The sequence below is a fragment of the Sorex araneus genome, chromosome 7, assembly GCF_027595985.1.
Source record: "Sorex araneus isolate mSorAra2 chromosome 7, mSorAra2.pri, whole genome shotgun sequence".
NCBI lineage: Eukaryota > Metazoa > Chordata > Mammalia > Eulipotyphla > Soricidae > Sorex > Sorex araneus.
Genome location: NC_073308.1, coordinates 59504920 through 59793277, shown reverse-complemented (window position 1 = coordinate 59793277; position 288358 = coordinate 59504920). Strand labels below are relative to the sequence as shown.

General features: G+C 40.6%; 1 protein-coding gene, 1 non-coding gene and 1 pseudogene across 5 annotated transcripts; 1 reads left to right on the top strand and 2 right to left on the bottom strand.

Moving 5' to 3' along the window:
• Positions 1–48365: 48365 nt before the first annotated feature.
• FBXW7 (F-box and WD repeat domain containing 7) lies at positions 48366–254520 on the bottom strand. Of its 4 annotated transcripts, XM_055144957.1 has the most exons (14): positions 254367–254520; positions 190864–190905; positions 138727–138776; positions 137303–137872; positions 76905–76987; positions 73690–73831; positions 65190–65324; positions 60567–60690; positions 58462–58598; positions 57399–57512; positions 55829–56010; positions 53323–53548; positions 51641–51851; positions 48366–50285 (listed from the first exon to the last, which is right to left on the bottom strand). In XM_055144957.1, the coding sequence occupies exons 4-14, from the start codon at positions 137801–137803 to the stop codon at positions 50017–50019; spliced, it is 2124 nt and encodes a 707-aa protein (XP_055000932.1). In that variant the 5' UTR covers positions 137804–137872; positions 138727–138776; positions 190864–190905; positions 254367–254520; the 3' UTR covers positions 48366–50016. The 4 variants fall into 4 exon arrangements, with proteins under 4 accessions (XP_055000932.1, XP_055000933.1, XP_004606235.1 ...); XM_055144958.1 differs by lacking the exon at positions 138727–138776 and having other exon boundaries at positions 254367–254502; XM_004606178.3 differs by lacking the exons at positions 137303–137872; positions 138727–138776; positions 190864–190905; positions 254367–254520 and adding an exon at positions 79477–80012.
• LOC129406680 (small nucleolar RNA SNORA33) lies at positions 91832–91960 on the bottom strand. Its single transcript, XR_008631157.1, has one exon. It is a non-coding gene; the product is annotated as a small nucleolar RNA SNORA33 (small nucleolar RNA).
• On the top strand, positions 209370–210006 carry LOC129406459 (protein archease-like; annotated as a pseudogene).
• Positions 254521–288358: the final 33838 nt, after the last annotated feature.

Sequence of the window (288358 nt, the reverse complement as noted above, 5' to 3'; positions counted from 1 at the left end):
TTCAAGATGCCTCACAAATGTGCCAGCCAGCATGCATACCTGTCTCCTACTCTCCCTTTGCAGATTCAATTAAAAGCAGCCTATTATGTGCCTACTTGAAAGAGCAGGCTTGCCATGTTCTGTTTCCCCTGTGATTGTGTCTAATAGCAGGTGCCTTGAGCGAGTCTTTAATAGAAACTTCAGAGACCATGCCCCAACTGGAAGACACCAAAGGGATTATCCTTCAAGATAGTTTTTCCCCCCTAAGATTATAAAAGGAATAAAGTTCATGTGGAAAGATTGTTCAAAGCAGACAATCTGGAAAAAAGTCATCCATGTTCTTCCTATGGTGAATAATGCAAGATAACCTTTCCATCTGTTTCCCCTCGGCATGCAGGTATTATAAGATTAGATAGCCTGGTTGGTAGGTGTATCATATGACCTGCATTTTCACTTAATATGGCAAAACCAATTCTTGTCATTATTCGGAAACACACTTGTTGAGATGTGCATGATATTGCATCCTCTAAACATAATTTTTCTAGCTCATCCCCCTATTGTTAACCACATAGATTGATTTCAATTATACACTATTACAAATCCTATCATCATGAACCTCCTTAGCCATCTTTGCATTCTTGGCAATGTGTGATAATTATCTGATATAGTGGTAAATTAAATTTTCCAACACAATTTTATGCAGAAATTTTGCATCTCTTAATGAGCTGTTTCTAAAATCCATGAAGAAAGTGCCTGGAAACTCATGCATCCCATGTTTCCGAGCAAACTGTGTGGGGAAATAGGTCACAGTTGGTGGCAGCTGAGGGGAAGAGTCACAGCTCTTTAACACTTTATTTGCTGTGGTCCTTTGCAAAGGCAAAGTTATTCAATTGGGATTGAAATTTGGAGTCACGGTTCTATTATTGTATGCAAACTCCTACTATGAATAGCCTGGCAGTATCCATCTGCACGGGACCTAGAAAAACAAGAAACATGCAAAGTAAAGACCAAAATAGTCCTTAGGTCCATCTGGTGCGCCCTCTCCATGGGGCCCCAAACAGATGGTACAGATTCCTGAGCTCTACCTGCCTAAAGGCATTGCCCTATCTCTGGCAGGAGGGCGTTTCTTTAGGAAAATGGTGCCATCAAGAAGGACAGAACAAAGGAGGAAGCCATTCTTCTTTTCAACTGGACCCATCTTTTCCTTCCACAAATCATTCTCTGCACACCTGGCATGTCTAGGTATAGTTGGAGATCAGAGGCATTCAAGCCATTGTCACTGACTCAGGGAGATAAGTCCCCTGGTGGGAGGTAACCATTTCCAGTTCTTCTCTCCCACCTGGCTCGAATTCCTCCTCTGCATGATTTATTGGGGAATCCCGGAAGTGAGAGGCTAGAACCTACTCACCTTTGAGCCTTAGACTTAATACAGTATCCAGCACTTAAAAAGTGCCCCCAAAATACAAAACTTTAGAACACTTGAGCCTTTCAGAAGAGACCCACTGTCTCTAAAGCAGCTCCCCAGAAGTTGACCCTATCTTCTCTCTCTGGTCTCTTCTCAGAGGGACAGAAAAGGCTAATTGTCTTTCCAGAGGGGAGGTGAAGGATATGATGTGTGATGGCTCAAGGGAAGTGGATTCACTGGACATTACACTTGGAGAGCTTTTCTTTTGAAGGTCTCTCTAACATTTGTCAATTCTGAGGATAAAGAGGAATATATATAGAGAAAGAATATATATATTCTAATATATATTAAAATCCTCTCTTCTAAAATCTTTAGAGAGGCTTCTAAAATCTCAGGGATAGGACGAATGGAGATGTTACTGAGACCACTTGAGAAAATAAATCAACGATCAACAGGATGATGATGATGATGATGATGATGATGATGATGATGATGATGATATATATGACACAAGATAGATATATGTGCATACATATATATATAGAGGTGGCTGTCTAGAGATAGATGGACGATAGAGAAGTGGAAACTGGCAGGAAACTCCATGAGTCACAGGCAGAAAAGAAAGATGAAAGATGAAAAATGAGACTGATTATAGCCCAAAGCACCAAAGTTCCGGGTGATCTACAAAGAGGTAAGAATCACTGGGAAACACAGGAATGAGCCCTTGTTCAGTACACAGTGGCAGGGTTTGAAAGGCTTTTTGGCATTTTTTTTTCTTTTTTTAAATTAAGGGATCCTCATTTTTGCAGTGAGAGAGAGAGGGAAGAGGAAGGAGGATGTCTGGGCAGGCTTCCAGCCAGGGAAACTGAGGAGACATCCCACATGCACAAGGATCCGGGCTGTGGGCTGCAAAGTCATATTGTGGCTTCGGGTCATTCCATTTCCACCTTGATCTAGATGTGTCTCAGGAGATGACCCTTACGACCAAGTTTGCTTCGTTCCTGGGGAAGAAAGACAGAAGACCACCAGAGCAGGCTGACCTCCCTCCTGAGAGCGGGGTCCTGGGCAGCACTGCCCTTACATGCCTAAGTCACTGCTGAAGAGCTTTCCTTCAAAAGCCCCCCAGTGGTCTATGAATAGAGGTGCTCAAGGTCGGACTGAGGTTATCTTCGGCCTCCCAAAAAGGTGAGCCCATGAGAAAATGAGGGCAGACCGAACAGTCCAAGTGCCAGCCTGGAATTGCTCAGCGTTATAATAAGCTGTGACTCATGAGAAACCAAGCCAAGTCCCTAAGAACAAACTCGAGTTCTAATGTGGTCTATTCCAACCCAACCATCAGGGCCAAGAAGAAAGAGAATGAAGGAGAAAAACTTCCCACCCTGCCCAAATCCAAACAACCGGCCCACAAGCCTTGCAGGAAGCAGCTGCTCAATAAAAGGTCCAGAGTCTCTTAGTGAGCTTACTTGTCCCACCTTTCTTTCCCAGAGCCCACCCTCATGGTCTGTGCTGCACCAGGAGATACTACATGGTAGTGGAATGTGGAATGGAATCCACTCTACCCAGTCATCATCAGTCTTGAGAAATGATCCAACCCTTGGAAACACAAACAGTTTAAACTAAGGGGGCACAAATAGAAGTCAATGACGCCCTCTGTGGATTCCCCATTTCTTCTCCTGAGGCTAATAGGAGCCTGTTCAGGTGTCCAGAGAAGATTAAGATCCTTTGTGAGCCAAAAAGGCAGGCATCAGTGGTTAAAAAATGCGTTGCTCCATCCCATCTCCACCTCCCTTCCAGAACATTCTCCCCATGGGAACCAACATCACAAAGCTTTCCAGGGGCAACATCCTCTCACCTGGCAGAACTGAAACTCCCATGAGCACAGAATCCCAAGTGTGGGGATCAGAGGATGTCCCTTCACAAGTGGGAGTGCTGTGACCTCAGGCCTGGGCCCCTTCCCTCTGGAAATACTGGACTTGCCAGTAAGATCTAAATAAATATTTTTTTTTCTTTTTGGGTCATACCTGGTGATGCACAGGGGTTAGTCCTGGCGGCTCTGCACTCAGGAATCACCCCTGGCAGTGCTCAGGGGATCATACGGGATGCTGGGAATTGAACCTGTGTCAGCCTCGTGCAAGGCAAACGCCTTACCCGCTATGCTATTGCTCCAGCCCAAGATCTAAATAAATCTTTTAAACAAAATAGCTGAGTCCCTTCCTTGGCAAGTAGCTATCGACCTGTATTTTTAATCTGTGTGGGGGTGTGTATAGATCATATTTAGGCAGTCGTTTTCTCGCCTAGAGAAGAACCTGCTGGCAGCGTGACCCTGTCTATGCCAGCTAAGAGTATGATGTATGCAGGATTTAAGGAGGCGTCCACAGGGACAGTGCGGCTGGGCTCTTGGGGATCACTGGCCCCCCAAGGAGGCCCTTTGAAATAGACTTTGTGTGTTTCCCTTCCTGCCTGGCAAGAAGTTTAGCTCCTCACTGGAAGTGAAGGAGAGAGGATGCAGCCACTGGCCGCAAGGTTAAAGGAGATTGACTTTTCGGGAGGGAATGATAAATGGTTCCGTGTCCTACCAGATCCAGGGAGTGATTAAAGATTTATTGATTGAGTGCAGAGGCACCTATGTGTGCAGTGTCTCATTTATTCCTCTCACAGTAACCCCAGGAGGTAGACAGACCAATTCCATCTCTGGAGATGGGAGAGAACTCGAGCTCAGGGAGGCCGTGTGGAAAGACCCCCAGCACTTACTTCCGTTTCTTTGATTTTAATTTAATTTTGGAACCACATTCAGCAGTGTTCACAGGACTGTGTGGTATGAGGGAGTGAAGCCCAGTCTCGTGCATGTGCAGTCTGTACCCTTTGTGCGCTCTCCCCAATTCCACCACTGGGATTTCAACCCAGCTTCCGGGACACTCACTCTGTTCTTACTGATCCTGGTCATTGATGGCTCAGCTCCACCCCCATCCATCCGTGGAGCTTTAATTGGTGAGAAGGACAAACGCTGAGGTCAAGCATGGGGCTGGAGGAAATGGACTAGGGCTAGGAAGGAATAATCATGCCCAGTACCTGCAAGATCCCACAGTGTCCAAGACAGCTGGCACAAAGCCAGATGAAGACTTCTTGAAAGTGAGGACTCCCGCATGAACAACAAGACTCTGGTCCTCGGAGAGGAGGGTCTGTTCGAGCTGAACACAGAGGACAGTAAAGGCGAGGGAGCAGGGCATTCAACACGGCTTTGGTCTCGTTCAAGATGGAGAGTGTAGGTGCATGATGGTCTAATGCTTCACATTGTTTTCAGATTCTTTGTCATGAGTGACCTTGCTCAGCCAACAAGCAAGGCATAGCATAGAGCCACGCACACATCCCCATTCAGAGACGGGGTCAATGGACAGCTACATTCAAGAAGCTCAGAAGAGCCACCGTGATCAGCAAGAATTAGCTGGAGAGATCCCAGGGAACAGGGCAGAGGACCAACTCTCCCAGGAAATCTGTTCCAGCGTGTTCTGTCCAGAGCCTGTGATCAAATAAGCAACAAGTTGGGGCAGGACAGTGAGGCCAAGCGGAGTCAGAGAATGAGTGGGAGAGGGGCCTTGTGGAGAGGGATAGGATTGCTTGCACAGCAGCTCCTGGGTACCCCCAGTCAAGACCCAGCTGTACATAAATTCTGAAGTTGCATCCAGGAACCTACCCTGACTCTGTCTACATTGGTTCTTGCCGTTCTCTAGGATGCCAGGTCAGGCAGAGATCTGTTGGCCCCAGAGTTTCCTGCTTGGCCTTCCTGCTGTCTTTCCGGGCTGTACTCGGACAGATCCAGCAGCAAAGGTGGGGAGGGGGCATCTCCGAACCCTGCAGTGTATGAGACCCCCTGCAAACAAAAGGGAAAGGTAGAGGAAGTTACCCAGAAAGCAGCCGAACAAATTCCTTTCCGAAATTTTCTTTATTTTCTCTTTTCAAATTAGTTTGTACTTTTCCTGGTAACTCTTGATCTGACATTAAGTGATACATCTGTATTACTCTGGGCAGAAGGGGATACTTGTACGATTCCAGATGTCCCATCTAAGCAAAGTAACTGGCTATACTCCTTCACAAGTTTTCTTGGGTCTTTTACAGTGTTTGTAAATTGGCTTCATAAGGGGCACACACATCTCTTAAAGGAATGTAGGGCTGGGAGACAGCGGTTACAGAACTAGCATGCAACCGACCTGAATTCCATCCCCGCCCCCCTTGGTTCCCTCAGTACTACATGGTGCAGCCCTGGAGGTCCCCAGCACCCCCAGATGGCCTGGGTGATCCCTGGCTCCACAGTGCCCCAGCAGCGCTGCCTCCTTGGCCCTTCCTTTGAACTGCAGGTCTGGGCGGCTGGGAACAGCCAACAGGGCTCCAAGGGCCTCCTGAGCAGCACTTGGGAAGCCCACAATTAAATGAATGAATAAATAAGTAATAAAGATAAATGTTTGATCCTGAGAATTCAGTCATTCATTCAACAGGATTGTCAAGAAAGTAGCACATTGACAAAGTGCAAGACCACTTCTGTTCTCTGGTCAGGACACAGTCTAGGTAGGAGGAGAAAAAGGTTAGCATGATTTGGGAATACCAATGAGCAGGGAGATGTGGGGGCTCTGAGACATGGCGCCTTTGGGGGAGGGACTAATATGCCTGGGATCTAGGAAGCCCTCTTCAGGGTACTATTTCTATAGTACATTTGCTTAATAGATGGAATTTAGACAAAATCTGATGGTGAGAGGTCACTTTAGACCACTTTTTTATTCCACTTGTCTGTGTGTGCTTGGCACTTGTATTTTATGACTGAATACTCTATGCATATTGTAGGAATATTGTTGACTTTTGCATCCTGACTGGATCGATAGCACAGCGGGTAGGGCATTTGCCTTGCATGCGGCCCAACCAGGGTTTGATTCTTCTGCCCCTTTCAGAGAGCCGGGCAAGCTACCAAAAGTATCTCACCCACACAGCAGAGCCTGGCAAGCTACCCATGGTGTATTTGATATGCCAAAAACAGTAGCAACAAGTCTCACAATGGAGATGTTACTGGTGCTCACTCGAGCAAATCGATGAACAACTGGATGATAGTGCTACAGTGCAACAGTGATACCTGAAATTATTTTATTAATTGTTATAGCTTTTTAGTTAACCTCTTTGGGCTTTTCTGACAACCAGGCTCTTTACACAGCTAACCTTTTATGTCTATTTATAACTTTAATTTTTTTCTAGCTGGAAAAGTTGATTTTCTGCTGGAGAGTATCAGATTCCCCTATATTTGTTCTAGAAGCTCAAATACCACATGTAACAAATATTCCATAATGTTCACACCTACTCCCTTTCACAAAATAAAAAAAAAATCATCCACAGCCAGCCCCAAAGCAAAAATATATATAATGGTCAAAACATGAAAACACCCCCTTTTTCACTTTCATCAGGGGAATCCCAAAATATATATTCCAAGTGGGTGCTGACCTTCCTGAGCACACCACAGACAGTCATTTCATGTCAGTAGGAAGTTCTTATAACACAAAGGCACATTCAAGAAAAGCCAAATTCCCCTTCGAATGTACAAAGCTGAAACCCACAAAGTGAGAATAAAGACTTTTCCAATAGGAGCAACACTGTTTTTTAATAGAAATTAAGCTCTGTGTCTCCAAAATGAGTCAAACTTGGCCTGGACATACACTCACCTGTCAGGTAGACATACACTCACCTTTCAGGTGAGGACTCAAAACCCATCACTTACCCATGACTAGGGGTTTCTTTCCCCTGGAGAAATCAGAAAGTCAGGGTAAAAAAAAAAAGAAAGTCAGGGTGAGAGCTTTGACTTTGTGAGGAAGTGTGCAATCTCCCAAGGAAGAGGTTGAAGATGGAGGTGGGAGGGAGCAATGCATCCAAAAAATAAGAACTAAAGAGGCAAGGAGGTAACAGGGAAAAAGAGGCTGGATAGGAGGAAAGTTCCATGTGGATGCCTAATTTCTCCAAGGTTCACATCTGAGACCTCCTCCTATTACAAAAACTAAGGGGAGAGCATCTTTTACCTCCTTAACACTGAAACTATTGACACTGGTGGCTCACACATGAATGTGGTCTAATTAGCACAAATTGGAGCACCAATGTCAACATGATAAGGTGAGGGTCCCACTCACTGTTCTGGAAGGGAAAGAAAAGATGGGACTCCTGAATATTGTGGGTTTCACCTTCATCACTTTCCCAATGGATGGCAAGGCAGACTCAACACTCAACATCAAAAATGAGACTCACCAATCGTTAGTTGGAAATTCCCACTGAGACGGATAGCAAGACCCTGCTATGTTCCAGTTCATGAGTTATAAGTAAATTAGGAAAGAAGAGACAGACCACACGTGCCAAGCCTCCAGTCAACTGGAAGACCACAAGGCTAGCCACGAGTCTGGTAGGAACATGCCAGCCCCAAGTTCCACTATGAGCAGAACCCTATTCTTTGGTCCTCTGGAGACTGAATGGGAAACACACCCATGTCTACCATCATCCACTTCTGGAATTTGGCCAACCCAAATCAGTTCTCTATCCAACTAACACTGTGATACAACACTTTGGAACAACATATGTTATGCATCTCTTCAAATTCCCACAGTGGGATTGTTAACGTCTGTATTTGTGATCCCAATTTTACAGGTAAAGAAAAAGGCCCCCAGATGGTAACAGGGTCTATCACCTGTTCACCTCTGTCCTCATTTCTATGCAATACTGCTCTTACCTAGCAATCTGCACTTGTCTTCATGCATGCACTTCAGGGTCCTGTTACCAGCTTGGAGGGAGGGGTGGAGACTGAGTTCTCGAATCCAATCATGATGACTCCATTCTCTTGCCCAGGGATTGGTTAAGAGGTAGGCATGTGGTCCACTTCCAGTCAATAGAAGGCCATTGTGTGCCTTCCAGAAAACTTTCAGGACATGCTTTCTTGCTCATCAGAGACAGAATCCTCTCCTGATGCTTGTGTCTATGTGGATTCCCCTGGGGCTGGACTAGACCACTTGCATCCAGAGCTGGACTAGGAGGTCCATGCTGGAAGGAATCTGGCCTCTTCCTTGCCATCAACCAATGGCTATATCCTACCTCCCAGTGATCCCTTGAGGCAGTACTTCCCACTACAGTCTGTAAAAAGTTTCTTAGCTATGTACTCTCTGCTCTCAGTGGGTTGGGAGTTTTCTTCTTTGAAGCCACAAGCACCCTGACAGATACAGAAGGTGAGTGACACAGCCAGTGAGCTGTTGTGCTCAGATAAAGCTGCAGGTCTGGGGCAATTCCAAGTAGCAAGCTCCTTCCAGCCTGCTGGGGCATCCAACAAAGCCAGGATCATAGTGCAGGATTCCCGAGTACCCTTCCTGGTAGAAGGATCTCGGGCTCTCAGCCTTCTGTAGACTACCTCTGATCTAAAAGACTGGTGAAAATGACTTCACACACACACACACACACACACACACACACAAACCCCAAATCTCTCTTCTCTTGAATCACTGCCTCCTCTTATTCTGCTCATAATGCTATAATAACAGGACTTAATCACCAAATTTATATGTCACCTACATGGCCTCAACACATCGGCCTGAAGGAAAATGGCAGTTATTGAAAAAAAAAAAAAAAGAAAAGAAAAGAAATGCTGCATCAACATGTCAGCCAGCAGACACAAGCTGGCTGGTTTATTTATTTTATCTCCTTACAGGAAGCGGCTAAGACATTTCAATGAGATTATTGGGTTTTAATGATCTAGGGCATTAAAAGATATTTCTCTTGGCCACACTGACACTGTACCTGATGCTATAACTGATGCTGAGAGGAGGCATCATTTCAAGAAATAACACCCATGGTCCCGTGGCCCCTCTACCCCATCAGGGACCCTCTGTGGCCTGGCCCAGTGATGCTGGTCCTGATAGGCCTGGGAGCTCTTTCTTAATGGAAACATGATAGGAGCTTTTAGGCACCATCATGAGACCACTGGGCCTTCCACGTGCCAGAGGGAGGCTCAACAAAGGTGAGTGGGAATGTGGGAGAAGGAGAGAGGAGACTCAGGGGACAGGAGACTGCTGGGGCGCTGGGAGCCATGGGCCTTTTCTAGGGTACTTTCATCTTCTAAGACACTGAAGGTGGTCTTCCTGGGGCTGATGGGCACGTGGAGATCAGGGGACTGATCCATCCCTCTGGTTCCAAGGGAACCACCCTCGAAGACTCCCATCCAAAGCCCCTCTTTCTCTGGCCATACTCTAGACTTTTTGAAGAGTGTTTGTTTCTTTGTTGCGGGGCAGCCCCAAGTTCAGAGGTCTGATAAGGGAGAGTCTTGGCCACCATATTGCAGGCCTGAGGACCCGAGAGGGGAGTAAAGGTCTGGAAGCCCAAAAAGAAGGAGCTGGAAGGCTGCTCTCAGCCCTCCTGATGAGACGCGGGTGGCTTTTGGAGGGGTGATGTTCCAATGTCCCCACCAGCAATCAGACCAGAAAGTGAGGCTGTAGCCAGCGGAGCAACTTCTCAGCCCGACACTTTCTCCTGGATTTTCAAAGGTTCCATCTCTAAAGGGGTGTTGCCCCGCATGTTGCAAGTGGCCTGAGTTTCCTCATACTACGAAGGCTTCTGAAGCCAAGCCCTTTTGTCTATTGCTGTGTTCATGAAGGTGGGGAGAAGTAACCCTGTGAGCCATTTCCCAGGGACCTCACTCCCCCCCACAAGCAACCCGTGCTGGCTTGAGCATTGCTATGACTTCCGGATGTTGCTGCTTGATGAGAATTGCATGTTGCGGTCTGAGGCTGGCTACAGAGGGCCTTGATTCCTTGTCTTGGAGGGGACTCCTGAGCCATTGAGCCCTGACAACCCAACAGAAAGGGCATTTTGGGGGGCCTCAGGGCCCCAGTGTAAGGGCTGCAGGGAGAGCTCAGCCCTGAGTGGGTGTGAGGGGGAGCCTGTGTGAGCCAGGTTCCAGGGTGATTGATTGGAGAAAGGAACAGACATCTTGGCTGGAACCAGGGCTGGTGTTCTTTCCCAGAGCAGCGGCCACACAGGAGCCATCTGTGGCTCTGTCATTCTTCAGAGGCCAATCTTGCCCCTGTGGTTTGAACCCATCACCAGGTCCGACCTGCAGAGAATATGTGGTCTTGAAATTGCCCACCACCTCTGGCCCCTCTTTTCTGGCACCTCTTCTGGTGGACAAGGAGTCCCAGGAACAGCCCCAGGCCTCTGCTCTAAAAGGGAGGCCACACAATCCACATCACTGCCATGCCCACGGGCATGCTTCACTGTCTCAGAACAGACCTCACTGAGAAACAGTCTGCTGAAAATTTGGGTATGCAGGTCTTGTGACTGAAATCTCCAGGCTTTCTTGGGGTCAGGATCGGCCACGTCCCCACCTCCCTTGTACTCCTGGAAACCTCAGCAGTCATGTCCACACCCCAAAGCTGCCACCCAGTTTGAAAAGCTACTCCAGCTTTACCTTACTGATAAAAATACTGAATGTCCTGGACAAACACAATGATCTCTAAGTACCTGTACTGCAAACCATAATGCACAAAAGGAGAGAGAGAGAGAGAGAGAGAGAGAGAGAGAGAGAGAGAGAGAGAGAGAGAGAGAGAGAGAAGATAAGTGCTCGCCATCGAGGCAGGCCGAGGGTAGAGGAATGTTGGGGTGTGGTGGGAAATGGGAGACATTGGTGGTGCAAAATGTACTCTGGTGGAGGGATGGGGGTTGGATCGTTGGATGACTGTTACCCGATCATGAACAGCTTTGTAATGTTCTTTCTCATAGATATTCAATAACAGTAATAAAAAAATAATGTGTCATACCCGCTTCAGTCAGCTTAATCAGTGGCTGAAAAATTATCAGTACTCCTACATTTAAAAATGAATAAATATTTTTAAATAAATAAAAGGAAGGCTGCTTTTCCTCAGTGGGATGTATGAGGCCCCCAGGAGACAGGCGGTTTCCAGAGTCATGGGCTGAGCCGTTTACCTCTTACGGAAGCAAAAAGAAGAGGCTGGAGAGGTACCAGGGGAATAAAGCACTGGCCTCACATGTAGCCAGTTCCGGTTCAATCCCCAGCACCACCAGGAGCCACTCCATGCCAGCACCACCAGGTGTGAGACCAAAACCGAAACAAAATAAAGCCCAGTGGGGACCAACAAACATTTGTGAGGTAGTTTTGTGCATCTGGGCAGCTAATACTGGAGTCATAGCCAGTCTCCCGAACATCAAAGTTGGGGACTCTGAACCTCTAACGCAACTCTGAGCCTCAGTCCCCACTGAGGCTGTGAAACAAGAAGAACAGCATTCTCCTTGGGAGTGGCCAGGAGTACTGAGAACAAGCACCAAGAGTGCATCAAGAACGAGCACTCCCGGTGGCCATGGCCTCTGGCCACCTGCACAGCTCATTTTCACTGGGCTCATTCCACATTCCTAGTGTGAGCTGGAACTTGCAGAAGCCCTGCTTGTATGACTCCGGAGGAAGAAGGAAGGATGCCTGCATAGGTGAATCCGGAATTCTCAGGGCCCGTGGGGGTGGAATGGCCAGCCCTTCCAGGGGGCAGGCCTATGGACCTCGCAGTGACCACACTCTCCACTCTGCCTTGTCTCCTGCTGCTGGTGTCTGAGAAAACATGTCTTGTCAGAATAACCAAGCATGCTGGCTGCAGGGCTGCCGGGGAAAGCAGCTGGATGTTCTCAGTGCATTTGTTTGGGTATCAGCTTGACTGCTGTGTCAGGGAGACCCCAAAACAACAGTAGGCTCCAACAGGATGCTCGCTTCTCTCCTGAACGTCTGTGCTGCTGTGGCACGTCCCTTGTGATGCCATGGGGGTTGGGCTCTTCCGTCTGTGATCCTGCCCTTCCTCAGAGGCCACTCTTGCACATGTGGCCCAAGATGGCCCACCACCACATCCAATGCAGGAGTAGACCAGGGAGTGTGTTGGGCCCTGAAACGGCCCCACCTCCCACCCTGTCCCCAGTGGGAGCTCCAGGACTCAGCCGCATTGGGAGGGAGTCCAGAAAATGGTGCCTTTGCTAGGCAGGCAACATGGGGTGAGCAGCCAGGCTAGAGAGAATCTGGGGCCCACATGGTGGAAACATGGCAGTTCAGCCACTGGATGCCATGGAGGCGAAGAAAGGGAGCTGGGAGCCAGCACTGCCCAGCACCAGGCAGCCAGGCCACACCCATCCCGGGCCCTGCGTGGGCACCACTGTGCAGTCAGACGCTTGCTTGTGAAAACACGCAGGGAAACAGGGCATGGAAAGGAACATGTACCAGATTGAGGGCAGGGAAGAAGAGATGGACGGGACCAGGAGCCAACCACAGTGTCAGGTTCAGGTGAAAGAGCTCCTGCAAGAGTTCCGGTTCATTCTCTTACTCCCGGTTTCTTCATTGAGTGAAAAGCTCCTTGGGAGCAGGGAGAGAAGGTGACTGGGAGGATCACACGTAAAGGATCCCTGAGTCCTAAAGGTCTGTGAGGAGCATCTACAACCTGGTGAAGGCCCTCCACACACACACACACACACACACACACACACAAATACATACAGGTTCACACTGGCACACAACCCAGACTCTACACACACACACACACATACACACACACACACTCACACACCCCTAAATACATACATGTTCACACTGGCACACAACCCAGACTCTACACACACACACACATACACACACACATTCACACACCCCTAAATACATACATATTCACACTGGCATACAAGCCAGACTCTACACATAGACACACATATACAAACCCAAATGCATACATACTCACACAGGCACACACACACACACACACACAACCAAATACATAATACATACATACTCACATAGGTATATACATCCAGACTCTACACACACAAACACATACACACACACACGCACACAAATGCATACATGCATACATACTCACACAGGCACACGACCCAGACTCTATACACACATACACACACACACACACACACACCCCTAAATACATACATGTTCACACTGGCACACAACCCAGACTCTACATATACACACACATACCCCTAAATACATACATGTTCACACTGGCACACAACCCAGACAGACTCTACACACACACACACACACACACACACACACACACACACTCACACACCCCTAAATACATATATGTTCACACTGGCATACAACCCAGACTCTACACATACACACACATATACAAACCCAACTGCATACATACTCACACAAGCACACACACACAACCAAATACATAATACATACATACTCACATCACATAGGCATATACATCCAGACTCTACACACAAACACATACACACACAAGCACACAAAGGCATACATGCGTACATACTCACACAGGCCCACGACTCAGACTCTATACACACACAATACACACACATACACACACACACACACACACACACACACTCTGACCCAAGTGCATACATATACAGGCACACACACTCAGACTCAATCTCTTTCCTTTCAAACTTCCATTAGAAAATGAGCTCATGCTGCCCAGAGATAGTGCAGCATTGCCTTGCATGCCACCAACCCTGGCTCAGTCCCCAGCACCATATATGGTTCCCCAAAGCCCGCCAGGAGTGATTCCTGAGCACAGAGCTATGAGTAAGCGCGGAGAGCCACTGGGTGTGGCCCCCAAACCAAAAAAGAAACTGAAAAAATGAGCTCATCATTCGGGCAGCTGGGGGTGTCTCTGGTACCGGAATGTGCAGACCAATTGGAGACGCCGAAACACTATTAATAGCGGGACTGGGTGAGGCCGTGCTCAGGAAGTGTGGAATGCTGCTCCCAGGAGCTGACAAATCCTTTGAAAGCCTAGGTCAGCTCAGACTTGAACTTAGTCATGTTGGCTGACACCACAGATGTGGCCTCTGGAGCCCTGGCTGAGGCAGGGACTGGCCACAGATGACCCCGGCACAGTCCTGCCCCAGGAGTCCAGCCACTTCTGGCATCTTCTGCAGTTTGGCCCTCTGCACAGTCTATAATATGGATCAGATTGCATCTTTTGATTACAGAAAAAAAAACCAATCATCAGAAAAAATTGTTTTCTGAAGATATGGATGGGCACAAAAGAAAATGAATAGCCACCTGTAATCCTATCATCCAGAAATAACTATTAACATTTGAGAGTAACACACTACTAGTTTTTCCCATGCATAAATTTGCATAAAATTGCATACATCAAATTTGGATTTTACCAAATCCCCTGCTCTGAAACCTGCTTGCTTCACTTAACAATGTGTAATAACGTCCCACATCATCAAATGCTCTTTGACAGTCTCCGTTTTAAACACTCCTCTGGGTCTCGTCTGCAGATACACAACGGAATGTGGACATTTAGGTCATTTCTAGTTTTTAATCTTTGGATTCTTTTTTTTAAAATATAATAAATAATACTACCTGGCAGTTACATTATTCTTTAGGATGGATTTTAAGAAGCCACATTCCTTGATCAAAGTTGTTGGGGTATTTTGTTTTGTAAAGTTTTGATGGGCACCACCGAACTGTAGATATTCAAGGAACGTGTGGCTGAGGCCAGCCCTACACCAGGCTTGCCTGGGGAGAAGCTGGCACCCGTCAGCTGGCACTGTGTAGGCCTCGCTCAGCTCCTGACACCAAAAGGAAGTGTCCCTGGGGCAAGCTTGGAATGGGCAGAGGCCCCAAGTCCTGGGCCGTTATCTGTTATTCTCCCCCATCCCAAAGAAATCCCCAAGTACCAGCCAACAGGAGCTTTCTCTGTGATTATACTCAACCCATTTTAGGGATTCTATGCAAATCTTTATCTGGCCTGCAGCAATTATTTCTGAAAACCAGACTTTTGACAGAAGTACATTTTACTTTTGTAAAAATAGCATTTCGAGTGCATGCCATTATCATTGTTACTTACGCGAATGTGTTGATGGGGGAGTAGGTGGAAGGGTGATGTTTGCATTGGCATGGCAACCAGTGACTAATTGAATTCCCTCCACAGCCCAGGGTGGCTGCTTTGACTCTCAGGGGGCCAAAAGGGATTTTTTTCCACCTTCATGTTACCGGCAGAGAAGATGTTACCCACTTATGACCCTGTCTTTACTATCCTATTTATAGCTTCCAGTTGTGCCACCTTTGGGCCTGACAAGCATGGTGCATATACTTCCTTTTACACCCTGAGAGGGAAGCTATCTTTGATCTACGCCTTGTTCCCCCTTTCAGGCGCCACCACATGCACCTTAATTATTGTAACAGCTGCACATTTTTGCATCCATGCTATGACATCAGGCTTGCTGCAGGGGCCTCCTGTAGGGCATTTCTTTTCATCCTGTGAGAAGCCATGTGATGTGGGCACTCTCACCATCCTCACCATCTGTTTCTGCACAGATGAGGAAACCGAGGAGGAAGGCCAATGGCCTGCTGAATCAGGCAATTTCTAAGACAGAGGTTCATGCTTGGCAGTTTGATCTGAAAGCTGAGGTAAACCCACCTCACCCCACTTGCCCACTCACCTAGGTAGGAGATTTATGACTTCCCGTTTGACATGGGAGCAGCAATTGGATGAGCCAGACTATTCAAGCAAAGGGTTCATGATCTGGTCTTGGACCATGTCCTTCTTCAGACCTTCCTGAAGAGTGGGAGATGTGAACACCTCATTGTCCTCCTCTAAAAGCTCCTTCCTTGATCTGTCTGATTCAGCCAACCTGGGAAATGGGAACAAGATTTTCCCCTCCTCTCTCACACAACTTCTGCCCGAACTCTATGAGCTCCCAGTTCCCTCAGGTGTCAACTGTGGAAAGCCTCACAAATGGCTCCCAGTGGACTGTGTGGGTGCTATGAGAAGGTCTGTGGACAAGGACTATGCATGAAGGTGCTCAAGAAAATTTTCTTGGAGCTAGAGAAAGAGCACAGTCGGATGGAGCATGCCCCCCACAATGTTGGTGCTGCTGCAAAGACCCCCATAAAGCAGAAGGAAAAGAGAAAGGAAGGAAGGAAGGAAGGAAGGAAGGAAGGAAGGAAGGAAGGAAGGAAGGAAGGAAGGAAGGAAGGAAGGAAGGAAGGAAGGAAGGAAGGAAGGAAGGAAGGAAGGAAGGAAGGAAGGAGAGAGGGAGGAAGGGAGGGAGGAAGGGAGGAAGAGAGGAAGGAAGGAAGGAAGGGAGGAAGGAAAAAAGGAGAGAGGGAAGGAGGAAGAAGGGAGGGAAGGAAGAAGGAGGGTGGGAAGGAGGGAGGGAGGGAGGGAGGGAGGGAGGGAGGGAGGGAGGGAGGGAGGGAGAAAACATGCTCTCTTGGTCAGAGGTGAGAGTTCTGGGGTGACCTCCCTGGTGATTTTGGGAATGAGGTCATCTCGCATCTGCTCACCACCAATCTTGCAGTGCTGACTCTCTCCTTTGAAGGCCCAGCTCAGACCCCATCGGAATCTGACTGCTTTGGTCTCTGGCTTGATCCTACCTGAGTCATGGGTGCCAGAAGTTGCCAATGAGAGAAGGGTTGTGGGACCAGATGCACCCTGGCTTGCCCAGTGAAAGTGTAGTTCTCTGACTCAGCATTAGTCATGGAGAACACTCACAGGAGTGCTTGGTGCAGTCCTCGGGGTACACACTGCTTCCCCAGACAGGAGCAACTGGTGGTGCACGGTGCTGAGTGGTGGAAACTGGAAGTGAGCACACAGTGAAAGTGTGGCTGAGGGAAGCTTCCAGCCTTTCAACACCACCTTCCTGGGGGGCAGCCATCGCAGATGGCTTTCAAAAAAAAAATTAGTGTGGTAAATATTGACTAATTTGGTAATCAGGAAAAAGATAAGCATATTTTGCATAGGCCAGAATTCTCTTTCAGGGCCAACCAGGCTAGAAAGATCCTTAAGCTGCATGATTCTGTTCTGTCAAGAGCATGGGGTCAAGTGTTTAGACAAGTCCAAGAGCGTTTGTATGACATTAGGCATGTCCAAGACCCCAGTGGACTTTATGATAGGAGGGACAAGAACCATCTGGGAGAGTTCAAGGGCAGAGTGCCTAAGGAGTCAAAGAAGGTCAACTCTCAAGAGAGGCCTGGTCACTGCTCCACCACAGGTCATCAAGTGGCCACTCGGCAGAGCCTGGCAGAAATGTCAGTTCTCAGGATGTTAGTGGGTAGCACCTGTGAGCATCGGCCTACAAGACTGAGGTTGCGAGTTTGATCCCCACTACCATCACATGTGTCTGTCCAGGTGGCTCTGCTGCTGGAGCTGGCAGCCCTGTCGCCTGTGATCCCCAGTGTCACAAGCAACTTCCTGCCGTGTCACAGGTGTGTGTGAGCACCACAGTGAAAGGGGCATAAGCCCTTGTGGATGCTGCAGCTAAAGAAGATGTGAGAGGACCTGTGTGTGAGTTATGCAGATGGATTCCCCGCCCTGAGTTCTGTTCAGAACTGTCTGTCCAAAAGTCAGGCGCTGGCCAAGAAAGTGGATTAACTTCTCTTCCTGACCTTTCTTTAAGTCGGATTTTTCCACTCTTGTGAGAGAAGGGAAAATTGTGTGGAGAAAGTCTCCCTTGCTGAATGCTTATGATTTTAAGGCTGATTTTACTGAGTACATTTTGACGTTTGTAACTGTGAATGACTATAGAGATAGCTATAGAATGAGCGCTGTGCTCAAGGTTTGGCAATGCTATTTCACCTCCCAGGGGGTTCCACGTCAGCCAGAGTGTTTACACAGTTATGCAGGTAAGAGCAAACAGATTAATGCTCTTTTCTTCTTGAAGGAAAAGCCATGCATGTGTGCGTGTGTGCATACGTGCATGTGTACATGCGTGTCTGTGTGTATGTGTGTGTGTTGGGTGAATCAATAAAATATATAGATGGAGGTTTACACTCCAGAATGTGTAAATGTGGTTATGAAAATTCCCCATCCACACAGGCAAATAGGGCCATGAGGAATTTCTTTGGAAGCTTTGTCATCTACCACTTGGAAAAAGGGGAAATGATGCATCAGCCTGGGAAGACCCCACTGAGGTTTGGGGAGGCTGGAAAATGCTAGAATCTGTGATCAGCAAGTGATTCTGGAACCACCTTGGGAAAGCCACAGAGTGAGTGTATGGTTGAACACGGGTTTCTGCTTGCTCTGCAGAGCTGCCATTTAGCTACTCTTGTGATTCTGAAACCTGGTGCTGGGTGCTTGTATGCCTGGAAGCTTGGTTGTGGCTTATTTTGTGGGGAATTATGGTACAGCTTTCTAGGCCTTGTTTCTGATGGTCTCTCACCCCAGTGGGACCCTCCTCCTGAACTGGGTCATCAAGGGGAGCAATGGAGTCAGTCAAAGAGCATTGGGGAGCCCAGGTCTGCCCAAACCCAGGACCCACTGTGCTTGGCCACTAGGAGCTGGTGGTCACACCGGGTGCTGGTGCCTGGGTCTCCTGGCTCAGGAACAGAACTCTTGTGACTTGCTCAAAGCTTGTGGGAAAGGTTAAAAATAGGTGCCAGGAGGAACCATTATTCTCAGTATTGGAGGGGGGCGGAGAGATAGTGGAGTGGGCAGTACGTGCCTTACATGTGGCCGACACAGGTGCTCCAGAGGGTCCCTCAAGCCTTACCAAGAGTGATCTCTGAGTTCAGAGCCAGGAATAACCCCCTGCATGCTGGGCATGGTCCAAAAACAAAGCAAAAATGTATTGCAAATCACAGAATCTCAATGAAAAGAAATAGGTAACAGGATTATGACGCTTTTCTAAACAAAACAACAGCATCATTTCAAATGGGGTGGGAAATGGTATACAAAGACTGAACACTGGTTGTCTGTGCAAAAAGCCCAGGGTCCCTCCCCCAGCTGGGGCAACATCTGAGCACTGAGCTAGGAGTATTCCCTGAGCACAGCTGGGCATGGCCCTCCCAAAGGAAAGAAGTAACAGATTTATGATCCTTTGATATAAAATGCACCATTATTATAAATGAATAAAAGATGTATGATCCATTTATATTTTAAAAATACCATTCTTTAAAAAAAACAGATTTACAATTCCTATATAAACCAACTAAAAAACTGACAGTGAATTATTTTCCTGTATATCCCTAGGGTTGTGTTTAAGAAGTCACACTGCGGGCTGGAGTGATAGCACAGCGGGTAGGGCATTTGCCTTGCACGCGGCCGACCCAGGTTCGAATCCCAGCATCCCATATGGTCCCCTGAGCACCACCAGGGGTGATTCCTGAGTGCATGAGCCAGGAGTGACCCCTGTGCATCACCGGGTGTGACCCCAAAAAGCAAAAAAAAAAGAAGTCACACTGCACCAAAGGTATTCTCACACACGTGCTCTCTCTCACACACACACACCAATCATACTGGGAAGAGTGTGATTCTCCAATATGGAACAAGCTTTAAAATGCATATCATGGCGTAGGCTTAAACATTTTGGGTTCAAGCTGCTGCAGGTCATCAGAAGGTGCCTAATTTTGAAACCAAGGAGGGAGGGAAAACATTTTGATTTCCTCAAAGTGCTGGCAGGAACAAGAGGCAGTTCCTTGTCCTCTGGCATCCCCAGGAAGTGAACGGTGCCATAGTGACAGGTGAGCACGCACCTTCAGGGGATGGAGCCAGCGGGGCTGGAATTCCTGCCCTGGTCCTTCGCACAGCCCCTCCCCCACACCCCCCACACCCCCCGCCTCTGAGCAGCTCTCTTCTGCAACACAGCTCAAACTCACACCGGAGAGAGGTCGAATGCGGATTAAATGACAAAATGCAAAGAAAGCGTTTAGCCCAGAGCCTGGCAAGGGGTCTGCTACAGACATGGTTCTCATCAGAGGAAAGGGGGTTCTAGGAGAGTTAAAGAAAAGCGCTTTTTTTTCTGAAGTGATGGAGATAATAGAGACACTTACAGTCGACCTCAGGCTTGCCAGATCATGAAACGGAACCATTCCTGTTCCTGACTCTTACTGCCCCATCTCTGCTCCTTCCACACCACATGGCTCAGATTTTCTAAAAATTCTGGGGGGAATAAAACTTACAACAAGACTTTGACTCCCAGGAAGATTCAGTCTCAGGACTTCTGCTTTGAAAGATGCTCTGTGCCTTGAACGCCGGGATGAAGAATCAAATTCAGGCTTTGGGGCCAGGGATGGGGGGACAGTCAGAGCAGAGGGGTCAGCTGGGGATGAGGAGGGAATCCTGGATCCAACCAATGCAGTCTCAGCACCTGTTTCATTTTGCTCTTTGAAATCAATCCTCGGGACCAAAAATTCTGCTACATTTCATACAAAATCTGACACCATCCAAAACTTCTCACCTTAGTTGGGTGATGGGCTCCTTTTAAGATGCTCTTAGGTGGTTTCCCTCCCCATCGGGCCAAATAATCAACTGTTGAGGAGAGTTAAATAAAGACAGTTTTAGAAATCCCGGGGCTGGAGCAATAGCACAACGGGTAGGGCATTTGCCTTGCATACAGCCAACCCAGGTTTGATTCCCAGCATCCCATATGGTCCCCTGAGCACCACCAGGAGTAATTCCTGAGTGCAGAGCCAGGCGTAACCCCTGTGCATCGCCAGGTATGACCCAAAAAGTGCAAAAAAAAAGGAATCTCATAAGCAGTACTGACCTGTCATATGCTTAGTTGTTCCCTCCAAGCTGGGACAGTACACCATATGTACAGAGGCAAAGGAATGGTCCAGGGTGCAGTTCAGTGGGTAAGCACATGCCTGGGGCACAGATCACCTGGCTTGCTCCCCGGCACCTGTCAATAAAAGTTAATAACTATACAGAACAAGGCTGGCTCTCCCATGGGCTTAGCAGGGAAACAGGACTGAATCTTATTCAAAAAACATTTCCATGACCAGCAGTGTCCAGCCAGGATATGAAGAGTCTATATAAGCCTCTTAGAAATATAAACATTTTCCAGATAATAGTTTTGAATTCAACAAAACTACAAGTTTGAGTTGGGGGCAGAGAAATAGATATGCACACTAATGCAAAGCCCATCTCCTCCAGGGGTTCTCGGGGCTCTGCTGGGTGCCAGAGGGGCAGACACATGCTCTGGAGGGGGGGGACCCGCCTTCCTGAGAGGCAAGTAGTGTGCTTAAGATCCTCGGTTGCAGATAACAGGATCCATTCCTGCTCTTGAAATTGAAAGGAATGGATCTGGTATGTCAATAACTCAGAGTGACAAGTGACAAGTCACAAGGATAAGGAAATTATGGTAAATTTACACCACCTTGCATGGAATACTATGCAGCTGCACAAAAGATGCAATCATGTAATTTTGCTGCAACTGGGATGAAGCTGGAGAGTGTCGTGTTAAGCAAAATAATCAGAGGGACGAAGACAAATACTGGCTGATCTCACTCATCTATGCCATATAGAGGGAAAAGAGAGGGACAAACAGTCTGGAACGATGACAAACCTTGGCCTTAGATTACACAACTGAGATGACCAAGCAGTGGAGTAGGGGATGGTACGAATTAAGAATGAACAGCAGTCGGTCCTGGACACAGCAATAAGGTCCTGCATTCGAATACACAGAGGGACTAAGGTCCTGCCATGAGACCAACAGCTCAGACCCTGAAGGAGTCACAGAGCCCACAATAGCCACTTCCACTTGGGCCACAGCCTTGTCACCTTCACCCATGTCTTGGGCCAGCAGTGCCAAGTTATGGAAGCAATCTCTGTCTGCAGACTCAGGCGAGAGCCGACTTGCTAAAGTCTCTTTACCTACCATTTGCATATTTTAGGCAAAGAGATAATCCAGCAGCATGCCACGAGCCAAGGAAAGTGGGCAGGCTGTAGAAGGGGGGAAAGGTGAGGAAATGAGTCTCCCTAGGCCCTCCCTAAGCCCTGTAGTCACTTGGGTGTAGACCCAAGAGACCCATTTTATATTTCTAACTGCCACAATTGTAATATAAGAGTTGTGTTTTTCAAGCCTGAAACTGTGAAATACGCCACTGTCAGAGAAATGGCCTGGCTTCAGGACTGACCACAGGGAGACGCTGGCAGCTGAGTTATCCCAGGAAGGCCAAGATTTCTGAACCCTCAGTGGGGTGGGGACAGACTGAGTCCCCACCCTGCCAAAGTCCCAGCGCTCCACCCACCCAAATCTGGCTCCTTCCCCTGCCAGAGAAACAGCCCAGCTTCATGGCTGATTTCAGAGAGGCCAGCGAGACCCACAGCTCTCCATGCCAGCTCCAGAGACCCTGCAGCACAGCCACAAATGCAGACGTGGAGGATCGCAACCTCCAAATTTCACAGAGCTGACAGTCCTGGAGAAATAAGCATATTAAATGGGAAATCCCAGTAGAAGCCCGCTAAGCTCAATGAGGGAAAACGATCACACAGAAGACCCAAGTCTCACCTAACAGCTCAGTAGATCCTCAGGTCATGACTTTAGCCGCATCATTCTGAGATATATGTTGTAATAAGCAATTTAGAGTAAATTAATTAGTAGCTGTTAGAGGAGCAGGCTTGGGAGGTGGGTGGGAAATTAGGGACATTGGTGGAACAAGGGCACATTGGTGATGGCACTCGTGTTGGAATATGAAATACCTGAAGCAGCTATATTGTGTGAACAACTTTGTAAATTCAGGTGCTTCAATACAGTTTTTTAAAAAAACGGGAGGTGATGTAGAAGAGAGTTGGGGGGTCAGGGGCACTTTGGTGGGGATGGTGCTATGCTTTTGTACATCAAAGCCGTAAATGTCTACACGACTGTAACTAAATTACAAGAGAGTAATCAAATAGAAGCTGGAGAGCGAGTTCTTGCCTAAGGTGCCTGCCTTGCGTGCTGCAGAGCCCAGCTCCATCTCGGGCATCTCTTATTGCCCCCCCAAGCTGGCCCAGGACTGACCTCTGGGCACAGAGCCAGGGCCCACCCCGAACACCTCCTGCTCATCCCCCCTCAACAAACAAGCAAAATTAAGTACAAGCCAATAAAATGAAAGGAGTCAGTGTTAGCCACACAAAGGAGCAACCCAGACTAGTAGCGAAGAAGACGCAGAGTGTAAATCTTGGAGCTGGAGCAGTGGGTTCGAGAGAGCACCTGGGGGAACAGTCTGACCCTCACATTTCCCTACAAAGCTTTTGTCTTTCCCTCCTCACATTCTGATGCATGGGAGATGTTATCAATGCCCACTGCGAAGGAACAGGTTCATTTAGCTAAAGCCGAACACTCACGTGCTCTCAGCCTTGAACGGGAAACGGGGGGCCCATTCCTCCTGGTCCCCCCTAGCTCCACTGAGATGCTGAGGATTTCTGTGGCTTGTCCTCCCCATGGCAGCCTGGTTGGCATTTCTGAATCTCAGCCCCTGTGCTCCAGATTACCCTGGGAGTTCCCGCCCTTCAGGCCACAGGGCAACGAGGCAGGTGGCAATGGTGACTCCCAGCTAGATTCTGCTTTCCCTGCCACCCCCAGATTTGGACAAAATGCCTGGGGGATCCACTGAGGACTCAATCAGACAGGGCCTTCTGGAGGGGACAGCTGGTCCCTTGAAAGGAGGTGTTTTTTAAAACAGAGGAGAACTGAAAAAGATTATCTAGGGACAAGAAAGTTAAAAGCTTTTATATCCCGAGGGTGTAAAAAAGCACAGTAGAAGTGACATCTGTACTGTATGCTCATTGCAGCACTGTTCACAATAGCCAGAATCTGGAAACAATCCAAGTGCCCTAGAACAGACAGACTGATTAAAGAAACTTTGGTACATCTACACAATGGAATACTATGCAGCTGTTAGAAGAGATGGAGTCATGAAATTTGCTTATATGTGAATGGACATGGAGAGTATCATGCTAAGTGAAGTGAGTCAGAAAGAGAGGGACAGACATAGAAGAACTCCACTCATTTGTGGAGTATAAAGTAACATAATATGAAACTGACACCCAAGGACAGTAGACACAAGCACCAGAAATATTGCCCCATAATTGGAAGCCTGTCTCATGAGCTGAGGGAGAAGGCAGCTGGGATAGAGAAGGGATCACTAAGTCAATGATGGTTGGACGGAACGCCGGGATGGGAGATGTGTGCTGAAAATAGATAAAGGACCAAATATGATGGCCTCTCAGCATCTATATTGCAAACCATAATGCCCCAAAGTAGAGAGAGAGAGAGTATGAGGGAAATTGTCTGCCATAGAGGCAGGGGGAGGGTTGGAAAGGAGGGATATACTGGGGACAGCGGTGTGGAGAATGTGCACTGGTGGAGAGATAAGTATTTGATCATTGTATGACTGAAACTCAAACATGAAAGCTTGTAACTGTATCTCACGGTGATTCAATAAGAAAGAAGGAAAGAAAGAAAGAGAGAGAGAAAGAAAGAAAGAAAGAAAGAAAGAAAGAAAGAAAGAAAGAAAGAAAGAAAGAAAGAAAGAAAGAAAGAAAGAAAGAAAGAAAGAGAGAGAGAGAGAGAGAGAGAAGAAAGAAAGAAAGAAAGAAAGAAAGAAAGAAAGAAAGAAAGAAAGAAAGAAAGAAAGAAAGAAAGAAAGAAAGAAAGAAAGAAAGAAAGAAAGAAAGAAAGAAAGAAAGAAAGAAAGAAGGGAAGAAAGAAAGAAAGAAAGAAAGAAAGAAGGGAAGAAAGAAGGAAGGAACGAAGGAAGGAAGGAAGAGAGAAAGAGAGAAAGAAAGAAAGAAAGAAAGAAAGAAAGAAAGAAAGAAAGAAAGAAAGAAAGAAAGAAAGAAAGAAAGAAAGAAAGAAGAGGGAAGAAAGAAGGAAGGGAAGAAAGAAGGAAGGGAAAAGAGAGAGAGAGAGAGAGAGAGAGAGAGAGAGAAAGTTAAAAAGCAGAGCCAGAAAGAGGAGAGGGTGTGGTGAGCAGGCGAGGGGCCAGAGAGGAGAAGTCCCTTAGATAGAGAACGGCAGTTTACAGCCCCCCGAGTGCACTTGGAGGGCCTCTGAGAGTTCCGCCATTCTCTCTAAGCTGGCCAAGCATCTGAGCACAGCCATCTTTTTTGGGGGGGTCACACCCAGTGATGCTTCAGGCGTTACTTCTGGTTCTGCACTCAGGGCTTACTCCTGCTCGGGGGACCATATGGGATGCTGGGAATCGAACCCAGGGTCGGCCTCGTGCAAGGCAAACACCCTACCCGCTGTGCTATTGCTCCAGCCCCCCACGGCCATCTTTATTTGTTTCAGAATAAGGCTTTTTTTTTTTAAATTTTTATTGAATCACTGTGAGATAGTTACAAGCTTTCATGTTTGGGTTACAATCTCACAATGATCAAACACCCATCCCTCCACCAGTGCACATTCCCCACCACCAAGATCCCGGGTATACCCCCCCTTTCCCATACTCTCTCTCTACTTTTGGGCATTATGGCTTGCAACACAGACACTGAGAGGTCATCATGTTTGGTCCATTATCTGCTTTCGGCATGCATCTCCCATCCCAACTGGTTCCTCCAGCCATCATTTTCTTAGTGATCCCTTCTCTATTCCATCTGCCTTCTCCACTCTGCTCATGAAGCAGTCTTCCAGCTATGGGCAATCCTCCTGGCCCTTGTATCTACTGTTCTTGGGTGTCAGAGAATAAGCCTTTATTTTTTTTAACAAAAACTCTTTTCATCTATTTGAGCTTGTAGTGTGTTGTTCTGTCCTGGGGGCCCAGGACCTCCACTGCCTGTGCTGCTTTCTGGCCCTTTAGCAGTCTTTTACCACAACTTGAAGCTCCCCACCCTGCTCCCCTGCAAGCCCCCAAACATCTTGACTTCAGACCATGTGCTAGTCAGACCCAGGGCTCAGTCTTCCTAAATAGGCCATATCCAAGGGCCACTTTCTGAGTTACCTGGCTCGGGAATGGGGTGCCCTGGCCTGCTGGAGCTCTGCAGCACCCTACCAGGATGCCCAGTCTCTGCCCAGGGCAGGCTAGACACAGAGTCTGTGGGGCAGGAGACTCCAAGCCGCTGCTGCCAGGTGTGGGCAGAGGGCACCAAGGCTGTCCTGACACCCCCAGCTGGGCACAGGCTTCGGTGGATCTGCTCTGTGCTGGGCCAGGCCAAGGTGAGCCTGCTCTAGGCTAGACCGGGCCGCGGTGAGCCTGTTCTATGCTGGGCCCAGGCTGGGCTAGACTGGGCTACACCCAGCCCGGAAGGGAGCGTTTCTGGGGGGTTCACTAGAAACATCCTTCCTTGCTTTCTGCCTAGGCCCATCACCCTGTCCTCCTCCTGCGTCACCCACCCCAGCCATGGCTGCCGGACTACCTGGCGTGCTGTCTGTGCTGGAGCAGGAAGAAGAAGCCCTCCCAATAACCTCCTGCAGGCCGAGACCAGGACCCTCCGCCAGGTCCTATTGTGAAGCAAGAAGATCCTTGAAGACTCCATATGTGGAGTATAGAATAACATCACATGAGGCTGACACTCAAGGACAGTAGATACAAGGGCCGGGGGGATTTCCCCATAGCTGGAAGACTGCTTCATGAGCGAAGGAGAGAAGGCAGGTGGAATAGAGAAGGGATCACTAAGAAAATGATGGCTGGAGGAACCAGTTGGGATGGGAGATGCATGCCGAAAATAGATAATGGACCAAACATGATGACCTCTCAGTGTCTGTGTTGCAAGCCATAATGCCCAAAAGTAGAGAGAGAATATGGGGAATATTGTCTGCCATGGAGGCAGGGGGAGGGTGGGAAAGGGGGGGTATACCCGGGATCTTGGTGGTGGGGAATGTGAACTGGTGGAGGGATGGGTGTTTGATCATTGTGAGATTGTAACCCAAACATGAAATCTTGTAACTATCTCACGATGATTCAATAAAATTTATTTTTAAAAAAAGAAGAAGATCCTTGAAGTGGATGTGAAGGCGGCCATTTCCTCCAAATGGTCCCGAAAATTTCCAGAGTCTGGTTGTTGCTTCCTGCAGCCTCAGCGCTCGGGTTTTACTCAGCACAAACAGATAAGGGGCTGGGTGGGAGGATGAGGAAAAAGGTCCTTCTGAAGTGATGTTTTGCAAGGATCTCATATGTCTGTCTGCCCGGACAACGGCAGGATGTGCAGAGTAGCCGGTGAATAGCCAACCTCTCTGGCTGGGGCCACGTGTGCTCTGGGTTATTCTTTACTGGGGGTATTTTGCAGTGGAGGGTGGGGGTGGGGAGGAGCCCCCATTTTTCAGTCATTTTTAGGAGCTATTGAGGAGGGTGTAGGAGTGTGGGTTCTGTGACAGAGAGTGGGGGCACGGGAGCTCAAACAGGCTTAGACAGGCAAGGTGTGTCCAGCCCAGAAAGGCAGGTCATTGCGGGCCCACTCTTAGGCTGAACGCCTCGGAAACGACCATTTCAGTTCTGCGATGAGAACTGACCTTTGGCTGGAAGGGGAGAGAGGAGGTGCTGCGTGGTTAGGGAGGCTAAGGTGGTGTCCTGGTCGCCAGAGACCCCTGCTGCCCTGGGTCCTTGGAAGGCGGGTGGCCTGTCCCCCTCCCTTCCTTCCCTTTCCCCAAGGCAATTATCAGCTTTCTCTGAGCATTTAAACAAATGATCAAGTTGAGTGTGAAAGGGAACCCAAGCTTAGGATAAAGATGTATTTAATTGGCCGAGAAGCCCAAGGCAGGGCTGGGTGCAGCTGGGAAACGGGCAAGCAGCTGACAAAGTCACCACGAACCCCGGCTCTTTCTGGGAAACGGACTTCTCGCCTCACTTGTCCTTATGAGCTCTGACCATTGAACTTCCGGGCTGGCTGGCCATTGACAGGAATAATGACCATTTTTACAGTCTCCTGGAGACCCTCATTTCATTATCCCCCAGCTGGAGAAGCCGCAGAGGATTTCCTCTCTGCCCTCCAGGGAGCTGGTGGCATATTTAGGTTTATTTTCATTTTATGGCCTCAATCATTTCTATCTCAGTCTCTCTTTCAAGGAGAGAAAGAGAAAGTGTGTGGTAGCTTTCGTGTCTTGATCTTGGGGTCAGAGCTTGTCATGGATCACACCTGCCAATCACCAACACTGAGTGGAGGGAGGGTGGGATTCTCTCACTGGAGGCTGGGAAGAGGTGAGGGCAAGAGACCAGACCACCAAACACACACACACACACACACACATCCCATGGCAGAGCAGGTGGATTGGGAGCCACCAGTCAGATCTTCCCTGAGCAGCTGAGTCTGGGACTCAGACAGAGACCCTGGGAAGAAATGACAGCAAAGCAGCGGTGACAGGAGCGGTGACAGCGCAGACAGAAGGAGGCTGGTCCCCAGGGACAGTGAGAGAGTGGCAGGAGCCAGAGTCGGGGGAGAGGGGGTGTTTGTGGGGTGTCGGGGTGTCGGGCTCCCCATGCCATGGAAGCTTTCCTGCTGGGTGCCGCATGGGTCACCTGGCTCCCTGGGGATGTCCACACAGAGCCAGCAGTAGGTCTCGTTAAATACGTACTAAGAGCCCAACGTGACCTTACTTGGTGGCGCCATCAGCCCTGACTGGCACACTGACACACTGGCACATGGAGCCTCAGAAAACTTTTACCCTGGGCTCCAGGGCTTGATTTACAAGAAAATAGAGTTCAACACATAATGATAAATGTTCCATTTTTAAAAAAGAATCCAATTTAAAAATAATTCCGTTTTAAAATGAGCAAAGAATATGAGGGAGCATTTCTATAAAGAAGATTGGTAATGGGGCCAGAGAGATAGTACAGAAGGTGGGGTCCTCCATGGGACCAAGTCAGGTTTAATCTCTGGCATCCTGTTTGGTTCCCCAAGCACCACCAGGAGTATTATTTAGTAGAGAGTCAGGTGTAAGCCCTGCACACTGCCTGGTGTGAGAAAGAGAAGGAGAAAAAGAAGACCCAATAAGGCGCCAGACATATGTTACATCACATATAAGTTTTATATCTTAAACAGAGCTTTTTTTGTTTTTGTTTTTGCTTTTTGGGTCACATCCAGCGATGCTCACGGGTTGTTCCTGGCTCTGCACTTGGGAATCACTCCTGGAGGTGCTAGGGGACCATATGGGATGCTGGGAATTGAACCCGGGTTGACCATGTGCAAGGCAAACGCCCTACCCACTGTGCTATCATCCCAGCACCTTAAATAGAGTTTTTAATTGTCAGTAAGATTGGAAGTGGGGGAAAAGACAAAGGGTAATGGACACTATATCTGACTCCATACACATTAGGGTGGTTAAAATTAAAAAGAGAAACAATTACAAGTGTTGGTGAGGGAACTGGAATCCTAAAGTATCCCAGTGGGGTTATTAAAGGGTTAATTGATTTTGTAGAACAGTTTGTCAGTTGTTCAAAAAACTAGAGCTATTATGTAACCTAGATTTTCCATCCTATATAGTATCCTCAAGATAACTGAGAACTTGTGTCTTTACAAAATTTGCACATGAAAATTCATGGTAGCATTATGCATAATAGCCCCAAAGTAAGAACAACTCAAAAGTCCTCCAGCTGATATAGAGACGCAAAATATGGGAAAGGCTTACAAAGGGAGATAATCCAGCCATCGAAAGAGAATGAAGCCTGACTACTTACTACACATGAAGAGATCCAGGAAACAGAGCTAAGTAAGAATAGCAAGTCACACAAGTCATATGTTGCATGAGTTCCTGTATTTCCCCTACTTGGATCATATCCTGTGGTGTTCAGGGGCTGCTCCTGATTCTGTGCTCAGGAATCACTACCAGTAGTGCTTCGGGGACGATATGGTGCCAGGGATTGAACCCATGCCTCTAGCACGCAAAACACTGAGTCATTGCTCAGCCCTGCGTGAGTGAATCCTTGTGGATGAAATGGTCACAATGGTCAGGTCCAAAGATGCAGAAAATAGATTAGAAGATGCTAGGGGGTGGGAGTGACTGCTAATGGTTATGGGACTTCCGCAGGACAGTCGAAAATGTTTCAAAATTAGATGGTGGTGATGCTTGTACAACCCTGTGCGGCACTAAAAACAGCAATTGGATGTTATAAAAGGGTGCTCTTGTTGGTATGAAAGGAATGAGATTGTAATAAAACTTATTAAAACCAATGCTCAAGGAAGCCCAGAGGAACTGGAGGGGAGGCGGGGTGTTAGGAGGAGTAGGGAAATTTCCAGAAGCGCTGAGTGGGAAGTGAGGGAAGGGAATGAAAAGAGCAAAAGTGAGAATGGGGGTCCCTGCGTTCAGCCCACCCCACTTCATCTGCCCCACTGACCACTCACAGTTTGTGAATATCAGTAAGATTGTACGTGGGACAAAAAACAAAGGGTAATGAACACACCTGTTACCCTTTCAGTGTCTCTGTGTGGACATTTTTTAACGTCAAATGGAAACAGAGGGATCCACTTCTAATCCACCCTCCTAATTGATCTATTCCCTTTTTAAAATTTTATATTTTTTTAGAAAAGTCCCCCAGAAAAATATTAATTATAGTAAAGTACCCCATGACCTATATCCAGTTCTCTACCAGAAGCATCTCACAGTAGTATAGTGCATTTTCCCCAGTATTGATCTCTTCTGATAGTATTATTTATCATAATGTTTACTAATACTCAATATGATTTGTTAATACTACTACAATTGTTACCTACTCTGATGCATTACTTTTTGTTTGTTTGGGGGCCACAACCATTGATGGTCAGGACTTACTTCTAGCTCTGTTCTCCAGCATCACTCCTAGTGGGTCTCAGAGGACCCTAGTGGGTCTCAGAGGACACTACCTGTAGTGCTGGGGATTGAACCGGGTCAGCCATGTGCAAGGCAAGTGCCCGACATGCTGCACTATCTCTCCAAACCCCTGATACATTACTATTAAGTCAAGTCTATACTCAGATTTCCTAGCATTAACAATTTTTTTATTAGTGCTTTCGTTGAAGTAGCAGCACATTAAAGCATGATAAATTTCAGGTGTGTGTCATTTAAAATCAGCATGGAGGTAAAGTCCATTCAGTTTACTGCTACTCGGTGTTTTGATCTGACATTTTTCTGTTCCAGGCTCTCAGCCAGGATTCCACACTGATCGGCCCTCCTGTCTCCTGAGGCGCCAGTGGGCAGTGAGTTTCTCAGGCTTCGTCTGTTGTGTGAGACCAGTCACCTGGACAGTTATGTGCACAGCACACAGGTGATTTGCTGAAGGTGGCTCCCTTAACTGATGTTTTTCTCATGACCAGACTTCGGTTAGAGAATTTGGGAGGGACTCGCCCAGGGTTACGTGCATTTGTATCATCTATCAAGAACATAGAGAGATGACAGAACTCTCCACTATGAATGTTGGCCTTGTGTGCATGCGCTCACACACACACACACAGAGCAGGGGAGAGCTTGTCAAGATTCTGGGTTTGTAAAATTACATCTTCTCTTTGGAAATGGACCCACGCCAGAGCATCTCGGAGGGAGTATTGATTCCACACGGATTATGTGGGATTTCTCCATCACTACTGAACTCTCGTCCTGTCCTTTTCTATCAGCCAGGCTTATGAATATTTAGTTTATACCTTCTGTTCTAATCAACTACTGATTAATTCAGAGTGTCCCAGCTTGGACCATTGGTAGCTCTTTCAGTTGGTTTATCCCCATTGTGGCAGATATTTGGTTTCATTCTGTTTTTGAGTTTTCCCTCCATTTCTAGAAGACTGGGATCCAACTTTTTTTTTTAGAAATGTCAGTCATATACAAAAGAGAACTGTATAAAGAAATCTTACCTACCTATCCCTCAGACTTAACTGTTCACATTTTTTGGGGTCACAGCATAGGGTCACCTAATCTGCTTTTGTTTTTACTTTTATGTATAAGTGAAAGATTAAAAAGTAAATAAAACCTACCATCTTCCTATCACAAAGCCCAACACCATGAGCCTTAACATCACCTGGGCACCCAATAGTGGTCAGGGTCCATTTTCCCTCTTTTAAGGCATTTTAGTCCGCATCGCCTAAGTCAGGTCTGCACCGGGCCTGGCTCACTGTATTTCTGTGATGTTACTTGTCCATCTAGCGCTGAGGGGCAGCTTAGAAATTTGGTTCTATGTCCCTGGAATTAGAAACAGTCCCAAAGAATCCTAGCCTCTGAGCAGATCTTTCCTTTTGCTGGCCTGTCTTTCTGGGGGGTGCACCGACCCCAGCTTGGAAGGAGAAAGTGGAGGTGGTCTTTAAGGCAGCTAAGAGAGAATTTGCAACCGCAGCACCCAGCGCAGCTGCGGGTGAGATGCAGCCCTGTAGCACTGTCGTCCCATTGTTCATCAATTTGCTCGAGTGGGCACCAGTAACATCTCCATTGTGAGACTTGTTGTTACAGTTTTTGGCATATTGAATACGCCCTGGGTAGCTTGCCAGGCTCTGCCATGCGGGTGGGATACTCTTGGTAGCTTGCCGGGCTCTCTGAGAGGGACAGAGGGATCGAACCCGGGGTAGGCCGCATGCAAGGCAAACGCCCTACCGACTGTGATATTACTCCAGCCCAGTCCATTGCGGGTGAGATGTAATGGCTCTTATTTCATTAAGGCTATGCTGGCCTGTGACAGCGCTCTGCTTACCAAGTTCCACTGAATTGTAGGGACTGGCCCCTGCTCTGTCGGGTCCCTGCATCCTACGGTTTTGTCAGTGCAGGTGTGTCGCATTCCAGGTGATGAGCGGCAATGCCTGTGTGAAAGCAGATAGGTGTCTCTTGTGACTCTAATGGTTCTGGCTGTGTGGGGCCTCTAGGTCCAAGGCCCCGGAATTCTGTCTGCACAGCTCCCTTCTGAGGAGACTCCTGGGCCCGGGGCTTCCTGGGGGGTGCAGTGGAGCCTCTCTTGATTCCCTCTATGGTGCTCAGCAGATAGGCAGGTGCAGGTGGGCTGGATGCTGGGGAAGGATTCGTTTCTGTTTGGTTGGTTTGCGGTTTGAGGGCCACAGCCTGCAGTGCTTCTTGGGGGCCACACCCTGCAGTGCTCACAGCTCTGGGCTTTGGTGGGGGGTTGCTCTTGATGGTGCTTAAGGGACCACACAATGCCAGGGATCCACCAGGGTCTCCAACCTGGACCCCCCTACCTGCAAAGCCACCTCTAGCCCTCTGGGCTCTCTGTCTTAGATAAGGCGTCTTTTTGGTTGCCATGAAGTTCTTGGAGTTATTTTTTTCTTCGTTTCCTTTATTTCTTTATTTTAATCACCCCTGACTTTGATCTCTATGTCCTATAAGTGTTTCAATAAAAAATTCCAAAGTCTCGGTGCAAACATCTTAGGAGCCACCAAGAAAAATTACATTTCAAAGTCATACATCATAAACACACACTCAGGTACACACACACACACACACACACACACACACACACACGCCTTGACTGCCAGAGCTCTGGGAAGAGCTGCTTTGTGTGACTGCCCGACACCCCTCTTTTCCGTTGGGGAACCCATCTCTTTCCAAAGACCAGCCAAAGAGATAGCAGGCCGCTGTCGGGAGCCCCAGGGGCACCCCCACTCCCCAGCCTCTGCGTAGGTGAGGAATTTCCATGTTTGCGAAAGGTTCTGGAATGGCCTGTGCATGTTCTCCCGGGCCCAGCCCAGCTCTGGACTCACACTCAGGCTTCAGGAAGTTTCTGAGGTCCTGGACATCAGGAGGTGGGGAAGGGAGAAAGCCTCACTCCTCTCTGCCCTCTACTTGGGGCCTTGAACTCCCTTTTCCTGACACCCCCATTCTGTCCTCCTGGAACTTTCTTTTGGGGTGAAGGCACATCTGGTGGTGCTCAGGGCTTACTCCTGGCTCTGTGCTCAGAGATCACTCTTAGCAGGGCTCCGGTGCTGGGGATCAAGCCCGAATCGGCTGTGTGCAAGGCAAGGGCCTTACTGGCTGCACCAGCTCCCTGCACCAGGACTCATGTTTCCTCCGAAGCAATGCTGCAGGAAGGAAGGCAGGGCTCTCTTGGGCCCCGGGGCTCTAGGAAAGTTTCTGTGTGTCACAGCAAGGCAGGGTCCCGTCAGTCCCAAATAGCTTCTCTCTTGTCTACTGCCTGCAAATATTCTATTTATCAAGCCATTCTGGGTTCCTCTACAGATAAAATGAAAGCAAAAGCCCCCAAAGGAAAATGAAAGCTTCAACGCACTCTTGCAGACCGCTGCTTCGTTTCACTGTCAATGGAGTGGAGTGTGATAAAGCACAGCCTTGGCAGCCTGCAGAAAGAGGCTGCATAATTTCTTTTGTGCAGCGATCTCATTGAGAAGTAGGAGACTTCTTGCCTAAGAGAAGGCTAAACCAGCGGATGGCTCCATGCACTAATTATGTCTTCTTTTATATCTTTGGCTTGAGCTCTAATTCGCTTTCGGCTTAATGAACAACAGTTCTTGCTGCCAAACACTGAGCACCTGGCAGACTGGATGCTGTGTCCGACCAGTGCTCTGCCTCCTGCCTCGTCCTCGGACCCTCTGCAGTCCCAGCTGACTTCTCCAGGCCAGGGGCTCTCTGCAGGCTGTGAGTAGCCTCTGCCTGCCTCTGGGCATGTCACTCAGACTCAGCTGTGCCCAATCCAATGCTGGAGCTGACTCGTCACGAGCTAGTCTCGCTGGTGCCCCATGAGAATTCACTTTTTTTTTTTTGGCTGTGGGTTTCCTTGGCAGAGAGTCTCATGCCCCCGTGCTTGAATGTCTTCACCAGGGCCCCTCGGAGGGGATGGGCTCCAGCTTCCCTCCCCACCCCAAGCAGAGCCCCCGCAGCTGAAGACCTCCGGAGCCCAGCCACAGCCATGCTCAAGGCCCCTCTCCACATGTTCAGATGAGCCTCACGCATGAAGGAACCGGCAGAAGAACCCAGGAGTGTAGGACCCGGGGCTGAGATCTCCAAGGCTGCTTGGATCGGGACTGGGTCTCTTCTGCCCAGATTCCTCATTTTCCAGTAGCTAGGCGGTCACACCCAGGGACTGCCCCTGGCGCTGTGTAATCCCACCAATGGCCAACAACCAGAGACTATAAAACCAAGCTCCATGAAGACATCTTATAGCCTAGTTCTCCCTCTAGGAGAACCTGGCAAACTACTGAGAGTTTCCTGCCCACATAGGAGAGCCTCGAAAACTCCCCGTGAAGTATTCATATGCCCAAACCAGTAACAATGGTAGGTCTCATTCCCCTGACCCTGAAAGAGCCGCCAATGAGGCACCATTGGAAAGGATGTGTAAAGAGAGGCTTCTAAAATCTCAGGGCTAGGATGAAGGGAGACGTTACTGAGACCGCTCGAGAAATTCGACGATCAACGGGATGATGATGATGATGATGATGATGATGATGATGATGATGATGATGATGATGGGTTTCCTTGCTTTGGTTTCTCCATTTCCCGGAAAGTCTCTGGTACCTTCTTCAGCTGTTTTCTCTCTGTCCCTGAGAATATGTGGAATAGGAGAGCAGGCAGGGGGTGTCCAGTTGGGGTTGCTCAGCCTGTTTCCTGGACCCTGAAGCCCCCTGGAAGGATGATGTCCAGGGGACCCTGATGGCAGAAGCCTTGTGACTGCTTCCCTTAGGATAGCTCCTCCCCTCTCCACAGGAGCAAAAAGTCATTCAAGGGAATGCCCTGGAGGTTACCTATGAATCCAGATTCAAATCCCGTGGCTCTGGGCGGGGGCCACCTCCCACTCCCCATTCTGTTACACGCCCCGCAAGCTGGCGTGCATGTGACGTCATTGCAGAGAGCTATTGCTCATCCTTTTCTTCTTGCCAGTTGTTGGCTCCTGGTTGAATTCCAGACACAGTTTCTAGAAACGTCCGTCTACAGTTGGGGGAAGGCCGGAGCCAGGGGTGTGCCGAGGCTGCTCTGAGAAAGAGGTGGAGCTCAGGAGTCCTCTGGGTCTCTTGTCTCCTGTGTGGCTAGAGGCGGGAAAGGGAGTCTGGGGCCTCACGGAGCCTGAGGACAGCAGCATCCCTTCCAGCTGCCCCTCCTTCCTCCTGCGCCCAGAACGGAGCTTTGGGAGCTACAGCACTGGCAGTTTGGGGTGTGCAGGCCCCAACAGAACCCCCGGCTTCCCCCGTGAGCAAGGGAGCTGGCCTGATCGCTCCCTGCCTCAGTTTCCTCCCCTGTGATGAACAGAGGAATAGTGTGGAGGCATCGACCTCCCAGGTCCCCTGAGAGAGGCCAGGAGGAATCACGGGAAAGCAGCTGAGGGGGACCCCCTGCGCTCCCCAAGCACTAATGGGGAGCAGGGGGTTCTGTTCTCCTGGACGCGGACTGAAGACCGAGTAGCTCAGTCCTCCTTTCCTGCAGGGAGTAATGGGAGAAGACGTATCACCTGACACGCTCCCCTCAGAGTCTGGAAAGAATCAGACGATTAGGAGCCCAAGGGTGGGGGGTGTGGCAGAGGCAGTGGGGGGTGGGTGTTGGAAACAGATAAACAGAGACAGAGAGGGAGGAAAGAGAAAAAGAGCAGCAGGAAACAAGAAGAGGGCAGAAAAAAGAGCGAGGAGAGAGAGGAAGGTGGAGAGAGAAATGAGAAAAGAGAGAGAGGACTTAAGGGAGAGACAGAAAAGCAGAAAGGAGAAAGAGGAGAGAGAAAAGGAGAAAAAGAGCAGAGAAAGAGAAAGACGAGAAGGGGGAGGAGAGAAAGGAGAGAGAAGAGAGGGGAAGGAGAATGAGCAGAGTGAAAGAAAAATGAGAAAGATGAAAGAGGAGAGAGCAACAGAGAGGGGAAGAGGGGAGAGAGGGTGAGGAGAACGAAGAGAGAGGGAGAGAGAAAGAGAGAGAGAGGGAGTGAGAGGGAGAGAGAGGGAAATAGGGAGAGAGAGAGGGAAAGAGAGGGAAGTAGGGAGAGAGAGAGGGAGAGAGAGGGAAATAGGGAGAGAGAGAGGGAGAGAGAGGGAATTAGGGAGAGAGAGGGAAAGGGAGAGAGAGGGAGAGAGAGGGAAAGGGAGAGAGAGAGGGAGAGAGGGAGAGAGAGGAGAGAGAGGGGAAGGGAGAGAGAGAGAAAGAGAGAGAGAGAGCGAGAGAGCGCCTGTGCCCTTCGGGACTATGCCATAGACAGAGCCAGGCTGCCTTGGCTGGGACTCCAACTGGGTGCTGTCCTGGAGCTCAGTCCCCCAGCTCGGGCGGGGAGCAGGACTGGAAGGCAAACACACTTGCAAAGTGGAAACACACTTTTATTTCCTAAGGGCCCTGTAATCAAGGAGAAGCTATTACTTGATCGCATAATTAACCTTAGGAATAGAAGTGTAAACAGCACAATTCATGAATTGTTAATTGGTCTCCCCCGCTACTGGTGTGAGCCCAAGTCCTGCTCCTGCGGTCCTCTGTGGACAGTCCCAGACAGGAACTTTGCTCGTCTGGATTCCTCCAGGGTGCAGCCTGGGGCAAAAGAGAGTGAAGGAGGAGGCTCGGGCCCAGTGGGGAGTATTCCGCAGGGAACTGAGCTGTTCTTCTTCGAGGGGAGCGGGCGCGACTTGAAGGCTGATTGGCTCGGCAGATGCGGGCGCTCCAGACTTCCGTTCTGGGCCCCAATTAGCCAGATTGCGGGGGGACTGATGTGGGAGGCCACCCCCCAGGCGGCGGAGACATAAAACACCCCGTAACGCGGCTCAGCAATCATGCGTCCAACTCCGAACCTCCGTCTAATTTAGTTCTAATTTATTTTCCCGGTCGCCGCGGCTCCTCGGCTGAGCGCAAATGCACGGGAACGTGCGCCGCGCGCCTGCCCGCTCTGCCGCGGGCGTGAGGGCTGGGGCGGGGTGGCTCTGGCCCACACGCCCCCCGGAATCTTCCAGCTCTAGAGCATCGCCCCCTTCCCCCCTCCCCTCCCTCCTCCGGCGGGAGACGTGGGGAAGCATCAGGGGAGCCTCCCGGTGCCCTTATCTTTGCTGCTTGGGCAGCGACTGATCCAGAGACTGATCCAGAAGCGAGTCTTCCCAGCCAGGCTCCGCTCCCTTCAACCCAGCAGGGCCCCAGTTGTCTGCAGCGGTGGGTGTTTTATTTGCTTTGTTTTTTTGGAGGTGGCACACTCAGGGCTTACCTCTGGCTTCTCAGGACTTAACTCCTGGCTCTGCACTCAGAGATGGGCCTGGTGATGCTCAAGGGACCATATGGGGTGCCGGGGAGGGAACCGGGATCCCTGCATTCAAGGGAAGCACCTCACGGGCTATACTTTCTCTCTAGCCCTAGAGGGAAATTTTTAATTCCCCGAGGGTAGACGCTGGCCCTGGTGAGATGCTCCCCAAGCCCTATGATGAGCTCCTAATAGTCACCGATGGTCTCAGAAAACAAGGGAGTCTCTGCTTCTCCCAGCAGCTGATTTCCACAGACAAGTGCCCTGCCCTGGCTCTCAAACGGGAGAAACTTTGCTAATCCCCTGGGGGTTCTGGGAAACCTTCGTGAATCTGGCTGGGAGTTGGAGGGCCCAGCAGAAAGGCACAGGAAACTTGCCAGGCGCCAGGGTGCCAGGCGCCTACGTCACCCCAACCACCCGTGCCTATAGAGCGCCTGTGGTTTGGGGCTTTTGCTCACACTGAAAGCAATCAGGCGGCACCAGTCTGTCACTCAGGCCTGAAGGTTCAGCCTAGCGAGCCGAGTGACAGACCCGCTTCTTCCCAGACTCCCGAAACCTGTGGGCTGGAGAGGCTCCTCCGTGGAGGGAGCAGAAGTCAAGTCACACCCATGACATGGGCAGGTGGGAGGCGGGCACAGCAGCACAGTCACACCTGACTGAGCTCATTCACCTCCCCGGGGAATCGCCCTCACCCGTGTCCCTCCACGTCACCTGCTCCTGGACCCTGGGCGCTGCTCCAAACCTGGATCCTACTCTCTCTCGGCCCTATACCAACCACCCTTCTAAAATGTTCCTTACAGATCTCATAAGGGGACAAGAAGAGCTGTCAAAAAGCGACTTCCTGAACTGTGCTTTCCAACAAGTGTTCCGAGTAGAGATGATGCTTAAGGTACCAGGTGGGAGAATTAGGAACTAAAGCCCAGTGCCTGTTAGGACCTGTTGGCTCACATCGATGAGCTAACCCAGTGACTTGCAGATAGATGCTGAGATTGGATGAGTGAAGAAATGACACAGTCTCTGAAATCCATCAAAGTGTGTGTGTGTGTTTGCATGCATGTGTGTGCGTGTGCTTGCTCATCTGTTACACTGTATGCAAAAAAAAAAAACACCTTAGCAAATCAAAATCAACATTTGTACCCCTCCACATTAATCCAGCCACCAAGGAAAACATTTGTAACTGTCAATTCTTTTGATGCCCACCTATGGTTCCCTTCCATTTCCATCTTTTATTAATGGGCTATCTCTTACTGCCTTTTTTTTAGATTTCTTTAATTTTTTTAAATTTTTTATTAGTGTATCACCGTGAGGTACAGTTACAAACTTATGAACTTTCATGTTTGCATTTCAGTCATACAGTGATCGTTTTCCCATCCCTCCGCCAGTGCCTATTCTCCTCCACCAATTCTTTAGATAGTATTAACTTCTAATTATAGTAGATGAGGATTTTTTCCCCTCCACCTCCTCTCCCACCCCCACTGACTTTGGGGCTCTACATAGCTACATAGCTCATCAATATTTACATTTTTATGGCTACATAAATATGGTTGACTTAAAGGGCTAACATTGTGTGCTATGCATTTTGAATTAATAATTGCCTCATCTTATTTGTGGTATAGCTTTTAATATACTAAAACACTTTCCAGCTTCCTAAATGTACAGGTGATGTCCTCTGCGCTACGATGTGTTCTCTTGCTGTGCTGTCCTGGGAGTGACATGACGCTCCAAGGTAGATTCTAGAGGCCCTTCTCCCAAGGTCTCCCTGCGCACACCTGGGTGACGAGCTCTTGGAACCACATGCCCAGCTGTCATTCTAGGACCCACGACCCTGCTCCTGGCTGAATTCCCATCCTGTGTCTACCCTGCTCCCCCTTTGTGATTTGTTATTTGTACCACATTTCCTACAAGTTTCTTAAGAATTTGTCAGCAGCAGTGTTTGGAGTCTGGAGAATATCCATGTTCTTCAGGTGTCCAGTAGCAGTAATTTGACTGGTTGTGCAATTTTAAATTGAAAATAAGTTGTAGAATCTTGATGACTTCTATCTTTTTTTTTTTGCTTTTTGCTTTTTGGGTCACACCTGGCAGTGCTCAGGAGACCATATGGGATGCTGGGAATCGAACCTGGGTCGGCCACGTGCAAAGCAAACACCCTACCCGCTGTGCTATTGCTACAGCCCCGACTTCTATCTTCTAGCATCTGATTTGCTATTTAAAAGCTCAGAGTTTGATTCTTTTTATATTTTATTAACTCAATTTTGTCTTCAAAAAATTTCTAGGGCTTCTTTTTAGCCCAGGTGACCCCAAATTTCATAATGAATCATGGCATGGAATTTATTCAGTGGACTCTCTTAACCTAGAGGTTTTCTTTGAATTCTGTTAATTTCTCCTGTAATGATTGAAAATAATTTCTTCTATACTATTAAAGAATTCAATTTAGTTAAAGAACTGTGATCTGCAAAGTTACTGATAGTTGAATTTTAGGCATATATTTCAACACCAGTCTTACCATCACTATTCCCATATTCATCGTCACCCCCGACACCACCTCAGCCCTTGGCTGTTACCTTGATAGGCACATTATAAAGTGCCAGTGGTTGCAGCTTAGATCTCCTTTTCAGTGTTGTTGCGTCTGTGTTTGGATTTATGGCTACACCACTCTCCCATGTCACCAGAATAGCTGAAGCCCTGACTCTCATTTTCTAACTGAAGAAAATGAGAAAATTTCTTCTCATTTTCTTCTTTCTGCCCCTCTTTATTTCTTTCCTTCTCTGTCCTTTTCTCTAAACCCTGGGCTCAAGGGTTATCAAGGCATTCCCCACTTTCCTACAACATGTTTTCTCACCCAGTATTCTATATACCACAGATAAATGAGATCACCTCATCTTTGACTTTCTTCTAGCTTACTTCGCTCAACACAGTATCTTCTAGTTCCAACCTGGTTGCAGCAAATTGCATGATTTCATCATTCCTTGCAACTGCATAATATTCCACTGTGTATATAGACATCTTCATAATCTATTCATCTGTCATTGGACAGGTTGATTCCATATTTAGCTATTGTACTGAGTGCAGCAATGAATAATGCTGTATATATGTCCTTTTGAATGAGTGTTATGACCTGGGGGTAGATGCCCCAAAGTGCAACTGCTGGGTTACATTATTTTTTGAAAAGGCTGTCACTTGGATGTTACATGTTCTAGACTGATCCTCTCTTTTTTTTTTATTTTTTTATTTTTTTTTATTTTTTATTTTTTTGCTTTTTGGGTCACACCCAGCGATGCTCAGGGGTTACTCCTGGCTTTGCACTCAGGAATTGCTCCTGGCAGTGCTTGGGGGACCATATGGGATGCCGGGGATCGAACCCGGGTCGGCCACGTGCAAGGCAAACGCCCTCCCCGCTGTACTATCGCTCCGGCCCCTAGACTGATCCTCTCTTTTACATTTTCTCCGAATTTCCTTCTTTTATTCTATCTTTGATTTCTTCAACTTGTATTTGCCATTGAAGCTTTTCATTTAAAAAAATTGTCTACCACATTTCAGTTCCTGAGGCCTTTTAAACACTTCATCCTATCTCTGTATTAGAAGATGCAGCGCATTATTCTCGAGTACTATAGTTCTTTATCAAGACTTATCTGATGGGGAGGGGGTGACTTGGGGGTCCCTGGGTGAGAGTTGCTTAGATGGATGGGAATGGAGGCTTCATTAGAGGACCCCACTGCTCTGCCCAGTGCGAGTATGGGGTGTGTTCTTTCTGTTTTCTTTTCTGGGAAGAATCTCTGCTGGCCTTCAGGGAGAGGAAGGTGTGAGAGAGATAGTAAATCAATCTCCAACTGCTTCTGAGCCCTGTCACTGCTGTCTTTTCTCATGCACTGTTTGAACCCCAAAGTCCTTGTAAATGGCATGGGTGTTGATGGGGAGGAAGCTAGGGGGTCCACACTGGAGGTTCCCTGACTGCGAGATGAGAGAAGGATGACACCTCCCACCCCATGTGTGCATCCTTGTCATACCCTGCGTGCCACCCTTACCTTGTCCTAGAGAGAGACAAGGTCCTTTCTCATGTGCCTCCATCTCTGACAGGCACTTTGGAGCTTGGTTTCCGCTTCCTTCCACTGAAGTTGTAAAAATCTTTTCCAACTTAACTTCCCTCTCCTGCCCTCTTTGGGGTTTGTCTTTCTAATTCCTTTATTATTGCTGAAAGCAGTCTTTAGAGAAAAAGAGGCACATTTTAAAATAAACTTTTGGGTTTCGGGCCACACCAAAGTGGTGCTCAGGGCTTATCCCTCCTGACAGAGCTCAGGGGACCATATGGGGTGACAGGATTGAACCGCAGTCAGCCATGTGCAAGACAAGCGCCCTACCTGCTGTTCCATGGTTCTGGCCCTGAAAGAGACACTATTTAAAACTGGAATGCAGATTACCTTTTCACAGGGTTGTCTGCTCTCTTAGATTCCTGGCACACTGGGGATAATGGTTTGGGTATTTTGATGGGCAAGTCTTCCAGATCTCCACTTCCAGATTAAGCTTGAAATGATGCTTAAAGCTCCTTCACTGTCCGTGGGGGCAATGAGATCCTGCAACTCCCATCCACTGAGCACATTAACAGCCCAGCCCAGCTGCTTTGGACGGGAGTGCATGCCACGTTCCCAGCAAGCTGCTTGGTTATTGAGGAAGAAAGGCTTTCAGAATGACTTTTTAATTTGTTTTGGGCCACACCCAGCGATGCACAGGGGTTACTCCTGGCTCTGCACTCAGAAATTGATCCCAGTGATGCTCGGGGGACCATACGGGATGCCAGGGATCAAATCTGTCAGCTGCATACCAGGTTAACGCCCTACCGACGGTACTACTGCTACAGCCCCATCAGAAAGATTTTTTTTAAAGCTTCAGTCACACAAGTGGATGGGATAGAATTTAAACTGTTGAGTCAGTGAGACAGTACAGGGCTTTGCGACTGACCTTGGTTCAATCCCTGGCACCATGTGTGGTCCCCTGAGCACTGCCAGAAATGATCCTTAAGCACAGAGACAAGAGTAAGGCCTAAGCATAGCTGGGTGTGGCCCACAAACAACAAATTAAAACCATAACTGCATCTGTCTTCCTCAATAATCATTATGATAATGGCTTGTATTTGTTGCTTGATTTACTACACATCACTAACTTCTATACCTGTTCCGTCACCTTTAGAATGGCTATAATACATCATGGGACAGTTGAAATTAAAAGAAAATGATGTAAAAATATTTCCAACCATTCTAAGTTGTACTAAGTGCAGAGCAGCAGTAAGAATTTGGTTAATTCCTGTTAATAGCCATGGCCCTTTAAGGAACACTTACTACATTCCAGCACTCCACTGTGAGTCATATAATGTCTTGTGTGATCTCCATAACGGTATCCCCTTTCTAAATGAGAAAATTCTGTTGGAGGAAGGTCAAAATGGATTTCCCTTGAAATGGATGAAATTAGGCAGCTCCGGATCCCTCATCGAACACATCCCTGGAAGAGGCAAAGAGTGATGGGAGTTGTAGTTTGGGTGGGAAGAAGCCTCCAAACTGCAATCAGAAGCACTTCTATTAAGCAATTCTGGTAATTGCCTAAAGAGAGCTTAGGAAGAAGGAATCTGCGTTTTCAAGGCCTTGGTAATTTGCTGTAATCTTAAGCATTCTAAATGTTCACTTTAGATCTCATTTTGGAATTTTTTTTTTTTTTGTCTCTAAGAGTCCTTGAGTTCATAAGCTTCAGGTCCTTCAAACCTAGATCTGACCCCTATCAGAGGTTCCTGCAGTTTGACTTTCAACCTCTGACCCACACATCCTCAGCTTGGCTTGGTTGATTTAACCCTTTGCAGGACTGGAGAGCATGCCTAAGCAGAAAGTGCTGGCAGACATTACTGTCTTGCTGGTTGCACTCAGCAGGATGTGGTGGAGTCTTAACGGTGTTTCATCAATATAAGCTTGAAGACCTACCAATGGCTATCTTACGGTGAATCTGATGTCTCTTCTAATCTATGATGAACCTTCTGAAAAAGGGCAAACTGGCTAATAAATACATGTAGGTAGGAGTGCAGGGATCAATTGCAGGGACAAAAGCACAAGCAAGGGAAGTGCTCTACAGCGTCGCTCTACTGGCCCGATCATCTATTTTTCTGTGGTCTGTTTTATCAGATCTTGAGATTTGTAGGAATGATTTCAACACAATTTTTCTTGGGCAGAGCCTATGGAATGAAATCCAGAGATGAACAGTCTTCAGAGGTTCTGCCATCATAGGTTTTTCCAAAGCAGAGAATGAAACATCAAAACGTTCTGCTCAATGGTTCCTTGTCCTTAGGAATCCTGGGGATAGTCAGCTCATCGGAATAGGCTCTGCTATTTTTATACCCAACTGCAAGCTGAGAAGAGGCCAGGTTTTCATCTGAGCAATGATCTTCCTAGGAACTTGATCTACTGGTTAAGATTTGATGCTCTGGGGAAAGGTGTGTTTTCCAGTGCATTCTCGGCTTCTGGTACTGCTCTTTTACCCAAAACAAACAAACAAAAAACAAAACCTTTGAAATTACCTCTAAGTACTTTGGGTCTCCTTCGGGACTCAGAAAGAGGGGAGAGAGAGAAAAAATGTTGGCCAGGACCTCAATCCCTTGAGAACCACAAGGATACATCTGATGGGGCTGTGAAAAGCTTGCTAAAGGGACTCGGGGAACATGGTGGGAACACACACAACACCCTCTCAGACAGAGGCCACTGATCATCACAGAAGACTTACATGGACCACCAACTGCCCTTTACTTGGCCGATCCTTTCCATACAGATGACAAAGGAAAAGGCTTCAGGACTTTAGACTCACTGGAAACAAGACACTAATTTCCAAACTCCAGAATATCCATGGGTAGGTAGGTGTGAAGACACACACATGCAATCCACAATCTATCTTCAAGACAGGGCAGAGGGCACAAAAACCACCTTCGTGACCAGCATTTATTTAAATGCATTCATCAGCCAGCCCCACTAAACCACTTTCTCTCCTTTGGAGAATGACAAATGGCTCCGCAGAACGGGAGGTTCTGGAATTGCTGTGAGGGACAGCATGATGGAGTCTTCAACTGGCTGATGAATCGGATGGCAGAGACAGACCTGACTGATTTCTATTAGGGCAGGGTGACTGCGGAGGGAATGAATGTGACCTGCCCCACACAGGTTCACTTCTGATTTCACTGGGGGATGGGGGCGGCATGGGACAGGACAGAGCTGGGCAGGCTCCTTGGATTTCTTCTCTCCTGCCCTCCTGCCCCATTTCCCAGTGGTGCGAGCACCTTGGGGAAAGGGGTGCACTGTACACACAGGCTGGGGGGGTGGTGGTGGTGGTGGTGGTAGAAGCTTCCCTTGATCACTTCAGGGAAATCTTTGTGGTTTGACTGCAGCCTCTAATCAACACAAGACATTCTACCCAAATAGCTCAAAAGCTGGAGGCAAAAAGCTTAAAAACCGTTAATGCCAAAAATGAGATGTTCATTACAAATAAATAAATAAATAAATAAACGAAGAGGTAGGTTGGCATGTTACTTAACCACTTGCTGTTGAAATTTAAGGACAAACCTGTGGTTCTTCAATCTCAAGAAGGGTGTTTCAAAGTGACATCATTGCATAGTCCCAATATTGGGGAAAAAAAAAAAAGAAAAGAAAAAAAAAGAAAAGGGGACAGTTGGGTTCAACCAGTATTTACGGAACATCTGGTATGGGCTTTTATGGGTTATTTTTGGGTCTTTATTTGAATTTTAGTTTCAGACAATGTTTGCTCTCTGGAATTTGCCACATCTAAATGAGGGGCCTGACTGGAGTCCGGCTTGCAGATGTAAACTTTGACAGTTGAACAGGGTGAGTTTCTTCCTTAAGGGGGCTGTGGTACAAGGTTCCCTCAGAGGATGGAATGACAATATTTTCATTCCTTTAGAATGAGGTTAACGATTTCCTTTGCAGATTTGCTGGAAGAAAATTATCTCATCATAAATGAAGACTATTTCATAAACACTTCACTTTTACCTAGTCACCCGGGCACTGCATAGCAGTCAGTCTCACCAAAGTTAAGACCCAAATGACAACTGACATGACTCACTTCAAAAAGTGTCAAGTGATCTATACAGATGTGTGTATGTATAGACATATATAATCGCAATGCTATTTGCATACCTGGGTCACACGCTCAATTGTTCCCAAGGATAGGAAGTTATAATTATCTGCTCCTTCCTTAGCTTTTATAGTAACTTCGATGTAATGAGTGCGCGGTGCTCTTCTTGAACCTTGGGAGGAACATTTTCTGCAGACTGGAGAGGAGCAAACTTAGCTCTAGAAATGGGAGAAGGGCCTCATGACTAGATGGAATGACTAGTCTTCGAAGCCCAGGCGCCTCTTCAAATCCAGTGTGTGCACTGCTTATCCGAGTGGAGTCTCACGCCATTCCGTCAGTCGCACTGACTGACACTGTAGTGTAGGAAAGGACGCGCTGGGCGGGGAAGCTTGGAGCCTCGGTCACCTTTCAGGCCTGCGTCACCAGGCAGCATTCCTCTCCTCCCCATCCCTCCTCCCGGATGTGCCCGGGCCTGTGCCCAGTACCCAAGTGTGCTGCTAGGGAGCTCCGGCCCATGTCGGGTCTTGCCGGGTGAGTGGGCTGAAACAGGGTGCCGGGAGGAGAGACTCCACACTTGGCCGCTGTGAGAAATGTCTTCTCTGTCTACCTTAGGTGTTCTGTGGCCAAGACTTTAAGAGGCCGAGCCCAGATTTATCTACAACAGGGGGAACCTTTCCTTTGTGAAGCGACACTTGACTTATCTCTGTGAACAAGTCCAGGAGACTGTCGTTTGGCGTGGCCACATACTGCAGGCCTCTCTCTGCCTGGCCTTTGCATGGCCCCCAGGCCTCACAGACCTGAGTTTCACGCTAGCCCAGGGGCAGGTATGCAGAGGGGAAGGAGTCAACCGCAGCCCTCAGAGGGCCATCCGGGAGCCCCCACGGAACCCCCATGAGGGGGACTGTGTTGGACCTCCTGGGAAGCTACCTAACCACTGCCAGTCTGACCCGTCTTCCCCGCTTATCCAGCCAGCCCTGTGCCACCTGCCCCAGCCCCAAGAAGAGGCTGGTTTGTGGGTAAGTCCAGTATCTTCACGTGCCCAGCAGCTGGATATACCCGGCTGGTTTTTACACCAACCCTGGGCTGGGCAACACCTAAACTGCATTTTTCAATCTCATAAAATGTTGCGCTTAGTGATGAAAACAGTGCTGGAATAAACAGGCATGAAAGTGCCTCCAAGTAGGGTCGTAATTTCGTCCGTCAGCTTGGAGACGCCTTTCCTCTCCAGGGCATGGGGCATGAGACCGCAGCGTGTGGTCAGTTTTCTGACTCCGGATAAACAAACTACCCCACACCGGCCGCACCTCTACCCTTTCAGAGGAGCTTCCAGCCTTTCTTCTTGGAGATGCTGGGGAGGCCAGGGAAAATGCATGGAAAACGCCAGGTTTATACTCAAAATGTGGGCAGCTTTTATAAACAATTCACCTAGGAATTTTAGTTGTAACTATCCCCAAAGTTTCTCTAATCCTGGCAGAGCCCCTACTTGCGGTACGTGCACCTCAGTTTCACCCAGAAACACCAGGAAGAGCTTCTGTTCTCCAGAGAAGGAGACTCTGAACTAGGGCACCGTGTTCTCATTTAGAGTTCTGTCAACAGGCCTACAAGTAACTGAGACAGGCCCAGAGCTAGCACAGGAGCTTAGAGTACCAGCCTTGCGCACGTAAGGTCATGATTTCAGATCCCCAACTTCCCACGTGGGCCAGCCATGATCCCGGCAGCTATTGTGTGATCCCTGGCACACAGGTGAGCTTCAGCTGCACCACAGCCAGGTGTGTATGAGCACCACAAAAAGGAGTCTGGCTCTGGGCAAGCACCACGCATAAAGGAGTGCAAACCTTCACGAGGGCCCGTGGCCACGGGGGCAAGCACCGGAACCTGGCGTGCCACGCCCATCAAAGCGCAGAGGCACCAGGCTGACACAGTGACACCAATGCCAGCAAAGGAAGGGCAAGAGAGTGAATGGAAGAGAAAAGGTAAAACATGAAGTCGGATACAGGAATATTAGAGACAAATGCTGAAGAGTAATGTGCTGGAATGAATGTCCGAGTACCTCGGTGGAAGAAACAGGCATACTAACATGAAAAAACACATTTTATTGCACTTAAGTTATAAGAAAATAAAATTTCTAAGTGAATCAAACCATAGACACAATCCCTTTAAAGGTTGTTTTCCTCCATCATGTCAGGTTGTTACATAACTAAAATTAACCAACTTGAATCTGATTGTTTTAAATCAGACTATAAATAAAAACAAACAAAAAAATAAACAGGAGGAGGAAAAAAAGATCGCCTAGGATACAGTGTTAAACCACTTTCACAGTTCAGCTTGAGTTGTGGCTCTTGGAGAATGAGGCAAACCATCTGATTTTCATTCATTCGTTTGCTTGTGATGCCTTTACTACAAAAACTGAATCGTTTCTGCTTTGTCAGTTACTCAGAGCAATAAAACTGTAACAGTTGTTTCCCCAATACTGTAAAACACTAAGACTGACCAGCAACTTTATTTGAATTTTGTGTTTTATATATTTTTAAAATATTTTGTCAGTTTCTTCTGTACTTTCATCCATTCACCACAGCCCTCAAAAAGAAAAGTTTCTCCACAGAACAGGTGGTAAGAGCTCTGTTCCAAGGAATGTGTTTTAATTTTTTGCCCAGATAAAAGAAAATAAGCTTTGCACACACTCTCAATTCTTTACTTGCAGGCAAACTTCACTCTTTATTATCTGAAACTCTCCCATTCTCAGCCTCTTAGAGGCACAGATGGTTCAAGTTTCAGTGGCAAAAAAGTCTTTTTTTTTTTTTTTTCGTAACCAAACTAGAGCAAATTTGGAATTCAGTCTGGGACTAAAACGTCACAGCAGAAAAAAAAAATAAAAAAAAATAATTTGCTTTTTTTCTTTCTTTCATTTAGCAGCATAAATAAGTTTGGCCACTGGGAGTACAGTACAGGCTGGGACGGCGATCCCATAGTTGAAGACCTACTTCTAGCACCAGCATCGAGAATTCCATCCATCTCAGGACTCAGGAACCCAGGACAACTTGCCCCCTTTTGAGCAACATGTGCACTGAAGAGTGTATGTGGAAGCGACAGGAAATAGATTAACAGAGGCTAATACTGTGATTGATTGACATTGGCAATGGTTGGCAAAAAAAAAAAAAAAAAAAAAAAGCTTTTCATGATAACTGTACAAAAACAATTCACAGTAATTTTTTTGTTTTTTAGCTTTTCCACTCCAGAAAAAAAAAAATGACTTTTTGTTGTTGCAGCAGATGCTCTCTTCATCGGAAAGTCAACCCGTCCTCACGGCGGTGTTATTGCGGCTCCTTTTTCTTAGGTCTCCGTGGGCTGAACAGCGAGTGGACTCCAGCCCCGCTGTCCCACGACCACTGGAGCAGAAAAGAAAAGAAAGAATTGCACCTGGTTGGATGTCAAAGTCTCCTGCAAAGCCGCCCTCGGCCGGAAGGGAAGGCTGCCCGGGCCGCCCGGCAGCCTTCTCTCCGCGCGTGTCCTGCTTCCACTCGCCCGTCTTGGTCTGTAGGTCTCTGCGCTCTGTTGCCCCAAGCCAACATCCTGCACCACTGAGAACAAGGGATTTTTTTTTTTCTTTTCCTTTTTTTTTTCCTTTTTTCTGTTTTTTTTTCTTTTTTTCTGTTTTTTTTCCGCAGGGGGGAAGGGCAGGGAGTTTATCGTCTACACGTGTGGACAAATTCCTCTTTTCTGCTCTTCACTTCATGTCCACGTCAAAGTCCAACACCAGCAGCTTGGTTTCCTCCGTCCCGTTCCGACTCCCGACTGCGCACACCAGCTTCGTGTTCGAGGCTCTGATCCGCCATACCACGCCCCCGCTCCCCCCGCTCTCCAACGTGACTAGATTGCGAATAAATTCACCCGTTTTCAAGTCCCACAGTTTTACAGTTCCATCATCTGAGCTGGTAATGACAAAGTTCTTGTTGAACTGTAAACAGGTCACAGCACTCTGATGCTTGTTGGGACCTAGGCGAAAGCAAAGGCATTTCATTACGGGTTAGAAATCACCAGACAGGCTGGCTAGCAGGTGCCTGGCCGACTCCGACATCAGACCAGACCATAAGGGAGATATTTCAAAGGCTGCGGATTCCGGAACGGAGCTGAGGATTTTAGGGTCAGCAGGGGTTGTAAGAAAATCTGGTCGCTACTTGTGTAAGGCAAACATGAATTTTCAAGACAGCTTCCAGGAAACTACCAGGACCACATTTGGCTTCCTAGCCATGTGAAGCTGTGCTTTTTCTTTCTTCTTCTTTTTTTTTTTTTTTTTTGGTTTTTGGGCCACACCTAGCAGTGTCCAGGGCTGACTCCTGGCTCTGTGCTCAGGAATCACTGCTGGTGGTGCTTGAAGGGACCACAGGCTGTGCTGGGGATTAAACTGGGGTAGGCTACCTACAAGTGCCTTAACCCCTGTACACTCTCTCCCTGTCAAGAAGAGCTTCTCTGGATGGTGACAGAGAGGGCCCAGCTCCTGTGCACTGCAGCTGGACAAATGCGCATAAAGAGATCTGTTGCCCTAACACTTTAAATGACCAAAGGGACATTCCAAACCCCTGAGGAAGAGAAAAACTCTGAGGGAAAGAGCTGCAGTGGAGTCTGCCATATGGCTGCAATGAAGAGACACGTGCCGAGGGTTAGGGTCAAGAAAAAAGGGTTAAGGATGGAAGATGCAAACACTCCCATGCCTCACACAGTCTCGGCGGCTCTCATATATGCCCTCTATTTCAGCTGCTCTTCTACTCCTCCCCCAACCGAGTTAGGAAGATGGCGGAGGGTCGAAAGTGGAGGTCACGGCAACTTTCTGTAAGAGGAAAGGTGCTTTCCCTTGCCCCAATCAAGCAACTCTAAGTTAAACGGGTTATGAGATAGTTGGATGTTTACAGCAGGCAGGGCACTTGCCTTGCATGCGGCTGACCCAGGTTTGATCCCTGGCACCACAGATGGTTCCCTGAGCCAACCAGGAGTTATCCCTGAGTACCCCCTGATGTGGCCCACAAAGAAAACAAAAGGGAGAGGTGTTACAAATTCAAAAATAAAATAGTCACTTAAAATAGCATGAATATGCTGCTCCCGTGAGCTAGCCAACATCTCCCTTCACATCGTTCTTCAAGGTTAGACAGTTACATGCAGGAAGTGATTAAACACTGACATATTAAAAACACAACGTAAAACACTGTCTCCGGGATAGCCTCATTCTGTCAAGTTAAAGGGGAAATGCTCATAAGCGTCACCCAAATAAGTATTTTCATTTCACACCAGTGAATTCTTTTTGCGGTGCTCGCATTTTGAATGCACACTGGTCAAGGTGGGTAGCCAATACATACCTTGCAATGTTTGTAAACACTGTCCTGTTTTGATATCCCAGATTTTAACTGTGGAGTCAGCATTCCCAGAGACGAGAATATTGTCCTTGAGCTCCATTCCACTTGTTAATGACTGGTGGCCTGTCAGCGTGTGAATGCAATTCCCTGTCTCCACATCCCAAACTCGGATTGATGTATCAAGAGATCCACTCACGACATGGATGCCATCAAACTAAAACAGATGCAGCGTGTTAGACGAGAGGGACAGATTTTCTTCTTATGACTTACTGTCCTTAATCCTAAGAGGTGAGGAGAGTAGAGCAGGGGAAACCACTACCACGAGGAACAAAATGAGGTCCTAGAGAAAGTACAGGAACTAAACAACTCTGCAATGGATGCTCTCGGAAAAATGTATTAGAAATACTAGTTTGTTTTTTTTTTTCTTAAATGGCCAGTGACTTCAAACTAGAAGTAGAAACAAACTGACCAAGCTCGTGATAAAGGGTGTGCTTCTAACACCCAAAAGATCTACATAGAAAATGTCTCATGTTTAAAACAAACGCTATGCAAAATAAAAGTTTTATTTACAAGGATCTAATGCTAATTAAGAAGTGTATTAAGCCAATATAATTCTATCTGGAATTAGAAAATGGAGAATTCTGAAAACAAAAACAAGCTACCAAATGCCTTTTCTCTGGATTCCCAGTGATGCCCAAATCCAACAGACATCTATCAATTCCCAAAAGATTATAATAAAGTTGCTGCCTTATCCCGCCATTCAATCTCATGGTTGACTTAAATGAGAATAGTATAATCATTAAAGGTTCTGAACATTTCACAGAACATAAACTTAACCACAGTAATTCTCTCTTCTAAATTCAAGACCTTTTCCACCTTAACAAACATCTTTATTATATGTCAACATTTCATGATTTGGCTAGTCGATCATCAGTTCAGAAATAACAACTCCAAGATTAAGGGAACTTTCAGCGTGGGGGTGAGGCACCAACGTGAGGACTGCTGAAGGAAGCCCATCCTTCAGTGAGCTGTACAATAAGAAATACGCTGCACTCAAACTGCTGCCTTTCAGAAAAAGCCAATCAGGCCCCTCGTCCACAGTTTGCTATTTATCGAGGTACTGATCGCCCAATGGCAATCAGTGCCGGCCGGGATTCTCAGGTTCAAACAGAAACCCAAAGCCAGTTTCACCCAACTGACTCCACTGTGCAAGTCTGTGTGTGCAGAGCAGCTTGCTGCAAAAGGTGCCACTTCCGCTCTGAATGGGGATGGAATCACAATTACATGGTCCATCAACTTCCAGCTATCAAGGTGAAGGGGCACCTTTTGGTCAAATTAATCCTCTGCTAAGGAGTTTATGAAAATCCAGGTTATTCTCCGGAGAGACCATCTACCCACTAATTAACAGAGGCAAATTCAAGTCTCCCAAGTCTCTGGCTCCAAGACAAATATTTATATTCGAGAAGAAAAAAAGCCATTACCGACCAATTGCAACAAATCGCTGAGATAATTTCCAAACACACACACCAACATATGCCAATTTGAAAGGTCACATAAACGGCAGGCTAACTGGCTGCTGTTTGGGGGCTGCGCTGGATCAGCAACCTGACAGTGGTTATCTGAGGAAAACAATGCTCTGAGTCACCGGGCGAGCATCTTCGAGCTAGAGAGATGCGATCTCTTACCTGTAATGAATAGACTCTATTGGTATGCCCCTGCAGCGTGTGTAGACAGGTCTCGGTCTCTGGATCCCACACCTTCACCATGAAATCATACGCTCCGCTAACAACCCTCCTGCCATCATACTGAACACAGCGGACCGCGGCTACGTGACCCATCAAGACATGTAAACACTGGCCTGTCTCAATGTCCCAGACCCTAAGAGTGGCGTCTCGAGAACCGCTCACAACTCTGGAGGTGAGGAAAAAAGAGAGAGGGGGGAAAAAAAAAATCATGAGGATTTTTCGTAACATGAAAATGCATGACCTAGAAAGTCAGTGGTTACTCAACAACCCCCACCCCAACCTGTGTTCAAAAGAAATCCTATGGAAACCCTGAATATATAAACACATCATTCTGGCTGGGAAGCGCGGAAATCGAGGACGATGTCTCATTTGTTCTCACCTAGGACAGATTGTGGTTCTGTGGCTCCTGGAACAGTTTGAAAAGGCTGTACTGTATTGAAGAAAGTAACAGCCAGCACTAAAAATATCCACCAGGATGCTGATTTTGGAAACGAAATGCTAATGAGAACAATATGTATAAAGTATTAATGGGGGGAATTCTGGATGATACTACATTGAAAAAATGAAATTTTCTTTTCTGTTTTTCCTGCCCTTTTCCAAATTTGTAACTAAATGTTTATTCTTATTGTGACTAGGGGCTGGGGAGGGAAGAGGATTCAATACAAATTATTTAGCAAATGAGAATTTGGAATTTAAATGGCTAAAGAGATGTGCTTTATATCAGATACACTGACTAACCAGTTCTAGACATTTCATATGACAAATGCTGTGCATTTCTATAGTTATAACAACTCTTCAGCGAGCACTGGGGAATTAACATGTACAGATTTTTAGAAGATATACATGTGGAAGCAACAAAACACCCCTAAAACTGTGGTCTAACACAATGAATGTGATATTTTTCCAGAGACCAGAATGACACAAATGCTGCAATTATCTTTGGATTACAAAGGAGAGCTAAAGACTCAGGTATCTTTATGTCATTCTTGAGAGATTAAAAAAAAAAAGGCCATAATTTCCACATTTGGAAGAGTAGAAAATGGAAGCACTGAGAGATTCAAGTCAGAACATAATGGAAACTGAAATTGCAAGGCCTCCAGATCCCAGTATCCTACATTTTAATAGTAAAGCACTCCGTTCAAAGTAGATTCAAATTACCAGTGAAAAAGTATCTTCTTCACATATTACAAATCTGGTGTGAAGCCTGCTTAATATAATGGTGCTTAATAAAGAAGATGCAATGGACAGAATTAAAGGTAAAGACTAGAGTGGATTTACTCGAAGGACCCTTCAGGGAGACATTTTTTAACAAACGAAGTAGAAATCACATTTATTCAACTAGAGAGCACCAGAAAGATCGGAAGGCGCTGAACAGGAGGACCTTACACAGAAGCAGCTAAAGCAACAGGAGGGGCTGAAGAGCTAGGGCGGCGGGTAAAGGAGCTTGCCTCGCACACACACAGCTCACCAGAGTTTGATCCCTGGCACCCTGTACAGTACTGAGCCCTGCCAGGAGTAATCCCTGAGGCATAGTCAGGTGTGGGCCGAAAAACTAAAACGAATAAATGAAAGAAGCAGCAGAGGCACTGGGAAGAAAAAGGCAAGCAAGTCTCTCTTGGTTGAAACAATTTTGAAAACCAGATTAAGAATTTCTTCCTTACTTTGGGAAGCAACAGAAGTCCCTGCCAAAGGGAAGAAAAAGGTGAGAAGACCATGTATGAAAGGTATGTCAACGATTCAGGCGGCAGGTGATAAGATATGAAATTAAAAGCCACGGGCCTTTGCTCTTAGAAACAGAGGATACGATATGGGAGTAGGGGATAATTGAAAAAAGACTCAGAGACTTGAAGGTTGAATGAATTTGTCCCTCTCAAACAGAAATAGATGGAAAAAAGGGCAAAAAATGATTCCTCCTGCCCCCACCCCTTTTGGTGCTGGGGATTAAACCTCGGCCCTCAAGACACAGTGAGGTCTGGGCTGCACACCCAGCCCCCAAGACTTGAGGGGGGGGGAACGGGGCTGCAGAGAGTTGTGTTCAGGGCTTACTCCTGGTTCAACAGGTGGTGCTGGGGATTAAACAGGTGTTGACCAGGTTCAAGGCAAATACCCTCCACGCCCATCCCCAACCCTCTACTAGCTCTCCAGCTCCTGATCATGATTTTTAAAAGAAAATAATGAGTTTTCTTCTTAAGACATAGAAGAAGAGAGTGAGGCATCAAGCAAGACTAGGGAGCAGAATTTTGAGGAGGAAACAATAACACTATTTTGAGAATCCTCAACTCTAAGCCGATGCACCACTGCTTTCCCAGGGGAGAAGGAAGGCAAAACCTAATAATGACAGTGGTTTAGGAATACAGTACCACGATCTATGCCTTGAACTCGACACCCAGGACCCCCACTCACAGGGGGGAGGGGAGCAGAGCCCCCCTGTGAGCTGCCGCCTCACCTTTTCTCATGGAGGTGCATGCAGCGCACAGTGGATGTGTGGCCGTAGAGGGTGTGGATACATTCTCCGGTCTCTGCATTCCATACTTTGAGCGTCCGATCTGTAGAGCCACTAATGATGATATTGTCTCTCATCTGTGATGACCACACGCCTCCGGTGTGTCCCACCAACGTCCTTAGACACTGGAAAGAACACTTAGGATGGTTACTTTGGGGTCGAATGGAAAACGACTTGCACAACATTTGGATTGCTGGCTAACCTACGGAGTTAAAAAGCATTTACTGTGCTTGAACATGTGGCATGTAAGAAGCAACTGTGCAGATCCATTAAACACAATCCCCCCTCTATTTACTGCTGCCTGTTCAACAGCGAGGCATATCACCCAAGCACACGCTGAGTAAAACTATGTAGAAAGCAGACATTCAGTGTTAAAACCACACAGTTTCAGCCAGGCTGCTTTGATGCAATTATACTAAAATTGCAACTTGGTTTCTTCGAGGGGAATAGACTCAGTGAAAGCAAGCCAACAGTGCTGGGTGTGGCTACATACCACATTTCATCGGAACCTGCCCCAAGGCAGCAGTTAGGAGTCAGGCAAGATACTTCTAGACAAGTAAAGACAGACATTAAAACCCTGAAGTCAGTCCAAAACGAATATTATACTATGGAAATATGAAGCTGCTTTCAAAATCTTTAGCATCTGACTTGAAATATTTAGAAGATTCTTGCCTGCGAGTCAACATGTTGTAAGACATTGTTTTAAGAAGACAGATTCCCCCACCCACCATGGTACTTTCTGCTGCAGTGCTCAATCTCTTAACTCATGAAAATATTCTTCACCGGACAGATGAAAATAAGTATTCACTAGAGAACTAATAGGCATAGTATTATATATCGTTGATTGGATTGCATGGAAGGCTTTTTCCTGCAAACTCCTATTTAAATACTTAGTTGGCTTAATTCCATCTGACAGGCTTGCGTAAGCCTCTATCAACGTGATTTAATTAACTCCTAAGCTACAGACAGGTCATTAACAAAGCAGATTGCAAGGAAAACCCATCATGTCTCAATCATATTTTTTTGAAAAAGATGGAAAAGGAAGGAGCGCCAAGTTAGATGGTTAATAAAGGTGAGAAAAATTAAGCCAAGGAAAAGATAAAGCACATCTTAAAAACAGCAAAGACACCAAGACCAACTATGTACATAAAGAATAATGACATTCTTATGAGAAACATTATCTTACCAAGAGAAAAGGCTCAATTAGAAACTCTTGACACTTTCTATCAAAATAAGCTACAGTCAAAAATGAACCCTTGTTTTCCTTCTGCTACTTGATTCTTATAGAGATATACTAAGCTTTTCCCTTCTATCCAAAGTGGATATTTCTATTTGGTACGATTTGGAAGGTTGGTTTGGGGACTAAGGGACTAGGAAGATAAAAAAGTATTCCATGAAACAGAATGGTACTAATCTTCCTGTCTCCAAAAACGTCACTTACCAGATAACATCAAATATTACTTCAAGAGGAGGGGAAAACGGTACCCACATTGCAGAGTGCAGAAGTACTTACTTTCCCTGTGACTGCAGACCAAACTTTTAAAGTGTTGTCATCAGAACCACTGACGACTCGGTTCCCACAGAACTGTAAGCATGTGATCACGTGGTCATCATGGCCTTTCAGCACCTGTGAGAGAGACACAGATTACAACATCGTGTTAAATGGTGCTGCTTCGAAAACAAAATACTGGTTTGTTGAAAGAAACAAGGAAGAGGGGGCGGTAATGTATACATTTTTTAGGATTAAAATTTAGATAAAGTATGAAGCATCATCCTTGCTGGCTGATGAATCACATATGAAGTATTTTATTGTTTCTGTCATCTTTTATTTATACTTCGTATATCAACTATTAACATTTCACTGAGTGAAGATTATAAGGATGGTTCACATACAAATGTGTTCAGGTATCATCTATTTCTGCTGTTTAGATCAAAAGAATGTATGTGCATCTAACTTTTACAATTTTGACGCATAACAGCAAAAGCACCTAGAGAGACTAGCGTACTAATAATCACAAACTTTTTCAACTTACAAAAAGGCTGCTATATTGTATTCCTATTAATAGAAGAGCAACTCCCCCAATTTTTTGTCATAAAAGTATACTTAATACCAAGCATTCTACCATTTTTTAAAAATAAATTTGAAATAGTTAAGACAGAAATCAGTATTATCCTTAAATTCATACACAAACAAAAAACCCACAAGTCACCCCCCAAAGTGGGGGATACCTGAAAAAAAAAAATGTGGTCAGAAGAGAAAATGACCAAATTCTTAGGTTGAATGTAGACAACATAAAATTCAACATGATATTCAGAAAATTTCATTTATGTAAGAGAAGATGACATGTAATTCAACTCATCTTTTATCTGAGTACAATGAGTTGTCAGGCTAAAGAAATCAGTAACAGAGGAACACTGTCAGTTCCATGTTCAGTTTCTTTAAAAAAAAAAAACAAAAAAAAACCCGATGCCTTTCTCCAGGAGAGGTGTCAGGTGAGAGCTCCTGCCAAGATGATTAAAAAGCACACAGGAACCAACACCCAAGAAGGGTTTCTCCCTGGTGCACGAGTGGTTACCTTGGGCGATTTGAGTTCTCCTCGCCTCCAGTTGGTATCAATCCTGTGCTGCCTGATGTACGCGCTTTTCCACGGACTGTGGATGAATCCCGGCTTTATTACTTTTCTTCTCTTGATGTGCAATGGCTCATCAATACCTAAAGTTTGAAAGAAGAGTGTGACTACCCTCACCCGAAATACAAATTGTAGAATCTATCTCATCCACTGATATGTAAGATGTTCAAATGTTTCTCATTTCTTTTCTCTGTTTTTTTCGCTTTTTGGGTCCCCCCTAGGGTGCTAAGGCCTTACTCCTGGCTCTGCACTCAGGGATCACTCTAGTAGGGCTGGAGGAATCACACAGGGTGCTGGGTATGGAGCCGGGAGGCAGCTGCAGGTAAGGCAAATACCCTACCTGCTGGACTATCACTCTGGCCCCTAAAATGTTTCTGATTTCAAACAGTTACTACCAAGCAATCATGTACAGCAGATATTCTGTACTGAATGCTTCTGTATGATTATATTTCTTTCTCGAGACAATTCTATGAAATACTGGTGAGGAAATGCTGGTACAGAAACTGCAAAGCTTCTGGAATATAAAATTGTAGAGCCGATGTAAAAAATAATTTGGCATTTCCTAAAAAAAAAAGAAGTAAATATAGAATTGCCACATGATCCAGAAAGTGCAATTCTGGAGATATATATATATATATATATACATATATACCCCAAAGAAAGCAGGAACTCGGGCAGATATGGATACACGGCATCTGTGTTCATAACCAAAAGGTGAATGCAAGTCACATGTCCACAACAGATGAACGGAAGAGAGCAGGGTGTGGTACCTCCCCGCCGTCAGTGTCATTCAGCCTTACCAAGGGAGGCAATTCTGAGACCTGCTACCAGTGATAAGCCATGAAGGCAAGATGCTAAATGAGACAGGCTAATCACAGAGAATGTCAAGAGACCTTGTACGAGGCACCGAGAGGCACAGTTACAGGAGGGCAGAGAGGACAGCGGCCACCAGGGCCTTCAGTGAGAAGACAAGGGAGATGCAGTGGGGAAAGACACGAAAACTGGAGATGGAGAGTGGGGATGGTTATCAAACACTGCAAAGCTCTTTGTTTGGAAAGGTAAAGGCACTGGATGTCACAGAATGGTACACTTCAGGATTCTCTGAGACACGGCCAGGAGGGCAGAGACACCAGCAACCAGCACTCCCGTGCCCTCTCCTCCAAGGTGTGTCTCTGGCTCTGGGAAGAGGAGGGGCTCACCTATGGAGACGTACCCCCTTGGAGCCCCCGCAAGTAGTCTCTGGTGCACCTGCACTTGGGGGACGATAAGAGATAAAGGGGTGGCAGGCCACACAAATCTGACAACCTCTGCTAGAGGATCTGCCTTTAGCTCTCTGGTCCCTTCTCAAAAGTTCAGCTGCTCAGAGGCAAACCATACTGTAAATATATATTTTTTACAAAAATATTTTTCTAGGTGCCTGTTGGGAATTAGAAAAAATAATTTCGATGGATGATACTCACACTTCTCTACTAAGAAATAAGAAATGTGACATCCCCCACCCCCCCAAAAATACCAAAACAGTGGTCCTCAAGAAGCTTAACTCCAAGGTGGGGAGGGGAGGGGAATTCCTTGAACTGGCAAGCGTTTAAGAATGCCTCCCTCACAGGGGGTGCTCAGTCCATAGCTGTGGGCACAATGAACAGAACAGGGACTAAATCTCTGTTAATATCATGTTTTGATTTCCTTTAAATCATTCTCATCTTGCCTTTTTTCCATTCCTGACTCATTCAACAAGAGCCTGAAAATCAGATACATTTGGCTCCTGCAGTACTGTTCACTAAAGGGGTCTGCCGTAAGACTGGGCTCCTGTGACCCCCCCACCCCTGCCCCACCCCTGGCCCGTCACCACCGCCCCTGCCGGAGGCCCACAAAGATCTGACGGTGGCTGGGGAAGGGCAGGAGAGGGGCCTTCCTGATCCCCGATGGGCTTGTCAAGGCTCCTGCTCCCCCACTGGCACCCGGCAACTTCTGGCTCTGGTTCTTTTCCATTTTCAGCCTCGCCGGGCTTTTTCAAAGGGCAAACATTTTCTCTCTGTGATTTTGAGCCTTACCCTCCTCCTTGCATTTCTCTCTCCAGAGAAGGTTGTCTTCAGCCAAAATCCTCCAGTAGCGGCAGGTCTGAGCCGCCTGCAGCAGATCTCTGGGTTCCAGGAATGAAAGCACATAAAGCGCCAGCTATAAGAAAGAAACAGCATGGTATGCCCAGGGTTTAAACATTATAAAAACAGCAATTAATTATTTTCTATGGGATGAAGTGAATAATTGTAGGTAAGTGAGTCTAACTTAGAATATTCTGATTCTAAAATTATGGAAGAAAAGTTTGAATATTTTGCCTAAACAATATATCACACCAGATTTTTAAAAAAGAAACGAAAAAACCAACCCAAATTCTCGGTTGGTTATGATGTACTTCACTAATTCCTTACCTCTTCAAAGAATATTTATTAAACTTCTCTGCCTTTGCCTTCTCTATGAGCCTCAAATCAAGATTTTTAGTCACTTTTTTAATGCTATTGTCAAATTTTGTTTTCTCTCCATGTTTCAATGTAAAGCCACTGAATTTAAGTCACTGAAGACTTAAGATAAATAAGATTCCTGTATTTTCTGCATGCTATAGTTTTGATCACTTCTGATAACTGTGATTACCAGGTTTTCACCACATCAAAGTGTTTATTATCATAATGATAGGTTCTGCAAACATTTACAACACTGACTATAAGTAACAAAAGTGGACAATTATCAAATGGCTCTCTAGATAAATAAAAGTTAATTGAGATCTAATTACTTTATGTTGCTCATAGGGCTTTTCACATGTGCCAGATAGGATTGATTATATAGCTGAATTACCTCTTAGGTAGGTATATTACTGATTTAAAAATTTTGATTCTAGTATTTGCAACCATCAATTATTTTTTCTTTCAGTGTACAAAGTCAATGCAAGAATATAAAGAAAGAGAAAAGAGAAGTAATGACAGCTTCTGGGTATGCCTACTGAAACCTCACAAATGACGTATAATTTTAAATTATGACACTGGAACAAAAATGATCTAAACAGTAATATCATCTGAATTAATTCTGAGTTTACTCTATACAGAAAGTACTTCAATGTGAGTATTCAATATAATATTATTATTGACAAAGGATAGTTATAAACACTTTTGTGGAGGAATTATTTTTGACCTATCAGTGAGGACCTTCGCTAGAATATGCAGAAACTAATTCATTAGAAATAAAAAGGCATAGTTACATTCATTAATCTTTATGTGAATGTTGAAGCATACATCTCATTTTTTTGGGGGGGTGGAGGTCACACCCGGCGATGCACAGGGGTTACTTCTGGCTCTGCACTCAGGAATTACTCCTGGCGGTGCTCAGGGGACCATATGGGATGCTGGGAATTGAACCAGGGTCGGCCGCGTGCAAGGCAAACTCGCTACCCGCTGTGCTATCACTCAAGCCCCAACATGGTGACTACTCCATAACTACTTAATTTTTCAAAATTTCAATTATTGAAGTCTGGGAAAATTTGCATTATATCAGTTTAACAGCAAAGTGATAATTCCACATTATTAATCTTCTATACGAAAGTGCTATTTAGCAAAAATAACCATGCTAGAAAGGAGATGCTACTTAATGTTAAAAATAATTAGAAAGGTTGTACAAAAATTTTATTCTTTGATTTTGTTTTTCCAATTTTAGCAGAAATCAAGTTATATAAAGAAACATTCAATAAACTGTAAAAACTAAAATACAAGTCCAGAACATCTTAGATTTCAAAGATATACCCCCAAAAATCAACAAACAAAAATTCCCTTTACTTCTGTTGATTAAAAGATTATCTAGCACATGTCTGTATGTGTTCATAAGAAATGTAAAAATATACTCAAGTGCAAAGGTTGAAATATCAACTCCACAGGTAACTGGCAGACTCACCTGAGGGTGATAAGCAAAGGCCCCAACTCAACCACAAACCTCGATTTATTTAATGGTCACCTATTTACTTTTAGCCAGTTCCACCAAAGCATACAGGCATTATAGAAAATACATACAGAAGAACATAAACTGGAACCAGAAAATCAAAACCAGTAATAATAGGTCAAAAATGGTTTAAGTTGGGGGGGAAAGTAGGACGCTACTTATTCTGGCAATAATATCTTACATGTGTTTTGGAATTAAACTGCCAAGCAAAAAGGCAACAGCAAAGTTACGGAATTCTTAGTGTGTATTATGAAGGATGCAAGTTCCATAAAGGAAGTAAGGGTCCATCATGTGAGACTCGTCTCAGGGGAGAGAAAGCAGGCCTTTCCTAAACCACACCCAACTCTATTCCATGGGGTCAAACTTAAAGTTTTTTTGTAGACATGTAAAAAATGTAGATCCAATGTAGGTTTTTCTTTTCATTTGTTTTAAAGGTAAAACTCTAGATTAGTAGTTTTTCCCAGGGACCCCTTCTACCAAAGAGAGAGAACCTCTTAAATTGGAAAATGATCAGAAAAATTACTTTCCCAGCCCCAACTTGTAATTTCAATAGGAGTTGCCTCTCTCTATCTCTCTCTTTTTGTTTTTCTCTATGGTCTATATAAAAACCCACAACATTACTTTCAACAGATAGTACTTTCCCAAATTTTAGTGAAAGGGAAGGAAAAAAGTAAAGGAATACAGAAAATGTTGGATGATCTTATGCTAAGAATTTAGGTTTTGTTCTAGATCTTCTACTATATCACTATGCTTTTCTCAGTAGTTACTTACAAAATAAGGATAATGTTGTTTATCACAAGCCTCCCATGTGAGACTAGTGAGATTTTTGTCAAGGTTTTTTGAGATAAATAAGTAAATGTTGGTAAAGAGCTTTGAGATCTGTTGAAAGGAATTATAAGAAAATTATTAATGCTTATTTCCTGACATGAAGGTAATAATGATTTAAATAATAATAGTACTAGTCTCCAATAAAATGTTAAAGTTTCCTTAAGAACTTAGAACTATACCATTTTTCTCATATAAAATAAAGCATGTTTTTCAAATTAGAAAAGTTTTTCCCCCAAAAGTTGGAAAAAAGGGGGGGGAAACACAGATGATAAATTAAGTTACTCTCTTCTATCTAGCATGACCTCTTTTTCCTCAGAGAATTTTGAAAAGAACACTTCATATAAAAATTCTGTCTGAAGAAGGAAAAGAAAAAAAAAATAAAAATAAAAATTCTGTCTGCATTTACCCTGGTTATTGATAATTTGCTCTTTGTTCTTAGATGCTCAAAAGCACTTTCATATTCTGATTTTAAATCATATTATTGTGTTTAGCAGTTACTATGGAAATCCAGCTAAACAAAACCAAAACAAAACCTTAACATTCTTAGGGATAAGGGGACAAACTAGACTCAGATTTTAATTATATTTTAGATTTAAACTACACCCTAGATGTCAACAAAATATCATTTAAAAGAAGGTAGACAGCAAGTGAAACTATGAGTAAAAATGTGAATCAATTCAGCCTGTTAAATGCTTACAAAAGAGTTTCCTATTACTAATATCCTTCTGAAAGAAAAAAAGTCCTTATGTCAATTTCATAAACTGTTTCTGTTCAAAAGATACAGTTTTAGAAAGAACTAGTAAGAATATAATTTGTTTCTGTCATTTAAAAACATCACTCTAAAGAAGGAAATTTTCAGGAAAAAGAAGTCCCCCTCCCCCACTTTTCTTGAACTTATGCTAGCTCTAAACATTTACTATGATGAAGCTTTTATTCATAGCCAATGCCCTGAAATATTTAGAGTGATTATCTGAAAAAACTGATTCCTTTGTTCTTTTTATTTGAAGTTTCAGAATCATTTGCAATGGTACATTAGTCTCTTACACTGTCTTCTGAGCTGACATATAATTAGTGGCATATACATAATTTGTGAAAACATAAATCACAGTGACATTACTTAATGTTATAGTATTTGCTGATAAAAATAACGCTGTAAATCCTATAAACATAATAAATGATGCCTCATTTACACAGGCAAGAATGCCATATGAGCAATCAGCCTGATATCACTTTATATAAAACATATATGTAAACAAAGGGGCATGAGAAATTACAAAATACATACTTACATAAGAATGTACTTGGTACAGGAAATCTATGACAATACGTTTTGGTAGATAAATGGGGTCAGAAGAGGGGGTGACTAGTAGAAAACAACATAGATATAAAATTCTACATATTTAAAATAAGTATGAAATATAAGGAAAGGAAAACTAGAATTCAATATTATAGAACTATCAGACTTATGGACTCAAGATAAATAGACAGCAAACTAAGAAAAAGATGTTGCCGTTTTAATAAAACCTGAAGAAAACCTACTATTACAATAAATATACCAAGACAACTAGCGGCTGGACTTCAAAGTCTTTTAGAGAAATAATAACATTAAAGAAACTTAAAACCTGTCCTCACATAGACCTATACCAGTGTTATGGTGGAGAGAAATCACTTAGTCCACAGACAAACTTGATCTGAGAATTATGTTACTAAGCCACAGTCGTTTATCATTTATGGCCTCTTTCAACACTAATTAACAGTCATAAACAATCAATACTGAATACCGCAATTAGCATGACAATGTTTCAAGGTAGGTGCTGAGTTACAGTTTCAAAGATTGCCCAAGGAAAAACAGAGTTGATAATCCATACCTCTTTAGGGAGCAAGGAAATGAAGTCTCGTTGAAACTGGGGCTCTATCACTTGCATCATATGTTTTACTTGGGTTGGTTCACAACTATCAATCAGTTCATCTAAAGCAAGTAATTTCTCTGGTCCGCTCCAGCTCTATCAAAAAAGGAACGAGATGTTTTGATTATTTTGAAATGTCTCATCATAAATCCACAGAGAAAAACCCACACTTAAAAATAATAAACAGTGGCTTCTGGGGGCCAGACAGAGACCTGTCTGGATTAAGGTGGGCACCTGTCTTAGTGGCTACCTGTATATTGTGAAAATCTTAAGGCAGAAAAAATAATTTGCATTACATTACTATGTCATGTTCATCTAATACTGAGATACTGTCTGAGAAATCAAACCATTCGGAAGCATCAATTTGAATTATTGATCAAATCAGGACATCCGACAGGTGTTTTCCTTAACCCTCATTCCTTCTAGGAGATACTGGAAGACTTGATAGTTTTAATAAGGTGCTCATCTGAGAACAGAAGATGGCAGCATCATTGAGAGAAAAAAAACAGTAACTGGACAGACTAATCATCTCTTCAACAAATTAAAAGGGCTTTGATTTGATATGTAAAAATAATTTTTCAGCTATAACGCAAATAGCTGAAAGTAATAGCTAAGTAAAATCAGAACATAACAAAGACAAAAAGAATGTAAGAACTAACGGTACTTTAGTTATGTACATTATGGAACACCTACTACACAATGGAACACCAACACATAATAGCTATTCTTCAAACTATGAACTCCTGAGAGGAATTTTTAGAAGGAAAAACCAAAAGTCACGTGAGTAATTTAAAATGCCAGCCTCCCCAAACATTATATAAAACATTTACATAATTGAAATATGTGAATCAAACCATGAGCAAGCATATTTAAGTGCCTGTGAATTAGTAAGTTCATTTTGAAAGTAGGTAAAGACAGAACAAGAGGAGGCATGGAGCTAAGATGGGGATATTGATAATCCATCCCTGGTTTAAACCAGGAACCTGTATCATGTCACATGTCAAACAGTGATTGAAAACAGATCTACTGAGGATATAAGACCTTATATGAATATTTTTTAAAAGCACCCGAGTGTTAGAATCTCCAGTGAACTTCATCTCTTCTTTCCTCTCATACAGTGGTAACTATCACACATTTCCATAGTACTTCCATAGAGCTTATTCAAACATTTTCTCATTTAGTTGACCTAGAAATCCGAGAGGAATCTCCCCGTTTTACCCCCAAGAGGAAATACAGGCTATAATAATTGTTTTTTATTTTCTCTTTGCTCAGAACATTGCCTTTGACTATTCATCCTGTATCCTTTCAGTCAGGGCAAGAACTTATACATAGGAATGAAACATACTCAGATACATGTAGTACATGCACACGACCAATCAGAAGGGCATAATTTGAAGTTGGATTATTCTGTTCCCTTGGGAGTTTCAAATTCTTGTTCAAAACTTACCTCTGACAAAACTTCATGTGATCACTCTTTGTTCACTTCTGATCATTTAGTATCAATACTAATGACTCTGATTTACATTCTTTTGTTTTGGGGTTCAGAGTTTATGGTGCTTAAGGCTGAGTGCTGGCTGTGTACAAGTCAGTTGCCTTATCTGCTGTGCTTCTCTCGAGCCCCAAAGGTGGGATTCAAAATCTACTGCTTTGCTCCATGATCAAAATTCATGGACACCAGTCTAAGGATACGGTGTCCATTTTGGGTGATGGGCGACTATGCTGACTTGAATAAAATGCTGGATTTTCCTCTTCCATATGCACATCCACAGAGCTCGCTATTTCAGTGGAATGTAAAATCTGACCCCCTCACTCTCTCAGTCAGCAGGTTCAGACCCAATGGAGAATCCCAGGGATTTCAGCCCCCAGTACAGCCTTGAGCATGGCACCTGGTCTCAGCTGCTATGATCTCTCTGGCCTGTTGCTACCCCATCACAGCCTCCACCTTGGCCACTTTTTCTTTGCTCTATAAAGTCGCTCAACTCTTCAGCTCCAATCCTCTAGTGCTTCTAATTTCATTGAAAGTAGAAACTAAAGTCCCTTGACAGGCTGACAAGGTTGTTCCTTTTCTCTCCCTTTGTCCCATATTCTCTTTTTTGGGGGGCAGGGGGTAGGGAGAAACAGTGCTGAAGGGCCTTCCCTGCTGAGTGTATGAGGGTCACCCTGGTGGTGCTGGGGGGGGGGACCAGACAGTACGGGGGACTGAACCCTGGGCCTCCTGCAGGGCATGAGCTCCGGATCAAGTGAATTCTCTCCCTGGCTCTGCTGTCCCTGACTTTGCCTCTAACACACCAAGCATCCTCTGGCAGAGCCTTTTACTTGCTCCCGCCCCCCCCCCCAAATACTTACTCAGCTCTTTTCTTCTCTGAGACCTTCTAAGGGCAACCTTCCTAAAACTGTAGACTGACGCGTCAGTCCCAAGTCCCTCATCCCACTCCTCTCCTGATCAGAACGGTAAGTCCTACCCAGGGAGCTTTCAAAAATGGTTCAACAGATACTGTTGAATCAACAGTAAAAATCAACAGATACAACACATACTGTTGTATCCTAGATTCGAAGAACCACCACATGACCAGTGCTCAGGAAGGGTTCACTGACTTGGTGAATGAAATCCTCAAGGAACTAAGGAATATTATACCAAGGCTATCTCAGAACTCTCTCCAAAGAATACTTCTAATTTTATATTTCATGGTATCACTAGATCTTCCTTCCTTAGTCTGGCTCAAGATTTGGTATATATACATGAATTACAGCAGCAAGGGAAGTATGCATCAACTTAAAACCTGCATGCAGCGACTCTGACCCCCAACCAACACGATCCTGACATGAAGAATAGTAGAAAAAAGCACTGAATTGGGAGATCAGGAAACCCAAGCTAGGCAGGGGCTACTGCCACTAATTAAGTTATAATTTAACCTCTGCAGGCCTTCTTTTATCTGTGTAAGTGTTGGCTAATTTCAATGATAATCATTTGAATTCTTCCAAGCTGTCTTGGAGAAGAATAAAAAAAGCAAGCATCCTCTTTTGGTCTCTCCCAGTCAAGTTATTAGGGGCCAGGGGATATTCCAACTTGAGAAAGATTAAAGGGAAACAAAACTCAATTTGGGGGCAAAATTGCAAATGCAAGTCCCCCCAGTTCCCTGTGAACTTGGCATTTGTTTTCAGGCCATTAGCAAACTGAGTACAGGGAACAGAGAAGGGGAGAAGGAGCACTGTGACAGGGGGCGGGTATTGGGCTGGCAATGGCAATCGTGGGGAACTGCTGGCCGGTCCCCTCATTAATCTGTGTCAGACACCCCATCTGCATAATGAGAGGCTTGGTCAGCATCAGTGTTTCCAAATGCCAGCAGAGTGCAAGAATCAAAGAGCCCTGCAAACTACTCGCTAACTGTCTGATTCAGTGGTCAAGGTGGGGCTGAGGACGTTTGATGTTTTCAACAACTCATCCAGTACTGATGCGGGTGACTCACCAACCAGTCTGGAGGCCCTCACCCCTCCATACAGATACACGGTTTATGGATGGGGCCGCACTGGGGTAGTCGCCTGGATTGGTAACTGGCTTTTCTAGCACCTGCAGCAAATGGTGATCCAATCTGTTGGATGTTTCAGCACTGGGGTATTTACTACACCATTACTTAGTACTTCATTTTACTCTGGATCAACTCTAATTGCTAAGTTCAACAGATAACGACGATATCTGACTCAATGAACATAATTCTGGAGATAATTTGCTTTCTTTTTGCTTTTTGGGTCACACCTGGCAATGCACAGGGGTTACTCCTGGTTCTGCACTCAGGAATTACCCCTGGTGGTGCTCAGGGGACCATATGGGATGCTGGGATTCGAACCCGGGTTGGCTGCATGCAAGGCAAATGCCCTACCCGCTGTGCTATTGCTCCAGCCCGATAATTTGCTTTCTGAAGAAACTAACAACCTGATTCTACTTTAACATGAAGTACTCAAGAATGCTTCACAGACGCACTTTCCCACGTATTCTCTGGCTAAACAAAATGATTTTCTTTATTTTTTACACTACAAGTTTCTTGACCATAATATTTCAAATATAACTGCAAAGTAATAAATATGGAATTCATTTTTTTGTGAATGAATTCATAAAATCCCATTTTAGTATTTCGTTGACAAGCAAAGTAAGAGCACAACAAAATAAGTTAAGGAACAGATCGATTAAATCGTCAGTAGTTTTAATTTAATATATTAAAACAAATATTTTTACTTAATTCTTTTTAAACAAATTAAATGTAACAGGAATTTTCAAAGCATACTGATACTTTCAACACAATGCAAGTATGCTGTGATAAAAATAATACTAATAATATTAGGCTGATACTGTTTCTACGAAGCTAGTATAAACAGCTCCTTTTTAGAGTTAAGAAAACTGAGACTCACAAAGGTGGTTTCCTGACCAAAAGATGAAGCTAGCATTTACTGTCTTCATTATATTTCCAAGTATAGCTTATTTGCATGCTCTCTCCCTCTGCCATTTTATATTCTATCTATTGTATGGAATACAAGAACAATATGTAGCATCCATGAAATTATCCAATAATTAAGAGGCAGAGGCAGATCCAGAAGTTGTACTAAGAGCTTTTTCTTTTAATACTATTTCTTATTTTATCATGTTTTATCAGGATGTCTTAGAACTTTCAACATGAAAGATTATGTTACTAGTGCCCTTACCTACCTAAAATTTTCTATTCAAGTAACAGATACAAATGGTTTAAAGTCCGGATCACATAAACAAACAAATGACCAATTTCCAAAAATTAATAATCGAACACCCTCCCCCCAGCAAAAGCAGAACCAATGGCTACCGAAAATTTAAATAGTACCGAAGATCTGGGTCTTTGGTTCTGTTTCTGATTTGTACTTCTATTTTGCAGAGGCATTCTGTTTCAATTTCCCTTTATCCAAAGTGGTGTATCATTTGTTCTCATCTAATTTACAAATTGAGCACAGAGTATTTTGTCAGACTAGATGGAGCTGGACCAAAATAATGCTGTATCACTGCCTTAGGAGCAATAGCAGGGCTGTAAGTGGAGAAGTCGTCCCATTTTGCTTATTATGCAACAGAAAAGTCATCGCTAAATGCCCCCGTACTCCCTGGCCTATCTGCAGAAATCATGCCAGTTTAATTACCCCTCAACTCCACCACACAGGTCAACTCAAGACTCCCCCACTTTACTATGAAATTATGTTTCTCGACAAGCCAGGCATTAAAGCAACAGCAAGCCTTTTGGCAAGTGATTCATCTGGAGTTACTCTGGCACCAGCCATAACAAAATAAAGGCCAGGGCACAACAATGAGGCCTGGGCATGTCAGAAACAGACACACGACCCAAAGGACCCAGGGCTTGATCTACCTGCCCAACAGACCCGATGCGATGCGAGTGGACTGTGATGCTACAGAGTATGTATCTGGAAAATAAAATGGCATCGTAACTGTGATGTTATTCTATTAACTAAAAGTAGCAAGTGTTCTTCACTGCACCTACTTATATGAAGAGAGATCAACTGGACCTTTTCACAGACCGAAAGTGAGCCTAGCCTTCATCTGTTACTGAAGCTCCTGAACTCTAGGAAACAATCTCTTTGACAATTAATACTTCTGAAGTTAGGACTCTCTCTAACAATCTCTGTCATCTCAAATGTGATCAAATAAAATATAGTACATGAGTGGCACATGGACTTTTTTTAAAAAGCAGGAGCCAGTTCAATAAGCCAACATTGTACAGAGGACGCCTTAGAATGGTTTTCTTGCAAAATGAAGTACAACTGCACCAACGAGATCAGTACCTGCAAGTTCTCTTAAAATCAGGTGGGAATGGGGGATGGCTAGGGCTAGCAAAGAATGTTCTGGTACACTGAAACAGTAAAAATATATATCTATATCACAGCCAAAGTAAAATTAAAAAAAAATTTTAGGGGGAGTACACCCTGCAATGGTCAGGGCTTATGCCTGATTCTATATTCAGGGGTCATTCCTGGTAGTGCTCAGGGGACCATATGGGATACTGGAGACTGAACTAGGGTCAGCTGTGTGCAAGGCAAGCACCCTACCTACAGTACTGTTTCTATCTGCCCCCCTCCCCCCGCAGGGTAAATCTTACCTGGTACTGGTAAGAAATAAAGCTTTGAGGGGCTGGTGAAGAGTGCAGATGTTAAGGTGTCTGGTTTGCATGGAGTCAATCCAGTTCAATCTCTAGGTATAAGCCCAGAGGCCCCTTGGCACCCTGGAGTGGCCGTGGTGGTCCCTGGCATGTAGGGCCTGAGCATCAAAGCATCCTTGGACCCGCTTATTAAGCATCGGCCTGGTTAGCCAAGAATCTCTGGGAGTGGTTCCTTGGGAACATCCCCCATGAAAACATAATTTTTATATAAGATAGCCATTTTTAAAGCTGCCAACTATGATGCTAGTAATTACTGACCCTGTACCTTTTAAAATTTAAATCATGTCGGCATTTTCTTATTAAAATATAAACTCAGCTTCTGTACTACTCCTGAGTGCTGTGATGCTCAAATCCCAGGGAAGCACAGCACACACCCACACTACACCTTGATCACTCAGGAAGACACAAATCTTTAAAGTATTTCCGAAGGACGGTATACATGTCTGAGTTGTATCTTCACGTCTATTGAGGGTAAATTTCTTAAATGGATAGACCAAAAAAAAAAAAAAGTTCTAAGGGTGTACATAGATAAGAAGAAATTAATTTAAATTACAAAAAGGGGATGCATAAACTTAAAGAACTGGGAAGCAGAGGGACTAATCTAACAAATGATGAAAATATTTTTAAAAAAAGGGGGGCAAAGAAAATGAAAACAGATGCATTTTTGTAGTGGTTCGTTCATATAATAAATAAAACACAACTCTCTGCCTCTCCACCAGGTACCACTGCCATTCTGGGCGAATAAAGGATGAGGGAGGAGTGGCAATGGTACATATATATACACATATGTATGTGTGTGTGTGTGTGTGTGTGTGCACGCGCGCATGCACAGTGCCTGGTGGGGAATGGGGGTGGGGGTGTCCTTTACTACTTCTTCCCATCCCCACACATTTAACACCTAAAAATGTTTCCATCATGGGAAAATCTATCCCCCATTGAGAAACACCACTTTAACCTTTCAGTTTGGAACCAAAAAACAGCACAACTATCTTAATTCTCAAAGATCACTGAAAGGTAGAAAACAATTTTTGGAATCCATTTAAAAGCAACACTGCTTCAAAGCAATAACAACAAGAAGATTGGGGGGAAGGGGTGCACCCACATGTACAGTGTTTACTCAGGTATTCAAACATTAGATTTGACCTAAATGATACCTAAAAATTCTGGAATGTTAATGAAATCAAAGTCCCTTCCTTTTCAACCATTATTTGTGAATGAATTCCTAAAACAACACTTTGCATCCCCCCAGAGTCAAGGAAATACATTCATATACTAATGTCAGTGATACCCTCCACTTTACATAACTGATATTATTTATTATTTGCAAAGAACAAGTGTTTAATTCATGCCAACTATTTTGCAAAATACTTGACTTGTACACATTATCTTACTGGAACAAGAGATAGATCACTTTAATATAGATATTATGAGTTATAAAATCCATGATATTCAAGCTTGGGTTATAGTCAATTTTCCTGGAAATCCCTGGAAATGTTCAAAGAATTTAAAAGCTAGTAAAATGCAGCAATTGGAATTGGAACACAGTAAGTCCTCCACAAGCAAGCACTGATGAAAAGAAGGTACATTAACCCTTAGAGACTACTGAGGTCACCACGATAGGTGAGCTAACCACCAGTGACTAATTAATAGAGTTCTTGTATTCTAAATGCTTAACTTCCAAGCACTGCAGTTCAGAAAACAAGTACATCAACCCCAGAAACCTAAACATAAAGGAGAAAAGGAAGAAAAATTCTATTATCTGAAAAGCAATAAAAATGCAAATGTATGCTTACAAAATAAGCATTGGACTCTCTTGATTAATACAGTTAAAAATGAAAATGAGCTTCCTTATTTTTAATAGCATTTTTTATTGAGATCTCCTTCACAGACCGGAACATCCCCCATTTCAAGCATCTAGTTCCCAGAATACCCACTGTGCTGTACAACCACCACCACCAGCCAATCCTTGGACACTTCTATCATCCCCCAAAGAAACTCAGTACCTATTAGTAGTGAGTTCCCATATCCCCTCTCCTACTGCCTCAAAATCACGGAGTTCCTTCCTGTCTCTATGGAGCTGCCTGTTTAGAATATCTCATAAAACGAATCAAATGATAGGTGGACTTTTGTCTGGCTTCTTTCACTCAGCACAAGGTTTTCAAGCTTTACCCATGACGCGGCGTGTAACCGTACTTCACTTCTCTCATGGCTGAATAAGCTCTTGGCTTTTGCAATAAAAAGCAAAGCCTTTCAAGGACAGTGTTTGGACATATCACCTGAAACATTTTCAGCCATTCCTGCAGGCCTGTCGGTGGTTGGACAGATGTAATCCGGCGTCGCTGCTGCCCTTGGCCATTGGCTGCTCTCAAGTCTCCGAAAGTTGTTGGTGTTGCTGAATATGGTACAAGCCCAGTGGTACTAAAAAAAATATAAGAGTGCAAAGCAGGTATTATTAAGAATCGTGGACTCGCGTACGAATAATTTAGTAGATCTCAATTATCAATTATTTTATTTGCTTAATTTCAGAGAGCAGGGATACACCAAACATATTCTGCTAGTCTTAGGGTTAAGTTCCTTCCCTCCTACATAAATACCTGCTATTAGTCAGCAATACTAATAGCAATCAAATGACAGAATCTCCATGGAAGAACAGTGAGTTGTTGATACATACAAATAATACTAAATGATTTCTGTACAAAACACAGGTCTCATTTCTCTTATTATACAACCTTCAGTAATCAAGTTAGTGTTCAAATTTCTTTTAGAGAAAGGGGAATGAGATAAACACAAAAAACTGCAGTAGTAGCAGCATAGTTCAATGTTTTTTTTAATATTTCATTTACTAGTCATATTAAGTTTGCCCCAGATGTCTTTAAATTAACATTATTTATCTTCAATTTTACACTGTTATTTATAAAGCTCAATCTATATAATATTTACAGGAGCAAGTCTTGATTAAAAATGTTTCACGCAAAATAGATATAATTTATTGTATTATATAAAAAATAAAATAAATGATGTCATTTAAACACTTTTATCCAATAACTTAAGCTTTTTGAGCCAGCTAAAGACTAATCTGCAATTTATGTATCAATTTTTAGGGAGGGGGAGTTGGGTCACACTTTGCTTAGGGGTTCCTCCTGGCTCTGTACATAGGAATCACTCCTGGCAGTGCTTAGGGGACTATATGGGATGCTGGGATGGCACCCGGGTTGGCTACATGCAAGGCAAGTGCCTTATCTGCTATACTATCACTTTGGCCCTAAAAACCTGAAATTTATTTTATTCGTAGTAAAATACAGAAATGAGATTAGGCTGCTCTCTCTCTAAAATTATTTAATTCTTCTAAAGGTGACTACTAGTAGCAAAATGTAACTGCTTTCAATACATTAAATTTTATTTTCTAATTTTAATATAATTATTGCATTTTAAAGTAAATACTGAACAAACATATCTTAGAGACATTTGGGGAAAAAATGAAAAGGAAGAGTTAGGTTAAGACAGCTATATTCAAAAGTAATTTTCAATTCATTGCACTATGGTAAAACATTTTAAATCCAAATAATACAAATTATAGCCCAATTGTTTAACGAGAACCTCAGATATACTACTGATGAAACAACTCCCCCAATTCTCTTCTATCCAGTGTATCATAACTATTTGCTTTAAAAATATATATCGCAATCACCATATTTCACAGAAAACACTTATTTACCACCTTCAAATCTTTTAATGGTATACATCTAAGATCATCTTTAATAGTAAGCAAATACATCTTTTTTTAATCAAATTTCAAGCTTTTACTTCCCCCTCCAAAAAGACTGTTAACAAATTTTCTTTCAAAAATGATGACAAATCTTAAGTTTCATCTTATTACAAAATGTCAAAAATATTTTAAAAGCACCAAACATAAACTGACAAATTGGTTAGAAAGATATAGAAATCACTATGTTGCTTGTTTGCTTGAGAAAGAATATATGATAAAATATTAAAAATAACACTTTCACATTTTCAGGTGCTTGTTCTCAATATTCAAAAGTGGTCAACACTTAAAGACAAATTTTACTAAAATGTGTTCAGTGGTAAAAATGCACCATTCATCTCTAAATTGCCTTAAGAAACAAATGAGTTAGGATAATATCTGCATCCTATTATCAGTCATTTTAATAGAATTCTGAAGTTGTATGTTTGGACTATAATTTGTACATTTAAAAAAGGGCACATTTTTAATAGAAACCCAATTTGCTCAGAAATATTTTATCCGAGGTAGAAACAGCAGCTAAAATGCAGTGATCAATTCCACTTGTCTTTCTATCACTCCACACCCTCTGGTGGAGGTGTAGAACACAGTAAAATAGTCAAGACGCAAAGGGTAAATTTCCTAAATAACTCAGAGATAACAATATTTTTTCTCTTTAGTATCATCTCTGCATTTTTGTCTATAAAATTTTTCAAATTCTTTTGATTTCTAAATGCCACAAAGAAGCCCTTGAAAGAAATGTTTACTACAAATGAATAATAAAAAAACTGAAAAATATACATTGTAAAAAGCTGCAATCAAGTATTATGCCTGTAACGTTAATCTTATTGCATCGTATAGAGTAATAACTTTAAATCAAAACATTTAGGGAAAAGAAAAGAAGAAATAGCACCATCATGAAGTTCTTAGAAGAATTATAACTTTCAATCAGGTTATTTAAAAATTACCTTGACAATTAGGTTAAAAAAAAAAAGAAAAGAAAACATTTTAAAATAAAATACTTTTCTCATTTAAATTTTAAAATACTGCATCCCGAATGACATCCAAAGCCATTTTTAATTGGCTGGGTACTAGTTTTTGTGCTAAGTTAGCCTAATTAGCGTGAGAGTGGGAAAAGTTTTATACTGATGTAAAATCCAAAAATGATGGGATGAAGCAGGCAACAAAACTACAATTGTATTTAGTTGTTATGGAAACTATTCTACTGGCGTAGAAATGTATGTGTTAAAAACATAAGACCTACCAAGCTAATAAAACTTCTAACAGCAATTTCATGAAATAAGATTTAGTTAGTAATTATGAGGTCCATTTCACTGCTAATAAATGTATTTTCAATTCTAAATATATAATAGCTGTTGCTATAGTAATAAGATATACTTGTTCATATTGACATTGTGATTTACTTTCTGACTTTATAGAACTTCCTTAAAAATTGTGATTTTTAAATTCTGTTCATAAGAGAACTCCTACTTATGTCTACTTTAATGTACTAGCAATATCTACTGTGTCTACTTAATGTACTACTAATAAAACATAAACCTAGAGTAGCAGGAATTCTCCTTACTGAAAATAATACAGTCCCCATTTTCAGTGATATTAAATGTATTAAACCACCAATGTACTGACATTATAATTCTAAAAGAATCAACTAAAATAAATGCTTTCAATACAATCAACTCTTTAAAGAAACATGAGGATCATGAGAAAATCAGTTATGATACTTAATAATACCTTGTATATTCTGAGACTTTGCATGGTTTCTTTCCCAAAGAAAAAGAGCGGACCTCAGAACCATGGTCCAACTTTCTTTTCATCTATAAGGTAAAACAGATAAGATAAATTAAAAAAAAAAATCTATCCAACTGGCAAATTTTAACGTTAGCATTAATAATATTGGAAAAACTCAGATTATTATTATTAGGTCCACAATGTTAATTAGGCTTAGTCAATTAATAAGGAAAATAAATGTTTCACAGTATCTACAGTTAGTTCTACTTCATTTTACTCTTAACAAGACTGGAAAGGTACATCCCACTCTCCTAATAGTTTATTCAGAAGGAAAAAACAATGTGCAGTGATTAAAAAAAATTGCTATTTATCATCATATATATCTCTTGAAAGTAAGGTATCTTTCCGATTTTCCAGTTTAAGAAACAACATGGGAAATGTCATGTTCACCACATAGCAAGTGCCAGATGACATGCCTTTCCTACTGCGATTTATTTCCCCTTAAACACTAATTTAAGGGTAAAAAATGTGAAACTCAAAATTTTAAAATCAGAATGGGAGGAAGTGTGTGTGACAAAATTTAAAACTCAGTATTATAAAAGGAAAAAAAAGAATGTATATAAGATTGTCTTGGAAAGTAACTGTAATAAAGAAAAAACAATGAATGTGGGCCAAGAAGACAGTGAAAAGATAGTAAGTCCATTAATAAGAGAGAAGGCTGGGGATGGTACAATAAGGATGGGGGAAAATAGACATCAACGGACTCTGGCTCTATTGGCAGATACTCAGGACAAAATATTCGAACTTGAAAGGAACAATAGAAAGATTTCAAAAGAATGAGTTATGCATCTTCAGAAGCTCTCCAAAACACCTCTAGTTTTGCATTACATTTTATGTTCAGAACTGCATTTTGCCAACATTAATATAGAACAACTAATTCTTATTTCACCACCAGCCGAGGTCATCTAACTAATGTTGTACAACTAGAAATTCAGATCTAAGCTACAACTTTTTCTGTTTCAACAATCCTTCTCAGGTAGCTATGTCTGCTAATTAATTATAGTATTACTGAAAATTGCGGGGAACCCCAGAGTGATCACAAGCTATTCTCATTTTTAAAGTGAAAACCCTTGCTTTGTAGGAAGTACCATCATTTTTTTACCTATTGCTTCACCTGGAAATATAACACAGCATGCCACTATAAATACTAAAGAGAACCACAGAGACTCCCTAAGCCTTTTTGAACCATCACCCTATGATCATAAAAACTTATTTTTATCCTCATTAAAAGACTTCCAAAATAAAGGGATGCTCTTCTAATACTAAGGGCAAGAGCTGATGGTACAACAAGCTCATGCACAATTTATTCCCTGGTTCCTGAAATCTCTACTGGAATGATACAGAATTGGTCTTCTATCAGCCTTTCAGAAGTTTCTGCACTCATTACACTGCTTTAAATTTCTGTCAAAACCCATTTTTCTTTCAAAATAATTTCAATAAAATATAAATATAAAAGCTTTAGTATACAGGGAGCCACATGCTTGCACATAGATCAATTATAGACATATATATATGTATGCAACATACATGCAAATGTATCTACCAGGAAGGTCAGTCGGTACAAATTACCTTAAAAAAATTCTACTTTTCTAAAATAACTTCTATAATTTCTATTTTCAAAATTATTATGAGGAACTTAGATCACTGTATCACTGTATCTAATTAAGTTTGAAATGCTGGCTTTCAGAACTTCCCTGGGTGTCTTGTAAATGCATTGGTGCAAATGCCTTTTGCCACTAAAAGCAAACTTTATTTCCATCTCAGAAACCCTTCAACGAATAAAAATGTCCAAACTCCATACAAGAAGACCCCCGAGAAGGGATTTTTTTCTTTGCAGACTATTTTAGAAAACATAGCACTTTCTGTAGAGGTAGGGAACTCTTTTAAATATTGTATTGTTGGCTGCAAATACTGACTTTGGAAGCAAAAAAAAAAAAAATTAATTAATTTGGCAAATTTTAAGGGGCACAGAAAGTGAATATGATGCTCTCCTTCAATAAATCCCAGCCAGTCTAGCAATTTACACTTTAAGAGCATCAGCTCAAGGGAAAGGGGAATCAATGTATGCATGTCTATTAGGTATGGGAGGGGGGATTTTTTTTTTTTTAAGGCAAAGGCTCGGGAGCAAGCCAAGGAAGGGGAGAGAGAGGATTTCCAGGTCAGCATTCGAACGGAGCCCCATCTCTCAAGTCTGAATACATTTCTGGGGCGAACGTCTCCGATGGAAATCCCCCTTCCTTCCTGCACGGAGGGCTCGCTCCAGCTCCCGTCGCCTCCCCATTATCTGCCTCCATCCCCGCTCCGAGCCAGAAGAGCAGCCCGCCAGCCACCCACCAAAATTAGAGGATACTGCAGCCATCTCTGATGATACAGATTTTCCTTCGCAGGCAGGCACACACACAGACACGATCACGCCACACAGGAAGCCCAAGGGGAAAAAAAAATTAAAAATCAAAAAAAAAAAAAGAAGAACAAGAAGAAGAAGAAGAAAAAACAACCCACCCAGGTTACTTACTTTGTAAAAAATCATTTTGAGTGTGCCGTAGAAACCCATGTTTTCTGTATTTTTCCCCTTCAGTGGCTCTGTGCCCCCGTGTGTCCGGCTGCTGGGCAGTCTCTGACAGTATAACCCCTTTTCAGGCAGGTATGTCACGGATTCTAACGTGGACATGCTCGGGCACGTCGGGAGAGGCGGCGCGGGGAGCAGAACCGGCAACCCCACTCCCCGGGAGAGGCAGAAGACGCCGCGCCGCCGCCGTCTCAAGCCGCCCGCCGCTCGGCTCGGGGCGCGCATACAGACATGCAGCCGGCCGGGAACTCGAGGGAATAATGAGCGCGCAGGGAGCCGATTATTGGCCGAGACGCGGCCCTGTCAGAGCCGCCACCGAGCCGGTGCCTCCCGCAGCAGCGCCGGGATCAGATTACATCTTCCCTTGCACGCCGAATGGTGCAGTCCAGGATTCAGCAATGCAGACTGCACATCAATTATATGGTGATCCGCTCCGGGGAGCCCGTAAGCACACAACGCCCCCGAACGGAGGGGGGCGGGGGCCCGCGCCGAGCCCGCCCCCTCGCCCCCGCGCCCCGCCCCCGCCCTCGCCCCTTCCAAACTTTCAGGGAGATGATTTTTTCGCGTTGGGCGAGACCTGCATTGGGGTGGTGGGGGGGGGGGGGGGGGGAGAAGAGTTTTTAAAGGGCAAGCATCCTTCCCACAAATGAGTCCTTTTCGAAACATTTGGAAAATGGAATTCTGGTTTCGGTGGGTCCTCCTGAGCAGCAGCAAAGCAAGCCACCCTCTGGCAGTCCTGCCCAGGCTGAGCAGACAGTTCAAGAGGCTTGGGTGGCACACAGTGGGCAACCCCAAAGGGAGGGATCCCATAGTCTTTGGGGGATTCACAGTAAGATAAATCAGTTGGGGAGGCAGGCATTATGTAATAAATTGCATTTCAACTTATATATTTCTCAGAGGAAGATCTATTAGAAACATTTCCTAATCTTTTCCGTTTTATTAGTCTAAAGCATGGTTTAAGAAAATTACTATGCACTTCATTATCCTTAGGAATAAGGAGTAAATATTTTCTAGGATGAACAAACTACTATTCTTTAAGTATCCAAAGTTTGGCCAAGAGGTTCTATTTCTCCGGAAGGAGAAGAAACTGCTCACTGGAATCTCCCCCCTATTTATTAATCGAATTGAGTAAACGGGAAGCACTAGACTTCTACCTCCAAAATTATTTTGACTATGTATATTGCTTATCATTAAAAAGGAATTTTATACAATAATAAAGGTACCAAAGCTTGCCTGAAGGCAACTTTTTTCTTAGAAGCACAACACAAATCTACATATTTCATCTCACAACTTGCTACAACAACTAGCTTTGGGGAGGCAATTATAGATTCCTAGGCCTAAAAGGGCCCATTATTAAGGGTCTAGTTAATTAACTCCTACCCTCCCTTATTAACATTCTTATTACAAGCAAACTGTGCATCTATGGTTATGTAAGTACTCAGTTTCTTCAAGGGGATAAAACATTTGGACAATATTTTAATAAGCTGCTATGATAATAAATGACTTTCATTAGGAAAATGATTTCGAATGCTGTAAAAAAAGTAGATTCATGATTTTAAAAATAAATATATTTACCTTTATAACTAAGACATTAAATCAATGCAAAGTCATTTACTTTCAAACAAATTAGATTATCTAAAATTGTATGAAGATATGCATCTTGGGTCTTCTGGAAATTAAACTCTAAACATGTTTATCTTTTTAAAACTCTACCTGGCTCTTATATTAATCCTTATCCTCAGATACAACATGTACATGTGCCTAGCAGAAGCAAACAATTTGTTTACTGCAAAGGAACATTTCCTATCAATAGAAAACTCATACTATTAGAAAAATTCAACAGGAATGAATCTACAAATCCTTTAGAGATTTCAGAATACTCAAGATTTTGTTTTTTAAATGTGTCCCCCCCATCCTCACAGCCAACTCTGAGCCACCTGAAGAAACTAATTGCAAAATAAATGCCTGAAATTTTGCCTATAATTTGTCCGTGGAAATTAGCTTGTCAGAGACCAAAGGGGCAAACAGCAGTCCAATAGTGGTATGGTTCTTACTGCAGGAAAATTAGCATTTCCAAATCGAATCTAGTCAGTGGAGCAGACAGACCAACTTCAGTAAACTGGGGCGCTGTCTCAAAACCCAGGGTATTTAAAGAAAATAACATAATTCTGTAAACTCAAAGGAATGCTCTTGCGGTTACATGGCTTTTAAGTATGGCTATGAAATTTTATAAAAACAGCCCCATATATACACTTATATGTAGGTATGAATATTCATGTTTTATTTTGGTAGGCAAAATATAAGGCTCAAAAATCAAAACTATTTTTAAGAAGTAAAAATAAAAGTATATTTTGAGAAGACTTTCTACCACTCCATGCCCCTATCTACTATGCTTCCCACTTGGTAACAATTTTATTAGTCTGCTTATTCTCTAAATGAGAATAAATGTATGTTTGATAAGCTTTCATAACTGTTTTCTAAATATGTAAGTGATTCTCCCAAATATCTTGTTTATGGGAGCTGGAGCGATAGCACAGCGGGTAAGGCATTTGCCTTGCACGCGGCCGACCCGGGTTCAATTCCCAGCATCCCATATGGTCCCCTAAGCACTGCCAGGAGTAATTCCTGAGTGCAGAGCCAGGAGTAACCCCTGTGCATTGCCAGGTGTGACCCAAAAAGCAAAACAAACAAACAAACAAATATCTTGTTTATGTTAATCTGAGTTCTGAAGAATGAGTCTACCAAGTCCCTTAGTATATGTAAGAATGACTAATTTTCAATATTCTTCTCAAGTTCTATTAACAAAACTTGAAATCTAACATGAAGAAAGCAAGCAAAATCATTCTCATATTCCTATATTTGGCTAAAATATTCAGAGACAGAAGTTCTGTAGTAGAATAGAATGAAGACGACTATATTATATCTATGTCTCATCTCTGTGATAGACAAGTAACATTTAATTTATTTATTTTGGGGGGGAGGTGCGCTCAGCTGTACTGGGGGCACGGGAGTGACTCCTTGCTTGGGGAACACAGGCCACGCTAGGGATGGGCCCACTCGACTGCATACCCGATGTACTATCTCTCCAGCCTTGACAAGTAACATTTTCAACTTGAGTTCAGTTAAATTAAGTTTACCCCCAAAGTATTTTGTATTTTACATCTTGAATGCTAACTGATTAGTTCAATGAGAAGGCAGCAAGCAGGTTGACCATGACAGCTAAGAGATAATTTGATTCTGAATTTCTAGATCATCTCAATGTATTAATGATGTATGTTGGCAACAATAAACCAAGCTCACACAACTTCAGCAAAAGCAATGTACTTTCCCATTTGATATAAGTAGTCTCTAGGGCTATGTGACAACCTCGAAGACTTACTGTAAATCTACTGGCCCGGGGAATGACTAAGAAGGGGCTGGAATACAGACTATTTGCTAACTCAGCCCCAGAGTTCAACCCACTTCAGCTCAACCCCATGGAGATAGGAGTTGGATGAATGAGAACTTGAAAAAACTAAATGAATGAATTCAGCACCACAAAGATATGAAGTTACACAGCCCCAAAGTGTAAGTGTAAGACCGTAAGACCCAAAGTGTAAGGGCCCTGGGAGAGAAGGGCAGTAAGAACCATTAGCCTGTATGCTGCTGTAACAGGACAAAATGGTCCTTCTGAACAGTGGGGTGGGTGGGATGACTAAGCATTTACAGGGTAGTTAGGGCCAGAAACCAAAATGTATTTAATAGAAACAGAAAAACACAAAGACTAGAACAATCTTTGGTGAACAGTTTTCTCTTTGAAACGTTATTTATCTTTATATGTGACAGCAATAGAAGAAGAGTAATTAATAAGGTACTTTTCCTTAGCTGACTCTAAGTTCATGATTTCCATTTTAAATGTTTCTGCTATGATTACACTTATCACTCCTCACTGTCATCACTTTTATACATACTTATTCTCTACTATCTATTCTTTGAAGGTTCATATCTTGTCCTCAGTAGAAAATTGATACATAACAAATTTTTGAAAAATGAATAAAAACACTAGCAAATAAAGCACTATTTCAAAAAACAAAAATATGAATTACAGAAACTATTGTATGGACTCTACTCTTCTTCTTCTTCTTTTTTTTTTTTTTTTTGCTTTTTGGGTCACACCCGGCAATGCACAGGAATTACTCCTGGCGGTGCTCAGGGGACCATATGGGATGCTGGGATTTGAACCCGGGTCGGCCACATGCAAGGCAAATGCCCTACCCAATGTACTATCACTCCAGCCCCCTCTACTCTTCTTCTTTTTTTTTAATCTTACAAACATTTAAAAAGTCTCTTCCATTCTAGAAGAATGTATCTGCATTTTTGTGTCAATAATCTTCTTTATTCTCACTACAACATTCTTTACTCTGCTATTATACTAGGAAAACGACCTACCACAGTTCACTGTTTTGTCCTGAACATAGAACTGAGATTAGAGAAAGCCCCAAATTTCAAAATCAACAAAGGAATGGCAAGAATGTCGGAGACTGAAACAAACTGTAAAAAAATCTGACTACTGTCATTAACTCCTCATAGTTCTTATTAAAAAACTGACAACTAAAAATGTCCCATGAGAGGCATAATAAAGAAAACATATATATATATATACACTGTATCTATATTTTTTCCGAATTCAAGTCAAGTAGGTGACAGTCCTTATCAATAAGCTATTTCCTACATTTATATACTCATTCAGCATTTCTTTTAAGACTTACTATATGTCATATACATAGTGTATAAATATATAGTGTGTGTACATATACACACACATATACACACAAATATATGTCAGGCACACTGCCATTTATGGTCACTTAGAGACAGAATTAGAGATTATGCATCTGGCTTTTAAAAAAATACACAAAAAGAATTAATATTTCTTTTTTTCTAGAAGAAAGTTAAACTCACCAACCAAATTAACAAGTACAAAAATACTACCAAATTGTGTGTGTGTGGGGGGGGGGGGAAGAATCTCAAACACTAAAAATTGTGATACATAATTTAAAATTAATTTGGGTGGGAATGGGTCAGGGGAGAATTTGCAATCACATGCAACATTCTAATCTCAGCAAACCAAACTAATATTCTAAATATACTCAAGACTAGTCAAAAAAAATTTTAGATTACTATAGGAGGGGCACTTTTCTTTTTTTTTGAAGTTTAAAGCATTTATAACTCCTCTTACAAAAATGCAAGCCTGGAGAATTTGACAAAAATAAACTGTGATGCTAATTCAAGTAGTCAAATTTGGTTTGTTCCTCCCTCATCCCCCCTCCAGCCTACCCCACCCCCGGCACCCCATCCCTTTAGATGGAGCCAAATTTGTGATCTGGTAGGCATATGTAGAAATATACATATGTACCAAATCTGCCATGTACAGAGCTGACATTGCCATGACAGAAGCCAATGCTAATGGGAGATCTGCCGGTCAGCTTGTCTACTAGAACTGTATTGTAGGAAGGTAACAAACGGGTCATCGACACTCCACTGCTTCACAGGTGGCAGCCCCAGTGTGGTAATCCTGACAACAAAGCAAGTCACCCCAGAGTTTCCCCTGGGTATTAAGAAAAACAAATCTTATGCATCAAATCCAAATTAATCTAGACAAAGCATCTTGAGTTCATATCCCAAAGTTTACTCTTAAGGTTTCATGAATTTTTATAGTAACCCCTTCAGTGAATTAAGAAAATACGGGAAACTCTAAGATTTGTTTCAGAAAAAAATACATAGCAAATATGAGTCAGGAAAAAATATGATGAAAGAATGAAATAAATTTTTCTTCAGTGTTAAGGCCCTATTCCTTCTCTCCTTTCTTTAACCAAATTAACCTTCCCTGCTACCGTTTTTGATCAAATACTTACCTGACTTGGGAAAATAAAAAATGGTTTCTATGGCTATGATGCTATGCCAGTCCTGCATTTGAGCACTAAACACCTTTTCATTTTAAGAAGTATTTAAAGTGTCAGAGTGATAGTACAGCGGGGAGGGCATTTGCCTTGCACACTGCCAACTTGGATTTGATCCCCGGCATCCCATATGGTCCCCTGAGCACCCTCAGGAGTGATTCCTGAGTGCAGAGTCAGGAGAAACCTCTGAACATAGCTGGGTGTGACCCAAAAAGACAAATGAAAAAGACTATTTAAAATTCTGAAATGAAATTTATTTAATTAGGTACTAGTCATGCCTAAAATGTTTTGAGAAGAGAATTAAAGTACAAAAGACTTTGAAACAACAAATGACATTAATAGCAGAAAGTTACAGAGTTGAGAACAAGAAGGGATCTTGGAGTCATTTTAATCTAATTCTACTCTGTGTCAACAACATGAGCTTGGAAAGATCTGATCTATTATCTTTGTTGTTATCAGAATGAAACCTGATAGCGGTTATCTGACCTTTCTAAGTAGCAGTTGTTTCTTATTTGCACAAACATAATGATAATTCCATCTACTTGACCAATCTGAGTCATTCTGAGGACAAGGCAGATGCCAAGTCATAATACACATCTTAGTGAATACCCTATAGATTATCCTATAGAATCCTCTATAGAATTTATTCTTTAGAATTCACTTATTCTATAGGGTATTCTACAAGGTACTATTCAACAGGGTATTCTATAGGGTATTATTCTTATATTGTCTTAGGTAAGGAAAGTCAGGTAGAGACTTAAGTGCATGTCCAGCATGGTACAGTCAACTAGCTATACTAGAACCTTAGAACCTGGTCCCCCTCCCCCTTCACTGTTTTAACTGTTTTCAATTAGATAAGAGTTCAAGTTGAACTTGAAAGAAATGAGTTTGTTCAAGGGGGGGGAAAAGTCGTATTATGTAAATAGCTATTAAGTGCATAAACTATAATTTAATCTTAACTATTCAACACATGGAATTGTCAGATCCAGGTAACTATGTGCCTCACATATAGGAAAAATGTGGCAAAGACATGATGAAAGGGGGAAAGTCGAAAGAAACTTTCAAAGGGGAAAACGGAAGATTTTCATCAAGAAATAATCACCCACAATAAAAAGCATCTGTAAAATGCCTAAGACAACAAAAAATATCTTACAAGAACCCTGTTTCTCACAAGATCCTTAAAATTCAACTGGCAAGGCAAGAAACTAAGAGACTCACCCTATTTCATTAGATATCAAGTACCAAATTTGGGGGGGGGGGGTGAATGGAGGTCAGATAATACATAAATAATTTAAATAATCTGAAATTTCAGAAAGAATACAGTCTTGTGGTCTTGATTCTCAATTTAAGGATCAAGGATTAGTAAAAGTTGGGAGAGAAAAAAGGAAACAATCCCTAAGAACCTATTGTAGATATGAGAGAAATAACACAACCATTAACTTGAAGTCTAACATGTCTAAGATTTTTAGCAGTTACTGTCATAAGGTTTAGCAGGAGATAACCTAAACAGCGCTATCACCTCCTAGTTCAAACATGTAACACTACCATTAGAATATTTAACTTACTAGTAATGGTTTCTTCAAAAGTACTCCCTGCTGTGATTCATCCTTCCATATTAGGGCTAATATGTCCTTCTGAACAAGAAGAACTTTACAATGTGGGTGTGAAGACTGCTGAGATTTTATTTTAGTTACAAACACTGACTAACTAATGAGGGTCCTTCTGTTCCAATAGGCACTCATACCACAAGTATACATACAAGTAGGTTGTACTCTTGAATATAGGGGGAGAGAAAGAGAAAGAAGAGATTTCTTAAATAAACATTTGCTCAGATCTGATACGCCTCCTGCTTTTTAGATGAAAAGGCAGAAAAAAATATGTAATTCAGGATAGTAGGTGGGGACATGATTCACTGACTGTCATCAATATGGATCAAGTGCTTGCTTAAAAAAATGTATGGCATGCTTTAAAAATTAACTACTGGGTTTCACTTCTAGTTCTTTTCTCATATACCCTGTTGTCCTAGCCCCCAGCCACAAGCCTCCTTCTAAGGAACAGACTTTACTCAGGAGCATTCTGGAGTCATAGAAACTGTCCATCAAGTACAGAACTAGGGGAAGGGTTACTGTAGATAATATCAGGACATCTGAGATTCAAAACCATGAAAGAGTACGGTCATTTTGAAAAGAGCTGCACAGACATTTAAGTGTGCATGCATGCACAGAGGAAACCCTATTGGCACTACGTAAAAATGTTCACAGAAGTCACTGAAGTGACTTAATAAGAAATCCCCCCACTTATTTTTCTTATCAGTCAACAGGCAAGTATTTTATATATGATCTTTTGGGCATCAACTAATAGTTGTTCTATGACTGTTTGCTGCACTAGCTACCAATGCAAATAAGTTCTCTATGCTCAAATTATTTAAATTCTGGGGGAGAGAGGAGGTACATAATAATAAACAAGAACAAAATAATTTCATATAATGCTAAGTTCTAAGAGACAAAACAGGATGCTATGAAAGAAGTATATAGGGCAGTAAAGAAGAGTGGCTAATTTTTAATGCATTCATGCAGAAAACAACTTTTAAGTTAAAATGATAGGGTATGGGATCAACAAGAATAAGGTCAGTCAGGCTAGGGCAAAAAAAGTAGTGAAAGATGAAGTCAGAGAGGTAACTAAGGGCCAAATCATCTAGAAGCTTGGTACCATGGTCAAGAGCTTGGATTTAATTCTAGTGCAATGTGAAGTCATCTGAGGCTTTTAGGATGAGAATAACTTGAAATAACAATTTCAATATGGTTCTCAGTATTACAATAATTTTTAAAATAATTTTCAAAAACATAAAATTGAAGACCTCTCACAAAATGATTCTTGCTTGCTGAAAATACCTTACTGTATTTGAATTTTTTCAGTTCTCAAGTAGCAATTACTCCTCCATTTCCCTCATCACCTGTCACCTCACACTAACTCTAAAATGCAGTGCCTACAAGCCCCCCCCACCCAATTCCTAAACTTAGAAATGGCAAATTGGAATAGCAGATTACTATTTAGTCTATACCATGTGACAAGCACCAGTCTGAACATTTTATATCCAATAACTCAGTTCTCTGAGAATAAAGGGGTACTATCTTTATTCCCTTGCTCTTCCATTGTGCAGATTTACCATTTCATTGACTTACCATTTCATTTGATAACTGGCTCTGTTTAAAAGAGAAATTGGGCTCAAATCTATATAGATCATCAACAAATATGCAAGTCTTATTTTAGCAGAGTTTTACAATGTTGAACACCACTATGCCCTTCAGTTATTGGAGGCAAATGGATTTTAACCCGTTGCACAATTTAAAAAATTCTTCTTTGCGGCCATAAAGAAATCCAGAACATAATCACTACATCTAAATGACAGAAAAAACCCTTCAACTAAAATCTGTAACAGTCTCTGGTACAATGCCAAGGCCCACCTCACTAGCAGCCAGTCACCCAGAGTTTACTCAATCTGATATGCTATTCTCAACTGTATGATCTTCTATTAGTTCTATTACTAATGTTGACAGTTATGTCTGATTATAAGTTTTTGGTAGCAGACTACAAAGTTCAGATTTAAACTTCTTTAAAACTTATCATCATAAAGATCTTACAAATTTCAAGTAATTCAAAATGCAAAGTGGCAACGTGAACCAACCCCTTAGAAGTTTAGCAATGGATCAAAGTCAGTGGATTTAGTCTTATTCCTCTTATTCAAAAACTATGAACTACCTCTTTTGTATCAGAGTTTGGTCAGTAAGAAACACAAGTCACACCAGGTCCTTGCTCTAGAAAGTGTATCATAGTGAACTTTACTCAATTCCTTACTGCTTTTAGAGTAGCTTGGCTGCTTGTTAAGTATTCAAGTGTTTGATATAGCTGTCAAGGGAACAGGGAAGAACCTAGTAATCATGCCTCACTACATTTAAAAGGGAGGATTCGAAATATTCATTTTAGAAACATCAATTTACATTTTAAAGCAATTACTGTATATATAATTTAGCAAACTGCATTCTTTGCTTTGAAAGAATCAAGATTTGGATGACTAACATAATGCCTACATGATCCCCCACCTTTTCAGGAGGTTCCAAAGATAGTGAAGATTCAGTAAATAAAATCTGAGGACAAAAGAATATTGCTGAAAAGGGATGGGTCGTGAGTAGGGTTTGACATCTTTTGCCTGCCACAGAAACATTTTCAAAATAACTATTATTTGAAAAGCTATCTGATCTATAATCATCTTTTTATTTGTGGTGAACTATAAGACTAGTGGGTTCAGAACACTTCAAAATCTTGGTTGATGGTAGGAGTCCTTTGGTATCTTGGTAAAACTATTCTAAGAGAAATGTTTTATTTTTAACTTCAATTAACTGGAAAGTTCTTAATAGTGTAGCACATAATTTTGATTTATCTAAAAATACTTGAAGTCTCCAAATGTTAAAAAATTAACTGGAAAGTTTGTCACAATTGCTTAATGATGCTAAGTAGCTCCTTCTGTAGGATGGCTATCCTAAGCTTCCTTCCTGCCAGATGTGTGCAGGCCTGGTACAGAAGGACAGCATGATATCTACTAAACAGATGTGCTCTACAACCTCAGGAAGGGCTGCTCCGTGCACAGAGCTGGTCTACTGAAAACGGAAATGTGATAATTTTAAAAACACTCTTAAAAATTAAATCTTCATTTTAAAAATGATGTTAATTTATCCAAATTTATATAGCATAAAAAAAAGAATCTTATGAGGAGTAGCTTGAATCTATCCAAGAACATAAAAGTTAACATTAACAAGAAAAATACCATATTTAAAAACAGCACTTCCCTGCCAGGGACAATATGACTTCTTACAGTGCCTAAGGACCTGTACATGGAACCTGTACATAAATATACATGGAACGGGTAGAGTATGGCACAGCTTGAGAAAAGAGAACCAAATGGTAGGACTAGGGCCACAGGAGGGAAATGAGCTCAAACAGGCCATTGCCAAAAAGAGTTCAAAATACTGCTTCAAAATTATCTTAAATTGTTCTCTGCTAGCCCTTGGGATAAAAACACACGTAAACAATATTTCCCCTTCATTTTTAAGCCTTCTTTTATAGTTGTCCTGGCAAGAAAAAAAATTGCATTTTAGGAATAATAAATTTTTTGTTGGTGATGGTTTGTTTTGGGGTCACACCCAGTGGTGGTCAGGGCTTACTTATGGTTCTGTACCAGGGACCACTCTTGTCAGGAGGCTCAGGAGGCCTTGGGTGGTGCAGGGATCAAACCCAGGTCCTCCTAATACAAGGTAAGCACGCTGTCCACTGTACTACCTCCCCAACACCAAGACTGTTGAGAGATGTTAAATGAAGACCTATTTCTAATTGTGATCACAATGTAAACAGCAAAGATTAAAATGAAATGTTTTCAACTAGTTAGCAACGAGATGTTGCTGAGTTATTTCAGCACACAAAGGTGTGATGTGTGGCGGCTGAAATTGAGGCTTCAGTAACTGCAGACAAAGAAAAAGGAAATGAAGTCGGGAGCCAATGGTGGACTCTCCTGCACTTGACTTCTGAGAAGGCACGGAGAGTAGTTTATGAACCCCAGGCGGCCTGTTGCTACAGCCTCCTTGGTGAACACACCCCCACATGGCTGCTAGCACGGGGCCCAGGCAGACCTCAGAAAGCAGCACCGAGGCAAGGGCACTCTGAGTGATTGATGAAAGGTGTTCAATCCCCAAGAACTTCTGTGTCCCACACTTTCTCCTTTAGGACTTATTTCCCTACAACATGAAGAAGGCCGAGTAAACCAAAGTAACTCCATTTTGGAAGAGCCTCTAAAGGACTGCTAGGCCTTCCAGGGTTTTGCGTTTTGTTTTGTTTCAGGATGACCACACCTGGTGGTGCTCAGGGATCGCTCTTGGTGGGGCTCAGATGGTCATATGGTGTTCTGAGGATCAAACCTCAGTCAGCCGCACGCAAGGCAAGGACCCTGCCTGCTGTGCTACCGCTGCAGGCCTTTCATCCGTATGTTGATGTAGTGAAATATGGAGAAATAGTGAAAGTTCTCAAGACATCTACTGAAGCAGTTGCTTGAAGCGTTCCTTACTGTTCACTCCAACCTGGATGCACTTATCAGGGAATTAGGAGTTCTATTTGACTTTGAATTTTTCCACTTAGAAACAGCCTGAAAATCTACCCACCCCTCCATGCCAGGGAGTGGGAGAGGGGATAATTTCCGAGGCATATGCAAGTATGCTTTAAATATGCCATTCACATTATGATATTGTTTACTTTTGTCAATACAGACCACCTTTTTTATAAGAATGCATCCACTTTTAAAATCTCAATTTCTTTTTTCCTGTAGCTTCTATTAGGGACCTTAACAACACCAATGGCGTTAAGGCTCATAACATGACATTCTTTACTACTGCCAGCTACTTCTAGTTTCTGCCAACACTCAAGCAAGCAGATCAATTTGCTGGCTTAATAAATCTCAATTTGATCCATGTGATGCTACCACAGCCTAGCAGTAAACATTAGTATTAATACATGCATATCTCTGTGATTCTTCTATAGTTTGTCACATCTCTATCTTTACCCTGTGTTGGATAAATCATCAGAAATGTAGATTTATATGGTTATTTTAATCTCCCACAGACGTTCATCCAACAACATTTGGGTGCCTATTATACACAAGCTAAACTAAGTATGGTCTTAGCTTCATGGCTGGAGTCTGCGGTGCAGTTAGGGACAGCGATAATGAACAATTCAAGCCAAGCGAAACTGAAGCTGTGGCAAATGCCTTCGAGTATGAGAGAAGCGCCTGATGTGAAGGTTCTGACCTACTCAGGGCCAGAGAAGGCTTCTCTTAAGAAATGAATGACCTACTGCAAGGGGTGGTAAGAGAATCCCCGTAGCTGCAGTGCACAGAATAAAATATGAAGATGTGAGAAGAGGCCAAAAGCTAAGTATACAGAATAAGATGAGGCTGATATGAAGTGCGCAGAATAAAACATTAAGGCGGGAGATGAGCTAGAGAAATAGGCAAGAAGCGGATATGCAAGACTCATAAAGGATTCTTCTGGGTTTTACCATAAGAACATGAAAAGCTAATTGGATTATTCAAGGGTAGGGCATCATTAGATGGATCTCTTGAAATCATTCTGAACGTAAAGTTGAAAGGAGGATGGAAGCTAGTGGTGGAGAAGGGACCGTGTGAGGAAGTGATTTCACTAGGTGAGGCAAAAGATACATGCAGCAGAGCTGGGTGGAAATGAGCAGGTGACTCATTTAGGGCATAAAACTGAGAGGTTTTGGTGAGAGACTACTTAGGAGGAGTAAGGGAGAGAACATGATCAAAAGTGAGGCTGAGGTTCCCAACATAGGCAGCTGCAAAGAGGATGGCAGAAGACACGAGCCAGCATTTGCCTTTGTTTTCTGGTAAGGAGGACCCTGTGTTCCATGAGGCCCTACTTGGTTGGTGTGCCTGAGACGTTCAGGGGAGGAGATCCTGCTCCAGCGGGCTCTGCAGCTCAGAAGGGTCTGGTCCAGAGACAGACACAGCCAATGCTCTGTGTCTAGGCCATCGCCACAGCCTCCGCAGAGCGATCCCTTCCCATCTCGAAGCTGTTCATCAAATGGCCACCACGGATTTATCTGTCACCCAACAGACCCCGTAAGTTCTGCGCACACTGTGGCTGTTAGGCATCCTGTTGGACTTCAGCTCCTTAAGCAGCTCCTGGCTATCAGGGAATCAGTAAATTATATTTATGAGATCAGCAGCAGCACAAAGCACACTCTAACCAATTAATTTAAAAAACACTACTGAAATAACAAGAATATTAGACTCTAGCATAATTTGGAAAACTCAATTTCAGCAAAACAGAAAGGTGATTTCCTTTACAGGTGAACAGATAAATCTACTTTATAGCAGGAAAATTTGAAATAGTTTATGGTTCGATACAGCTCTTGGAAAAGAGAGCCTCCGCTCCTGCCCTCTGCCATCTCAGCCCCACCGCCACATCTCCTGAGCAGCCCTCTTCAGCACTCTTCACACCACTCACATTTACACACCCCGGAGTGAAGAAGTAAGGTAAGAGCAACACCCAGCCTAATCCCTCAGAGATGAGGCTAAATACAAAGATTCATCTTTAACACAGCAGGAACACTGCAAACCCAATGAGGAAGATGCAGAGACACCCACCAAGCTCAATGAGTGAAAACCATAACATGAGGGCTCTACCAGTACTAATCACTTCTATAAACCTTTAGCGAGTGACTTTAGTGACACCACATTGAATAGAATACACTTAATGAGCTCAAAGAAATAATCGCATAGGAAGTGGGCAAAGCACAATACAATATGAGAGCCAAAATGAGAACACTACAATCAGAAATGAAAGAAATGAAGAGTATGGTAAACAGAAAACTCAACAGAAGGTCTGACCAGCAGAGTAAGAGCAGCTGAGGAAAAGATCAGTGAGCTACAAGACAATGTGTAGGACATCTCTAAAAAATAAAAGATGGAAAAAGTCTGAAAAGAAATGAGAGAACTATGGAATGAGTTCCAAGTAAACAGAATAAGACTCTGTGGAGTCCTTGAAGAACAAGAAGGCTTATTTGATGAAGAATCACTAAAGAAATCACAGATAACAATATCTCAGAGTTAGGAATGCAGGCATCCAGATCAAAGAGGTCATCCCAGTGAAATCAGATCAAAATACAGAAAACTCCAAGACATTAAAATGAGAATGACATAAGTCAAAAACAGAGGTAGAAAGCAGCAATATCAAAAATAAAAGTTACATACAAAAGGAAGTCCATAAAACTCACAGCAGATCTACCAAAGGAGTCCCTCTCTATGAGTCAGAAGAGAAAGGAGGGATGTGGTTTAAACAAGAAAACAAAACTTAGTAAATATTCACTAAGAATACGCTATCCAGCTAGATTACCATTCATACCTGAAGGAATGATATGGAGCTTCATGGACATAGGCAACAGTTTAGGGAATTCATAGTACTGAAACCAGTTTTGCAAGAAGCATTAAAGGAGCTTCTTTAAAACAGAACACACAAACTTCTCAGCACTTTGCCACTGAGTATATGGCACTCACTCATGTCAACAATTGTTGCCCATTACCATAATGCTGGGAGAGGGAGAGAGAGAGAGAGAGAGAGAGAGAGAAGAGAGATGCCTGCCTCTGGGGTGGGGGGTGGCTTGAAGGTTGGAACACTGCACGACTGAAACACAGTCATGAACAATTTTGTAATGCTCTATCTCATGGTGATTTAATTAAAAAAAAAAAGAAGGAAAAGAAAGGTCTGCTTATTACCAGTATGCTAAAAGATTTTACATATTTTCAATAATGAAATATGTCATTCATATTGAATGTTCTATGTCTACGCAGGTGATTTTTGACATTTATAGAGATTTCTATTATAATCCTTTACTTATTAATTCAGATTATCTGTAATACAGTATTTTCTAACATAAAACCAATATTCTATTTTTAGGGTAATACACACTTTTGTAGGTCTATTCAATTTTTTCCCTTAAAATTTTCTTCTCTCCTTAAGGTTGTCTATTTGTAGGATAATAAAAATTGTCTATTTATAGGATAACAAAAAAAATTCCAAACTTTTTTGCAATTTTGTAGAACTTTAGGAGTGGTAGGTATCATTACCTCCACAATAAATATTTTTAAATATTTATTTTTAGAAACAAATGGCCAGACATCAGAAATGGAGATTTTTTTCCCACAGAATTGAGATTTCATGGGAGGAAGAGGGCTGGGAAGGCCTTTGGGAAACTGTTAGAGGGAAGGGTTTGTCTGGTAATGGAATGGTGTCTATCTAAAAAATATAGTTAACAATATTTTAAGTGTTGGTATTCAGTAAAAATTATATATATTATACATATGCATTAAATGTATAATAGGAAGCAGGAGCTATAGTTTGGGGGGGGGGGCTTTTGCCTTGCATGTGGCCAACCCACGTTCGATCCCTGGCATCTCATATGGTCCCGTGAGCACCACCAAGAGTAATTACTGACTGTAAAGCCAGGAGTAATCCCTGAGCATTGCCAGGTATGACCCAAAATGCAGAACATAAATAATTAAAAGTTTTTTTAAAGCATTAATATACATAAGTGAATAAAATTTAAATATTATCTGTTTAATATAATATTTTATATAGCATTATTATAATACTACATATTTATATAGGCATCTCCCCTTCTAGGTAAAGTAATTATATAGTTTGATATGCAACAGAAAATACAATCTCTTTGTTAGTAAAACTTAACCGGCCAGGATGCAGAACACAGCACACATCATAAATGTGGGGTCCTGGGTATCACCACCAGCACCACGCCAGTGCTAACTGCCCCCCCCCCCCCCCACACACAGAGCCTCTTAGGATTTCTTGTATGCTTAAAATGACTGAGAATATAAACTTTTCCTATTAAAATTGAATACTCAAGGGCTAGGATGAGAGAGGTACATCCCTGCCTTGCATTAGGCTGCCCCTGGGTCAATCCCTGACACCAAATATGTTCCTGAGCCACACCAAGAGTGATCCCTGAGCAGAGTGCCAGGAATCACACATTCAGATATATTCCCAAGGGGCTGGAGCGATAGCACAGCGGGGAGGGCATTTGCCAACCCGGGTTCGATTCACAGCATCCCATATGGTCGACTGGGCACTGCCAGGAGTAATTCCTGAGTGCAAAGCCAGGAGTAACCCCTGAGCATTGCCTGGTGTGACCCAAAAAGAAAAAAAAAAACAGATATAGTTCCCAAAACCAAAAAATTATATATGCTAGGACAGGTAAAGAAAAAGCTCAATGTTTTGCATACGGGAGGCCTGGTTTAATCTCCACACCAGACGCACCTTGAGCACCAGCAGAGCAGAGAGAGTAGCCCCTGAGGACAGCTAGGCATGGCCCCAAAATAAATACTAGTATTTATATTTACATTTAGTTTTAAAGGTGTCTATCAGTGGGTACCATTTCTCACACATCTCACTGAAATAATTTTATTAATAGGTCTTCACCTAAGGGCGATTCTGTTCCTCCATTTTTCTAACAATCTAAAGTATAAAAGATGTGAGCTACTAAAAACATCATAATGTTAGCAAAAAATACACACATAAAATACACATACACATATGTATTTTTATAGCTATGAACAGAATAACTGACTTCCATTAAACTGAATCCAGCATTGTATATTTAACTGCCTGGTTTTATCTTGCTTTTACTGCTTTTTATCACCATCTCCAATTGAGACAGGATATAACAAAAGCACTACATATAATGGAAAAGGGTCAACAGGACTAAGCATCCACAGAAATGCCTTTTTAAAAATATTACTGATACTATTTCAATTACTACTTCCTTTTCAGTTTGAGGCCTTTGAAGAAATATAAAAGTAATAACTTTAACAACAGACAGGGACACTCACATTGGTTCACTTATAATGCAGTTAGAATACACTTTTCATCTCAATCTTTGATGCAGTTACTACTATCCCTATAGTTTTCTAAATATTTTTTCTAGTAAATATTCTAATGTTACAGAATAAAACTAACGAATATAATGGCATTTCTCAAAGCATATACATTTTTGTATACACATAGTATGGAAGATTTTAAGCAGATATAATGAAGACTACAAAATACCAAATACACTAGCTAACAGTATCAATGCTTTTGAAATTATACTAATGAGAACACATATAAAAACATACAATTTTAGAAGAGGTTATGGTCGTGTTTTTTTGGTATTAATTAATATTCTAAAAAGGTTTACAAAAAAGCTGAGCAACCTCTCGAGCTCTGAATTCATGGCGTTGACCTTAGACTTTCTCAGAATGATTTTTAATGCACTCTGCTATTAGTAAAACCTGTTCAAACACATGCCCATCTGCCAGTGCCCCATCTGCAAGAGAGCTTCTTATTCTTGTAGCCAGTACAACTTCTGCCTGCTTCCTTCTCGTCTCTACATACCAGCTGTATGGTAATGAGTATGAGCAGCTGAAAATACTGCATGATAACAAAGCTAATATGAAATCGGCAGAACAACGCTTCCCCTCAATGAAGCCGTTGCAGCAGGAACAGAGCAGATAAGCTATTCAGCGGAGGTGGGAATGTAGTGAGAGTGAGCTCTGGGTACACTGGGGGTTGAGGATGCGCTTGTGTGTGTATTTTAAATATGGGACACATACATAATTAATAAATGAAAAGAACTAAGGGTGGCAAGAAAGCAAAGGGTGCCAGCAAGGATCTAAATTTCTAACAGTTTTTGTTAAGTCCTGTGACTTAAGTCTATAAATGTCTTATATATTTATAATTCTCAGTTATTATAGTTCCATTATTACGTATCAGCAGTACATTATGATAAATTATTTTTTGAAGATGTTAACAAGTTTGTTTCACTGCATATTTAGAATTATTTGAGGTCCTCTTGGAAAATAAATGGAGTCCGAATATAAAATCATAATAGAAACAGTTTGCCAGACATTTTAGCAGCAAACATAATGTGTGGGTCAATAGCTACTTCAAATTCTTTTACAGCAATTGAAATTTTGTTAATTTAATAGTATTTGAACGTAACACATTTATTATGAATATCTGAGGAACTCCAAACAAAATAGTAGATGGCACATGCTACTTTCTTAATTCATGAAGACATAATGGGGTTGTAATTTTAACATATATGATAACCACACTGAATGAATCTACATAATGTCAGTAGAACTAAATCACATTCATTTTTTTTCTGTATGGTATTCTATTCTTTCCATTTAGGGAAAGTTAAATCAGGAAACTGTTTGAGAAAAATTACTACTCAAAATTGGTGCTGTGATTTTTCTCTCATAATGTGAAGGAAAAAATATTAAAAATACTAAGATAAATATATACATATCAGCAGAATCTTAATCAACACATATTTAAGTCTTGTGTGAACTTAGTTAAAATTTTTGGCTATTACACAATCAAACTTTCTTTTGGGGAATAGGATTCTGTCCATACCCAAATATGCTCAGAGATGCTCAGAAATACTCCTGACTCTGTTCAAGGACCATATGCAGTGTAAGGAATTTAAACCAGGGTGGACAGGATGCAAGGGATGTTCCTTAACCACTGTATTGTCTCTTCAGCCCATAACCATATTTTCCATAGGACACTTCAACTGACCTTTAATAAACTTCACAGAGGTAAGGATATGGGTGCCTATTCACTGTTCTCCAGATGGCTAGGCTAACAGAGTCTTTAGCTAATATGAGATACTGAACAGATTAATAGGTAAAATGTGTGGGAAAATTAACTACCAGAATCTTCTTGTTTTGCGCCATACCCGGCAGTAATCAGTGGGGAGCAGGGAGAAGGTGGGGATGTATTCCTTCTGTTGCTCAAATGTGGTACCAGGGAAAGAATCAAGGCCCCCCCACCAGCAAAGCATTGAGCTCTCTGGTGACTGAGTATGGGGAGCAGGGGGAGGCGCTCACCATGTGGGGACAGCAGTTCAGTGAGAGGGCCCAAGGATGGAGTTCTGAGCCAGCAGTTCAATGAGAGAGCCCAAGGATGGAGTTCTGCCGGGACAGTGTCAGGGATTACCAACACCACCCCAGCAGTACTCAGAGACAGCCAGGGCTACGCCCAGCAGTGCTTGGGGGTCTCTTGGCTATGTTGGGGGATCATACAGTGACAGAATCTAATGGGCAGGTTTCATGCAAGGCATGAATCCTAACCTTTGCACTATTTCTTATTTTTTAATAACCTTGGTCGTTTAATACTGAAAATGACAGTTACCAATTAAAGAATCTTAAAATAAAATAATACAATACTATTTAGTAATGTTTTTGTTGCTAGGTTGAAGAAGACTTTTTTATAAACATTCATTTTGAAAAGTTGAAACAAAATGAAAATACACAAAATTGTGCTTTTTTTAATGAATCACTTATCATTTTATTAACTATAAAATGCATTTTTCTATTTACTAGTTTAACATCTCAATGTTAAATAGAAGTCAAAACTATAAACATCCATAATATAGACACTTCTATATCATATGTAAGCAACTGAATTGAAAGAATAGTTCCAACTTAATGAAAATACAATTGTACTTAGAGAAGAATAATTTGTAATGGATTTTTAAAATACAAAAATTCAAACAAGATTCACAAAAGCAGTACTCTACTGCCCCTACATGTTCAAACTAGTAGCAACAATGACATCCTTAAATCTAACATAAAATTTCCTTTTCTAGACCAACAACATCAAGTCAACAGAATTTAATCTAACATTACCATATTTTTCCCTCTAAAAATGTAATTCTTCATTATTGCATGAAGATACCATAAAACCTGCAATAAACAGATGGACCACTAGCCATATGTTTTGCAGGTCAACGTTAACATGTTAACATTTGAGAAATACTATCGACTTTTTTCCCTCCAGAGCTAAATATCAATAAAATCTATACATATGTATAGATGTACTGTCATTTCCAAAATCCCAAGAGAAAAAGCTTATTAACCTAACATCATTTCTACTTTTAAAAAAATCTACTTTAATTCTATTACCTTTTACATCTTAGGGATAAAACACTATATATATAAAAGTAAAGTCGTGTTGCATCAATAGTTGCTGGATAAAGTAAATGACTTAACTGGGATTCTTCTAATATACTGAATGTTTAATAGCTTCACACAAATGGCAGCTCTTTCAGCTAGTACTTCAGTTGTCACATTTTTAACACATAAAATTTGAAGTATACACATCATTATTAATACCGACCATAAATATATCCACCCAAAATTATATCTGCCATCTTTTAACTGGTTTTTATGTAATACACATATTAATAAACCAAAGGATATTGTAAGACAACACAGTAACGTAGTTCATGAGTCTATTTTAAGGAAAGCGTAGAAAAGCATCTCCCCTCATCCAAGTTAGACCCCAGTGTTTCTCTCAGCCTGGGGGGTGGGGGGGCGGGTCGGAGCACGGAACTGATCCAGGACTGTAGTAGTAGTAGTAGCCTCAGATGCAATTTGTGGCGTACTATCTGTTTATTCACTTGAGAAATAGATTCCCAGAATGGTGTTGAATAAACCTTTTCTGAAAATAGAGCAGTTGTCCAAGTAAGTTTGGAAACTTCTGCTCTATAGCCATAGCCTCATTTGTTGCTACTGAAACATAAGCACTGGTAGTCTCTTTTCTGGGCTGAGGGTGAGAGTTCATGCCTTGCATGCAGGAAACCTAGGTTTGATCCAAGGTACAGGGTCCCCTAAACACTGCCAGGCACAAGCCCCAACCACTGAGATGGAGGTAGCCCGTGAACACCACTGGGAGGGAACCAAAACTGAAGAAAACGAAAACATCATTTTTCTGTCTCCATAAGAATCTGAGCTTCAGGAAAGCATGGTGTCTGAGTCCCAGACTCTGAGTCCCAGAACACTGAGTATCAGTACATATTTTTTTTGTGCTAATACTAATAAATTTCATATCAAGATATAATAAAGGAAGCAATTTGTAGCCATATAATTAACATTTGAAAAAAAAGATTCCTCCTATCCATCATTTCTCCTACCACGTGCTCAGTAAGTATCCTTCATGTTCGAATTCAGTTACTGTAAAGCTCTTTGAGATAGTAAGTGAAACTGGAAAACCATCTCATGAGTGGACCCTCGTGTATGAGTCCATGGAAGCAATTACCTTTTTGTTCCATACGGGTTTCTATGTGATTTTTCCACTCACACAAAATGGTATATTTAAAGGATTTCAATTTTTTATTCTTGCAGATCGACAGTTCTCTGAATCTTATTTATACTAGTACAATGAATAATACAGAAAATAACACTGCAAGGAAACCTACCATTTATATTCTGTTTACTCATGTTTATGCATGATGCTAAAACATCAGGAGAAAGAAGCTGGGCCAGGGTGTTGCTCAAAGGGAAGGCTACAGGACTTAGAGAGGCCCAGGGCCCATCCCAGCACTATGGACCTCTCCACAAGCAGCCGCAGAAATGACCTGAGTGGCTCCTTGTGTGTGGACCCAACAACAGTGGGAAAAAACAAGTATGTAGAGAAGAAAAAGACTGATAGGTCTAAAATAGAATGGCCTACTACGTGAGAATTAAAATAAATTTATTGACAAAAATAAGTGACAGTAAAAGATGTCTAGGATCAGAAAATGTAAGTGTATCCCCCCCCCCCCAATTCTAACAAAATGTGTGGAAAAACCCAGCTTAAGGCTTTTTTATTCATTTTTAAAAATTGGCACTCCTTTAAAATATTTCTCTAAACTTTGTTATGCCACTTTTTGCTCATATTGTTCTTCCTTTTCTCCAAAGTATTGTTAATTTATCTTTTAGTTTTGGCATTTTCTGACAATTTCTGGATTACTATTGACAAAGTACAATCTAGATGACTAGACCCTATATTTGCTTCTCTGTTTTCAAAATTGTTAAGCAGTAATTACTTTTAAAATTAAATGTCAAACTATGTGAGTTTAAATTTAGAAAATGAAATATTCAAAATCACAGCTGCACAGTCATTTAAAAAACATTTAGTAAACAAAAACATGCCATATCCTTACACCACAAAAACTACTTTAGCATTTTTCAAGTTTAACACATACTTCAATAAATCGGTCATACAAATATTTATACTTTCTCCTGTGTATCACTTGAAGCATAAAAGGACATAAGGTAATTCCCAAACTCAAACAGTTTATAAGATGAGTAGACAACTTATGAAGCTGTTAATTCTTTTAGTATCTCTATTATTTCTTGGGCCAGTGGGTATGGGATTCGCTTTGCATGTGGCTGACTGGGGTTTGAGCCCCAACATCCCACATGGCTCCCTAAGCTCTGCCAGGAGGGATCCCTGAACAAAGAACCAGGAGTACAGCAGGTGTGGCCCCAAAACAAAGCTAAGATTTCTCTAAGTCACGAACTGATGGGTGTGGGAGTTAGTGCAGTGGTTTAGGTAATGGCCTGGCACACAGCAGACTTGTGTTCTGCTCTGTACATTTGTATGACAGATTACTCAGTTTGAATCATAATAGCAAGACATTAAAATAAAATAGCAAATTTTATTTAAAAAAATACTTGTTATTGTGGTTATTTCTGAGCAATGGAATTATAGACAGCTTGGAAAACTGTTAACAAACATTTTCTTTTATTGTTTTTGTGCCACACAAGACAGTCCTCAGGGCTTATTCCTGACTAGGTTTGGGAGACCATATGGGGTGCCAGGATCGAACCCAGGCCTGCCATGTGCAAGCCAAGCACCCTTACCCACCATACTATGGCTCCAGCCCCGACACATTTTTCTGAGTTTTACATATTAAACATATCTTACTTTTAAAGAAAAGTAAACAGTATTAATTCTTGGAAACAAAATTAAAATTCCTAAAGTAGCAGCAGCTGAGAGAATTAAGAGGTTATGAAATTATAAAGTAGAGGGCAATCAGTTGCAAATCTGCTCTACCAACTTTTGTTTGTATATGAAATCTCCTATAACTAAAAATTTAATAGTTAAATAACCAGGGATGTCATTTCCTAAAACATAGGCAAAAGATGAGTTTAATGAAATTGATAAGACCTTGGCTGCAAAGAACACAGGAGAGTCAACTTATTTAACTGTAACTAGAGTATATATACAAAACAGGCAATTCTCATTATATTCAAATGAGACTAATATTTTGAATAGTGATTTGTCCATTTTAGTCCTCAAAAAATTCAAAAAAGAACACAACTTCTGAATCTGAATACTGAAGCTATCGTAGGCACAATGACAATTTTGCTTGTGTCACTGACAGGTCTTGAGCAGACTGACTTTGCTTCCATGCTCTGCCGTGTGAGGATGGCACCTGTTCTCAACTGCTGCCTGTGAAACACAGTCCCTGAAGCACAAAGATTCTCTCCATCAAAATTTAGTCAGGCTCCTCTAAGCATTTTTCTAACTAGGCCCAGTCCTAGGGTATGTTCTCAAGACCAGATTTTAGCAAGAACCATGCTGAAAGTTTAATCAGAATCCCTTCCTTGCCAATATCAGATCACTCTCCATATTCACTGAGTACCCCACCTAACACCACCACTTTGCCCCTCTAGAGTTGGGCCATATCTCTCTCTCCTAACTCCACTGCAGTAATTACAACATCTCTCTCAACAGCCCCCTGAATTAAAGTATGTCTTACTGTTTTAACAAGGGTCATAAATATTTTTTAATTGTACCATCCATCCATCAACCTTGACAACAGATAAGTGTGCATGTTCTTAGAATATTTTCTTATGACTGCAACTGCTGCATAATGTGGAAATTTTTTTTATAAAGTGCCTTATACTCACTATCACTGGTGTCCCATTGTTCATCGATTTGCTAGAGCGGGCGCCAGTAATATATCCACTTGTCCCTGTCACGTTCAGGGTCAGGGGAATGAGGCCCATTACGGTTACTGTTTTTGGCATATCGAATATGCCAGGGGTAGCCATTGGCTGCTGATGAGATTACATGGCGCAAGAGGGGCGGGAGTGGGCCGGCAGTTTGTGGGTGTGACTACCAAGCTACTGGAAAACTGGGGATCTGGGTGGAGGAGGTCTAGTCTTGATCCGAGCAGGCTTAGAGATTTTAGTCACAGGTCCCGCACACCTGGGTTCCTCTGTCGATTCCTTCATGGGTGAGGCTCGTCCAAGCGTGTGGAGAGTGTTCTTGAGCATGGCTGCAGCTGGGTTCCGGAGGTTTTCAGCTGCTGGGGTTCTGCTTGGGGCAGGGAGGAAGACTCAAACCACCATCCCTCCAAGGGGGCCCTGGTGAAGATAGCCTAGCCCGGGGGCTGGAGATTCTGCCATGTCTTATACACAATACAAAAATTTCTAAGTGGACTGTTCTATACCAAAAACTATATAGAGGTTAATGAGTTGAGTCATTGAATGCATTGCTTTCATACTCACAATGTCAAAAGTTGAAAGGCTCCTTGGCTCACCCTCTGAAATATTAGTATAATAGTAGATGAGGCCTGAAAGAACAGCACAGGGCTTAGAGCACCTGCCTTCAAGCATTCCATCATCAGTTCAAATCCCCTGTGGCTCACATATGCTAAGAGTGATCCTGCCAGCTCTGTTTGATCCCGGTACCATGAGTGATTTCTGGCCACACGGCAACCTGTGTGTGTGTGTGTGTGTGTGTGTGTGTGTGTGTGTGTGTGTGTGTGTAAGCACAGGAAAAGGAGTGAGGCCCCACAACTACAGGCACACAAACATCAAGGTCAAGGCGTGCAAGCCCTTGTGAGTGCACATGAGCAGCACAGGGACTCTTCAGTCAACATTGCAACCAGAGCTTATGGCCTGAACCAACAGTGTGCCCCCAGACAAGCACATGTGCAATCAGTATCACTATGGAGGGTAACCCTTGTGAGCAAGACGGCCAGGTGTGCCGGTACAGCAACCTGAGGTGCAATTCTTAGAAAGCATCACAGATCCACTGCGTGAGCACCACAGCTAGGTGTGGGCAAGAACAGTATCAACGATGAAAGTAAGGGAGACAGGGGAGAGAATGAAGATACAGTAGTTAAAAAGCACTAAATTCATAAGAAAAAAGTATGAAAGTTCACAAAACAGTAGAAAACAAAGAGAATGGCTACTACCTTAGCACTTAGAATCCTGAAGCTGAATACCATCTTGAATATTTATCAAGAACACAGAGTTTGACAGTCACAGTTTTCTAACCTACTCAATGAAAATCATATCTAACATATAGCACTGGGCTGACATTTAAATAACTGAAGTCTGAATCTGCTAAATACACAAATAGATGGGATGGTCTCTTTAATACATAGGTTCTCTCTAAGTAAGAGCAATTAGTAGTTGCATTAGGATGTATGTTGCATGCAGGCGATCTAATTTAATATCTGGCACCACATGAGCCCCTAAGCACCATCAGGAATGAAGCCCTAAGCAGAGCTGTGACCCCAAAAAGAAATCAAAAAGAAAAAAAAACAGCAAAAACCCAAAATTTGTTACACACATTCATGAAGAAAAACAGAAGTGCTACATTAGTTTTCATGATTAGACAGGCAAAGATTTTTCTCTATATCTACAAAATAATTAGGAGAGGAAGAGAATTTTAAAGAACACGAAAAGCCTATGGCTCTAAAACCTCATTCTAAAAATTGACCATGTGGGGCTGGAGCGATAGCACAGCCGGTAGGGCGTTTGCCTTGCACTCGGCCAACCCGGGTTCTAATCCCAGCATCCCATATGGTCCCCTGAGTACCGCCAGGGGTAATTCCTGAGTGAAGAGCCAGGAGTAACCCCTGTGCATCACCGGGTGTGACCCAAAAACCAAAATAAATAAATAAATAAATAAATAAATAAATAAATAAATAAAAATTGACCATGAGCTAAAACTTAGATCTAAGCAAAAAGATTTCATAAAAAGATTTACCATAGAAATACCGTAATAGTGAAATCCCATATTTTACTGCATAGTGAAGTTTTATTCAAATATCGTCATTTTTTTTTTTTGCATGTCCTTTAAGTAATGTCTCCAGGTTGTTTTCAGAATGAAAGAGCAGAGCTGAGTAGCTATTGGAACATGACTATCTGGCCTACAATGCCCTGTGGAGTCAATTTCTGAAGCACTTTGTGATTTAATCTAACCCACAGTTCTAACAATAAACAGAGGGACAGTAATATTTTTTGCAAATGATACAAATATTCTATTTGTATTTTTTACTCTAAGAAAAGATTATTTTAAATATGGTATTTAGAACTGAACCTGATACGGAATGTAATGGCTATGCTATCAAGCTTCTTTTAACTCTAAGAAGCCCCAGCCATACATTTCATTACTGCCTAAGCTCTTGGGTTTCAGGTAAACAAGTCCCACACCATCCCCATCTCCACTCCCACCATGCCCACCAGCCAAGTTCAACGCATTCTGTTGTTCGTAAACTTGTTACACTGCACAATCTGCATGGCTATACTGGTTTACAAAGAGCACAGCTAAACTTTTAAAAGTCCTGAATATATACCAACAATTGTGTAGCACTTGGAAATTTCTATTTGGAGAGTAACACTGAAGATTTATTAGGGGTATTCCAAATGCTTTTTTGAAAAACTCTCCAACCAGGCCAGGGAAACAACTCCAGTAGTAGAGAATAAGGCCAGTGAGGTCAATTCCTGGCATTTGTAGGAACTCAGCATGGTCCCCAAGCACTGCCACCTAAAAGGGTCAAGGTCTGCCAAAAATGGTCCTGTTAACCACCACTTCTCTGTGTAAAAAACAAATGACTAGAGTCTAAGTAAGTATATATGTTTATCAACATACTATTACAAATGGTGAGACTATTTTTTAATTACTTGGCAAAAAACATGCTGTTGGCTAAACTTTGTCATCCCATCCAATGCACCCTTATTTTATATGCATTAAGGCGGGGAAAATAAGATATGATTTAAGAAATTCAGCACTGCCATAATTAGGCATTCTAATTTCAAATAAAAAATGTTCAGGGACTGAAAAGATAGTACAGAGGGTAGGGCACTTGCCTACTGCCAGGTGTGGTCCCAAAACACAGACAAACAAAATTTTTTCAGTGATTTTATGAATTAACCACATTTTTAAAAAAATGATCATTCACTAAAGTATAATTATTGCTTTTAAATTAAAAGTTATGTGCTCTAAACTTAAGTTTTTCTAATGCTAAGAATTTACTTATGGCTTTTTTTTGGTTTGTTTTGGAACACAGGGCTTACTCCTGGCTCTGTGTTGGAGGCTCATATGCAGTGCCAAGGATGAAACCAGGGTCCCCTCAAAGGCTTAATCCCTAGAGTACTAGGGGTTTTTCAGCCCGTTATACTTTCCAGCCCCTTCTTAGATGCCTTTAAAAAAAATAATTAATTCCTGAGCCTCAGTACAGATCTCTTACTAGGCTATCCTAAAGAGAGAAATTCAGGATTCCTAATCTGGGGTGGAGACAGACGGCACGAAGCACACCTGGCTGTACCCAGGGCTTACTTTTGCGCTCAGGGACCACTCCTAGTGATGCATGGAGGGTCAAATGGGGTGTTGGGGATCAAACCAGGTCAATTACATGCAAGGCAAGGCAAATGCCCTACCCACTGCACCATCTCCACAACACCCAGGATTCTATATTTTATAACAAGTATTCTAGACAATACTATGATCAATAATGTCTAAGCAAATATGTATAAGAACCTCAATATTAGAAACATTTTAATTTAAGGTAACTAGTAGCACGGCAGAGCCTGGCAAGCTACCTGTGGCGTATGAGATATGCCAAAAACAGTAACAAGTCTCACAATGGAGACGTTACTGGTGCCTGCTCGAGCAAATCGATGAGCGCCGGGATGACAGTGTGACAGTGATACAGTGATACCGTAGCTATATGGACTGGAGCGGTAACACAGTGGGTAGGGCATTTGCCTTGCACATGGCTGACGCAGGTTCAATTCCTCCGTCCCTCTTGGAGAGCCCGGCAAACTACCAAGTATCTCGCCCGCATGGCAGAGCCTGGCAAGCTACCTGTGGTGTATTCGATATGCCAAAAACATTAACAAGTCTCACAATGGGTATGTTACTGGTGCCCACTTGAGCAAATTGATGAACAAGGGGTCGACAGTGCTACAGTAGCTATATACTGTTACTTCTTTACTATTGTTAGCTTACCAAAATGTTTCAGATGAGATGAGTAATTTGCATAAAAATCAAACCCCCAGTACTGATACTATATTTAATACTTAAATCATTTTTCTTGAAATAATTTTAAGAGATCATAAGTTGAAGCTGTAGGTACAGAAACTATTTTTCAGATTTCCCCCCAAATTTCAAGTTATTCAGTGTGCAAACAACCTTATCAGTGTTCATGATGAATAGTATCATGTTTTTAAAAAATTTTAATAGGTCAAGAGATCATATAACCTTATTATGTTTGTACTGCATTCTTACTGCTACTTGGGCAAAAAAGTAACAGACGGCAAGATATAGACTCATCTCCTTTTATGCCCTGTTGTCAGTGGCTAACAATCTGCTTGAACACTGAACTAAAACTGACAAAAACTTCAACTTCATTTCATATCAAAAGTTTCCTTTAAACATTTGATAAAGAAACATACGTTAAATTTACTAAAAAATAGTTAATAAATTTAAGAAGACATGCAAACCAATTTAAAGCTATCTAAATTATCCCATTGCAGAAGGGCTGGGGAGAATGTAATTACTCTATCGCGCTGATATTTCTAGTAATCAGAGTCAATGAGTTACGCAATAGTAAATTACTGGCAGGAGGGCAGTCTAAAATGGAATGTGTTCATTTTGCTCTTTACGTTCCAGAAAATTTTCTACTATGAATTTTATTTTTCAACTGTAGTCCTCTCCTGTTACGAAAATTCAAGGCCATAACTGTATACAACACAGTAACCTAGAAAAGGCAAGCTGAATAGTGAAGAAAGTTAGAAGGTCTTCAGAGAAGGACCTGAAGTTTTCTATTAATTTTTTTAATAGAATCTTCTCCTAGATCTCTAAAATGTAATGTCCCTGTGAGAAGGTAAAGAAACACTATGACACAATGAAGTCATCTACTATATACTGCACTTCAGCTTAGCAAAAATCTTATACAAGAAACAAAAGTATAATATCTTAACAATTAAAAAATACTTCTTTCCTCAATTTGAAACTTTACTTGTTAAAGAAGCATTAAATAATGTTTCCTAATGACCTTAAAGCAATCAGAGGCCTTTGTGTAAATGCTTAAATCAAGGCACTGACCTGACTCAAAAATTATCAAAGTGACAAAGTCAAAGAAAAAAATTAACATTTTCTAAAAATGTAATAAAGAAAAAATAAGGCTGCTAAGAGGTATTTGTATTGTTTGCAATTCTGTAGTACAAATAAACCTCAACTTGAAATGTTTTTAACATGTTTTTGGAATAGGGGCAGAAACTACTCAACAGGAATAAAGACAGCAAAAAAAAATTTTTTTAAACTTAGCAAATAAAAATTCTTACTAAGAAGTAAAAATATCTTTCAGGTATTAGGAGTTTATCTATTTAATATGATATTTCTTCCCAAAAAATCAAACACATAAAAAGAGAATTAAAACATATATAGCACTGTTTTAAGCTAAGACTGGGTTTTAATTTTGGCTTTTTTGTTGTTGTCACTGTTGTTTTATTTTTGGTTTAATGTTTTAAGGATTATAAACATGTTTAAATATATATCACTCAAGTTACTAATTCAAAATGGCATACAGTACACTCAGGGTATACAACAAAACTACTAAGATCTGGAGTCAAAATTTAAGGAAAGAATATCATCTTGAAAAATATCCTAAACATTATACTTGATTATAAATTTTACTATCTCTACAAACTGTTAATTCATCAGTATCACGGTATAAGCTATATTGTAACTACCATGCAAAAGCATATTATTTTTATAAAACAGGAAAAGGTAGTGCTTATTACATTAAATTTGAATTTAAAATATAAGCAATTTAAAAATAATAAAGTTGAAATGTTCAGATAAACCTAGGGATCTTAGAATAGTATTTAAAAAAAAACAGCTAAAATGTTACAGTGCTTATGTATAAAGAGAATACCACCACCATTTTACTCTCCCCACAAAATAAAAATCTTTGGGTTTTTTAGTATTCGATAAACATATCTCAAAACATACATTTTTATACTTACCAAATTTTAGTAAATTAAAAAAGATTCTAATGAAAAATAAAAGGTAGGATTGGTAATCTTGCCCCCTGGCTCTTTATCAGATTAAAAAACTATCATAGTATTTGAGGGCTACAAATACTGATCATTTTAGTTCTTTATACATATATAATATACATGCATATGTTTCTCCACTGAAATTTACAGTGTTTCTTCACTAAAGCACACAGACATACATCAGTTAAATATTCTTGTTTTTCAAATGCGAGACTTACCCGTCTTCGACAAAAAGGCAGGCCTTGAGCAATGATGCTAATGCTAAATATCTTCATCACAGTTTGATGTGGTAGAGGCTCTTTTGCACTTTTAAGATCAACAGGAACCAAGCCATGGTTTAGGGGAGTTTTTCCCAGTTTTGACATTTTAAAACTCCTCTTTGCTGATAAATACTCTCTACAGGCACATGACCAAATACTCTGACAAATAAACTAAACAAGTTTTCAAATTTCCAAGGAAAGAGGCTGGGAACTCTAGGCCTGCTGCTTTTGTCTTTCAACCTTCTCCTACCAAGTGTCCTGACCTGTCTGAGGCTTGGTGAAGTGCAAACTATCCTAGAATAGCCAGGAATTATAAATGACTGAAGTGAAAGCTCCTGCTCCTGCTCCTGCCAGTCAAACAGCTGGTGAGCCTCCCTTAGAGTCAGTAATGTGAACATGACCAGAGCAGGCCTGGCTGCAGGGTCCCTGAAGAACTTCTCCAGCTCCAGCTCTAAAGTTCTGTTCTATTCGCAAAATGCAGAAAATGGGTATTGTAATTTTTACCTGAATTATTAAACTTTCCTCTCTTGCACAAGTAACCTAGCAGTATTATTTTAGGAATGCTCTGAATTATAGTTTTAAGTCGAAAACAGTGGAAGAAAGTATGCATCCATTTGTCTACTTTAGAGATATATTCTCTGTCCTCTAGTGCTTGTATTAAGAATGTTCTTGTCCTTTACTATACAATACCATTGGCTACCTGATAGGAAACTCTGCACTGACTCTAGTACTATCATCATTACATTTATTTAATGTGTGCAATTTGTAATTGCTTACAAATTTCAATTCAAGCTCTGTATTTTGAAAGATTCAGGAGTAAGAGCAATGTGACTTATTAAAGATGTATTTAAAAGTATTAGTAACTGTCATCTACTATAAGAACTAGAGTAGTAAAGAAATACTAGCTAACCAGTTATTGCAAATCCTTAGTGCCTAATTTCTCCAACATATCATGGAAGATGATGACTCTAAAACACAGAGTCATGTAGTATATCATCTACTTCAGAGCTTCCAATGGTTTCTCAATGCCTTCGATTTGTCTGGAGATAAAAACTCTCTTAAAAGTCATCTTAATCTCTCCAGCCTTATCTCAACTATTTTCCAAAACAGACCAACTTATGTCAAGTCCTTAACCTTTATAGCACATTTCATATTCACCCCCCAAAACTGGACTGTTATGAAGAACAAAAACTCAGTGTGACAAGAGCTTTACTCGATGGCAGACAATGGATGTGCACTACACATTCATAATGCTCAGAGTTACCTAGTTTTCCCCTTCCATTGTATTTTTTTCTTCCAATACTAAGTCATCTGACTTGTATTTCTTCCCAACAGCTACTATGGATTCCCATAGTAGAAAATTAGAATTTGGTGTGATATAAACAGAATTAAAAAGGAGGACGTCAGAAATAGTGATTTATCATTATTATTATTATTATTATTATTATTATTATTATTATTGCCACTGAGGAAACATGACTTACTGCTACAAAGTGGAGTGCATGAAGTTAACATCTGCACAAGAAAAACTCAGTCCAACCATGATGCTTATCATTTAAGCACACCTTTTGCCTTACACAATTTAAAACATGATCAAAAAGGCAAACTCACTAACAGTGATAACACATTCAGCTACACAGAAAGAGAGAACTGAATTTCATTAAAGGATATATGCACACAACCTAGAAGCAGAAGCTCAACCTATTACTTAGCAATAGGGAAATGAAAATCCAAAGCAAAATGATGTACCACTAGACTCTCACTTGGATGACTAATACTAATAGAGAACACACTCAGAAAATAATGTGTTAGACAGATGCGGAGAAATTAGGCCCCTTGCCTACCACAGGATGGGATTTTTAAATGAACGTAGCTACCGAGAAACATGGTACAGCAGTTTCTCAAAAAACGACAAAATCCTTTGCATATACAGTCCCAAGATAACTGAAAGCAGGTAGTCCAACAGATGTATAATTGTGCTCACTGAAGCATTACTCACAACTGCCACAAGATAGAGCAACTAATGTGACCACTGATCGATGAGTGGACAAATATGTGCAGTGGTAATATATGTTTTATACACACACATATGTGCAATGGAGTATTATTCGGCTTTAAAAAAGGAAATTTCCACATATACTACAAACATAGATCAATCTTAAAGATGTGCTAACTGGAATTTCAGTCAAAAAGAACAAATACTGTATTAACCAGTGGGTACCTAAAGTAGTTCAATGCATAGAGATAAAAACGGAGAAAAGTGGTTTGCCAGGACTGATAGTAATGTTTCACTGTAATGGAGTTTCAGTGGGAAAAAAATGAAACAGTTATGGAGATAAACCCTGGGTGAATATTATTATATACTTAAGGTCAGAGGTCGAGCCACACACCTAGCAGTGCTTGGGGGAATCACTCCCGGTGGTGCTGCAGGACCATGCAATACAAAGAATCAAACCTGGCCCTTCAAGTTCTCTCTTTTACCCCGAGAGTACATTTAATATAACTGAATTGTACTTGGTTAAAATGGTAAATCTTCTGCTATGGATATTTGACCACAATAAAAAATTGTTTTAAGAAAAGTTAATGTCTAGGAATAAAATCGTCACTCAAAATTTAAGTGTCAACAGATCTAGAGCTAGGCAGTGGGAATCTGTGAGTTGATGGTAAAAAGATGAAGCTGATCATCTGAGATCATTGTTTCAATAGCTCCAACATACTAAACTGTGTACTTTCCTTTAGAATATGAACTGGAGAGATAGTACAGAGGGGAGGGCAACTGCCTCGTGGCCAACCTGGGTTCAATCCCCAGCACTGGGATTCCATATGAATGTATGTCCGAAGAAGGACACTAGGAATAATTCCTGAGTGAAGAGCTAAGAGTAAAACCTGGGCATACCTGGGTGTGACCTAAATACATAACAGAACAATTAAAAAAAAAAGTCTCCATTCTCAGTCTAGTCTCAAACATCTCTTCTAATGATCACTTTATTATATTCTTAACACAAGACCAACCTTTATGTGGCTACTGTGTGCTAAAAATCCCTGTCATAAAATGCTTTCTCTCCAGATAACCATCAGTTTCTATTTTGATAACAGTACATATACTTTTTATATAGACTGACATTCTTCACTCTCAAAAATATTCTATCTCAGAGATATCTTAAAAATCAATAAATTAGCTCCACAAAATTTCTCTCTCTCTGGAGACTAGGAGACAGTGCTGAAGTTAGGACAAGCCGGTTCAGTCCTTGGCGCCAAGTAATCCTCTGTGCACCGCCCTATGTGGCCATGGAGAACCCCAGCACTGCAGGGTGGTCCAGGTACACTCAGCACTTCAGGACCTCAATAACATCACATCCTCAGACCCTTGTGCTGACCTGCTGGCCCATTTGGCTGAGAATTACCAATGGACCCCCCCTCTTCCCCACAAAATTCTCTCAGAGAAGCTATCACTAAAGTTATCATTTAATGAAGAAAAACTAGAAACACGTAATACAAGTTTGATTTACCTATTGTGCTTATAAAAATTAAAAATCAGATCACCATCAAATTTAATTTTCACTTAACCTAAAGGTAACATACAGAGAATTCTAAGTTTTTATAAGTTAAAGGTAAGATTTGGCCCCTCGTAGTTTGAAGTTAAGACAAAAAAAGACCAATTTGGAATTGTAAACAATCAGAAAAGTAAGCAAAAATCAACAGTATTCTAGTTCTAAAAGGGTAGCAACTATTAGGAAGCAAAAACTAGTTTAACATTTAAAAAAATATTCATGATAGTAACAGAAGATAAGATGAAAGTGAACACTAAGATTTATCAAATGGAAATGGAATGCTAACTTTTGTGAAACTGAAAGAAGTGACATTCTAATCCTACTTGTCTTGTAAATCAGTAAACAGCTGCCCTCAACTGGATAGTAGAGAGCATTACAACTACTACAAACCAAACAATAAATCATGTGTCCCCAACAATGTATTTTTGTAAAAATGACACATTACCAGTGATTGAGCGAAATAAGTACTTATTTCCAAACCTATATACTATGAGGTTTCATTTTGGGAGGATTCTAGTGAACAAGTACTTCTAAAGCAATTTTCTTAATCAGTACAGGTTCAAAATACCAAATCTAAGGAAACCTTGGTCAATGACAAAAAATCAGACAATGCCTAAGAATTTTTACCTAGAAATGAAGCTACAGTACCTAAATGGTATCTCGGCATTTTAAGATTCTACGTATCACTGATAATCCACCAAAGAACTCAACACTGGGGAATATGAATTAGACAAGATCTCTACCAACGGCAAATTTTTGTGCCCACTTACCACTTTCTACTAAAAATCTGAATTAGTCACATGTTATATCAAAATGCTACAGTATTTTTAGAATGCATTTCAGTTCAATAATGCACTATAATTTTCTTGTAACAACCATAACAAAAAGATTTATTGCAGTTAGCTCTAAATTTCAACCTTTTCTTTCATTCCTTCGTATCCAGAAAGCTAGGATTTTACCACTGGTCAATGATTATAGCATCTTGAGTAATAGAAAGATTTTCCATTCTTCTTGAACTGGATAAAATGAGTCACTTGAGACATAAAAGTTTACCTATTAAATTTAAATGGTTTTATACCAGAAATTTTCAAAGTCTCACATGAAAATCCTTTGGCAGGGAAAATTTAAGTAAATGTCACTTAAATTAAGTATGTTATCCATCATATCTGGGAATTAAAGCAACAAGTGACCTATAATTTTGTAGAAACAAAAAAATCTAAGATGTTAAAAATTGACCACTACTAAAGTGAAATAAATCAAGATAAATATCCTGTTAAAATGAGAATGTGCCACAAGAAAGCATATTCAATTTATCCAGAAATATAGACATTATTCACGTACCTAAGTCACTGCTGTTCTTTTACTAACATCTTATGTATTAGATATCAGATGTATTGGAATATCTTTAGTTTAAGCACTTCAAATACAAAAAATTTGAATACAGTAGGTAAATCAAGAAATTAATTATCATTGCTTAATGATAAATGAACTGTCTAGCTTATATTATAACTGCAAGTAACAACTGCAAAATATTAAACTCCATGACTTCATTATCTCAGTTGTAGAAATAAAAATACAACTAGATTTAGTATGGAAAATATTTAAACACGTCATTCCTTTTGAAGTTTTATTATTCATAAAAGATCTAAGAAATGAATAGGAATATTTTATTAAAGTTAAAATCACATTCAGATTAAGTCCTTAAGAAGCTCTGAAAGACTTAAATGTACATAGTATTTACTAAGGACAATTATAGCTTCAGTTACAACATATTTGGTATACTCATATAAACACTCAATTGGTCATAACATATTAGTACATCCCTGAAAAAAAAATTTATTCAAATACTAAAGGTAGTCTCTAACTCCTTAAAAATTAGCCCTGGCTCTGAAACAGTATATTCAGTTTATACAGGTATTATAAAAATGTGACCAGGAAGACATTCACAGAATTAAAACCATACATATAAACAAGTTTAAGTTAACATTTTTCAAATAACAGTGCATTAAAAACTATGTGACATACAGTAACATAATTTCTCTCATTTATTATCAAGGTCTAATTGCTGAACATTAGGATGTTTTCAAATTCACTGTAATTTTTCAAATATTTCTAAATAAATGGCTGAAAATATAAATTAGTTAAAAAGTTAAGTACAGAAAAATTGGCCAACAAGTCTTTTAAAATGAAGAAAAAACTATCCTCAGGGTACACTAGAAATACCAAGGTCCAAAAGGCCCAACTACTAATTTATTATCAATAAAGTTAGTTTTACAGTTGATATTTCAAATCAATGCAGCCACATATAAATGTGGTAAGTGAATTTTTAGTTCTAGTTTCAGCTGCATTGCTAATCTGTGATCATAAGTAAGTCACATAACATGTCTCAGATTTCAGGTTTCTAGAGTGAGGTGCCTGGACTTAATGATTGAGAATGAAGTCCTTTGCAGTTTTAGAACTATATTACAGTTCCAAGAGCACTAGTATTGTCAACTGATAGCCTTTATTAGAATTTAGGGAATATTATCATTTCAATTAAAATTTACTGCTTCATTTGTATATACTTTCTAAATAATTATCTGCACTATTCCTATATCCCTGTTGTCTAATAAAACAAAAATTACAGAAACAATTTTAAATCTGATTTAAAAAGCTATCTGAGAATTTTTCTGATTTCATAATACAATCAATTTGATGTATTTTTCTTTTTTCATTATGCCTAACAGTGACGTGCAGAGTTTTACATATATGTGTGTACACACACACACACACACATATTTTTTTGTTTGGGAGACCACACTTGGCAGTGCTCAGGTCTTACTCCTGGCTCTATGCTAAGGTTATCACTCCTATTTCTCTGGACCCTACTTTATTATTTTTAAATGAAAAAAACCTGGATATTATTGTCACATTTGAGTTTCAGAACCATAGTGGCTAATAATAGTACGCTTTTTCATTGTTCCCTTAAGCATTTGAAGAAATATGTAAGATAAAACAATAACCAACTATTGAATGTTTTAAGTATTTCAGAAATGCCCAGTATGAAGTCTTTAATGTCTATAACATAACTTGCCTTATGATTAAGTTTAACTCTTATAGTCTGTGCTGGGTTGCCCCAGCTGTTAAATTGGCCTCACACAGCTGCTCACCAAGAATTTAGTTGATGGCTATTATAGTTACACCTTTAAGTCAACTATGACAAAAATGACACAGTAATTACTGATATTTCAGTCATGCAAAAACCTTATAGGACAAAGTGATTTAAAGCAAGTTGACTTTCTACATTACTCAAAATAGAGTTAAACTGTGAAAAGACAATAATTGTTTTAATATGTTGTTTAACTGCCATTATTTAAGTTACTTTTATACACAAGTTTAAACATAAGGGGTTCATTAGCTTTTCAGTTAAACTAGATATTACTTATCATTTATTTTACCTGTAAAAATTCTAGAGTTGAAGGACACCAGATGACAACATAACACTAATTATTCTTTTATAGTACAAGTAATGTCAGTGACTTCTCTATATGTCTTTTAAAAGTTAAAATATGTTATACAGAAACTTCACCAAATTAATGGTCTAAATTCAATACAGAGATTTGTTCAGTGAAAAATCTTTATATTTGTTGATGTAAAGTTGAACTTAGAGAAATGTACCATGGGTGATTTAATAAAGTAAAAGGGGAAGCAGGATAATTCTTTTTGCAATGCTGCTGATATTTTTATGCAACTATAAATTCATTTAAGTGAAATGAACACAGTTCCACAAAGCACTTATATATAAACATACCCACTTATATATTCATTAATCCATTTATATAATTCTCAGTAACATGCTGTAATAGTTTACTTACTGATAAATTCTGATTTAGCAATATTTACTTCAGCATCAAATTCAAGTATGGAATTACGCTATATAAAATAAGCATAGGATTAATCTATAAACATACATACTTAGGCTCTAATTCTTGGGTATGTTCTGTTGATAGCAATGGCCTTTTACAATATCAAAATTATATATTTAATAAGATATACTGCCTGATAATCAACACTAACTATAATTAAAGTTAAAATGAACTAAAGTTCTCAATTTTCTTTTTTTATCAATAAAGCATTAACATGGGTATTAAGATCTAAAATAAATACACAAGACAAAATTGGTATATTTCTTTATACTAAGATGGATTTTGAGATGGAAGAAGCAAGTCTAGATAGGAATGCAATGAGACGACTGTCCAGATCAACAGGTGCTATGGGGGAATTCTGCAGTTGCAGAGCTTAAGAAGTATGATTACATTATTTCAGAGAGGTACAAGGATGGGAGGGAAGACTGGAACACTGATAGGATTCCAACTAGATCATCCTTTATTTCACATAAATACTGACAAGATTGTGAGCCATCATTATCCTATATTTTACAGACAATGAAACTAAAGTTCAGAAAGGTATATATTTGCCTAAAGTTAAATAACTCCAGGCAGTGGAGCTGAGATTTTTTTTTTGTTTACCCTATTATCTCCAGTTCATAAATTCATCCTTTCCAACAGAGCATATATTCTATCTATAGAATGCCATACCTAACAGAGCTGTTCTACTTTCTTAATCAGACTGTGTATTTATACATTTCAAAATTAAATTTGCCAGGATAACCAAAATAAAGCATTAGCTAAGACACAGCATATTATATATGGACACAGCATATTATATGTCTTGGTGAGCCTGACTTTATTAAGTTTAAATTTTAAAAAATTAAGAACTACCATAAGAACAAAGACTGAGCTCCTGTGGCAAACTATTTCTCAAAACAGTCACAACATCCCCCAGCTCTCACAAAGATGGAAGCTGTTTCAACCATGAGAGAATGTGAAAGTTAAATTATGAGCCCTCAGAGATTCAAGTGTAAGGAGTTTCTGCTTGCACCTTGTTTTGTGGGAAAATCCAGTGTCTCCCTGCTATGCAGTAGAAGTAGTCTCTCAACACAGTGATGCCAGTATGTTGTGGAAGGAGTTCAAACTAGCCTGCATTTAGAAAAATAAAATCAAACCACAAAAGAACACCAACCATATGGAGAAGTCCAGAAACTATAGGAAAAGGATTCCAGAGGTGAAGGTAAGGGTGCTGTAGACCTCCTCCTCCTTGCCTGAAACTGGAGGAGGGGCTAGAGGTCAAACCGAGTCCCCTCGCTGTGTGTGGCCCCTGATAGGCAAGGGCCTGGGCCTGGCAGTGTGGAAAGCTTACCACGGCCACATCCAGCAATTCTGAAGGGGCACAGTGGGCAGCAAGTACACTTCTGTGATCCAACATGGGGCCTTACACATGCCAAGCACGTGCTCCAGCACTCTGAACTTAAGAGGGGAAAAAGATCCTTGATGCTCTCTCCCCTCCAGTCACATAACTACCACCCTGGACCAACAACGCCCAAATGAGTTAAGCAAAACAACAGAATGAACTAGGGCAATTGAAACAGGTTACAAAACAAGAAGCTCCCAAACACTGAGGTCTACGGTTCTATCATGACAGAAATGACCTGGCAGAGTAAGTTTCAAAAGTTAACAAAAATAAAAAGGTTGTTGGCCCAGAATACAATTTTAGGTAACGAGTTAAAGGTTCTGGTGATAAAGTCCCACCTTCATAACAGCCATCAGAAATGAAGTGTTTAGTGATTCTATCTTAATGAATCTGAGAAATTGTTATTTTTGGTTTTCGTTTGGGGCCAGCTATACTCAGTCCTGGCTGTGAACTCAGGAATTACTTCTGGAGGTGCTCAGAGGCCCCAAAGGGATGCTGGGTATCAAACCCAGGTCAGCCACGAGCGAGGCAAGCGCCCTACCGTCTCCAGTTCCTCAAACTGTTATTATGTTGACTTGGAATTTACTTTGCAAATCAGTTTGATATGTGAACAATAAAGGAAAATAAATATACTTTTGCCTTTATAACAAAGAAACAAACTTCAATCACTAGATAAGCAGGTAGGTTAAAAGGAGAAGAGGTGTGGGGGAGAGGGAGTATAGTTCTAAACGAAAACCTGAAAAGCCCATTTCAAAGGTGCGCTAGATGGCTGTCAGGTAAGCACATGGGCCCAATAGGGTCACTACTGCATATTTACAAAAGAAGGTGGGGGGGGGGAAAAATCAGTATTTTTATGTAAACTCTCCTGATTTTTAAATGTTGGTAACACATTTCAATGTGCTAAAAAATACTATACAAGATACCAAGGTACCAGTTAGCAGCGCCTGCTTTGATCCATTCTTGAGCAAACAAGCATAAAATATACTAAAATATAAGTGTAATATAATTGATGGCCAACTGATACAGAGTAACAATTCCATCTTAAAATTCTAAAATCTTTTTTCTATAGCAGATGATGGAATGAAATAGTAATAAGAAATAAACTTGAAAAACGAAAGAGCGATAACACCACAGATGTACCTCACCATATTTAACATTTTCACTCATTAGACCCTATGACAGATGGCAGCATACTGGTAAAGTACAAACAATTCATTCTAGAATTAAATTTATAGTGTAGACATATAAAATCAACATCTGTAGCCAAGTAAATGAGTAACTCTTTTCTATTACTCCCCAAATTCACCAGTATTTTCATCAGGCTTACATTTCTCATTTGCATCTGATTTCAATTATCAGAAATTGCCATATAGGGCTAGAGCGATAGCACAGCGGGTAGGGCGTTTGCCTTGCACGCGGCCGACCCGGGTTCGATCCCCGGCATCCCATATGGTCCCCCAAGCACCGCCAGGAGTAATTCCTGAGTGCAAAGCCAGGAGTAACCCCTGAGCATCGCTGGGTGTGACCCAAAAAGAAAAAAAAAAAAGAAAAAAAAATTGCCATATAAACCCCACCAGAAACTCAAACAAAGCATTTTTCCTTAGGAAATTAAGTATCATCTACATGTAATTTCTAAAGCAAAGTTGCTTTCTTTTTTATGGTTTCTTTCTTTAATTTTGGGGCCACACCCAGTGGTGCCCAGGGCTTACCCTCCCTGGCTCTGTGCTCAGGGAACCATATGTGGTGCTGGGCATCAAATTTTGATAGGCCACAAGGAAGGCAAGACCCTATGACTGTATTATCTCTCCAGATCTAAAGATGCCTTCTGTGATAACAAAACCCAACTGTAGAGAGAACAAGGTACATTTAAGTGAAAGAAATCCTTTCCTGAAAATAGTAAACAGAAAAAATACGTTCATCATTGTTTTTGTTAGTTTTGAGGCCACGCCCAGCAGTACTCAAGGGTCATTCCTAGCTTTGCCCTTAAGAATCACTCCTGTGATTCGGTACTCAGATGGACCATATGGGATGCCAGGGATCAAACACAGATTCATCACATGCAAGGCAAGCACCCTACCCGCTGTACCATCACTCTGGCCCCATCATTCTTAGTCCTGAGAATCTATGAAAAGAATCATCATTTTATTTATATTTCATATATAATTAGTGGTTAAAGTTTACATGCAGGATGCTACCCTGACAATAATTAATGCTCCCAGGATGAAATCAAGTTAATACTGTACCTCATATATGGCTAGTGGCTACATATTTAAGATGTATTCTATGAAAGGAATCCTAAACTGTTACAACTTAAACTTATTCTTCCATTTGTAACAATTGTCTTCCTTGTTAAATAATTATTTCAATAGGAAAAAACATAGTACATCCTTTTTAATCAAGAAGTAACTCAAATTTCTACAGATTTATGGAAAAGAAGTCTCCCATGCATCTACTCTAGTTCTATTTAGTTTTAGAACACCCAAGTAATATTATTTAATAGACTAGCATTATCATTACTTCTGAATATTTTCATGTAAGAAATCAAAGTTCCAATACTAACACAATTTGCCTTTAGGTACTCTAAATTTCTTCTCGGTTCAGCACAAACCACTAATTAGTAGGGTAAAAGCACCTGTTATAGATCAAGAGCGCTCCAAGTCAGCATGAATAAAATTTACAATGCCAGAAAGCTGGGCCGGGGGACCAGAGAGCAAGTACAGAATGACCTTGCATGGAGCTGACCCCATTTTGATTCCTGGGCACTGCATACAGTTCCGCAACCCTACCAGGTGTGATCCCTGAGCACAGAGCCAAGGAAAGCCCCTTATTCCCAACACACATGCACAGGTATTGTTGAAACTAAAATTATATTGCAAAGCTTGTCATCTAAACTGGACTAGTTAGTTAAGCTAGCTTTCATTTGAGAACAGCTAGCCTAATAAATCTTATTAAATATGATAGCTCATACGAACTACCTGCCAACGATGATTCTAAGCCCTGATGATACTATCCCACTGTATCTTCCCAGTATCACAATGTGTTCGATAACTACCATCTCTGAAAGCGAGGCAGTTTCTTCACAGTTAAACAGCTCTATAGTGACAGAGTTAGTATTTGAAAGCTCGACAGTCTGACTTCAGAAATCAAACTCTACTTACCACTATTTGAACCACTGAAGCATTCATTGCAGTTATGCTACTGAGGGAACAATCTACTGAATCACTTAGGAAGCTCCATGTAACAAATTTCTTTCATGCAATAAATGGAAAAGGGAATTGTGTGTATGAGTATTAGAGATGGGGATGATTTCTCTTTAAAAGGCACTTAGTACATCTTCCTATTTTATACAAGGAAGCAGAGTCCAACTAATAAAGCAATGTTTACAAACTTTTAATTTACATTAGAATCATATGGTAGTTTGCTAAATCTATACAATTCAACCCTGGAGGTGTGGGTAAGTGGTTTTGTGACCCAGCAAAATGTATCTTATTAAAGCACTCCACATATTTCTGATGCACCTGGACGAGGGTTCTAATCTGAAGATGCCTGCAATAGACCCTTCTGAATAGTCCATCTGTATTTTAACACCAGCTTACTCCAACCCCCTCAGAGTTAGTTCTTTACCTCTTCTCATAGCTTTGTCACCAGTGTTTTCCCTGCTTGTCATTTCTATATATACTTGATCATTAGAAAACATATGCTATTATTCATCAATTTCATTACCTAAGCAAAAAGATCAGAATACCCAGACTGAATTATCCAAACCCAAACTAATCTGTCTAAACAATGATAAATGTGGCTTTGGAAAATGGAAATGATTGGGGAGGGGGACAGAAAACCCAAAAATAATAGGAAATACTGCATCATAGTATCTTTACATTGGAAAGAAACCATTAATATTCAAGAAAAAAAATTCCTCAATAACATTTAAAATCAAGAATCAAAGTTTTGATGTTTTATTTATTATAGTAACTTATTTGATAAAATGTAAAATAAATCTAAGGTAGGAAAACTTGAAAAACTAAGATTCCTTCAAGTCTTCGATCTGTTGCTGCTTCTCCTTTCTCTATCCTCTTCCAGGCTATCCTTTTAAGAGTAAACACTATATTTCCTAGGAGCTCATCTTCACAAAATGGGCAGTACAAACATAAGGGAAAGAAACAATGAATCAGAAACTTATCAAAGAAATTCATAAGAAGTGTATATGTGTGAGATAAAAATTCAACCAAAGCTACTTAAAACATTGAGCTTCTTTAGATGCTATCAATAGTATTCCTTACGCCAATTTTCCCACACAGAGCCCATGTGTGTTTGCTTCGGAATGGTTTGTTCTCCCATACACACAGCAGGCATATGTCCTGAGGGCTCTTAGTTCCTAACAGCCTGAACATTTCACTGGTGCACCATGACTTTTTTCACTCATTCAACTATCTACTTGAGCTGTGGGATGAAACTGCATCTTTCATTTTGTTGCTTCAAGCAACTAAAAGAAATTGAGAAATAAGATTCATCTGTTCAAATATTCTTCTGTTCAGGATGATCAAGTGATAATACTCTACACTCTTACTTTCTATGCTAATACAAGAGAAAATTTGGACAAGAAAAAGTACTTCCTAAAGGGTTCATTTTTTTCCCTCTCTGTATACGCTGAGGAAGTCCAGAGAAATAATATTTGTTTTGACTGCATTTATGTGCAAATATCTGAGAAATTTTCAAAGAAAGTATGGTATAGTATGGTTGCTAAGTGCAAATGTGTATATAGATATTTATCCCGAGGCCTACTCTTTCCTCATTTGCTGTCATTGTTGTTTTTAAATAGCAAACTAAAAATATGCTAGTTGGTGATAAAAGATAAAAATGGCAATCCTTGGTGATCCCAGGTCTCTCACCTGTATTATATGATAATGTACATACCTACTCCAAATAGCTTATTTTCAATTCTAAGCAAGAAATTATATTGTTATACAAAGTTGAAGAAACAAGCACTCTATATTTACATACGTTAAAAAGCCATTTTATCACTATCAATAAGGTACTAGATGGCCCTCTAGTGTTCAATTAAAAAACAAATTGTAAAGTAATTCATATGTATGTCTCAGTGAAAGTAATGCGATGGGGCAAAGATAATTAATTCAGCCTTTCCGGCCCCACGGAGATCGACCCCGGAGGCAACTGAACCACTTTGGACACGAGCGGCGCCCCCAAAATGCCTCCACACTGTGTGCTAGGAGCTACTGGCCCAGGCGCTGCCAGCGGGGTATGGTCTTTTCTCTCTCAACTCTTTCTCTTTGAACGCAGCGAGGCAATAGCCGGTTTTTAGACTATGCAGGAAGCCCGGGAAAGCCGATGGGGCAGGACTTCCGGATCCGCCCTGTGCCTGCCGACATTTAAGCACAGAGCCATGTGGGGACGCTCCTTTCCGGCCCTGCGCGAGATCGACCCCGGAGGCAACTGAACCACTTTGGACACGAGCGGCGCCCCCAAAATGCCTCCAAACTGTGTGCTCGAAGCTACTGGCCCAGGCGCTGCCAGCGAGTGATGCAATTACCAAAAGAATTTTCCCTGGACTTCATATAGAAATCCAAAACCGCGCGGCTGCAATAGCAGCCGCGCAACCTAATATCTCTTGATTGTCAGCAACGTGTAAATGTTCCTTTTTGGCAGGGCTTACCGTTGGGGGGAAACTCCAAACAATAGTACTGAGTTTTTTGTTGAAGGGTAAAAGATTGTAGCGATAGAATTTTAGGCAGAATTTTCCCTGGACTTTGTATAGAAACCCAATACCGCGCGGCCGTGGCAGCCTAATGTCATCTAATCAATATGAAATGGTTCCTTTGTAATGGGTTGGACTTTGGGGGGGACCATAATAGGGTTAAAGTTTGTAGCGACGTGTAATTTCTGGCTGTACTTTCCCTGGACTTTATACAGAAATTCAAAGCTTCAAGGCCGCTACCATGGCCGCGCAACCTATTGTCATTTAATCATCACCAATATGAAATGGTTCCTTTTTAATGGGTCGGACTTTGGTGGGAAATCCTAACAAGAATAGTAAGTCTTTTGCTGAAATATTGAAGGCTACCAAAGTGGTAGCCATCTCTATAGACTGAACTAAGCCATATCCCCACGCCGGCTGAGAAGAAATATCCTTCTTTCTCAGGAAGAAACACAGCGTGGCGTTAACCATAGTATGATGTCCATTAAGCTGACACGGACCTGGTGGCGTGGGAATGGGATACAAGGGAATAAATTATTATGTACTTGGAACAGCGGGACGCTGGTGGAATCTCGAGCCAGGGCCGATACCAGCGTATTACTTTTGGTTCCAGAAACTGCTTGCAGACATTCTACCAGACTATCAACTAAGCCAGAGCCCCACGCCGGCTGATGACGGGAAATAACCATCTTTTTTGGTTTGTTTTCCCTTTGTCAGACAGCATGGTGATTACTAAACAGGCGTGAACTTGGTGGCGCTGGACGAGGGGGGAAAAAATAGAAAAGTTATGTAACAAACAGCGGGACTTAACATCTCGACATTCTCAGCAATGGAGAGCCATCAAATGCTTCCTTGACAGTGGGACTGTCTTTTCTTTTTTGGGGGGAAACCCTAGCAACAATAGTGAGTTATGTGTTGAAACATGGACTGTAACCAAGATAAAGTGTAAACGAAGTGAAACTTATCACTTACAAGGGCGGGGACTGGGGGGGTGGGAGGGGGCGGGAGGTATAATGGGGTGGTTGGTGATGGAATATGGGCACAGGTGAAGGGAAGAGTGTTTGAGTACTGTATAACTGACATAATCCTGAGAACTATGTAACCCTCCACATAGTGATTCAATAAAATTTAAATTAAAAAAAAAGTAGAATTCTAAAGCTAAAAAAAAAAAGATAATTAATTCAACAAGTGTGCTGGAATGACATGGACAGACAAAAATTAAGTCAAAATGGCTCACTAAACTCAACGGAAAAGATAAAACTGTAGAACTCATAGAAGACAACACAGAAAAAGACCTAGATCATCTTGAATAAGAGGATAATTTTAAATGTAACATATAATACCAAATCTATAAAAGAAATGATTGATAACCTAGACTTCATCAAAATGTAAAACTTCTGGTCTGCGAAAGATGATGTCAAAAAATATAAGACAAGCCGCTGACTGGGAAAAAAATATTTGCAAGACATAGTATGATCAAGTCCTGTCATTCAAATTTTACAAAGCACTCTTTAAAACTCAAGTAAAAAGAAAATCAACAACCCATGATAATGAAACAGGCAAAATCTCCAAATAGGTCTCACCAAAGAAGACATATAGGAAGCAAGTAAGTACAGAAAGAGATATTCAATAATACAACAATAAGACATAAATACTGTCAAAATATAAAACACTAACAGCATCAAATGCTGACAACAGAAACTGTCAATCATTACTGGTGGGAATGAAAAATGGTTCTAATCACTTCTGGAAGACAGTCTGACAGTTTCTTACCAAATGAAGCCTATTCTTATCACAATCCAGCAATCAATCAAGCTTAATATCTATCCCAAGGAGTTGAAAACTTACACGATTACAAAAGCTTGCACATGGATATTATAAAAAGCAGAATGTAAAACAGTATACAGATTAATCTTGGCAAAACATCAACTCATGTGACCAAGGACAGGGAAATATAGCACTGTAGCACTGTCATCCCATTGTCCATCAATTTGCTCGAGCGGACACTCATGTCGCCATGTGTGAGACTTGTGAGACTTGTTACTGTTTTGGCATATTGAATACACCTCGGTAAGCTTGCCAGGCTCTGCCCTGTGGGAGGAATACTCTTGGTAGCTTGGCCGGGCTCTCCGAGCAGGACGGAGAAATCAAACCCAGGTCAGCCGCGTGCAAGGCAAATACCCTACCCGCTGTATTATCACTCCAGTCCAGGGATAAATATATTGAAAACTCATTCGTTAATTATTTGACAAATAATTAAATACTGGGTCCTATATATAAGAAAATATTACTAAGCAAAATAAGTAAGAAATCAAGAGCTATAATAAGTAGAAAAACATCTTAATACATGACTGAGTCATCATAAATAATTATGCATGTAAGGACTAAATTGTAGCAACTTTTTGGAGAATAAAAACAGATGTTATGGTAAATTTATAGTTACTCAATAGTCACCGCCACCCAAAATTACTGAAAACTTTAAATTTTGTTAATTTAAAAATTTTAGGAGAGTTTCAATCTGGGCCAAGAATGAGATATGGTTTCAAATCATAGCTTCACTACTGGTCAGCTGATCACTAATAGTTATTAACTTAGTAGTTTCTCATTGTTGCTTATGGAGACAAAAATTTAGACCTATACTGCAGATTATGAAATCACACATGTATTTATTAGTACATTCTCCCAGCACATAGTAAATAATGTTCAATAAACGGTTCATTATTGCTATTAATAGATGGATTGTTATCAGTGCTATTTTCAACTAACTGATGATGTTCAGAATAAGAACAAGAGCTAATCTAGCTGTATGGCCCCTTAGAAGCATCATTTTAACTAAAGGACAACACATTAAAATTTGTCCAGAGCAGAGCAACCACATTGGTGATCCCAGAACACACACAAGCATTAAGTATGGGGAGAAGGCCATTATGGTTCAAGACCATTATGGTTGAATATGACAGCAGCCTCCTCCAAGATGGGCTGTCAGTTCTCTTCTCTAGATGGGAGAAATCAAGGAGAGTAATCATTGTCAACACAAATGTATAAAAAATATGCTATTTCCCACTACTGCATTCCCTAATGCTGTCTTCATTTTCAAGACCCGGTGCACGATGAACTTTACTCTATGGAGCACAAGACACAGAGACTCCCTTTAATTCAGAGAGACAGTTTGCTCAGAAGACTTAAATTTTGGACAGGAAGTCTAATCATTATAAACATGAGTTTGCAGAAACAGCAAGTTAGGTATAAAAAATTAAAAAACAGAGATCTTGCTAGCTGGAGAGCAGAGGGGTCATTGGAAACAACCGAGAACAGGGAAGTAATGCCAGGTAGAAAGGTACTTTACTAAGTTGGTGAAAGACTACAAATATCCAACTACAGATTTAGCTTCATTAGTGAGAAATGAAGCACCAGATATTTTGGCCACAATTACTAATCTATACAGAGATAAAATTTCATTAAAAAAAAATTTATCTACTCAGGGCTGGAGCGATAGTATAGCAGATAGGGCATTTGTCTTGCATGTAGCCTACCCAGGTTCAATCCCCAGCATTCTGTTTGGTCCCCTGAGCGCCTCCAGAACTAATTCCTGAGCACAGAGCCCCTGATCATAGTCAGGTGTGGCCCCAAAACAAATAAAAAATAAAAAGTTTATCCACTCAGTGACACTATCAACTCATTATCAATGACTTAGCATTATGATCTGATGCACAATAAATTAAGAAAAGACACTCAGTATTTAAAAACAGCAGCACCAATTTTTATTTTACAAGCACCTGGGATCAACAAGAGTAAAAAGAGCAAATATTGAGAGCCATGTTAAATGCTCTAGCAGACCCAAAAGTTTAGATGATAGTCAGACCATTTTTCAACCACAAGACCAGAAGATAAAGTAAACAGAAACAAGAAGACTTTGGGAGGAAAATTAGAAATTGGTGTAAAGAAATACAATAATCTTACTTATCTGTGACAATCAAGTGACAATGACCGTTAGAAGTCAGGAGAGAGGCATTATGAGCACCATAAACCCAGGTGGAGTTTCCTACCAAAGTTTCCTATTCTGTACTCCTGTGGCCTCTTCATACATCCTACCACCACCAAAAGCAGCTTAACATAAATCATGTGTGAGAATCATATACATATGAAACATTTTGCCTCAGGATCACTTGGAAGATAATGTTTTGTGTTTTTAGTGACTGTATCAAAGTTTATTTTCTGTCAGTAAAAAGCACAAATCAATGGAATAATGTTAAATTTATGCTTTCAGGGGAGGAGGGATTTTGTATGTGTCTAGAATGAAAATTCATGAAAGGTTGCTTGAAGGGCTGGAACACATGCCTTGTATGTAGGGCTTCTCAATTTGATCCCAGGCACCACATGGTCCTGAATACTGCTGGGTGTCCCTCTTCACTCTGAGCATCACTGGGAACAAGAAGCAGTGTTCTGCTGCTACCCACCACTGGAACTTCAAGCCCACATAACCAGGCCATAACCAGTGTCCCCCAGCACTGCTGAGTACTGCTGAGAAGGGAGGGGGAGAAGAGTTCTAATTGAAACTAGTACATCTTTAATTACTAATGATAAATATTACCAATTAATTAGAGCTATTATGGTTTAAAAAGATATTAACAATTTTAAGTACACTAATTATTAATTAGAAACTGACCATAAACTAAAATTCCTTTCAGCAGTGAACCGTAAGGTTCACAAAAGATTTCAGTATATATTTAGAAGAGAAATTTAGAAATTTAAAGAAACTAAATTTTGACTCAATGAGACTCCGACTCAAATGAAAAAAGAAGTACACCTATTACTTAGACTCAAATGAAAGAAGAGGTATACCTACTATTACCTGAGACAAACTGGGACTAGCAACCCTCTGGATATGTATGACATAACTTTACTTTTGTTATAGATGGCACAGTATACTTCTGTATACTCCCAGTCCCTCTTTATTTATTTCTCTATTTACATCTTTTTCCAACAAAGGGTGGTATGACAACTGAATTCTAATGGTCATAATAAATGTATAGGTTGATAACTGCTACAGGGAAGGAAACGTATCCAGTGAGATTAAGGGGTGAGGGATAGCAGACTGACAAAACGAGGTTTGAAGACATACATCTGAAACTACCTGAGGGTCCTAGATACTATGTTGCTTGCTTTTACATGTTTCACTGAATTTTTTACAAAAAAAGCACTAAGAAGTTAATATGTTAGCCTTATTTTATACATAACAAAACCAGTGTGATGATGAAATCATATATAGTCACAGAATGAGTGCCATTATTAGAATTCAAGCTCAGTTTTGAAAATCATTATCATTCCGCAATGTTGGGTGAAAACTTGCCTCCCCTAATGCACCACCTGTCTTCTACTGCCATTCTTCTCCCTACGTGTTTAAAATCAGGCTGAACTGACTGAAGAATGAGCACAGTTTGTCCTGCTTCGGGGAAGAAGGAGGCTGGGCTATTCATTAGGCTACATTTACTTGTACCTGTCACCCAAGAACTCTATATAGCGCATTTCTAAACTTTCTGCATATATTTACATCTAACAGAATTTGAACTACAGCTCAACTTCAAGTAGTCATGGCCACAGACTTTTCTCTGAAGCAGCCATTATTTTCTCAAACTCTACCTACAATAGCAGAATTTGGAGACCTTTTAGAGTTCCGATATTAGCCACCTGGTCCACAAAGTTTCTTAGCATCTCTGATGAATGGCATATTACAAACAAATTTGCAATGGTGATCTCCAACTGGCTAATGACCCTTGAACCGAATTACTCTGCTGTTCAAAATCTAGAAACCAGAAATTCTTAGGGTCCTGGACAGAGAAAATACTGCTTCTTTGGGTAAGTGAGGCAGAAAAAATATATAGATATGTATGTTTGTGTGTGTGCATATATACATAGGTCTGTTTAGAATATATATATGCATGCATACATATGTATATACACACATGTACAAATACATATACATATACATTTAGTAAACATTTATTCCTTATCTGAGGCAAATGGATTTTTAAAATAACTAATTAGCAGGAGAAACATAATCAGGGTAGGGAAAAACAGATAAATGTGAAGGGTGAACGGGTGGACAGCACTAAGACAGGAAAAAAGCAGAAAATATTGCTCAACGTGCTTCCCCTTTATGAAAACACCAAAATATAAAAACTGTCTTAATGGTCATTTCACTCACTGTTTAATAAAAATGAGTAGATGCTCTATATAAAACAGGAAAAGTAGACTTCAATATGGGCTGAGCCTTTTTTTTTCTTTTCTTTTTTGGGTCATACCTGGCGACGCACAGGGATTACTCCTGGCTCATATACTCAGGAATTACTCCTACAGGTGCTCGGGGGACCATATGAAATGCTGGGTATCGAACCCAGGTCAGCCACATGCAAGGCAAACACTTTACCCACTGTGCTACAGCTCCAGCCCCTGGGCTGAGCCTTTTTAAAAATATGGCAAGACTCATGGTCAGAGTGACAGTACGGCAGCTAGGGTGTTTGTCTTGTACACAGCCACGCCAGGTTCAGTCTCCAGTATCACATGTGGTCCCTGAGCATGCCAGGAGTGATTTCCGAGAGCAGAGCCTGGACTAAGCTGAGCATTCAGGTATGACCCAAAAATAAAACAAACGGGCTGGAGCGATAGCATAGCAGGTAGGGCTTTGCCTTGCACACGGCCGACCCGGGTTCGATTCTCAGCATCCCAGCATCCCTGAGCACTGCCAGGAGTGGTTCCTGAGTGTACAGCCAAGAGTAACCCCTGTGCATTGCCAGGTGTGACCCAACAAGCAAAAATAAATAAATAAAACAAATAGAATCTGTGTGTGTGTGTGTGTGTGTGTGTGTGTGTGTGTGTGTGCCTCAAAGCTGCTGACAGAAGGGGTTAACATTGACAAGATGTGTTCCTATCTGGAGAAGTAAGCTGACCTTAGAATTTGCAGGCAAACAGTCAAATTTATAGAAAGTCAGCACACAGTTTCTGGCTACAAAGCACTTAATTGGACTCTAGATGAACTCTAAAGGGAATATTGTCTGATATCTAGTCTCAAATTTCGTTATCATTTATTCCTGTTCAAACTAGCCTAGAGAATTACCTTCAATAATGTATGTTAAATGCCACAAAGTGAAGCACTTCACTGAACTCTTTACTTTCTAAAAGGTAGCTCTGATGTCTTCAAATTTGACAGGGAATTACAAAGTATCATACTCTAGCGATAGCACAGTGGGTAGGGCGTTTGCTTTGCACACAGCCAACCCAGGTTCAATTCTTCTGTCCCTCTCGGAGAACTGGCAAGCTACCGAGAATATCTCACCCGTACAGCAGAGCCTAGCAAGCTACCCGTAGCGTATTCAATATGCCAAAAACAATAACAAGTCTCACAAGGAAGACATTACTGGTGCCCGCTCGAGCAAATCAATGAACAACAGGATGACAGTGACAGTAACAGTCTAGGACCTGAATAGATTCCATTCTGCTGAAAATGTTCAAAATGTTTTTAAAAATCCTACCACAGGGGGCAGCAGAGTACAGGGAAAGAAAATGGCCTTTTAAAATTTTAATTAGGCAGATGAGATTACAATCTCTTGTAGTTTATTTACAGTGTGATCTTTGGATAAATTCTCCTTGGTATATAACATGTCATACGAGTTTTCAAAATGGTGGGCTTCATAAACAATTCTTGGTTGCCTTTATTCTTGGCTTTCAACATTAGGAGAGTTTGGAAACTTCTCTGTAGATTATTTATTGCTAGGATCCCATTTTAAAAAAATCTTTAATGATAGAGGTAAAAAGGAAAAACCTGATAACACTAGGAGTTTTAATACATTTCAATATTTAAAAATGCAAAGAACTATCAAAAATTCTTTTTCTCCAGCAAGGAATGAAGTTTCAATGCCAGACAGAGCCCATGCCTGACAAATTCAATCCCAGGCATAAGCCCCACTTCCCAGGATCACTAGGTGTGACTCTGCCAGTCCATAGGAAAATTCTTTAATTATTTTTCTCATTCATGTCATATCTGCATATGTCACATGCTCAAGAGTTGTGAATAAGTAAATCTGGCATCCACAAGGTATGTTTAATGTTTAAAAACAATTATAATAATCACCTTCAGAGACTATGCTAGATAAAACTATAGAAGCATTATTGCATATCAATGTTAAATTATACCCTTCTCAAAAGACAAAGTCTAAGAAAGAAATGGTGGTCTAGAAGATCATTTTTATAATGATCAAGAACGTAAATCTAACCCAAAATGAAATGGTTGAAACAGTGAGGTGTTTTCCCCCATCCCACTTACTAAACACATTCAGATAATTATAAATGACGAACAAAAATACTCTAAGAGCTATAGAGATAGTCCAGTAGGTGAGGCACATACCCTGCACGTGGCTGACCAGCACCCCATATGGTCCCCTAGGCCCCATAGGAGTGATCCCTTAGTGCAGAGCCAGGAATAAGCTCTGAGCACTGCCAGGTGTGGCCCCAAAACAAAGAACAAAGAAAGAATAAAGTACTCTGGAGATGATACTGAAGAAGAGTTTTCCCCTAGGTACAAAAAGGAAAACTGGCCAAATTCAGATTAAAAATCAAGTCTATATAAAGAGATCAAATAAATATTTTACTCTTCTTCCCATATTTGTGAAGATAAATGACCTCAAAATAAACAACATCTCAAAACCTTTAGGCACATAAATTGAATACACATGTACATAATTTGGATTAGCCCTGCTGCTAGAACTCAGTTCATTAAAATGGCCTTGCATGTGAAACACAGTTTCATGGTTAAGACTCAAGTTAGTAGACTAGTGAATTCTGTACTCTATATTTATCGTATGCTCTAATCTATGTTTCTAAGGATGCAACTGGACTATCTACATATTCTGTTTATAATTTCATCTTGAAGAGAAAGGAAAAGATAAAGCACTTGTCAAAACCTGTGTACTGGAAGTTTTCCTACTAAATACTATGACTTCTACTTTTGAAAAAGATTAAACTTTGCCTAGCTAGAATCCTAGTTTTTCATTTAAAATGCAGCAGAAATCACTGCTAGTTCTGCAGCACACAGCAAGACTTAGTATTGATTAAACTTCTTTCTTAGATAAGATTATGCAATTTTGGTGGGATGGGTAAACGATCACTGTATGACTGAAATGCCAACACGAAAGTTTGTAAGTTTGTAACTGTACCCCTCAGTGATTCACTAATAAAAAAAATTTTTTAAAAAAAGATTATGCAATTAAATATCACTATTCCTCCAACTGAAACCTCTGAGAAAGAGTATAGCAATCTACAGTAATACTGAGAGAGGGAGGGGGGGGGGGGAGAGAGAGAGAGAGAGAGAAGAGAGAGAGAGAGAGATCAGAAAGAAGGGAGGTAAAACTGTAAAACTGCCTTCCTGGCTATAGCAACTGTCAAGTTTTAGAGCCTCCAAGCTGACGTCTAAGGCACTTGCTTCAATCTCTTGAGACAGGGAGGGTGAATTAGCATGAAAAGCCCTATGTGAAATCAGTTACTTCTTAGACCAAACCAACTAAACAAAATCTAAACTTGCACGTAAGTTAGGGATATTAGAAATAAACATGTTTGATTTATTAATTATTTTGGGGTTTGCACCTCACCTGGTGGTCATCAGGGCTTAATGCTGGCTCTGAGCTCAGAGGACCATATGGAGCACCAGGGGTCAAACCATGTAGACCACATGCAAAGCAAGAGGCCTACCTGCTGTACTATCTCTCTGGCCCCGGTAAATACGTTTTAAAGTCTAAGCTTCATAGGTTGAAACAAAAACGATAGAGAAATTCAAATATTAAACCAAGAACGAGGAGTAAACTCTGAGTACTGCCAATTGTGGCCTAAAAAACAAAGACGTCTAAGACATTTAAATCCAGGTCAAATTAGGTTAAAAGAGAAAATGTTAAATCTGCTTGTATGATTTTATGAGTTAATGATTCACTATAAAAAAACAACATTTTAATAATAAAAAAAAGAAGTAAAAGCATAAACCAATATAGACATCATTTTGGTTCCTTTCCAAAAGAACAGTTTTATTCTTAAGTCTACTCTACATTGACACTCATGCTTTCTACTTAATTTTCAATTGATAAAAAAATCAAAGGCACATAAATATAAAGATCTAAGCACTTAGAGGTCTAAATTGACGAAAGAAATAGTGCTATAATACAAGTTTCATTATGAATATAATTTTTTTCACTTTTTCCACTTTGAATACAACATTAACTACCAAAACTGCCAAAAATATTGATTTGAAATAAATTCTAACTTCCGCAAGAAGTATAGAGTGTGTTATTCAATTCACATTCATTTCAATATTACCAAAATACACAGAAAATAAAATTTGATGTAGAAGAAAAGTGAGTCCATCCTTCAATTTTGGAAGTGGTCAGCAAGATCATGGTATATCTAGAAAATCATTTCCATTTTTGATTATGGTCTTGTATGTGGTGTGAAAGTGTGTATTCAGTTTCTCTACACTTAAATTTTTTATCATAGGAAACTTTAAACATGCTTATAAAACAAAAGAAATGTATCATGAACCCTATATTCTGTAACCCAGCTTCAGTCTTTAGCAACTGGTCATCAATAAATTTCCTTTCTCCTCTCCCCTTAAATGCCATTTTGAAGCAAAACCCAGGCACTATATTATTTTACTTTGAGATAATCTGACAGGGAAAAGAGAATACACTGAAAATCTAGGTAATGAGAGAAATAATGCTATTTCTTTCTCTACTATTACCATTTCTTGCCATGAACACAATTTTAAGTGAAATAATATCCCTAACACTGAGGAAAGATGTACACATATACTATTCTGAAAAAAAGTGGCAATTTCAAATTTACTGCAGTTGCCTAATTACTTTCAACTTCCAATTCAGGGAAGACCTGAATATTTTGGCACCTCCTTGCATATGCAATAGAGAAGATAATAATCGATAATAGTGACAGTGTGACTGGACAGTGTATTTCAGTCCCTAATTTCTGGCAGAGTCTCACAAGGCAATATACCCATTGGAAATGGTTTTCTCACAGCACTAGATTATGCTTAAAGCCTCTGGGTTGATTAGGTTCCACCAGTTTGGATAGGAGCCTGACTACCTTTAAAAACACTGTCTATAGCCAACTCTGTGACTGCCACTAGCTAAATGAGATAAGGAGACAGATACAAAGTGCTATCTCTCAATAATGGGAAAGAAAAAGAAAACTGTCAGCAAGGGAAGTAGTGACAGAAACTTAACATAAAGTTGGAGACTCAAAACAATCTTCACACAATCTCCAAACTCACAGTAAAGATCAGTAAAAGTTATTTGGAAATCCTACAGTAAATCTTCACACCCACTTTGAAAAGTAAATACAGTATTCCACTGAAGTGGGATAGAATGAAAAACCAATTACCCTCATGTTTCTAATAGTTTAAAAATAAAAGGAAATCAAGTGGTGAAGATAGTACTTCAAATTTTTGCTGATACAGAACACAGGAAAAAAGCCTTAATAAGTTTAAATATGCCCAAGTCTAGTCAGTGAGCTTTTAAAAGAATCTCAGACTTAACTAATAACAAAATATTCACAATGTTAACAATCAGGTGGTAATTTCATCTTGTCTTAGTACATAATAAGCTATTCACAATTAATAAATTTCAGTAATTATAATTAAAGGAAAGTTAACTTGGGATAACTTCCAAAACTATTTTTGGTATTAGCATCTGTGAATACATAGCCCACCAACTCCACCAGCTGTGTTTTATAAACAAAATTCTTCACTAATGGATTTAAACAAATCATGTTTCACCCGAACAATACCCACACACAACTTCCTAACCACTGATCAAGGGACAAAATGCATAATTTTTAAAAAATGGGTGTGTGTGGAGGGGGGGAACAGTGTTCAGAGGATACTTTTGGCTTCGTGCTTACAGTTCAAGTCACATGCAAGACAAGCACCTTAACACCTGTACTCTCTCTCCCCACCACCAAATTTTAAAAGCCTTTTCATAAAATAAAATCAATGACCTTCAATGTATAAGATTATTAAGGTAAAGATATAAGATTAGTATACCTATTTTGAATACTTTCTAATACTGTCTGAAAAACAAATACTAGCTCACTTTATTATTACACATCTGAGGATTAATTTTGCAATACAAAGACTCTCAGGAAAGTTTGTTACAATTAATACGCATATGCAAAATTTCTCAGCTGAACAGCAGACTATATATACTCACTTTTGTTGTCTTTGTATAGAATGGGGAGGAGAGTTGGTGAATAGGCAGGTCCACAATACTACTGGAGTTTGTGACACTGTTACTGTGCGTGTGTTCATCTTCCCTGCTACTGTCATCAGACTGATCAAAATCGTCACTCTCCTGGTCCATTTCCTCTTCTTCTTCGTCCTCCTCATCTTGTTCACCAGCATGTTCTTCATCTTCCTCTTGCTCTTCTTGGTTTCCTGAGGAGTCCTCATCTACTGAAATAAACCGATTGTTGTTTTCTTCCAGTTGTCCTTGCTGGGAATCATTCTGGTCTCCAGATCGTGGTTCTGCTCCAACAACTTCACCATTCCTTGCCGTGTGTTCCTCCTCTTGTCTCAGCTGCTGCTGCTGCTGTTCCTCCTCTACCACACGATTCATCTGCTCTTCATCTGCCTGGCTTGAGGAAGGGTTACCTCTCAGAGAGCCTCCAGTTCGTCGTCTTTTGCTGCCCACAGAGAGCAGTTCCTGATTCATTTCCAAAAGCCAGCTTGCTACTTCTTGGACCTTGGCTAGACTATCAGAAGATGCAAAGGTTTTCACATTCTGTAGGGGAAAAACGAAGGGATGGGGAGAAGGTTATATTATGTCCACTTAGTATAGTTATCTTTTACTTTTATCTTATATGACTACATACCAAATTTCATTAAAAACTGCAAAAAAGCTTTTGAATCACTGTAAGGTGATTTTTGGAATATAGAAAATTAAAAACTTAAATTTAAAATTTAAATTGAAAATTATTTTAGTTAGAACATTATAAAGACATACACAAAAAGTATATAGTAAGTAGCTTTCTCTGAATCTTTTACAAATAATTTTAGAAGCTCTATAGTTTGTTCTGGCCAATAAAATTATTTAACAAATAAAACAATTTTAAACTTTAGATCAGCAGGTCTATAATTAAAACTTTGTTTTGTTTTGGCTTTTGAGCTACATCCAGTAGCGCTCAGGGGTTACTCCTGGCTTTAAACTCAGAGCTTACACCTGGTGGGGTTTGGGGAACCATATGGGTGGGGTGCTGGAGATTAAACTGGGATTGAGTTGCATGCAAGGCAAGCACCCTGCTCTCTTTATTCCCACTCCGGCACCATTCTTTACAAATTTTTATCTCTTTGTCTGTCTGTCTGTCTGTCTGTCTGTCTGTCTGTCTCTCTCTCTCTCTCTCTCTCTCTTTCTCTCTCTCTTCAGTGTTTAGTTAAGTTCAAAAAATACTGAGGTATTATCAAATTAAAATGCTTTTATACCCTAGAATTTCTCAAAACTACTCTGATCAAAGAACTGTGTTTTTTCAGAACAGCCTGACATGTACAAAATATAATCATTAAAGTTCTCACTTTTCATAATATAAATTGCAAATAAACAAAAAATATATTTTTGAAAAAAGGTTCATAAGTTCATACCCTCTGACCCAGTAACTCCACTTCTGGCAATCTATCCTAAGGGAGTAATCCTAAAACAGAAAAAAAAATTATGCAGAGGATGTTCACTGAAGCTTTATCCATAAAAGCCTAATAAATAATAAATAAAAATGAATGTAGGTGAAAATAATCAAAAGCCAAATGTTCAAGACAAAGAAATCTATGGGATGAATATAATCCAAGGAATGCAATTCCTGGAATGCTTAAACATGATGCTAATTAAAAAATTTTTAAATGGATGTCTAAATTATGCTAAAAGCAAAATGCAGAGAATTACATGACTACATAAAGATTAGACAACATATTTCAAAATATAAAATGCATTTAAGCAGTATAATAAATGAACTTACTTTTACCATGTTTCTCAAGATCGAATCAGGCAAGATTACTTTTATTTTTTTAGCAGAGGCTCCATAGTTTGATCTGATATGTTTTAATACCAATCACTTAATTTCATCCTTTGATCACATGTACATACAAGATTAAATAGCCAAATGCTAACATATAAATCCATATAAAACTCCTTTTTAAATATCTTTTAGGCTTTTCCATTGTGGAGAAGTCCAATCTCCAGAATCTCTCTCACCCGCTCACTCCACACATCTTTCTAAAATTTTTTAATAGAACTATTTTGCTTTACTAAAAAAGAAAAATTTACTAAAAAAAAAAAAAGCTCAGGAGACACAAAAACTACAATATTCTTTTTCTGTTTTTATGTTTTTTGCTTTTGGGTTACACTGGTGGTGCTCAGGCCTTACTCCTGGTTTTGTGCTCAGGGATCACTCACTCCTGACAGGCACAGGGGATCATAGAGGTATGGCAGGATATGGCCCTACAACACTCTTTTTTTCTATCACATTACATCACAATGCATTTTAGATAAGTCTTATCTTGCTTTTTCCCATCCTCACCACTAGATGGCTGATACCTAAAGGTCTGCAATTAATACTTCAAGCTTTGAAACAATAAAGAAAACCCCAAGATATACCACAATCTCATTTTCTTTTCTATGATCTATACATTCTTAACTAATCTGTGGGGGGGGGGGGAATGCATTCATTCTAGTAGGACTAAAAGTGTATGTGTCAAAAGAACATCTCCAAAGATTTAGCCCTGAGGCACATCAATATTCAGAAAGGCTTTAAGTAGCACGATGGCTAATAAGGAAAACCCAGGAACAAGTGGTATCCTTGAATGCAAGTAAAGTAAATCAATGATTAGTCACTACAAGTTATACAACGGCATAATACATAGAATTGGCTAAACTCAGCAACTTGGAGGGAGCCAGAAAGAGAAGCAGTTTTGGAAAGTTGGAGTCTCGTTATAAAGCAGATTTAAGAGACTGAGGAAACAGGGATGGTGGATCCAGACAAGTTAGGAGTTTGCTACAAAGGAGAAACAACGTGGGGCAGGGGAGGGGAATATATTGAGAGTACATTCTGACTCATTAAGACTGGAGAATTAGCAGTATGTTATAAACTGAAAAGAATTATGGCTACAAAACAAAAAGCTAATCATGCAAGAAAATAATAAAACAGGAGGTGATGTAATTAAGTGATGAGAATTCAAAAGTGGAAAACCTAGTTTTAGTTAAGAAAATGTGTACTTCACTTATAGCAATAGATGAAAAAACACCTTAGGGGCTGCAGCGATAGTACAGCGAGTAGCCAACCCATACTCAATCCCTGATACCTCTTATGGTCCCCCAAGCTTGCCAGGAATGATTCTTGAGCACAGAGCCAGGAGTAATCCCTGAGCATCACTGGGTGTAACTCAAAAACTTTTCTCTTAAAAAGTATTTTAATGGGGGGATAATGTGTATGGGCCACATTTGTGGCAGTGTTCAGGGCTCACTTAAGGGAGTTTGGGGGACCTATGCCGTGCCAGGCATGAACCTGGGTTGGCCAAATGCAAGGCAAGTGCCTTAAACACCATACTATCTCTCCTGCCCCTAAATTAATTTTGTTCAGCAGTATTTCTCAATGCAGACAAGTGCAGAAGTAGACAAATTTTAATGGTGATAGCAAACTTTGGAAGTATATTCTTTTGGAAGAATGGGGGCTAAGGCAAAACAAGGTCATCAGCTCAGAGTGACTTTGGAAGAAGAGGTGTCAGAAATTTGAGAAAAGGTATGAAACAGTTTTCTAAGAAAAAACAGGGAACATTCTATGGTGCATGTGATTTTGTTGATCACATGTAATCAATAAATGATGACATAATACATGTTATATGTGATTTGTAGAATCAATTGCTTCTTATTTCAATTCAGGGAAGCACAATATAAAATTACTATTTGAAGTAGACTGAAACCATCAAATAAAACCGCCAATTCTCAGCAAGCAGAAGGTAGGATCTTAGAGAAAAAAGAATTAAATATATACATATTTTCAGAAAATAAACAACAGAAAAATTAATTTCATCAAAAATGTTCTAGCTGGTATATTCAGAGACAAACAATAATAACATCCCAGGAAAAGCAGGTTAAAAGATAGTACTCAGACTAATCTCTAAGAGACGCCACAGCCGCATCAGCCCATGTAGCTAAGTCTATGGGCTGAGTTCTCTAGTGCCCTCTCAGGATGGCAGAGGCCTGAGCTGCCGCCCTACTGATAGGCCCAGCATCCCAATTATACTTGACATCTACCAGCATGTAAATGGGCCGGCTTCACACATCCACAACTAATCTCAAAGAGATCCTGGAGCACACAGACATATGCGCAGTAAGGGACATCTCCAAATTTCAGAACACTGACAGTCCTGTAGGAGCACAGCAAACCAGATGGGAAGTTGAATAGAAGCCCACTAGGCTCAATGAATGAAAACAATAAAGAAGACCCAACCAGCACTAAGCCGCTCAGTAAATCCTCAGAAAATGACTTTAGTAATACCACTGTGATATAATTTCCATAATTTTTCTCCTACAGAATTACTTTTTAATAATTCCACCTGCCATTTTGTTGTAGCAAGCAATATAAAATATCTAATTGTCTAATATCTAATAACCAAAATATCTAATGGGCCTAATATTTTTTTCTAAGTGCCAAATATACTGAGTTAAATTTTTATGATCCATTTTGGGGCAGCAAAACAGGAATAAACACATAAAAACTTAGGAAAGGCTAGAGTTGTGCTTCAAGCTAGAGCACTGATTTGGAAAAGTTCGTTTTCTCTTGGTAGTCATATATTGAAATTTAAACCAAAAGTTAGCATTTTTAGGAAATCAGTTATTTCTAGTCTACTAAGTAACCTAATTAAAATAACAAATACATGTCCAATAATTAGGAAATCATGATCAATTATTACCTACTTTAAGGTAGATAAAGGACTGGAGCGATAGCACAGCGGGTAGGATGTTTGCCTTGCACTCGGCCAACCGGAGTCCGATTCCTCCGTCCCTCTCGGAGGGCCTGGCAAGCTACCGAGAGTATCCAGCCCACACAGCAGAGCCTGGCAAGCTATCCGTGGTGTATCTGATATGCCACAAACAGTAACAACAAGTCTCACAATGGAGATATTACTAGTGCCCGTTCAAGCAAATCAATAAACAACAGGAGGACAAACAGTGCTACAAAAAGTAAGTTAAAAACTTTTTTAGGTATCTTCTTGGTTTGGGACCACACCTGGTAGTACTATGGAACATTGCTCTCATGGGTGGTATGTGGTGGGACCATATATACTGTCAATGATCAAATCAGGACATTCACATTCAAGATCTTAACACTCAGAACAATAATTTTTTGAATAGTAACACCCCATATTAAAAAATATTCATCACGATCGAAACTTGAAGCTGCCACACAGGGAAAAAAGTCTAAAGCATTATGAAAATAATGCATTTTGTAAGAAAAACTACCTTATTTAGGATGCTGTGTCACATGATATGCAAGCATCAACAAATTTTCCTTTTGTCCGAAGAAAAATCAATGTAAATTTGAAAATGCTCCTTAATTTTTTCTTACCAGTTGAAGCACAAAATGTCAGAATACATCAAATACACAACTAACATTTCATCCCTCACTAATGAGACTAAACGTGAGATATGCAAATAAAACCTGACAAATAAAATATATTTTGATATTAAATTTAAGGATTCCTGGGACAGAATGATAACACAGTCAAGTAGGCCATTTGCCTTGCAACTGAACAACCCAGGTTCAATCCTGAGCATTTCAGATGGTCTCCCAAGTACTGCCTGAGCATTATTGGGGGGGGAGGGGAGGAGGAGGGGAGTTAGGAGGAGGAGGAGGGGTGAGGAACAAGAAGAACAAAAACAAAAAGAAGAAGGATACCCTTAATAACTGGTAATGATGAGAAGAAAAATGATTCAAGGTTAGAAATAAAACTGACAAAAGAATAACTTAAATTTTTTAAATTGAAAATATTTCTCACTCCTCAGACAGGGCAGTCACAGCTCAAAGAGATTAAATTTTACAGATTGATAGGAGACTTCCGAAGGTGTGAATCAGAGTTTTCTGTCCTATATCTCATCCCTCATAATTACATGCAAGAAAACTGTAAGAATATATTCTAATATTGGTATTGCCATCTTCTCTAAATCAGAACCAGTACAGTACTTCAAGGTTATCACTCTGAAACAAGAATTTACCAAGTACTCAAACTGTCTTACTTAGGGACCTAGAGAATATTGTTTAAAAATATTTCTAGCAAGTTAATCAATGGTTTTTAATCTGACCAAAACAGAGTAAAATAAGATCTTACATTACAACTCTGTGTGGGGCATTTAAATAGACCTAAATTAAGGCTTCAGAGAAAAGGGATTACAAAAACCTTCAGTTATCTAAAGTCTCTATAAAGTCACCACTCTTAAACACAGTCACTGTCACTGTTAACCCGTTGCTCATCGATATGCTTGATTGGGTACCAGTACTGTCTCCATTTTTTTTTTTTGAGACTTGTTGTTACTGTTTTTGGCATACTGCAAACACCACGGGTAGCTTGCCAGGCTTTGCCGTGAGAACAAGAGGGGCAGAGGAATCAAACCTGGGTCAGCCACCTGCAAGGCAAATGCCCTACCACTGTGCTATCATTCTTATTATCCATGCTACTTTGTTTTATAAAAGGTGCCACAAATATCGAATCATTGTTCCTAACACTGTGCTAAGTCTCTGATGATGATATATTTTGCCAACTAACAAACACATACTTTAATGTGTTTTACTTCAAGACAGGTTGTCTAATACATATTGTTGGTTCATTAACAATATGCCCACAGCACACTACCACTTGTGCATGAATGAAGATTATCCAGCACATCTATGTTCTTCACAAAGCACATCACTATCACCCAACATGATCCCAGCTCTATGGCTGGGGACCATTTTTAAACAGAAAAATCACAAACTCTGAGTGAAAATGTTTACGTAAAACACAATAAGGGCAGCTTTTTACTGGGGAGAGGGTATCTTTGCCAGTTTGTGCAGGAGTATCATTCATGTAGGCACCACAAGTACCTTGTAGACACAATTACTGACTTCGGGTTACAAATCAATTTTAGTGGTTGGTGAATTCACAAATACAGAATTTGTAAATGGTGACTTAACAAATGCTCTAGAGAGCAATGCTTAGATTTAGATATATATTGCTACAGTTAAAATAGTCCTCTACAAAAGGTCATTGCTAGAGAAAGAAAAGGAAAACACTTCACTGCCCTAACCTAGGTGTCCAAAGAAAAAGATGGCTATACCCAGTTTCATTTGCTATAGTTAGTTTCTTTCCAGGATGAAGAAAGAGTAAATATTTTGTTCTGAAATTTTAAAAATATATACAAAGTCACTTGGTTGAAACAGAACTACACCAATACTTTCCTCCAGTCCTTTAAAAATGCAGGGTTAACAAAGACTGGCACATATCCAAAAAAACAAGAGCAACTAGTGCTGACACTGATGTGGAGAAAAAGGAACTACTCTTCATTGCTGGTGGGAATACAAACTGGTTCAGCCCTTTTGGAAAACAATATGGACATTCCACAAAAAACTAGAAATTGAGCTCCCATTTGATCCAGCAATACCATTTCTGGGAATATACCCCAGGGAATATACCCTGGGGGCCCAAAAACACACAGCAGAAACACCATCTGATGTTCACTGCGGCACTATTCACAATAGCCAAAATCTGGAAAGAACCCAAGCACCCAAGAACAGATGATTGGATCAAGAAACTATGATCCATCTACAAAACGGAATAGTATGAAGCTGCTAGAAAGAATGAAGTCATGAAATACTTATAAATGGATTGACATGGAAAGTATCATGCTGCGTGAAATAAGTCAGGAGGAGAGGGACAGGTATAGAATGACCGCATTCATTTGTGGGATATAAAAAATATGTATATATAGTACGAGACTAAAATCCAAGGTGAAGGTAAACAGGGGCCAGGAGGACAGGTCAATAGTTGGAAGCTTGCCAGAAAAGTGTGTGGGTTTGAAGGGCACTGATAAAGGAATATACCTGAAAACCTTTCACTATCTATACTGGAAACCATAAGGTCCAAAAGGGGGGGGGAGGGAGGGAGAGAGAGAGAGAGAGAGAGAGAGAGAGAGAGAGAGAGAGAGAGAGAGAGAGAGAGAGAGAGTGTGTGCCTGCCATAGTGGCAGACAATGGGATGGGGTGGCGGGGGGAGGGGAAGAAAACTGGAACCATTGGTGGTGGGAAAAGTATCCTGGTAAAGGGACAAGTGTTGGAACATGATATGACTAAAATCCAATCATGAACAACTCTGTAAATGTGTATATCACTGTATTCAATTAAAAAATAAATGGGAAAATAAATACATCTTTTAAGAATTCGGCGTTAATTTTTAGTCACTACACCTTATTGAGGGCTGGAGCCATAGCACAGTGGGTAGGGCATTTGCCTTGCAAGCGGCCGACCCAGGTTCGATTTCTCCGTCCCTCTCAGTGAGCCCAGCAAGCTACCGAGAGTATCCACCCGCACGGCAGAGCCTGGCAAGCTACCCGTGGTGTATTCGATATGCCAAAATTAATAACAAGTCTCACAATGGAGACGTTACTGGTGCCTGCTCGAGTGAATCGATGAAAAACGGGATGACAGCTACAGTGCTACACCTTATTGAACTTTGTGGCACTTGACCTAATTTTAGACATTGTTCTTAGAGGAGATAATATGCTGGTACTTATTGCCAATCCTCTGCAGCAAGGGTTATTTCCATTGCCTAAATACTCTCCCCCATTTGTCTTTGTTTTTTTCTCACTTCCTTCAGGATCCTACTCAAGTTCCCCCTAATCAATGATGCTTTCCCTAAGGATCCTATTTAAAATAACTCCTTTAAAAAACATCCCTTTGTCCCCAGTCTGCAGACTTCACCCCAGAGTACTCTGTACAGGCAGAATAGTGTCGAGAATAGTATCTAGATACTAGAATAGTGTCTACTATATCAAAGTACCTATCAATTCATTAACTCATGCATTATTCACAACTTCCCATAGGTTTTAAGCTCCATATGGAAAGAGACTCCTTTTTCACCCTTACATTCAATGTGTGCAAAATTGCTTGGCTCAGGGGCTGGAGCACTAGTACCGAGGATAGGGCATTTGCCTTGCATGCAGCCAACCCAGGTTTCTTCCTTGGAATCCCATCCACTTCTCTGAGCCCACCAGGAGTTATGCCCTAAGCATCACCAGGTGTCCCCCACCATCAAAAAAATAAATAAACCCTCAGTCCCCATCACAAACCCACTATCAATTCTTAGAAACATGTTAAGCATCATAGTCTGTAAGGAACAAATCACTTTAAGTACTTTTAAAATTGTTAAGGCATAAATCTACTAACATTTATTTATGAATCATCTTCACAGTTCACTGTATCACTATATCACTGTCATCCCGTTGTTCATCGATTTACTCGAGCGGGCGCCAGTAACATTTCAATTCCTCCCAGCCCTGAGATTTTAGCAGCTTCTCCTTACTTGTCTTTCCCAACAACTGGAGGCTCTTTCAGGGTCAGGGGAATGAGACCTACCGTTACTGTTTTGGGCATATCGAATACGCAATGGGTAGCTTGCCAGACTCTGCCCGTGCAAGCTTGCCAGACTCTCCGAGAGGTAAATATATATATTATTACTCTCTATGATTTGTTGCCTACTTAAAGGATAAGAATAAGATTAGGAATTTATAAAACTTGCTCTGGGCTGATCCCTGGATCCCTCTCCTTTCCCTACCCGCCAAAAAGGAAATTTATCCCCTGTCAATTGTGAGGCTCTGACAGAGGTCGGCAGGAGATGCTCGGAGCTTCCATCTTGGCCGCTCCCGTGTGGCCAGAAATGGCTCTGTGGAGGGGGCGCAGGGCTATGGCGAGGAGAGGCACTGCACGGAGCTACCAGAGCTGTACCCTTGCCACCCACACGCTCCGAAGGCCCAATTTTCTGACTGCCCCAACAGGCCTGGATTTAGAGTGTCACTCCACTGGGTGGATCCCTTTACCAAGGCATATGATTAGGGCTTAAAGCCAAGCACTAGTACCTAGCAACAGAACTCAAAGCACTCCAGGTCTCCTCGCTCAAGCTGTGTGAAGAGTGTGGCAAGACAGTGTCCTCACATCTCCACAGCCTACTGTCAGCTTATAGTGGCCTTGGGCACTGAACCACAAGCCTCTTAACAAGGATTTGTTTAACACACTTGTAATAAGTGTGCTATAATCTTCATAGTTATAAAATAATTTTTACCATAAATTTTATTTTAAATGTTATTAAATCACTGTATCACTGTATCATTGACATCCCGTTGCTCATCGATTTGTCCAAGCGGGCACCAGTAACGTCTCTCGATTGTGAGACTTATTTGTTACTGTTTTTGGCACATCTAATACACCACAGGTAGCTTGCCAGGCTCTGCCGTGCGGGCTCCATACTCTCAGTAGCTTGCCGGGCTCTCCGAGAGGGGCAGAGGAATCGACAAACACGGGTCGTCCACGTGAAAGGTGAATGCCCTACCGCTGTGCTATCGCTTGACACTTAAAAATTTATGCTTAAAAATTACAGAATTTTTCAGTAATTCTAAATCTATATATCCTATCCCGCATTAATAGGAAATCATACATGCAATTTAGGGTGAAATTCTACAAAACTGACTAAAAAAAATTATTTGTAATATAGATCAACCAACTCAACACAAATGAACAACAGAAGGTGTGCTACAAATGTAGCAAGTATACATTAAATTTTATGATGTTGCACTTAATAATTTAAATTCATGCCTCATCTATCACATAAAACTTACTGCGATGCATACAATATACTTTAAGTCTACCAGACAATACTATTTTTAATGTTATTTATTTATAATGTCGACCCAGGTTCGATTCCTCTGTCCCTCTCAAAGAGCCTGGCAAGCTACCCATGGTGGAGTTCTTCCTGGCACATCTTACCCTCCTTCAAGACGGGTGCTCTAAAGGGAGAGGCTGGAGTTCTTCCTGATGCAGCTCCCTGAACATCTGGCCTGTTGTGCTTGTGGGAAAGCTCCAAGCACCAGTCTTAAAGGAGGGTGAGCTGTGCCAGGACCAACTCCAACACCTTGGGCAAAACTTAATTCCTCATTCCCATTCAACTCTACTCTTGCAATCTAGGTTCACTCTATTCAAACTAAATTTTAGACTGCTTGCTAAATCCTAAGGGATCTTTCCCTCTGTGTGGGTTTTAACATTGTTGAGTACTACCTCTCCTTTTTTACAACTTCCTGCTTCCATTATTTCCCCAGAATCATCCTTTTCTCAGTATCATCCATCCCTCAAGTCATACTGCTATTTTTCTTCATTGTCAACATCTTCTGTCTGTGCAATTTCTTTGAAACCAAAACTTTCAGCTATCACTTAGAAACTAATGACAATTCTATTACCATCAGCCATAAACCTCCAGTGATCCTGTTAATCCTCCAAACATATAACACATTCACCCAAAATTCCTTACTTTAAAACCTGAGCTGCTTTCGCACACATATTCTTAAGACCCAAATCTGCTCTTAGATCTTCCAATTATTTGCTCCATCTCATGTGAGTAGAGCCAATATTCAGCCATTTGCTGATGTAGGAAACCCTCCTGACTTTCTCCTACTCAGCCCCCCACCCGTCCCTGGCTCAACAATTTAGTTCTAAGGTCATTATGTGAAGCCAAATAAGTTAGGTATGTATTTGGGAGGCTGGGTCAAGAGAGGCAGAGCAGCAAAGGTGTCATAGTCTCAATATGATGTGGGCAAAGAGTGAAACAGACAATAAAGAAGTCCAGTCAGTTCAATGTGGAACAGAACAGTAAAATCCCGAGTAGAGGTATCAAAAGTACAAAGGGCAAGTAAGATGTGCACAGAATAGGATGGCGTCAAAGCACCAATGGGGCCACAGAGGGGTAAAGGACAAGAGAGCAGGCCCTAAGAAGAGAGCTCTGGAGTCCTGCTACTTCTCTGCAGAACTGACATGGGCATATCATGCTTCCCTTCCAGGCTTCTCCCAGCCAACTACTAGACACCATTCACACATCCACGAGGCCACTCAGGATGGGGCTTCCCTGCACATCAAATTTTGACATCATCTACTTCTGGGACTTCAACTGGCACAGAACATATACTTATACCAATGTGAAAAACTCTTGACCAAAATTTTAAAGATCTGGAAGCTGTTACAAAATGACTAAGTTCATTAAAACAATAGTCATTTCACCCCAGAAAGTATAAGGCAGTGGTTGGTTTTCAATGGTCAGTCTATGGACCCATGCTAGTCACAGAAATGTCTTGCTAATCCTCGAAAAAAAGTTACTGCTGCTTATTACCACATGTTTTTTCTTATTATTAGATTAATAATAACAGTACACAGAGTAGTGTTACATAATAATGCATTTTACTTATGCTTCACCAATCTATTTTACTGGCAGGCAGGTGTAAAGAGGTTTAAAAACCATTGTGTCGGTGTTGGGGGTTGGGGTGGGGGCGGTGGGAGGGATACTGGGAACATTGGTGGAGGAGAATGGGCACTGGTGGAGGGATGTAAACGAAATGCAAACATCAAAGTTCATAAGTTTGTAACTGTACCTCACAGTGATTCACTAATAAAAATTTAAAAAAAAAAAAAACAACGTGTAAGTAAAATACATCTACTACCGAAAGAAATCCAATGGCTTAGGAGAGGGAAAGTTCTCAGAAGAGTGTCTAAGCTAACAGGGTCCTTTTAAACAACAGAAGACTACACTTAATTGCCTATTGTTTGAAGATGAACAACTGCAGCAATTAGGCAACAAAGCACTTACTCTTCAGCCTGTAAGGTATGAGAAAGATGTTTTGAATTTCAAGAGACAAAATTCTTGGATCTGAAAGAAAATGTGCTTCAGGAAAAGACCCTATCATGAGAAGAAATTCTGAAAAGTTCTCACTACTAATTGGGCTTCAGAGAGGAAGGAGAGCAGAAAAACTTTTAGACATCTACACCAGCTTATCATTTTAGTAGAACGTCTTGTCTGTATCTTGACTGATGCATTTGACCTGGAAAAGAAAAAGCAAGAAGTGCTGCACTCTTACACATCAACATGAGTTTAACTAAGAAGGATCAAAACCTTAAGGATTCTGTAGGAAAAGAACACTCTGCTATTCATAAGAAAACAATACATGCTAGTTTTCAGCTTCCTGCACACTTGAATTGTCTTTTTCTCACTTAAGAAACATCAAGAATAAGTTAAGAAGTAGTTTCATTTCAGCAGAAAGAAAATTTGGGTCTGAAAAGAGACCTTAAGAAACTAGAAAGCATGGCTCACACAGAGAAGGTCCAAGTTCAATCCCTGACAAGGTGTAATCCCTGAGCACCACTGAAAGCAGGAGCACCCCCCACCTAGCACAGAGGAGCCCCTAAGCAGTTCTGGTTGACCCCAAAATGATCTTTAAGAATTAAAAGGAAATCTGGAAGTGCTCACGCCTCTTAGATGTTTGGTTTAGTTTTTAGGACTTTCCATTTGGCATTTGGGGGTGTGCTCAGGAGACCACATGGTGCCAAGAAACAAAACTCTCCAGACCTTTGAACTATCTCATCTCTCTGGTCCATGTGTGACCCTCAATCAATACATGTGAAACAAAAAAAGGCAAATGAGAAAAATAAATTTTTTATATTAAAGAGGCAGATTCACAGTAAATAAGTAGATATAATTTTAATATTTAAAACCACACATAAGAAATAATTACAGAAGAATTAATTAATACAAACCACACATAACATAAACATAGAAGGCTAAGCAGGTAATCTAATGACTGAGCCTATAGCTGAAGCTAATCATATCACTAATGAAATTTGCTGAATTTTTCCCCCCAAAAAAGCATCTTGTATAAAATTGTATTTATTTTTATTCATGTTGCCATGATTTATGATTTTAATAGCTTTACTATTCAACACTATCAATAAATGCTCATGTAAACATTAAAATCAACTTACAACCTTATTTAAATTAAATGTTAGACCTACATTTAAAATTATGCCCCACTTTGGCTTAAGCTCCTTATGTTTAATTTACTAGAATTCTTATGAATCTCAAAATTAAAGCATAATAAATAAAAGCATAAAAATAAAGATAATAGAAGATTAATTTCAAGCTATTTAATTTAATTATCGTTAAATTCTTCCCTAAGAAGAGTGGACCAAAACATCATTTTTCACTTTTCAAAAAAATGATGGAGTAAGGAAGAGGCAGATGTGCTTTCTGCAATACTGTATCCCATTTGGATCTTTTGCATATAGAAATATATGAAGAGGGGGTGGGGGGTGACAGACTTTCTCTACTGATATACTTTGTAGGAAGAAGGAACCACAAAGAAAGAGCTGAGTGATGAATTTGCTAATACGAGCAGGATCCATAGAAAAATAGCATTCACTATTCAAAAGAACACTGACATCAAAGAATTATGTCTAAAGCTACTGTCATGTCAATCTAATATGTCATAAACTGTAATTTATGATGCTAAATTACAGTTTTTTCTTTTTGATGCTAACTGAAACCACATATCAAGTATTTATTACAATGCTGCGTGGCCGACCTGTGTTCGATTCCTCCGCCCCTCTCAGAGAGCCCGGCAAGAGTATGGAGCCTGCACGGCAGAGCCTGACAAGCTACCCGTGCATATTGGATATGCCCAAAACAGTAACAATAAGTCTCTCAATGAGAGACATTACTGGTACCCGCTCGAACAAATGATGAGCAACGGAATGACAGTGACAACAGTGACAGTGACACAAGGCATGCACTTCAACTATTATAATGCTGAGCTTTAATGACTCTGGGTTCGGGGCACTTTGGTAATGGAGAGGTAAGGTAACAACTGCACAAGACCATAAAGAATACTACAATACCACAATACTATTGTATACAAATAACCTAAAGATCACTGTATCACTGTCATCCCATTGTTCATCGATTTTCTCGAGCAGGCACCAGTAATGTCTCCATTGTGAGACTTGTTGTTACTGTTTTTGGCATATCCATACGCCACGGGTAGCTTGCCAGGCTTTGCCATGCAGGCAAGATACTCTCAGTAGCTTGCCGGGCTCTCCAAGAGGGGCGGAGGAATCGAACCTGGGTTGGCCGTGTGCAAGGCAAATACCCCCTACCTGCTGTGCTATCGCTCGAGCCCCAACCTAAATATAATAAAAAGGGATACTGGGATCATTGGTGAGGTGAATGAACACTGGTGGAGGAATGGGTAAACAATCACTGTATGAGTGAAATGCAAACACGAAAGTTCATAAATTTGTAACTGTACATCACAGTGATTGTCTAATAAAAAAAATTAAATAAAATAAAAAAATAAAATCTAAAAAAGAAATAAAATGCAGGGTCACATAGGGTACATACATAGAAATGGATGGCCTTCTATATTCTAGAAGTGAAATTCTCAATGATTGATACAATGCTATTATTATTCTAACCTATTCCAGAAATTTCAAAAAGCATTAAGCAATAAATACAGAATTCATAGAGTAATTTTTCCATTTCCTAGAATATATTCAATATTTTTTGTTGTCGACTATGAAGTAAGGAGTACGGTACGTATTCTTAAAATGATAATGTAAAGGCTCTTCTTAAACTGTTACCATCTGTTTTTTGTTTTTTAACAGTACTTCCAGTCTAGAAGGAAAAAAACATACTGATGACTGAGCAAACATCCCTTTCACAGATATTTTATAATCCAGAGTGGGGACAGGTTTGAAATATGAAGCTGAAATCTGAGTGAGAAAGGTCAACAACTTCAAAGCCATTCATCATTCAAATACTCAAAGATGAGTGAAAAATGGATGAACGATGGTTGACTAAAGAAGAAGGTTAAGGAAATGCTAACTAAAATCACAATGCAATACTGCCTCTCATGTTTAAGGATTAAAAGAAACCAAACATTGGTGAAAATAGGAAGCAACTAAAACTCTCACAGATGACTATTAAAACTATAAAATCGTACCACCACTCTAGAAAACTGACAGCTTCTTACAAAGGCACACACACTTATCCCTGTGAAACAGCACATACTTTGTAGTGCTTCTCACAAAAACAACCACAAGGAGGTCCATAAGAGTGTCTCAAGCAGCTTTAGAGTAATCAAAACTAAAATGACTTCGATGTTCAACAGAAGGATAAAGAGTTAGGATTATATAATAAAGTAGTAAGACGGGGGAGAACATACTTTCAATATATTTAAAACAAGGATGTTAAAAACAATACGTTGAATGAAAGAAGCCAGACACAAAATGCAATGGTATATGATCTATTAGTATGATGTATACAAATAGAACTAACATACATACAAAAACTAACTAACATACATACTAACATACAAAAACAACTAACATATATAATATATATACATATATATAACTTATCTACTGGAGAGCAAACCCACCAGTAGGTGTCTAAAAATGGACCATATGAAACGTAGCAGAAGGAAACTTAGGGAGTGACACTTTTTTTTCTTTTTGGGTCACTCCTGGCTCTGCATTCAGGAATTACTCCTGGCAGTGCTCAGGGGACCATATGAGATGCTGGGAATCAAACCCGAGTCGGCTGGTGCAAGGCAAATGCCCTATCCACTGTGCTATCGATCCAGCCCCATGTATTTTAATCTTTTCTTTGGAGGGACAGACACACTGGGACTGGAGTCAGAGTACCAAGACAGGGCACCTACCTTGCATTCAGCTGACCCGGGCATCCTCAGCATCCAATATTGTTCCCAGAGCCTGCCAGAAGGGTTTCCTGAGTGCAAAGCCAAGAGAAACCCCTGAGCACCACTACGTGTGGCCCACAAACAAACTAAAACCGAATTCAATCCAGGACACTGTATGTGCAACGCATGCACTCTACCACAGAATTATATACTTCCCAGCCCCAAAATATTCTTTATCTTGAGAGATGTTACTCATGTAGGAAAGTTTATATAAAAATTTTCTGTGCATTCCATGTAAATATTTTTATATAAAAAGCACTTCAATTTTAAATGCATGTTAACTGACAGCAATGCAAAAATGTCTATTCAACTTATTCTAAGTCTGTAACATGTTAAAGAAGGCTCTTTCTTTGCTCTGACTGGGTGCATGATTGGGTCTTTCGTATGTTCTTATCAGAGAGATAACATCAGAGAGCAAAAACAATACCCCAAAATATTCAATAATTTGGTTACAGAGATGGGTCAAAGGGCTGGCACACAGGCATTGCATAAAGAAGCCTCAGGTTCTATCCCTAGTACCAATGGTCCCCCAAGTACTGCCAGGAGTGACCCATGAACAGCACCAGGTATGATCCAAAAGAGAATTTTGACTTTTCCATTTGAATAAGCCAGGTAGCAGTTTTCCCAGAGCATGTTAACTGACAGCAATGCAAAAATGTCTATTCAACTTATTCTAAGTCTGAGAACTTATTCTAAGTTGTACTGAGAAAGTACAACTCTTGGCATTGAGGAGTCAGTACACTGCTCACTGGGAATTACTATGTAGCAAGAAGAGAGAGTTTTGAGTGGAGACTACAATCGGGCCACTTGGACACCTGCACCAGAAGGGAAAACGTCCTTATCCACTTCTGGACCACAGCAACCAAAAAAAAACAGCTTCAAAAATAATTTCGAATCTTTAAGAAACAATGCCATGTTGAGCAAGTATTGATTTAAATTCCTTTGTCTTTGGTCTCTACTCCACCTCACTCTCATTTTACACCAGGTTATAACTTTAAAAAAAAAATACTCCTATTTTAAAAACATCATCCGTAAGAACCGAGTGAGTTTGCTTTTGTAATACAGTTCCTTCCCCTCTTAGTAAACATGATTCAGGCACAAAGAGTGGTATTATACAATAAAGGGGGAAAGCTTTTCTTTGCTTTTGAAAATCTAGGAACTCTCATCTCTTTGCTACTGCACGATGCCCCTTTCTGTGAGATTTCTAGGAAGTTTCAGTGTGCGCAATTAGACCTCTTAGTCCCTGCCCAGATCCCTTGTTCTCAGAAGTGAAACTATTACACGGAGATGATCTGTCAGAGAATCACACTTTATAGATGGAATCTCACCATCATTCCACCTTCCTCTTGAAATCCATAGCCAGGAAGGCTGAGCGGTGACCACACAGAAGTGTCTAACTGCACCTACCACACGGCAGCTTCAGAAAACGTGCATTTGAATTCAGAAGCGGGGGTGAACTTCTAACCAAAATCATAAACATTGCATTCTGAGAAACACAGTACAGTCACTATCATGATGTTCAGGGCTGGAGAGACAGTACGGGGTTAAGGCTCCTTTCCTGCACGCAGCTGACCCCAATCCTACCACTAACACCACATATGGTCTCCCTGAACAGAATCAAGAGTAAGAGCCATGAGCACCACCAAGTGTGGAACAAAGGCAAAAAAAAAAAAAGAAGAAGAAAAAAAAAAGACAGTTTACAAAAAAATTTTTTTAGAAAAACAGAAAAGCTAAAATGAAAAGCAACTCAATGTTCATAGATGTAAGAATGGACTCCATACATCATACCAATACACAGGAAACGAAAAAAGAAGACTGCCCTTCTTATACATGCAGCAAAGGACTGGGCCCTCATTAGACCTTGGTGAGATATAAATAAAAACATTTCTCAGTTTTATAACAACAGCCAGGTAAAATAAAATCCATCCAGCCAGGGTCACGATTGCCCACCATGTGTTTTATCAATTAATACTGCGGTAAGTAAAAGGCAGCAAAAGTAGAGATTACTACAACAAAAAATCTAACAACGCAATATCTAAAACATTAATCACTGCATCACCGTCATCCCGTTGCTCATCGATTTGCCTGAGCGGGCACCAGTAACGTCTCCATTGTAAGACATTTTGTTTCTGTTTTTGGCATACCAAATACACCACGGGTAGCTTACCAGGCTCTACCATGCGGGCGAGGTACTCTCATAGCTTGCCGGGTTCTCCGAGAGGGCAGAGGAATCGAACCCAGATCGGCCGTGTGCAAGGCAACCGCCCTACCCACTGTGCTATCACTCCAGCCCAAATAAATAAATAAATGTTGAAGGGAAGCTCCAGGAACAGCCAGCGGTGCAGGGGCTCCCAGGGCTCTGGCAGTGCTTGGTGGGCCATGTGGTGCTGGGTTCAAGTTCACATCCTGGTGCCTATATACTATGTGTCCCTGACCACTCGCCATCTCCTCCAGGCCCTCACTTTGCATTTTTGCTTGTTTATTTTTGGGCCACACTCAACTTTGTTCAGGACTTATTGCTCATTCTTTGCGCAGGAATCACTCCAGGCAGGGGTCCGGGGATCCGATGGAGTGCAGGGGATAGAACCTTGGTCAGATATGTGCAAAGCAAATGGCCTACCTGCAGTGCCATTGCTCTGGCCCCTCACTTTACTTTTATGTTTGGCAACTTTTAGTTTAATTCATATGACTCACTAAATTTTTAGTTAATGAGGTTTAAAATCTGTAAGACTTTATGCACGTGACTAGTAAAAAAACCTATTGTTTGAAAAGCAACCAAGTATGATCTTAGTTCATTCTTTATTACTTAATATTATAAGGTTCATCATGTACTTGCTATTTCACCACTTTCATTAATACCAAAAAATATTTATAATTCACTGAAAGCTCTTCTTTATTTTTTTCTTTTTTAGAAAAGACTGAGAGCTATTATTTTTTTAAATGGTAAGAAGTATCATGAGTTCCTTACAAAGATCTTCTCTATTTATGTAGAAATAAAGCAACACTGTCATAATGATTAAATCAGTAAACTGGATCCCTTATGAAATGATCTGTCATTTTTCAGACAAGAAATTTTTTAAATTTTTCAGGTTATAGAACAGTATTTCTGAACAAACCTAACAAGGCAGTAGTTGTAAAACACTCTCAAACTTCCCAACACCCTCAATTTCAGTACAAACAATGCTGTGTTGTACACTCAATATAAAACTAAAGAGGAAGCATTGTGGATTGGTCACAACTCGAATTCCTGACCACAATGAGAACTGCCTAAGGATTTCACCACTAAAATTCTGCCATTCAAATAACTGGGAAGGCAACAGTGGTCACTGCTCACCAAACTCACAACTTCACAGTAGCTAGATTAATTTCTTAGATAATTAAGCTTTTCCTTCTCACCTACACAAAATTACAGGACAAACTAATTATCAAATGGAAGCAACAAAAGTATCTTTCTTCAATTGTAGCACTACATCTAGGCAAGACGAAAAAGCCAGAATATCTGTAAGTAATCAATAAATGAAGAAATCTGTTTCGTATTCAAATAGTAAATGTGCTTCCACTACAGTCTTACAATCAGCAAACCTTAACAGTGGCCATGTGATATCTGCTTTATATTATGTACAGCATATTCATTTACTCTAGAACCCTAAAGTCAGATGTATTTTTCAAAACAGTAAAAACATGGACATTTAAGGCTCTGAAGCCAAACATTTAGAAACCCAGAATGTCTAATCCCAGTTTACGTATCTGAAACCCAGAATGTCTAATCCCAGTTAGACATTCCTCTAGGCCAGCCAGTCTTTCAACATGGCATAAGGATTTTGCAGTAATAAGAATCAAAGAAACTGGTGTCTGTAAGAAGATATCACAAGTAAAAGGTCTGTTCTTAAGGTAGGGATCAACTCCTTTCTCAACCTAAATATCACAGGAGAAGAATGACAAAGTAACTCTGTCATCTTGCTTTCTTGTCAATTTTCAACACAAATGAAGAAAGAGTATTAGCCATTAATGAAACTTCTACTTTCTGCCTGGTCTTGCTAAACATATTATATCTGAATGAATCCTGATTTCACTAGCAAAACAAACATGATACAGCTTCTATTTTGTACATGAAGAATTACAAAATACTGTGTTGCATTCTTTCTTGATACATCTGATATAAATCATTACTTTTCTGAACCTCTTTCTGAACTGCACACCTAGGACAATGTGAATCACACAGGACTGGGTTCAGAAAACCTCTCCAGCCAGCTCCAGCACAGGTGATTGTATTACATTAGAGTATGGATAAGGAATAATACCAATATCAATGAGGACTATTTAAAAATAGATTATTTTAGCATAATGTCAAAGTCAAGCTGATAGTGAAACAGTTGCATAAACCTGGGTTCAAAAATGACATGGGAGTGGGGCTGGAGTGATAGCACAGCGGGTAGGGCATTTGCCTTGCACGCGGCCGACCCGGGTTCTAATCCCAGCATCCCATATGGTCCCCTGAGCACTGCCAGGGGTAATTCCTGAGTGAAGAGCCAGGAGTGACCCCTGTGCATCGCCAGGTGTGACCCAAAAAGCAAAAAAAAAAAAAATATGACATGGGAGCAGTAGATGACAGTACAAATCCTATCACTGCCTAGGTTGTGCAGCCTTGAGCAAATTACTCCACATCTTTAAATCTCAGTTGCCTCATCTGCAAAAGATTTCAAAAGTACCTCTATCTCATGGGATTACCGTGAAGACTAAATGAGAGGTAATGCATGTAAAAAATTTAAAGATGTGGCTGATATATAATAAGAGCATAACAGGCTATTCTCATTAGTTATTAAACATACTTCTGCTACCAATTTTTAAAATGCATTGCAAGACTTTTTGGTTGGGAGTTAAGTAAGACACCAAGAGAAAGATCAGTAGTCATTAAGGATTTCTAATTCAAATCATTATTCACTCTGGGTCTGACTTACAAGTGACAATAACTATCCTCAACCAAAACATACCAAATGATACATAGAAGTGCAGTTTTAATTCTGGATATCAAAGAAATCATTTTCTAATCCCTCACCAATCAGGAACTTAAAGCATGTGGTACTTGAAGTATGGTATGGGGACCTCTGGAATTGCTGGAACCTTACAAGAGGTCTGTGATTTTCATAATACCAAATGCTACTGGCTTTTCTAGTCTTTCTCTTCCAACTGTGGGTTTAACTTATAACTATACAATATGTAACTAGGACACTGATCGGATGGCTAATACAACTGTACTGGTGTTTTAAGGTTTATTTGGTTTTTTTTTTAACAATACAGTGAGTATCAATAACATCACAATGGGGTGCTTTAAATTTTAAGAGTTTTACATTCAAATCTGATGAGTGCCGTTCTAGGTATTTGGGAATCTTATGAGCCCTACAAAAACTAATAAATTCTTCAACTGCAAAGGGTTAAAGGTTTTATTTAGCTAATCCATTATTTTACAGTTTCCATTCTGAGTGCCCTATTCCAACAGTAGTGCTGAGTGGAAGCTAATCTTAAGATTCCTGCATTCTTAGGACCAGAGAGATAGTATAGAAGCTAAGGCTCTTGACTCTTGCACAGAATCAACCTGGTTTCAAGTCTGGCACTCGATCTAGGACCCCAAACACCAACAGGAGTGATGCCTGAGTTCACAGTCAGGAGTAAGCCCTGACCTCTATCAGGTATGACCCAAAACATAAATGATTGAGTTCTCTTTACTAAGTTATAAACAGAGCATATGAAAAATAGACCTTAATGGGCACTACAAATATTAACTAAGTTAACCCAGGCTGAGTGCTTACATTAGCACTGGACACACAGCAGGTGTTCAATAACTGTTAGTTCCGAGGAAAACTTGATGAAAACCTTTAGCAATGAGCTGCCTACCAGAGGAACACATTGCCATTTTGTTAATGAATCTTATATTTGCCTCTTATAAATATTTACTGAAGCTTCAACTGACTACATCTCGGAACAAACAACACTGTCTTTCAGGTGTGGTCTCTGGTTGGCCTTGCCCAGCCAATACTGGCCGTTACCTCAAATGGACTTCCTCATCTTACACAGTTCTCTGATCTAATGCATATATATATATATATGTATTTATTTATATTTTGCTTTTTGGGTCACACCTGGCAATGCATAGGGGTTGTTCCTGGCTCTGCACTCAGGAATCATCCCTGGCAGTGCTCAGAGGACCATATGGGATGCTGGGAATCGAACCCCGGTTGGCCGCATGCAAGGCAAAAGCCCTACCCGCTGTACTATTGCTACAGCCCCTCCAATGCATATTTTTAAAAGGGACCATACAACTAACGTCCATCCTGAGGTTTGTTGACTCTCTTCTCACCAGGTTCATTTGGCTCTTCTCTTTCCTTTGTCTCCGACAGGGTGCCATTTTTATTCTACTCCCTCAGTTTCTCCATCAGAGTTAAGTGGAGTTGTTCTCCCAGAGAACAACCCAGGCAGGTCAGACTTTGAGAGCTCAGAGAGTCCGGGACCCTCTCCATGACTAGAGGAACATAAGACTGACCAGCTCCATATGTTCTCTGGCCAGCTGCTACTTGAGTTGGCTCTCTGATGGACTCTCCTGCTGAGACACATTATGCCCGCTACTGCCTTTTGTATTTTCCTTTTAAGGTGGTTGGTGGTTTGCAGTCACCCCAGAATCTGAAGTTGTGGGGATACTGATATGGGAAACATGGCCCACAGTGGTGGGGCAGGGAGGGTTGTAGCTTGTTGCTATTCTGCAAGATGGATTTTTTTAAGAAGATAGGTAAACCATGCAGCTGCCTATTTCCCAGTTAACTTTAACTTTCAGGTTTGGGCTAACTTTTAAAGTAGCTGTCCCTTACTTACAACAGTAATGTTCAAAAGCCTTGAACAGAACAACGTTACTATACAAATAACTTTCAAGAAACAGAATTAAAGCCCTCAATGTATACACTGATACTTCAATTTGAGTGTCAAATCTTTAAAAGTTCACCATCTGCTTAACAAAGCATAACAATATAAAGAAAGTTCATTTCCAAAGGAAAGGTTTCTGTTAACCCTGCAGGTATTGTCATACGGTCCCAGCTAACTCAGCACGTAAGTTAGATGAGTTCTGAAGATGGGCAAAGTTATGCAGCAGTTTGTTAATGGACATGCCAGTGGTCCAAATGTTGTAGTTATTAAGAACAAATACAGACCATCTCATGGACAACATTGAATGTATCACAATATTTTAGGGAAGGCACTGGATCATGCCTGTTATGCTCAGGAGCTACTCCTCCACTGTGCTTGGGCATCAATCCTGTCAGGTCTCAGCACACCATGCAGTGCCAGGATTCAAAACTGGCCTCCTGCATGCAAGGTATGTACTCAGCCCTTTGAACTATCACTACAATTTTAACTGTTTTGTCCTCTTTAAGATCTTAAAGCATGACATCACTATGGCATAGAAATGCAATTATAATTTTGCTCAGCAGAATGAAGGTATTATTCCACTCTCTTCTGTATTCCAATGCTGCTTTCAAAACTCAAATATCAAACTGCTGACTGATGATCCTTTTTGAGGAAAGTGTCTTTTCTCTCTAGTTCTTTTTAAATGTTTTCTTTATCCTGACTGCTAAACACCCATATTATGATCAGTTTATACAAATTTAATTTTATTTGTTCTTTTTAGATTCACCAGTAAGTTTCAAAATACAACTGCTATATTTTAACAGTTCTGTAAAATTTACATTTATCTCTTAAAATACCTTTTATTTTTTGAAGTACCTTTTTTTTCTGTTTTTGTTTTGAGGCCCATACTGGCAGCTATTAGGGCTTACTTTTGACTCTACTCAGGGATCACTCCTGGTGGTTTGAATGACCATACAGGATGCCAAGGATCAAATCTGGATCAGCTGCATGGAAAGCAAGCACCTTACCCACTGTACTAATCTGCTAGCACCCTTCTCTATTCTTTTTATTCTGTTAGAACTTGAATTATAAGTAATGCTATCCCTTTATATTCTATGTTTTTACACCCTTTAACCTTAACCTTTTGTTTACTTATTCACGAATTTATTTTTCAAGCTGCACACTTTCCTTAAAATTTTACACCTGCAGGAATTATCTGGATTAAGTTTACGTATGTCTGGAAGAAAAAAAAAAACCTCAAGTTTTTGGAGGTTTTTTTTTCCCCAAGCTGGTTAGTCAGAAATACCATCACCTGAAGTTACTGCTTGAAACTAAGTTCACATTTTAAGGATCTTAGGGTCACACATAGAGGACTGTGTGAGGAAATACTTGTGATTACAAATTTTGCAAGGGTGTAAAACTTGGTTTTAAACTAAAACTGAGGGCTGAAAGGTTCCTCACTCTCTAGTTTTGTGGGCAGAGAGGGAGTTATTTCCAATTTACCCAAATTTTTAGGAACTTCAGGGCTCCCAGGTTTTATGCAGCGGTTTCATCACTGTCACTGTCTTCCTGTTGCTCATCGACTTGTTCGAGCGGGCACCAGTAACATCTCTCATTGTGAGACTTACTGTTACTGTTTTTGGCATATCCATAGGCCACGGGAGCTTGCCAGGCTCTGCCGTGCAGGTGAGATACTCTCGGTAGCTTGCCCGGCTCTCCAAGAGGGGCAGAGGAATAGAACACGGGTCAGCCGCGTGAAAGGCGAACGCCCTACTGCTGTGCTATCACTCCAGCCTGCAGAGGTTTCATATAGCCACCAAATCTTAGAAGGCGTCCTTAGTAGGCCAGTGTCCCTTTAACTCGTCTCCTTGTCTCTTGCACATAAGACAGTCCTCCAATTAGAAACCCAAAATGTCCAAGTTTGGGGAGAGGAAAAAGCCAGTGAAAAGGTTAGCTTTAGTCTACTCATGCTCCCAGAATCTCTTGTTCTTATTAGCCTGAGGATTTCTTTCTTTACATGTCAGTACTATGGTTAAATCCATCTATTTATTCGTCTGATAGCATCTTCATTTTATCTGAAATTTTAGTTGTTTAATTTGAGAGAGTTTTCCATGGCTTCTATTAAGTACCATACCATACTGCAAGAAACAGGCGTCCCTATAGGAACACCATGGGTGATTTTACAAGGACTATAGAGTGTTTAAAGTGGGTAGTGAAGTACATGAGGAGCTAAGTACTATACTAGGTGCAATACGGGACTGAGAAATAAAAGCACATTGAAAAAAGAGCAAATTAAAGAAAAAAGTCGAGATACGTGAGAGGTTTGACTTTGCTGCGCTTAAATTGAATTGCTGGGCATAGATTTACTGGAAATGAGACTGATGGGCAAGCAGATGAGGCTCAAGACAGATGAGTTCCAACTCTTGAAAAATATTTGTGCCATAAGAAGGATGAAGCTGAGACTGGAAGTCACCAAAGGCTATATGCAGAGAGCTGGCACTGTCACATGTATATGCATTACAATGATTATTCTGGCAGAAATGGGGGAGAAAGCAATTAGAAAAGACAAGATAACAGAGCTTCACTATTAAACTTTGGTCTTCCATCAAAAGTATTGGCATCACCTGGGAGCTGATTAGAAATGCAAATTCTCTGTCTCACTCCAGAATAACCTAATCAGAAACTGCACCCTTAACAGGAACCATATTTCATCTGCATATTCAACTGATGTCAAAACAAAGATCTGCAGAATCAATGAACACCAACTTTATTGTCACTTTAAAAAATTTTTTTAATTATTTCAGCATACATGGCATTCACTTCGTTTTTTATTTACCCAATAACAAGCTATTAATATTGCAGATCTTTAACCACATCAAATACTTGAAGTTTTGACACCGCAGATGTGTACTATTAGTGACTGGTGGTTACTTGTGACATAAATTTGAACCCAGTATATATTTAGTAAACATAGCAGATGATTCAGAATTAATGTAAATTTTCAGTGCACCACTTCAGTTTGCACCACTGCAGTTTTCACTGCACATATGGGAACTCTTTAGATTAAAAGGCGGGGTGTCCTGTTTAGTGATAGAAACAAAAAATAGAAGAATCTAATGGTTTTAAATAAAAAACTGTAATACGAGATGGAGAGAGTTCTACATCATAGAACTACTTTGTATTTTGGATATTTCTTTTTAATGACTAGCTGGATTTCTGCTTAAAGTGAAATACATAATGTAGTCGAATCATTTTATTGATTGTTTAATAGATCATTTTATAAGCTCAAATCTCAGAAGAATACGTTTTGTAAAAGACTTATCGAAATATACTATAACATTGTGAGAAGTGGGAGTAAAGATGTTAAAATGCCCTAGCCTAGGTAAATTTGTTAAAAAGTGACTTCTGCAAACATGACCCACTCAGGTCGAAAGATGCATGCCTAAAGTAGACTATAGACGGAACATGATGGCAACTCAATACCTCTATTGCAAACTACAATACCCAAAAAGAGAGAGAACAAAAGGGAATGCCCTACCACAGAGGCAGGGTGGGGTGGTGGGGGCTGAGGTCAGGGTGGTGGGAGGGATACTGGGAACATTGGTGGAGGAATGTAAATGATCACTGTATGACTGAAATGCAAACATGAAAGTTAACATTAAGTTTGTAACTGTACCTCATGGTGATTCACTAATAAAAATTTTAAAAATGAAAACAAAAAAATTTAAAAAAGAAACATGGAAAAATAAATAAATGTGATCTTTCCTGCAAAAAAAGCAATAAAAAGTGGCTTCTGCAGGTGGATGAGAGAGAGTTCAAAGGGCTGGCAGGTATGCAACTGCATACACGAGGCCAAGCTTCCATCCCAGGCACCAGAAAAAATAACCCTGAGCAGAGTCTGGAGTGGCTCCTAAGCACTCACCAGGTATGGCCTAGAAACAACAAAAAGATATTTCCAAATACTCTAAAGTCATATGTCTTTTTTTTTCCAAATTTAAAAATTAAATCCTAAATCCTCTTTCATAACTCTAGAAATGAGCCCTCGAATTACACAAATCAGAATGTGCACAGGGAAAGGATACTACTTCACTAAGTTACAGAAACTGGACATTCAAAAGAAAAACAGACCACTGTTTTCTAACATATTCAGAAATGAAAAAACATTAAATACGTGAATTCAACACCTAAAACTTTTAAGAACTACTAGAAGAAAACACAAAGGATGAGCATGTCTTTTAAACTCAATAACCAGAAGAATCCAATTTGAAAATGGGTACAGGAACTAAATAGACATATTTTTCTCAAGATATATGAAACACCAACAGGTATATCAAAAGATACTTAACATCACAAATCATCAGAAAAATGCAAATCCAAACTACAATGTCTCAGACTTGTTAAAATCAAGAAACGAGATCAATGTGTCAGACTGGGGAATAGAAGGTCCCCTTGAACTGCACTGGTGAGAATGTAAATTGGCACAACTATAGAAAACATTATATAAATTCTTCAAATTTTTAAAAACAGAAATGGAGGACCTGGAATGCAGCTCAGTGGTAAAATGCATATTTCACAAGTGTAAGACGTGGGTTAGATCCCCCAGTTCCATCACCTACCCTTAAACAGAAGTGTCATGTGATACATCAATCATATTTCTCGCTATATATCCAAAGGAAATGAAAACAAGATATTAAAGAGATACCTTCACTATCATGTTCACTACAGCAAGATATAAAACAGCCTTAGGCACTGATATAAGGAAAACAGATAAAGCTGATTCATTCTTCTTTGCCTAAACTTTTTAAAAAATTATATCTGCTGAATTACCACTAAAAGTCATAGAGCCTTGGCTTTCAAATATGATCCTAATAATTCAACCAAGTATGCCAGAATAATACAACATTACAGAATAATACAGCATTTCCAGCTTTGCTAAAGACACTAAAGAATCAAATAACAAAAGAAGCATCTCTTTATAAAACTATTTCTGAGAATATGTCAAAATGAAAATAGAATATCACCATTAAAACTTACAATAAATTAATGACTGCAAACACTTAGTATCAACAGATGTTAACACACCACAAAAGAAACAACAGACACTAGATGTATCCTGATGAAATAGCACCCAGCCACAAGGCAGAGGACTCAAACCAACTTCCAGAAAGCATCTGGACCCAGTTGCTAGTCTGCAGAAATAAAAAGGATTGAAGAATTGCACTGTGTATGCAATCAGTCAAATCAGACCAGGTAAAACAGGTCAAACAGAAAAATTTTAAGGAGGAGACAGAAAATAAACCAGGGCACACAGAGTCAGGTTACACAGAGGAACTTCTGGGATACTTCACAAACATCAATGTATGGAGCAGTGAGAGTAATTACAAGAATATAGTATCTTAATTCACAAAGGTATTTTGTTTTATATAGTTTTCTAGATGTACAGTTCATTTTACCTGCAGGAAATAGCTTGAATTCCCTATTACTGTTGTTGTTGTTATTGTTATTACTATTTTGGTTTGGGGGTTACAGCCAGCAGTGCTCCTGGCTTACTCCTAGCTCTGTTCTCAGGGCTCATTCCTGATGGTGGTTGGGAATCCCACATGTACTACTGTTGATCAAACTGGGATCACACCTGTTACGTTCATACACATCAAAGATATTGGCACTTATAACACAGGAAAATGTATAAATATTAAATACAGAGTCAATATTAATGACAAAACAATGGGACAACATGAGATTACTGCGATTATTGTCTACTTTTCTACAAAGCATGCTTCTGTAGTAAGAATCTGTCATGAACTCATTATTGTGAAAGTCAACAAAGAATTTTCTCCAACCCAGCAACATAAAATTGTAAGAAACAAGCTTTCACACAGGAGAGCTTCAGCAATATGTCAGCCAATGTATTTTTAAAACTCATGCTTACTAGGTTAAACTGCATGAATATGCCAATACTGAAAATTAACCCTTGAATTAAAAAGGCAACTTCATGATTCGGTATAATACCAGGCAATATTCTATATGAATAGACAAGAACCATTTCGTTCTTCTTTTTGAGATTTTATTAATAAATCATGAGCATTTTCATACATCTACAAAATTCCCCAGGTGTTTTATACTGAGTTACTTCCAATTTTTCACTATTACAAATAATGCTGGCATGAACATACTTATACTTAATCTCTCTGTAAATCAGTTTTATTTCCTTAGGATATATTCCTAGAAGTAGGCTTATGGAGTCAGCAATTTTTAACACTTTAACTATTACTTAAACATGTTTTTAAAATGCCTCCTACAAAAGAACTTAAGTTACGAATTTCGATTCCCCATTAATAGGTGAGCTGCTCATTCCACTACATGACAGCTTGTAACATTCAGAAAGAAAACTTACATATCATCTGTGATATGAAAACCAAATCTTAGAGAAAGGAACACTAACTGGCACCTTACCCAGCAAAGGATTAAAAAGGAGTACATATATAACATCACTGGTTCTCAAAATGTGGCATACATAACAATTATCTGAGAGACTTACTTAAAAATGAAAATTCTGTTCTGTGAAAGAGTTCTGATGTAGATTTGGGTTTTAAACTATGACACTGAATGATATAGACACTAATAATCTCTGAACTATACCTTCAGAAACATTACTATAAAGACTATACTTTGCAATTACTACTTTGTAACATACTTTGTAATTACTACTACAATAAAGAAGTATATATACTTCACATAGCTGAGTAAGAAGTGAATAGGGGTCAGAGAACACACAGGTTAAAGGTGCGGGCCTTGCCTGCAGTCCATACTCACAAGATCCCTGGTACTACACGTCTTCTGAGCATCACCAATTGCAGTCCTGGAGGCTCCCAAGTGCCATAAAGTGCGCCAGGTGAACTCAACAACGAGGGACCAATGAGCACCACTATGCACTTTCTCAGGCCCCAGAATTGAACCTCCCAGTGACTGACCAATGGGACCCAGCGCCTCCTGAGCACTGCTTGGGAGGGATATAGAAAACAGGAAGTAGGTGCTTGCCTTACATGTGGTCAACCCCAGTTCAAATCTCTTGATACCATATCTGGCCCCTAGGATTGCCAAAGGTCACTCCTGAGGACAGAAGCCAGGACTAGCCCGGGTGAGGTATTTCCATCCCCAGCCTTCCCCCCAAAAGTCACTTCTTATTCAAGATTAACATCTGGGAAACATAAGAGAGATGTCTCAGACTTCACACCAGGCTGAGCCTCATCAGGGGCATCCCAGAGGGGGGCAGGTAAGCCCACCACCTGCCCCAACAGCTGAAAACCTTCAGAACCCAATCACTGCCATGCTCATGACCTATCTCCACAGGCTCCGGAAGTGCATCATGCATAAGAATGAATCTGCTGAAAAACTCAAGTATATGGGTTTTGTGACCAAAATACCCAAGGAGGTGGGAATGAGCAACTTCTTCCCCACCCACCCCCACATTTCCCTGTTCTTCTGGGAGCCTGGCAGCCACACCCACAAACTGCCTCTGGCGCCATATATGCTTATTAACAGCCATGATCCAGAGACTCACAAAGAAATCTTGGAAGAGAGCAACAAGCTGCAAAGATGCCTCCAGATACCGCACCAAGCTAAGCCTCATACAGGGCACCCTAGAGGGGAGCAGGTGAGCCCACCACCTGTCCCAGAGCCCTGGCAGTCGGGAAAAAAAAAAAGAAAACATTTGGGAAACATATAACTTCTTCAGATCAAAATTTATTTTTAATAGTCATTTCTTAAAGATACAAATACTTCAGAAGTATAATTACATAAGTAAAATATCATAAATGTCAAAGTAAATGACATAAGAAGTGCTAAGTATACAATCCAGTCCAAATTAACAGTAAATGTTTATCACAATAAATGTGAGATAATCATCACTTCAACACCTGTAGTTCAATCAGCCCACAAACCACTTTATCTTCTAGCACAAAGAGGACAATAACAGCTTCTCTGATAAACCATATTGGCTGCCTTTATTTTTTTCTAAATTTTTTATTAGTGAAACACTGTGAGGTACAGTTACAGACTTACAAACATAAGTGCTTGTGTTTCAGTCATACAATGCTCGAGTACCTATCTCTCCAATACTGGTTGCCTCTAAAGCAAAACGATGACTAAAAACTATGCTAGGTATAAAATAAAATTTTAGTATTATCTGTCTTAGAAATCATAGAGGGGAAAAAAACAGTAATGCCAAAATTTAATTCCAAATCTGTTTGAAAAAAACTAGATAATTGGCTAAAATATCTATCTGTTTAGAAAACAGTGAACGTCAAAAAGACAAAATAATGTTATTTTATGCATGCATGAATCCTCCCCAGAAAAGACATGAAAAATGAAAGAAGGCATTTCATTATCATATAAGTATTTTCTTAAAAATGTCAACTTCCTCCTAACTCCAACTTTAATAACTTCCAAGTAAGTTTTGTTAACACCTTGTAATGATATAAATAAATTTCTCTCTAAGGGAAATTTTATTAATGTCCCTGTAACTTTAAAAATGTATGCTGATTGAGATCATCAAGTAGACTGGTGGCAGAGCCTTATCAAATCAGGTTTCTTATTAATTTTCGGGAGTGCTCCCAAGCACTGTGCTCAGAGGGGCCAGAGACGCAAGAGAACCAGGAAGGAAGGAAAGGAGGGAAGGAGGGGGGGGTAAGAGAGAAAGAAAGCTAGCTCTTCGCCATTCTAGTGAAGTTTTTATCAATAATTATTTTGTTGGAATCCATCATTTAAAGTTTCAATATATATGAAATGTCACCACTTCCTTAACCAAATCTCAAACAACATTAACATTCTTATGCCCTAGATACCAGTGTTCACAGGAGGATTATTGTTTGTTGGAGGGCTGAGATAGAACAACACTATGAACTTGTTGTCTTTAAATTAAAAAGGTTGTAAACAATAATTTTAAATTATATTATAGTCCCTATATCACCGTGAGAAGCATAGTTACACTACTGTACATTTCCCACCATCTATGTTCCCAGTGGTCATTGTGACACCACCCCCTACCTCCAGCCTGCCTCTACAGCAGGCACTTTTCTATATATTTAATGTTTTGAGAATCTAAACTCAAGACAAAGAATGCCAGGAGCAATATTTGCATCTTTCAACAAACACTGTCTCAAACATTAAGGACAAGTATTTAAATATATCCCCAAGAAAGCAACCTCATATAGTGTTTGGAACATCACATATAAAGGCAATTTTATGCTCAATTTCTTCTACAGCAAATAATTAACAGTATTTAAGTAAATGCTTTTATGTGTGGTGGGGAAAAAATAATGTCTCTGTCATATAGACATAAACATGATTCAGGGTACTGATCAGGGAAGGGGAAGATGGAAGCAAAACTATATGCCTGGAAATGTCAAGTCAGAAGAGGTGGTAAGGAAGAAAGCAAACAGAGGTATTTTTCTTTCCTAATATAAAGCCCCCCAAAAAACTTTATAAAGTAGATACAGTCTTGAGCATCAGAGTTACTATTCTTTCTGTAAGTCTAGTTCTACTCTACTTGAATCTTTAGTATTATACCTCTAGGTAATGGAATCAATGAGTTGGTTAACAGGCATAGAAAATAAAACCAAACATTAGTAAAAATAATATCACTGAAAATTCAGTCTTAGGCTTAAACTATATCCTTTACCTTAAAACAGCTATGTATAACTTTTTACCAATATTCCGTAGATTGGTCCAACCCAGATTTACTATATATCTGTAGAATTACAAAGGAAGCAAGACTAATAAGGATTCAAAACAACTCATAGAACTTATCCTATTTTCATTATAATTAAAGCTAGAGTTTGTAACTAAGAAAACTTGCAATATTAAGGATGTTCTATTTACTTTTACAACAGGACCGTGCATACAAGTTACTTCATTTTAGGGCTGGAAAAAATAGAATGGCAGCAAGGCACTTGCCTTGCACAAGGCCATCCCAGGTTTTATCTCATTTTACAGTCTCCCAGCCCCTGCCAGAAGTAATCCCTGAGCACAGAAACATCAGAAAACCCATTACTGGGTGTGGTCCCAGAACAAACAAAAAATAACATCTTGAAATTTGGAGTAAATTCTCAAGATCAATACCAGACAATATTGACACTTGGTTTTGCCACGGAGCCAGGAAGAGCAGGGAACAGCAGCGATATTTTATAACGCTCAAAGTCAGTAGAACCAATAAACTTCTTAGGCACTAATGAATGAAATAATACATAGCTCTAAAATTTCATAAGGGCACCCAAATTAGTACAAAATTGCTGGCCACCCAAAACTTGAAGCAAAGATGACAGAAAAAGGAAAAACTCGCTCTTCAATTTTTAAAAATAAGTGCTGCTGCTTTAAGTGGCCAGCAGTCTCACATCAACTTCAGGCTGCAATCACAACATCCATTAGAGTGCTCCACAGCTCAGAACAAGCAAGCAAGTGGTTGTCAGTGCAGCTAGTAAATCACCTGATCCTATTACAAAATCAATTACTGCAGTGCATTTCCATTGCTACACAATCTGATGATGACAAAATGATATTGGATAGCTGCTGCAAGGTCAAGAAAAGTGCTAGGAACATCTTTAATTGGTCTTTTATTTTTAATCATCTGGTCCTGGTTATAAGGCATCTGTTCTAATTGTATATTTTAATTTGAAATAAATCTCCGTAGTTACCTTCGGTTGCCTGGGACATTCGGTGGATAATCTCTGCAACTGGCCGGGTGTATGGCTACAAGAGAAGAGCTCGGAGCAGCAGGTCGAACGGCTTAACCTCTTCATTAAGGAAGAAATAATGCTGCAGCCACAGCCACACATTGACTTGCTCATTAGATAAGAATTTAACTTAAAAAAGCAGAACAAGTAATGTCCCACAGATACTCAAAATTGGCTAGCTGCCTCATTCTGCAGCTTTCTGGCTGAAAGAAACACTGTTCAAAAGAGAATAAGACAACAGCTTCTCTACAAAAGATACCTGCCACAAACTCATCACCAAGAAAAACTTGATATTTAAAATATCAAGCTACTCATTAAAAGGAGGTAAGCTGCTTTAATATTTTAAGTTGCTTTACATTAAAGTCCAAGGACTTTACAAAAAAAAAAGGATCAAACTTAAGATAATATACCCCCAAATTATACTAGCCACTCTCCTCTCTCCTCCATCAGTTTGGATCTGTTTGCCTACTCCTTCAGCTCAGCCTATCCAACCTGTTCCCTCTGTAATTTCAACAACCAACAGGAATGAGCCCCACCCCTTCCTGTCCCTATACATACTGTTCAAGAACCGCTCAATATCTGGAAAAGAACTGATGCTGCGTTGCTTAGAGAAACAACAGGGAACAAATTACTGGACGGATTCTTTAACTTACCAATCAGAACTGCTGACCTTTTATGACTCTACAATTCAAGAAGCCTGTCAAACACTCACAGTAAGACTAATCATCTAATTTTATTTTTTCCTTCTATATTATATATTAATTTACAAGACTTTTCAATCCTATTACTCAATCCAAAATACAGAAAATAGGTGTAAGCTGGGTTTGTTTGTTTTTTAACCAATTAATGAAGATAGTCGCTATTAAAATCTCTGCATACTACTGGGAGAGGGCAGACTGGTGACTAATATAAAAAGCTAATATAAAAAGTAAAAACTTCTTTCTGAATGTTGTGCTTTAGTTTGAGAAGCAGGGGAAGCAAAATTCTTTAACAAGAATAGTGATGTAGATAATGACAGAGTAAGCAAGATTCTCCAAAGTCCCTGTATCACAAATTTAGAAGAGTTTTAATGAGAGTATGTGTTTATAAATAAGTATCGACAGACAATAAAAAACTGTTTTTAAAAAATGGTTGCTCCAAAACTTAATCTTCTCCTACTTGATTAGCTGCATTTCATTAAACTGATTCATTTAAAAAAAAAATCACAAACCACACTAAAATTACAAGTAAAAGTATTCAGTATATTAATCATACTGAGATAACTCATGCTTAAGCATCCTCTTTGCAAATAATGTAGACTCATTACACTGTAAATATGTAGCACATAATTCCTAAGACAAAGGAACTATTAATATAAATATGTGATCTTCCTAACACATTTCAAATAACTGTAAATTAATGAACATTTATAGACCAACAGTTATCAGTCACTGACACTGAATCCTTTTTGAGTAACATAGTCTATATACTAAATTTAGTAAGCACCTTGAGCTAAAATGTGTATTTTTTTTAAATCTCCCGTGGCACTAAAAGGGTTATTCATTTGTGAATACTCTGTGCTCAATCTCTGCCTCGCTTTAAAGCTTAAAAAAAAAAAAGGCCAGAATTACCTCTTCCTTCATCTTGCACTTTTTGGTATTCATGATATACTCAAATCAATTTCCAGAATACCTAGAAACAGGAATGCACTTCACAGTGAACATTTAAAAAAAAAAACCTTTCATACTAACGGCTACAGAAACAAACAAGCAAAATAATGCAGTAACCTTTTACTCGCCTGCTGGAGGTACTGTCTGCTGCACAGAATTTTAAGTCCTCATCTGTAGATGCAATTGAGCTGATATTGCCAAGAACTCTGCTTTTCCTGTGCTGCTGTTACACAGCTATTCATCGAAAGAGCACATTATGTAGAAAATGTGAAGTGCTATCAGTTTGAGTTTCTTATGTGATTTAACAAAAGAACCCAAACCGGGCTATAGTTCTGATCTGACACTGTCAGATGCATGGCAGACACGTTGGGGGAAAGGCCTTGCTGCTGCTGTTGCGCTCCTAGCAAATGTACAAGATGGGGAAGCTAAAAGAGAATGAAAAAATTAATACATCACCCTAACGAAAAACTAATGTACCAAGCTTTAAAGCCTTATACAATTTTCATTGCCACTAAATGTACAGCATGCCCATAATGACGTGAGATTTTTATTAGCTTTATAATTATCAAAGCCTATTAAGTCACTCTCCAATATTAGACAAACATCAATAAAAATCCCCATCAAATGCATATTGCCATAAATAAAAGTTGTTTTACCCGCTACTCAGCATCAAAACTATTTCATAAACAAGATCATGAAATAAAAGACCTTGCATATATCATACATGTGCAATAACTTGAGGTGCAATGCTTCATTCCTCTTAAGCCCCAACAGTACTTTATTAGTTATATCTAAAATAGAAAGTAAGCAATATAGGGTATTTTGATTATTATCTTCCTTCCATGTCAGTTAATTTAATGTAATATTGATTCTTGGCTTGCTACAGATGATGAAGAAGGCAAATCAACAAACATAACGCTTTAAAAAAAAACTATCAGAAAAGACAATACTGTCGATGACAAAGTAATTAATATGTTTCTAATTCTCTAGCGATGGTCAAAAAGTAAACAGTAAAGTTTGCTCATTACTGACAATTATACATCATTATGTTGCATGACCCATAAGCACAAGTACCTATCAAAACTTTCTAATTTCTACAAACAAATCTTGCAAGAGGGCATCCTTACTCATTGTCTAAACTGATATACAAAATGAAACAAAAACTGTTCAAAAGTCCATCCCAAAGTAAAATGTACCAAAGAGAAACTTATCAAACTGATAATTGCTTTAAAAATTATTCTTCCACGCAATTTTCATTCTATTCCCACAGACAGTGTAAATGATTCCAGAGTTCACAAAACACCAGTTTTGTGGGTCCCTCATGCCCTAACATAGAATCAATCTACCAGAGCAAATCTATTTTCATAATATTAAGATAACATTTATGTTTTTATTCAGTGAAATTTTCCTCACGCTCCCTGGCATATATCATAACAGACTAAATGCAGAAAATAGGATAATCTGCCAGCTGCCTTCCATTAAGCCAGAGTTTAAATATATCTGAAAAAATATATCATCTACTTCATTAAATATCATGTAGTTTCAAGAATATACAGCCATCTGCCCCCACAGAAAAAAAGTTACAGGCATGTGTAACTGGCTTTTATTTTTAAATGAATTTAATGAATGAAAACTTGTTAAATATCCTAGTTGTACTTTACTACGATAAATACTGAAAGATATACTCCATAAATATCAAGGTGCACGCTCTCTGTCTGTCTGTCTGTCTGTCTGTCTGTCTCTCTGTCTGTCTCTCTCTCTCTCTCTCTCTCTCTCTCTCTCTCTCTCTCTCTCTCTCTCTCCCTTACACTCCCCTTCCCACCCCACTCCCCCACTCTGGGGCATTATGGTTTGTAATAAAGGTACAGAAAGGTTATAATTTTACTATCATTTTTAAATATTCAATGCTAAGTCATCTTAATTGCTAAATACAATTATTATGGGATGTCCTCACAGCACTCTTAAAAATGTGTTTTATAAAATAGTAATTATTGTGCCCATGTATTAAAATACATGTCAAATATACAATGAAAAGAAAACCTGCTGCAAAAGGGAAAATGTGAGAGTATTTTTCATCTAATCTAAGAAAAAAAGAGACATTCATCTTGCCTATGTCAATCAGAAAAATAATTTTTCTTGAGAAGAAATCATAAATTTTAAATAAAGCATGCCTTAAGAAGGAAATTCATTATTACAACAGATCATTGGGAAGCAATGACTTTTAAAACTATCAGAAAGACAATTAGAAAAACTATAACCATTTCTACTGCTGAAATTTATGTTGGGTGTTATATATATTAATGTTTTATAGTCAAACAGAAAAGAGATGGTTTCTTACTTGCCCAAATTTTCATTTACTAGCCCATTTTTCCCCCTATAAATCCCACAGGATGACTTTTCCTTGCTTCTATCATTGATTGACCAACCTATATCCTCAGTCTTGAAGAACTCTTGGTATTTTTATTCATTTAATCAACTATTCACTAAGTATCTACACTGTGAGGGCACAGATTTAGGAAAGGATGGTGTGAAACAAGCAAGAAACAGATACTGCGTTACATAATCGCAAAATCACTGTATCACAATAATGTAATCAACAATTTTCACGGTATTAACTGTTAACCAATGCTCATATTTCCAATGTATCTCAAAAATATTTTTCTAAGCAATTTGATGAAAAAGAGTTCAACCCTTTATCACTGTATCACTGTCATCCCATTGTTCATTGTTTTACTCAAGCAGGCACCAGCAATGTCTCCATTCGTCCCAGACCTGAGATTTTAGCAGTCTCTCCTTATTCTTTTTTCCCAATGACTGGAGGCTCTTTTCAGGGTCAGGGGAATGAGACCTGTTATTGTTACTGTATTTGGCATATGGAATATACCACGAGGAGCTTGCCAGACTCTTCTGTGATCTTCCCTAGTACTAGCCCATTTTTCCCCCTATAAATTTGGAAATTTTCCCCCTATACTCCCAGAAGTAATCCCTGAGCACCACCTATGGCAAAGGTGAAATTTTAAGCTAAAAGTCTTCAACTAATATCAGTGTGAGATAATAGCATTACTTCGGTGCTTAAAAAAAAGCATCTTTTCAAGTATTCTCTTACCTGACAAATTGGAATATTAGTATCTTGTAGTTAATTTTAATTTTCTGAAATTAAAATAAGAATAAGGGACTAGAGAGGACAGTTTCTGACCTATGAATTTATATATAACTCCATAGAAGGCATCAAAATAAATCATCCACTGCTCTAAGGACCAATCTCCAAAGTATAACTTGCCCCTGCAGGTCTAAAAAGATTTGGATCCACTTCCCTTCCAATTTCTGTAAGTGAAAGTCATCAGAGGTTACCAAAAATGCAGTATATTTTGAAAAGGTGTGTATCTCATACACACAACACACACACACAAACACACGGTGTGTGTGTGTTATTTTGTTCCTCACAAGTCATTACATAACTTATAATGAATACCAGAGCAAATTTCACCACTGGAAAGAAACTCTGAACCTGAAAGTCAGATCAAAAGACCTTTGGGACAACTCCTACCCCTAAATCCCGCTCACTACTCTCCAACGTGACACTCTGCCCTGCCACCTCCAGCATTTAGTTGTCACAGCTTCCTCTGCCGAGCGCATCCAATGCTTTAAAGTCTGACTCGAGCCTCACATCGTCCTGAAAATCCAGCTCTTAATAATTCCCAGTAACACTCCTCTCTAACTTTCCTTGCAAAAGGGTATAAACTCGGTTGCCTTCCACTCAACCTAGCAAGATGCTCAGCCATTGCAGGAACTCAGCAGCGATGATGAACCTGCCTTTAACGCGCAGATCACGGTTTCCAACGGTGTAAAATGGAGTGGCTCCCCACCCTACATACAGGTTTCCGAAAGGGATGACTCCTAGTCCTGCAATACAACAGGCCAGACCCTGGCTGCTGAGGGGCAGGGGTGCTTCGGTTTTAGTTTTCATAGGAAAGGACTCCAAGCAGACAAAACACAGGAGCTTCTTATGACCCCTTTATATAGTTATTATTTCATACATCTTTTACTTGGAAACAACTCTTTATAGCTATCCTTTCTTTCATTCCACAAAACTTACAAAATCCATGTAAACTCTCCTACATTCTGAAACTGTTTAATTCTTCTTCATTGCATGTATTATTTTGTCCCCTTGTCTTTCATATTGCCTACAATTAACCCTTGACAATAACCATTCCAACTTCAGAAATACTGAAGTCATGTGTAGCAAACACAGGAGTCCTTTGAATTCTTAGAAAATCAAATCTACCATTTCTATAATCTACCAATTCCAAACACACGTTAAAATTAATTTGAGAAATTTAATATGGTGCAAGAGCCCTATAAAGATGGAAGAGGAACTATAATATTTAGAAATTCCATACTAAAAATCACTCTAAATTTTCCTTTAAATTTAAACACTGATTTTCAACTTGGTAAAAATGTACTAATCATTAATGCTTCACATGGCTTCTTCATAACATACAAAGGAGGCCGAAGAGACAATACAGCAGACAGAGAGCTTGACTTGACACGGTCTGCACACAGGTCCAATCCCTGACACCCCACAAGGGTGTCCCCTGACCTCTGACAAGGGTGATCCCTGAGTAAGCACCTTGCACAGTAGGGTATGCCCCTCTCAAAAGAGAAAAAAAAAAAAACCTCTATAGAAGAAAAAAATGTAAATAAGATAAACAGAATTCACAGGCACTGGTAAGTTGTACTACAGTAATACATAGTAACTATTAACAAAAATTACCACTTAAAATTATTCTAACAATGTACTGCTTTTAAAATAATTTTTTCAATAAATAAGCATGCTACATACTAGTAAATACTACCAATGCATGTGTTTTAATTTAAATACCATTTCGGTTCAAAATAATTACATTTTATGTGGTATTTTTTTTCTAAACATAATCAACAAAATCCACATGATTAAGTTTGTAGCAAATTATTTTTACATTATTATTCAGAGAAAAACAGCAAAAAGTCTTTAGTAATGACTTCTCAAAAATAAGTATACAAATTATTCTGATAATTCTGAAAATTATTATTTGTTAAAATATAAATTAATATGAAAACATAAATTTGTCACTTAATTCAAACTAAAATTACTTTATGTAAGTATATAACAGAGGAGCAAATGTGTAAATGACTGCTACCATGCTAAAGCAGGGCAGAATGGTGTCAGTCACGTAACTAAATAGCAAACTGGTTACTCTCACAAGGACCCCGCCGCCCAGTTTGCACTACCATGTGCTTGTCCTTTGGAGCCCTCTCCAGCAGCACCTTTAAAGCTATTTCCACCAAAGCACTGTTAATGCCAACTTAAGTATTTCTCTAAGAGGCCCCAAGTTTTATTTACTGTGCTTCTTTCTTCTAAATCCTATCTTCAGCATCCTTAATGTCCATATTTCTGCCATCAAGTGTTATCTGTATTTTTATCAACAATACATCAAAGCAATTAAGACCTTTCCTATAATGCTCCTCAAAATGACAAAATGCAAAACTTCTATCCAATTATAAAATCATTCATCTATTTGGGGGTATTTATTACAATAGTCCCATCCTGTTCCCCCTCCCACACACATACACTTCTAGAGATTAGCTTTATTAGCTTCCTAACTTAGTGGCAAAAAATTATTGTCTTATAAATTATTTTTGCATGGGCAGGGGGGCACACTAAGGCTGGAATCCAATGCTTTAAATCTAAAGCAAGGGGTTGGAGCAACAGTACCTTGAGGTAGGGTGTTTGCCTTACACATGGTCAACCCAAGATCAACCCCCAGCACCCTAGATCAACCCCCAAGCCCACCAGGAGCAACCTCAGAGCACACCACCATATCAGAAGTCCAAAATCAGTTTCACTATGCTTATACTAAGTTGTTGGCAAGGCTGTATTTTTTCTCTAGCTCTAGAAAAGAATGTTTCCAAGCCTTTAAAGTTTCAAATTGCAACAATGCTAGCCTGAGAGATTATGCTAGAGCCAAGGATTCAACTTCAATCCCCTGCACAGGGTAGTTGAGCACCACTGCCAGTTCCAAGCACAGAGCCAGGAGTAGCTCACAGCAGCATCCTCCACCTCCAAAATACAGTTACATAAAAGTTTCTGGTAGTCATATTTACGTGTATTATGTTGAAATTAGTGGTTTCATTTGTGTATATATATATGTCAAATCTTATCAAATTAGACCTTAATTATATGTCAACAAAACTAAACTTTCAAATTTAAAAGAATAGGACAATTAAATTAAGACCTGAAATGTAGTTCTCTAGTAGAACTCTAATAAACAGCCCAACAACAAATTAAGAATCCCAAAGGTAACTCAAAAAGACGTTACACTGAGGAGCACACAGTGTTCTTGCCTTGCACATGGCCAACTCTAGTTAGGTGTCTGGTGCCACATATCGATACTTGAGCACTGCCTGTATGGCCCAACACCCCCACCCCCACCAAAAGATATTACACTAAAAATGAAGTACAATTATATATAATGTACTACTAAATAGTTATGTATATATTATCACATAATTAACAAACTATACTAAATTGCTATAGTATAATTAACTGGAGTCTTTATCCTGTTTTAGGACCAAAGACTTAAAAGTCTTGTGATTTCCTAGGTGACATGAGAGTCATTCTGACACTAATTGTATCCTACAATTCCTTCATTTCAGACACTGTCAGATGCCTCTAAGTCTTATCAGAGTTTACGCTAATGAGGTCATGTCTAGATGCTTCAGGATGGGACAGTCACCAAAAAAAAAAAATTCAACACCACCTCTCAACCTAAAGGGAGATGAGATGGGCTGGAGACTGAGTTCAGTGACAAAGTCAACCACTCCATCAACTGCCCCTACACAATGAAAACTCTATAAAAATACTGCACATCAAGGTTCACGGGAGTGTCTGGTTAGCAGACACAGGTATATAGTGGAAGGGTAGCATGCACAGATACCAGGGGGGCAAAGGATGGAATGGAAGCTGAGGGCATACCCCCCACCCTGCCCAGGACTTGAACTTTCTCTCTTTTCCATTTGGCTGTCCCTGAATTGCATATTTCACACCAAAAATACAACAGTACAGTTTCCTTAATTTTGTGAATTGATTCTAGTAGATTATCAACCCAACAGGAACTTTGAGAAAACTCTAAATATGCCGCCTAGTCAGAAAAGTAGGTAACCTGGGAGTCAGAATCTGGCTAAAATACAAAGAACAACTCATTTTGTTGGAAACCATGCCCTCTAATGACTGAAGTACGTAACTAACTCTGAATAGTGTCAGAACTGAAGGTTTATGCAATAGGATGCCTACTGTAAAGAGTTAGTGTCAGAACTGAAACGAATTCCAGATAGCCAAGCTGGTGTCAGATTAGCACAAAAACTATACACTAACTAGAATTTAGGAAAGATTCCTAGTTAGAAGGAAAAGATAAAGGAAGAAACTCAGTTTCCAACAGATTTCTGTTCCATTCCTGCTATCCCCTAATTCATTGTTCCTCTACCTTTTTTGGATCATAGCCCCCTTTCAACATTGTTTCCTTCCTGTGACCTTCCTGTCCTACTGGTTGGCCTCCTAGTGTTGTGCCACAGACCCCATTTACATGATTCTCATCTATGTCCCCCTCAGAGTATCCTGGGCTCACAGAGTAGCCATACAGCCCCCAGCAGAGGAATGCTGCCTTAACCCATCAGAAAAACAGATTGAAAATGTTATCATCTGATGTTTAAAATGAACTTTCTGGGCCTCTTTAGACAATAATAAACTTTACTAGTGGTGAGGCACATTTTCACCTTCTAAGAGAATATCTAAATGTATTAGAGTATCTAATACACTTTATCAGAAGATGAAGCAGTTGGTGTCACACCTGATGGTGCTCAGAGACTGTTGCTAGCTCTGGGCTTGGAGGTTGCTTCCAGTGGTGCTTAGGGAACAGCACCTAAGCAACCAACCATGCAGTGCCAGGGATCAAACCAGGGTAGACTGCATGCAAGGTACACTCCTTAGACCCAAAACTATCTCTTCAGAATACTGTAAAAATCTTTGATGTAACTTTTGACATCTTTTTAACTTTCAAGAAGATATTCACCAACCTGGTCAACTGAAAAAAGATTAGTAAGGCAGACCACTCAAAGGGCTTGCGGCCATGTTTTGCATGTGGGAGACACAGGTTCAATCCATGGCACCATATGGTCCTCCTTGCACTAAGGCAGGAGTAGGCTCTGAACACAGTTATGGCCCCAAACCCCACACACCTCACAAAAAATAAAGCAGAGTAACTCAGATATACATGATCCAACATAACACAGAGACACTAATAAAATAATAACACATTCACATTGGCACTTCAAGTGAAGACAATTCTCAGGATGGCTTCAAGTTCTCAAACGTGTGTGTGTGTGTGTTTTGCAGGGAGGGGGAGGAGAGGGTGAAGAAACAACCCTTTTCAGAAAATAAACCCTCAGTGCTGCCCTGGATATGTACCTTCAATTGGTGAAGGAAACAGAAAGCAGCCCCTCACCCCAATCCCAAGGCTGCCACTGCCTCCTCGCATCATTCCAGCAACATTAGCATGGCAGTATCACCCACTTTGAAAATCAGTCTTAGACCAATTGTTATCTCATAAACATTCATTTGTTCATTTGAAAATGACAGCATAATAGCCTCACACTAGATTGCTACTATAGTCCCATCCCTTTGTAAACTAACTCTAAGAAGATTGAACTTCGAATTGGGACAAACTGCTTCAAAACTACATAAAAATTCCACACATTCCCCCCAAAAGGGTTTGAAGGGCTTGTAACTGAGAAATCGCCCCTGTTGTTTTTAGTCTGTTATGTGACCTCTACAGGTCACAGCAAAATTTAGCACATGATAAGAGATTGCCAAACAATCTTTTCTACTTGTAGCACAGATGAAATCTGAGACCCCAGTCACAGACAACTATAAATAGATCCCATACATAAAAACCATAACGGAAATGCTTTTCAACTGGTGTACAACCAAATTTCAGGAAACAAGTGTCTAATTATTTCCTCTCTGCATATTCACTGCTCTTGAGAGGTGAGAGCACTATCTAGGAAAGTGGTTATTTTTCACAATTATGAGTCAAAGAAGAACAGCTAACTCAAATTACAATGGCAACTGTTACCTAAAGAGCTTTCAATCACTAATGCATAAAAATGCAGGCAAGTCAGAGGTAAGACTACAGTATCATCTTATTTGCAGAACCATCAGCACTTCCACTTTCTCCAACAAGCTGACTCTATTGTAAAGCAAAGAGCTCATTTTTATACTAGTCTCTGCCTCGTAAGCAAGATTGTGTCATTACTCCATCTCTTTGAAACAAATAAGATATTAGAGTACTATGGCCAAATTAGCCACAAGAGTGGCCTACATATGCAAAGTGCAAACTGAACAGTCATTTCCAAAATTTTTTTATAGGCAGCAGTTAATTCAGTGAACCCTAGTAATCACTGGGGAGTCATCTCTTATAGCAGAGATTACAAAGCAAGGAAGTAGGGTAGGGCAGGATGCATAGTTTGAAAATAATCAAGTGAATACTTACAATAAATATACAATTTTCTTTGTACCACAAACCAAAGAAGGTGGTGCATCTGAATCTCCAACCTTCTGACTGCCTGTGAACAACAGGTATAAGCAAGAGGGCAGAACCTTCTTCTATTATCAATGAAAAAAGGACAAGCATAATTTTTTAATAAGAATTAAGTAGTGGGGAAAGGAAGAAAACAGGGAGGGGAATGATCTAGAGCCATAAAGACATGTCAAAGTCAGGCATGAGTTAAAATGTAAATTCTCTTCAATGGCATTGTTTATTACAGACTCAAATTGGAAGTTTTAAGTTACCAGGAAATGAAACTATTCAAACAATAAGCTGTCATTGTCACTGTCATCCCGTTGCTCATTGATTTGTTCGAGCGGGCACCAGTAACATCTCTCATTGTGAGACTTCTAGTTACTGTTTTTGGCATATCGAATACGCCACGGGTAGCTTGCCAGGCTCTGCCATGCAGGCGAGATACTCTTGGTAGCTTGCTGGGCTCCCCGAGAGGGGCAGAGAAATCAAACACGGGTCAGCCAAGTGCAAGGCAAACACCCTACTGCTGTATAGTTTATGACATATATCAATAAGTTACATAAAAATTATTTTTTAATTCTTTTACTATTCAGAAAATGTATTTTATAAAGTTTTCAATCATACTGGAGGTAGAACCACTGATTTTTATAACAAATGCATTCCAAAATCTTTAGAAACAAGATCAGGGATAGAGAGACAGCTCAACAGGCTGGAATATATGCCTGAATTCATACACACAGCCCCAGGATCAAATTCTAGCACCACCTTGAACACCGCCAGGTATCCTCCTGGTGGTCCCATCAACACTCTGTAGGAACACTGCCCCCAACAGGGTAGGATCTTTGGCTGAGCATGGTTTCCCAAGCACTGCCAGGAGCAAATCCCCAAGCACTAATCTATGAGAGTAGCCCCTGCCACATATGGCTTAAATTGGTTTTTTAATTTTAATTTATAAAAGATCTGGGGATGTGTGCTTATGTGTTTATGCGTGTGTGTGTGTATATATATACATATATATGTGTGTGTGTATATATATATATATATATATATATATATAGAGAGAGAGAGAGAGAGAGAGAGAGAGAGAGAGAGAGAGAAGCTGTACTATACTTAAAGTATAGTTAAGAGGCTTTATTTCCCCTGCCCTCAGTTTCTGGGCCATACCATACGGTACTCAGGGATTACTCCCAACTCTGCTCACAGATCACTGCTAGTGCGCTCTGGGAACCATATGAGATGCCAGGAATCAAACCTGGGTCAGCCACATGCAAGGCAAATATCCTACCCACTATACTATTTCTCTAGCCCAGCACTGTTAAGAGGTTAAAGTATCATACTCTAATACCACTCAGGTACCAGGAGTAGCACACACTGGATAGGATGTAAGATAGAAGGCAATCAATATCAATTAAAAAGTATTTAACACACAAGGCTCAACCTGTAACAACATGCTAGTAAACTCTTACACAAGGGCACAATGGCTCCAGGGTGAGATACAACAATCTTCATACACTTTCTCCTAAGGAAACGTTTTTGATCATTTCTAGAGAATTATTCATAACAAAGAATACAAAATAAATTATCTAGGGCCTGCTATTGGGGCAGGCTTGGGTGATGTTTGGGAAAATTCAAAATAACGGTGGTGGAAAGGTGTAATGGTGACAGGATTGGTGTTGGAATATCAAATGATATTACCATCCTCGTAAATAACAACACTGTAATTGGCACGTGGCCCACTGCCATAACCAATGTAACTTTGTTGTCATAAAAAAGATGCATTTTAGAAATAATGTGTGCCCTTCTGTGCTGAGTATTTTAAGAGAGCAAGTAATCAGGTCATTTCCTCTTCCTGATACAGCTGGAACATCAGAATAAAGCACAACAGGATAATGGATCTAAAAGATGAAAGGATTCTAGATCCCCAAATGAGCATATGAAAAACATTTCACTGCCAATCTGCAAAATGTGAAAAATTCTCCCATGGTTACCACATTACAATGAAAATGAAAAATCTAACTTCCTACCCAGGCCTATATAAAATTTGGTCCTTTCCTCTCCACCTCTTCTCCAACCACGGGCTCCAATTTCATTACCCCCATTTAAATAAGCATTGAACTTAGAATCTTTAAATTTATAGCATACTTCCACTTGCCTTGTTTTCCCCTGCCCCAGAACATTTCCATATGTTTAATCAGATCATTATTCAAGTATCATCTTTCCAGAAAAATAAATAAAAACACTCAACAACAAATTTCCTCAACCAAACTGCGGGTATCTTGGTGTGACAGTCATTAAATACTGTACAATATAAATTCTCCAAATCCTAGTCCAATACTTCTGCAACAGAGATATCAAATGGTCAATGACATACAAAAAGATACTTTATTTCTCTAGTAATTATCTTCCTTCCAAAATTTTCCTTAGTAAATTTCCAGCTACTTGACTAGTTCTAACTTTGTCTTATATCTCTCACTGGAACACAGGACACTCAGATACACCCAAATGCAAAGAATGCACAAACATGAAATTTGTCAGTAGCTGTCTCTCATCTAGCCTCCTTTTGGCCACTTTTCACTGCTTTTAAAGAAATTTTATTTTTATTTCCCTAATTTATCCAGGTTTTATTAATATTACCTGAGTATGGTTTGTTTAACCTCTTTACTGGAATCACTGCAGAGTTATCAAATATCAAAATTTCATCATTCTGTTAATAAACAAAAACCTTCTCATGTCCTTGATTCCCATTCCTTCCATAAAATTAAGATTTTCCTCTCATCACACAAGAATTCTAGGGATTCCACTTTCTAATCTCATCTTCCTAATTTACCTCACATAGTAAAAAGTAATTTCTTATTCATCATACCACTCTTATTACAACAAAGAATGTTTTCTATGAAAGTTGGAAGACACATATCCAGAAACCTAATTTTAGTTTTCACTCCACAGCTACATGTAAAACCATAAGCAAATCACAGTCTCTGGATTCTTATTTCTACTACCTAAATAGGACTAGCATCTGCCTCATAATTTACACCTAGGACAAATAATTAAGGTATCAAATGTAGTTAAAAGTTGGTCAAAGATATTATAGGGTTTGTGAAAGAAGAACAGGTGAGTGGTTAAAATTGGCTGAAAAGCAGAATCGAACATGTTGGTGTACAACATCTCACATATCTCAGGCCTAGCTAGGCTTGAATGTAAAAATTGTTTTTCCGTTACTGTAACTGCTATGTTTTTCCGTTTATATAACTGACTTTGATTCTGTTTCTGTTGACTAAGTTAATTTGGATATTCTGCCTATGTGGCTGAATATCATTGGTTAGGATTTTAAGCTAATTAATAAAAAGAGCCTGAACAGGCTTCTCTGGGTCACAATACCAGAGATAGTTTGTGATCCTCCGTAAATTATTTCTTTCGCGTTCATATCTCAATGCCTCACCGCCTAACCAAACCTTAGTGCAACAAGAACACATATAGAGAATCAATGAAGTCATTCACTTACTCAACAAGCATTTACTGAGTAGATATTAAAGCATAAGATGAACTTTTCAGCTCAAAAAATAACAGTTTTAGGGTGCTGAAGCCCAAAGCACAGAGTGATGTGCATCCCCACGCACCAAGTGTGGCTCAAATTCCTTCCCCTCATATACAGAAGTCAAATACGTCAGATCTAAGGTACACACACACACACACACACACATACACACACACACAAGTGCACACACATACATTGAAAATATAATATTACAGGGGACAATACAGTATTACAGAAGACTGAGAAGTAAATTAAGAAAGAGCAAAATAACAATTGCTGAAAAACGAAGGACAAGGTAAGAAAAGACAGATCTAACAATAGAACTTAGTCTTAATCTCAGGGATGATTATGAGTTTAAAATTTTTAATTTCTAACCACAAACTACCTGGAGAAAAGTGTTCTACCTTCATGAGAGGAAAAAGAACCCTAATAGATACTATAGTTAAACTACAGAAATAACTGATGCCTGAAGTTTGACTATTTTATTACCTTTCTGCTGAGAAATTAAGAAACCGGGAGTTAACTAAAAGTCAAACAAGTTCAGTGATACAGGAATAAGGTATTTTTCAAGATTAGATGTAATAAGGCAGAGAACTCAGGATAAAGCATAAGGAGGAAAATAAAAGAAAACAAGGTTACAATAAGAAAAAAAGAATAAGTAATAATATCGCTGTTGGCCTAGGAACAAAATGAAAATATATTCCTTTGGCATGGATAGACTGAGGAAATAATGTGTCTAAACTATGAAATTAGAAAGAAAAATAGATCAGAGGGGGAGAGAGAGGTAGACCAGGGTTTAAGGTGTCTGCCTTCCACACAGACAACCCCCAGTCCAATCGCTGGCACCATATATTGTCCCTACACACCAGCAGAAGTGACCCCTGGTCACACAGTCAGAAGTAAGCCCTGAGCACTGCCAAGTGTAACACAAATCCCCAGGGGTAGAGGAAGAAAAAGCCAAACATGTTGATTTGAAGGCAAAGGAAAGATTCCAAATACTAATATGTGGGCTGAAATAGAAAAATCAAAAAGAGAAAAGGATTACCATAGAACACTAAGGCTAAAGTATATATTATGTGCACTAGTGGCAGCAGGTAGAAGGTATAGACTAGGTACCTATTAGGATAATAAACTGACTAGCAAACAGTTCTAACACACAAATAAACTGATGTAACCAATAAATAAACTAGAAATAAACCGTTCCAATTAACTTGTATAGAAGACTAAGAAATGTGTGAACAATGAGGAAATGAAAATTTAGCAATATTAATTTTTACAACAAAATGACTACTTACTACGGGTGTTTTTCATCAGATGCATGAGCTTTTTAAGCAAAATGCTTTTAGAAAAACTTCCCTGGAATGATATGGTTACCATAGTAACCATAATATAAGAGCAAAGCGTAAATATTACAGTGCAATGATTTTCAGATGTTTGTGCAAAAATACTATGACATCTGGAATAATCCAAATCCACTGAGTTTTCCTATACAAGGGAAATGCTCTTCTAACAAAGAATAGAGCTACAGCCAATGGTGTGAGTGAGGCAGTACCTTAAGTGACTTGAATGGTACTCCATCTTGCCCTTATAAGAAAAGGGATCACTACTAATATTAAAATTTCATTTCAAATGCAAATGAGGTCCCCTTGTTCATTGATTTGCTCAAGCAGGGAACCGAACCGTAACATATCCATTGTGAGACTTGTTGTTACTGTTTTTGGCATACACCACAGGTAGCCTGTGGGGCTCTGCTGTGCGGGATACTCTCAGTAGCTTGCTGAGCTCTCCAAGAGGGGTGGAGGAATCGAACCTGGGTCGGCCACGTGCAAGGCAAACACCCTATCTGCTGTGCTATCGCTCCAGTCCAAATGCAAATACTTAAAATAAATATATTCCAAATGCTGTTTTAGTAAAAGCATATGAAATAAGAGACAATTTGGGGGAAGAAATAAGATTCAAGGCTAGTTTTCAAAGAAACAAAAAGCTAGTTTTCCTTTATTCAGAAAAATCAGGGCATCAAAATCCTCTTAATTACAACATCTGACATACACCATTGCAACTCAGCAAAATCCCTTTCTTACCTTTTATCAAAATAGAATATCTAGTATCATAAATGACATCCATTCATTTTTACTTCCTTTTCTATTGCAAATGTTTATAGATGTTATAATCAAATTATAAAAGCACCAATATAACAACCATACCCATCTGACAGATGTTTAAGTGACTGCTAACCACTGGACAATGTGATTTAATCAACTAATAAGGAGAATATCAATGATCGTAGTGTTATAAAGTTGCATAAAAATAGTAAAAGTATATGGAATAAGTGATAACTAGGGAGAAGAACTAAGATTTAAAGGCTAGTTTGCTAGTTGCTGGTTATTTAAGTTTATCAAAATAATGTAATTAACAAGAAACAAAAGTAAATTCTACTAGTAAAAACAAATTTACTACACCTCTTACTGAAAATTTCTTTCCCTAACACAAAAAGCCAAAGTTACTGAGAGTAATGACATTCCATTATTACATGAATACAATCTGAAATGTGCCTCCAATGGACATAAAAAAATCTTAAATAGATCTACGAAGGTTCTATCAAAACAAAAAATGTATGTAACAAAGTTGAGAAAAAATAAATACTGCCTATGTATATGTACAAAGATATCTATAAAACTACTTACAAATGAAAAAATTTTGATAATTCCCTTAGCCTAAAAAGCAAGTCTCCTAAAAGTTATAAAATCCAATACTGCAAAAAAAATGCCATGAAAAACTAAAGAATTACGTATGGCCCCTCCCTTCATCTATCAAAAAAAAAAAAACTGAACATGAAACAAGACTTAATATCAATAAACATCACACAAAGCTAAAATTTCATGGAATCAAAACATAACGTTTTGCTTAAAACAATTACCTGAGGAACTGAAGCACAAATACAAGGATAATTGCTTCCTTTGGGTTTTGCCTGTCAAACACAGGAAATGCTATTGCCTTATAGTCCCGGTGATAATTAAAACTTAGTCAGACCTAGACTATCAATGACCATTTTAAAATAAACTCATAAGATGACATCAAAAATATAAGAAGCAAAAGAAAAACCTTAATTGGACTTCATCCAATTTTAAAACTTTTGTACTTTCCTAAAACACAAAAAGAAGAGTGAAGGAAGACAATGGGTGAAAGTATCTGCAAGTCACATATCTCATTAGGGATTTGTTTCAGACTATAGAAAGAATGCTTACAGCTCAACATAAGAAAGACAGCCTATTTAAAATCTGCATAATGAATTTAATAGACATTTCTCCAAAGACATGAAAATTAAAAGCACATTAAACCATTATCAGAAATTATAGAAAACATACCACTATGAAATACTTTATACTTAAGTTACAAAATTCACCGACAACAATAAAATAACAAGGTTGAGTGAAGATATGGAGAAACCAAAACCTTCAAACACTGTTGATTGTAACAGTGCCAGAGTTAAAAACCCAGGTACCATTGTTACCAGCAATTGCACCACTATAAGTATATACCCAAAAGAAATTTTAAAATGTCTTCACAAGGGATGGGTGTTTGAGCATTGTATAACTGAGACTTTAACCTGAACGCTTTGTAACTTTCCACATGGTGAATTAATAAAAGAATTTAAAAAATAAAAAAATTAAAATAAAATAAAATGTCTTCACAAAAGTACATATAATAAATATTCAGTGCAGTAGCATTTCTAACAACCAAAAGTAGATATAATCCACCAATTAGTGAATGGATAAACAAAAGGTAGTATAGCATATAGTATTTTTCAGTCATAAAAATGAATGATGCATATACTACAAGGGTGAGCCTTAAAAAATTAAGTGGAAAAAGCCAGGAACAAAGGATAAACATTGTATTATTCTAATTTATATGAAATACCCAAAATGGCCAATCCATACAACTGATATAATAATTCTTTTATTTTCCAATGATGGGATTCTCTCTCCTCTCTTTTGTAATTTCCTTAATAAAATTATTCTTTCACTAAACATGTAAAGTAAATATAATTTTCATATTGCAATACTATTACAAAGCAACTGAGAAGTAGCGCAGATATAAAAATAGCACAGGGCTCTGATCTTTAGCTACAATAGTGTAGCAAACAGGACCTGACTTAAGGAAGACTCAAAAAGTGGATGGCTTAAAAAAGCTATGCTGGTACTCACAGCTAAAAGTAAATGCCAGCTTAGAAAAACCCTGTTTCACTCACAAATATTACCATTTTTGGTCATTAAGAACATTTTTTTAGCAATTCCTAATATTCAGGCATCATGCTACAAAAATTTCCTGGAAACAATAAATAAAAGAGTATGTATCAGAAAAAGAAATTCTAATACCAAGTTAAAATGAAAAGAAACATAATTCAAGTCATTAATGAAACATATTAAGTAATATAATGTGTAAATTTAAGTAACATGCAAAGTATTTAGTATAAAGAGCATGTACTTACCAAGTATTTATTCCTTCAGAACTCTCACCAATGGTAGACTCCCTAAATTTTAAAAAAAAATTGTTTTACTTTAGACATTACACATACTCGAAGAACCCACCCACAAATCCCACGTGTAAGAGATCATTTTGACTTCGTAATATTTAAATCTTATAAGTTGAAAATGTAGTACATAATGCATAACAGAATTTTCATATTCTTATAAAAATCTAAACTTTATATGGAAAAACAAATGAATTAATTGGTTGACTTCACTACACTACAAAAACTGAGCCAATCAGATTTCTTTTCTCATCACAAACCAAGACAAGCACATGCTAACAGTATGAAAAATATTTATAGTTCAAATTTTCTACTAATCACATATGAAGTCAAAGTCTACAATCTGGTATCTACCTACCCCCCTTTAAGTAGCATTTAGACAATGTAACTACAGCCTCTATAAATCCGACTGAAGAAAAAACAATGAAATTCAAAGATGTGTCACAAATTGTTGGGGGGGCCACATTTAAAAATCCACCATATGCTAAGATCTGGAAAAGACCCAAGTGCTTGCAACAGATGACTCGATAAAGAAGCTGTGGTCTAAACACCCAATGCAATCGGAGTGTGTCATGCTAAGTGAAGTGAGTCTAAAAATAAGTATCAGCTTATCTCATTTATATGCTGAGTATAAGAAATAAAGGTATTAGAAAATCGCCAATGGAAACAAACATGAAAAATGATCAAAAGAATTGGGAACTATGCCTCTGCAGAGCCGGTGGATGTGGAACGAGCAGGAACCAGAGACAGCTTTAAGAATTGGGGTTCCAGCAAGTGCTTGCACCCATGTATGGAGACTGTGAACTAACTTTGGCTACATGCTGTTCCAGGAAGGGAAATGATTCATTTTCAAACTTAAATCTTCTCGGACTTAATTACTATAATACAGAAATTGTAAACCGCGCAGCCGCTACCGCGGCGGCGCGACATTTTATCTCTTCATTCTCATCAGTGGAAAATTTATTATCAAATATTTCCCTGTAAATAGAGCTGTATTCTTAGGGGATAAATTCCAACAAAAATAGTGAGTCTGTTTTGAAACTCTAACAACAATAGTGAGTTATGTGTTGAAATCTGGAATGTAATCAAGGTAAAGAGAAAAGGAAGTGAAATTATCACTCACGTACGGGGTGGGTTGGGGGGTGAGGGGTGGGATGTATACTGTTTTCTTTTTTTGTTTGTTTGTTTGTTTGTTCTGTTTTTGCTTTTGTTTTTGTTTTTATTGGTGGTGGAATATGGGCACTGGTGAAGGGATGGGTGTTTGAACATTGTGTAACTGAGATATAAGCCTGAGAACTTTGTAACTTTCCACTTGGTGATTCAATAAAATAAATTTAAAAAAAAAAAAAAAGAATTGGGAACTGTGTGTGGAGGCACTGGAGGGGCTGGAGCGGGGAGGAACAGCTGTGGGAAAAACAGCAGAGAGATCTAACAGTGTGTAGGGACAGGTGAGCAGCACAAGTACAAAGCAATGACTTCAACACTATTGCAAACTATGATATGTCCATCTTAAAAAAGTAATAAAAACCTACAGTAGATGGCAAGATTTAGTATTTGATCACAATCCAATTTTATTATTTATAATAGTTAACTATAGTTGTACAATGGGCATAGCAAGCAACCTTATAGTTAAGTCTAAGTAATCGTCAAAATGAAGCTCAAAATGTCAAGAATAAATAAGGCACTAGAGGCTTGCTCTTCAAGTCCGTGTTCTCCATGGAACATGGATCTCACTAGCTTGTCTTGATATTTCTTTGCTTGCCCATTTCCACTCCATGGAAACCTATATTCTCTCTCAAACATGTACTTTTCCCTTCACATCTTCTAAATAAGTTTCAATAAAACTTTCATAAATTGATAAATAAACATGATGCAAGATACTATAGAGCTCTTCCCAAGAGCACTGCTCCAGTTTTAAATACAACTTTAGGTATTTTTTAAAAATCTTATTTTCTCCCCACTTTACAGATTACAAATCAAACCTCTGAAGCCAACCCAGGTTATATTCCCGGCACTGTATATACTCCCCCAAGCCCCACCAAGAGTGATTCCTGACTGCAGAGCCAGGAGTAAGCCCTGAGTACAGCTGGGTGTAGCCAAAAAAGCAAAACAGAACCAAAAATGGGGCTGGAGTGATAGCACAGCCAGTAGGGCGTTTGCCTTGCACACGGACGACCAGAGTTCCATTCCCAGTATCCCATATGGTCCCCTAAGCATGGCTAGAGGTAATTCCCAAGTGCAGAGCCAGGAGGAACCCCTGTGCATTGTGTGACCCAAAAAGAAAAAAAAATTATAAAACAGGACCCAAAAAAACTAATCCATATAGAGATTAAGTCATGTGCTTAAATATATAATAGCTTCCTTTTACAGCACAAACCACTGATTTAAGGTACCATACCATGACTCCTCAAAAACAAAACAACACAGAACAAGATGTACATGAAAAAAAGATCCATTGTCTCTCTTACAGTCAGGGTGAAAAAAGTTCTAAATTTCTAATTTTCTAAATTTCTAAACAGAACCATTAGAACGTTTTATTAATCATCTTAACTGTAAGAAAATGCTACCATGTGGTAAATTACAATCCAGGCCCGACAGAGTACAGAAAGTAAGATGATTGCCTTGCCCTGAGAACTCAGCACTGATGTGATCAGAAAAATAAGCAAACAAATAAATACAATCTATAGAATTTTCTATCACAATTACTATTAAGGTCAAAATCAAATGAATTACATCTATCATAAACCAAAGAACAAGAGATAATAGGTGGAGAGCTAAACAATAAAATTTGTAACAATAAAGTTCCTCTATAACAATAAGAGGGCTAAAGCAATCACGCAGCAGGTAGGGCGTTCACTTACATGCGGCAGACTCAAGTTCGATTCCTCCCCCCCCCCCCCCTCGGAGAGCCCAGCAAGCTACAGAGAGTATCCTGCACGGCAGAGCCTGGCAAGCTACCTGTGGCATATTCGATATGCCAAAAACAGTAACAAGTCTCAAAATGGAGACGTTATTGGTGCCCACTCGAGCAAATCGATGAGCAACGGGATGACAGTGACAGTGAAGACAATAGGAAAATATCTAACTAGAATATAAGCAAACATTTCTTAAACAGGAACAGAAACTGAACTTCATTAAAGCTGCACTTTAAAAAATCAAACTTTTGGCTATAGATAAAATATTCTCAATGCACAAGTTCAAAATATGTACATATGTTGGAATACTATCTGACTGAAATCCAATCATGAACAGCTTTGTAAGGGTCTATCTCAATAAAATTCAAAAAGTGATTCAATAAAAGTATTTTTTTAAAGTGTATACATAAAAGAAACCTTAAATAACAACAAAAAAAAATGACAACTCAATTTTTTGGGTTGGCTAAAATAACCAAACAAAATTTCACAAGGCAATTTCAAAACTCAATAAATATACTGAAAAGACTCTCATCATCACTAATTATTAGAAAATATTTGCATATATAATGCAACGAAATACTATTAGCCACTACAATGACTAGCTGCTTGCCTTGAGCCGTTGGGTTTTTTGACATGTGTGTCTCCAAGTCAACACTATGAGGAATGGGATGATAAAATCACAGTGTGTCCATTCCCTGAACAATTCTCAGGGGCTGAGCACCATTTGGACAAACATTATATGACTCATCAAAACTTCGCAATAACTTTCCTCAATTTCAGAGTGTTTTATCTTTAAAGGTCAGCCCTAATAGAGATCACGACAAACCTTCCCATCACCCTAGAATTATGAGGATTCTACAATGCAGAAATAACCTAACCCCATACTCTCCACACTTCCTCAAGCCCTTTTACCACCCCTCCCTTTAATATCAGCTTCTAATTCACATACTGCTTATTTTAACTAGAAGATTCCATGAAAAACACCTTAAGAATTACAGTAATTTCTTTGGGCAATATTTTATATGAGCAAAACTGTTCACATGAGAGGCTTGTTAGAATAGAAAATAAGGGGGGGGGGGAATTCCCTCAAAAGAAACTTTTCTTATATTCCTTTAGAAAAGAGAAAGCTCTGAATGGAAAAAGATCTTCCTAGGGCTAACACATCTCAGCAAAGAGAACAGACTAAGAGACATAGCAGGATCCAGCTTAGGGTCCCTTAAAGCTGATCCTATCCCAGCAGATCCCATTCCAAACCTCCAGAACATAGAGTAATGCATTGCTGTGATTCCTGTATACCATCTTTGAATATGTACTAAAACTTCATACAATGCCTCAAATCAAGTGAGTTATGACTTGAAGGATACGTAACGGGTATTTAAAAGAAAATAGAAAAGCAAAACTACATATTATAGATGTATGATCTGAATAGTTCAAATACCATCTCAACGTTACCTATTTTTATTCACATTTTTATTTCTAAAAGGTCGCCTTTGATCACATCAACAAACATCGGGGTTAACTGCTTATAAGTGGCTTTTATGTGCTCATGACTCAGGAAACAAGGCTCCTTTTCAAATATGACACATTCCTATAGAAATGAAAGCAAATTTCACCTACAATTTGAAGGAGCTGGCATATATATATACATATATGTTTTTAAACAGGAGTCACCATCGCAGTGCACCTCTGACAGTTCAGGGATAGGGGCTGCTATTGCAGTGCTGTTTGGGGCCAGCAGAGTTCAGAGGAGCCACCAGGCCAAGACCACGCCTGCTGGGGCCTTGTGACACCAGAGAGAGAATCCTATCACATGTATGAAAACAAAAAGGGAAATTACATGATAAGATTTTCCTCCTCTTACAGTGCCAAGTTAAAATTCTTTTACTGATACACAGTGTTTTAAGGGGGCTAGAGCAATATATATAGCACAGCGGGTAGGGCATCTGCCTTGCATGCAGGCAACCTGGGTTCGATTCCGTCATCCCTCTTGGAGAGCCCGGCAAGCTACTAAGAGTATCTCGCCCCCTTCGCAGAGCCTGGCAAGCTACCCATGGCATATCTGATATGCCAAAAAACAGTAACAACAAGTCTCACAATGGAATTGCTGGTGCCCCCTCACTGAGCAACGGGACGACAGTGACAGGGTTTTAAGAATTTTAACAACGTTATGGAAAAGATTTTTCGATAACAGCATAAACACCTACAATACCTTTCTTCAAAATGTTATGATAAAATAGGAATAAATGAAATTTACATCAGGAGTCTTCCTGGCAGTACTGGAGAACCACATGGCACTGATTCCGGAATCAGACAGGCCTCCCACAAAGCATGTGCTTGGCCCTTTGAGCTATCTCTACCCCACATTTCATATTTTTTTTTGTTTTTGTTTGGTTTGGGGGACATATTGGCTGTGTTCAGGGCTTACTCCTTGCTTGGTGTTCAGGGGACCATAGTCGGTGCCAGGGATTGAATCCAGACCAGGTGCACAAAGGACCAGCTCCCTACACAACTGTACTATCTCTCCAATCTATCTTCACTATTTTTAAGCGTACAATTTAATGGCATTGATTACATATAGTGCTACGCAACTATTACCATTATTCTTTTCCAGACTTTTATACCATCATCCCACACAAAAACTCTATGCCTATTAACCTCATCCCTCTTTGCCTCCAGGCCCTGTAACTTCACTTATACTGTAGCTCTATAAATCTGCCTACTCTAGGTACCTCATATAAGTAGAATATAGTATTTGTTCCTTCAGGCCTGTCATGCCCTGCTAATACTCTTTTTAAGGTATAATCTGTGTTTACCAAATGCCAGAATTTCATTCCCTTTTAAGGCTGAAATAACATTAAAAATATTCTTCATTTGTTTATGCTTTATGGATACTAGGGTTCTTTCAACGTTTCTTGGTTATTACGAATAACCAAGAAACAGCTGTAAATAGTATCTGTGTCCCTGACTTTAATTCTTTGGGGGATATAGACAAAAGAGAATCACTGGATAATATATTATGTCTGTTTTTAACTTTTTAGCAAACAGCTTTCCATTTACCACTGTGACCAGCAATTCTTTTAAATAAAAGCTCCAATTTGAGGACCAGAGAGGTCAAACAGCAGGTAAGATGTTTGTCTTACATGCAGCCAACTCATAATCAATGCCTGGCACCAATATGAGTCCTGAGTCCTGTCAAAAGTGATTCCTGAGCAGAGAATCTGGAGTAAGTCCTGAGCACCATCAGGTTTGGCCCAAAAACAAAGCCAAAAAAAAAGCTCCAGTTTCTTCATAACCTCACAACACTTGTTACTTCCATTTCTTACAATACTCGTTATACTGCAATTGTGAGTTTAATATAAATATCCCTAATTGATAGTGTTCTATGTGCTTGTTGATCATTTGTGTCACTTCTTTGGTAAAATGTCCATTTAAGCCCTTTGCCCATATTGGACTGGGTTTTCTGTTGCTGCTGAGCCTGGTACTTTTCATAAAAAGTTGTAAAAATGTTCTCTGTAAGTTAATCATGTTGTTTTAATGAAATTAACCCAGTGTCTACTAATCTCAGATTAAAGGACTAAAACAAATCTTCAAAGCAGTAATCCAATAAGTGATGAAATAATAAATTACACAATTAGATTAAAATGTGGTGATGGTAAAAGTCTTTTTAAGATTGTTGCCTTAAAGGAACAGGTAACCATACTTGTACGAGTATACTGATTTTTATCAGTATATTAAGTAATCAAACATGTACCTTAAAACACTTGAGTAAAACAATTGGTCAAAATGATAAAAGTAAAAGGTAATTTAATGTATTTATTTTAAAATTTAATATAGGCAAATTTCCTCATTTGTCCCAAAAACTTCTCTTTTTCTTAGCCCTGGGTAAATGGAGGGAAGGAGAAAAGCAGATGATTTGAGAGTTTCATATTAAGTATTCCTTTCACCCATCTTAGAAGCATCTCACACTTAAATTTGTCTTACGGCACTGTTATATTATGGACATCTGGAAAGTTTTTTTATAGGTTTTCCACTTTACAGATTTGTTTTACTGTTTCCTCAGGTAACTTATTCTATAAGCCCCTATTATTTCCTGATAATAGGGTCAGATTTGAAGATTTTATTTGGACTTTAAGTAAGCATGGTGGGCGAAAAAATTCCAAAGGTAAAAAGTGGTAATAAGTGTTCCACTGCAGCAAGAGAAACCTGTTATCATATTACTAAGAGTTTGAATTATTACCTTTTCTCTGGACTGGAGGGAAAGCACAGCGGGTAGGGCATTTGCCTTGCACGCAGCTGACCAAGGTTCGATTCTTCCGCCCTCTCAGAGAGCCCAGCAAGCTACCAAGAGTATCACCTGCCCACAGAGCCTGGCAAGCTACCCATGGTGTATTCAGATATGCCAAAAACAGTAACAAGTCTCACAATGGAGACGTTACTGGTGCCCACTCGAGCAAGTCAATGAACAACAGGATGACAATGACAGTGCTACAGTGCCACCTTTTCTCTACTGAAAAGGCACTTAATTTGGCACCATGCATATATCCTGCTCCCAGCAATCTCCACCAGGGATTTTGGCATCCAGTGATAGTTCTGGCCTAACTTACTTCACTGGACTTCACAGTACAATAATTTTCTAGTTTTGGCACAGCTTCTAAATGTATTAAACTTCTCTCTTCTCTTGATAGGGCTTTCCTGTTTTTCTTTCTCTTATCGCTTAGAGCACAAATTAATTTTTCGATTGAAGGTTATAATTAGTTACAATCTCTTTTCCACTGATGCTCAGATAGTTCCAGATTTGTCCTGCAGAATTCCACTGGGTTGGAGTTCTTTTGATATAATCCAACAGCTTTTGAATATGCCCTTTTCTGGAGAGCTGTTTGCTCACAATCTAAGATTAGGATACACTATTTTTCACAAAATACTTGATTTCATCACGAAGTACACTGAGTAAAAACAATATTTAGAAATTGCTAATATTTAGGAATGCTATCATTGCTGAATACAATTAATTTTAAGACATTCTGGTAAAAGTGAGGGGGAAAAAAGGGCACAAAATAAATGTATAAAGTCTGTGATGTTAAATTTTCTTAGAACTATCTTTAGTCTCTGAAGTTAATTTTATGATTCCTGATAATATTAATAGGTCAACTTTAATCTTTTGTTCTATAAACTATGTAAAATTGTTTACAGATTAAAGTGCTTCTAAATATAAATTGACAACATACTATATGTATCATCTATTTATCTTCATCAATAATATGTCTTGGCTATTATGCTTTATTAGAATACAGAGATCTTTTCTTAATTAATGTACTAATGTTCTAAAGTGTCGATGTACTGGGATTGACGCTTCCATACATTTCCCCATCTCTAAATACACACACACACACACACACACACACACACACACACACAGTATCCACTTTCCCTACGACTGTATATTCAGTTTGCTTCAAACATTTTGCCATTACAAATAATGCTCTATTTTTTAGTACCCTTAAGCATACTTTCATAAAATCATGTCTTATAAATACATTCTTCGTATTGTGTTTATAACTAGTTTCTCTAATTTTTGTTAACTTACAGAAACCATTATATGTCTGTTTAAACTTTACTAAAGTTTGCAAATATTTCCTCAAGGCCAAAGATACTCACATAATTGTCTTCTTATTTTTTTTCTTATTTTTGGACACTTTCTGGATTCTTCATGAAAAGTGACACAATTCCTATAGCTGGATAGTATAACAAGCTATAGTCCCAACACCTGTCTTACTTTTATTTATTTCTTTCAGTTGGGGGGGGTCATATCCAGCTGTGCTCAGTGTTTATTCCTCACTCAGTGCTCAAGGATCACTCCTATTTGTTCTCAGGAGACTCAATGGGGTGCTGGTGATTGAGTCCAGATCAGCCACAGGCAAAGCAAGTACCCTGCCCACTGTTCTAGCTGGCTTCCAACATCTGTCTTTTATTTTCAAATCTTTCACTGTACAATTCACTCATACACTCTACTACTGAGCATCTCAGACTTAGCTGCAACCCCATATGGGGTTATGCAGCTGAAGAGCTGGGGCAGGCAAAGAGATGGGGGAGCCTTCAAGAAATCTAAAATTGTGTTTTTAAATAAACTTCTTTATGACTTCCTAGTATATGCTTATTAGTATATGCTTATTCTTATACTTATTTTACACACTTATATGCCATGGGTCACAAACATTTCTCATGCAAAAGGGGTAACAAGTGGCAGAAGTTAAGCCCTGCTCTACTGTACATTATTGAGAATCAACGTCAAGATTCCCTGCTATTCAAAAAAAGTAATTGTGGTCTCAAATTGCATTAAATCTACAAATCATACTTTGGAAAAAAAACACATTTTATAAGAGTTGTCATTTTTAAATGTAGCATTCACTATTTTGTACCTAGAATAGTGTTATAGTCCCCACATAAATTTTATTTATTAATAAAACTTAGTCCTACATATTACATGGTTTTAAAGATTTGAGAATGAGTTGAAAGTATTATACCTAAGTTTCTAAAATAAATATTTATGTGGAATGTCTTTTCTTTAAAAAACAGTATCAAGAACCAGGGAGATAGTACAGCATTTAGGGCACACTAGTAGCATGCACCTGACCTGGGTTCGATCCCCAGCACCACCTCCTTCCCAAGATGACTAGGTATAGCCATGGAGACCCCCACACAAACCCTGAGTGGCCCTGGTAGTCCCCTGCACTGCAGGGCCTAAACAGCACCGCATCCTCCAGCCCTAGCATTGGCTCTGGCCCAGTTCAACCACAGTGAATGTCACACAGGGTGCCCCCAAGCTAAGACCCTGTAGCACCACTTGGGTATACCCCCTATACTCCACACCAAAAAAGAACAAACACTGATGCCAAAGAGATAGTACAGTAGGTAGGATGCTTGCCTTGCACATATTCAACTTAGATTCAATTCCCAGCAACACATACAGTCCCTCAAGCCCCTCCAGGAATAATCCCTGAGCACCACCATGTGTGGTCCAAAAAAACAACAAAAAATAAATGTCAAGTGCATAAAGTAAAAAATAACTGAAATTACCACTCAAAGAAGAACTAAGAATATCCACCTTTGCCTTTTAAAAGGTGATTTACAGGTTGTCATTTTTGCAGCTTAAATCTGCAATAACATTTGTAGAACAAATATGGCAAAGAGCACCCTTTTTTGTGTTTGACTGTACATAGGACTGGGAGGCAAACAAAAATACCAGCAATCCTGCAAAAGCTCCACCAAAAAGAAAAACCTCAGACACAATTCACTTATGATAACACAAAAAGCTAAAACCACAAAGAAAACATGTATTTGTCATTAAAACATTAACTTCTGTATTAGCTGAGGTATAACAATGTTTTAGGAGTTAAAGGATAATATTCTGAGTTCCCAGTGGACCACAACAGTCCCAGACAAATCTCATCTTTGCAGATATCTTACAAATAAAAAATACCAGAGAGCAAACAAAGCAACCCACAAACTATACCATCAGCTTAACCAGCCTTCAAAGACAGATTCCAAGTAAATGTCACTTGTGAGTGGGGGAATATCGCAGCAAAACAAAGTTCTGAAGATTCAAACATAAACAGAAAAGAGAAGTAAAATGGAACCTGAAGTAAGAGAAACACACAAAAAATGATCTCCAGGCAGTAGATCTCTGACAGTGAGAAGAGTACTAAGAAAAATATCTAATGTAGAATGGACCGGAGCACTATAAGGAGGGGAAGATTTAAGACACGCAGGATCCAAGATGCATCTTGGGACACAGTTAATGGAGTGATGAGAGTAACGAGATGGAATATCTTACAGACCTTGCAGATAAAGTAAAAGGAAGCAAAACGTAGAAATAAAGTTCTAAAAAAAAGAAAATCAAGATATGTATGATGCACCAGACACTTCATCAACCTTCCCAAACACCAAAAAATCTTTCATCCTCTAAGTAAAATAAACGGCACACACTGTACCAACAGAACTAAAAGCTCTTGAACAAGAAACATTATAAATCAAGGAAACCCCTCACCATTGGTCTATATATAATTGGTAATACTAAGCCAAAGAATAAACATAAAAAACTAAAAATAATAAAAGCAATCCACCATTAAACTGATAAATAAGTACTACAGAAACACTTGGGGTAGTAAAACTTCAAAACTACAAAACTACAGTTAGAGCCCAGGGGGAGCTCAAAGTTGTAAAGTGCCTGTTCTGCAGAATGAGGCCTCAAGTTGCATTCAGCAGCAGAAGGATGTCATAGGTCTTTCCTTCCCCACTGCTTACAGAGTTGCTCCTCTGTTGCTAAGTCTTGTGAATTCTCTGTATATCTTGGCTACATTAGCCCTTTGTTAGATGGATGGTGTATGAATGCATATTTTCTCTCATTCGGTAAGATGTCTTTTTATTTTAGTGATAGTTTCTTTTGCAGGGCAGAAGCATTTCAGTTTAATGCAACCCCATCTGTTTACTTTTGCTTTTGTTTTCCTCACAACATGATATAGCTTAAAGAAACACAGAGTATAACTCACAAAAACACATGAACAATATATTTCTATGTTAGAAACAAACCAATATTATTTATCTTTTTTTAAAAAATTGTACTGGGAAGTCCAAGTCTCTTTCCTAGCACCATAAAGGTTCCCCCTCAACAGTCCTGGAGCAACCCTTAAGCAAACATGCTGGAAACAGTCCCTAAACACCATCAGATTGTGGCCCAAATTTAAAGGAAATCGTTTTCTTTCAAAAAGTATAGGATGTACCTCAATGGTAGAATGCAAGCTTCCCATTCAACCCCAAGCACCACACAAAACTAAAACTGCAATTTTTTAATTTTGTGCCTTCAAATTAGTAAAAAGAAGGAAGGGTCCGAATAGTACAGAGGCTAAAGTGCATGTCTTGTATACAGCCAACCCCAGTTTCCTTCCCAGCACCACATACAGTACCCCAAGTTAAGGGTTTCTTAGGCACTGAGCCAGGAGCAAGCCTTGAACATTACCCGGTATGATCCAAAATACAGACACAGACACACACACATACACAGACAGACAGACAGACAGACAGACAGACACGGAAATAAAATGATTAGTTTTTATTAGTTGCATTTTCAACTTATTTTAAAAGTTCTGAAACAACTATAGCAATGTGCTAATATAAAATTTGGCAGTGTTGATACATAGCATTTTATATTCTGTTTCTTATATTCTGAAATATTTAAGAATTTTTAATTTTAAATAAACAGCTACACTAAAAATCCTACTTTTATATAGAAATGTAATATTCTGTAATTCCTGGTATTTATATTATTGTTTTCAAGAAATGTGATTTAAAACCAGGCTCCCAGCAACGCCCTATGTAATTTAATTTCGGAATAATATTAACAGAAGCAAATCATCACTTCTTTGTTATTTTTTTTTCCTTCCTTTTTTTTTTTTTTTTTTGCTTCTGTTTGTTTTGGAGCCACATCCAGTGGTGCTCAGGGCTTACTCCTGGCTCTGCACCCAAGAATCACTCCTGGCAGGCTTGGGAGACCATAAAGCATGCTGGAGATTTAACCCACATAGGTGGCCTGTAAGGCAAACACCCTACCCATGTACTGTGACTCCAGCCCCTAAATCACCACTTCTAAAGGGCCAGAGAGAGAGTACAGTAGATAAGGAGTTTGTCCCACACATAATTGACTAAGGTTCAAACTCTGACACCCCTGTCTTCCAAGCACACTGGTGATGATTTCTGAGCAGATGGCAAGAAGGAATAAGCCCTGCATACTTGCAGGTATGGCCCCTCAAAAAATAAAAACAGTGATTATAAGTAAAATACATTTTATTTACTTAAATTGAAAGAGAAGCTGAATATAGTGACATCAAATATTTCCTGTATCTCTTATTGCTCTGAACATACATCACCATATTTAAATAACTGAAAGTGTATGTACTCTAATAATTCAGTTTTTTCAGACACTTTAACCTAATTCTACAAAGCATTCATTTAATAGTCATTACTTTAAATATAAATATGTAATAAATCTATGTAATAAACATGTAAGGAACCTATCTTTTAAGACCAGTATACAAAAAAACTTTTAAAATTAAGTGATTTGATAATAATTTGATTTTTCATATCTTATAATGCTTTAATCTATTTGTAAAAACTTTCTATTTTCTGTTTAAGAGAAGGTCAACGGCTTTCACTTCACTTTTCTAACATAATCATGTATTGAAATAAGAAGTCTTAGTTCTTTGGACCGACAAAGCTACCAGTATGCCTAAGCCAATAAAGCAATTCGTTCATTAATGCTGCTAATAAAGCAACCTTTTGTTAGTCTATGAAACATCAGAAACTTCAGGCTCTAAACTTTGCAATTTTTTCTCATTTTTGTCATAGGAACTTGAAAGTTCTCTTATATACCATATACTTTACCAACTAAAAATTATTCTAGAAATTCAACCTTCCATTTAGGAAACAATAACAAAACATTAGTTTCAACATCTGAAACTGTTCCTAGACAAAACTATTCATATTTTACTTAATTATCTGAATCTGCTTTCCCAAAGAGCCTATCTGTGTAAAAATCTGTGCCATCATCTAACAACTAAAAAAAAAAAAAAAAAACCATATTGTAATCTCAAAGTGAAAAACTAAAATATGTGTAAATCAGTATTAATCAGTTGACTATAACAGGCAACAGGCAAGGAAAGCCACTGCAATGACTGATACATAATCCCTACCCTCCAACAAATTAATTTAACTAAAAACAAGCAACTAGAAAAATAACTATCTTATGTTGAGTATTAACTACTAATCATAATGATTAGGATGAAGAATATATAATTAATTGACCTTAAAATAAAATTTTAAAAGTCTTCTAAGAGGTCTGAGGTCTTTGAGGATAAAGTATATTTTAGATTTATTGAACAGCTTATACACAAAAACAGATAAATGAAGCACTATGGCATATTTAGAAGTTTTACATTAATTTGGTAACACTAGAACATCATGTATATAAAAAATTAGTCAGAACTGTCTATTTTAAATTACTATATTTGCATTGCTCTAAAATTCAGACTTGATTACATAACTAAAAGACAGTTATGTACCACCACAGCACCCCCAAGCCTTGTATCTCCAATAATTTCAGGATACATACATAAAGCTTCGGGATATTAAGAATATTTCTAGAGTATAAGAAACTGTATTCCCAACTGTGATTCATGCCTTTAGAGTTTATATATCACTATATACTAATAATTTAACTTTACTATCTTTCTCACACGCATGCACCGCCAAAAGCTCTTACAGGAACTCCCAATTCCAACATGACCCTGGGCTACAATGGTGAGTCCGACCTAACCAAGCCCTGAGTGAGTCCAGTGAGTTCACTGATGCTGTAACTTGGATGCAAAAATTAATCCAAATCTCTCTTAGAGACTGATGCTTCAGAATTTTTTTCCCTTTTTGGTTTCTGGGCCACACCCAGTGATCCTCAGGGGTTACTACTGGCTCTGCATTCAGGAACCACTCTGGCAGGCTCTGGGAACCATATGGGATGCCAGATGTTGAATCTGGGTTGTGTGTGTACAAGGCAAGTGTTTTACCTACTGTGCTACTGCTCCAGGCCTGTTCTAGGATTTTAAAATACTCAGTCACCCCCTTTCTACATGTAGGAAAAGAGATTCCTCCACTGAAAGGGGGAAAATGAAAAAATTACTGCTATATAATTGTTAATACATATCTGAAATTTTCCACATTTTTAAAGAAAGCGTTTTTGTGAATCAAAAAATTGTGAAGACAAAAAGAACACCCATATTCTCCCCAGAGGCCAAATAAGTAAAACTGCACCAATATAATTATCTTCCTTTGTATAGCATACCTAATCCCCCCATTCCCTCCTCCCGCCCCCCGCCCTTGCTCCTACCATTATTTTGTCTCGCTCTTGACTTTTAAACACTCTCCAAATATCAATCTAAAGATCATTCTAGGGAAGATCTTTCCTGACTTAAAACAGGAAGTTTTCCAGTCATGTGCTTTTCTTTGCCTGGCTTTTTTCATATATGTGAACTGTTTATTTTATATCAATCTCTCCAACACTTATTTCTTCCATTAATTAAAGAAAATCTCTGTCCCATTATTAGTTCACAATCAATGATTTCATGAGACAATTTATACTAAGCCCCACCAAGTATAGCCCTAGTAGCCTTCAGTAAGGAACCATCAAACTCACACCATCAAAACAAGAATCACAGAGAGTAGGAATCCAGATTCTCCAAGCATCTCGGGGTGTGGCCCATATAATTTTTAAATGACATAAAAGGATGCCTATAAGAAATAGCAAAAAAAAAAAAAAAACCTTTCAAATTCAATTTGAAAACTCAAACTTCACAACAAATTCTTGGCTGTAGAGATAGTATAGTGTGTAAGGTACTTACTTGCCTTGCACTCAGTCAACCAAGGTCACTCCCTGGCATCACATATGGCCCCAAGATCCCTGCAACAAGTAATCCCTGAGTATAGAGCCAGGAGTAGTACATCTGAGCAACACCACCATGACAACAAAAATTCAACAATTTCCAACTAGGATAAACTCAAGAGATTTCTCCTAGGTAAAGAATCAAGTCCGTAAAATCCTGAAAACAACAAGAAGCAATTTGGCATATGAAAGATCCTCAATATAGTCAAAGCCATCTACCACAAGCCCCACTGCATGCATTTTCCCCAATAGGGAAAAAAGTAAAAGCCCTCCCTCTAAGATCAGGAACGAGACAAGGTTGCCCACTCTTGCCTCTTCTATTCAATATAGTACTGGAAGTACTTGCCATAGCAATTAAGCAAGAAAAACATATCAAAGGCATCTGATAGAAAAGGAGGAAGTCAAGTTCTCACTATTTGCAGATGACATGATACTACACTTAAGAGAATCCTAAAGATTCCACGAAAAAGCTCCTAGAAACATTAAATTTGTATAGTAAAATGGTAGGTTACAAAATCAATACCCAGAAGTCCCTGGCTTTCCAATATATAATGGAAGAGAAGAAAGTGATATTTTTTAAAAAAAAAATTCTATTCACAATTGTGCCTTAGAAAATCAAGAATCTCAGAACCAGCTTAATAAAGGAAGTAAAGGACCTGTATAAAGAAAACTACAAAGTGCTACTGCAAGGAAATGGAGACACATCTCCTCCTCATGGACTGAATGAATTAACATTGTCAAAATGGCAATACACCCCAAAGCATGATATAGATTCAATGCAGTCCATATTAGGATACCCATGACATTTTTCAAAGAAATAGACTAAACACTCCTGAAATTCATATGGAACAACAAACCCCCACGAATAACCAAAGTAATCCCTGGGAAAAAGAAGATGGAAGGCTGACTTCAAACTGTACTACAAAGCAATAGAAATTAAAACAGCATGGTAATAGAATACAGACAGACCTACAGACCAATGGAATAGAGTTAAACATCCTGACACAGACCCTCAAATTTATGGTCATTTAATCTTTGTTAAAGGAGCAAAAAATAGGGGCTGGATTGATAGCACAGCGGGTAGGGCATTTGCCTTGCACGCGGCTGACCCGGGTTCGATTTCCAGCATCCCATATGGTCCCCCGAGCACTGCCAGGAGTAATTCCTGAGTTCATGAGCCAGAGTGACCCCTGTGCATCGCCAGGTGTGACCCAAAAACAAAAAAAAAAAAAAAAAAAAGGAGCAAAGGAGCAAGAAATATGAAGCAGAGCAAGAAAAGCCTCTTCAACTAGTGGTGCTGGGAAAACTGGGCAGCTACATGTGAAAGAAAAAAAATGAACTCAGACTTCTTTCTAAAGCTAAATACATCTTCAAAGATGAAACATTACTGACCAACCAAGTGAAAGCAAAGATAAACAAATGAGACTGTATTAAACTAAGAAGCTTTTGCACCTCAAAAGATATGGTGACTAATGAGCCCATGAAGCAAAAAAATTATTGACCTAATACCCATGGTCAGATACAAAGACAGCCCATGGAACAGGAAAAATTTTTCACCTAATGCCCATTTGATAAGAGGGTAATATCACTGGTATATAAAGCACTGGTAGAACTTTACAAGAAAAATAAATGCAATCCCATCAAAAATGATAAGTAAACAGAAACTGCCAAAAAGAAGAAATTCAGATGGCCAAAAGCACATGAAAAAATGCTCTACATCACTATATCAGGGAGACGCAAATCAAAATAACGAGATATCATCTCATACCACAGAGACTGGCACTCATCCATGAGAACAAGAGCAACCAGTGCTGGCATGAGTGCAGGGAGAAAGGAACTCTCCTTCATTGTTGGTGGGAATACCAACTGGTGCAATCTTTCTGGAAAACAATATTCATCAAAAAAACTAGAAACTGAGTTCCCATTTGACCTAGCAATACCACTTCTGGAAATATACCCTATGGACCCAAAACCACACAGCAGAATCACCATCTGCACTTTGATGTTTGTTGCAGCACTATTCATTCACAACAGCCAAAATCTGGAAACAACCCATGTGGACAGATGACTAAAGAAATGATGGTGTATCTACATAATGGAATACTACACAGCCATTAGGGAAAATGAAGTCATGAAATATGCTTATAAATGGATGTACATGGAGAGTATCATGCTGAGTGAAATGAGTCAGGAGAGGGACAGATACAGAATGACTGCATTTGTGTGATATAAAAACTTATATTATGAAACTGATATTCCAAAGCCAGGGAAAACATGGGCCAGGAGAACTGTTCAATAGCTGGAAGCTTGCCACAGGAGTGTATGAGGGTCAAAGGACAGTTAGGATAGAGAGGGAATAGTATGACAATGATTGTTGGAAATGATCACTTTGGACAGGAACTGAGTGTTGAAAGGGATATATATGATAATCTTTCAGTATCTATATTGCAAACCATAATGCCCAAAAGGAAGGAGGCAGGGTTGGGGGAAGGAGGGAAACTGGGGATATTGAGGGTGGGAAATGTACACTGGTGTAGAGATGGGTATTAGAACATTTTATGACTGAAACCTAATCATGAACAAGTTTGTAACTCACTATGATTCAATTAAAAAATAAATTAAGAAATTTAAATTAAAAAATAAGTAAAACCAAGGTGGGGAAAGATTATCGGAAAATTCAGATATATACTCATTTATTTTATATGCAGTGTCTCTGAGACAACTAAAGCTAGCAATTATATCTGGAACTTACAAAGTATGAGCTAGAACAAGAGACATGTGATTTTCTTCATAACTTGAAATCAAAGTGGTGGCACTGACTGGAGAGAAAGAAGAAGCAAGAAAAAGCTGCCAAGGACCAAGACTCAAAAAGCATAAAATGTTAAAGACAAAGCAGAAGAAGAAACGAACAACTAGATGTTAAAGACAAAGAAGGAAAGAAACAATATTGAAGGTCAAATATTGAACCATGCTAAAAATTGCCAGAAGGTCATACCATGAGAAAGTGTACACCCTGAAAATGATATATTGAAATTCTAAAGTAAGAGCCTGAAAGACCTTCTTAGAACATGAATGCATTCAGAAACTGCCCTGAATGGCAGTATGCCGCACACAAGGCACTAGAAGAGGAAGATATCCGAGTTTATAAATTGACTGAAGAGCAAAAGGTGACCAAGACTAAGTCCTCCAATTGGAAATGATAATATTTAGATCTTATAATCGATGTTCAGTCATGTACCTGGGAAGATAAAGATAACCTTTGGTGGAAACTTTTGAGCAGTGCATGATGGTCCATGTCTGAGGGGACACAACAGCGAGGCCCTCCCAAGCAATACAAACTGAAATCCAAGGAGATGATTCACAATCTCTTATTTAACTTTTCGGATAAGTAGCTTTATAAGTTCAGTAGTGATGATTTCCTCATACCCTGAAAAGTGAAAGTACTTGGTATTGATTAAAGACATTTCAAATTACTATCAATTGAGCGAGGAGAAGAAATCTCATCATTTAAGCACTCTCAGGGAACTAAAGTCAAAGCAGTAACACTCAGCAATGCAGGCATATAATAATAATGAAAAACCAGACGTTCTTATGATCATTAACATTTTAGGATACCAAATAGGAAACAAAGATTCAAATGAAGAATACTTCCCCTCCTTTTTGAGAAGACACCAAAATACAAATCCTATGGCATCAATTGACTAATGAAAATTTGCACAAGGGATGATTTTTACTTGAAGTGTGACTTTCAGGAATAGAAAGTACAGCCTTGGTCTGCACTACTCAAATATTCAAGCTATAAAAAGTTCTTCAGGCGCAAGTATGGTTCCTCATTCATTCTCAGCTGCACCAAGAGCCGCCCCCAATGTTTTCAATGAAATGCAAACTCTCCAGTCTGCTCCCCAAAAAGATCCCAGATGGGAGCAAGCAACAGCCCCCAGAGGCTCCATGTAATCCAATTTGAGAAAAAAAGAGAGTAATCTAAAAAGTCCTAGTTCCGTGATTTAAATTTTCTATATGGACATAAAAACAGATTGTGGGGCTTTGGACTTGAATTTTTTGTTTGTTTTTGTTAACCTTTGTTTTTTTTTTTTTTCATAGTGCTGGGTATCATACCGAGGGCACTACCTATGAAATGTGGTCTAGCACTGACTGAGCAACAACAACAGCCCAAACTTACACGCTGTGTTTCAGATCACATGGGACAATGCCCACTTTCCTATATATTTGAACAGAAGACTTCTAGCAAGAGTTCAAAGTTTTCCTTTTTTGTTTTCTATGCAGTAACATATTAACCATTTCTTGTTTTCTCACAAGAAAAGTTCCGTGCCCTTACAAATGATCCCTTCCTTACAACATAAATTTTTTTCACGTCAATAAATGTATAGTTAAGGCAGAAAGGAAAAGAAATTTTCTTTTTTGAAGAGTTGGGGGAATCTTATTTTTATTTTTTAAAAATCTCCCCTTTTATGTCATTTGTTTTGCTGACAAAGGGTTGCACATGCTTGCCTGCAGTGCTCACACACACTTGGTGATGTCAGAAATCATACAGTCGACATAAGGGCCAGGAAGATTGCTCCATACTTGCTCCTGACTCATGAGCAGGGGGAGAAGGCAGCTGGAACAGAGAAGGGATCACTAAGAAAATGATGGTTGGAGGGATCGTTCGGGAAGGGAGATGTGTGCTGAAAATAGATAAACGACCAAACGTGATGGCCTCTCAGTATCTGTATTACAAACCATAATGTCCAAAAGTAGAAAGAGAGTATGAGGGAAACTGTCTGTCAGGGAGGCAGGGGATGGGAGGGAAAGGAGGATAAACTAGGCAGATTGGTGGGGAATGTGCACTGGTAGAGGGATGGGTGTTTGAACATTGCATGATTGTAACCCAAACATGAAAGCTTGTAAGTGTACCTCACGATGGGAAGGAAGGGAGGGAGGGAGGGAGGGAGGGAGGAGGGAGGGAAGAAATTGAGAACTTCTATGTGGAGCTGGAGAAGTTCTATAAAGAAGACCACACCTTCTACAAGGTCATTGTCTGTGATTTTAACACCTAGATAGGACTGAGAAGATCGCCCAAAACTCCGCATCGAGACCCACAACCTAGAATGAAACGATCAGGATGACAGACTGTCTGAGGTCATCATGTTGACCAAGCCCATCATGGTAACTCACAGTTCCAGAAGGCTGAATCTAAACACTGGACATGAGCGTCTCCCCGTGGAAAGTTCCCCGTGGAAAATTGACCACATTGTATTCAATTGACGGTTTTGCCTGACCAATGTCACTGTTGTCCCAAAATTCCAAACAGGATCAGACCATTTCCTTCATGCGAAATTCTACTTCATGGAGCAGGGAAAAAGAGCTGCAAAATTTAAGAAGGGAACTCCCAGAATGACCACCAACTGGGAGCTCTTTGACACTATTGCACTATGGGAAGATGCCGTTATTGACAACATCGACAAGAAATACGGTCGACTGGTTCAGCACCTCCATGATTGTGTGAAGAACGCCAAGAGAGAAAGCCACCAAAAGACGCCTGTCTTCGGAAACTCTCGGGCTCATTCACCAACGTGGTTTGGCACGAGCCTCAGGAAATCACAAGCTAACATCCAAACTCACAAAGCTGTAAAAAGAAGCGATAAAGGAAGACCTCAAAGAGAGAAGAGTAGCAGTGTTGGCTGATGCGGCAGAAGCCGGGAAAGTATTTGCAATGCCTGCCTGTCCTTCGCCAACTATAAGACCAAGATGACTACACACCAAAGTCCTGATGGATCTGGAAAATCCAACACATCATTTTGTCGGTAAAGAAGCATGCAGCACCCCATCCAGACAAGGTCAGACCCGAACATCTGAAGAATCTACCACCAGTACTCGTCAATACACTGGCTCAGCTCTTCTCACGCTACCTGTCCAAATGCAAGGTTCCGTCCCAATGGAAAACCAGCAGGACAGTCCTGTTATACAAGAAGGGAGACATCCATGACATCAGCAACTATCTGCCTGTTGTCCGTCGTCTTTAAGTTATTCACTCGAGTCATCCTGAATAGGATTGGCAGAACACTAGACGAAGGAAAACCATGCAAGCAGCCGGGTTCCAGAAAGGATTCATCATGATCGACCATATCCACCCGGTGACCAAGCTCATTCAGGTTTCACGAGAGTTCAAAATGCCATTCAAGAAGTGGTTAAGAGGATGAAGATTTCAATGTTCATCAATTTAAAGAAGGCTTTTGATTCTGTTGAGTCTGAAGCAGTCATCAAAGCCCTAGCTAAACAGGGCGTTCAAACTCAGTACATCAGGATCCTCTGTGAGCTGTATTACATACAGGTTCACCACCAGGATCTCACCATTCTACAAGGAAGTGATCATGGACATAAAGAGAGGGGTTCAGCAGGGTGATACCATTTCACCGGAACTCTAAAGTGCCACCCTAGAGAACATCACGTGACAACTGGAATGAGAAGGACTTGGAGTGAAGATAGACGGTCAGCAACTACACCACCTCCGCTTCACTGATGACATCGTTCTCATAACACCAAACATTAGCCAAGTGGCACGAATGCTGGCCGACTTCAACCACAAGTATAGAAAGTTCAGACTGCCGCTGAATCTCACCAAGACAATGTTCATGAAAAATGGACTAGCTCCTGACGTTCCATTTGCTCTCAATGGAACAAACATCTCTGAATGCAGCAGTTATGTGTACCTAGGTCGAGAACTCAACATGAGGAATGACTTGGCGCCAGAACTGCACAGGAGGAAGAGAGAGGTGTAGAACACCTTCAAGAGTGCCAAAGAAGTGGTTAAGAGAAAGAAGAACCTCCGGCTCCAGGCACATCTTTTTTACTCCACCGTTCTTCCTGCACTAACATATGCCTCAGAGACCTGGGCCCTATGAAAACAGGATGAGAAAGCTATTCAGGTCTCCCAAAGAGGAATCAAAAGAGCTATGCTTGGAGTATCATGTTTCACTCAAGTGAGAGAAGGAATCGGGAGTTCGACCTCCACTGATGATGGAGAATCAGGGACGCTGGACTAGAGCTGTTACCAACTGGATTCCATGGGACGTCAAAAGAACACCTGGCTGCCCACCTATGAGATGGTGGACTTCTTTGTCAAGACCATGAGGCTCTTCAGTTTGAGGCTCTTCGTGTTCCTGGAGCAAGCAGATGCCATTGGGCTACACTACTACATGACAGGGATGAATGGAGACATTACTGGTGCCCGCTCGAGCAAATCGATGAGCAATGGGATGACAAGTGATACAAGTGATTCATAGTGGGGGTATTTTCGGTAGGGGACCTGAAATATTCTTCCTTATGATAAAACAAATTGCAAAGTTGATGCTGATTCTAATTTGCATGAGAAGAGACTGCCACTGGGTGGTGACAAATAGCATTATAGGAGACAGAACTCCTAGAAAAGAAAAGTTTGGCTGTAAACCTTCCAAGTGTTCTGAGAACTCCACTGGTTTATTTTTTCCTGGGTTTTTATCAGAAAGCAGCAGAGTCCAGGGCAAGAGCCTGTACTTTTAAAGCACTTCTTAAGTTAAAATAGCTGAGATAGTACCTCTAAAATCTTTTTTTCCCTTTTTTTCCAATATATTTTGTAAACATAATTGCAACCCTCCAAATAAAAATGTTTAGAAGAATCTCTAACTTTTTTTAGGATTTCCAGACCCCTTTGCAAATCATGGGTTACAGCAGTGGGGGTGTCAACTGTGAAATTAACAACGAAATAAACACCTTAACAGTAAGGAGAGCGTAGAATCCCAAGTAAGAAAAACTCTTGGGATCTATAAAGCTGAGCCAGGTACAGATTTTTCAAGGAAAAAAGTGAAGATTAGCTATATCACAATCAAACATCTTAATAGACAAAAGTCACCTAATCAGATTTCTGAACATATCGAAACTATTATAAATGACATAACAAAAATAGACAAATAAATTGAGACTGCATTACAGAACTCTAGAAATAAACCCATCAAACTTTTCATCTATGTGAAAAAGAACTTACTAAATAAGATACTTGCATAATACCAAAATACTAATATCCTGATAATGAAAATGAAAACTGAAACTCCATTTCAAGAAAAAAATGATAGCTGCTCAATAAAAATGTTGATAACGATAAGGAAAGTATGTACTGCTCCAAAACAGTAGCTCCCCACTCTGGATAAGGCCTGGTAAAGATAAAATGCACCTACCGTGGAGTCCACAATTCTACTCTCAGATGCCTACCTAGACAAAATCACACACTAATGAAGCATTTACAAACAAACCTACTCATTACAATACAATCTGCCAAATGGGAGAACCCTAATTATCTCACAGTATGAAACAGGTTTTTTTTTTTTTTAAATACAGAATGCCAAACAATCAGCTAAAAGGAGGAACTAACCCTGTGTTTGTCAGTGTGACTACACACAGATAACCACACATGAAAATCGCTCAGGAACCTGGAGCCAGTTCAGTGGGAGAGTCACTGTCCTGTGGCTGCCCTGCAGTTGATAAACCCACAACTTCCATCCGGGAAACAAGCCCACCCAGACCAAGTGCAATTCAGGTGGCAATGCTATTTGGGATCCCTGAGGCCCCACAAAGCACGAAAGCTCAGGTATAGCACAACTGCGGGTAAGCACCACAACTATAGTACGAAACCAACCAGGGCAAGCACCACCACCAAAAAAGCATGGGAGGCAATAGAAATAAAGAACACGAGAACTGGTCTTCAGTAGGAAGCTTGGGGGCCAAGGGAATTAGGAGAGCGAAGAGAACACTACAACAATGGGGGTGAGAAATGGCCAACCAGGAGAAAGAGGGGTGCTGGAAGGTGGTCAAGAGTTCTGCATGAAACCCTCTCAGTAACAGCACTGTGAAACACAGTGCCAAAAGCCTATTAAAAAGTGCCTGTCGGGGCTGGAGTGATAGCACAGCGGGTAGGGCGTTTGCCTTGCACGCGGCCGACCCGGGTTCGAATCCCAGCATCCCATATGGTCCCCTGAGCACCGCCAGGGGTAATTCCTGAGTGCATGAGCCAGGAATGATCCCTGTGCATTGCCGGGTGTGACCCAAAAAAAGCAAAAAAAAAAAAAAAAAAAAAAAAAAAAAAAAAAAAAAAGTGCCTGTCACAGAGGCAGGGAAACTGGTAGAGGGAAGCAGACACTGGCAAAGGGATTGGTGTTAGAACACTGTACGCATAAAACCCAATCATGAGCAATTTTATAATTTCATGGTGATTAAAATTTTTTAAAAAGGCACTGAGAACACCGCAAGAGACCCCTGTCAAGCACTGCAAAAAATATGAGCGCCACAACCAAAATGTACAAGAATCACCATCAAGTATGAGCTCCCCAACCCCCAATCACAACCAAGAGTGCAAACCTCACAGCCAACTTTGAGACACCCCTGGTCCCAATCATTGAAACAACAAAAGGAAAAAGAAGAAATTTTCACTTATGATTTAAAGCGAAAAAATGTCCACGTTATCTTTGATGTCACTGTCACTGTCATCCCTTTGCTTATCGATTTGTTTGAGCAAGCACCAATAACGTTAGTCTCTCATTGAGAGACTTATTGTTACTGTTTTTGGCATATCCAATATGCACAGGTAGCTTGCCAGGCTCTGCCGTGCAGGCTCCATACTCTCAGTAGCTTGCCGGGCTCTCCAAGAGGGGCGCAGGAATCTCCAGCCCATCTTTGATGTGAATGTGCAAATAAATAGATGAATGGTGTACAAGGACAACAGGACAATGGGTACAAAGAAAGGAGGGAAGGATAGGGAGAGAAAAACTCAAAAGAAAAAGAAAATAATGCAAAAGTGGGCACATGTTGACTCTGGGGCTGGGTACAAAGAAAGGTGTTACATTATTTTCTGTAAGTATCACTGCATCACTGTCAACCCATCGTTAATCGATTTGCTCGAGCGGGTACCAGTTTGAATTATTTTAAATCTGACACAAAATTTTAAGAGACTGAAAAATTTCTACTGATTCTAGGCAGCAAAAATCCAGAGGGTAAAGTGGAAGTAACTATAAGTGGTAGAGAAACAGAAGGCTATTGTTGAGGCAAAACTACAGAACATAATGAAAATGGTAGTTCAGAAGATATGTCCACCTACCGATAAAAACAAGGCTAGGAGGCAAGTCTCAGGCCTCCTGAGGAAGATGAAAACTGGGACTCAGGGTCAGACAATTTTGTCTCACAAGGACCAAAGCTAATAAAGTCTATTTTTCATTATCTTAGCTCTGTTGGTTTGGCACCATTGTTATTTTCAGCAACTCTAATCACTACACATTGTGAAAAAGACTGTGCTGAACCTAAATCTTAAGGATACAATACATTCTAAGCAACAATGCAACAGACAGGAAGAGAAAAATATTACCGGTTCTCAGGGAACTTATCATATGGTGTTAGAACTAAGATGCACACTGAAAGAAAGGGAGTGAGAGGGTAATTAGCACTTAACATCTAAACAAATGCTACAGCAATTCAGAGGAAGAAAAGAATCAATCAGGCTGTTTGGATGCAATGGAGTACATGCCTCAGAGTCCTGAGGACACACAGATACAAAACCTGGCATTCAGGGTAGAAAAAATGGTAGCAAAGAACTGGGGGGGAGGGAATTACCATGCAAATAGCTTGGCAAATGGGGGAGGTTAATTAGAAAAACAAAATACTTTGACAACAAAACCTTTACAATTAGTACATCAATTGGGTTCTTAGTAGCAAATAACAGAACCTTGGGGGCCAGAGGGATAGTAGGGTGTTTGCCCTGCACTTGCCGACCCAGGTTTGATCCACAGCATCCCACATGGTCCCCCGAGCAACGCCAGGAGTAATTCCTGAGTGCAGAGCCAGGAGTAACCCCTGAGCCTCGCTGGGTCTGACCCCCAAAAAAAGCCAAAAAAAAAAAAAAAAAAACCTGTTTCACATGTTTTAAACAGGAAAGAAAACAAAACACATCAAAAGTTCAAAGAATTTCTCCAAGAGAGTGAAACAATCAGCATGGTATGCCGCACTCACCAGGAGTAATGCAGTCAGGAATAAGACCTAACAGCCTCCCAGGATCCTGCAGAGGAGTCTCAGAAGTGAGGTCACAGGTACCTCAATCTCAGCTACTTCTAAGGACCCATTTCTTAGTCCAAAACTGTCACTGCAGCACTGTCATCCCGTTGTTCATTGATTTGCTTGAGTGGGCACCAGTAACATCTCTACAGTGAGACCTGTTGTTACTGTTTTGGGCATACAGGATACGCACGGGTAGCTTGCCAGGCTCTGCCGTGTGGGCGGGATACTCTTGGTAGCTTGCCGGGTTCTCCGAGAGGAGCGGAGGAATCGAACACGGGTCAGCCGCATGCAAGGCAAACGCCCACCCGCTGTGCTATGGCTCCAGCCCATTCCAAAACATCCAACATAAAACTGTCTTCTGAATGTTTATCTAACACAGATGCATTTGATCTACAGAAACTAAGTCACAGTCCATGTCCATGCTGTAAGAGATAATAGGAAATTGTGTCCCTCCTTCTATATAGGATCCCTGAAATTTCAATATAGATTAAAAGGCTATTTAAGATGAGACCAGGTACAGAGCAAAAGTACTGGCAATCAAATAACATACACATGCATTTCAAACTTCAAGTCCAAGACAATTTTTCTCAAGCCTGACAAATCAGAAGCAATTCTTGTGCAAATAAAAGTCTCTGTCCTTCAAAGGGAGATGATAACCAGAGTCTCTTTGGTACTGCACACAGCTCCAATGACAATCTCTGGGTGTTTTTCCCTTTCCTCTGGATTTCTCTATTACCTATAACTTAAACATTAAAAAGATTTGGAAAAGAAAAAAATCATTGAAAACATTTTAAATGCATGAACAAATAAACCTTAACAGGTTCTAGATACCTGAATGACAGTACAGCAGACAGGTTCCGTGCCTGGCACACATATGGCCCCCCGAGCCTCACCAGGAGTGATCCCAAGCACAAATCCAGGAGGATGCCCTGAATGTGGCCCAAAAATAACAATTATGATAGTTAAATCAGACTTCCACTTGTGAGACCAAAAATATTCAGTAATTGAGGTCAAGGTGAACTTAATGGGCAGGCCATCTCTTCTAGATCTGGGGATCCCATAATCATTTACCTACAGCCACAAAGAAGCATTCAGGTCAGCAGTGCTCTGATCATTATGCTGCCATACGACCTTACTTCCAGAAGGGAAGATATGCTCACCTCGCCTATAAAAGCTTGCAGTCACCCTAGAACCCAATCACATTCACCCAAAAATAGCGAAGACAATTTTAGTTGAAACATCCCCTGCAACTAAAGACAAGAGCAATTATGCTGCTCATATCAGATGCTACATTGTGCTCAAAGTATATATATCCTTATTCTGGGGATCAAAGTGTCTTCTGAATTTAGTATTTAATGAAGAGAAGAATGAGGGGTGGTAGGTGAATAGTTGCAATAATAACCCACTCTATCAGCCCTATTTCCCTTATTCTTTAACTTATTTATTAAACCATAAATTTCAAGCATTCAACTTCATTTAGTTTAGTCATTTCTGAAGCCAAAAAAGCAAACAATTATGAATACTCCTGGTTGGTTGGCCTAGAATACCAAACCCAAAATTTCTAGTAACTGTATATGTGAAAACACTGAGTTGAATGCAGAAGTGTTTTCTTTTGTCATCAGAACCCATTTCTACAACACTTCTGAAGCTTATATCAATACATTAGCAAATATCTCCCCTCCAAATGAAGCACAATCCTTTTCTTCCCATATAAATTATGAGACAGCAGAGCACGCTACAATCTGAATCCGGTTACAGACCTGGTAGCAATAAAATCTGTAAGAAGGAACAAAAAGAAACTGGCTTCCCCTTCAATAACAAGTGTCAAGGCAGACTCAAAGAAGTAGGGAAAGATGGTTCCAGCTATTAAGAAAGATGTCATGGAGTTTGGGAATAAAAGTGCTATCTGTCCAAAATTCTCTAAATAAAGAACATAGAACTCCTCACCAAAAATTAATAGCAACTGTAAATTTGATACACGTACAAGTGATGCATAGGGTCCAGGCTGTGACTAAATGCAGAATACATGCTTTACACCATATGGCCACGCATCATAGGATATAGAGTCCTGGTGACTCCCCCCAGCCTCCAACACCTGGGAATGCTCCCACCCAAAAAAAGAGGAGGGGGAAATCTCTACAATGTCATTCTATCTCCCAGATTTTCATTGAATTAGATAAAATGTTTCAATTAGTTATTTTGTTATTGTGCATGTTGCTAATACTAATCATTATGACTTCCACACATTAAAATCAAGCAGCATTAAAAGAACTCAAATTGGCTTCATGCCTCTAGAGGGCAGCATTTAATCACAGGAGAGACTAGTTTGGGTTTTTTTTTTTTAAATATTCTACCCACAAGCTAAATGCAGAACAAACAACTTTTAGGAAGTTTTTTATAAAATGTATCAGTTTTAAATATAGTAATGTTATTGTTCATTGCCAATCTTCAATAAGCCATTATTAAGCTAGATTGTGGTTCAGCAAACTTAATCACAGAACCCTCTAAGAACCATCTCTAGTGACTACTACAGAATATACCATTAATAAACTAATAGACAAATTCTTTCAACTACTCACTGACTTCTCATTTTTCAAAGTTATAGACATCTATAATTCACAGATCATCATAGAGACTAGAATAACATCTAATAACAGCATTCATTTATTTTGTGGAAATAAAGAATGAGAATTTCCTATTTGCATCACTCAAAGGACAGCCAGAAAGAAAGAAAAGAAATAAGGTTAGTACCAAAACTGCTTAAATATGGTGCCTCATGGCTTTAAAAAACTGGGAACAGAGGCTCGAACCATAAGATAGTGGGGAGGGCACTTGCCTTACATGCAGCCAATCTGGGTTTGATCTCCAGCATTCCACATGGTCCCCAAGCCCACAAGGAATCCCTGAGCACAGAACCAAGAGTAAGTCCGGAGCAAGGCAGGGTATGGCCCAAAAAAAAAAAAAAAGAAAAAGAAAAAAAATCTGAGAAATTTAGGTATGCTTAGTAAAAATAATTCATATTTAACCCAACAATCCATGAAAAGTGAAAAAACTCTTATCCAAAGATCTGTCCCAAAAACAGTAAAATCTTCATTTCAAAAACACCTGGCATTACTGAGTGTAAATTGGATATGACTAGCAAATACTTAAAGCCTAACTAGTGGGGAATGGAACATAGTACAGAGGTCAGGGCACAGGCCTACTATGCACCTGATTCAGTCCCCAGCAGAGGCCCTCTGAGCACTGGCAGGATATTCTGAGAGTAACCCCAGACACCGAAGGACTCAAGCAGCACTGGATCCTAGGGCCCTTGCAGTGTAACCATCAGCTCCCATTGGCCAAAATCCAATAGGGCATCCAAGTCTTCTGAGCATCACTTGGGAGTCCCTTTGTCTTCCAAATGTCTCCCTAACCCACCAGTACTGCCAGGTGTAACCTTGGTGGCTCTTAAAACCACTAGGTCCAAGCACAAAGCCAGGCTCTGTGGTTTAACCTGCCAAGTAGGGCTGGGAATGCCCCCAGGCCTCCCTGAGCCCCACTTTAGAGCAAACCAACCCCCCCCTCACAAAAAACAAATAATAAAGTTGGTAACATGGTATCAGAATTAAAAGTGCAACAAATGTTTTTAAATTAAATAAAGTCTGGGGTTACTGCTCTGACCAGCTATTAAAAGGGCCAGTATTCTTACATCCAAAAAGAGAACATGTTTAGATAAATGGATAGGAACTATCAGAAAATTATGAGGTATACTTTAAAGAACATTACAAGAGAAAGGCAGTAAATTAAGCCACCAAGCAATTGTCCATCATACAGAAAACCTTTCTAACAAAATTAAAAATCAACAGATTCATAACATAACTACTGAGACAGTAGACAGTATCGAGGGTAGGGAGTATGATCTGGTTCAAGCCCTGGTGCCACAAGGCCTACACTGAGTATAGCCCTGGAGACTCCCAGGCATCACTGGATGTGTTCCTGGAAGCCCCTGGGCACCGTGGGGGGATGGCCCACGTGGGGGGATGGCCTGGCACCACAGGGCCCGAGCAGGACTGCATCCTTGAGTCCTTGCACTGAACCACTGGCCACTGGCCGGGCTGGCCAAATATCCCAGAAGTAGTCCAAATATCCCCCAGGCCCTTTTTGGAAGACCAAAAGAACTATGACCACAAAATGTAATTAATTTCTTTTAGCTTTAGAAGAGCATGCTATGCGAAAGACAGAATCCAATTAGACCTTAGGCACATTTTAGTAAAAAGAATCTCCAAATTTAAGAAGGAATGTTTATTAGTATTTTATATTTATTAATATTTTATATCTGTCAAAGGATTTCAACTACATAGTGGAAAATTACTTTCTTACAAACCCACATAAGATCAAACATCCACCCTTACTGGAATTTCTGTTCCTGTTTTGGGGCCATACCTGGCTATGTTCAGGTCTTATTCCTCAGTTTATGCTCAGAGGTCATTTCTGGCAGGCTCAGGGGACCCTATGGGGTGCTGAGGAATGAATCTTGTTAGCCATGTGCAAGGCAAGTGCCCTACCAACTGTGCTACCTCTCCATCCCCATTAATTACTCTTTTGGAGTTGAATCACACCTAGCAGTACTCATGGGCTTCTCCCAGCTTGGTGCTCCCGAATGTGGTTGGGGGTGAGGAGGAACACAGTGAGTGATAGAAACTGAAGCCAGGCTTCTTGCAAGCAAAGGCTGTACTCCAGCCCATGGAGCTATCTCTCCTGTTATCTTCTTGAAATTACTTATTTAGTTTAGTTTTTTACTGAAGTAACATTATTTAAGTTTCAGGTATGCATTACTGTAAACTAATATCTATATATACATTAAATTTTACCAAAAATCTGAATTCTAACCTTCAAATACCACAATTTACCACCCCTGCTTATTCCTTCCTTTCTGGTAACTAAACTGATGTTATAAAATGCAGTTTTTGTTTTATCTAGTTCATTTGTTCGGTTTCTCTGTGTTCTACGTAATAGTGAAAACAAATGGTTTTGTCTTTCTCTACCTGACATTTACTAAGCGAATATTTTCTAGCCTCAAGTAAGTTGTTGCAAAAAGAAGAAGAATTTTTTTTTAAATAAATGAATAGTATTCCCTTGGGCATATATAACACATCTTTATCCAGTCATTTGTCAATGGCCCTGGGTTGTTTCTAACTCTTGGCTGTTGTGAATAAAACTAAAATAAACAAGCAGTTAATCAAACTTTTCAAATAGTGCTCTTGTATCTGTCAGGTAAATACCCAGAAGTAGGAAGACTGAACCAGAGTATTCTGTTTGTAATTTTGTGTGGAATCTTCAGATTGTTTTCCTAATGGCTATACCAATTTACATCCTCATAGAATAATTTTCCCACTACCCCTTTTCTCTACTATCCCCTCCATCATTCTTGTCTTTTAGATCAATGGGGACTTTTTTCTTGGAGAAGACAGCTCCCCAAGGTTGCTGGGAAACCACTAAGGCAACCTGGCTTATGAAGGTATCAAACTCAACCTCATCAATGCACACCAGCCCCTAAATCAGCAGTTTCAATGCTGCTCCAAGGACCACAGACAATGCCAATCAAAAGGTTAAAAGCACAAGTGACAGTGACAGCCCCTTGTAATTTTGATGTGAATTAATACATTAAGAGAAGCTAACCTTTTCATGTGCCTACTGACCATCTAGATGTCTCTTTCTTTGGAAAAATTCCTTGTTCGGATGCTCTGCTCATTTTTTAATCACTTTTTTTTTTTTGCTGTTGAGTTTTATAAGTGCTTTATAAACTGTCTATGTTTTATTGAAACTACAACCAATGGGGAGAGGGAGGGCAGGAGAAGGGACAGCCCTGGAGGGAGTGTTCAGGAGTCCCTCCATATGATACTGTTTCCTGAAATGCAGTCCTACTGTTCAACACTCAGGCAAGCAGTGCAGTGAGCAGAGACCACTGGGGCTATACCGAGCAGTGTCAGGTAGGGGAGATGCAGGACTGGTGACCAAACTTTGAACCTTATACACGGTGTCAGACTGTAAAATTAGTTTACTGAAATGTATTTCAATTTCATGCGGAAACAAAAAAAAACAGCAAGTTCATCATGTCGACCAAGACCATCAATGGTAACTTGCAATTCCAGAAGGCGAATCTAAACGCTGGACATGGGAGTCTCCCAGTGGACAGTTCCAGAATGAAACTGATGCCATCGCTGACAACATGGACAAGAAATATGATCGACTGGTTCAGCACCTCTATGATTGTTCGAGGAACACCAAGAGAGAGAAAGCCACCAAAAGACGCCTGTCTTCAGAAACTCTTGAGCTCATTCACAAACATGGTTTGGCGCGAGCCTCAGGAAATCACAAGCTAACATCCAAACTCACAAAGCTGTAAAGAGAAGCAATAAAGGAAGACCTCAAAGAGAGAAGGGTAGCAGTGTTGGCTGATGCAGCAGAAGCCGGGAAAAGTATTTGCAATGCCTGCCTGTTCTTCGCCAACTATAAGACCAAGATGACTGCACACCGATATCCTGATGGATCCATCGCATCTTCCAGAAGGGCAATGAAAAAGATTATCCAACACTTCTACTCGGATCTCTTTGAGAGCCATGTTCACCTGCCCACATACCAAATTCCAGAGGATGGATATGTCGTTCCCGCCATTCTCTCTTCCAAAATCCAACACACCATCTCATCGGTAAAGAAGCGTGCAGCACCCAGTCCAGACAAGGTCAGACCCAAACACCTAAAGAATCTACCTCCAGTACTCATCAATACACTGGCTCCGCTCTTCACATGGTACCTGTCTGAATGCAAGACAGTGGAAAACCAGCAGGATCGTCCTGTTGTACAAGAAGGGAGACATCCACGATATCGGCAACTATCGCCCGATCTGCCTGTTGTCTGTCGTCTACAAGTTATTCACTTGAGTCATCCTGAATAGGATTGGCAGAACACTAGACGAAGGACAACCATGCAAGCAGCCAGGTTCCAGAAAGGATTCAGCATAATCGACCATATCCACCCAGTGACCAAGCTCACTGAAGTTTTTCGAGAATTCAAGATGCCGCTCTGTCTAACGTTTATCAATTTAAAGAAGGCCTTTGATTCTGTTGAGACTGAAGCAGTCATCAAAGCCCTAGCTAAACAGGGCGTTCAAACTCAGTACATCAGGATCCTCTGTGAGCTGTATTACATACAGGTTCACCACCAGGATCTCACCATTCTACAAGGAAGTGATCAAGGACATAAAGAGAAGGGTTCAGCAGGGTAATACCATTTCACTGAAACTCTTAAGTGCCACCCTAGAGAACATCATGTGACAACTGGAATGAGAAGGACTTGGAGTGAAGATAGACGGTCAGCAACTACACCACCTCCGCTTCACTGATGACATCGTTCTCATAACACCAAACATTAGCCAAGTGGCACGAATGCTGGCCGACTTCAACCACAAGTATAGAAAGTTCAGACTGCCGCTGAATCTCACCAAGACAATGTTCATGAAAAATGGACTAGCTCCTGACGTTCCATTTGCTCTCAATGGTACGAACATCTCTGAATGCAGCAGTTATGTGTACCTAGGTTGAGAACTCAACATGAGGAATGACTTGGCACCAGAACTGCACAGGAGGAAAAGAGGGTGTGGAACGCTTTCAAGAGTATCAAAGAAGTGGTTAAGAGAAAGAAGAACCTCCGGCTCCAGGCACATCTTTTTTACTCCACCGTTCTTCCCGCACTAACATATGCCTCAGAGACCTGGGCCCTATGAAAACAGGATGAGAACAATATTCAGTTCTCCCAAAGAGGAATCAAAAGAGCTATGCTTGGAGTATCATGTTTCACTCAAGTGAGAGAAGGAATCGGGAGTTCGACCTCCACTGATGATTGAGAATCAGGATGCTGCCTCGTTTGCGAAAGCGTAGAATATCCCTCTGCAAGACTGAAATATTAACTCAGAAAGTTCACTCTATAATAGACCATCCTACAACAGATGATCCCTTACAATGGTTTTATTTAAAATACTTCAGCTGTAAAATAATGCAAACACAATAAATAGCAGAAAGTGGATTTCGAATTTTGAATTTCGAGCTTTTCACACTTTAATAATATAAAACAGACAGTCTCCATGATGCTGGACAGCGACAGCAAGCCACAGCTCCCTGGCTGCAGGCACTACAAGGGGAAACCAACATACTCCTGTGGACTGCGTTGCCTGCATTTTTCTGGATACTGTATTTAAGTACATGTGATTTATAACTATCTTTTGCCAGCAATGGGTTCACTAGGTTAGCAACACAGTCAATAAGTAAATAGCATCAGAATATCAGTACCTAATTTGTCCAAGAAATTTTCTGCAATACACTATTTTGCAAACTTTGCCAATGGATAGGTAAAGAGAGGACACTGTTGAAAGACGTACTAGCTTACTCTTTTATAAAAACTAAAACAACTCAGAGCCATATGAAAAGTTGCTGCAGAATATTAACAGCAGCAAATTATGTAACAAGGAGAGTAATTAATGTGGATGTAACAATAAACTTGCAAACCACACAAAAACCAAACAAGCTGTAAAATTTTGCTACAAGATAGGTATCTTATATCCAATATTTACTTCCTAAGGGCATTATAATATTAGATTCAAACAAGAAATAGAATACCACAGCAAAAGTGTAGTATTTTTTAGCCAGTGAGTTGAACTGCCAGTTGTTACAGAACAGAAATGTCAAGCATATCTCATGCTGTCTATTAAAGTCCTAAAGAGTCATTATCAGGAAACCAAGTCAGTCAATGTCACGTATTCAAATATACTCAAAATTTTCACTGCATTAAGTGGAAACAGCATTTCAAAGAGTAATTTTACAAAGCTGTTTTACAAAGTTTTTAAATTAAAAAAAGCATGAAAAATTTATATTCAAAACACTATACAGACATAAAGACCAATGAAACAGACTGAAAATTCAAACATTAAACTATATACCTGTGACTGATTTTTAACAAAGATGTCAACCAAGTTCTTTCATGGGGAAATAATAGTCTCTTCAACAATGCTGGGACAACCAGATTCCATATGAAAAAGCGTAAGGCTGAACTCTAGTTCACCACAAAAGTTAATTCAAAATGGATTAATGACCTAAATATAAAAGATGGCATTTTAGATAAGAAAATAAAAGTGTTAGCAACAAAAGAACTGGAGGGCTGTTTCACTCAGAGCGTGTTTGGTGGTGGGGGGGGGCGGAGGGGAGACACACATCCCCACCCCAAGAGACCCAGCCCCGGCAGCTGAATACCTCCAGAATCCAGCTGCCACCATGCCCACAGCTGCTCTTCCACATGCTTGGCCCTAGCCTCACCCATGAGTGAATCTCCAGAAAAACCCAGATATGCAGGACTTTGTGACTGAGAACTCTAGGTTCAACAGGACAGGGAACAGAGATCCTTCACCAGTAGCCCCCTGACTCCGGTGACTCAGCAGTCATGCCCATAAGCCATCTCTGGCTGGAGCCAGATAAACTTGTCACCAGCCACCATCCAGATCACATGTCCTTCTCTCCCAGGAGGGAGGCATAACATGACACTCGCCATAACCATGCCACCGGACCCCGTGCCAGGCTGTTTCACTCCAGGAGCCCCAGATCGGGTGAGGGTGAGAACCCTCCCCGCCCCAAAGGACTCAGCCCCAGCAGCAAAAAACCTCCAGAACCCAGCCGCCACCATGCCCACAGCCACTCTCCACACACTCAGGCAGCGCATCACCCACGAGTGAATCTATTCCTGGACACTTCATACCACACACCTTATCCATACTCCAAGACTGTCACTGTCACTGTCACCCCGTTGCTCATTGATTTGCTCGAACGGGCACCAGTAACTTCTCCATTGTGAGACTTGTTACTGTTTTTGGTATATCGAATACACCACGGGTAGCTTGCCAGGCTCTTCATGTAGCTGATTTGGGTTCAATCCACAGCACCCATATGGCCACCAGAGCCCCACCAGAAGTGACCCCTGAGTGAGTGCAAAGCCAAAATAATAAATAAACCAAGGTATGCTACACAAAATAATTATAAATATAAACTAACTTCTGTACAGCAGGATTATGCGTTCAAAAGATCCAAAGTTGTTCTAAGAACAAGATTTTTTAAAGCTGATTAAAAAACAATTATGCACTAAAGATCCACTTTTCAATTAAGAAGCCAATACTCCTTGATGAAATAACTAACTATGACAGAGAAAGTACATGAATCTGGGACATCCTGTGATTATAAGCAATCCCCAAAAAATTATTGACCAGAAGCCTCCTTAAAGGAGTTCTTAAGATTTAACCCTAGAATAATCAGGGCACGCAAATAAATCATGATGGTAATGGATAAACCTACTGGACAAAAGCATAGGAATCTTTTTCTTAAGTAAAATAAAAGCAAGTATATTCCCATATTTTTAAAAAGCCATGTACCAGAGCTAGTGAGAAAGTACAGCAGGTAGGGTGTTTGCCTCCCAAGTACTGCCAGGAGTAATTCCTGAGCACAGAGCCAGGAGTAACACCTATGACCAAAAACCATGTGACCAAAAACCAAAAAGAGGAACCAAACAACAAAAAAATCTATACACCTATTTGGATATAAATTTTAAAACTGTGTACATAAGGAAGAAACACTTGCCTTGAAGGAAAATGCACCAAGGAATTATACAAAGGAATGGAGGAAATAAAAAATTACCATCTAAAAAAAATAAAAAAATAAAAAAATAAAAAATTACCATCTAGGAAATAGGACAGTAATAATAACTTCAGGTAGTAATCAACAACAATTCATGGGTGGGAGGAAGCTGGTAGTGGAAACTGACACTGGTGGTGGGACTGATGCCCAAAATTCAACTAGGAATAACTTTGTAAATCTGTGTCTTAACCAAAAAAATTAAAAATTTTTAAAAGAACAATGAAAGTTAAAATTAGTATTACAAGAAATGATAGTTACTTGATCACAAAGTTTCTTCTTACTAAATGCTTAATAATTTCAAAGGAAAAGCACAACTACAAACTTAGCTGACATCACCTTCATTGAGAGAATCACGACTATCACTGGTATTGTACTAATTAGCATCATGTACATCCTGACAAGATTCCTACTCACTTCCACAGTATTCCCAGCCAGAAATATTTAACATTAATTCAATCATGGGCTTGACAGCACACAGATCCAAATCATGGGCCATTCTACAAAATTACTGGCCTCTAATATTCAAAATGTAATAGTCCTGGGCCAGAAACATAGTACAAAGTCATTAGGTGTTTGCCTTGTATATAGCCGATGCCAGGTTGATGACCAACATCACATTTTGTCCTCTGAGCACTACCAAAAGTGATCCCTGGGAACAGAGTGAGGAGTAAGCCCAAAAGCACAGCCAGATGTGGCCCACACCTCACTTATCAAAACTACAAGTCATGAAAAGACAAGAATTACAAAATTGTTCCAGATTTAAAATAAATGAGAGGCGTATGTGAAATGCAATGAGTGAGCCTACAATGAATACTGGCCCAAAAATCAGGCATAAGTGAGACAATTACTGAATTTTGAATGAATTCGCGAGATAATATATCAAGAAGTATATGTATATATTTAAATCACAAAGCCAGTATCACTCTAAAGCATGAGATTCAAACTACAATGACCAAACATAAATATCCCTGTTAAAAAGGCAGACTGAAAAAAAAAATTAAAAATAAAAATTTTTTAAAAAGGCAGACTGGGGAATAGAAGAGAAACCGATGACACTGGTGAAGGGAGGCTGACACTGGTGGTGGGATTAGTGCAGGAATTATGTATGCCTAACACTATTATAAGCAACATTGTATACTGTTTGCCTTAATAAAGCAATAAAATAATATCAAATCTAATTTATTTTTTTTCTTTATCATTGCAATGTCATTGTGCAAAATGTTCTATCTGGCAATCTTGGATGAAACATGCATGTTAAAAAAAAACTACAAACTGTTATACCTTAATAAAACAATAATAATATCAAATCTAATTTCTTGATTTTTTTTATTGATCACTGCAATGTCAATGTGCGAAATGTTCTAGTTAGCAATCTTGGAGGAAACATTGTGTAAAAAGTTGAGGGACTCCCCAGTAATATTCAGGCCTGGGGTCCACTCTCAGCAATACTTGGCCCACCTGTGCAGGCCTAAAAATTCAGTGATGAGGGCTAGTGATGTTATGCAACTCAGGCCCTGCAGTGCTTGGGGGCCACTAGAGCCACACATAGGACTGCCAGGGAGTCAACAGGGTATACAAGGGGTCTATGGGATGCCTGGATCAAACTCGGAGTCTCACAAAGTCCGTACTTCAGCCCTTTGAGCTCTCTCCCTGGCTCATAGGTGTGCACTACTTCGGCAGTGTTTACTGCGTTAAAATATACATATATATATATGTACATATATATAAACAAGACAATAAAGAGATAGCTCAGTAGTCAAGATCACACACCTTGCATGCACAAGAATGCAAGTTCACTCCCTGGTATGACAAGCCCCACCATTACCATCACTGCTGAATGTAACCCTGGTGCCCAATGAGCACAACCAAGTGTAGCCCTAAGGGTCCCCCATACCATTGGGTCTAAGCAATGTTCGACAGGATGATAAAGAGTATCCTGCCTACATGGCAAAGCCTGGCAAGCTCCCTGTGGCGTATTTGATATGCCAAAAACAGTAACAATAACAGGTCTCATTCCCTGACTCTGAAAGAAGCCTCCAATCGTTGGGAAAGACGAGTAAGGAGAGGCTGCTAAAATCTCAGGGCTAGGATGAATGGAGACGTTACTGGCAACCGTTCGAGTAAATCGATGAACAACGGGATGACAGTGATAAAGTGATACAGTGATTTATTTATTTATTTTCCTCTTTTGGTCACACCCGGCGATGGACAGGGGTCACTCCTGGCTCTGCACTCAAGAATTATCCCTGGCGGTGCTCAGGGGGCCATATGGGATGCTGGGGATTGAACCCAGGTCAGCCGTGTGCAAGGCAAACACCCTACCCACTGAGCTATCACTCCAGCCCAATGACTGCATCTTTAAAAGGGGCTGGATGTCACACACAAAAAGGGATCCAGAGACAGGTAGAGAGATTTTGGCACTCTGGTGGTGAGTACAGCACAGCAGTTTGTAAGCCTAAAATATTAATAACAATATTATAAATCAAGATAGTACAATAAAATTCCTTTATTCTAAAAAGAATTACACAGAGAAGCCAATAAAATCACAAATAATCTTACATAATACTTGCCAAAATATTTTACAATGGCAATTCTCAACTGAGAACAGTACTACCCCCTTATTGACTGCTGAAGTTGCCCTTTGAATCAGCGATTACTTATACACAATTGTGACCAATGACATCACAACGGGAGAAGGACAAGGAAAGCACATGACTATACATATCACCAGAGGGTTTCTTCTCCAAGATACCAATAGCACCCCTATTGACACACACTCCCTTACAGGATGATAAAGAATGAACATGATAGAGTTCAACAATGAAGATTCATTTGTCATTGTGTAAAATGGCAGTCCTTGAAATGCCAAAATCTGTAGCATCTCCTGCTCGGGAAGGCTGAGGACCTGTCTGCAGTCACAAACCCATTCAGATAATTAATAATGACTTAGAATGAGTTGCCCTGAGCAACTTTAAGTACCAGGAAGAGTGGGGGAGGCAAAGGTGAAGCAGACTTTCCTGACTACAGACATTAAGAAACATTCTTAGGCCCAGGGATAGCAGGACAGAGTATAGAGGTATAAAGCCTAGGAGTTCGATTCCTGAATTGCCTCAGATGCCAAGTACAATTCAAGAAGCACTGCCCTTTGGGATTCCATCTGCCAGAGCAAAAAGTACAATCTCTGGTGTATCACGATAAGGTATGTTCGAGCACTGCCACTGAATGTGCAGGCATCAATCAGGAAACCTGGAGGGGAAAAAGGCATCAATATCATGAACTGATGAAGCACACATACAAAGACAATCACTACGCGATCTTTTCATACTTAAACATAATTGGAGGCCAGAGAAATAGTACTGCAGGTAAGGAAACTGCCTTGCACACAGCTGACCCATGTTAGATCCCAGAGATTCCCCCAGGTGTGATCCCTGAGCGTAGAGCCAGGAATGAGCCCTGACCACAGCTGAGTGTTGCCCCAAAACAAAATAAAGTCATTGGAAACTTAAACATCCATTAGCTAAATCCTTATTCATCCATTATTTTACTAAAACATAAAAAAATAATAATAATTAAAAACCCTGAGGGGGTGTCAAAACACTCCCAAGTGGTGTTCAGGAGACCTGGGGGCCCCACCCAGTGGTTCTCAGCCAACAGGGCTGGCAGCTCCAGGCAGGGCCCAAGGACACAATGCTGCTGGGGCCTGAGTGCTGAGGATGCCTGGCACTTCTGGGGGCCTCGGGCCAGACCACTGGGTGCTGGGAATTGAACCCAGGCCACACGCATGCTAGACATGTGCCCTAGCCACTGAATTTTCTCCCAGTCTTTGAAATAAATAGTACTAACTGTTCTCTTGCTAATAAACATTGTTATAGAGAATGAAACTAGTGAATTTCAATCAGAACAAAGAATGTTGTGCCTTCCGGAGTCACCTTTACAGGTGAAGCTATCTCACTGCACTACTAAATTCCTGGAAGAACAACTGTGTTTTTTTCTTTCTGGGTTAGTCTTTTGGGGGTTTTTTGAGAGGTGGGGTTGGTTTTCTGGGGGAAGAGTGGTTTGGGAGCCACATCCAGTATGGGGAAGATGGTTTGGGGACCACACCTAGCGGTGCTCAGAACTTACTCCTCACATCCAAGGGCTTACTCAGGGGACCATATGAGGTGCCAGTGAGTGAACGCAGGTAGGCTAAATGCAAGGCAAGCATCCTATCCACTGTAGCCCCTGGACTTTATTCATAGATATTGTTACAAAACTCCAAAATGGTGCCAAATTTTCCATTGGAGAAGAAGTATGAAAGTGTCATAAATTCCTCCAACCATAGTTCAGGCCTAAAATGGGACAAGTGAAGAACCAGACTTTCTCTAACTAGAAAAATATTGGGAAAACAATGAGGTTGAGCCAAGATGATATTATGAAACAATTTTTAGGAAAACTCAAATGACAGTACATTGCAGGGCCAGAGATATGGCTAAAAAGCTAGAGCTCATGTTTTATATGCAGTAGCCCTGAATTCAATCCCTAGCACTTCATGGTCTCCAAGCATAAATAGGAGTGACACAGAGTAGCCCCTGGAGTAGGCTGGAGTAGCCCTGAAGCACAGCTGGGTATGGCCCAAGAACAACAACAACAACAAAAAAGAGTCTACTGCGGAGTGGGGGGAAGGGGGTGTCACACGTTTGGTTTCAGTGCTAACACATTCTGTTTCTGTGCTCTAGGGCGGGGGGGTGGGGGGGGTCACACTTCCTAAGGTGCCAGCATTTTCAGGATCACGCTGGAAAGATATGGGGTCATGCCTGGTATCCAACTGCAGCCTCACCCAGGCAAAGGAAGACAACACACCACTGAACCACACATCCATAGACACATGACTGTTATCATGAATTCTGTCCATTTAATTAAAAATAAATCAGTCTTGGGGCTGGAGCAATAACACAGCGGGTAGAGCGTTTGCCTTGCACGTGGCCGACCTGGGTTCGATTCCCAGCATCCCATATGGTCCCAGCATCCCATATGGTCCCCCAAGCACCACCACGAGTAACTCGTGAGTGCAGAGCCAGGAGTAACCCCTGTACAATGCCGGGTGTGATCAAAAAGAAAAATAAAGAAATAAAGAAATAAAAATAAATAAAAATAAATTAATCTTAAAAGTTGAAACAGAATAGTATATATAAAAAAAATTTTTTTGGTAGGGGCTATAGTTTAGCAGGCAATAGTATAGCAGAGCGATAGTATAGCAGGTAAGGCCATCCAGGTTCAATCCCTGGCATCCCATATGGTCCCCTGAGCACTGGCCAGGAGTAATTCCTGAGTGCTGAGCTGAAAGTAACTCCTGAGCATTGCAGGTTATGACCTAAAACACACACTCACAAAAAAAATTATGTGAAAGTTATTATGTAAAGAGTTAAACAGGGGCTGGAGCGATAGCACAGCAGGTAGGGCATTTGCCTTGCACGCGGCCGACCCGGGTTCGAATCCCAGCATCCCATATGGTCCCCTGAGCACCGCCAGGAGTAATTCCTGAGTGTAGAACCAGGAGTAACCCCTGTGCATTGCCGGGTGTGACCCAAAAAGCAAAAAAAAGAAAAGAAAAGAGTTAAACAATGTTCAATGAACAGAATTTTTCAAATGGTTAGAAAGTTATCACAACTGAAAAAAAAAAAAAAGTACTCATCTGGGACCAGAGAGCTAGCACAGTGGACAGGGATCTTGCCCTGCATGATATCTACCCAGGTCTGATTCCTGACACTACATATGGTCCCCCAAGTAAACCAGGAATGATTGATCCTGAGCACAGAGTCAGAAGTAAGTCCTAAATACTGCCAGGTGTGGTCCAATACAATTTTTTTTTTAAATCATCTTCCCCTGTCCCCCATCAGTTTTAAATGGTGTCTTTGAGCAATATACAAATATCTATGAATACTGGGATCTCTTTCTAAGTACATTATTCAAATTTATCCTAGTGTTTTGTTTACTGTCACTTCAAGATACTGTTAGAAGCAAAAGTACTTGTTTTGAAAAACTGAAAAGCACACTTAGAGACTAGAGAATATAGTTTCTTAACACACTGACATGGAAAATAAAGTCTGAGTTCTATCATTTCTCTCAAAAATAGAAGCTGCATGATCTCTCCCAGTTGCTTTGTCTATTATATTATTGATTTAATGGAAAGGACAGAACTTATTTAAAATCATAAGCAACTCAATTAGCATTCTGTTCCTTGCATAAGCAATTACTTAAAATTTCTGATGCTATTTTTCTAACCTCTAAACAAAGTCAAAAAAATATTTTGTTTCCCCTTTATAGTACCTTATCTCTTTTTTTTGCATGAAAGTACAAGGTAATCAAGTTTCAAGTGGACATACTTTTGACTAGTAATTCCACTCTAGATAAATTACAATGCAGAAAAGAGGAGAAAAAATTTAAATGCACTCATATAAGATCTCTAAGACATACTATAGCTTTTTCATGAGTAGGGGCCTAAGTGAATAGTACAGTTTGCCTTGCACATGGTCAACCCAGGTTCAATCTCTGGCACTATGTAGGGACCCCAAGCACCAACAAAAGTGATCCCTGAAAACAGAGCCAGGGTAAGCCCTGAACACCACCACATATAGCCAAAAAATAAATAAAATGTTTTAGGTTTTAGTGTATACTACTGCACACCTTCCTCTAAAATATAAGACTCCCACCACACTCTCAAACACGGACGCAAGCATACAATCTGAAAATGTCTTACGTATATGGAAAACTATTTCATCTGTTACTATTTCAGACAAGTCAGAATAAAAAAAAAGACTGAGCTCATCTAGATAAGCAAAAAAAAAAACACATTAATCATGGTAACTAAAAACATTAATCATTTGAGTGAGTTCTGTATAATGAACATTGATTCAAGTAAGACTTTTTTGGCCAGAGAATAGTACAGCAGGTAGGGGACTTGCCCTGTACACAGCCAAGAGCATTCAATCCCCAGCACCCGATAATGTTCTCTGTACAATGAGTGATCTCTGAGTGCAAAACCAGGAGTAAACCCTGAGCAACAACGGATATGGAACAAAAAATATTTTTAATTAAAAATAAGATAATTTTCCACATTATACAAAAATAAATAGATGTTGGGCCGGAGTGATAGCACAGCGGGTAGGGCGTTTGTTTGCCTTGCACGCAGCCAACCCGGGTTAGATCCCCGGCATCCCATATGGTCCCCCAAGTGCAAAAGCCAGGAGTAACCCCTGAGTATCACTGGGTGTGACCAAAAAAGCAAATAAATAAATAAATAGATGTCTAAGAACTGGAGCAATAGCACAGCGGGTAGGGCATTTGCCTTGCATGCAGCTGACCCGGGTGCGATTCCCAGCATCCCATATGGTTCCGAGTACCGCCAGGAGTATTTCCTGAGCACAGAGCCAGGAGTAACCCCATGTGCACGGCCAGGTATGACCCAAAAAGCAAAAATTAATTAATTAATTAATTTTAATGATTAATTAAAATAAAATTAATAAGTAAATAGATGTCTAAATTATGGAAAAATCCAGGAGAAAAAACTGCTTCTCTGCTTTACTTTAATACTTCTCTTTATCACTGTCACTGTCACTGTCATCCTGCTGCTCACTGATTTGCTCGAGCGGGCACCTGTAACTTCTCCATTGTGAGACTTGTTACTATTTCTGGCATATCGAATATGCCATCGGTAGCTTGCCACGCTCTGCTGTGCAGGCAGGATACTCTCGGTACCTTGCCGGGCTCTCCGAGAGGGACGGAGGAATCGAGCCCAGGTCGGCTGCGTGCAAGGCAAAGGCCCTACCTGCGTTGCTATCGCTCCAGCCCATAAATAGCATATTTCATTAAAAAAATTATACACACAAATGAATAGAAAAGAATACCAAAAAGACTTGTATTGTGTATTAAGATCTTCTCTTGACTATATACATTTTTGTAATGAATTACTTTTGTAATAACAGAAAATTTTACAAATCAGTGCCAGCAATCAATAAAGCTATATATACACAGGTTAAAAATTCCTATCAGGGGCTGGAGCAATAGTACAGTGGGTAGGGCGTTTGCCTTGCACGCAGCCAACCCGGGTTTGATTCCCAGCATCCCATATGGTCCCCTGAGCACCGCCAGGAGTAATTCCTGAGTGCAGAGCCAGGAGTAACCCCTGTGCATCGCCAGGTGTGACCCAAAAAGAAAAAAAAGAAGAAAAAAAGAAAAAAAATTCCTATCAGCAACATTTCTCCCCAGCAATAATGATACAAAATTCAGTTATCATCTTTAATCAGTTATTTTTATGTATAAAAGCAGATGCAAATATGCATTCATTTTTAAATGCTATAAGGAACAAAACCCCAAAACCCGAGGTGAGGTGTCATTAAAAAAAAAAAAAACATTCAAAATATTTATTAGGATAGAGAAGAAAAATTTTACCATAATTACTATTACTGTAATAAAAAGTAAATGAATACACATGTTAATTGTGTCATAGCAGTGATTAGTGAATAAAGTCTTAGCAGTTCAATAATGCAGTAAATCTGATAAACATTGGAAAGGCAGCATCATAAACTGTCTTAAAACAATCAGGCATATTTCAGTTCAGAATAATGATAGCAAACTTCTTTACTGTTGCCAAATTATCGTACTAGTCTCATTACATGTAATCTATCAAATTTTAGTTTAGAAATTGCTTTATTCATCAATGTCAAATTTTATTTTATTACCCAATGTCTAGTTTGGCAATTTTCAACCAAAAAAAGACCAAAAACCACTAGGGGAAAAATGACTGGATTAAGCAGTTGACACAATTTAGTCCAAGTCTATTCTCTAATAAAAGAAGCCTGTCAAAACATTTTCCACCTAGAAAAAAAAAAATCAAAACTACGAAAGTCATTTTTGGTCTACTGAACTTCTGACAAGGTTTATTAACATTATTAAGGTGAGAAAATGTGGAAGGACAGAAGAAATACATTCAATAAAAAGAATAAACATTCACTGGTGAATGTCTCTAAGGAATATAATCCAGATACTGTGATATAAATGATAGAAATCAGTTGATTCTGCAAATACTTCTCTTTAGTTTTTTTTATTATTTGCCTTTAATTCTCCAGAATGCATACCTATTCCTTGGCTTGCCAAATACCTACTTCTAGAAAAACAAATAAATAGTAAGTTATTACAATCAGTTCAATAGACAACGTCATCTGGTATAAACATAATCTACAAGTCCTGTGTAGCACAGATTTCAGAAACAATGAAGAACATGATGTAGATAAAAGTGGAAAGAAACTAGCTTTCAAACAGTATTTTTTATTATTCTGTGTAAGCAATAGGGAACCATTGTAAGTCTGAACAAGAATGAGGGAAGATAGAAAGTTCTTGAGAATAAATGTGATCTAAAATCTGAGGGATGATTCATAATAGCCCAAAACTGGAAACAGCCCAATAGCTACCAATAAATGAATAAACAAAAAATAGTATCTCTCTACAATGAAATACCATTTAGCCATAAATAAAAATGAAGTGATACATGATCCAACACAGAAAACACTACACTAAGTGAACAAAATCTAATACAAAAAGCCAGCTATTGTTTAATTCCATTTATAAAATGTCCAGAATAGACAAAACCATAGAGATAGAAAGCAGACCGATGATGCCAGAGAAATGGAGGACAGGAAAATCTGAAGTGTCTTATGATAGGAAAGGCTTCTTTTGTGGAGTGATGAAAACACTCTGGAACTAATAGTGAAACTGAAAAATGTTGAGATATACTGAAAACCACTAAACTACACTTTATAGGGGGTCAATTTTCTGGTAAGTGAATTATAACTCAAGAAACAAAAAACACCACCAATAAAAGCTGGTGGTCTATACAAAAGGTTGTAGGCAGGAGCAACAGAAAGCAAGTGTGCTGGTTTGGCACCCATGCATGAAAGCCATAAGGGCTTCTATTGTCAAGCCCAATCCAGGAAACCCCATTCTGTGTGCTGCACGCACCCTGAGAGACTGCAGCTGGACACAGCCTGGCAAACAGAAGAACATGCTTAGCAGAGGCAAAGCACTGTCCATATGATTAATAAATGCCAAATATGAAGAGGAAGGAATTTAGACCAAAATTAGTTTTCTTTTTTCCCTCTTTGATTTAGAATGAAACCTTCCTAAGGAGAAAACTGGACAAAAGTTTGTTGTCTGGATTGAGGAAGTATAATCTGTAGTCTCTTATCCAAACCTTTTTAATTTCTGACCAATGACTTTACTTGTATAATAAGGAAAATGCACAAAAATCTATTTATCTCTGAAGCCTTTTTTTAACGTGTGTTTCAACCACAGAAATCATTCAGAAATATTGAAGCTGTGGTCTACTAGAGAATCAAGCAGGGTTAAAGCCAATTTCTTGGGCCAGGAAGATAGCACCAGGGTTTGATCCCTAGTACATACCTAAGCCCCACCCTTCACAGTGCTGGGTAGAGCTCCAAAGACTCCTGAAGATGGCCAAATGTGGCCCTGGTGGTCCCCAAGGTCCCCAGCACTTCAAGGCCCAAGTCACTCTGTATCCTCAGATCCTTGCGCAGAACCATCTGGACACGGCCAAATATCACCAGAAGTGACCCCTAGTCCCCCTAAACACACTGTAGGATGACACCTTTAAAAAAAAAAAAAGGACATTTCTTCTGAAATCTCCATGCTACTGTCTCTACATCAGTGTTGTCCATGCTTGAAATGTGGCTCATACACTTGAATTGTGGTACTCCTCACATAGTTGCCAAGGGTCAGATCCTGACTACAGAGCTCGCACATTTTTAGTTGCAGCACTCACACCCCCCACAACACCCCCTGCTGTGGTCTGCTACAGGGCAGCAAGCCCCAAATAGCAGAGACTCCAGGGCCAACGCCACACATAGCATTAGGTACCAAACTCCTGGTCTCATACTTGCAAAGCAGGCATTTTTGACCCTGAGTCATTCTCAGGTCACACTAAATAAATTTACTAGAGCTTCACTGGAGACCTTGCAGGTCTCTTTCATATGCTCCCAGAAGTTTCCTGCGCTGGAAAATAATATACACAGCAAACAATCCAACAACCACAAGTGATTAGAAAACAAAATTCAAACCATATTATGTATCTTAAGGAGAAAAACTGAGATGAATACATTTTAAGAATGTTGGGAAGAAGGAGCATAGAGTAGGACTGCAGTAGATAAAAGCCTCTGATAGTAAAAATGTAAAAATGTTTAGAATTTCTACTTGGAAATTTCATCTATTTATGGCCCTGAAAACACAGTACCTAGAAAAGTGAGTTACAAAGTTACCCAAACACTGTATGATCCTGAAGAACCAGCTCTGTATGGTAAGGGAAAATATCCAGGCAGCAGAGATTATCCCAAAACTGTCTTAAGGGGGTTGTAGCAATTTTACAGTGGGAGGGCGCTTGCCTTGCACACAGCTGACCCGGGTTCAATTCCCAGTATCCCATATGATCCCTCAAGCACTGCCAGGAATAATTCCTGAGTACAGAGCCAGGAATAACTAACCTCTGCACATCACCAGGTAGTGCTCAATAGACAAAAAACAAAAACAAACTTTTTTAAGAAAGCTTAAAGGATAACATCATTCTACCACCATACTGACAGAATAAGTTTAGGACTTTATTAGCTTAATAAACTAATTTCTCCAAAGAATGAAGGGAATTGAAGGAAACACAAAAACAAAAAATTTCTGTTTCCATGTCTTCTTTTTCCCTCTTTTCTTGAAATACTAGAAAATGTCGATCTATACTAAGAATAAATTTACTATTCTATAACAAAAAAGGCAGGGGAAAAGGGGCAGATGAGAGTTATAGAAAATCTTTAGAGAGTGAAGGAAATGTCCTGATTGCAGTATGATTTCATAGGTATGCATACCTGTCAAAACTCATCAAATCCATAGGTGGCAGGATATATGTACACTAGTGAAGGGACAAGTGTTGGAATATTGTATGACTAAAACCCAATCATTAACAACTTTGTAACTGTGTATCTTGTGGTGATTCAATATACCTAGTTATTCATAATATACCTAATTATGAATAACTCTGAATAATGAATAATTCATAGTGCTTTAATAAAATAAAATTTTGGGAGAATGCTTATCAAACCATATACTTTAAATAGATACAGCATAAGGTATGAATTATAACTCAATAAAGCAGGTTAAAAATAAATAGGAAACAAAAAAAAAATCAATCCATGACTGTCACAATGTATAAACTTGGTTGTTTCTGCCTTTCTAAGCAATGAGGAAACAAAAAAAAAACCTCTCACCCTTTATACATTTTTTTTCTCACCCAGTATACATTTCTAAAAAGATAAAAAAAACATAAAGTTTAATATGTAGTCAGAAAAACTAATTTTGAGGTTCGGCCTGATCATATAATTTGGGGTCAATCATCTAGTTTTTAAGAACCTCCGTGAATTCAGCTATTTATTTAAAAAATTGATAGAAATCTAAACAAAAATTTGAATTCAAAACAAAAACACTTATAAAATATATACACATATAGGGGCCAGAGAGATAGAACAGTGTGTAGGGTGCTTGCCTTGCACACAGCTGACCTGCTTCAATCTCCAACATCCCACATGGTCCCCCTAACCCAAGAATAAACCCTGAGTAAAATCAGATATGGCCCAAAAACCGATATATAACATATATAGCTGAAATGCCTGTTCCACCATCTTTACAGCATATTTGATTTTATGCAACTGAAAACAATCAGTTTGTCTATACATTTTATTGTGTACCCAGCACTATTCTATAAATAATACATAAAAAATAAAGTGACAAGTAATAAATATACTATAGTGATTAAGGTGCAGGACTCACACTATCTAGATATAAATTCCTGGTCCCAGTACTAACTAACGGTGGACACTGAATACATTCAATTTCTCTGAGCCAATTTTCAACTACAAAATAGAAAAACTAACTATTTCAGAGGACTATGACGAAGATTAAATAAATACAAACTCAAACTATAAGACCATCTGGCATATATTAAGGACTGGAATGTTTAATAGTCAAATTATTTTTATAGCCATCAGGGAGACAGACCAATGGACAGGAGTTCAGTGCAAGGGCTCAAGTTTGAACCCCTGTGTCACATGGCATCCCAAAGCACCACCGAGTACAGTCCTAGAGCCCCCATGCACCACTGGATCCAAAGCCCCAATCACACAGCTGGCCTTCTTGCCTGGTTAACCTAGTAGTTTTAGGAGCAGTCCTCAAGCCAAAGAAGGTGTTTTGTTTTGCTTTTTCTAGTACTGCCATATTAACAGTCATAAGAGAAAACACGATGTATATAATAGAATCCTAAAAACAAAATATTGGTTTCTTCTCTCTCTTTCCCGCCTCCCTCCCGTCCTGCCTCCCTCCCATCCTCTCCCCACGCTTCTTTAAATAAATTTTTTCCAATATAACTATTTTGCTCTACAAAAAAAACAAACGGACTTGGGGTCACACCCACCAGTGCTCAGGGCTTACTCCTGGTTCTGTGTTCAGGGATAACTCCTGGAAGGGTTCAGGGAGCCATATGTGACAGCAAGGATCAAAACCAGGTAAACAGCGTACATGGCAAAAAGACTACTTGCTGTAGAATCTCTCGGGCCCCAGTATGCTAAAATCTTAAAGTGACTATTTGATTTCCTGAATCCCAATGCCTATCGCCTAAACTCTTAGCTATTGGAAATCATTCAGCATACTGTTCTTAGTGTTCGCTTGTAACTTTTGATGAATACTTACAAAAGCATACATTAAAATTCTGGAAAGAACAGGCTCAGAATGAACCTCATCCAGGAATGATTCTGTTGAAAAACTCAAGTATGTGGATTTTGTGACTGTAATCACCAGGCTCTAATTGAGTCAGGGATAGGCGACCTTCCCCCACTCCCCTATTCTTCCAGGATCCTGGCAGTCACACCCATCAACAGCCTCTGGCACCATACAAGCTCATTAAAGCTCATTAAGCTCAGGATCCAGAGACTCATAAATCTTAAAAGAGATCAACAAACTGCAGAGATACTTCCGGACCCCAGAGTTACCATCCAGTTAAAAATTTAACTCCAGCTATATCACCCCATTCAAAATTTTAGAATTCCTGGCGTTCACAGCTGTGCGATATCTCATATTCTAGACCACTTCTATACTAGGAGTAGCATACCAAACTGGATGAGACATAAAGTAGAAGAGAACCAATCTCGATTAAGAAAATATTAACACACAAGGCTTAACCTATAACAACATGTTAGTAATCTCTTATACAAGGGTTTACTTAACTTCTCCAGGGTGAGATACAACAATCTTTACAAGTTTTCTTCTAAGAAAATCTTTTTGATAATTTTTAGCAAATTATTCATTATAAGCAATACAAAATAAATTATTTAGGGTCTGCTATTTGGGTAGACTTGGGTGGTGGTTAGGAAAATTGGAAATAACGGTGGTGGGAATGTGTAATGGTGGTGGGATTGGTGTTGGAATATTGACTGTAATAAATCATCATGAACAACTTTATAAAAATAAATTTTAATTCTACAAAGGGCAAAGTTTAAATGTATATAACTGTGACTACAAGTATATTACTTAAAATACAATGCAAAGGTAAGCAAAAATCTAGAAAATATTTTTAAAAGTCAATACCATGTCTAACCCTTTTTGAAGTAACAAAAAATATTCAAAAACTACTTAAAGCTCCTAATGAACAAGCGTGCACTTATTATATGTTAAACACTTATTAATAAAGTAACTGGTAAGAAATGGTCCATATGAAGTATGGGAAAGAAGGAAAAATATTTTTCCCCTATGGGATCACTCCTAGCAGTGCTAAGCAGTATTCAGAGGCTACCAGGACCAAACCCTGCGGGGCTGGGGTGAAGGGGCAGAGGAGATATATCAGGCTAGGGATTAGGCCTCACACATACAAGGCATAAGCTCTGTCACTTGAACCATATAGCCAACTCCAAAAGGAATTTTTAAATAACACACATCAACTCAACAAACAAAAACAACTAAAGAAATCACAGAAGGGAAGCATGCTACAGACACCCACTGGGTTAAATAATTTATATCTTAAGAGGCTAGTGTTGAGTGAGTCTCAAGTTCTCTACTATAATTTCCAAGAATGACAAATCATAGGTCTCTCAACTTCCAAGTATTATACAGTTATCATCTGCTAAGCAAGAATCTCTTTCAAAAAGGTAACTATTAACTACAAAATACAATTTATACTTTCAAAAAACAATAATAATGAGAGAGGGATTTCAGTGAGAAACTGCTGCACTCAGGGGTTATTCCTGACACAGGAGTGACCCCTGGCGGTGTTTGAGGACCTATGTGGTGCTGGGGATTCAACCAGGTTGGCCACATCCAAAACAGATGCATCATCTCCAGTAACTCTGTGGCCCCCATTAAAAAAAAAAAAAAAAAAAAAAAAAAACGGAGGAACCCTATACCTAGTGGTGCTCAGAAGCCACACCTGGCTCTGCACTCAGGAAACCATATGGGGTGCGGGCATTTGAATCATTGTCACAACTGCAGCAGCATGCAAGGTTTGTGTGTTAACCTCTTCACAATCTCTACAGCCCAAAAAGAATTTTCTTTCAAAAAAAGTGACTGCTACACATTTTTTATATTTTGCCTAGATAGATTTCTTCTACTGCTAAAGATGGTTCCTGGCTTCTATCATGATTTAGAGAACTAGAGCAAAACTAAGTTCAACAAGGGAAGTTAGCACAGATCAGTTAAAATTATACATAAACTGCACATTTTAAATTAGGCCACAAACCTTGAACTGAGTCTGTTTATCTGCTTCCTTCTAACATCTGTTCAAAATGATATCCTGTCATTTTATTCCAATCTTGGTAGAAATGATCACTTTCTATTTTCAAACATAAAACTCCTCTACTAACACATACATGACTGTTTACATGGTGATTAAAAACAAAATGTACTATCAACAGGATCTGGATTTTAAACTGAGTTCTGTAAGTTCAACCTCTTAGCTATATATCGCTGGAAAATACTCTGAATCTGTCTTTTTTTTTCTATAGAACAGAGTATTGGTTTTAATTTCATAGGGATTACTGCAAGGAATAAATTAAATAACACATGTAAAAAAATCCTTAGCACAGGGCGAAGTAGACAGCTCAGAGGATTAGTGTGCATGTACGTCATATACGCAAGAGATCTAGTTTAACAGCGGTACCACATGGCCTCCTGAGCACCACACTGATATGGTTTGATTGATAAAATCTTGCTATGGTTTGACTGATAAAAATAAATTAATCAAAAGTATTTTCCAGAGAGTACTATTGGTACTGTTACTACCATCCTGGTTTTATAGGAAATGTATACAAACTATTTGTTTTACCAGGTTACCAAAGCAGCATAGATAGAACCTGGGTGTATCAACCCCAAAGGCAGGCTCTCAACTACTAGGCCAAATACAGCGAATTATATGCCCTCTTAGGCAAAGCTTCAGAAATGTAACCAACAAGGGGAAAGGACAATAAGACTGAGAAAGAAACTGGAACTGTTGGCAATGTTGCTCCAACTCCACCCCCAATAAAGAGCTAACTGGATTCCATTCTCAAATGTCTAAATGAAGAATTTAAGCTAGTTGCTTTGGGGAATAACCAACAGAAATACTCAAAAATTACTTCTTTCTGATCTAAGCATTACTGAGGTCTTTGGAAATGATGTAAAAGTCCAGTTATGTTCAAATTAGTCTTTCTATTAGTAATAAACATAACAGTTCTGCCATTTCTCACATTAAGATTTTTATTAAAATGTTAATGAACTATATGCTAGATCAGAAGCTTTTGAAAATACCACAGAATTACTTCAGTATTATTTGCCAAACTCAAAGAATCAATTTAAATGTTGGGCAATAAAGCCCTGGCTTTAGCACTCTATATTATACTTTAAAAGACCTTTAAAACTTAGTAACGAGTTAACTGCAATGGGATATTACATGAAAGACAGTGAACTATGAATTTTGCATGCTTTATATGATCTCACTTAACCATAACAACCGCCCTATGAAGTATTCAGTCTTCCCAAAGGTGATGAAAATAGTCACAGAACAGTAGGTAGTTTGTCCAAGGCAAATTTAAGAAATATACTTCCGTAAGTACAGAAAGAGAATACAGTACTTTTTAAGACACTTGTCTTACACTCCACTCACTCTGGTTCAAATCCCCAGGACCTCATAGGGTTCTCAAGTGCCACTCCTGAGCTCAGAATCAGAACAGCTGAGTATAATCAGGTTTGGCCCAAAAACAAAAGAAAAAGGGAAAAAGGGAAAGAAATGAAGAAATGTACTACTTCTAACCAACGAATCTTTGGCTTCACAACAGAAATGCAATTTATTAGATGAGACGTGAATTAGCTGCAGGAAAACAATATCTTCAACCATAAGCTATTAGTTACTATGTCTAGTGAAAAGTTCCTTCTCTACTTAAGAAGACACTGTGCAAAGATCTATTATTCCCTTTTAACTATCCCAAATAACGCCACTGCTGGCTGAGTCAGAATGATAGTACAGTGGGTAAGGCATTTGCCTTGCATGCAGCCAGCCCAGATTTAATCCCCAGCATCTCCTATTGTCCCCTGAGCACTGCCAGCAGTAATTCCTGAGTGCAGAGCCATGAGTAACCACTGAGCATCACCAGTGTGACCCAAAAAGAACCTTCCCTCCCCCCAAAAAATGCCATTCCAGCACAGATGGTGGTTCACAGGTACCTCTGCCTTGCATGTATGTGATCCGTGGTTCGCCAACAAAAACCTTTTTTAAAACATCATCCTGAAAGTCTGATATATACAATTTTTCAAAATCAAAAAGCAATTCATATTTGGTACTGTTATATACTGAAGAATTTACTGAAGAGTTTATAGGCTACCAAAAAAAAAAGGAAAATAGTATCTTGAACAACGATGATCCTCTCAGAGTAAGAGAAAAGTGATGCTAAAAACACATTACAGTATCTTTCATTATTTCCTAAATTCCAGAGGAGCTATGTAGAAAACAGTACCAGTAAAATTTATTAGGTGCAGGTGCAAATGAATAGGGTCCCTCCTCCTAAAGCCACCCTGACTTCCAACTACTGTCCTGAAGACAGGACAGAGGTGACACAGTAAAGCAAAACAAACTGCGTAAAAGTTGAGTAGCTATTCATTTCCCCTTGAAGTAATGGGGGAAAAGTAAAATAGGTCTCATACATTTCTGTTTAACCTTCAACTACCTACACTCAAGAAAATACAACACCAACACAGACTCTATTTTCCTGAACTAGCTTACTGCTTTTTCTTTTTATTTCAATCACCATGTATAACAAAGTTACAAAGTTATTGAGTTTCAGGTATACAATGTTCCAGCCCCAGTTTCTTCACCTGTGTTCACATCCCTCCACTAGTGTCACCCGTTTCCCTTTCACCCCAAACATGCCTTTGATACACATTTTTTTTCTCTCCTCTCCTCCCTCCCTCCACTTTTACAATACTGTAGTTTACAATATTAACACCTTTCAGCACCTAGTCCTGGTCCTCTTCCCTGACCTATCCCACATCCCTAACCCACGCCCATCCACAGAGGCAAGCTTGCTAACTAAGGACCAGTTCTCCTTCATTTCTATTTCCTTTGGACTTGACTTATTATACTATGTGTCTTTATATCCTGTATATGAGTGAGATCATTTTGTGTCTGTCCCTTTCCTTCTGATTCATTTTACTCAACATGATACTCTCCAAATTCATCCCTGTAGCAGCAAATTGCATGACTTCATCTTTTCTTATGGTCAAGTAGTATTCCACTGTGAACATGTACCACAGCTTCTTGGTAATCCAGTACCTGTTCTTAGATACTTGTGATTTCCAGATTTTGGCTATTATGAAACACCAAATAGTCAAATAGCCTATGTGCAATGAACATAGAAATGCAGATATCTTTACAGGATTGTGTTTTTTATATACTCCAAGTATACTCCAATATACTTGAAGTATATTCCCAAAAGTGGAATTGTTAGGTAGAAAGGAAAGTTCAATTTCTAATTTTTTTAGAAACGTCCATACTGTCTTCCCAAAGGGCTGACCAGTATGAAGAAGGGTTCCTGTTTCCCCATTCCAACACTAGTTGTTGTTCTTTTTGATGAGTGCCAGTTTCTGTGAAATGACAGCTCATTGCTATTTTACTTTGCATTTCCCTGATCATTTGAAATACATTCAGCATACAATCATACATTCAGCATTTTTTCATATACCTTTTGGCTTTCTGTATTTCTTCTTTGAGAACATTTCTGTTCATCTCTTCTCCCCATTTTTACATTGGATTAGTTTGTTTTTCTTTGAAAAGTTCTATCAGTGCTTATGTATCTTGGATATCAACCCTTGGATAGAGTGTTACTCAAATTTTTAAAGAAACATAAGGGGGTGGGGGGGCAGAGCAATAGAAGAGCAGGTAGGGTGCCTGTCTTGCACAAGACTGACCCATGGTAGAGTCCAAGCACTCTAAATTGTCCCCAGAGCTTGCCAGGAGTGATTCCTGAGCACAGTCAGGAGTAATCCCAAAGTACTGTCAGGTGTGGCCCAAAACGCCACACACATAAACACACATTTTGGGAAAACCATGTTATACTTTTGTTTCTTTTGCAATATTCAAATCAAGTATAGAAGTTCCCCCAAATATTTAACAATTATGAAGGTAGAATATGAGAATATTGTTTATGAATTTGTGAATAAATGTACAATTATTATAAAATGATGTATGTCCCATAGGATTCAGAAAGTCATATTTGTTTAGAAAATAGTCTATGACGGGTATCATGAAAGAGCATTAATGGAGTGTCACTAGAAAATAACAAAAAATTTTAGCATCTTAGGACTAAGACAGACAGGTTTTACATAATAGGGAGATAGCTCAAGGCAGAAAGCTTTTATAAAAGTTGTTACTTCAAAGCAATTTTACTCATATGCTTACAGTGACAACTCAGCTATGCCTTTTTTCATCATCTACACAATGTGTCAATATGGACTATTACTATTAGAAATAATTAAAGATGTGACATGAACACTGTTTTACAAATCACCCCTCCAACCTTAGACTTGAGCGAGAGATAAAATTACTTGAAAAGGCAAAAGGTAAAAGATGTTTAGAAGAATAAGGAGAAAATCCTCACATAATAAATTGGAAAGTCACTTACAGTGGTTTTCAAAAAAAAAATTGAAATTGTCAAATTATGACTTTTAAGAAAGAAGAATTAAAATACCAGTTTATTTATATAATGTAAATAACAGCAGGTCTGAAATTAACCAACAAGTGTCTTGCTATTCACTATAATGTGCATGAACTGATTTAGCCTTTCTAAACAATACATTTAGAGATAGTCATCCAATGAAAACCCAAATAAACCAAGCTACATTTACCCTAAAGAAGCTATAGATATAACTGAGCAGGTGGGGGAAGGAAAGTAATACTGGCTTTGCACCTGGTTCCAGAATGATCCCTGACACAGAGCCAGGAGTTAACAGCTCTAAGCACTACCAAGTATGGCCCAAATAACCCACCCCACCCCTAAAAAAGACTCTTTAACATACACATTTAAGTAAGTGATTTCTTAAGATATAATACCTAAAATTAACAAAGCAAAAAGAGAGGTTACAGCAGGTAGGGCAGCAGACTTACACACAGCTGATCCCAGTTCCATTCCCTGCACTACACAGGGCACCCCTAGGACTATAAGGAGTGGTCTCTGAGCAGAGTTAGGAGGAACCCCCAAGCCTGCCAGCTGTGGCCCAAAAACAAAACAAATTATAGAGTCAATAATTCTACGTGATATTTCATTGCAAAAGATTAAGGCTTTAAGAGATAGAAACATCAAACCCATAAAATTTGACTAATATTTTCATCTGATCAAACAATTCTAATTCTGTAAAGTTTCAGAAACTTTCAAAATTATGTGTGCACTTAAGTTTCTTCACATATACTTTTGGCCATGACACCACCTATCACTATATGCAATGACGGTGTCTTTGAGTAAGGAGCATAACTAGTTCCTAGTTGGAGCTACATCCCTGTTCTCAACCCACAGCTTTTAGCACTATGGAGGGCAGTGCAAGAACCTCAACGCTTTATTGAGCATTTAAAGATGCCAAAGGAATGTAACTCATCTACAAACCAGTCACCTAAAATAGCGCCTCAGCTTTGCGATGAACTAAAGCTTATACTGTGGCAGTTGTCTACATCGGGGGTCCATAAAATGGACCAAACCCTGCCTGGCTCCTGTTATCATGTGCAAGGTTTCACTGGAACACAGGAACACTCATTAGCTTATGTATTGTCTATGGCTGCTTTCATGAACACTACAAGAAAAGAGTTGAAGAGTTGTGACAGAGAACATGTGTTTCACAAATATTTACAGACAGGTCCTTTACAAAGAGTTTCCCAAACCCTCCTCTACACAATGAGATAGCAGAGACACCACAAGCCTTCCAATGGAGGGGGGAAAGAGGCACCTCCTAAGTACAAGAATTGAGCTGCTGATAGTCCAGCTGTGGGCTCTGGCTCATCAAATGCTAAACAGTTCAAACACAAACCCTTCTCAAGGTGCTAACCATTTCCTCTCAGTCCTAGCAAAGAACATGGTTACCACTCCTTCCTAGTAGAGTGGAACCTTCCTCCTCCTGTCTTTACTAGCCAATCATGTCAACCCTAAAAGGTCTCCCTTTAAGTTCCTCTAAGCAAGGTTTTACCTGTGCAAAACTGATGATGAAAGTAAGAGAGAGGAGCTGGAGCAATAGCACAGCAGGTAGGGCAACTGTCTTGCATAAGGCCGACCCAGGTTGGATTCCCAGCATCCCATATGGTCCCCTGAGCATGCCAGGAGTGATACCTGAGTACAGAGCCAGGAGTAACCCCTGTGCATCGCCGGGTGTGACCCAAAAGCAAAAAAAAAAAAAGAGAGAGAGTAGGTGTCCATACTCACACTTTCATGCTATGATCACCTTAGATCTCCCTGTCTAAATCTCTCTTCTCCAAATAAATTACTAAGAAAGTAGAAAAGTCTAACCACAAAACAAAAAAAGTATGGAGATAAGTAAACTTCCTCCCAACCTCATAAACAATAATCCGGCTAGAATCAACACAAAATGCTATCAGCTGCAGATTTCTCACACCACACACACACACACACACACACACACACACACAATCAAAAAAAAATTATATTTTAAACCCTTGTCTTCCAGCACCTCATGCTACAAAAATGCCTGAATTTGTAAGTGCCAATTTGCTAGGTTTTTTTTTAATTTTTTATTTTTCTAAGTTTAAAAACAAAGCATTTCAGCACTGCTGTGCCAACACAGGGATATCCCCTCCATTGTATGGGACACAAAGACACACCAACTGCAAGCAGGGGAAACAGCCTTCTCTACCAGCTATTTTTAGCCCCACTTCATTAGGTTAATACCAAATACAGAATAATAATGCAAGGCAAACTTTAAAAACATTGATGTGTGGAAACAAATCTCTCCTTTTACTTATAAATTCCTTAACAATGAAATCCCATGTTTATTAACCTCCAGGAACTATATAGTCTACAAACAGCTTGTAACTGTTTCAAAAATATAAACTAGATATGCTCTCGGACTAAACAATTTACCTAACCGCCTTTTCAAGTTCAACTTTTTTTAATTTGTTTTGTTTTGAGTGGGTGTTTGAGCCACACCTACCAAATGCTCTGGAGACCTATGATACCAAGGAATGAACTGGGCTGGCCACATATAAGGCAGGCACCTTAACCTCTGAACTTCTGTCCTGCCCTCAATTTCAACTTTCAGTTTTAAAACCTCTATATTAGGGTAAATCCTTCTGTGTTCTTACTGTATCTTGCTTACTTTAGTAGATGGCCTCTTCCATATAAGAAATATCCAATTTTCAGCTCTTTCCTCACCATCAACACTCTTGAGAAACCTTAATACTTTAAAACTTAAAGTACACTGAAAATGATTCTACATGCTCAGCATAGTACTCAATAGCATAAGTACTGTCTCAAAACTTTCATCCCAGTGCTAGAGCGATAGCACAGCAGTAGGGCATTTGCCTTGCAAGCAGCCGACCCAGGTTCGATTCCCAGCATCCCATATGGTCCCCTGAACACCGCCAGGAGTTAATTCCTGAGTGCATGCGCCAGAAGTAACCCCTGTGCATTGCTGGGTGTGACCCAAAAAGCCGAGGAAAAAAAAAAAAAACTTTCATCCCAAAACTTAATATCAAAAAACCAAATTCATTACCCCATTTCTGATGATTTTTAAAAGAAACCACAACATTAGCACCTTCCTTATTTGGGGGGAAGGGAGGTTCCAGGGCTGCACCCAGTAAAGTTCAGGAGACCGTGGGGTGCCAGAGATTCCATGATCAGCCATATACAAGTACTCTCTCTCCAGCCCCAAAAAGCATCTTTCTCACTCCAATATCTGTGATGTTCCTCAGTGATTCTAGTGTAAAAATGCTAGCTCCCTAATAAGACAAAATGCTAATCCACATATGTCTAAACACAATTTAATCTCAGTCATCTAACACTACCCTCACAGGTACTGCTCTCAATTGCGTCTTTGGGCCACAACCATGTATAAACAAACTGACCCTAAGTCTCATTAACAATCTCACTGGCTCCCCTGCAAACTAGCTTTTAAACTACACTTGTCCCTCTCACCCTTTTATTCCAAAACTCTTTGAAACTGTGTCTTTAGTTCTTTTCCTAAAACAGACCTTCCCAGATTCAGCTGAGGCACTTTAGTTCTAGAGTCTGACACGAACAGTTGCCTAATAAAGAACACAAACATGCTCATATACCTGCAAGGTGTGAAGACAGGTAGCCTATATGGCTCAGTCATATACAGCATCTGACATATGGAGACCTCAAAGAAACACTGATTCATTTCACATTTCCTACAATTTTGTGCAATTTATTTCACTGCTTCGATCATCCTTAAGTAAAAGCATCTGTTAAGTCTCTAAGGACTCCAAACTGCCAATACTTTGCTACTCTAATACACAATAAAAAAAAGTTACTATGATTTTTAACAAAGCTATAATCAAAGCATTAAAAAGTAAGTATGGGTCAGAGATGTGGCTCGAATGGGTGGAGCACATGCCTGCATGCTGTAGGCCCAGTACCCCTGGGTTGGTCCTGGTGACCCCCAGCACTTAGCACAAAGCACCACAGTGCTGAGCATCGCTGTGACTTGTCCCCAGGTCCCTAGCACTGCTGTGTATGACTCTTAGGAAAACAATAATTGAAAAATATTTAAAGTAGGTTTAAAAATTAGTAAGCGGGGCTGGAGAGATAGCACAGTGGGTAGGGCGTTTGCCTTGCACGCGGCCAACCTGGGTTCAAATCCCAGCATCCCATATGGTCCCCTGAGCACCGCCAGGGGTAATTCCTGAGTGCAGAGCCAGGAGTAACCCCTGTGCATCGCCAGGTGTGACCCAAAAAGCAAAATAATAAAATAAAATAAAAAATAAAAAATTAGTAAGCATCTTTGATAAAAGTACAAATCATAGTTTGTTGACTTGACCTTCCTTTCTCTCCAAAACAAACAAGATTTCTTTCTCCCATTTTTGTGAAATATAGGATGCGTAAATTCCTCAAGGTCAAAGATAACAGACCCAGAGACCTTTGTTTCTGATTCCACATCTAATATTACATCCATTGCTCAATTATTTTTATTTCAGTACCCTTTCAGACAGAACTGGAGCTGGAGTGATAGTGCAGCAATAGGACACTTGCCGTGCGCAAACAGGTGTGATCCTGGCACCACATATGGTCCCCACAAGTCAGGAGTGATCCCTGAGAATCGTGAAGTATGGTCCAAAGTAAAAAAAGATAGGATATAAGGTTTCTTATAAAGGCATTACTAGAACAAGACATCTAACTGAAAAAAGTTGGCAAAGCACATGAGGAGGCAAAGTGATCAAACAGAGAAAAGAAATTATTCTCAGGCAAAGAAAAAGAGTCAAGGAAAATGATAGTTAAGAGAAACAATCCAAATCTATAAAAGCAGGAAAAATTGACAACTTTTTCTAGGATTTGCTAAAATACAGCCTCTGGATATGTCTCGGAACTGTAAAGAGGAGGGCTTGGGATAAATAAAGGAAGCATTAGAGGATTCCAGTACTTGCAGAACTCACTTCTTTGTAAGAGAAATACAAGAAAATGAAAACAGTGAAGTTGGAGAAAGTTTGAAAAATTTATTCAAGACACTGAAAGGAGAAATGAGGCTCCTTAACACCAGGTTAGCCCTGCTAAAAGCTGCTCTGGCCAAGCATCAAACAGCGCCAACTAAGAGTGTCCAAAGGGACTGCCTCACTCACCAGGCAGTGGTCCCTGAGCTAAATCCACTCTGCGTAACAGTAGGGTCTGCATCGACACCACGGATGAAATGCTACTTTCTTGCCCTTCATATTGGGCACTCTGAAGAAAAGAATCAAGGCACATTTCACCTTTAAAATAATAGGGGAAAAAAGTCATTCTGCAAAGAAACTTAGCAAAAATTTCTCCTCGCTGGAAAGAGATAATGCAAATAATCAAAGTCTTATAACATTCTGCCAAAAAGAATAGAAAATTAATGCTAGCAATTTGGACATATACTACTTTAAAAAAAAAGGCAAAGGGGAACAAGACTTTCATAAGCTGGTTCAAGAACTAAACGCTCTCCCCAAAAACAGTTGTGATTCCTAAGAAGTCTGAGGATCCTAAGTCCTTTGGTAGTCTCCTGACACATGAACTAAACCCAGGGAATGAGAAGGCAAAAAGCCACTAGACTGAAATGAAAATCTCTCCAAGAAGGAATTTTACTTGCACGGACTCAGAAGGTTTGCGGAGCCCTCTTGGGCACCCAAGTGAAAGACCAACACCCCAGCGCCTGTTGCACACCGGGTGTGCCTGGCCAACGTGTATTACAGCGGTGTCTTCTGTGTACATTACACACACACACAAACACACGCACACGTTTGGCTTCCTCTAGTTCCTTCTGCCAGTTACCGGCCAGAAGGTGCCGGCATCCACTCGCGAAGCCTCAGCTCCGCCCCGAGAAACTTGCACGCTAGTCTGCTACACCCAGGAAGAGCCCGGGAGCCCCGATACCTGCTCGGCACGCTCCTGGGGGCTGCAGCCCCGCTCCCTGAGAATGCACTAGCATCCTCCACGCCCTACGCCGCGCCCCGCGCCCCCCGCGCCCCCGCGCCCCTGCGCCCGGGTCACTCACGCTTTCTGATAAGAGCCGCGACGCGGGGCCAACGGGCTGCTTCCCTCCGTCCTCCGGAGCGGGGCGACGGCGGGGCCGGCAGGATCCCGACAGAGAAGCGGGGCTGGTGTCGCCCCACGGGGCGGGCCCCCCGAGTCTCTTCCGCGCCGCCGGGGCAGAGGCGGCGGCGGCGGCGGCGGCCCCGCTTTACCTCCGCTTTTCCTCTTCCTGGGTCTCTTCAGGCTGCGGCTTCTGGCCGTCCTGGGCCACTTGTCCCGGGACAGGCCCGTCGGGAAGGCTCGGGCGTGGGGGGGTAAGAAAGTTTCCTCGGCGCAGAGGCGGCGGCCGGCCCCCCGGGTCCCCCCCGGCCCCGCCGCCCTCGGGGCAGGGGCGGGGGAGGGGGCTCTAAGAACTCCTCGCGGAGTCCCGCCGAGGGGCCGGGGGGCCGGCGGCGAGCCCAGGGGGAAGACCCCCCCCTCAGGGGGCACCGGGGAGGGGGGAAGGTGCGGAACGGACGGCGGCGCCGGTCCTGCTCTCCCGCCGCCCGGGCCGCCGCTTCACATCGGGGTCCCCGCCCCCCCGGCCGGGGGGTGGCTGCGGCGCTGGGGGCCCCGGCGCATACACTCCGGGGCGGGATGCTACGGCCTCGGGCGGGGGGCCGAAGCCGCGGCGACGGGGGGGACCCGGCCGGCTCCGCTCGGCGCCGCCCCCGCTCCCGGCTCCCGCATGTGTCGCGGCGGGCGGGACCCCCCCTCCCGACACCTTGGGGGTCCCTCGTCCTGCGCGCCGGCTCCCGACGAGACGCTCCGGCTCGTCCCCGACGTGCTGTCGTCGCCGCCGCCGAGCCGCTTGCCGCGTCCCGACTCGAGGTCGCCGCCTCCCTGCCCCCCCGAGCCGCCGCCGCCGGCTCGGGCTCGGGCTCCGGCGTGTGTGTGCAGCCGCCGCTGCCGGCCGGGAAGGTGAGGGCGGGGAGAGGCGGCCCGGCGCGGGGCGGAGGTCTCGGCGGCGGCCGGCGCCCGGGGGCTGGCTCTGGCCGAGGCGCGCTCGCTCTCACGCTCGCGGCGGCGGCGCCCGGAGCTCAGCTCGCTGTCTCGCTCGCACTGTGCGGGGCTCTCGCCTCACTCCAGAGAGAGAGGGAGAGAGAGAGCGAGAGAGAGAGGGGCGGGAGGAGGGCGGCGCAGCCCGATGACGCACGTCGCCTAGCAACCACTCTCCTCCCCCCGCCCTGGCCGGGCCGCTCCCAGCCAGCCTCCGCGGGACTTTTTTTTTTTTTTCCCCCTTTCCCCTTTCTAACCACCCCGCCCTGGGCGACTCGGGCGCGCGGTGATGACGCGCCAAGGGAAGAGGAAGTCGGGGAGCGGCGAGCGGGGTGGGTGCGCCACGGGCCGCGGGACTCGCCGCCGCCGCCGCCGCCGCCTCTACGGCCGCGTCAGAACTGAAGAGAGGAAGGGGAGGAGCCGAGAGGAGCCCCAGCTGCCGCCTGATCCTCGCCCTGACCTCGGGGCGGCCTGGAGGGCTCGCGCTCGCGCCGCGTCCTTCGGGGCCGGGCGGGGGTGACCGCTCCTCCGGGGAGCGGCCCGCACGCCCCCCCACACCCCAGCCTGGCTCGGGCGCGCACCACCGGGAGGTGAGGCCTTTGGCCCCGAGCGGGCACTCGCAAGGCCAGGCGGAGCGGGACGTGCCGCCGCAGGACCGCTGCACCTGCTGGCGGGGGAGCCGGCGCCCCACCCTCTCCGGGGTGTGGGGTGAGACCCGGCGCCCAATAGCGCGTGGTCGGCCCAGCAAAAGTTTGTTGCGTGAATGAATGAAGGCAGGCAGGCTGCGCTCACGTGGCCCGCGTGGAGCTCAGAGCTGCTGGTGGAAGACGCAAGCGCTGTGTAAAACGGCATCGCAATGTGGAGCTCAGGAGTTTGCAAGGAGGACCTTCCCCCGCGCCCCCCAGCCCCCAGCCCCGGTGAAGGCGGTGGGGTGCGGCCGGAGCGCAGAATCCCGGGGCCTGAGTCTTGGAAGTGGGCAGCTCTGGGAGGTAGTCGAAGGCTATGTGACTTTTTTTTTTTTTCTCCCAGGAGATCTTAGAAGTGCCTCGCCTTTAGGAATCGTTGTTGCTTTCTGGCTTGGGGCTTTTGGGGAGAGGTGGGTTGTTAATCAAAAACACGTGGCCTGCGTTTCAGGTTTGACTCAAAGCCTATTTCCTTTCTAAAATAAATAATTAAACGCTTATGCAGCTTTTTCCTACAGATGTTAGCCCGCGAAGTAAATTCCAGTAAAAACTCGAGAAAGTTGAAAGTGTAGTTCTCTAGGAAAATTAACTGCAAGATGAAAGGCCCGGAATCCGCTGTAATCTGTCTTGAACCTGCCCTGGTGAGGAGTGTGAGGATGAGATAAAAGCAGCAGCAGATGATGAAAGGAAGCCGATGCCACACTTCCGTTGCCAGCATACCCCACTCTCTTGAAAGTGACTGGATATTACAAAGTTCTCCACCTTTGGATAGGAGCAAGTGTATGGTAGGCAGATTGGGAAGTAACGAGATGGGTTGTGCCACAACTGTCCCACCAGACACAAACAGTAGACCAAGGAAATTGCTGAGTAAATCCTGGAGCTCTTTTTTTTTTTAATAGAAAGAATGCCCAAAAGGTAATGGCCAGCTGGAGAAGAAAGACACAGAAACCAGAAGACTTGAAGAGTAGCAGCCAAGCTCACTGCCCCTGATGGGAAACTCCAAGAGACCCGCTAACTGTCCTGCTTATGTTGCCCAGGATTTGGCCGGCTGCAAGTCCAATCCCATGTCCTGCCCTTCTAAATAAGATAGAGACTCTCCTCACCCAGCCACATCCCCACTTGGATACAAAATTTTTTTCAAGTTTTGGTTTTGCTGTATGTATTAGTTTGATGGAAGCTGATGGATTTAAATACACAGATTGGGTGCAAGAGGGGGAAAAGGCTCCTGGGAGTATAAAGAGGGTTTTACCTAAAATTAGGGCAAATGTCAGACTCTACAACCCAGCAGAGAAATTTGTGCCACATGAACAGTTCTTAGGCATTCGGGTCTGATTTCATTGTCAGAAACTTCACCTTAGAATCTTAGTTCTTAGAGGCAGAGAGATACAACAGCAAGCAGGTAAGGTTCTTGCCTTGTGCGCAGCCAGCCCAGATTCTATTTCTGGCACCACATATGGTACCCAGAGGGCCATTGAGTGATCCCTGAGCACAGAGCCAGGAGTAAACCCTGAGCATTGCTGAGTGTGGCCCAAAAGAAAAATATCTTAGTTCTGGGAGACAGACTAGGATTCTGGAGTCCTCAGCCACCTACATATGAAGTAACAGCTGCCCCCAGCTTACTGGGCAAAATCACCCACCTCATCAGCAGCTTTGTAGCAGGAGGAAACAGCTGGAACAGACTGGAGAGGAGGAAGTTCATACTTGTCGAACTCAGTCCACCTCTCTTTCTTCATCTTTCTCAGTTTAGAGAAACACCTCGTTAATTCAAAATTGGAAAAAAAATGTTGAAGTTTTAGGTAACCAGAGTTCTTTGCCTGTTTCATCAATTTGTTTGTGATAAAGATCTGCAGACTAGGTTGAAATACAACAAAGGGGCATTTGTATAAGGGTGCTTTTCTCCTACACTTGAAAGTGAGCTCATACGAGAAACTATTTAATCAATGTTTTATTATCCCACATCAGTGGTTTTTACTGTCCAAGATTTCATAAGCTCAGTTATCTGGCAAAATTTCTTTCCAGAAATGCCATATACAGTATTCAATTACTTTTTGTGTTTATTTTTTCATTGTGAAATATACATTGAAATGCACAAAGCAGTTATTCAGTATAATAAGTAGTTTTAAAAGAAACCTCGATGTCAAAAAAACAGCCAGTGGCCTGAATCCCCTCGTGACCTCCAGAACACTCTCCCTCCAGAGGAAACGGTTATTCTAACTTGTCTGATAATCAGCTCCCCGCTTTTTTTCTATTGTTTGACAAAAGTGCACATCCCCTAAACAACATACAGTTTCCTTTGGCCCCCTTTTTTTTTTTTGAACTTCAGTAAATGGAACAACATAATATGTCATCTGTTGTGCTTTCCTCTTTATTTAACATCATTTCTGATGCCTGTGTGTTCTGAGTTGTTGTCTAGCTGCAATGTGACAGTTGTCATTGCTGTGTCTATGGGGTTCCATTGCCATAGTATGCCACAGTTTATTTAGCCACTCTGTGACTGATGGACATTGGGGTTGCTCCCAGTTTGGAGCTGCTGTTAGTGCTCCTGTCTTATCTCTGCAGTCTCTGGTACGCACTGGAGTGGTTGTGGGTATCATAAATGGGATAAGAAATGCAGAGCTAGTCTGAATACTCGCGCCAAATGCGTGGAACTTTCATACCCTCCTCATCATTTGGTGCTGTCAGGCACTTGCAGTTTCTGCCAGTCTGGTGATGTCATGGGGTAGCATTGTGAAGTTAACTTATATTTCCCTAGTGACTGATGCTGTTAAGTATTTAAAAGCATAAATCAACTAACCATTTGGATTTCCTCTGTGAAACATACCCTGTGTAATAAGTGAGAAATCTTCAGAGGTTTGCCAAACTTCACTTTGCTGCCTTATCTCTATGATACTTGATTTTCCAATTTCCCTTTTGTAGTCCATACTGGAATAATAAATTTCTGGGAAGGTGATGCCACCAAATTGTTTCTGGTACAGATTCTTTCCAAAATAAAATTAGGCAGGAGAGATAATTAGATAAGAGATAAGATGCTTTCTTGTGTGTAACCAATCTAGTTCTATCCCCAGCTGCATACGGTCTGTGTACCCCCTCCCTCCCACACCCCCCCCAAATAAGAGTTCTTAAGAGTAGGGCTATAGGACTTTATTCTTTACTTTCCCGCTTTCCCAAATTATGCCCCTGTTTTCAACTATTAATTGCTGACCTCCCTCATAGAAGTTGTTCTTGTTGAGATTTCATTTCTCTCAAGTAACAATTTTTATTCTTTTGCATCTGTCTAAACTCTCTTCACTGTTGCTTTGTATGTGTAACTGTGTAATAAATTGTTTCCTCAGCACAGTTTTCCCCTCTAGATTCATTGATTTTATAAAACTTTTAACTGGGTTGTTTCCTTTTTGTCCTCAAGTTCCTGCTAAAAACAAATGGTGTGCTGCTACTAAGGTTTTATTTGGGAGGAGGGGAGTAGGGAGAGGAGCCTCGGGGCCCTGAGGGACCCTTCCTGCAATACTTCACCACCCCTACTGGATAGTTCAATGCTCAGGCCCAGGAACTTGATTCTATTGTCCTATCTGGGCCACACTCACCAGTGCTGGGGTGGCCAGTGAAGCCACGCCCAGGGCTGCTTCTCGTGAGCTGGGGTCAGGACACTTCAGTTCTGGGGACTGAACTTGAGGTCTTACCGGGAAGGCATGCTCCAGGCTTTTCTGAACTTTCTCCCCAGACCCCAACACTATTTCAGTTTCAGTCATTAGATACCAAATTACCAACCATGTCACCACATACAGATGTTCCCAACATACTCTATTTGCTTTCATCATTACCTCATCTGTCAGGTCTTTGCTTTGAGTTAGTGCTATTTTGAAATTGCAGGAAGATGCACTGTAGCACTGCACTGTCCTCCCGTTGTTTATCGATTTGCTCGAAGGGGCACCAGTAACGTCTCCAGTGTGAGACTTGTTACTGTATGCGGCCCATAGAAATGAAATAACTTGCCTAGGGTCAAAAGAACATGTGATTAGGACGCCTGGCCTCCAGCCCGCATGGTTGACTAGAGTCTGTCATTCTCTCTTGGTGACTCAGCCTTCTGGCGTGGTAAGGGAGATTGATTCCCTTGGTCTACGGGATGGTGTTCATGCCCACATGCGAAGCTCTAATTGTACCACTGAGTGCGTTTATTTTAAGCCTAACGGCTTTGAGATCAGATTAAGATTGATATAATTAAATTTCAAAGGATTTCAGATTAATGATACTGATAGTGCTAAAAGGGGATTGCATGGAAAATTTGTTTAAAATAAGGTTTCGCCACTCACCCCTGCATCCCCTATGGCCAGTCTTTAAGCACACAGATCCGCCTCTTCGTCCTGACACAAAATCTGAGAGGGAAATGGCTTGAAAGAAAAGTGGTTAATGACATCACTGGGCCTTACTGTGAAGGCTCTTGAATTCAGTGCTCAGATGCTCCCTGATCATTTTAGAATACTATTTGAAATGTCTGAGGCAGGGCTGAAGCCATAGTACTGTGGGTAGGGCAGTTGTGCACGGCAGACAGAGGTTCAATCCATGGCATCCCATACAATCCTCCAAACCCTGCCACGAGTGATCCCTGAGCACTGCCAGGTGTGTCCCACACACAGAAAAAAGGGGAAGATAAACATAGAAATGTTAAGATAGGCTTAGATGTAACACCATTGAAGAGCAAAAGCTTTAGAATGTGTGTCATGAAATTCAGAAGTCAATTAACAATAGTTACCAAGGTTACCAGATATATAACATATTTTACCTCTTTTATTGGGGGAGTGGGGAAAGCAGTAAAATAAAGGGTTAAACTAAAAGTATTCCCAGTGATTTCACAATCCAAAGAGATCATCTATATTGATCATCCACCTCTCCCCAGATGACAAAGTGTGGGCCATAGTGCAGTCCCTGGCCTCCTGGAGTTTGTTGTCTGATCTCTAGTATCTATCAGGTTTGAAAATTGACCCCAGGCATGCCTACCTGCCTATTCTTTATACATATCTGATGTTGTATTCCGGGAAGATGTGATGACTTTCAGTCTCTGGACAAATAAAGATATGACCGTGTGCTTTTGTTCCGGTTTCATTATGTTAGAAACAAATACTTTGACACAGGCTGGGCACCAGGGATGGAGTTCAAGACCTCATGCTTCCTTCTCCTGGAAGCTTCCTAAATCCACTGATTTCTAAATCCATTCCTGAGCCATTGACCCAGGCTCTTTCTTCCAGGGAAACATTAACAGCACTTCTGTCCTTTGGAATACATCAGCACACGTGACCGCACTGGGATTTGAACTAAGGACCCTGTGTTTGCTAAGAAACTGCACCGAGGCATGTTCGGGGCCCCAACTCCGTAGTTCTTATCACAGTTCATTCTCTACTTGCCCATCAGGCTATCCAGGCACCTACTTAGCTTTGCAACTTGATTGTTACCCTTTCCCTAGGAGTCCATTTCACCAGCACCCAGAGCGTGGCACTGCTAATAGGACTTAGCTGATCGAAAAGAAGGGAAAGACGAAACATTTCTCAAGAACTTAGAATATGCAATCACTTTATTTATACTTCCGGAACCCTGCAAGTCAGATACCAGACACCCTTCCTGGCCACATGGGGTTTAAGGCTTCCTCTTCAAGACATTTCAGGGTTTCATTTCCAAGAGAGCCTGGGGTTCTCCAGTTTCCGTCCAACACTGATATCTCTTTAGATAGATAAAATGGGATGGCCTACCGTCTTATTTGCTGTGAAAGGCAAAACCAGCTCTCATACCTTCAAGTGGCTTCTTCAAATCAACAGTTGACCCATGAAACACAGGTTTGAATTAAGCGGAACCATTTGTACAAGTACAGGGCTGTGAGTTCGAATCTTGACACAATCCCACAGGCTGAGTACAGTCTTGGCAGTACTGCCGTTGGGGGTCTCTTAATGTCACAATAAAACATGAGATCTCTGGGGCAGGCGTGATAGTACAGAGGGTAGAGAACTTGCCCTGTATGTGGCTGACCTGGCTTGAATCCCCAGAATTCTGTATGGTCCCCTGAGCCCCACCAGGAGTAATCCCTGAGCATGCCAGGTGTGGCTAACCCCACTCCCCAAATAATTTGAGATCTCCAGCACACACGATCCAGAAGGCAAGCACCACAACCAAAGTTTGTGCAAACCCTGATCAATGCAATGAAGGAGAGAGAAGAGGAAAAAGTTAAAGAAATACAAAATTGTTAGTTCTTTTGTTTCTTTGTTTCTTTTCTTTTTTTAATGGGGGCGGGGAATTTCTAAGTAACACCCAGTAGTCCTTAAGGACTTCCTGGTTTTGTGCTCTAGAGTGACCCTGTCAGCGCTTGGGGGACCATATGTGGTGCTGGAATCAAGCCAGGATAAGCGGCATGCAAGGCAGGCCTTAACCTCTGCACTCTCTGGCCTGCAAAATTCACTGGTAGGGAAGGAGTTTCAGGTGGGCACAGCGGCTTCAGGGTATTATCAGGTACCCAGGCAGTGTTTCCCTCTTCACCATCCATCTGCATTATCATCCACAGGAGACTAATGTTTATCATCTAGCTTGTGGGCTCATGAGTCACTCGTGCGTTACTCTTGGTTCCTCCAGAGTAACACCCACGTTGCTTGCTTTCCAGAGAAGGAAAGGGTGGTCCCTGGTGAAGGAAAAATGATGCTTTTCCTGACATTTCCAGCAGTCTGGTTAGCCTCGTTGCTGGAGTGATGTCCTGAGACCCTGCTAAGTGCTAAAGAAGACAAATATTTCACCTGGGCATTGTTGCCCAAAGGGAGGTTGAAGTTCAATTTACAAGGGAAGTGGGAAGGATACAGATAAGGTATAGGAAACCGGCTGAGTCTGGCATAGCCTTTGACTGTCTGCTTCAACTGCAGTAATGAAGCTCAGTAGACTGGGTGACTAATAGAAATTGAAGTCTCTGGATGCTGTAGAAATCCTGAGATCCAGAGGATGCCAGCACTGTGGAATTAGAGTAATGATTCTCTTCTGGGCAACGTGCTATCCATTTCTCATTGTACCCTACCCAGACAAAGACCTGGCAACAGCCACCTCTCTCCTGGTGCATAAAGGCACTAATCCTCCACATGAGGGCTTCACCCTCATTACTTCTCTGACCCTAATTTCTCTTCCAGGCCCCAACTCCTTGGCCATCACATGGGAGAAAAGAAGGAATCACATTTCAAAAGTGCTCATTCTATTCATAATAGCCTTAAAGAACTTTTCCCTAAAAGATGATCTGTCCTAAAGATAAAAAATGCCTCTGTCTAAACCCAAGAAATTGCAACCATGGGTTTGTTCTAAATTGCAATTTTCCCCATCACTTTGCACACAAATATTGGTGATTGTAAAATTTCCCTTTTATCTTCTTGTCCCATATAAATTCTAGTAATATGATTTCAGGTGCATTTGTCAATTAATGAATGTATAATCCAAAAATCACTTGGCCCTCAGTCTTTTTACATCATTGCAAAAAACATCTTTTTTATTTAGTTTTATTGATTCACCGTGAGATAGTTACAAGTTTTCATGTCTGAGTTACAATCACACAATATTGAAACACCCATCCCTCCACCAGTGCACATTCCCCACCACCAATATCCCCGGTATACCCACACCTTTCTCACCCTCCCACTGCCTCCATGGCAGACAATATTCCTCATACTCTCTCTCTCTCTCTCTACCTTGGGGCATTATGGTTTGCAATGCAGATACTGAGAGGTCATGTTTGGTCCTTTATCTAGTTTCAGCACACATCTCCCATCCCGACCGATTCCTCCAACCATCATTTCCTTAGTGATCCCTTCTGTATTCCAGTTATCCTCTCCCTGCCCACTCATGAGGAAGGCTTCCAACTATGGAGCAATCTTCCTGACACTTCTATCTACTGGAAATAACCCAAGTGCCTGAGAACAGACGACTGGTTAAAGAAACTTTGGTACATCTACACAATGGAACATTATGCAGCTGTTAGGATAGATGAAGTCATGAAATTTGCTTGTAAGTGGATAGACATGGAGAGTATCATGCTATGTGAAATGAGTCAGAAAGAGAGGAACATAGAGGGACTGCACTCATTTCTGGAGTATAAAATAACATAACACGAGACTGATAGCAAAACACATCTTTAATGATAGCCTTCAGGGAGAGGGTGAAGGGGAGTCTCCAAAGTAGTGGGTGGAGCTCCTGGGGCCCCTCCCAGTGATCTTGATCAACTGGGCAAGCAGGTCAGTGCAAGGGTCCAAGGATACTGTGCTTCTCAGGCCCTGGGAGTCACTGTGCCAGGGATTACCTGGGCCACATTGGCCATGTTTAGTGGCCACCAAGCCCTGCAGTGCTCAGGGATCGAACACATGTTCTTTAACCCCACTACTATTTCTCCAGTCCTTTAGCAGTAGTATTTAAGGTTTTCCTTTAAGACCTATGTGTGAGAATAATTAAATGTCCATTTCTCTTTTGACTGAATAGCATACATTACTTAAGTTCACTTCAAAACAATCTGAAGCATACAGAACATTTTCAAGTATTGTACAAAGAACTGTTTCTTCTCTCAAATCACTTGGAAGTAAGGTGCCAACCTGATGGCCCCTGATCTCCAAATATTGATTTCAGAACATTGTTCTTCACAATCACAATACCATCTTCGAAATCTGGAAGGGGTCTGGAGAGATGGTTCAAGCAGTGGAGCATGGGCCAAACCCTGAGTTCAATCCCTGGCACTGCAGAGCTCTTCAAATACCTCCAGTGTGGCCCTGGTGGCATCTGAGCATCTACCCATGTGGCCTGCAATGTTGGACCAAGTGTTGCAAATAGTGATCTGAACCCCCAGAGAAGAATTGGGTGTGACCCCCAAAAGAAAAGCAGGAAATATTGATAACTCCTGCATCTAATCCTGAAAGCCCCACTAAATGTCATCAGTTTCCCCAGTAACATTCTCAATAGGAAAGTTAAGGATTCACTTCGGGGGTGGGGGGCCCCTGAGAGGTAGCACAGCAGGGAGGACATTTGCCTTGCACTCGGCTGACCCGGGTTCGATCCCTGGCATCTCATAGGGTTCCCAGAGCACCTCCAAGAGTGATACATGAGCACAGAGCCAGAAATAATCCCTGAGTGTCATCAAGTGTGACCCAAAAAGACAAAATAATAAAAACAAAATAAAAAAGATTCACTTCAGAATGTGCTGTCTTTATTTAGCTTTATTTATCTTTAGTCTCCTGAGTCTGAAATGGTTCCTCAGTTTTCTTTCTTGACCATGATATCTTGCTGGGTTAAGGCAGGATTTGGGTTATACCCACCAGTACTCAGAGGCTGTTCGTGGTTATATGCTCAAGAGTGACCCCTGTTAGTGTTCAGGGGGCCATAAGCAGTGCCAGGGATGAAACCAGGGTTTGCCACTTATACTTTTTATTACCTATATGATGTCTCTGGCTCCTACCTTGATATTTTTGAAGATTACAGAAACTTTGTGGGCTAGCTCTCAAGCTGAGTGAGTTTGTATCTAGGAAGACTATCACCAAAATGATGCTGTGTTCCTACTGTGTTTCATCAGGTGACATTCAGTTTCACTGAGTCCCAAGATGATATTAACTTTAATCATGTGATTTAAATGATGTCTGCCAGTCCACAATGAAGTCATCCTAAAATGAAGTTACTATTTTTCCCCGTTTGGAATTTTAAATTCTTAATTTTGAGAGAGTGTGCTTTAGATCATAAATAAATTTTTCATTGATCATCATACATTCATTCTTTTATGTTATGTATATCATATGGCCTCATGGTTTCCTGTTTTGTTCAATAGAGAAGAATTGGGTGCGACCCCAAAAAGAAAAGTAGGGTATATTCATAACTCCTGCACCTAATTCAGAAAGCCCCATTAAATATCATCTGTTAAAATTCTTATTTTGGAGCTTAAATTGTCCATGTTTTCTTTTCTTTGTGAGTCTCAAATTACTATACATACTTAACATAAGTATGAGCCATACAATTATTTCTGATATGCTAAATATTTTCTGTATTTTTGATCCCAGACTGGAGTTCTGCCATTAATCCCTGGCTCCTTTAAATGTGCAAATTGTTCAGAACCCATGATCCTTAGCAAAGTAATGGCTGGATTTCACCAAGTGTTGTAGCAAGTGCAAATATTCAGGCGTTTATCCACAAGCAGCCAAAATTGAAAGCGAAGACCAAAGAGCCAGAACCCATGATCTTGAGGTTATCATATGAATTCACAGCTCTCAGACTCGCCCAGTGGACAGACACACGATAACACTACATTTAGATATCAACTCTGAGGCCATGTTACAGATATGTTGTCATCCATCCGTGAGTCCACACTGATAACTTCTAATTCCAACCCAGCACCTGAGGGTCAATTCTCACTTTCTCCTCCTGTAGATTCATAACTCTGTTCTAGGTTGGCTGGCTCCCACATCCATGACACCTGTATTTATAAGACCTGCCACTTGGAACACACCAAATTTTCGATACTGCCACATTGCCCTTATCTGTGGGGATCCCTTCCTTTGCCTACATGTGCTTGTCAAGTGCCCCTCCTGGAGACAGCTGAGCAGCCATCCTGGACTCTGACACCTTCGACTGCACTGTGGGGACGACCTCTTCCACTTGCTGGGGATCTGCCCCATGCCTTGCCAGCCCTACAGCCAGGAGAAGATCTGCTCCTCTCCATGAACTTTGCCCATATGCACCAGCCATGGGCACCCGACCCAGCCCTTTCCCCTGTGGGGTAACCTCCTCACCCTGTTCACCACATAGAAGCATTTGGGTGGGGAGGCTGCTGGGACCAAACATGGCTGCCCTTGACTTCTCAGGGTTCTGTACTCGAGTGAGCCCTGGAGATGCTTTGGGGAATAGCATGAATTGCTTGGGACAGAACAGAGGTCAGCTGCATATAAGGCAAGTGTCATCCCCCCCTGTATTGTTTCTCCAGCCCAGAAATCCCTTTCTTGGGGGGAAGGGAGAAATAGATCTGGCAGTATCCGGGGGCCACTCCTAACTCAGTGCTCACTCCTGGCTCTCTGCTCAAAATTCATGCCTGGCAGTGCTGGGGATCAAACAAGGTCATGGTCACAGCCACATGTTTGGAAAGTACTTTGACTTTTCCATTATCTCTCCAGCCCCTATAATGTATATTATTATTAATAATAGTTTTTCACTTGAGGTTTTTAATATGAAAAAGGTTCTGCCAGAAACAACTGATTTTTTTTATCACTTCACATTGAGCCAATACTAACCATTGGTTTCTGAATAAAAATGAAAAAAAATTTAAGTCAGAATTAGAAATGTAGACTACTTTTAAAATCTATGTTTACTTCCACTTTCCTTAATGCTTCCTAAAATAACATCAGAGGCATAAAAAGGGGAGAAAAATTCTCAGAAAAGGAAGGAAAACCCAAGTCTGTGGGATCTGTCAGCTAATCCTTGATTCAGGACTCCAGAAAATTTCCCAAATTTTCTTGCCTCAGGATGCCTGCATGCTGGGTAAAACAGAAGCTGGACTAATCCAAAGCCAGTCAAAAATCACCAAGTAATTGAGGATAGTTTAAATATGATAGCAAAGAAAGCAAGCTAGCCTGGAGAAAACAAACAATACAGAAGAAAGGTATCCAAGATTGTGATAAAACTACTTTAAGTTCAAAGGAATGGAATGCTGTGTGTGTGTTGCATTCATGTGTGTATGTGTATGTACAAGCATGTATGCACATATGTTTTAGAATAATTAAATTCCTCTTCAACAATAGATGCTTAATAGAGGACAAGGATGTTTTGGTTTGAAAATTCATGACCGAGAGAGATAGCTGTTTCAGTTGTTATTTAGATGCAAATCCCGAGGGAGAAAATAATTGAAAGTGTTTCCTCCAATATTAAAAGAAGGGAAAGGCAAATGACTCTTGTTTTTTTTTTACAAGCACCTATATTACTTTGATAAAAATAATAATTTAAATTTAAAACTGTGAAGTTCAAAATACCTTAAGAAAGCACAATTTGAAAAAAGGACATAAGAAGAGTGGTTCTCCAGAATCTTGGGCACGTTAGCAGTGAAGATGTAGTAACTGTAGATATCAAAACCATATAGGTTAACATTATTATAGCAATGTTACCTAAACTACAACTTTAAATTTTTAATTATTATTTAAATGAAGTAGGCTCTATAAATGAAGTAGGCTCTATAGAGAATGAACAATTGAGTTTACTGGGCAGTTCTGCCCACTGACATTGACTGCTTAGGTAAATCTGTATAGATCTTTAACCTTGTATTAATCTAATCTAATAATGTATTGTAGCACTGTAGCACTGTCATCCAGTTCGTCAATTTGCTCGAGCGGGCACCAGTAATGTCTCCATTATGAGACTTGCTGTTACTGTTTTTGGCATATCAGAATACGCCACGTGTAGCTTGCCAGGCTCTGCCGTGCGGGGGGTGGGGGGGCTACTCTCGGTAACTTACTGGGCTCTCCGACAGGGATGGAGGAATCGAACCTGGGTTGGCTGCATGCAAGGCAAGCTCCCTACCCGCTGTGCTATCGTTCCAGTTTAATCTAATTAATCTAATTCCCACTACAAAAATATTACAGAAGAATGGGCTTAATAACAGAAATTTAGGGCTAGGAAGGTTTCTCAAAAGACTAGTTTGAAAGCTATACACAGAGATGGTCCAAGTTCAAATCTTGACCACGCATTGTCCCCTGAGTCCTGAGCCAAGAGTAGCCCCTGATCACCATCAGGTGTGGCCTCAAAGCCAAAATAAATAGACTAATAAAATTATTTCCTCATTCTGGAGCCCAGATACACAAGTACAAAGTGTTGGCAGGGTTAGTTGGGCTCTCTTGAGGCCCCTTCCCTTGGCGTGCAGACCTTTCACTGAGTCTTCCTGCAAACTCTCCTCTATTGGTGCTTATCCCTGGGTCACTCTCTTTTCCTATAAGATTACCAATCATGTTGGATTAATGTGAGTTTCCAAAGAAAAGCGTGGAGGTGCACAGGATTCCTGCATTCAGTGGCTGAGAACCCTTCCCCTGGCCTGTCCACAGTGACGACGGAAGAAGGACTGGGGGAACAGAGAAACAGGGCCCCAGGCTGGGTGGTAGTCAGTTTTATTTCTCTCTCCTCCCCAGCATAGTCTGATCTCTCCTCTTGTAGCACAATCGTAGTCATAGAATTGGCCGTAGTCCCAGTCATCATCATTCCACCATCCTAGTCTCCTTGGGGTGGAGGCAAACCAAACCGCTTAAGAGACCATTGACCAGAGATCAAACCAGAGTTAACTACATATGAGGAAAGTTCCTTAACCCTTCTCTCTGACCCTAAAATTAATATTTTAAAAGAGAAGTTTGGTGGCATTTATTACTTGTAATGTTATACAAGCACTACCTTTAGCTGGTTTCAAAACATTTCCATAACCAAAAAGGAAATACAGTACCCAGCAAGCAGTTGTTCTCCATACTTATTACACCACCCTTAGAAACTACTAATCTGAGTTCCTCTCCATGGATTTAAGGAATTTTGATATTTCACATCTGTGGATTCATGTAACATTTGGTATCTAACGTCTAACGTTTTTGAAGTTCATTCCCAGTGTAAAGTTCTATAGTTCTTTATTTTATTATTATTACCTTTGATTTTGGGTCTACACCAGTAGGTGCTCAGGGATTACGCCAGGATCTGCATTCAGATTAGCACTCTTGGTGGGGCTGGGGGACCAAATGCGTGCTACGGATTGAATCCCCTTAAGCCACAGGGGAGAGCCCTACCCGATGTTCAATACTTAACGTTTATGGTTGAATAAAATGGTTATATATAAATCACAATTTTTACCAATTCATTTAATATGTATATCTGTGTACACGGATCCTCTGCCAGTTCCTTCATAGGTGAGGCTTGTCTGAGTGTGTGGAGAGTGGCCTTAAGCATGGCTGCGGCTGGGTTCTGGAGGTTTTCAGCTGCTGGGGCTCTGCTTGGGGCGGGGAGGGAGACTCAACCCGCCTCCCTCCGGGGTGCCCCAGTGAAGACAACTGGGCGCGGGGGTCGGGAGATTCTGCGTCGCTCTCTTCCAGGTTATTTTATAGCCTTGGATCTTGGCTGTTGATGAGATTACATGGCACCGGGGGCAGTTTGTGGGTGTGACTGCTAAGCTACTAGAAAACTGGGGACCTGGGTGGAGGACATCCAGTCCCGATCTGAGCAGGCTTGGCAATCTCAGTCATGGGTCCCACACACCTGGATTCCTGTGCCAGTTCCTTCATGGGTAAGGCTCAACCGAGCGTGTGGAGCCTTATGGCTCAGGTCTCATGGCTGAGACCTCTTATACTCTAGCACACTGGTGTACCTAAAGTATCACACATGTATCTGGTTTTAACATGCTTGTATTCTCTTATATACAGAATTTGCCCAGGTGCTGCCCAGAGATGCAGGCAAGTGCAGGGCTGAACTCCTTGCATCAACTATATCAATCTGGCTGGTGCTCTCTCCATGTGAGCAGCACATCCATGCACAAGGTGAGTGACATGTTTGTCAGCATGCAGATTGTTAAAACATGCCAGTAGACCAAAAACTGGGAGCACCTGTAAGGGTGATTGGAAGTTGCCCCAAGAGCCTCCGTTCCTCTTGGAGATCCCGGCAGGCTACCGAGGGTATTCCACTCGTATGGCATAGCCTGGCAAGCTAACTGTGACGTATTTGACATGCCCAAAACAGTAACAGTAACAACAACATGCTCTTCATATTCCTGGAGCGAGCAGATGCCGTTGGGCTGCACTGGCACACAACAGAGACGAGCGAAGACGTTATTGGTGCCTGCTCAAGTAATCGATGAGAAACAGGATGACAGTGATAGTGATAGTTTCCTTGTAGACCTCAAAGTCCTCTACTTCATTATATCTTTTTCCTCGTCTCATTGTCGTAGTCTTATAGTCCCATCTTTCCCCTTACCACATAGTTATATAGCAATCATGAAGGATGGGTGTCCACATAGGTGGGGTTGAACATTGTCATAACAACAAACAGAGGTAAAGCCACTCCTTTGGTTCTAGGAGATTAACTCAATGACAAAATCCTCATTGGAGAGCTCAGCCCTCTAGATTACTAGGAGATCCGCTCAAGGGTGCAATTCCATCTAGGGTGTATTGGTTTCTCATTTCTTCGGCTAGTAATCCATTTAACCAATCATAGTCAATTTACTTCTTATAATATTTCTCATCATTTTTGTATGAAAACAGTAAGATAGATTAAGAGAGCTTAAAGTTTGGCTCCTCCTCGGTACATCTCCCTACATATCCTAGATTACAGTCCTCAGGCCAGGTTAGTCTTTCCTAACCCCAGGAGCGTCCTAATTCAGTTACTTCTTTTTGGGTCATGACAATTTGTCCCATGCTCTTAACTTATTATCCTTATGGTGTTTAGCTTCTCCCCTTTTGATGCCAGGGTAGTTTACAGCTTTCCCTGGATCCATCTAGTCCCTTTGTCAGGACCCTGCTTTGGAAGTGCTAGGAACTAAGGGCAACCAAGGCTTAAATCAAGTCAATATTGATGCCCAGGAGTAAATATTATTTTGGAGTCAATTAAATCCCATGTTACAAAGCATAGCATCAACTATCTTCCTGTGTTTATACAAAAAGGACATTGCTAAGCCATGCAAGTGACATAAAGGACAGAGAAATGCAGTATAGGATTATTAGGGCTTGAGGGAGTTAGCTGTGCCTCAAGAGCACTGTTGTGGGAGTAACTCAATAACCTAAGCTCCCTGTGGGAGGAGCAAGGACAACCCAATGTTATCCAACAGATTACGACCCAGCCCAATGGCATTTTTTAAAGCTAATAACCTCTTTTAAAACCATATCTTCAAATACAGTTACATTCTGAGATAGTGGAGGTTGGAACTTCAATATTATAAATTGAGGGAAACACAATTCAGCCTATTGTGCCTCCCTGTAATACTCATTCATTAACTTATTTGTTAGACTCATTTATCCCCCCATGTTCAAACTTGTGCTAGGCTCTGAGGATTGAGAGGATCAAATGAGATCATGGTATTTTGAAAATTAACTGAAGAAAAAATTTTAATTAAGACATAGCCCACCCAATATAACACTTTGCTTGGAGAAAATAATTAAGCTGAATGAAGTCAAATGAAGAAGATGGAAATTTTTTTAAAGGAAAAAATGAGGAGTGGGACAAAGTTATTGAATAACAACTATTATTTCTTAAGCATCTGATATGTGCCAGACACAGACTGTGTAAGATTTATGGAAAATATCTCATTGACTCCTTCCTACCAGCCTGCAGGATAGATATTATCAAAATCAATTTGCTTGTGAGAAACCTATCACTCAGATACTTGATAGCTTCCCTTAGGTTGTACTACTAATTAGTTACTTGAATGTGGATCTTTCTGATGCCAAAGCTCAATTTTTACATTCCTTTCACTGCTCGCCACTGTGAGTCACAATGAGAAATGATGATTAGGTTTTATTTCCGTGGATTGTTTTTGTTAAATATTGAGGACATTTAAAAAGTACCATTTATGCGTGTAGAAAATAACACTAAAATAAATATCTGTGTGCTTACCGCCCGGCTTGAGTAAAAGAATATAACCAAGCTAGCAGCTTCACTATATACCTCCGGGCGTCCCTGCTCTCTTCCCTCTTCCTCCCAGAATTGTTGCCCTACTTCCGTATTCATGAGCCAGTCACAAACCCATTTTCAGTTTGCATGATTTTTTTTTCTTTTTGGGTCACATCTGGCAATGCTCAGGGGTTACTCCTGGCTCTGCACTCAGGAATTACTCCTGGCGGTGCTCAGGGGGCCATATGGGATGCTGAGAATCGAACCCGGGTTGGCCGCATGCAAGGCAAACGCCCTCCCCACTGTGCTATCACTCCAGCCCTAGTTTGCATGATTTTTTTAAATAAAAATAATTTATGTTTTCTCCTGGGGCTCACTTCTCTCCCCAATCAACATTGGGTCTCTAAGATATACTCAAGTTGAGTTACATGAGCATGTGGTCATATAGAATCAGCCCTTGGACTTTTCTATGATATGGTGTTGTGGACCAGCACTTCTAGAACCCTCTTACTCCCGTGGACTCTGGAGCATCTCTTACCATTAATCTTGCTTAGAACAAGCAATTCTGAACTTCTCAGAAACTATTGACACCTTTCTTATCACTGTAGTGCGGGGAGTATCATCTGGGTTCTCCCAGGAAACATTTTTGACTGAGGGATTCTCTGATATTATGTTAAGAATCCAATCTTATCTCTAACCCCTCTGAGTTTGTGGACCTCTTCTTCATCGCCTAAGAAACTCCAGCATCTCCCTCTCTTCATTGGTTCCACGCACATTTAAAAAGTATGATTTATGTACTAAGGAGCCATTCCCACAATGTATGAGGTAGAGTTCCAAGCTTTCTTCCAGGATTTTAAATCTTAGGTCACCAAATAATCCAATCACATCAAAAAGGTTTCCTTATCCCACCATTCTATTCCACCCTCCCTTAAACAGAACCTTCAAATTCTTTTTCAGGGCAAAATACTCTCTCAGTTCCTGTCAGTGGAATTTTTTTTTTTCAGATTCTGTCATACTTTGGGTGGGTAATTTTCTTCACGCAGTATTACTTCCTTCCCATGCTCACATTTCTAATTATTAGTGTAACAGCACTATAGAGGATGGAAAAATCTTACAGCTGCATTATCCTGCAAGGCAAGTGCCCTAGGGCAGATTTAGCACTCTCTCTAGGCAATTGAAGACTGGTTTCCTCAGCATGGGGAAGCGTTTCAGAGTGGATGCCTTCATTGTTTCCTATTTTCAGCTATTATAAAGAAAGCTGTTATGTACATTTTCAGAACATGTATTTGTTGGATGTCTGCTTTAATTTCTCTTAGGTATACTGGCAAGGGGACACTCTTGCATTCTCAACTCTGTAACCTCAGGTCTTCGCCGTGGGGCTGGGGGATCAACAGTGTTGTACCGTGTGCAGAGCATATACTCAGTCTTCTGAGCTCTCTCTCTGGTCCTATGTAAAAAAATTTCTTTAAGTTGTAACTGTTTTCCAATGTGATTTTACCATTTAATATTTTCACTAGTGGCGCATAAGCATTCCAGTTGTTTCATATCTTCCTTAATATTTGGCATCATCAATCTTTATACCTCCTGTCAGGAATGTAGTAGTGTCCCATTGTGATTTCAAATTGCATTTTAACGCTATAATGTCAAATTTGTTGGGATTTTTTTTTTTTTTTTTTTGCTTTTTGGGTCACACCTGGCAATGCACAGGAGTTACTCCTGGCTCTGCACTCAGGAATTACCACTGGCGGTGCTCAGGGGAACCATATGAGATGCTGGGAATCGAACCCGGGTCGGCCGCGTGCAAGGCAAATGCCCTACCCGCTGTGCTATTACTCCAGCCCCCAAGGGATTTTTTAATTTATGTAGATTATATTTTTATATTATAATCAATAAATATTTGCCAAATCCAACGTCACTAACATTCTAACATTTCTCTGTTTCTCTCTCTCTCTTTCTCTCTCTCTCTCTCTCTCTCTCAACCTCATAGTTTTAGCTCATATTTAGGTTCATGTTCAAATTTAAGCTCATTTTAAAAATATGAGATGAGATAAAGGTCACTACTTGATTAAAATGTAAGCTTTTTTCTAAAACAAGTGTGAGGTGATGAGATTGGGTGTGATTGAATATTGAGAGATTTGGAGGTAGGAAAAAGACTTAATCATTGATCATAGCCTAGATTTTCCAGGACAGTTCCAAGTTTTAATGTTGTCATCTTTCCCTCCCTTTACCAGTTTTGATTATAGCTAAGTTTAAATATGCAGAGAAGCTGGAAAGAACCTGTATTTAAACAACCCATATACCTAGGTATATGGGAGATAGCACAGTAGCCATGCTCCTGACTCATGTATGATCACTAGTACACCATGGTCCCTAAAGCATGCACCCTTCATTGTGCAGGCCTGAACTCACTGTGGGCCCCGCCTTCTTGCTCCTTGAGTTCTGGGTACAGCACTCAGCATGGCAGAATGGCCTAGTTCATCCCCAGCCCTACAGTAGGAGTTGAACAACTAATAATTGCCCCTAGGCCTCCTGTATGTCACTTGGGGATGCCTCCTGCCCCCACCACACACAAACAAACACAATAAGAAAAAGCTCATATACCTACCATGAAGATTCAACAGATGTTTAAGAGTTTCCATACTGTTTTATTTTATTATTTTTCAGAGTCACTTAAATATAAATTGCAGAAACCATGACATTTTATGCCTAAATGTTTCAACATTTATAGTAACATATGGTTACTATATTATTCTACATAAAACATTAGCTTCACACTCAAGAGAATGAACAGTTGTTCCCTCATGTCATGCAGTAACCAGTCATATTCTCATTTATGCACCCCCCCCCGCCGTGTTGTCTCTAGTATTTCCAGACCAACATTCAATTGAGGATCATCCACTGTGTTTGGTTATTATAAGTCTATTTTAGTTTATTTACCCTCCAGAAGCTGACGACCTTCAGAACCCAGCCACAGCCATGCTCAAGGTCACTCTCCACATGTCAGACAAGCCTCACTCATGAAGGAACCAGTAGAGGAACCCAGATGTGCAGGACCTGGGACTGAGATCTCCAAGCCTCCTCAGATTGGGACTGGGCCTCCTCCACCCAGATCCCCCATTTTCTAGTAGCTTGACAGCCACACCCACAAACTGCCCCCAGCACAGTGTAATCCCATCAATGGCCAAGATCCAGACACCATAAAACAAAGCTCCCAGAAGTATGCAGCCACATTTGTGGCTGTGCAACCTCTTATAGCCTAGTTCTCTCTCTTGGAGAACCTGGCAAGGTACTAAGAGCATCCTGCCTGCACAGCAGAGCCTGGCAAGCTCTCCATGGTGTATTCAATATGTCAAATACAGTAACAATGATGGGTCTCATTCCCTTTACCCTGAAAGAGCCTTCAGTGAAGCACTACTGGGAGGAATGAGTAAAGAGAGGCTACTAAAATCTCAGGGCTAGGACCAATGGAGACATTACGGGTGCCCACTCCAGCAAATCGATGAGCAATGGGATGACAGTGACAAAGACAGTGATATATATGTCAAAACTCTCAAGAACCAAGGGTTATCAACTCAGCAACTAGTCAAATTCCACTGTCTAGATGTGGTTGTTCTGTCTTCATCATCTGTAATCCAGAACATTACCACTACATTTTAAATACATATACCTTAAGAGGGGCTGGAGCAAGAGTATAGCAGGGAGTGTATTTATCTCACTCATGCTCAGTCCCCCAGTCTGCAATAAGTGCAGAAACAAGCCATGAGCAACACTGGATATAATCCCCCCCCAAAAAACCCCAAAAATGTATGCTAATAATGTGCCATATTCAGAGGGCAGGAGACAGTACAGGAGCATCCCTGGGTGCAGCCTAGAGGCCCCCTGCATCAGGACATGAGCAGCATATTATCCTTGGATTCTTGCACTGGACCACCAGCCAGGTGGTCCAAGAACTGCCAGTGGGGTACTTGACTTTCTGAGTACTGCTTAGGAGACCCCCCAAAAGAAAACAAAAGTACTAAATTCAGTACATATTTAATATCCCCAATTTTTAATATTTATGACCTATTAGTTTGTAGAAATATTTTTTAAAAAATAAGAGGAGTGGAAAATCATGAGTACAATGGAAGAGAGCACAGAGGCCATGCGCCTGACTCATGTTTCATCATTAGCACTCCATGGTCCCTAAAGTGTGCACCCTTCATTGTGCAGGCCTGAACTCACTATGGGCCTGCCTTCCGGCCCCTTGAGTTCTGGGTATAGCACTCAGCACTGCAGAATGGACCACTTCATATCCAGCACTACGGTAAGAATTGAACAGCTAATAATTTTCTTTTTAAAAATTTTCTGAGACCCTGGTTCCAATAAGGTTCCAAGAGCAATGGCTTCCCCACACATTATCGGAATGAAAACTCACTCCTCATGCCCTGCATCCCTTCTCCTGGGGCCTGAAGAGTGGTGGATGCTCCTTCACCTGTCCACAAGCAGGGAAATAAAATGAGAAAGACATCTGAGCAGGAGACTGATGGAGGGTAGGGGGCAACGGAAAAGGTTCATAATCACAAAGAAGACACTCTCTCTGACACCAAGAATTTCAGCAGCATTCTGCAACACGGAGCTAGACCATAGGAAGGGAACGAGCTATTCTCTTCATTTCTCATTTAAAAATGCTCAGTTAAAGGACAGGGGCAGTCTAAAGGCTGGAGCATAAGCTTTGTATGCTGGTGTCCTGGGTTTGATCCTGGCACCACACAGTCCCCTGAGCACAGCTGAGAGTAAATCCTCATTCCTCACCACACTGGGAGTGACCTCCCAGGTGTGGACCTAAGCCCCCAAATAATAAAAATACAATAAGTTGTATTTTTGAATCCAAAATGCATTCTCTTTTATTCTTTTGTTGGTGTTTTGAACCACACCCAGCAGTGCTCAGGCTTTCCTCCTGGCTCTGTGCTCAAGAATCACTTCTGGAAGGGCTCTGGGGACCATATGTGGGGCAGATCGGACCCAGGTCAGCCACGTGCAAGAACAATGTTTACCCACTGTATTATAATTATGGTCCCAAAATGCTCTTTTTTTTTTTGAAGCAAACAGTAATCACCCTGAATAACTGAAATCAGCATGCACCCTTTTAATTTGCGATATAGAATTTTTGGTCACACACAGATGCACATTCTTGATGTAAAATGAATATATAATGCCCTTTTCCAGATTTCCTTATCTTGCAGTTATAGATTTCTTTCCTGCAGTAGTGATGAAAGAATTGTCTGTTTGTAGGCGTTCATGCTCTTTGTGATTTAATAACCATTTTGACAGTCCTCTTTTGTGGGCCTAAGAGTTTAAAACAAAATCTGTGAAAGTGCTCAATGTCAAATAGGGTATCTCAGTATTACCATTGTGTTCACGTATTAATCAAAGATTTAATTATTCAATTCATTTCTTCAGGCCTCATGATATCATCTTATTTTTCGATTTTCTAATCTGGTTAAAACCAGCTTGGTTCCCATGACTGTAAATGCATGTTATTGTACAGAAAACCTCAAGGCTTAAAGAGAGAAATAAAAAACCTCACATAATTTACTGATCTGCTGTGCATTTTCATGTTCTTAGCAGTACTGCTTCTAATTTTGTCTGTAATATTGCTTTGTTTGGTAATATATTCTATTTTTCAACATGATCTGTTCTTATCAGAAGATAAACAAAAGCAGAGTTCAGATGGTTTAAGATAAGTGCACCCTGTACAAAAGGATATATTCTTGCTCCTTAAATTAGGATGAGCAGTGCCCTACATTGCCTGGAAACTTAAAGCTACTATTAATTATAATGGAGCTCATCTCTTTAGTTGCATCTTAAGAGCAAATCATAATGAACATACACAAAACCCTCTAAGATGGAAAATATCTCTAACTGAAGTTAAAGTAATTTGAGGCAGGATTGCATTCATTTTGCGGATGCACTGAAGTCAAGCACGTACAAATGCAGCTTGTCAATCTCAGGAGAAGAAATGAGCTGCTAGCTTGAAGGCTGCCTTCAATTTTCATTTCTATCAATATCATTGGACATTCAGAAATTGTCTTTTTAAAGTATTTATTGGGGGGTGGCCACACCCAAAGGAGCTGCAGGGTGCTATTTCTGGTGGTGCTCAGAGGACCATGTGGAACTGGGAATCCAACCTTGGCTTCCCACAAGCCATCTTCCTTTGAACTATGTTCTGGACCTGTCTTTTGAACATTGCACCTTTTGATTGTATTGCTGACCATAGGCAAAAACATATTTTAATTTTAGTCATTCATTTGGTGAAAGGGGAGCTCCAGAAATGATCCTGAGTAATAAGACAGACTGTAGTGGTGGGTGGGTGTGTAGGGGATAGGGGTGGTGAGGAACCCAGCTGCCTTTCTCTTGCTTGATCAGATTTGTTTTGTTTGTTTGTGAGCCACACCCAAGTAGAGCTCAATGCTCATTTTGTTCTTCGTGGGCTCAGAGGACTGTTGATGCTGGAAATTAAGCTCAGACCTCCTGCATGCAAAACATTGAGCTATCTTCCAGTCGCACCAACTGTTTCACTCAAGAATTAGAACAAGATGTAGCCAGAGCAATAAAAGAGCAATAGGTCATTTGCCTTGCATGCCACCAACTCTGGTTCAATCCCCAATATTCCATATGGGCCCCCAAGCCCACCAGGAGTGATCCCTGAGTGCAGAGCCAGGAGTAAGGACTGAGCACCACTAGGTGTGAGCCTAAAACAAAAAGAATTAGAACAGGAGGCTAGGGATGTGGTTGCAGGGATAGAGCACATGCATAGCAAATGCGAGACCCTGAGTGCCAGCCCCAGCACACATACCCCCACCCTACCCCCAGCACCCATGGCCTAAATAATTGAAAAGAACAAGATCTTTACTATGAATGAGAATGGCTCTCATCGCATGTCTCCCGGGGCACTGAAGATTCTGGAACTTGGAAAATCTGGGGTGGGAGCTACTGGCCTGACAGTGATGATGGAAGCCAGTGATCTCCACAGAGAAGGAAGAGATAGTTTACACAGGGCAGGAACTCTCACCTCAGGGGAACCAGGGCTGGGCAGGGCTGGGTACTGAAGAGCTTAGATGGGGAAGGGCCACGCAGCTTGTCTTCTCTAGAGTAGTGCACCACACTCAGGCCCCTGCCTCTTCCAGACAAAGTGTTTCATTGGGGGGTGGGGGGGGGAGCAGGGAGATAGGGGTGGGCATTTCTAGGAATCCATTCCAGGGCTTTATCCACTCAAGGCATGTGCTCTACCAATGAACTACAGCACTACCCCAACGGCTATATACTACATATCATTGAGCTTTCAAAAGTCTATAACCATGCAAGTACATGAAGGAAACATAACTGTAAGATGTTAAGTGAAAGAGCTACTAAAAAGGCTGCATGCAGCCAGGTATGCCCTCCGCCCATACTCCGCCCATAATCCAACAAGAGTATCACAATAATGCAAGATGTTCATAATGAGGAAAACTGAAGGAGGGAAATGAATCTATGAGAAATTCCGAGTACTTTCTGCTCTTCTTTTTGAAAATCTAAAAGTACTATAGGGGCTGGAGCAATAGCACAGCGGGTAGGGTGTTTGACTTGTACGCGGCTGACCCGGGTTGGATTCCCAGCATCCCATATGGTCCCCCAAGCACCACCAGGAGTAATTCCTGAGTGCAAAGCCAGGAGTAACCCCTGTGCATCGCCGGGTGTGACCCCAAAAGCAATCAATCAATCAATCAATCGATCGATCAATAAAAGTACTATAAAAAAATCTGTTCGTTCACCAAAAAATGCTGATAGAGCGTAATTGAGATTCTCAATTCCTCTTTCTCAATTCCTCTCCAGGACAACATAAAAAGAGCTACCCAAAACTAGGTGTATGTGAGAAGGTGGTATTTGAGGCATATTCCTTAGAATCCACTTTATTTTGGGTAAACAAATGTCTTTTGAGTACCACTTAAAGCCTTGCTAGACAATATATGGTATAGACAAAATTGTGCCTTAATTCTGAGAACCACAAACAAGAACTTTATTGTCTTGATCACAAAGTTTTTCCAGGAGAGGGAAAAAAAAATGTTTGCCAAACAGAAAGATAAAGTGTTTAGAGACTGTGACAATTAAATAGGAGTTTAGGGAAAGTGATTGGAAGAAAAACAAAAGGTCCAATGATGAGGCAAACAGGAAAAGACAGAGAAATTATCTCCATAAAAGTGAAGGTGCTGGTGAAGGGATTGGCGCTGAAATATTCCTGAAACCCAATCATGAACATGAATTACTTTGTAATTTCATGGTGACTAAATTTTTTTTTAAAAAATTGGAGAAAAAAAAGAGAAAATGCAGATATTCCTGCTGTATATACATGCAGTCAAAAGTTTTGTGTGAAGTAAAGTGAAGGTAAAGTGAAATTTACCAGTTACACATGCGGGGTGGGGGGCTGGGGAGGTGGGGGGAGGAGGGGAGGTATACTGTGATTCTTGGTGGTGGAATATGTGCACTGGTGAAGGGATGGGTGTTCGAGCATTGTATAACTGAGACTTAAACCTGAAAGCTTTGTAACTCTCCACATGGTGATTAAATAAAAGAAAAAATAAAATAAAATAAAATATTCAACCTGAAAAAAAAAAGGTTTGTGTGGATGTGCGCACACAGAGACACAGAGACACACATACACACACATACTCACACACGCACGTGCACACACGCGCGCACCCACCCCCCCACCCCCACACACACACTAGCTTTTTTGGTATCTCATTAGAGGCTTAAAACTGAACAAAATCCTAAATATACCCAAATAGAACGTCCTCCTCATTATCAATAAGGCAGCCACTTTTTATTCCTGCGTCCACACCCATTCCTCTCATTGACCTTTCCGAGACTTCCTTTGTTCTTCAAAACTGGCCTGAGTGTGTATTTTAAGCTGATGTTTATCTGTATACCAGTGGCAATGTATCAAGTGGTAAGAAAGAGGACACACACGAAAAAAAAGCAAATGTGCTTTTCTGGAAATCTCACCTGCTTCTAGGACAACACAAACTGGAACAGAACACGTGGGAGCTGTAACCTACTCCAAAGCCTCAAAACAAAACCAACCCAAACCTATTCACAGCCTCCAACAAGAGAATCCTTCAAGAGAATCCACGACACAAAGGCCTCCAGACTGAGTCACGTGGAAGCAGCGCTGTCCAATCGCAAGCCTCGGTTCTACGGCGTAGCAACAGGAAAGCCACAGCGGCTGAACCGTTTTCAGCATCTCCAATCGAGGGGCCTTGAAACAGCAACGCACATGGCACATCAACCCATGTTGTCAAATCAACTTGAGAATTTAGCTCATACCAGCGCACTAAAGATACTAAAGATAAAATTAGGTCAAGAAAGCAGAAATAACTTGCAGTCTACCGTCTCAGTGATTCCTTCACTGGAAAATATATAGATTGCTTAAGGGAACCCAGGGAAATACCCTGAATGTTCTTTGGGTATAAGTCAACCCCAGAGGGACCTTGTAAGGCTGAAACAGAGAAAGACTTGGTTTCCGCTTCAGCAGACCCTTCTCACAGTACTGTATGTCCAGGTCTGTGAAGCTACATTAACGGAACTTGTAACCTGCCACTGAAAAGGAAGAATTTTTATTTTGTTGTTATTTAGCTTGGTTGATTTGGCTTGGTTGGGGTCGGGGCACACCCTGCAATGATCAGGGTTTACTACTGGCTTTGCCCTCATGGATCACTCCTGGAGGGGCTCGGAAGACCATATGAGCTGCTGGGGATCAAACCTAGGTCGTCCATATGCAAGGCAACACCCTACCTATTAGTGGTATTATCACTCTGACCCTGAAAAAATGAAGATTTTTTTTTGCCTTTTTGGGTCACACCCAGCGATGCTCAGGGCTTACTCCTGGCTTTGCACTCAAGAATTACTTGGCGGTGCTTGGGGGACCATGTGGGATGCTGGGAATCGAACTCAGGTTCGGCTGCGTGCAAGGCAAATGCCCTATCCGCTGTGCTATTGCTCCAGCACCCAAACTGAAGAATTTTTAAGATTTCAGGTCACCTCTATAATAAATGCAGACATGATAAAGCACATTGGACAATTTGCTTAAGCACACAGCTCCCATAGTTTCTAACAAATTCAAGAAGTCCAATAAATATAACGAACGAAAGGGACTCCCATCCTGAAGTTTTTCATCTTTTTTGATAAAAGATAAGCAAGTACTGCAATTGGAAAAAATAGGAATTTTTGATCCCTCCAAATCATTTATTATTTAAGTACTTCTGAGAACAGCACAGTAAGCGTCTCCTAAAATACGGTGCTAAAATAAAAGTTCTGTGAGAACACTGAGTTTCTTCCTCCAGCAAATGAGTTTTGCTCTCACAAAGACAAGCAAACTGGAGCCAGGTACCAGAACCCTGATCAATTTGGTAACAGAAATCTATGACCCTAGCTCCTGGATATTTTCTTCACATTTTCATTCTCAAAGTTTGTGCAGATTCAGTCAACAGCTCGTCTGAAATTTTTAATTTTGTAAATTATTCTCACTTTGATCTGGAATGAAGCCCAAATCGTAACATATATATACACACGCTAAAGGGACGTGGGATAGACAAATCTCTCAATGGAACAACATAGACTGCAAATGGATTCTATTATGAATAATATACATGTTCAAAGTTATATCACAAATCAACTGGGAAGGAAAGATTATTCCATAAGGTGTCATGGACTAAAGAGCTAGCAATTGGGAGATAATTCAACCCATCTCTACACCTCAAATTATAAATAAAATTAAATGTGAGAGGGGCTGTTAGGCCACAAGCCCAATATGCATCTAACCCAGAATAGATTCTGGTGCCACAAGATCACCTGAATACTGGCAGATAAAGCACTGAAAGTTCCAGCATTACCGTGAGGTTGTTTGGTTAATCCCCTGAGTCAGAGTCTAAGCAGCACCACATTCTCATTGCACTAAACTGCCAGTCAGGTTGGTCAAGAATTCCCAGTGGGGTCCCCAGACCTCCTGAACACCAGCGGGAAGGATCACCCCCAACAATAAAATAAGTGTTAGAATTTTAAACAGATGAAAAAAATATCTTAAGATAAACTAAAATGTAATTGAGTTTTGAGCCAATTACATTTTGAAAGTAAAATTAAAAGGCAGGAGCTAATGGAATAGTATAAAGAGCAAGGTGCTTGCCTTGTATACAGCAGACCCTTGTTCAATCTCCGGCACCACATGTTGTTCCCCCCAAGCTCCACCAGGAATGATCCCTAAGCACTGCCCCAAAACCAAAAGAATAGAAATAAAAGGACAAAGAGCAAACTAGGAAACAGTTGTTTGTGGAAAAGGATTTAAAAGACGAGTTCAACTAGTAGATATTAACCTTACCAAGACTCTAATGGATCAATCAGCAAAGTTTAAGTTCAATGAATCCCAGAATCTCTCCCACTTTCTCTAACATACTAGTACACATACCTCTATGCACATGTGCATGGATACACACATGCACGCGCACACGAGCACGCGCGCACACACACACACACACACACACACACACACACACACACACACACACACCATTCTGTCCTCACCTGTCCTTCAAATCCTTCTGGCTTCTTTACTTTGCCTTGACCGCTTTGTCCCTCCAACAAAATTTACCTCTGTCCTTGCTGTCTCCCCTTGAAGATGAACCACCCCACACTTCCCTACCCTGACTCTTTCCTGCCCCTCAGGTTCTGTCTCAAATGATACTTTCGTGAAACATTCCCTGATGATTCACTACTTTAACCTCCTTTACCTACTTCATTCTATCTGTCTTGAATGATTGCATTTGCCAGATTATAATCTACCTTTTATTTCTGAAGAAAGGAAGCATTTAAGATGAAAACTGTTGAGATGACAACTCAAACGCACTTAGTGGAGGAGAGGATGCATCATACAATTGGAGTGAAGGTAAATAATTATGTCCGATTTCCTCCTTTACTGTTTTTGACTTCCCAAATTTTCTGTAATATACAATTTGACTTGTTAGGACTTTGAATAAATATTAAATACACTGGGGCTAGAGAGAGAGAGACAGAGAGAGGGAGAATACAGGGGTTAAGATGCTTGCTTTACACATAGCCCACCTGGTTCAATCCCTTGTATCACCAGAGTTATCCCTGAGCACAGAGCCAGGTATAAGTCCTGAGCCCTGCCTGGGGTGGCCCTACCCCTTATATATGCCTTTTAGAATCCACTAAACTTCCTGGAAGTTCTTTCTTCTTTCTTCAACATCTTTCTTCTTAATTTCCAAAGACATAACTCTAAGTCATGCCAAAAACTAGTTTCAGCAGGTCTCTTGATTATAAAAAGAAGGAAAAAATGAAGATGAGCACTAAGCATGAGAGCAGTCCATTATGCTGTCACCAGTCATAAAGGATTGAAGTTGCATTGGGTCATTGTTAAAGTTGCCAGAGCACCAACCAGAACTGTACTGGACTTTCTGCACATGCGCATAAGCTCATGGAGACATATCAGAAATCAGATCAAGTAATGAAAGTTCTTAGAACCATTTGGCTCAATGCCAAAGCTAAGAGCATAATGAAAAGTTCCCATTATTTATTATCTGCAACCTGGGAGTAATGAATTGAGAATAAAATGGCTAAGGCCAAGCCCTAGAAAATCTTCCATGCTTAAGGTGGTAGTTACAGTTTCTAAACCAATGATTGTATAGATAAAGCTTTCCCCAAAGCCTAAGCAGATGCATTTGTTTCTTTTTCCTTTTGATTTTTTTGGCTACACCTGGTAGTTTAGGGACTGATGTTGGCTCTGTGCTCAGAGGTCATTCCTGGTTCTGCGCTCAGGGGTCACTCCTGATGGTGCTCAGGGGAACATTTGTGGTGTTGGCGATGGAATCCGGGTCAGCTGTGTGTAAGACCAGTGCCTTAATTGCTGTACAAGTTTGCCAGCATTTGTTTCTTAAACTCTATGGTGACACTTTTCCTCCTTGAAACTGGATTTTCTGTATTCCTACTCTTCCCGTAGCTTTTTTATACATGCAGGGCAGGGCATTTTTGCCTACCAGAGATCTCACACTCTCCCTGGTTTATTAAAGCATCACCTTGGTAGATAACTTCCTTCACTTGGTCCACAAACGGCTGTGGCATGCATCGAAGTGGTAGAGCCCAGGCACAATCAAGGCCTTTCTTCCCTTCTTGAAACTTGCATTTTACTGGGAGAAACAAAGGTGGGGGGAACTAAAAATACTAAATAAATACACATTTTGGTGCATTTTAGGAAGGAAACAGGGAGGGTTTCCTGTTAGGATGGTTAGGGAATGTCCCTCTGATAAAGGAAGGTTTAGATCTGATATTAGTGTCGGGGCAGGAAAAGACACAGCTTATCTGAAGCTGTGCGTGACTGGCGCACATCACACAATAGACTCAGGGAACAAGAGCCATGGAAATGAAATGAGGGTGGTTAGTACACTGTCAGCTGAAGCATGACCTCACAGTGGGATTTTATTTCAAGTGTAACTGGAAACAGTTGAAAGGGTTAAAACATTTTTCCCCTCCGAGGGCTAAAGCGATAGTACCAGTGGGTAGGGTGCTTGTCTTGCACGTGGCCCACCTGGGTTCGATCCTTGGCATCCCATGTGGTCCCCCAAGCACTGCCAGGAATAGTTCCTGAGTGCAGAGGCAGGAATAATCCCTGAGTATCGCCAGGCATTACCCAAAATGCAATTACCCAAAATTCAATAGTTATTTCTATTGAATAACTCTGGATTATGTAAATTTCAAGTGAGTATTATAATAAATCAACATCTTTATGTATTATATCATTTTCACTACTAAATTCTAGTTTCTATCACTGATTTATGCAACCCTTCTCCTCCCCTCCTGGTAACCACTAATTTGACCTTATAGTCCAATCATTTTGTTTCATTCACTCGTTTATCTTCCCCCATCTGATTTCTTTCACTTAGAATAATTCCGTTTAGTTCCATCATGTTCTTGCAAGTGGAAGAATTTTATATATTTTGAATAGCTGAGTAGTATTTCATTGCAGACATATATTGCATCTTCTTTATCTACTCAATTTTCATTAGCACAAAGGTCGCTTGCAATGCTTAGTTATTATAAATAATGTAGCAATGCAGTTGAAAAGTTTTAATCCAAATAAACAAGTATCTGGGCTGTGAGATAGCTTAAAGGGCTGGAGCACATGCTTTGATTATGGGAGGCCTGAGTTTCATCCCTTGCATCATATTGCTCCCTGAGCACTGGGCTGGGAGTATCTGCAAGCACCACCAGGTGTGATCCCCAAACAAACACAAAACTATTAAAAAGTATATATCTGTCTTGTATTTTCTTTACTCTTTTCATTTATTTACCAGTCTTCAAAATAATTAATGGATTTCTTAGTATCAGGGTTTAAGGTACTTGCATTGCACGCTGCTGGCCATGGTTTAAATCCCAGTACAAACAGTTCCTAAATACTTCCAGATGTGGTCATTGAGCACAGAACCAGGAGTAAGCCCTGAGCAATACCAGATATGATCTAACCTCTCCCCATGAAAATAACAAATAACAAAATAACAAAAGCATTTAAACTTTATAATTAGTTTGTTGACACCCACAAATTATTTTCTGGGATTTTGACTGAAATTTTTAACTTTATAAATCAATTTAGGAAGGTTGATACCTTGGTTAAAATTTATAATGAGTCTTGTGATCTATAAATATGCATTATTTACCCATTTATTTAGAAATTTTATCTTTTTACTTAGAATTTTTTCATTTTCCTCAAGATATTCAGACTTTTATTCATATATAAGTATTTCCTTTGGTGCTAGTGTAAATGACACTGTTTTCTTCATTTCAAATTCATTGCTGGGGTAGAAGAAAGCAATTGGTTTTATACACAAATCTTGCAGCCTGTAACTTTGTTATAATCACTGAATAGTTCTGAAGACTATTTAAAATTTCCACCTAATCATTAGATTCTCACAGAGATTTTTTAAAGTAAATATTTTTGTTATGAATTTGTGGATTTATGTCACTGTATCACTGTCACTGTCATCCCGTTTTTCATCAATTTGCTCGAGCAGGCGCCAGTAACATCTCCATTCGTCCCTGTTGCGTCCTAGTATAGCCTGATGGCGTATTGGGGGTTCTTTCAGGATCAAGGGAATGAGGACCGTCGTTGCTACTGTTTTTGGCATATCCAGTACACCATGGGTAGCTTGCCGGGCTCTGCCACGAGGGCAGGATACTCTCGGTAGCTTGCCAGGCTCTCCAAGAGGGACAGAGGCTTTTGGGGCGGCCTCTAATAGCCTTTACAGGTGTTCCCAGTCTACTTAATATAAGCTTCGGTCAACTGGCATGTTGTAATGACCTGCACACTGACAAACACGCACCTGCCTGCATCTCTGGGCAGCACCTGGGACATCTGCAGCCTCAGGTTGATCTCCTTGAGGTTGATGGAGTGTGCCCGGAGGTTGTTGAGCAGCTGGCAGACCAGGACCCTATAGCGGAGGGTCTGTGCCAAGTCGAACACCTGCGCTGAGCCCCAGGTCACCGGGTGGTTGGATGACAGCACCCCACAGTAGGTGAGCCACTGTGCGCACTGCCGCCACAGCTCTATGTCCGCTGCCACCACCGCAGTTTCTCCGTGCCCCACTGACATGGATTTATGTACCTTGATATGTTTTGGTCTGTT

What these genes read in the sequence shown, in the direction of transcription:
- FBXW7 (XM_055144957.1), bottom strand. Translation starts at nt 137,803, where the DNA reads ATGAATCAGGAACTGCTCTCTGTGGGCAGCAAAAGACGACGAACTGGA. An exon ending in GGTCTGCAGTCACAGGGAAA is followed by an intron (nt 56,011 to 57,398) that starts GTAAGTACTTCT and finishes TGTTCTTTCCAG; the next exon opens with TGTCTAAGGACGTTGGTGGG. An exon ending in ATAGAGTCTATTCATTACAG is followed by an intron (nt 51,852 to 53,322) that starts GTAAGAGATCGC and finishes CATCTGTTTTAG; the next exon opens with TTTGATGGCATCCATGTCGT.